This window comes from Hippichthys cyanospilos, chromosome 6, assembly GCF_059441005.1.
Source record: "Hippichthys cyanospilos isolate Australia breed blue-spotted pipefish chromosome 6, RoL_Hcya_1.0, whole genome shotgun sequence".
NCBI classification, from domain to species: domain Eukaryota; kingdom Metazoa; phylum Chordata; class Actinopteri; order Syngnathiformes; family Syngnathidae; genus Hippichthys; species Hippichthys cyanospilos.
In genome coordinates, this window is record NC_142374.1 from 16,786,669 (window position 1) to 17,035,436 (window position 248,768).

General features: G+C 39.3%; 10 protein-coding genes and 1 long non-coding RNA gene across 17 annotated transcripts; 7 read left to right on the plus strand and 4 right to left on the minus strand.

Moving 5' to 3' along the window:
- The first annotated feature begins 23,610 nt into the window (after positions 1-23,610).
- megf11 (multiple EGF-like-domains 11) lies at positions 23,611-110,089 on the plus strand. Its single transcript, XM_088416625.1, has 25 exons — positions 23,611-23,653; positions 26,116-26,230; positions 26,892-26,993; positions 29,017-29,117; positions 40,363-40,455; positions 64,931-65,177; positions 65,255-65,375; positions 68,141-68,277; positions 70,539-70,751; positions 72,263-72,437; positions 78,180-78,300; positions 83,389-83,552; positions 83,675-83,777; positions 88,779-88,925; positions 92,359-92,493; positions 96,200-96,328; positions 98,679-98,807; positions 100,254-100,382; positions 100,529-100,657; positions 101,170-101,406; positions 101,838-102,016; positions 102,092-102,155; positions 103,666-103,710; positions 105,158-105,364; positions 107,153-110,089. The coding sequence occupies exons 1-25, from the start codon at positions 23,611-23,613 to the stop codon at positions 107,344-107,346; spliced, it is 3,459 nt and encodes a 1,152-aa protein (XP_088272751.1). The 3' UTR covers positions 107,347-110,089.
- A 4,791-nt stretch (positions 110,090-114,880) lies between these two features.
- dennd4a (DENN/MADD domain containing 4A) lies at positions 114,881-144,333 on the plus strand. Of its 2 annotated transcripts, XM_088416441.1 has the most exons (30): positions 114,881-115,060; positions 120,178-120,509; positions 121,648-121,894; positions 121,992-122,061; positions 122,146-122,315; positions 123,560-123,798; positions 123,871-123,937; positions 124,677-124,735; positions 124,817-124,961; positions 125,178-125,353; positions 125,636-125,736; positions 127,181-127,399; positions 127,633-127,778; positions 129,110-129,127; positions 130,547-130,680; positions 131,468-131,600; positions 131,679-131,885; positions 131,966-132,094; positions 132,179-132,323; positions 135,269-135,391; positions 135,598-135,702; positions 137,120-137,871; positions 137,951-138,167; positions 138,482-138,573; positions 139,480-139,655; positions 139,736-140,066; positions 141,035-141,152; positions 141,394-141,556; positions 141,646-141,710; positions 142,904-144,333. In XM_088416441.1, the coding sequence occupies exons 2-30, from the start codon at positions 120,199-120,201 to the stop codon at positions 143,038-143,040; spliced, it is 4,995 nt and encodes a 1,664-aa protein (XP_088272567.1). In that variant the 5' UTR covers positions 114,881-115,060; positions 120,178-120,198; the 3' UTR covers positions 143,041-144,333. The 2 variants fall into 2 exon arrangements, with proteins under 2 accessions (XP_088272567.1, XP_088272568.1); XM_088416442.1 differs by lacking the exon at positions 129,110-129,127.
- On the minus strand, positions 143,402-152,226 carry slc24a1 (solute carrier family 24 member 1). 3 transcript variants are annotated; one of them, XM_088416444.1, is made up of 10 exons: positions 152,112-152,226; positions 149,801-150,915; positions 148,473-148,538; positions 148,207-148,315; positions 147,997-148,077; positions 146,434-146,516; positions 146,077-146,298; positions 145,915-146,004; positions 144,884-145,050; positions 143,402-144,778 (listed from the first exon to the last, which is right to left on the minus strand). In XM_088416444.1, exons 2-10 carry the CDS (start codon positions 150,761-150,763, stop codon positions 144,529-144,531), a joined length of 2,031 nt encoding a protein of 676 aa, XP_088272570.1. In that variant the 5' UTR covers positions 150,764-150,915; positions 152,112-152,226; the 3' UTR covers positions 143,402-144,528. The 3 variants fall into 3 exon arrangements, with proteins under 3 accessions (XP_088272570.1, XP_088272569.1, XP_088272571.1); XM_088416443.1 differs by having other exon boundaries at positions 146,377-146,516; XM_088416445.1 differs by lacking the exon at positions 148,473-148,538 and having other exon boundaries at positions 146,377-146,516.
- Positions 152,227-154,341: 2,115 nt separating this feature from the next.
- On the plus strand, positions 154,342-160,813 carry ints14 (integrator complex subunit 14). Its single transcript, XM_088417306.1, has 11 exons — positions 154,342-154,883; positions 154,952-155,059; positions 155,158-155,313; positions 156,184-156,302; positions 156,396-156,538; positions 156,925-157,017; positions 157,913-158,057; positions 158,195-158,328; positions 158,559-158,677; positions 159,109-159,174; positions 159,568-160,813. The coding sequence occupies exons 1-11, from the start codon at positions 154,662-154,664 to the stop codon at positions 159,799-159,801; spliced, it is 1,539 nt and encodes a 512-aa protein (XP_088273432.1). The 5' UTR covers positions 154,342-154,661; the 3' UTR covers positions 159,802-160,813.
- Positions 160,182-167,619, minus strand: hacd3 (3-hydroxyacyl-CoA dehydratase 3). The gene is made up of 11 exons (XM_088417307.1): positions 167,422-167,619; positions 167,207-167,249; positions 167,034-167,107; positions 166,799-166,963; positions 163,461-163,509; positions 163,266-163,376; positions 163,074-163,201; positions 162,886-162,998; positions 162,184-162,290; positions 161,980-162,111; positions 160,182-161,903 (listed from the first exon to the last, which is right to left on the minus strand). The coding sequence occupies exons 1-11, from the start codon at positions 167,497-167,499 to the stop codon at positions 161,827-161,829; spliced, it is 1,077 nt and encodes a 358-aa protein (XP_088273433.1). The 5' UTR covers positions 167,500-167,619; the 3' UTR covers positions 160,182-161,826.
- A 104-nt stretch (positions 167,620-167,723) lies between these two features.
- On the plus strand, positions 167,724-171,002 carry ppcdc (phosphopantothenoylcysteine decarboxylase). 2 transcript variants are annotated; one of them, XM_088418404.1, is made up of 6 exons: positions 167,724-167,963; positions 168,200-168,295; positions 169,014-169,142; positions 169,217-169,385; positions 169,578-169,643; positions 169,717-171,002. In XM_088418404.1, the coding sequence occupies exons 1-6, from the start codon at positions 167,820-167,822 to the stop codon at positions 169,719-169,721; spliced, it is 609 nt and encodes a 202-aa protein (XP_088274530.1). In that variant the 5' UTR covers positions 167,724-167,819; the 3' UTR covers positions 169,722-171,002. The 2 variants fall into 2 exon arrangements, with proteins under 2 accessions (XP_088274530.1, XP_088274529.1); XM_088418403.1 differs by having other exon boundaries at positions 169,578-171,002.
- Positions 171,003-175,101: 4,099 nt separating this feature from the next.
- Positions 175,102-186,415, plus strand: prmt2ip (PRMT2 interacting protein). 2 transcript variants are annotated; one of them, XM_088417997.1, is made up of 3 exons: positions 175,102-175,227; positions 179,792-182,732; positions 184,758-186,415. In XM_088417997.1, exons 2-3 carry the CDS (start codon positions 179,927-179,929, stop codon positions 185,594-185,596), a joined length of 3,645 nt encoding a protein of 1,214 aa, XP_088274123.1. In that variant the 5' UTR covers positions 175,102-175,227; positions 179,792-179,926; the 3' UTR covers positions 185,597-186,415. The 2 variants fall into 2 exon arrangements, with proteins under 2 accessions (XP_088274123.1, XP_088274122.1); XM_088417996.1 differs by lacking the exon at positions 175,102-175,227 and adding an exon at positions 176,783-177,007.
- A 2,274-nt stretch (positions 186,416-188,689) lies between these two features.
- On the minus strand, positions 188,690-199,262 carry arih1 (ariadne ubiquitin-conjugating enzyme E2 binding protein homolog 1 (Drosophila)). Its single transcript, XM_088417380.1, has 14 exons — positions 198,753-199,262; positions 195,780-195,847; positions 195,528-195,675; positions 195,142-195,234; positions 195,006-195,061; positions 194,541-194,607; positions 194,081-194,187; positions 193,949-193,991; positions 193,806-193,877; positions 193,227-193,357; positions 192,895-192,952; positions 192,559-192,819; positions 190,184-190,296; positions 188,690-190,102 (listed from the first exon to the last, which is right to left on the minus strand). Exons 1-14 carry the CDS (start codon positions 199,038-199,040, stop codon positions 190,018-190,020), a joined length of 1,590 nt encoding a protein of 529 aa, XP_088273506.1. The 5' UTR covers positions 199,041-199,262; the 3' UTR covers positions 188,690-190,017.
- A 1,054-nt stretch (positions 199,263-200,316) lies between these two features.
- Positions 200,317-203,789, minus strand: LOC148422476 (uncharacterized). Its single transcript, XR_015865880.1, has 3 exons — positions 203,515-203,789; positions 202,731-202,829; positions 200,317-201,952 (listed from the first exon to the last, which is right to left on the minus strand). It is a non-coding gene; the product is annotated as an uncharacterized LOC148422476 (long non-coding RNA).
- Positions 203,380-206,868, plus strand: stoml1 (stomatin (EPB72)-like 1). Of its 2 annotated transcripts, none has more exons than XM_088416886.1 (7): positions 203,380-203,653; positions 204,428-204,534; positions 204,612-204,761; positions 205,116-205,319; positions 205,391-205,595; positions 205,669-205,866; positions 205,930-206,868. In XM_088416886.1, the coding sequence occupies exons 1-7, from the start codon at positions 203,497-203,499 to the stop codon at positions 206,124-206,126; spliced, it is 1,218 nt and encodes a 405-aa protein (XP_088273012.1). In that variant the 5' UTR covers positions 203,380-203,496; the 3' UTR covers positions 206,127-206,868. The 2 variants fall into 2 exon arrangements, with proteins under 2 accessions (XP_088273012.1, XP_088273014.1); XM_088416888.1 differs by lacking the exon at positions 203,380-203,653 and adding an exon at positions 203,703-203,861.
- Positions 206,869-207,047: 179 nt separating this feature from the next.
- Positions 207,048-211,503, plus strand: cyp11a1.2 (cytochrome P450 family 11 subfamily A member 1, tandem duplicate 2). The gene is made up of 9 exons (XM_088416885.1): positions 207,048-207,342; positions 207,624-207,779; positions 208,444-208,643; positions 208,721-208,924; positions 209,081-209,241; positions 209,328-209,494; positions 209,570-209,648; positions 210,757-210,948; positions 211,019-211,503. The coding sequence occupies exons 1-9, from the start codon at positions 207,068-207,070 to the stop codon at positions 211,139-211,141; spliced, it is 1,557 nt and encodes a 518-aa protein (XP_088273011.1). The 5' UTR covers positions 207,048-207,067; the 3' UTR covers positions 211,142-211,503.
- The last annotated feature ends 37,265 nt before the right edge of the window (positions 211,504-248,768 follow it).

Below are 248,768 nucleotides of genomic sequence, written 5' to 3' on the forward strand. Positions count from 1 at the left end.
GGTCCGAGCATCAAGCGTGCTGTGCAGCTTGCACTTAATCATGGAAAAGCGTGACACCTGCGCTACCCGGAAATATCTCTTTAGTTGAGGCTGACAACTTTGCGTCGCAAGCGCCATCCACAGGGGGTGAGTTCGGATTTATCTCCGTCATTAATCGAAATGTGTCATTTTAAATGGCAGTGATGCGCAACGATGATGTATTTGCTTGTTTGTATTTTCTACGAACTGGGGGCGCGCTGTCGTGTTTTTTCTTCGGCTTTTGGGGAACGCTATCGGACTGGTGGCTGTGATAAATTGAGCTTTCTATTTAATTGGGCTGTTGGCGAGTCTATGCTATGGAAACAGGCGTAGTGTGCCAAAAGAAGGGGGAGGAAAAAAAAACGCTGGATCAGCCAGGAGAGCTTTTCAATTTACTGCCAGCTCCATTCATTGTGTCGCACGGCTGCCCTCCGCTGTGAACTAATATATCAATGTTCATGCAAACGACAAATAAGTATGATCAACAGTGAATTGAAGTGCAACAGTGTGCAATTCTCATTCTGTAAGTAAAGTCCAAACCGCTTCATTTTTTCCCCTCAAATGAATACTTCTAGATAAAAATGGACTTGCAGCTCTCGGAATGTTAATTTTCACTTTAAATACTCGCTTTGATCAAATTGTCTACCGCCGTCCATTATTCATAATTAATGAGAGCTGGAGCTAAAGTTTTGTCCTTCACAGATGATTAGGGCGACTGATGAATGTTCTGATTCCGATCAAAGATCCCACGCGTAGACGGTGTGACAGATTGCAACCGCTAGATGGCAGTGGAGTGCAGGAGAAAGAAACTGATTAAACTCCCATTAGTCCCTTCATCAAATTTGGCATTGTTTAATTTTAAAACCAATAATGTTGGTGAATAAACACGCCAAATAATGACACTTAGCAAAAATTGCTGTTTTATATTTTTAGTATGAAACGCACACAGACTGCAGAGTAAACTGGCTGTTTCGCACTGTTAGATCTACATCTATTATTATACATTTTAGCCACAATTCTGCATGGCTCCCCTAATCCATTAATCATAAGTGAATTATCTTTACTTGAGTGCATCTTTGGATTGTTATGAATGCATCAGTGCTCGGATAAATGAATCAACTTTATTTAATCAACTATTGGCTTGTTTATATGTTTAAAGTCAACAATTCCAGAGAAAAATTAAATGAATACAATAACAAAACCCTTAAAAGGATTAAAAAGTATGAATGTAAATATTTTGCTCCGTCAAAGAAACACGTTTCTGGCTTTCACTGTTATGGATGTATTTATTTAATAAACAATGTTCAATTGGATGAACATTTCCCCAACAGTGATATTTAATATTCAGTTATTTTGCAATAAAACGTTTTTGAGGATGTTGCAATTTGCTGTTTTGCTGGGATGCAACTGTTTTAATGAGAACAGGGCATTTCCCCCAGGTGTGTGTGGACATGCTAAACAAGAAGAGCAAGCTATTATTAAGCAGGTCCTTCAAGGGCACAATCAGCCATTCAAACTTTTTGTGTTCATGCTTTACAGTCCAGTAAAACTCATCCACTGGAAATCCTGCTTTTTAATCAATACGTGAAACTCGTGCTGATGAGTGAATGTCAGAGACGATAGATGCTTGACATTTCGCCAAGGACGCCTCGCTTTCACTGCTTCTTGCTTTGCTTTCATATTTCCAGCGTTGGTTAGAAATAAAAGAAAGTTTTTATGTTGATGTGACATTTTAACAGCTGTTGGGTTTTTTTTTAAAAAAAAAGAATACACGTGGCCATTTATATTTTCAATTCATCTGTATGCTCATTTAGACCCATGCAAGCATTATTTTGAAATAACCAGTAACAAGTGTTGTGCTGTTATTTGTGAATCGCAGTTGTCTAGTGATGTTGTCGTGTGCTGTGCGCTAATGATGCATAGTGCCAAATTCACAAGGCCAACTCATTATAGAGAGCTCGGCACTATCAAGCCCGGTTTTGCAACGACACGCGAACACCTCAAGATATTGTTCCAATCCTAGATAGACTTGAACGTGGTTGTTTTGTTCTCTGTTTTGTTCAAATCTGTCAAAGTGCCTCAAAAGCAACAGCTCCAATGACCTTTATTCTGCGAATTAAGCTGTTTTCTGCTGGGCGCTGACTGATAGGTCTTATTATTTCAGCAAAAAGCACATTGAACGTTGAGCGAAACACCCTAGAGCTATAACAAGTGCATTAAGAAAAGTTAATGAAATACATGGCGGTAGGGTCTGCACTTTGCTTTACTAGTGAAAGCTGTGGCATTTACATGTTTGTGGAGAGGGAGTGAAAATGAAAGACAGCAATAGCCTTTTTTCTGTTGTGAATATTGTGTATAATATACGGCTTAGAGCTGGACAGATATGGCTGTTTGTAGTCCTATTCTGATATTAAGCAGAGTAATTTATTAATAATAATTAATTTTAGAAATGTATTATTGATACAATACAATACCTCTTTTTTAAGTCCTGAATTACAGGAAGAATATTTGACTGTTTTACATTACTACTTTTTAGGATTACTTTTACACCAGAAAGAAAAAAAAAAGACAAAAATCCTCCGATTGTTTTTTTTTTTTTTTGATGGAAGAATGTTTGAACGTTATCTCTGATTTATGTTGTAATCAAAATAAGAATGTGAATACTCTTTATTGGCTAAGTATTAGTACACAAATGTGTAAAAAAATCGGCCAATTTTCAAAGAGCTAATATCACCCAATCAAATCGGCAAACGGCAGTACAAGAACTCCTGGGGGTGCGTAAAAGCACCAAAGGGGGTGTGTTAAATTTTAACAGGGGTTTTGTGGTTGTCAGCACATCTATTTAAATACTTTTTAATGGTATCACAGGAACAGTACATTTTTCTTTTCAAATTAAGACCACATTAATTGGAACATGATTTGACAGATTTTTAAATTGCGTTATAGTGATTCTTTTGTAAAAACTTTGTATGATTTTACTTTGTTTGGATTCATACGGCTGCACATTGTCATTAGTGATGTATTTTTTTTTCCCGGCAAACGAGTCGGGAATAAAGCAGTGGTCGCACAATCTATTCTCCGGAGTTGCTCAATAAAATCCACCTATGAATACCACTTCAAATGTAGTACAAACTTTATCAAATCATAGCACACTGTCCTAAGAGGGTTTCTTTTCCAACTAAGAGCAAATTAATTGGAATATGAAGCAACTTATTCCTCCTATTTTGTGGAATAATGTTTCATTTGCAAAACATTTTTTTGTTTTATACAGATGCACACTGACATTAGTTATGCAATTTTGGAGAAGATGAACCATAAATAAAACAGATCACATTACATGACGTGTCTTCTGTTCCTGCTGTGTAAAATACGCCCCGAGCTAACTCTACAAATATAGCTCCAAGGTTTTACAGGTCAAGCACAGTAATGCACATATTGTTAAATGCTTACACCAATCCAAACTCAGCAGTATTATGATATTATTATAATATTTGACAACATTTTATTGTGCAAGTGGTCATGAAGTATTGCCTGGTTGGTGCATGTTGATGAAATAAGCCCATACTGCTGAGGTCTTGTGAAGTCTTAAAGTCTTGCCCTTAGTGAAGAAAATAAAGTACATGTTGTGCTCTCCGATGTTTTATTAACGGCAGTCAAAGTGCAAAATGATGATAGATTGCTCAAATGCCACGCGATTCAGCTGCACGGCGCAGACATTGTCCGACATCAGCAATTTAAATTCAGCTTCGTTAGCTTGTCTCGCAGGTCTGACCGCGTCTGCATCTGATTACGCTTTGAGAGCATTTAATTAATAATTGGACAATTGCCGACGGTCATGTTGGTTCAGCCGGCACTCTGCAGAGAAAAAGATTGCCTCGCTCTGATATGCAAGTGAGGGCCACGAACGGCTTACACCGGCTGATTCCGGAGATACTGGAGCTCCAGTGTGGCGCCGTGTTAATCCAATTTTCCCAAGGTGCAGCCCCCCCCCCCTTGGAGGCAGGGACGTCTGCACTGATCATTGCTGCGCACTGATGAACAAACTCATTAGTTTTCTCAGTTGTTCGAACAATCATGGATGTCCCTTTTTGGAAGCTTTTGACTTTTTTTGCACATGTAAGCGTCCACCTGACATTACTGCCGTTGAGCTTTTTCACTGTCACTTCCATTTAAAGAAGAGGTGTGACATATTTTCCAGAATGGGATGTAGAAAGGAACAAGACAAGAGCTTTCCTGTGCATGTTCGGGATGTGTTGCACCATCATTCATCGTTAGGCCTTAGACAGCAAAAATCCTCTCTTCATCATCATCAGGATTTCTACGGCCAGTTACCTCCTGCTCGCATGTCGGCAGATCCGCTAAGCAGGCTTTTATCAGTAATTATAGTGGAGTTAAAAAATGTAATCCATTCGGGCAGAAATGGACACCCGATTTGCAGACGGACCGACGATCGATGGGAACGCTCAAAATAACGACGGATTAAGAATGTCGGAAGTGTATTTTTCATCCGTCGTCGTAGTCACCGTGATAGACATTCCGTCCGATGTCCTTCAGATGTCCATCAGTCCGACAATCCTCATTGCTGACAGAAATACAAGCCAATTCGCTTGCATGTTCGTCTGCTCTGTTGCTGCATCTGCAGAGTATATATTGGAATTACTTTATAGTCAATGTGACTATAGTCACTTTACTTTGAAGTCACTCTTTCAAGGAAACAATGGGTGCGCAGCAAATGAACAAGTTCCGTCTGATTGGCTCTTGACCAGGAAATGTCACGGCGGCGCAGCATATTGGAGCGGTGTGTAGGAAAGGTGGATCCAAAAAATGCAGGGGAAGCCGGGAGGTGTTGTGCTCAAAATGTTTAATAATACTCAGAAGCAAAATCCAACACAGGCTGAGATGCGAGTAAAATAACGAAATCAAACTTGGGACGGAAACCAAACTTATGTGAAATAGCGACAGTGAGACGAAGGGACTCTCAGGACACTTTTGATGGCAAAAGCAACGACGTTGGGAAACAACCCGACAACTAACTGTAACTAAACTGGGACTTACATACACAGGGCAATAATTAGGCAGACACCAAATAGCTAGACGGAATGAGGCGGGGGAAGCTGATTGGAGGGGACATGGGAGCTGGAACACACGAATGACAGGTGGAACTATACACACTAAACAAAAACAAGAGGAAAAGCACAACATGAACCCAAAAGCGAAATAAACTAAAATTCCACAAAATAAACCCACAACAGAAAAAAACCCAGACAGAACGTGACAGGAAATGCAAGATAGAAGTTTGTAACTTCCCTAATAAAGGCATTATTTTGTAAATTCAAGCTCAGCAATATTTTGTTTTTTACTTGTAGTGTATGTCACATTTAGACACATTTCAATGGAACTGTCCCCTATAATAGCTGGTCAAGCGGTTATAATTGACAACCAGTTTGAATATTATCATGTGGACATTATTTCAAATTGCATGCTAGTCTTAACTGCATACACTTACGTGCAATTTAATGCAATTACATGATGAATTTTTGCAGTTTAGGGTTAAGAGCCTCAGTTTAATTTGTGTTGTTGCTTCACGTTTATCACAGGTATATGTTTTAAGTGCAGTGCAACAGTATTGTTGCAGACATTGGGTTGATTTGGTGTGTAAGTAGAAAAAAATGGTTAGGGTGGGCTTACAAGGCATTCGTGACCAGATATGATTTGGTAAACTAGGTTTAATTTGAAATTGGCTTTTTTCACTTCGTTTTTACAGTCATACAGTACATAAAAATATTATTATTATATTATAATAAGCAGGTATCTGGGGCAAGAAAAAAAAAAACACCTGTAGCATTTTTTGGAAACAAGGTTCTTAAATTACTCGACTTATTTCAGTCCTAGTGCCGATGTGAAAAAAAAAAAAATCTGAAAAAAATGACATTAAAAAAAAGATAATATAGTCTAATTAAATCATCCTGCTCATTAATCAGTTTGGCCCTAATTGTGACATTCCGAAATGTCATTGCACAACTAAGACCATTTAGTCAGTGTACAATAAATGTCAATAAGACAGAAATACATTTCAATTTATTTCCATTTAATATATACTGCTTCAATTACGAAGTATCTTTTTTCGCGTAATTAGCACATTCAACTTTGAAGCTTTCACTGTATTGTGGTTTAGGCTGAGTAAAAAAAGTAAATAATGTTAAAATAATAACTGTGACAAAGTCAATTCCAAATGAGCTTTAATTATCTTTGCAAAGGCTGAACTTTTCATCCCGTGAATCAGATCTTATTAGATGTGTTTACAATGCCGTATTACTAAGACACACTGACTGCTTAATGCTATTTGACAACATAAAAAGGTTAACAAAAGGCCTAACAATAGCCTCACAAGTAAGAGAGAAAAAAAAAATCCCTGCTAAACAATATCTTTTCCAGCACCCTACAGCGGCGAAGATTCGTCAAAGTCATAAATTAGCGTTAACGTCTTGCCCCTGTTCCCTTTTCATCAAACATTATTTAATGAATATTGAATAATTTATCAGGCACGCTAACAAAAGACAGAGAGGCCTGAAAGGTGAGGATGAACTAGAAGAGTGGGCTTGATGAAGTTTTAAGACTCATCTGATGAAACATTTAATTAACATGCAAAGCTGACCTGGGCGTGAACCACTCGAGTCAGGTGACGGTGACGTCTTTCGCCACTGTAGGTGACACTGTAATTAGACTTCACATTTCAGTGGCGTGAGCACAATACCAGTCCTCAAACTCATTCACTGGCAGCCATTTTCAAAGCAGAGCTCTTCGTTATGCCCCCAGTTTTAGATGATTTTTAGCCCCAGACCAAGTCGCTCTAAATTGGAGCCCAGTACGAAATTGGAATCAATGAGGCAAACAGAAATTCATCTCCAAATCTTTATCCTCAATTCAAAAGCTATGCTGATCTCAAATCCAAAGGGTTACAATGCTGTCATCTAGAGGAATCTGCATGTCATTACAATGGTTTGCAAACCTGAAAAAAAAAGAAAACTTCAGTTGACAAATATAAACATACACAATGAGTGAATGCATTGATAACATTAAAATTTTAAAATGTACTACTTAGGACACTATCACCATATTTGAACAAGTCCAAAATGAGTTGTATAAATATGACTGTAATAACACTGATGAATTAATTTAGCGAACTATTCACTATCGTGTTTGAAGCTCGCATCATACTGCGAACTGTTTCTACTGCATAATAGACTGAAAATATTCCGAATTAGTATTTGCGCCTTGTCCCTGTATAAATTGCTTAAAAATGGGAGCATGTATTGCACATGATAGTTTTTAACAGGATATTACAAAAACATTTAATTGGATTTATAAATGGAAAGCAGAGGTAAAAAAAAAAAAAAAGAAAAGAAAAATTTACATGGCGATGAAGTCATTTGATGTTTTCTTCTCCCAAAAATGAAAACTCGTGGTTTATGCGACGTATAAGGCAAATTGGAATATAACGCTTGAAAAAATTCAAGATTTTTACGTGTGCCTCACAGTGCACGGTGTGTGTGTGTGTGTGTATATATATATATATATATATATATATATATATATATATATATATATATATATATATATATATTTTTTTTTTAAAGAGAATAATGCATAGCATTTGATCACATGTCAATTTTCATTTTGTGAACAATACATATTAGTTGGGCCCATTAAGATACATAGCATGTTAATGCCACTGCATGATTTTCATCTAACACATGACAGCAAAACATGACAGAATTTTGCACCCAAGTCTTCCATTATCTCATCATAATGTTGTGTCCAATCTCTGTGCACTCACATGATTTCTATGACGGGAATGGCTTACTTGCTTGCATGCAGGCGCACTGCTGCATTATGTTTTGCATGTAGCATCGTATCAGCGCATCTTGGCCGCACGCTGAGCCTCGCCTCTTCAATCAGCGCCAGCAAGTAAACTCTGGCCCATTTCCAAAGTCTATTGATGGATTTCCGAGCTATCATCGAGGCAATTTTAGCCCAATAACACAAAGCTCCTGCATGCGCTTATTCAGCAGCCGTCTACCTTGCATGTGATCAATGGGCAGCTGTCAGGAAACCCAAGGGACGGCGTCCGGGATTTGGATGCCGAATAACTGCCCGCTCGACAGGGGCGCCTCTTGAATAATACAGCAGGCGTGGCCGCGTGTCGCATCTCCTTTGGCCCCACGCTGGCAACGCTTGTGCAAGCGGAGCAGGCCAGGGTGCTCGGGCCGTGGCCCGGCCGGCGATAGATCGTGCCCGCAAGACAATTGCGCGTTGGCGGGAAGCGTAAGAGAATCGAATGCAAAGACGGATCTTTAGGGGTTGGATATAGTCTTCGTTTTTGGACCTTCAAATTGTCTAAATGCTCAGAATTTTATATTAACGATCGTCAATATTATCTAATTTCTCTCAACACCCTTAAAAGTGGAGTAGTTATCTTTATGTTTAATCAGAATAAGGCATTGTTTTTTTAGTATGGAAAAAAAAAGTTTATTTACTGGCATATTACGGACCAAACCAGTAAGTAAATCATCATTAGGTTATGTTTCGGCATATTTTGCTGTCAGTTTGAAATATTTTGGATAAATGTGTGGAAAATATGTTTTTTCAATACGATTTATCTGTCCATCCATTTTCTGGAGCTGCTTATCCTCGCTAGGGTTGCTGGTATACTGGTGCATATCTCAGCTTCTATGGGCAATAGGCAGGGAACACCATGAAATGCTTGCCAGCCAATCGCAGGGCATATAAAATATATAAAATGTCCATTACAACTGCCATGAGTGTGTTTGGAATGTGCAAGTAAGCCGCAGTGCCCGAAGAAAACCCACACGGGCACGGGGAGAATATGCAAACTCCACGCAGAGCTGTGAGGCGGATGTGCATACCACCCTTCCACCGTGCATGCATTTCAGTCGGTGTGGATTTTCACTGTCAGTGGGCCGGCCTGATACCAATCCTCACGAATGACAAGTCAATAGTTTGTTAAAAAACATTTGCAGAAAAAACTTTGATTTTCAGTTCAAAAAATGCATGACATAGTGCAAGTAATGAAGTTGTGAGGACATTTTTTCTACATTACTAGTAGTTGGATGGGTGTCTTATTTAACACATTTATGCTTAATCTATGCTACTCTACAGTATGTACAGTATTTTACGTTTGTTTTTAAACAAACAGTGATTTCAGGTCAGTTGTTTGCACGACCTGCTTGCATTGCTCACGTAATTATTGCTTGTAAAAATTACGATTTGTTTAATTTTGAAAGAGCTTATCAACAAATGTCATAATCACTAATTAAGGATACAAACGTTACGGTACAGATTTTTTGTAAGAAAATAATGGCACCAGTGTTACTTGCATGCAACTGTTGTAAATTGTAAGTGCACATAGAGGTAAAAGTTTAAAACATTTGGGAAATATTGACCATTTGGAAGATTATTTTTGGGCCGGTGCTTGAACCGGCATAATCAAACAATCGGCCTACCAGTTGATGGGTATTTTATAACTTTGGATGTGGTTATGTTCAGAATGGCAATCAGCACACTTATCATTTAAAATGTATACATATGTTCCAATAAGCTTTTCAATCCTAGCAGAAACCTGAAAGATTTTTTTTTTTGCTTATACTGACTGGGCTTAGGACTGTTCATAATTCCCTCCACCTTGCCAAAGGCCCCAGTTCTACCTGATGAAAAATGACCCCAAAGCATGAAGCTGCCACCATCATGGGTCACTGTCGGTATGGTGTTCTTTTGTTAATGAGCAGTGTTGTTTTTGGCCAAAACATTCTTTTTGCAATTTCGGGCAAAAATGTCCAACATGGGTTGACTGGACCTAAACCAAATCTTCTAAGCACATGCATAAGTGTAATATACAAGTTGGCCATCTGGGGTGCTAAGTTCCTACATCACCTCCTAGCAAAAAGATAATACGACATTATAAAATCCACTGTGTTTTAGAAAAGATGATTAACATGCCTGTTAAAAACCCCAAACGGGACATGTGCTTCCCTATTATTCATTTCTAAATATCTTGAAACCATCTAAGATTCCCATCATTTTGCTGCTTGTTCTTTGCAAAAGACCGACAGTTGCTTGCCAATGTCCTGTCTCGCTCACGTAGCTACACAGAATAAAACAATAACAAAACCCTTTTGATTTTGCTCCTGTTTTTCATGAGCTAACCTCAAAAAGCGAAGACTTTTTCCGCGTACAAAAAAGTTCCATTTCTCTCTTATATTGTTCACAGTCCTTTTTAAATCCGTTTTTGTGAGCATTTCTCCTCTGCCGAGATGATCTGTCCTCCTCAGTTGCGGCATTATCAAGCAGCTGATCAGACATCAAATTTATTGCACAGTAAAAGGCCAGTTCAAAATGTGAGTTTATATCACATGATGTTGCAAGTTTTTTTTTGACTACCACAATGTCCATCGAGCTGTTGCCCGTGAATTAAATTTTAATTTCTGCACCATTAACAAAGATTTCAGCAATACTGCACTTTTAGTAACTTTTTAATTTGTGAGTAGAGTCTGTGCAATAATCATGCTATTTAATCAGCATTTTCAAAAAGCACACCTATAATGTGGGACGGTAGAAGACTGGTTAGCACGTCCGCCTGACATGCGGAGGTTGTGGGTTCGATTCCCGCTCTGGCCTTCCTGTGTGGAGTTTGCTTGTTCTCCCTGCGCCCGTGTGAGTTTTCTCCGGTTATTATGTTTTTTTTCCGCAATTCCAAAAATGTGCATGGTATTTGAGTCAGCATGGTTAGTTCAAAAGTGATCAGTAGAAACAGCAACTGTGTCCTGGCTATCAGCATCAATGTTTTCCATCATTTGTGTCTTCAAAATTGCCTTTGGTAATTAATCAGACAAATGAGCAACATTGTTCTCTACACTTGATAACCTGTTGAGGTCTCAGGTGCTGCTAGTTAGCAGCTAATTCATGTTAGATGCGATGCTGAACGCTGGCAACAGGAACCATAAAAAAAAAAAAATGTCAGCGTGATTACATGCTTTTTTGTGTGTCTTGCCTTGAATTGGCGATCAGACGTGACCTGCGAAAAGAGTCAAGTCAGTTGTTTTGAGACATGCTGCTAGGAACAACTTCAAACAAAGGTGTTTGTAGCTATATATTGGTTTAAGAGTTATTTTGAAAATGTACAAACAGCTCAAGGTATTAACAAGCAGTACATTCTTGAGTGTACTCCATTGCAAAAGAAAAAAAAAAACTGCCAAAAAAAATCTCGTGGCATCCTAATCTTGCATTATCTTCTTATGAGATCTCACCTCATCTCTAGTGTCCACTGTTGTGTCCATCAAGACAAGATGGCAAAGTTAATCAAATCCCAAGTAAACATATTTAGAAAGGCCAGGACGTTCTCTACTGAGCACACTAGAATTTATTAGTATAGCTCTAACAAAAAAACAAACGAACAAAAAAAAAATAACCGAACATTCTCTAAAGTGGACACAAATGTTTAGGCTGCTTCCCAAGAGAATATCTTGGCAAAGGAGAAGGAAGCACTCACACTTATTTAAAGAAATAGTGACCAATTTGGGGGAGAAATCGGCCTTCTGTGTACATAGCATAAACGTTCACATTTTTGTTCAGGTGGCCAAAATGTAACGACTATTGGCGTTATACTTTACCACTGTGTCATGCCGCAAGAATAGCAAACACTGTCCAACAGCGTCAATTAAAACTATACATTATCTTAGTCATTTCCGAGTATTGGATATTATTAGACTTGAATACCATGAATTGCACTGAATATAAAAGTAAGGTTTCAATGTGAGGTCCATCATGTCAGTGATTGGCCATGCATGCGGTTTGAACAGAGCTGAATTGAGCTCTTATCTCTTGCTCATTTTTTAAATATATTCTGACTAAGTAGGCGTATTTTGTTCAAGTGGACTGAAGGACATTTAAAAGGTCACGGTGGCAAAATTGGACCCAGAACTTTCATGCTAATCCATCTGATTTAACTTTCATTTCGCACGGTGGCTATGTGATATGTTCCAATGGTGAATATTTTTAGATCCAATGCCCAATTCTTTTTTTTTCACGTATTGACCACTCTTCCGAAAGGTCGATGTGCTAAACTACGGAATGTACTTCTCACATTAAGCAAAAATCATTTGAATTAGTGATTGGCAAACACTGGAAAACTTTTTACATCCAATTTTTTACATTTCGTCGCACTTTTGTTTGTTGGTGTAGAGTGAGTTTTTTCGCGCGTAAAAGATCGACAAACGCTTTAATTAATTTGTAGGTGAATCGGGAAAACTTTCTTTTACATTCTCCTCTTTTCACAATTCAAAACAAACCTTCTTTCTCCTCCGAGCTCTCAAAGGTTTCCATGCGCACCTAACGCACTGATGCGTGCACCCATGAAGCTTTTTCTCTCTCGCTCGCTGTCTTCTTCACACACCGCTTACCCGGCGACATTTGGCTCGGGTTTCTCGCTGCCTTGCGTCTCACATCTTGGACACTGACACAAAATAAATGAAGATGCGCAGAAGAAGACGCAGGGTTCAGAGTTTGAAGTCTCGGTGGCTGAGGTGCGAAGCATCGGGGTGTAAAATTGCCCTGACAGCCGCGCTGTTGTTTCAGCATCTCATTGTGAGCGGGCGTCACAACTCGTCTACTTGTCCTCCACCTTCTCTTTGTCATACAGTGGAGGAAGATGCTTCAAGTGTTATATAGAAGTCGTATATTTTTCTTTGTAGTGTGGGTTGCTGTTTGACCCAGGCAGAAGCGCGTTTTGTGTTGTTTTGTCTGCTAGAAATGCTTTGGATATGTTTCGACTTGTGACCTGTCACGCACGGCAAAAAAAAAAATACAACTGTCAGTCGACACCTGTAGTTTCTTACCACATCAGCCAAGCAAAAATAAGATTTATCCATCAATCCATTCATTTTTTTAAATGATCCTCATGGAGGTCTTGGGTATTAATGGTGTGCCAACAAATTGATTCACATAATAATAATCAAAATTCATTTACCGTATTTTCTGCACTATAAGGCGCACTGGATTATAAGGCGCACCCTCAATTAATGACATATTTGAAAACTTTTTCAATCACAATATAGTAACACTCAAAGTAATAACAATAATAACTCAAATAAAAACTTAAAACTCTCAATAGCATAATACCTCAATGTCAATATGACCAAACTTGTTTAACTGTAAACACACAAAAGAAACAGGTAAAGCTTACTTTATCCGTTCATTCCCCATCTACCAATCCCAATCTCAATATTGATCCACATATAAGGCGCACCTGATTACAAGGCGCACCATCAGCTTTTTAAAAAAATGGAAGCTTTTAGGTGTCCCTTATAGTGCGGAAAATATGCTACTATGATTGTGAATCGATATAAAATGTCCCAAAATTGGACTTTACTCATTTGAAAGCATAAAACAAATCCGCTTCCTGTCGGCCTTCGTTTCACTACACGGGACAACTTCACATAAAAAACAAATGACGTAAAGCTCGCCAGAAGCAACCACACACAAACACAAGGCCAATTTAAAAATAAACACACCGAATGATACACGGATGTCAATGCGATTTCCGTAGCATGCTTTTATTTCGAAGTTGGCCTTCATCGGCTATTTGTGGCGCTCACATGATTCAGAAGCCTGGTGACAAACAGAGCGAGCGAGCAAGAAGACTTGAGAAGAAAAATAAGCATCTTCAGCAAAGTTTAATGAGCACCAGGCCAAGCGCAAGTAATAGAGAAATCCACTGTTTATAGTGCAATACTGGTCTGAGCTGATCAGCAAATGCCTCATGACAAAAAGTGTCTGAAAAGGTTTCGGGGATGTTGTGTGCGCGTTTTTAACACTTTGAGCACCATTGACGTGAATCGACGTCAACGGGAACCCTACTGAGGAGCACTGTCGACACTACATTTTTTTATAAAGAGTAATGAGCAAAGAAAATGTTTGGAAAGCTCATTGGGATTAGAAAAAAAACACAAACTATGATCAGTCAGAATGCTCTGAATTAAAAACAGCTGGTAATAAAAGAGTTAAAAATCCATCTGTGGGAGATCTTTCTTTGAATATGACCCATTTAGTAATGCGGAAACCAGCGGCTATTAATTCTAAGCGGCCAAATTATTTTTTATGGCTATGTAGTGAACCGTTGCTGCTTTTAATAAAGCACCTTTCATAGTCCAGAATTTACGGTAATTTGCATAACAGCCAAATTGTTAAATTTGAGAGTGGAGACTGACATGGCCTTGAGAGCCTTGTTCTCAATGATCACGCTGGTCACGCATGCATTAGTGGACACAAGCTGTGTGCATGAGATGGATGGAAGGCAAAATAGCAAGCAGAAAAAAAAGAAAAGGGTAGAAGGAAAAAAAGAAAAATTTGACGTGACAGGCAGTAAATACAGTCCTAGGATCAAGGCCGTGTACAGAAAAATAGAAAGATGCAAGGACCTTGATGTTTGTTTTTTCTTTACTTTAACTTACCATGTAAGATTTCGATTGTTTTTCATTATGAATTGCAGTAGGTGCTGCAGGTGCTCCATTTACCATTGTCCGTAGCTATAACAAACATGGCCGCCTCCGGAGAAGGGCCACTCCCCCATGTCATATAATTTCATGATAACTAGACCTACGATTATGTTTAAAACATACCGTTGGTCGTTAAGAACACATTTATTTACACGTTTTTGAAATTAATAATAATTTCATTTATTCCTTTTTAAAACGGTCTAAATCTCACACAGTGTCTCTTTAAAGGAAATCGGCAAAAAATGATTTTTTTTGTCCACTTTTGTAACACTGCCTACCATCAAACCTTTTTATTATCTTTTCAAATTACATGTCAAAATCTATTACATGTCGCTGGCTACTAAAATGTGGATGGCGGGACGCAAAAGCCCCCTCGGGCCGAAGTTTGGTCACCTCTGTAAATATAATATTAATAATCATCATCATCATCATAATGGATGGAAGATATCGATTTCTTCCGTTCAATTTTTGTTCTGCCTTATAGTTAACGGCTGTGTTTATTTACTTTGCATAGTTTTGTATATTTTGGAACGTCCTGATAGTTTGATCCACTTCCGAGCCAATCCGTTGCGTGACCAATCCCGCGCTCGCAAACAAAACGTTAAGAGGCGGATACAGCATTTCCTCTCTGACAATTCCTCACCAGGGTTGAGAGTTGAGCCACGAGCGCTTGAGAGCGAAGCGGACGGTGTTTGTCTCCTCACGAGGCCTTTGCAGCGTAAGAAATAAAATAAATGAGGAGCGGCTCCCTCCGACGGGCTGTGTCTAGTGTTGGCCTGCCCTGCAGTGAGGCAAGGTTATTCACATGAAAGATGGTGTTGAGATTAGTGAGCCCTGCCTCGGCTCGCGCCGATGTCCAGCAACGCCGCGCTGCGTGATTTATGAGAGTCGTGATATCAGCGCTCGCCGCATGAATAAACCATGTGGCCAGAATTAAGCTCCTGTTAAACGACGCACAGCACTTTCCCGGGAGCCTCGGCCTCCGAGCGGGACTCCCTGTCAGGAAAGTTGTGTTGTTGTCTTATGGCACTTTCATTAGGCCGCTTATTGATGGCAGGCGGCGGAATCTTCTCTCAGCGACCTCCAGATTGCGCGTAATGAATGACTTTGAAGTTGAAGTTAGATGATATTAAGTCGGGTAATGATTCTGAGGCTGTCTGAGTGAAAGAGAATAACAAAGATGGAGAAATAGAATGTTTGAAAGTTAACCACAGTGGTGACAGTCGCCTTTGCTCGGGTTCCATCGCTGATTATAACGATGAGTCTTGGAGGTCCTGGATTGATTGTTGGGCGACTGATCGCTGTTTAATTGGTCAATGTAGCAACAAAATGGATTGCGCTTCTTAGCTGTGTGAGACATTCCAAGACCAAGTACCCAGGGGAGCCCCTGCTTATCTTTCCTTTGCCATTGTGTGAAGGCTAGAGGCCTTTTTTGTCTTGCACCTCCTTTCACATTATTCATCCGATCTACTTCATTAAAACATGAAAAAATTGAAGCTTACTTAAGCGTACGTGCATATTATTTACTTTTCAGCAAATCTTAATCAATTAGCAGTCAAAAATTTCGGTCCTTTCAAACTGAATTAATTCCAATTTTTTTAATCGTATTTTTCAAAATGGGTCTCAATTGACAGCTAACACTGTACATATTAGGAATCAGCTGAGAAACTCAACGCCATTTCACACTGGTTAATAATAGGGTGGAAAAAAAGCAGAGACATTTGTCATGCAAACATGGGGGAAACATTGCCCCCTGGTGGTAGGGTCACAAAGTGCTTAATTTGACATGTAGGGTTAGGGTTGAATCAAGCTATTAAAAAGCTAATATCACCTAGGATCAGGATAATTAATCTTGGAAGGCACTATCGCGATCGTGATTAAAATTCGATTAATCGTGCTGCCTTACTTTGAATAAAATTGATTACAATCGTAATCGTCGAGAATGACTTGGAAAAACTAGCTTAAACAAATCATAACAATCCCTCGCACCTTAAGGCAGCACTGTACCTATGAATAATTGTCAATAAAATTCACAGAAAATCTAGTGTGACAATAACAATGTAAAAAAACTTTCCAAACAGACATGTTCTGGTGCTGTATGTGTACGTTCGGAGTGTCATTATACCCAACACCGTGACCTATTTGCACAAAAACTTGCGTGCAATAGTTTAATTAGCTCGACTTCATGGTTCGTGCGTAATTTTCAAACTTTCCTCAGCAAAATGACAAGCGCTGTCGGTAAAAGCCGAGAATAATTCCCTGCTTAAAGATCAGTGAGAACATGTATGGAGATGTAGAAAATAGAAGCAGAGCCATTAAACGAGTGTTTGGATAAACACAGTGTTGTTCGCAGCTGGTAGCAGGATGTCGAGAGTTCACTTTGTAGTTGTGTTGCTTTATTTGTGACATAGCTGCGTGTCATTGCCTCCTCCCAGCCGCCAACACATCAGGCACACATGCAGGTACGCGGCTGATGCAAAGGGAAGCGCCACAGCCTCGCTAATGAGCCCTGACTCTTAATGACATCCTCCCCCACTAGCCCTTATACATGCAAAACAGAGCTGGCCTGCACTGGGTCTGTTCTCATTGGCACGCCGCGTTGGCTGCTTACACCTGTAACCTTTGGATCGGTCCAAATTTGGCTGCTCGGAAATCCTTCAGTGGTGATTAGCAAACAGATTGAGCAGCAGGATGAGTCTCATAAAAAATGTATGTTTGGTGCTCAGCTCACATTTAGACGATTGAACAAAGACGTGACGCGCACAAAAGCACCTCGCTGATCAGGAATTCTCTCTACGGCTCCGGCAAGATTGCAACGCCACGTGATTCCTATTTTTTTTTTTCCTCTCCACTTGCTTATGTACAAGCACATTTGAAATAAATGACCAGCGGCGAGATGAACCTGGGATATTATGTGACATCCAAAGATAGAACTTGGCCCTCTGACCACGGTGTGCTAAGCAGCATTCATGGATTGCGGGGGGTGGTCAGCCAGGGGACACGCCGCTTAATTGCATTGCACTTTAATAAGTCACATGCTGGAGACAACCAGCTTTAATCATGTAGATGTCTCTGCTGATAAGCACTACAAGAGACATAGGCGGCCGCCTCATCGGTGTCAATGTTTCTCGCTGCAGGTGGAGGTCCCACTTTGCCCTCGTGACTCCCCGGTGCTTTTCCTCTTGTAATCAGACAACAGCAGTTTTTTTCATTACGGCTAGTGGTAACCAACCAGCATTCGTGTTAGCATTTTCCGACAGGCGTTTATTGTACCTGTGCTTCTCTTCTACTTCAGGATAGATTAGCGCATTTTAAGTAACTGTCCTACGGTCTAGTTTTTAGTCATTTACAACGTTCCTTGTTTTCTGCGGTTAATTGGTACCAGAAAAAAATATGCGGAATGAGATTTGCTCCCTAATGGACCTTGTACATACATAAATAAAGTATATGAAATATGTCCAATAAAACCTTGCATACTGTTCTTCCCTATGCCCAGTGATATCCTTACCATAGTATAGAGGCTCACTAAGTCTCCCCGAGAACCCCCCCCCCATACTGAACCAAAACACCCATTTCAGGCAATAAATGTTTTCGGAATGGCCAGGCTTAACATTTGTTGCTTATTCCTGTTTCTGTCCTCTGACTGTAGTTGGGATACACAGGGGAGATCCTCTCTCCAGAGTAGAAGTTGCCCTCGGGGTAGCGGCCGTTACACGTCGACCAAAAAGTAGGACAACGGGGAGATAGAGTTCACAATTCAGCAGTAGTTTTATTTTAAATCATTTTATTTGATTTTACAAGACACTTCAACACACGCACAGCACTTAGTTTTCTTCTGTACTCTGGCCGCAAGGAGTTGCTGCCGCTGTTGATCCTTTTGGGTCAAATTCCCCCATATAATGCTATGACTGACTTAGAATGATGAGTAGTGGTTTAGTTTTAATCCAGTACTTCTCAAATAGTGGGGCAGGCCGCCTTGTTAGGGGTGTGAGGCAATGCTAAGGAACAGTGTTTTCTTTTTTTTTTTTTGCCATGCGTAGTGTCATTGGGCAAGGATACTGCTGGATACTGCTGGAAATGTGAATTTCCCTACGGGGATGAATAAAGTATCTATCTATCTATCTATCTATCTATCTATCTATCTATCTATCTATCTATCTATCTATCTATCTATCTATCTATCTATCTATTGTGATAAAATAAGGATTAGCATCTTTTTTTTCCAGGCTTTTTGATGCTCTTGGGTTTTTTTCTGCTTAGGCAAACCTTAAACCTGTATAAATTCTGTAAACAAAAGTAGTTAACTGTTGTTGAAAGTTCATATTGCTTTTTACGTTTGTCACTTAAAAAGGATACAGTTTTAGGTATACTAATACAATTATTATAGGTAGTAATATTGTTTATGGTCGGCTTGGCAAGTGGAGGAGGCGCGAAATGTTTTTTCTTTCCTAGGTGTGGCTTTGCAAAATATAATTGAGGGGCACTGGTTTTAAGCTAAGGTGCCTTTATTTGCGGCCTGAACAAAATCGACTAGTTCAGACTGAGCGTTATTGCAGTACATCGGGTAGGCGCTGCTGTAAAACAGTGATCTAAAGTGTCGTCTACGCATCTATGGTGTAGTCAATATACGACAATCGACATGTATATTTTTTTGGAAAAAACAAAACAAAACAAAAACGTGAGGTATTGAAGCCACAAAACGGGAAGCACCTCTATTTCCATACATGGCACTACACTAGCTTGCTCTGCCGACTAACCATTTGTTCATTCCAGCAAGGCTCCCTATTCAACACACTTTTTTATCCAAAACACTTGATTGGCCATTAGTTGACCCCAAACCGTCAACCTCAACGCGTCTCCGAGTTGGTGCAAACAGTAGGTTTACGAGTCAGATGTTGACTGTAATTTGTTCAAACTCTGTCTAGTTCAGCTGCATTACTTTTTGTGCAGCGGGGTTTGCACTTTTCAAATAGTGTTCTTTTTTTTCTAAATGTTTTGATCAGAAGCGCAAACATTGTGAAGGTTTCATCATCTGAGATAAAAGCATTGCGAAATGGGGGACAAAAAAATCTCTATTGGGATAATAAAATCTCCAGAGAAGATTTACTTTGATGGCATGTGAATGTTTGAAGTGTAAACAGAAGTAAAATGTTTTTATGAATGTTGATGGGAAAAAGTATTCATCCTCACAACAGTGAAACACACTATTTAAAAAATCCACAAAGCGTTTAGGGCCCATATAAATTGAAATGTTTGGTCCTGCTACAGACTTCAATTGTAGATTGTGATCCATTTTCAAGCCTCATTGGTAATAGTCGTTTGTTCACTGAGAGATGTTCAGGCTAATCCAGTAAAATTATAGACAGCGGACAAATGAAAAATAACAAAAACCTCCTTGACTGGCAATAAGAAAAATAATCACATATTTCAATACAGCTATGTTTTATGATACATTTCTGCTACTGGTTGCAACTAGTCTATCCTGCCCCTTGCTCACTGTCAGTCTAGTTGATGAACCAACAGACCAACCAACCCCAACCAACTAAAACAAAATTAGCTAGCTAGAACCAACTAAATGAAAAAAATAGCTCGCTAGAACTAACTAAATTAAAGATAATTAGCTAGATAGTCACTAAACAATTTATTACAATATAAAGGGCTTATCTAATTAGCTAACAAAAATGCTTCATGTTATACTCAAACAAATGTCTTTATGGTTGAAACAACATCGAATTAATATTTTTATTCAGCTATGCTAACTAACTAACTAACTAACTAACTAACTAACTAACTAATTTTTAGCCATTTGTTTCAATATTTTTCCCAGCTAATTTTCTCATCACTGAAATTCTGCTTAATTATATCACAATAATTATTATATTGCTACTGTATATCAAAATTTAGTACAATTTAGTAAAATGATCCTCATCCTTTTTTTAACGTATTGGCATTCATTCATTATTGAATATATTTTGTTGTCGTAAAATTAAAAATATGTTTTTAATTTACAATACGGTCATTTACATTAGCTAAAAATCAATTCCATTGTTGTTCACCGGCAGTAAAAATTTGAATTGGGTATTAAAATATACTGCATATCGTATTCTAACAGAGTAGTTGCCTTTGTAGGCAGGTCGTCAGCGAGACAAAGATATGTTAAATGAGCTTATTAGGGAGGGCAATGGAGTGTCTCTTCCTGGCAAAAGAAAGATGCTGAATTATTCATTTGGCCAAGAGACAAAGCAGTCATATTGTCTTTTTGAAGAATCTCAAAAGTGCCCTCTGACCTCACGGTGGAATCATTAGGAGCAGCGCGTTTAAGCATGATGACAAACACACAAACGCCGCGTGTGCGTTCTGTGCCACGAGCCCGGTAAAGGCTTCGTTAATGAGAGCAGATCATTTGGTCACACGCCGGACGAGCAAGTGCACGGACGTTTGAAGTGCGAGCGGAGTTCATTGTGGCTGCCCCTCTTGATTTAATGCGGCCTTTTATTTCTTTAGCAAAGCAATGAAAACCAGGTAGGAGGCACATAGTAAAATGAAATGAAAACCGTGATTGGACGCGGAGGCTGCACCGAATAAATTGGCCTTTCAAGAGCAGCTTATGTGAATTATACCCCTGCGGAGATTCTCGCTCTCGTAACAAATGTATGTGAGTCCGTGTGTGCGAGCGTAGCGCGCATGTGTGCTTTGTGTGTGTCATCATAAGCTCATTAGTTTTCTTCTTGCCAACAGATCTGTGACCTGTCATCACTTCTCCCAGAGAGTGTGCGTCTGAACAACACAAAGAGGCTTCGGAGTCCCCCCCCCATCCTAACCCCGCCACTTCTCTTCTCCTCAGCATCTGCAAGTGTTACTACAAGGTGAGTGTTAGGTCACGTGTCTTTTGCTATTAGCTGATGTGTTATTGTCTCTATCTTCAAAGGTTCCAATCAGTTTGCGTGTATTCCACTCTAACAAGCACTCTCAGAGAGTGCCGACCACCGAGATTTAAAGGCTTTTCACGCCCTCAATCAAAAAGGGTCTCATAACAAAACGTTCATCCGTAAACAAGTGTAAGGATGGATGGAAGATAGATAGATAGATAGATAGATAGATAGATCATTTAAAAGACATTATTAGGATGCATACACGTTATTTTTGCTCAGCTATCTTACGGACCAATAAATGCTCACCACTGAAAACTGACATTGTTTGACAAACAATAGAATTTGCAGCACAGTGCCTCAGTGTCTGTATTCTCTGTAAAAATTAATTGGCACATCCTTGGAAACATTCCAACTAGAGATGCACACATTTTCAGCAGTGTTGAAATTGTTGCGACTATTGTTATTATTTTAAATGATATAACAGGGCCATTTTAGTGGTAAGTATTTCTGCCTCATATTTCTGAAGTTTGGGGTTAAATGAAGACAATAAAATGTCCATAAATGTTAGTTTGAATGGTTGTTTGTCTATATGCGCTGTGAGTGGCTGGCAACAAATCGAGTTTGTACGCTGCCTCTTGCCAAAGTACGCCAACCCAACTCACTCAAAAGCCAAGTATTATTATACAATGGATGGATGGATGTGTATCCCTGAATCTTCTGATGTTTGTGTGGTCAAAGCCAATAGCTGATTTGTTCTATTTCAGACTGCTTACTACTGCAGTAGCTGGTTGCAGTCAACGTGGTACATTCAATTTCTCTCAATTCCTTAAAATTGTATAATTTTACAGTCAGATCAAACAATCTACATCATTTTGAACTACAGTATTATCTTTTCCATGAATCTTTTATGACTCCTGTCCTAATCAAGCAATACACACATGCATCTGAATCAAAATGTACTTGTACCTATCTAGCTATTAGGATTATTGTAAACACAAATAAATGGAGTCCTAATGGAGCCGCTTTCATTGGTAAGTAATTTTTCTGTGGTCAACCCCACTACAGCACTAGTTCGCATTCTAACTACAAAATTACCAAAAGAAAGATGATTTCACCCATCCACACTTTGCGCTACAATTTTGCCGGCCATAAAAATAAAGCCAAATGTCTGGCCCTGGTTATACATAGCAAGTGAAACAGAGACGAAAATGATCTAATAATAATTAATGCTCCCTAATCATCACATTGATTAATATCATCGATGTGTTGATGGATCCGGATGAATTTTGCTGGGAATGTCCCATTATGATAAAAAAAAAAAACACATTTGACTCTGGGGAGCGTTATAATTATTATTATTACTGTTTGGACTATAAGGCGGTATTTTTTCCCCCCATGCTTTGAACCCTGAAGTCTATAGTCCAGTGTAGCGTAGCTGTCATTTTTTTTTTTTTTACTAGCCATCAGGTGACTCCCAGTAAAATAAAGGGAGACAGAAAACGATGCTGTTGAAGTCGTGATTTTGAATTTGAACTCCTATTTTACTCAATACAAGGGTTAGGGTAATTTAATGTTACTGTTGTGTTGTTTCCGTAGTCTAACAAATTCAAGTATGTTGGTGTTATGCTTAACATAGGTTACTGCTGCTCTATACATGACAAAAAAATAGATTTTCTGTTAAACTTTTACTGTCGCATCTTATAATCCAGCGCGCTTTATCATCTAAAAAATAATTTATGATTGTGTGTTTGTGTGTAGGGAGGGGGTCTTATTTTAAATGTATTTTAAATAAGAAAGCTTGTTTTTCCACATTAATTTGACATAGTGCACTTAGTTGCATCTAGATCAGTTCCACTTATTTAATCGTGTTTTTAATCATTAGAATCAATATCAGGCCCAAAACTTGACGTCACAACTCATGACTCGGATAAACCTCGCTAATTAAATTCAAATCATCTTTTTCTTATCCATATATTCTTTTTAGCTATCACAAAATCCCATGCAATTTGTGACACATCTAAAACCGTTACAGCTGAAAAAATATTTCCCCACTTCTCCGCAGACAAATCTGCAAAAAGATTTTCAGGACGTTGACACTTTATCTAACAGCTCTTGGCCTCGCACCACTTGTGAGGTCAGGCAAATATAAGATGACAGGTGATGTGCCAGTCCACTCGTCCAGAACACTGGCCGGTGAGTGGTCTCATCCCCTGAGCAGTAAAAACGTTCTTGTCAATCAAGTAGCGCCCCTCTTGTGTTTAACTAGATTATTTGAGAGATGGGTCCAGAATATGAAAGAAGCTGTCTCCTGTAACAGACGTGCACCTTGATTAATCATCCTGTTAAGGAAACGAACATGACAGTAACCTCTGCCTGCTCGGATGGACTCCTACTTAGAGCAAGTGAAGCTCCGATTGATTTTCCCTCACTTGTGAGTGAGCTACATGCAGCAATCAATGGCGAAGATTAGCGGAACATGTGAACGCTGATGCTATCGAATACATTCGTGCGGATATTGAGCATATGAGGTACTGAAGTGGGACATGTAAAAATGTATGTCTTCATCGTGTTCCCAGCTATTGTTTTTTTTGTCAGGCACTCCTTCTTTCTTTTACATTTTCCAGTTCTTTCAATAAAACCTTTCTCTCCATTGCAGGTGTCTATTTAGTGCTATTACCTCTAATAGCATACAGTGCATGCCCATGTCTATAGTTAGGCGCTATTTTCTTGAATAGGACCTGCGGATGGAGGAAATTCATCACTGTCAGGCACCACCCATCATATGTTATCCCCCCTTGAATGTACGTCTAATGAAATAAGATGCAGGTCTCGACAAATCACCGTCTTGGTCACTGTCACCGATGAAGGTTGCAGGTCTCACCGAAGGAGACATAGCACAGCATTATTGCAGTGGAGGAACTTATTTTACAAAAGATTGTTTGGGAAATAATCCTTCCATTTTTGTTCAGAAGCGATAATGAAAACATCTGTACCGTCATTCGTTTTATCTGTATTCTGGGTCGTGAAACTCCCATTGAGCTTGTTCGGATACAAAATTGCTGTCAGGTCTCCTCACACAGGTTGCAAACTGCTGCATGAAGGCAGAATTTTATTACATGTTTGGTCCCCCCTTTCCTTTTTTTTTTTTTTTTTTTTTCCGAATAGTCCCACATTGTGCATGCCCACACTGGTAAGAATGATTTAAGCCTCAGCGAAGTCTGTTTCGTATGATTGATGTCAAACAAACATCATTTTGGAGAACATAGTGTGTTTGGAGGTTTTTATTGGGTAGGTTTACTTTGTTAGTCAAGTGAAAACCAAAGATGGCATCCTTAGATAGGTAGATCTTTTTTGTCATTACACCTGCACATGTACAATGCTACAACATTTTGGCTTAATATACTTAACACTTTGAACGGCATTGACATAAAAGGAAGTGAGTGGAAAGACTACGTTTTTGTTGTTGTTTTATGGGAATGGGTGGAGAAAAAGTTTGGGAAAGTTAGAAAAAACAACACACCTGATTTTAAAGAATGTCTGGCATTAAAAGAATTATTAACACTACGATATCTATTCAGCTTTTTTGATATTGATAAAAACATTTTTCATTGATTAATCAAATCAAAGCGGGAGTTAAATCACAAATTTTCATTGTGTGACTATCATGCCCCAAATAAAAATTTTCTAGCATAAATTGCAATTGGCTGGCAACCATTTCAGGGTGCCCCCCAGCCGAGTGCCAGCAGTCAGCTGGGATAGGCACCAGCAAGCCTGCGACCCATGTGAGGATAAGCGGCTATAGAGAATGAATGGATGGACATTATAAATCTCAGGGGACTGCCGTTGACTGAGTATGACCGCAGTTGGTCAGATCTTGGCTATTCAGGGCTTACCTGTTTGGTAAATTAATGTAATTGAAAAAATAAATAATTGGTAAATTATTATAAATGAAAAAAGAAATGTGGTTAATTATTTGTGGTGTAATGTAGTGTCATCCTCTTGTCGAACACAATTTCATATTTTACTTTTATTCACAGTAGATTTTTGTTACTTTGTTTCTAACCTAAATGACCTGCCGTATTTGTCTCTTTCGAAAATCGAGCATTGCTCGTGAGCACGGAATTTTGCCTCACCCGATTTAGGTAAAACAATTGTCTACCAAAATGTCATGGCTAACTGATGATATTATCAGAATACAGACAAATATCAAAGGTCAATGTCAATCCATTCCCAGATGCTGATCAACCTGTTTGTTCACATGTCAAAGAATATGAGATAATCGTAATGTCACCATCACCAATTCTTTATTAACTGCTGCAGAATGATTTTCATTAACATTCTAAAATATATATATATATATATATATATATATATATATATATATATATATATATATATATATATATATATATGTAGATATATATGTATATATATGTAGATATATATGTGTATATGTGTATATATATTTGTGTATATATGTATATATATATATATATATATATATATATATATATATATATATATATATATATATATATATATAAAATACATTTTTAAAAAAAGTAAAAGAAAAAGCAAATAATGCCCTGTGTTTAACAATGGTGTTTGCTGAATTGAACGGAATCCAAATCATGGCGTGACTTTCCACGTTTCAGATCGAGTGATGGCGTTACTTGTTGCTCTAGCGGCCCTGCTCCAAGTGTTGGGCTTGACAGCTCACGTATGGACTCTTAACCCGGATGACCCCAATGTCTGCAGCCACTGGGAAAGGTCAGCAATTTTCCTCTTCCGCAATAAATAAATACATAAATAAATGAATCCAAACATGGGCTAAGAACTCGTTGAGGTTGCAGCACCTTTAGTGAAACAGGCTCTCTTCACCAAAGTCTCAGATCCATTCTGGGCCATTAGAGCCCTATCGACCCGGCGCAGCCTGTGTCGCGGCGCGGTGAGGGATGGGAGGAGTTGCAGCATCAAATGAAATACGCAGGCAAATTGATCAGGCTACTCTCATCCCAATCAATCACAACAGCCACAGAGCCGGAATAATTATTAGCTGCGCCGGGTTGTGTCACTTATGAGAAATAAGACGGAATAATTTCTGTCCTCGCGAGGGGGAGGAAAGAAAACTGTGAAGATATATTACCTGGATTATTGCCTGACCAAGGTGAGGGTACTTAGGATTGCGGTTCCACCTTGTTGGCATTGATATGAATCCCATAAGCGGGCTTTGCTCATGGCTCTGCGGTCCGCCAATATCCACCTGCTTCCTGTGCTGCATACCTCAATAATATGAATCACCAAAAGGTCCTATAAGGCCCTTATTACACTGCTGTCGGCGCAGCTGTGCACTCACAAGACCTTTTGCTATGACGGTTTTTGGCGCGCTCGAGATAAATTAACTAGTATTGTAACGTTTGGCCCTCTTTAGCTACGTCGTCACTGTTCAGGAGACCTATGCCCACCCCTTCGACCAGGTCTACTACACCAGGTGCACCGATATCCTTAACTGGTTCAAGTGCACAAGACACAGGTAGGTTTGAAAAAATATTCTCATCGGTCGTCATGTTTGGTTGCTGTCAGATCATTCACTCATTTAGAAAGAGACTTTTACATTAGTCATAGAGGCGCACCGCTATACATGTTATTAAATTGGAAAACTTGGTCTGGGTTAGTAGTTATTATTAAGATTCGTTACATTTTTTAAATTAATTTGGATATTTGTATATTACAGACAACTAAAATCAGAAACTGTTAAGAGTAGAGGTGTCAATATAACAGCTATTAATTACAGTTCATTAACATGTTAACGCATCATTTTTTTCAATCTCATTTTTCTAATTTTTCCTCTCCACCTGAATGCTTTTTCTGTATGCTGATGAGTTTCTTTTCTAATGCATCAGAGTTCTTGTACTGGAAGTGTCAGGGGTTGGAAAACAAAGGTCAATCACACCTTGCAGTAGACACAGATTGGCTATTATGGTGTTTTGAATAACCTGATTGGCTCCTGTTGTGGGTGGGAGGATAGAAGGAAGTTGTGAAAATGAAAGCGCATATGAGAATTGTAATTATGATGAAAGATAAATTTAACTTTAATAAACACCTATACAGCACCTTTGATAAAGATATACATTATTTGTAAGATTTGCTTATCACAGAAGCAGCTCAAGTTTAGCCTACCACATAAATGCAAAGCACCCAACTGCAACTGCAGCCACAGCTAATGATTCCAACAAAGACACAATTGTCACAACTCATAGAAAAGCTCTTTGCCAAACTAAACTCTAAAAGCGTTTGACCAAGTTTGCGAGGGACAGGGTGAATGATGTTTTCTTTTAATGTTGTTTTGTAATTATTTGGCTATCTAAAAAAGAAAACCACTATTCTTCCTGTTGGTCAAAACGACAAGTAGTTGGGACTAGTCTTAAATGCAGGAAAGCAAAATAGTTACAATTGCATCTGTTAAAGTTGGTTGAAAATAATAATTGACTGACGCCAGTTTTTTTGTTGTTGAATATCAATCTTTTGATGTCACAATAACATGAGGTATCTAAAAAGAAGACCCTTAGGTTTTTTTGCAGACATTTTTAATTGAAATTAAAAAGATTAATTAAATAAATTACCTAGCAACTAATTGATTAATCTGATTTTTAATCTCTTGACAGCACTATATAAAACATGCATATTAATAACTACACAAGAATAGCTAGTATAATGCTCCTGAATCGTAACGATTTACTAATCATTCTTCAACAGTGTTACACATATTAAGTCCAAGCAATTGAATTTTCAAAAATGTTTATCCTTTATGCGGTGAATAATCCTCATTTTATAAAAGTTTCAGACAGTAGGTGGCCGAGGCTGAAAGGTTGGTACCAAAGAGTTTTACGCCACCAGACACAGTCATTCATCATGTTGTTGAACGTCCAAACATAAATCCTATTTGGATTCCCAAAATGTTTGGCTCCAAAACAAAATTGGGTTCTTCCAGGGACCCACAATTACTACACTACATCATTTATTGACAAAAGAGCCCTGTATACATTGCCACTCAAAAGTTTGGACACACTTTCTTCTGCTATTATATGAGTATATATACTTATACTTATTATATGTGTGTCTTCTTTAGCTAATTCGTGTGAAATCTATTGCGGCTAGCGTAAATGAAAAAATATGAGTTTTTGTCGGAGGATATTTATGACACAAGGTAATAGAAGTAAAATGCCAATACATGATGGTTAATTTTTCAGAGCCAGATGAAGATTCTTGTTCGTTTTACTTAAATTAAAGAGGGTTAAAATAGATGGTGTAGTTATTCTTTTATCCATTTATTTATTTGTACATTGTTGGTTGCCTACTTTGCAACTTTGGTCCCTGCGTGTAGTCGATGGCTTCAGGGAGATTTATGTGCGTCATTGACTTTGACTTCTCATGACTTCTTTCTACTTTAACCATCAGCCAAAGAAAAACATTCCCGGGTTTGTCCTCCTGCCCCTCGGGAGGGGTCCTACATACTGTATATGGCATAACCGTCTGGCTGTGTCTTGTTTCCTCAGGACCAGCTATAAGACAGGTTACCGGCGGGGAGTGAGGACCATGTATAGGCGCCGCTCACAGTGTTGCCCTGGTTACTTTGAAAGTGGAGACTTATGTGTTCGTGAGTATTTTTTTTTTTTATTCTTTTGTTCATGGCATTTTAGCTAGTGTTTGAGTGCTTTCTAATTATTGTCACTCTGACAGTAGCATTTTACTATTGTGACTTTACATATACTGTACAGAAAATCATTTTCAGGTGATTGGAATTGAGGGTGGGGGGGAATTTGGGAATGAAGGGGAGCTTTGAACAGTAATTTCCCATGTGGAAGCTCTCTAAGGACTATATAGCGTGTGCTGTAAGATATGACGACAAAACGAGCTAAACTTTAGTTGATGCTAAAGCACTTTGGTGGCAGGTGTGCGCTGACTCCCATTTAACCTGAGTATAATTCTGATTGGTTAATTCTGAACACAGCCACATCCCCGGTTATATAAGAAGACGCACACACTTGCGCAGCTTAAATGTCAATTTATTTTTCCTTCCGTACTAACAAAGAATGCATTGTTTTTCGATAGAGTTGTACAGCTTTTAAGTCCCAATCATGGTGGAATTTTTCTCTAAGTCATCACAAAAACCAACAGGGTTGTGCAGACTGTTCAAATTCAAATACATTATGCCTATTATGCCATTATGCCGATCTCTTCTGAGGAAACTTCCCTCACATTTTGTGTGCCATTTGAAAATGCTATATGTAGAAGACATGTACCAAATGTCAATGCTTGGACAGGGTAATCTTAAGTAATTGTTTCTAGTACATGACTGTCTCTATACTTTAATATTGTTTTCCAATTAAAAGGCTACTCCAACGTGGGATCCATGTTTGATATTTAATTGTAAAGGGGGTCCTCGGTTCATGATGGGGGTGCATTCCAAAGTATGCGGCAATGAATTCATAACTATAGTAAATAGCGGTATGAAAAACAAGCCATATATATAAAAAATTCCAATAATTCTTGTGCTTATGTACACTTACGCTCATTCAATGCGCCCATCATAACCAGTAAACATTGTATGTTAGTAAAGCAAGGAGTAGCCCTGTCGAATACTACTCCCGATCCATGATCCACACTTAATGGGTCCACAACATACTTTTAGGAATCACTGTTTTAAGCATTGTAGGTGAAGGATTAAACATAGAATGACTTGCAGATAATCAAAATCCCACGCAAGCACGTCCGCCCACGGACTAATGGTTTACTACACACAACCGATAACATTTCATCTGCACCTCCTCTTTTAGCAAGCCACCATCCGCGTGCCTTTGCTCTGCTTTAGATGACTGGGCCTGATTTAACACGCAGGCATACCATTTTACACCAAGGCCCGTTCTCTGTATACTCTTCCAGCTAAATTAATTTAATTGAAGCTGTATAACAATGAGAAAACTTAACGAGCCATCCGGGTCCTGGTGGCAGACCGAGGAGGGGCCATTAAAAGCAATCAGTTTAAAAAAAGCAGAAGCCGTGGAAATGAGCCTGAAGCAGGATGCTGAAAATAATCTTTAACTGATTATTCTCGAGTCAGACAAACACAAATATGACATTATTTTCCAATCTTTAATTGACTGCAGAAGGTCAATCTTGGCAATTTTGTGGGGGAAAAACATGCAGCAGTAGTTCTAAAGATTGAGATCTGGGGACTACAAGGGTTCTGCGGTCCGTAACTAATTTGCAATCATATCATTTTGCTAAGAGGTGCATATAAGCAAAATATACATAAGCATTTCTATCTCTCTTGTGGAGAGATATACTGTGAAGGTTTCCTGCATGCCAAACAGACGAGTTGACTGTAATCGCACATGCCACGGGCACTCCCCTGACATCGACCTAGAGTGGAGCCAGTAGGTGACAAAACATGAAAATGGAGAGCAGACTTTATGCTTGAAATTTCAATTTATTTCAACAGCATTTGTAACAGCTTCCTGACGGTCTCTTTTGTTCGCGCCATACACTGTAAAAAAAAAAAAAAAAAAAAAAGTCCTCCAAAAACTGACCCTTTGGCAGACGGGGTGCCAATACAATACCGTAAAATAACAGAAAACTACTTTCTCATAAAAATACTGTTTTTATTTGTCATTTTTGTGATAGTGTAGTCTTTTTTTGTGTTATTTTAACGTTAATTTAACAACACTTTTATATTTTAAAATTAATATAACACTTATAACCATGGTAAGTAAATTTTCTATTATGATTAATAATGCTTACATTTACAGAAATATTCTGTTTTTAGTTGGTTTTAATGACATTATTTTACAGAAATAGGTTGTACAAAAAAAATTTGTCCACAAAACATAATCAGCAAAAAGTCTCAGACCTGTTCACAAAAAGAAATCATCACAAATAAGTATTTGTCCAAATATTAAACATAAATTGTACTTTTTGGGGATTTATGTTCAGAAAAATAAATAAATAATTTAACCATTAAGAAATATTTGTCCACAAAAAAATAATCAACATAAAGAGTCAGATCTCTTCTCAAAAAGAAATACTTATATATCTTTGTCCACAGAAAAATATTAAAGTGGCCTTTTTTGGCATCACAGTAAAAATCTGTCCACAAAATAAATCATTAACTTGACAGGTAACGAGAGGAGGCAAGTTAGGTCAAACCATTCTAGTATGGGGTATAATCTGGCTTTTTAAGATAATTGGTGTTATAATGTTATAATTTAAGTTAAACACCACGGGATGTTTTCATGTTTTGTTGGCAAAGAGATTTGTAACTGCTCACTATGCGTAAATCTTTTTTGCACAGGGGCGTACATGTTAGTTGGGTTGTGTTATGTGGAATTAGCCTTGGGATTATATTTATAGTTAAACAAAGTCCAGTGAAGGTGAACATATTTTGCCTTTCCGTAAAGCTTCAGATACCCAGAAAAACGCAGGCTCTGCATAATGTTAAATCCTTTGAAAATCAACGGGCACATCTTTGTCTCCTCCAAGGGAAGAAAAATCTCTTCCTCGAAGCTTCGCAGTGATCATTTCTCCACATCGACTAATGTTACTGCAGTCGCACGCTAGAAATAGGTTGGCGCGATGGCGCCGAGCCAGGAGGAAAGACTGCATGAAGCACTGGCAATGTCCAAAGTTTGCAAACATTTCACATAAAAAAATAAATAAAAGTAAGTAAAGTAAAGATAGCTTACACAACATCAAGTCTATGGTTGGTAAACATTGTTAGGCAATTCTATATAGGCTATCGCTGCTATAGAGAGTGTATAGTAAGACCATCTCAGTTGGTCAAGGATAGGCACAGCTCCCAGTTTATTTCCACGGCAACAAAATGAACACATAATAAGCACATTCATACACTTGCCATAACTAACACTCAAGGACAACATTGATTGAGTCTCCAGGTCAGACCCCGCCTTTTGAAATCCACATATATTCAATGTAATACATATTATAGGACAGAACATGGGGATGGAAAGAAGACAAAAATAATATCTACAATGAGAAAAAAAAAAAAAAAAGGCATTTTTTGTCACAGATAAACTGCACCGGACTATAATCCACAAGTTGTAACATCAGATATTTATGCAGAAAGATGCTATGTGGAGGTTTTATTTTTATTATTGAGAACATTTATTGTTTTTTTTTTAATTATATTTATGTAATTTTTTTTAAAATTGCTTGCTTACAGCAACATCTTGTCTTTAACAGACTGAACGAGAATGCATGTCTAGCACCAGCATATTTATAGAGGATGGATGGATGGATACTTTTAATAGAATGTTCTTCTGTCTCACTTGGTTTACTTGATTATTTTAGTGAACATTAACCACATTGTACATCATTCATATATACAATCATGCATATATATCAATTGTACACGTCACAAACTTTTATACAAGATTTTATTCAATTTATGCATAATTTGTATATTTGTGATACTAACTACATTTTTAAAACTCTTTTTGAGCACAGCCATTCATCTTTTCAGTTTTATCTCATAGTTGACACCTTGAACAGATTGATTGTCTACTGGTGGCTGGCAAAACTACCCCACCGAATAACGCAGGCAAGCTGCACTGGACTATGAGCCAGAGGGCTCAAATCACGAGAAAAAAAAGTTGCTCGTAGTCCGAAAAATAAGGTATTCAAAACCTCAAGTGATACTACCAATGCGAGTCCTGCGTTTCACTATCAGGGGTGATCAAGGGCAGCTTGCTCAACTTCTTACTTCTTATACCTTGTATCCCATCCTATCCTGATGTGGATACTCCTTCCAGACAACGTTTTTATTCCCTCGGAAAGAAATTGAAATCAAACTCTAATATTTACCAGACCTTTTGCACTCCATGCGAAACTTACTTTTTGCTTGTCCTTGTCTCAGCTTTACTGCTCTCAAGCCTGCACAGCTCTGGGAAGCGGGCCAGCAAAAGGGTATCAGCCTATACGATCGTCTGGGGGTCTTAAGGAGCAAGTCGCAGTTTGATCAATAATGTATTCATTAACCATTTGACCGACTATAACGTTATGTATTCATTGAATACTGTTCAGGGTGTTAACCAGCAGAATCTGCAAGTCTAGGCGTCACATTTCACGAGTAGTTAGGTTTCAGTTTGATTTCACGTCAAGCCGAGGGGGGAAAAAACGCCCCCCCCGCCCCCGACTCCACGTTGGGACTCCGGGCGCTGAGGGGCCGATAGGGCAGTTTTGCTTTTTGCTGCCTTTGCAAACTGTTTCAGCCCTTTTAATCCTAGCGCTCTCACTTCCAGGATTAAGAGATTTGTACTCCCCGGGCTGTTTTGCATGCAGCGACAAAAGGGGGCATTATAGCGTGCATCGACCCAAAATGAACTCAATTTGTCTATTTCAGAACACTTTGTTGTGTGTATGTAAAATAGCTTGTTTTGTTTTGTTTTGTTTCGCTCTAGAATTCCCATACTGATAAGGAGTAAAGAAAATGGTATAATTATTTTATATTTAGTATACAGTAATCCACTGGGATTCATGTTGATAGGTACAGAGCGCTATTCAGGAGAGTGAAACCCCTTGAGTAATTGACGCGCCTCTAAAAATGTCTTGGTAGGCACTCCATCGTATATGTAAGATGGTAAAATACTGTATGTTTAAAAAATAGCATCATGCAAAAATCATTATAAAATACTTCTCAAATTATGTCATTTAAGGATACTGTGCACTCAAAAAGACAATTGTTTATTTAGTCGGCTGTCAGGTTCACCTGTTAGACATTTGTGAGAAACTATACACAAAGAAGGAGCAAAGGCATTTTTTTCTTTCTCATGCATGAGGAGAACGGAGAAGGACTGCACAACTACAATTCTATTTCGGTCTGAAACAGCCTCTCCGCACCCTCTCTTTTTATTAGGTCAAGAGTTCACTAGGTACAAAAGTCATTGCTGCCCTGAAGGATTGGGGGAAACATTTGGCAACAATGTAAACGATTGATTTACGATGGTGAGAAATGCGGTTTAGAGTCTATGCGTTATCTCCTTCCTCAGGAAGAGAATGGGAAACGGGTCGGGTCACGAAACTCCTGTAGAGTCACGAAACTCCTGTAGAGTCACGGGTCTGTCTCTTTCTCGAGATGCGTCAATTCCTCTTCTTCACAACCAGTAACAGAAAACATTCATCCTATTCCACCAACATTCTGATCACATAACAAACATACTAAGTGATTGCATAACGAATATGAGATAACCTTTATGCGATTATTATAACAGTGGCCTATAAACAGTAATTTCATTTTTCTAAAAACCCAGTCTCCCCCATATCAGGATGGTTCATCCCGGACGTTAAAAGTCTGTTTATAATGGGCTGGTAGTGGATAAGTTAACTCATTCACTGCAATGACAGCTAAATGTCAAAAACTTTTTTTTTTCCTGTAAATCACTTAAAATAAACTTACACAAGATTTAATTGACAAAAAGAATTACTCAGACACGTGCTATATATGCAGAATTTTAGTGCCATTTTTGTGACATTTTATTGCATTATGGGAAAAACACTTTTGGTGAACCTCACAAAAGTTGGAGATTAGTGTAAGTATAATTTGTCCTTGCTACCTGAGACGCAGCTGTATCAGAAATATTACAAAGATGAGAATGCTCATTTTGAAAACAAAGAAACTGTTAGTACAAATTTACGAATAGACAGTGTTTATAGTATATTTCTTTTGAAAATGCAACAAATACATGTTTATTCTTCCTCTTTTTAGCTCATCTTAAAGAGCCTTTTTTTTTAAAGGAAGAAAAAAAGATTACTTATGTACTACCACCATTTCCATTGACATTGTCCATCTATGTCCGTTACATATATGAACCTCCTGAAACCCACCCACTTCATTTGTGTCCACTGTTGTCCATTTTGTCTCAGAAAGACACCAATGTTAATTGCATCTCACGCAAACACGGATGGAAAGGCTAGGATGTCCTCTCGTGAGCACACTAGGACTTAGTAAGGTAGTTCGAATGAGTCAAAATATGTGAAGCGGAAACAATTGTCCACTAGTGGACACAAATAAATAGTCTGTGTCTCTGGACAATTAATAGCGATTGGCGGAATAATTAAATGCTGTTCCACCAATTGGCAGAAGGTAAAATTAACCTGCAGATCCAGCAGGTGCCATTTATACAACAGAATACTGTAAAAGCTAGTTAATTTATAATTAAAGTGAGACAGGATCATCATTATTCCAGCATTTGTATTTTATTATATCACTCGACACCTTGCAATCAACTTAGATCATCCCGAAACAATTCACAGATAACAATAAAACAATTTCAAACCATCTCCGACATCCAATCAGCCTGCTCGCAATGTCTGAGTATGGTATCACTGTTTGTATGTAATTAGAGCTGAAGTTCCACGGCTGCAGCTCTTCATGAATGCGGTTGCGTGACCTTTGATCTATCAGAAGCCCTTCATTACCTTAATCAGAAGCTCGCCCGAGCAGAGGATGTGAGGAACTCATCTCCTATAATAAGGTTGACAATGACAGCATGTGCCAGAAACTCGCTAATGACATCACTTGATATCCACTCGGGGCGACAGGCTCCTTGACCACGTCTTCATAAACAGGCGACATGGCACCTGCAGAATTCAATATATTTTGTTGGAAGTTTTAGATGGTAACGCAACATGTTTCATTTTGGAGAGGTGATGAGTTTTCTGTTTTTTTTCTCCAGGAAGGATTTCTTGTCCTTTGATATCTTTTTCATCCTGACTTTGTTGCCTTTTTTCTCATGCTTCAAAGACAAAGTTTTTAAAATAATGTCTCCTTCCTTGAAAGAAAGTTCCGAGGGACTGTACGTGCTCTTGTAGATTGAGTTCACCATAGGCGCCGTCGCAATATTTCACATCCATTTTGCAGATACAAAGAAGTGCACTTGTACAAAAGCGCAAACAATTGTGTGCATGCAGCTTGCACAAGAAAGGATTCTAACCCCATGAAATAAATATATATATATATATATATATATATATATATATATATATATATATATATATATATATATATATATATATATATATATTTTTTTTTTTTTCTGCGCAGTTTCTTGCTCAACTTGAGGTTGATTTGATCAGTTAACTATATTGACATTGGCTAGATTGTAGGGTTGCACAATTAATTGAGTTTTAATTGTGATCACTATATTGGCTGCCACGATAAAGTAATTCAAGATTCAAGAGTTTTATTGTCATATTCATTGTAATTCCACACAATGAAATTCTTATTCTGATCACTAACCCGAGCAGACTTCATTCCATAATCGAGCAAATAATAAGGTAGGCAATTAAAAAAAAAAAAAATAAGATGATCCACGGCGATATTAACATTTAAAAGTCAAGCACTTTTTTTTTTCTTACAGGTCAAATCAAGCACTACCACCAGAGAGCAATGTTTCCCACGTTTGCGTGACAAAAGCCTCTTATTTTCTCAGCCTAATATATTATTTAGCTGTGTGAAATGGCGTTGAGATTCTCCCCTGATTCCTAATATTTACAGTGCTAGCTGTCAATCGAGACCCATTATGAAAAATCCGATTGGCAAAAAAATGGAATAAATTCGGTTAGTAAAGGCTGAAAGTGACATTTTGACTGCTAATTGATTAAAAATTGCTTAAAAGTAAATAAGGTCCTCGGTTCTAAGTAGGCTTATGTTTTTAATTGGTTTGCACTCAGCAAGTAAGTTAGCTGTTTTGCCCTGTGTGCCAAGTTCTGCCATTAATTATTATTACTTTATTTATGTATTTATTTTAGTTAATCATTATTGTTATTATTTGTAAGTATCAATCCTTGAAGGCTTGTCTTTTTTACTGCTTGTTTAAAAAAAGGGGCAATAAATAGACATGTTTGAACGAACATGATGAATAATCGTGATTTCAATAATGACCAAAATAATCGTGATTTTTATTTTGGCCATAATCGTGCAGCCCTACTAGTTTGGGAGATTTTCAAACCTTAATTTTCAAATCTTGGACATCAAAAGCTCGCTTGAAATTAGATATGCAATACATTCTTCCTTAAATTCTTACTAATATAATGGCTTCACAATCTGGTGACTGGTGGTTGTTTTATTCATTTAGCTAATGCTAATAGGTATCTTGAATGAAAGTTCAACAGCGCTAAACCGGTCAATGCACTCATTTTGTTTAGTCCCGGGGTTGTACTAGTTGAGTCAAATTTCTATTCACCATCCCCGCTCATGAGTTGACATGGAACTAGGCAATCCGTCGCCAAATGGACCCACTGCAGACACACACACCTTCTGTGAGCTCTTCCGCATTTTTGGCGTGTGCTTTATGACACAAAGTCTTAAAAAAATATCAGTACAGCCAATCCTCCTCTGTATATTTTTACAAAGCTTTGCTTCATGAAGCGCTTGTTGAAAGCACTTGATTTTGTGGCGAATTGCCCAGTCCTGACAATTGGTAATCTGCTCCAACAATCCTAATCATGTAAAGCCTACATGAAACTGGAAACTGCTGATTAAAAACTTCAATGACATCAGCAATTAATGGACCCAAAACAACTAATATTAGAAGGGCACCTTTTGAGGAACGTTTAGAACATTTAAAAATACACTAACTATAAGTTACAATTGATATATTTTCAAAGCCGTCTCACCTTTATGCAATGTATTTGTGCGCGGTCACCAAATGTTCAATGGAGGTTGAATGATTTTGAGTGCACCTCGTCCTTGAAACCAGAAGACAAAGCAGCCGTAGCAATCTATCTTTTTGTCATAAATTCAGAAAGAGGAATAAGATAGGGATTTGACCGTGCTCGACTATAACTCTTATTAACGCTGCTGCACATTTACCAATTAACTCTATTGTTAACTGCTCTGATAACACCTCTTGCATAATGAGCTAGATTAGCCCTTTATCGAGATGAAAGACTCAATTTTCAGATTCCTCAGAAATGAGTTTAGCGGCGTGATTCATGAATTTCAATTAAAATGAAAAGACCTACTCCTGTTTGATTATGCCATCCTTTTTTTTTTTTTTTGGGGGGGGGAGCGAGTGCCATTCAGATCCCTGGATGAAGTGTGCACTTCATCTCTTCTCCCTGGGCAAAACTTCATTTCCATGTTTCTTTTTGTCACACGTTTGCATTTCCCCTCCTGGTCGCTGATGAGAATTTGCTGATTGAAACAAAATCAAATCAGCTCGTTGTAGTGACATTGAATCGGTCTCCTCGTTTTGAACACTCTGCATATTGTGGCCTCATTGATTACGGGTAGTCGATCTCGCACCTTCGTCAGCACAAACGCCGGACAGACTCCTCTTTTCTTTCTTTTTTTCTCCCCTCCCTCATTTTAATTAGACACTCTCCTTGCCAGAACACCGATGCTCAGAAATCTGCCCCGCATTATCTTTCAATCTCTGGTTTAGCGTTTTTGCCTCCGGAGCATTTCCGTGATTAGCAGCGGCTTGCGGCTGTTTGGGATTCTCCCTCTTCCTCCCCTTTCCGGACTCATCCCTCCCGCCGGCATCCGACCCTAATCGAAGGCTGATTGAGTGATAATCTATAGTTGTACAGTTCAGGCATGCCGCCAGCTCCCGCTGACCTCTCCGCCTGCAGAGCCGGCGCCATGATATCCCACACAGAGCTGGGAAAATCAACTCAAAGCTTTTCTGTGCCGTTACTCCGAGCCATAATATGAGGAGAGAAAACAAAAAGGCAGAATTTGGACACGGTCCGATCGGGATCTGTTTGTTCTGCTGCCCTTGGTTGTATCATTCCGCCACAGGCCAAGTGCGTGAACTGCTGATTCCCATCATAGTTGCTTCCACTCCCCAAGATAATAGAATGTCTGTCTTAACCCAGCGAGCCCGATGACCTTGTCTTCCAACTTTGTTCTTTCATGTTAAGTGCCCATCCTCGTGATGGATTTTATTTTGTTCCATAAAACAGCTAAAAAACTGCAAAACCTCTACCCGGCCGAACATCCCAAACTCCCTTAGCACGCTCGCCGGAATACAAATGGGATCCCTACGGCTGGGTGCCGTGTTGCTCAATAAGAATGATCAAGACAACACGCACGCTTAGTAAACACCGCGGCGCTCGGCCTCGCTGTATTCAACAATGGGTACATGACAAAGCACTGGCTGATCAAATTAGAGGGGATTTACGGCCCGCTCTGTCATGCCTCCGCCTGCTGATTACAGCTCGATTTGGAAAATAAAACTGTGATGAACTGAGTTGTTGATTAAGTTCACAATCTCTGGAGAAATTGTTTAGTCTGCTGTCAAATAATGGAGATGAATGTTGGAATATGACTGTTAAACAGCACACCATTTGTCCTCCTTCAAACGGAAAATCGTGGAAAGCTTCTAACCTCATTCAGTGTTTCGAGAAATATTTATTATTAGCCCTCATGACATCATCTTTCCATCCATTCATCCATCCATTTTCTAGAGGTGCTTATCCTCACAAGGGTTGCAGGCTTGCTGGTGCCTATCCCAGCTGACTGTGGGCAGTAGGGGGGAGACACCCTCAACCGGCTGCTAGCCAATTGCAGGGCGCACATTGACCAACAACCATTTACGCACCCGATCGCACCTAAGGACAATTTCGTATGTCCAATATGCCTGCCGTGCATGGGGGGAAGCTGGTTCAGGATCTCTTTGTTGTGGCTCTCACACGGATCTCTGAGAGGCACTTCAATATGTGAATAACCAGCACAAAATTGAGGGCTTGTTTAAAACCCGTTATTTGCTTTTGGTGTTTTCATGAAATGCTTTATTAGCTCCATAATGCTGTTTTACACCTGTGCGGGTGTTTAACACGCTCATAATCCACTGACACGTGCGCGCTCGTGTGTTTTTCAGCCCTGTGCACAGAAGAGTGTGTCCACGGCCGCTGCGTGTCTCCTGATACCTGCCAGTGTGAGCCAGGATGGGGCGGACTGGACTGCTCCAGTGGTGAGTGCACCTCCCACCCTCAGTCGCTATTAGTTACTTAGGCTCATTTGTGCCTAAATGGCTTTCACAGCCTGTTAGTTTAAAAGCATTTGCCTCAGTGTACGTCTATCGCAAAGCTACTTAGCTTTGTATCCTCTCTTCTTTGCAAACACAGCCAATGGAACAGGTAAGTCCCAATGAATTCATTTTCATTTGCTGGAAGTGGAAGTGATATGCTTGATGAATCTAACGAATGGATGGATGGCTGCAGCCCCGCTGTGTCTCACCGGCTCTCTGTTATGATCTTAATCATGATTAGACTGGTGCCTGTGACTTGTGGCTGTTCAATGATAAATCAATGTCGCGCTCTAACAAGCCATAATGTCGGTCGCTCTATTTAGTGGCTTTTCAACAGAGTTTCCAAAAGTTGGAAAAGATGGGAAGATGGAGCTCATGTGCTCTGCAAACAACTATCAGATTCAGATTTTTGTCTATTTGTTTTTAAATGTCTCTCACCAACTTTCCCTATTAAAACCAATGAAAATGTCATTAATTAATTCCCGCTGCACTGATGAAAAACAAAAAGCTATGTAATTGTTGCTTTTTTTTCAAAGTAAATTTTACAAATATTCGACACAAACGTAACAAGGGTCCAACCGATTAATCTGGCCGATTAAGGAGGCCCTTCAAATATGGGCAAAAAATTAATTCCTAAATGGCCGATATTTCAAGTTTTTATCTTCATGTACTCTAACCATTTAAAAGCGGTTGTAAACTAACACTGATGTCAATATTCACTACACATAAATCCATACATTTTTATCCTTAACTATATCATGAAATTTGTCGATCAGCTCGTTCTGTGAGCCTTTCATTCAAAGAAAGTTTATTAATGAGTTAATTTTTGCATGCATTAAGTAAGCAATTCAAAGAAATGACCCATAAAAATTGGCCAATGGGTGGCATGAGTGAAATGAGTTCTTCTTCGCAGAGGATAGGATAGAAATACTGTAAATGTCAGTGATCATTAAGTTTTTTACACATGTTCAAGCAGCTGTTCCTTAAAAATGTTAAAACACCATTGCATAGATTTTATTCTAGCACGTCTGTCATTTCCCATTTTGTGTTAGCCTTTATGTCGCAGACTTAAGGCGACCTCGATGAGGGTAGTAATAAATACCTTGATGCCTCTTTTTTCTTTTTTTGGCAATACACCCATTGTCGGCCTGCTGTGTACTGGTCACAATAATATCAACATTTAAAGGACTTCTACTAAAATTATCTCATCTGCCTTTTGCGTTTGTTGGATTTGAACCCATACCGACATTTGACATATACAGTACTCACATGACATATACAGCCATATTCACATGACAGTTTTTTTCCTGCATTTTCAACCCTCCTATTAGAGGGGTCAACTTATAAGCGCATAACTCAAAAGAGACCAATTTTTTTCCACACATCTGTGTAGGAAAAACATGAATTCAAATGTGAAATAAGTAATATCGTGTCATTTACAAGTCTTAAAATGATGATATATACCTCTCATTCAACACTGCACACTGCAAAAATGTACTCACAACCTGCCACTTGTGTCTTAGCTAACTGACAGGTTGCCAGTTACTACTCACTATAAGAGACTGGTTTACTCCAGGAAAAAAATAATTACTGTCAATATCATCAGACACATCTCATAATTGTCTAATTAGAATTTTAATGTTTTTGGAAAACAAACCAAAAAAAAGCTTTTAGAATACACGTCGGTAACTTTTTTTAATTGATCTTGAAACACAAACTTCAACTAGAGGTGCGAATGAGTAAGCAAAAGGAAAAAGTCTCAATTAAAATAAGGGAGATCTAAAAAACGTGTTTTTTCTTGTTTTTTTTTTCTTGTTTTATAAAACCATTCCACTCAATATTCAAGTGAACTTTATCATATTTCATGACTCTGTCACAGACTTTGCACGGATTGAGTATTATTATTATTTGTTTTTTCTTTTGTAAAAATATAGGTAAACTGTACGAGACGGTGAAATTCGTCTTGCCTGTTCATGAGCTGAGCACATTATACCTTATTGTCCTTGCGTTGCCCCTTGTAAGTACATGGTGTAACGATAACCTGTACAAACGCTGTTTTGAAACAATCACCTGTGTGTTAATTTTATTGTGCTTATACATTGCACTTCACTGTTATTCATAATTTGAGAGCACTATCCAAGATGTGTTATTCACACTATAAAATGGATTCTTTGAAAAGGCAGACCACACTGCCAACTAGTATCATGGTAGTGTAACTACAGACCAGCACTAATTCCCCTAGAGCAAAGGTATAAACTCGCACAACACATTCTCAGTACATAACGATAAATCAAGCTGTCAGAATAAAGAATGAGAAATTATATCAGTAGTGTTAGTGTATGGATCTATGAATTTTCATTAGCAAGAAAGCCATTCTCTGATTAGCAGATGTGTGTAAATCACCTGCTCCTGCGTCATTGCAGACTTGCGCCGTTTCAGCAGCAGTGTGCGCGTGTGTGCGTGTGTGTGCGTGTGTGTCCCGCCCCCACATGGGCGAGGCTACAACAACAAGGGGGTGCGTGAAGCTCCAGGGCATCCCCCAGGAGAGTTTAGTTCCACTCTTGCTTGGTTGGAGGCGCAGCTGAGCGTGCAATGCAGTGCGCAGGTGCTTTGCTAATCCAACTTATTAAAAGACTTGAGCAGCGAAACAAAGGCATTATTCATAACTTTGGATTTCCATTGCAGGCGCCCTCCAGGCTTTTTTCATTTACAAGCTTTCATTTGTTGAAAATGCGGAATCCCAGCCAATCCTCAAATGAAATCAAACCTCCTTTCTGTAGTGTAAATGGCGTATCTTCCTTTTTCTGCGTACTTTTTCAAACAAAATATAAGAGATGCAGCAATATCAGTCTCCATATATGCACGTGATTCTTACAGGCTACAAACACTAGCTACAGTGTTCATTTTATTGCTATGTTACGTTTCAGGAAAGGTATTAAAGCTAGGGTGACCAAACGTCTCGTTTTATTCATTGTTCTGTCTTGATTTTACGTGAGAATCATTCCAACGTCCCTTTGGGGGAGAATGAAGCAAGCCAAATATTCGGCCAGTGTACCTGTAAATGTCAATCACAATGCTGTCAAAGTGATTCACTCAATATACCGGTTAAAAAGAAATGAAAACTGTTTACTTTCACATTCACAACATATAAGTAGAACTACTTCCTGCTTCCATCAGAATCATGGGACGTCACATCAGAATAGGTCTGGGGGGAAAAAAAATAATCAACCAAGTCGGGTAAGTCGACTTTAAAAATAGATCTCCTAAAAATATCTATCTCGAAGCTCTGCCAGAATCCTATTTACGCAACCATTTTCTACACGGACCTTTCTTGCAGACGCCCCCAAATTTCAAATTAAGACAGAGCAAGAAAAATAAAAATTCAATTACTCGAAAATGAACTTGACATGATGGCTCCCTTTGGTGTCTTGGTGTACCACCTAGTGATCGAATGCCTGATGGTATTTATGTGATTAAACACACATATTGGATTGAGTAATTAGCAGGCGTTCATTAAAGACAATAGGAGCACATGGAGCTTCCGAAAAGAAGAAGAAAGGAAATAAGGTTTTGAACATCCCAAAAAGCACAAGGGCTGTATTATCCAACAATATAAGCTGTCGCTGCAAACAATCTATAGTGCCTCGGTTTTAGGTGTTCAAATTAGAGAGGGCAGTCAAGCGCGAAACGAGCCCAGTCTGCTTGTCAAGAAGAAGCAGCAGCAGTAGAAAAGGACTAGCATGAAGTTATTCACCTTGCGGTAGCTAACAGACAGACCCACTCATGGCGTATTGGTGAATCATAGTCTGTTAGGATACGATTACATGTGTAAAGTACAAATACCATTATGTAAGTGTCAACTAAATGGTAGTTAGTGCTTGTTGAGCTTAAAAGGCAATCACTAGCATGTGAATGCTAATCGCATTGCTAACTGCTAAGCGAGGGCAAATTTTGTTGGTGTCTAATAATTCACATGTAGAAGATAGTAAACAATGAACATTTATCCCCACTCAGTTCAAGCCACATTAAAAGTTGGTAAATAATTTGGAAACAATAAAGTAAAATATAAATGCATTTATTATTTGAAGGTGAGCAGAAGGCCGATTATTCAATTCTTTGATGCAATTACCCATAGGATAATTGAGTTTAGTGAGCTGAACTTTCTGGCGGCACCTTCCCAATTTGTGAGGGATATTGTGGCTACTCATTTTCAGTTTTATGAACAAGGTTTTTTTTAAAATAGAGTTCTTGCATTCAATATTGGAAGAAAAAAATAAAAAATAGAGTACTGCACTCACCCATGTCCCCATGTTGAATGGAGGTGTGTTCAATGACCACTCCCGCAGTTGGACATTTCAAACATCAATAGAAATATCCATCCAATATCTGTGGCCGCTTATCCTCACTAGTGTCACTAGCTTGCTGGTGCCTATCCCAGCAGTCTTCAGGCAGGAGGGGGGGCACCCTGGCCTGGTTGCCAGCCAATCGCAAGGCACAATGAGAAACAACCATTCACGCACCCAATCACACACAACAATTCTAGGTGTGCAATACATTTTTGGAATGTGGGAGGAAGCCGGAATAAGGTGGATTTGAACTCGGGACCCTGAACTGTGAGGCGGACGTGCTAAACACCGCATCACAGAGCCGCCCTCCATAGAAATACTCTATAAATGATTCATTGGATCAAAACTGTCCCTGAGCGTATCGCAGAGGGTGCATTGAAACATTTTATGGACACATGTCAACTAGAATTGCAAAGGCAAGGAACATAAATTTTACTTCATTGGCACAACACCGGGCCCGAGCAAAAATGTAGAATAATGGTGAGCGCGTTGGCTTTTCGCGCCGTTCAACTGTCAACCAAGATACCATTCAGCATTATCTAAAATCTTAACAAGCGGTCGCCACATTGACGAACGATTAGATTGGCAACAATAGTTCCTGGTGGGAATGTAAGGCGTATTTGATTTTCAGGGAACTTGCACTGTCCTACTTTTTAGTCTTGGAAGTCTAGTTGTCCTAATTTAAGCTCATATAAAAGCCATTTGATTGCTGAGAAGAGGGCACGATGTGTGGTGGTCACAAGACGAGGAATGCGTAAATGTGATTAGAAAGCATGGCACTGGTGCATGGGGTGGTTGAAGTGGAATGCTCGGCGGCCTAAAGCTAAAGTGACGGGCTTCCAGCCAGTGATTTGGCTCCCAATCAAAGGCTTGGACCTGGTTTGTAGAGCAGCACCTGGCAGGAAGTTGTTTTGTATATGTGTCAGGCGGCGAGAGGAGACTCAGACGTTTTTTTTTTTTTTTTTTGGGGGGGGGGGGGGGGTGGCAAAGCGAAGGCGATAAGCTTCCAGAGATTCAGCAAGTTGTCTTGCGGCTGAAGATATCAGCTGTTTTTCTTTTCTTTTTTTTGTTTTTCTTTTTCTTTGCCGCCTACTGGGATCCACCTGCTGATGCCAGAGAATTTTTCATTCTCTGCCCGGTCTTGAATCGAGAGTCCCGCTGGGACCAGAGCTGCCCTGTGAACTGCGTGGAGTCCCAGGGGATCTCTTCCACAAGGGCACGGTTGCTAAAATAAAAACAGTTCAAGAAGGACAAGACAGGATGTTTCTTGTTGACTGTCACAATTTTGGAGTTTAGTTCTTGAGTTCTCCTGAGAAATTGAATGAATGTTTAATTGTTGCTGCTGGTTTGTGTGTCGTGTTTGTGCTGTTGAACACGTTCTGCTCTTATCGTTTTATGTTTCTCTTCACAATTCCCAATGCACAGCATCAAAGGGCATTTTTATGTTTTCGTTTTGGCTATAAAGTTTGAGCTTTCTTATTGTTTTGCTGTCTTCTGGTTTTTATGATCAAATTATTTTCGTCTTGTGTGGATCAACAACTGCTTCCTGAAAATTCAAACTGTGGCAGTAAATTAATGAGGGAAAAAAAATGAAGTGGATTATTTATTAACTCATTAAATGCCAAAGACATATTTTTGTGTTTTTAGGAATCGTTCAAGAGAAATTTAACCCCAGCTACTTGTTTGTATTTTTTACCTGTATTTTTTCAAGTGTTTAGCTCAAGGAGGGTCTAAAACGGCTTGTACTAAATGAATTAAGTAAAAATATATCTATATTTATAACCTAGATATCTAGATAGCTATAATAATCAATTACCAATATGTAATTAAGTACTAAGGTAATTGTTTATAATTACTTTAATAGTTATTGTCGTTAAATAACTACTTTAATTGTTAACTGTGATCAAGTCCTAAAGTGATTACTTTAGGAAACTCAAGTGATGAATTAATCAACTCTCTCAGGCAGCAGTGCTAAAACTAAGCAATTACTTCAGTACTTTAGCACCTAAAGTAATGAAACACCTTTAAAGTGCCAAAAGTACGCAAATATTCAAACACTTACGCCCATGAAGTAATAGACTTTAATACTGATTTCTGGAAGAAATTGATTACTTAAAGTATCTAAAATAATCGATTAGTTTAGTTGAATATTAAAGGACTCAATTACTTTAGTGCTTGATTAATTTAGTATACATTCAACTATATATATATATATATATATATATATATATATATATATATATATATATATATATATACACATTTGGAATTTTAAAAAACTAAAAATATGTCTTTAGGATTGAATGTGGATTACAAATCCACCTGTTGCCTATGTATAACAGCCCACAGACCAATGCTATGATTTGAAACGTAAAGCCCTGGCTCAATAAAGGTTGGGAAACACTCCGATTGTTTGTTACACTGAGGAGAATGACATTTTGAGGTTCTTATAGGGTGCAACAAATATTGATCCGATGGAATGGAAAATCTAATATCTTTAAAAATCCCGGTGTGCTATTGTGATTTTTTAATATCGGACCTCAGTTCAATAAATATCTGGATATACACCATATTTTATCAACTTTTGAGTGTTGTTCAAACTTTTTTTTCCACGTGTTGCTACTTATTACATTAAGTCAGCTCAGTGAAAAATGTGCACATAGTCGAGTCAGGAGTTTCATACATTCAGTCTCTGTTGTTTTGAAAATGATTAAAAAATCAAATCCAGGACTTGATTGTGTTTTTTTCCCACCATTCAGTAATGCCCTCTCCATCATTTTTTAAGTCCCATCTTGTAAGTGACTTCCTGTTCATTTTGGACTCAATTCTACTGTCAACCAATAGATGGTGATACGGTGTATATTTACACACTTTGTATAATACTTTTTGTTAATGATTTCTCTCAAAGATTATGTTTTAAAATATTATAAGGTGTTTAAATGTAAATAGAATCTTTTGAAAGTGTTTACAGACCTTAAACAATATTTTACTGTAAATGGGGTATTTTTTTGGTAAACGCTTCATTGAGGGCGGGGTCGCCGTAGTAGGTCATGGAAACTTGCTCAATTTCCTACACTGCTGAGAGTCAGTGAAAAAAGGTAAAATAGACAAAGCACAACACACAAACTATCATCAGCGACACTTTATGATCTAATCGAGTTGATCAGCCATGGTCCAAGAGGTAGCCTATTCCTCCCCGATCGCCTCCGAGCAGCACACGTTTAACACCTTTAATTGCTGCATTCAACCTCAGAGCACTTACTAAAGGAAAATTGCTGCAGACAGGGGGGCTACTTACTTAATTTTGATTGGCAAATAAATCAGTGACATTATTGTATATTAAATTTTGGAATCTCTGTTAGTTGTAGCCCATCACGGAGGATACTGCGAGTAGCAACACCAACAAGTTGAACTATTAACACAAAGCGAGCCAGACCTAATGCATGCAGCAAGAATGTACTTTGAAAAGACTCCTGGGAGGATTCCCTCTGGCACCCGTCAACAACATTTACACATTATTCTCAGAAGTGCATGGAAGCCAGATGGTTCCCCTCCTCTCCCACAGCAGCAGGACATTGACATGCATCACCGTCAAAGACCTACAGGATGCAAATTATACCATCCGGGCGCAACATGCATGTGCAGAAAGACTCATGTCAAGTTAGTCTCCCAGCCCATTCATCAGGCACGTATACATTTTAACAAGAACTGTAGCTCTTTCTCTACGACACATCCAGTGTAGCTCTAAACACCAATTCGATCCTTTGAAAACAAAAGGCATTCCCAGCAGAACTGTTTGCCAGGGTTAGCTCACGCCCCTTGTAGCGCTAGCTCACGCTCCTGGTAGCGCAGTCAGAAATATGGCCAAGTTGGGACAGGTTGGCTAATAGCTATGCGACGCTTCTAAGCAAAAGTCAACACTGCGTAGCTTGCTTGTTGAGCATTGCACCGCCTTCCTGCAGTGAGCATCCACTCACGTCACGTTCAATGTGAGGCCTCTAGATGGCGATCTTTTGACTCGATTGGCTATTACAGCTGTCTATGAAGTTATACTCAAATATCCATCTGCATTTGCACAGAAGCCCGCAGCCTTTTCTGCAGGAAGATTTCATACTGCCTGGCAACACAAGTTAGCTGAATTCTAATTGGCTAAAAACTCCAACTTAAAATTATAACACTGGAAGGAGCGTAACCAAATAGATATAATAAGACATGAAAAGAACAGAATATGGAGAATAATTTTATGTATAAAAAATATATATATATATATATATATATATATATATGGCTGTTGAAAAATAATAATTCTCATCTTTGATTGACACCCATGTTTATTGTTTGGCAGTAGTGTAGGTGTACATTGCAACACGTTTAGAGGTGTAATATTTGTCCCCATTATGTTACAGTGCCGTTAGGAGTATCATAAAAAATAGTTTAACACTTCTAGCTTGTAACAGAAGAAAATTTGCACCACTTTTGGAAATGGGTGGGATTAGATGTCACTCCTGGTGTAGTGGTACACTCTCCTGTGTAGGCAGTGTGGGTTCAGTTCCCTCTCAGTGGTGGTGTGAATGTGAGTGTGAATTGTTGTTTGTCTCTATTTGTGCTCTGTGATTGACTGGCAACCAATTCGCAAGTAATTTGCCTAAACAAGGCTCAAGCTCTCAATGACAAAGTACACGGATAAACCCACAAGGAAATTAATTAATGGATATATTAGAGAACTTTATGTATCTAATCTCTAGTTCATTATAATTACCTACATACTTACTGTATGAATGGTCTGTTTTGAAATAAAACAGATAAACCACCAAATCGATTTGCCAAGTTAAGCTGCGCAATCTTCTTTATTTTTTATTCGTAGCGAGTATTTAAATCTCATATCTAGACAGTCATTGAGTTAGTATCTGATGATCATTATCCCAAATAAAACTCTATTACATTAGTATTTAGACAAGCATGCAATAAGACACATTTACTGACAACTATATTTGTTTTATAGCAGTTGGGCCACTTGGTTGTTTGTACAGCATTTCGTATTAGTGTGCTGATTCTGGAGAATGGCACTTTTGTGGACAGCAGTTACAACTCTGTGAGATGATATCCTTGCATCCTTACAGTACAGTATTCAAACATTCAATGCAATTTTTGCATGCCTCCAGTATGTCAAGTGAGTTAAAGCAGTTGTTTCTGTAAATTGTTTTTTTGGCCCAGAGCACACATTGACTCGCCGCTCTGCTCTGGAGAGTCTTGTGCCATCCCATTAAACAGGATTTATGGCACCCACGAGCTCACTACTCCATTACCTTTGGGAGAAGGCCTAAAATGTGTGCGTACATTTGAGCGGACGTGTTTTCATACGTGGGAAGGGAGGGAAAAAAAAGCCTGGCATTTACCGTGTCGATGGTCAACGCGATAAAATAATTTGGAGGCATCGCATTGTGACGACCGCTATCGCACTTATGTTTGTCATTATCCACTAAGAGAGCGTCTGAGAGTCTGAATAGATGGCCTGATTTAAGGACATTAAAAGGCCTTATCTGCTGTCCTTAAGAGAAGGTCAGCACGTCTAAAATTGCCGAAATGCCATGATAACAGTTTAGAGAGACACAATGGATTCTGAATACTAATGAAGAACAAAGCTCATTTTGCAGTCTGTAAGTCACGCTTGGTTTGGGTCCATTGCCATTTTTCTGAAGTCACTCTGAACAGGCATTGGCTAATTATTGTTTTTGATGGGCTGTTTACACAAATGCATATTTGCTCCACATTATTCCCTCTATGCATTGCAATGGTGTTAATATGCAGTTTAGCTTGGAGTGCTTTTTTTGTATCCCCGACAAATCTTTTTGTGTTCTGAATCATCACCTTTTCAACTCTCTTCCTAACTTGATAGCCGTTTTAAACTTTCTGACCATTTAATAGCACATACACAAAAGTTCATTTGATTAAGTCGCAAACACATGAGCATTTCAAAATGTTATGAGAACTCAATAATGGCTGTAGGGCAAAAAAAATGTTTTTCTTTCACTGTTGGTACTTATTAAAGTGCTCTCAGGCACACAATTGTAAATTGGGACCACTGTGGTCAATATCAGTGCATTAACAATGAAACAAAACAAGTTATGTGTGCACACAGACCTGCACTGTACATTTTCTTCCCTTTGTGTATCCTAGAAAAAGAACATAAATGTCCTAGAAACAACATAAACAGTAATCCACTAATTTAAATCTTAAGAAAATCCATTGGATGAGTGTGTGTGGACGTGTGTGTATATATATATATATATATATATATATATATATATATATATATATATATATATATATACTGTATATGCATATATATATATATATATATGCATATATATATATGCATATATATATGCATATTTATATTTTTTCTACTCTATTAAATATGTTTATGCATGAATGTGTACAGTATACATACAGTACAAGTATGTATATTTGTGTATTTGTATGCACGATATGATTTTTGTAAAAGAGGGAAATGGACAAAACAAAAAGAAAAGAAAACATTTTAAAAAGATCAAAACCATTGTTGGTGTGCGGCTGTGTGCACTATGCAGAGTAAAAAGCTATAACGTCAAATCAAATTTAAACCGAACGCGATCCAAAGTGTGCATTTGCCAGGAATGTACATGGTAAATCTTATCGAACACTAGCACAAGTACGTCTGCTCAGGTTCTCACTTTCCCAAGCGCTTGCGTTAATATTACCGTGAGAAATTGTGCAGGGTTTCATTTGCAAACACTTAGTCAGGCCTTGCTGGAGTCCCTCAGGAATCCCTTGCGTTTAGCTTCTTCGCATCCTCTGGGGCCCGTGTTGGGATGACCTTGCTTTATTCTACGTTTGGCGGAATATTAGCAGTCTTTCTCGGATCCCCCGGCGCCCCTGCAATCTCCCGATGTTTAACCCTGCACTTCATCGCAATGGTGCAGTGATTACAGGCCATCCTGAGGAACATCGATTGTCCTGCTCCTCCTAGGCAACCCGCACAATGCTGACGAATGAACTCGTGGCCCTGCCAAGTCCAATTAACTGTCAGTGCCGCATCGACGGGCTCCTCCGTTGGTTGAGAGTGAAGAAAAACAAACTTTTAATCAAATTTGCCTTCAGGCCCCAGGGTATTTGGGGTTGTAGTTTGCATTCTGCGGCACTCTCGCTCCGCCTGCATTCATGCCACCCTCTGAGGAGGTTCTATTGCATGTTGTGGACCCAAGATAGCGCAGCAACCGCCACCTTTACTGTTATCTCTGACTGATGAATCACCGAGCGTTTTAATCATATACAGTTACATTGTATGGTAACGAGACTGAATGTATTAATTCCTATTTGCATTCCTTAACATACAGCGCAGTGTTTGTCGCGCCGGCGCAGAATTACTTTAGTGCATTGTTTATTTTCGGTGGGAGTTTACAGCACACAAGCGCACAGTGCATGTCATTGTTTTGAATACCAATAAAACAATTGACTCGTTGATCAATAAAACCAGGCTGCCATCTAGCAGAATACTGTTTTTTTTTTTTTTCACAAAGTATTAACATCTCCACAAATCCCCTCTGTTAATTCTCCCAAGGTCGAGATAAACAACGGTGCTGTGCTCTCCTGTGATTAGAGTAATGCAGACATTACAAGCCCCAAAATTCAATTAAATTGTTTGCTTTTGCCACACAAGGAGAAGGAAAGACAATCCGCTATCTACTTTGAGCATTCAAACTCTAGTTTTCAAATTTTGACAACAGGCACTCTGTGTAATGATGGTCAAACAATCAAAATGATTTAATACAATCAAAACGCCTGAAGAAAATACGGAATCGGTCGCCCCCTTAACAGCTAGAAAAGCCTCTGGGAAGATTACATGATTTTGGAGCGTGTCTGTGAGAATTTTGTGAACAACTGTGAGGATTGGAGAGAGTCTCACTCAAAATCTCTGTTGTATTGTTAAAAGTTACATGAGGGTGTTGAGATCAGGATTGTTCTACCGCAAACTCACTCAAGCATGCAACTGTTATCCTCGTACTTATTTAAAAAGAAGGGAGCTTTCCCAAACGGGTCTAAATAAGGACCTAGATTCAATTGGAATATCTTAAACAGTTAAACCTTCGCAAAAAGGAATAAAACATTATTGTGAGGTTTGACCTGTAGACCACTAACATAGGCAAAAATGTACACTACATAACAACAGCAATACAATAATAACAACAACAATAATAAGTCTGCCTTCATAGATGACTAGAGGACAGTCGAGGAACAAAAGCTTTGTTACAATTTTGGGTGTCTAAACAATAACTCAATTACCAAAACTAATCAGCACAAAATTTGGTAGTTGATTCACTGCTGATTAATTGATTAACCGCTAAACTCAGTAACATAAAGATAACGCCGAAGGTTATTTGCACATTTGAGCAGTAGTAGTCACAGTGGGCGCTTACCTTATCCTGTTGTGTATGCGCAATTAATGGAAACTTTTTATAGGACAAAAGTGCTGACATTCCAGTTCAGCTAAAATGAAGACGCCCCCGTCTGAGCGATTTGAATTAAAAGTCCTCACCTTGTGATTCTCTTGCCTTTGTTCCGGGCAGAAGCGTTTTAAAAAACGAATGACAGATTCGCCCCCAACCAGACAGCACAAAAAGAGGTTTAAGGTCTGTGGATCGATATCACCTGCGCTCGCGTGGACTTTCAAACAAGATTCCACGTGGATTTGGATTCTTACATCGTCCCCTTGTTTAGCTTAATCAAAAGTGACTAGTGATTACACATATTGATGTTTTGTTTTAGTATTTGAGACACTCGTCCTCCCATGCAAGTAATCAATCACAATTGAAGGCTCACGCTGACAGCCGCTGGAACCTCGCATCTTTTTCCCAGATGACTCAATTCATTTGTTTGACGCCGCTTTAATGTAACTACAGTATGTTTTCAATCTCTCTCCATCTCACTCTCTCTCTCCCGCACGCACGTAAAGCTCCATAAGTTTGCTTCACTTTGACTTTGAGACTCGAGGAAGAATTATTCAGAGGCTGCGTGAGTTTCAGATCGAGGAAGAACGTCGCTGCTCTTAGAGCCAGCAGTTCATTTGACATAAACACCAGGGTTTCCTCATTTTTTTGGTTGGAGAAAATGCTCAAAAGATTCAATTTTATCCTGGAGAGATGAGGTTTGGGGGGAGAAAAAAAATGGATGTATTTTTTTCTGTTTCTGTCCTTTTGTACTATGCAGCTATCTTTCTATACTTAGTCCATCCAGGGAGCATATTGAATCTATTCATTTCCTTTGTATTTTAAAAAACCCTTGTTACAATGCATTTGTAGTACTACTGTGATTTTTTTTTTTCCTAACAGTGAATATTTATTGAAATATTCGAGAATAATGCATACACGTTGACAGCCAACGGTGTCAACTCACGAATGGCAATAAAACATCCTTATCATTTTACTTTCGTCAGCCGAAGCAATATACTGTAATTTGGCACTCGTGGTGCCCGGGCATGCAGGAACTCAGCCCAAGAATTTATGACTTTATAATGATCATTTGCATAATGTGATATCATTAAAAAACAATTAGCGCTTAATTTTTTGTGTGCCCATGTCTCTGTTGTTTAAAGTGATTTAGAAGGTATTGAGGCACTCCAGCTTAAGTGTGTGTGCTCAGTTTGAGGGACACGTCCATAACCTGTGGTACATGGCAAGTTCATTTCTTGGTGCGGGCAAAAAAAAAAAAAAAAAACACCTTCGGGCTTTTATGCAATTACATCCATCCGTTATTTTGACCGCTTATCCTAATTAGGGTCGCGGGTGTGCTGAAGCCTATCCCAGCTGTCTTCGGGAAGTAGGGAGGGTACACCCAGCCAATTGCAGGGCAAACAAAGATGATTCACACTCACAATCACACCTGAATTTAATTCAGTGTCCAATATAACAATCCTGCATGCTCTTGGGATGTGGGAGGAACCCAGAGTAGTTGGAGAAAACCAATATAGGCATGGGGAGAACATGCAAACTCCACACAGGAAGATTGGAGCCGGAGACAAGTCCACGGCGTCTGCACTGTGAGGCTAATCAGTTTTCCACCGTGCCACCCTTTAATACATTGATGAGAGACAAATTTGAGGAAGGGGGCGATCCAATGACAATACAGCAGTCTCACCTCATAAGGGCAAGCAGATGGATGGAATTTTGAATGTAGTGACTGGCAAACAGGAATATGAACTAATACCCTTCATCAAAAGACATCTTAAGGTCAATTTAGAGATTAGCATCTAATTTCATCACACGTTTGAATATGTTTGCTGAAGACGACTTTAGAGCGCCTCGTCGTCATCCGTGCGTGTACGCATGTCTTGGAGAGAAAGTTGAAAGTGTGAAGGACCAGGCCTTCTTTTTGCCATGGCTGTTTTCAAGCGCTTCGTCGTGGCGAGGAAAATCCCAGAGATAAAATGGTGGAATATATTACAGCCACGGAGGCTTTAAGAGGAGATATATTGACAACTCAAACATGTATGTATGTGTAGGCTTAAGAAAGATGTAAGAGAGATGTAACAGTGTTGTTTGATTGACACTTGACCGTTTCATTGTTCGGTGGACACATCCACCAACCCTAGCCGCTTGATTTTTCGTTGTCAACATTTTGAAGCCTCATATCCTTGGTCATTCTTTACATTTGGCAAGGATATCAGCAACATTAGTCTTCTGTATAAAATTTAGAGGACATTTATTTTGGCTTTATAAGGACTTTAATACGTTCTTCCTTTGTACATGTACCAATCCTCCACAATGTTTTATGGAAAACAGTTGAGAGGTTTTGCGTCCTCTTTTGGATCATAGAAAATATCTGTTATCAAAAAGAAAGAACTTGATTGTTCATAAATATGTGTCCACAAAAAATAATCAACATTAAGTGTCAGACCAGTACCCAAAAAGAAATAGAATTTGTCCACAGAAAAATGTCAAACATAAAGCGTCCTCTTTTAGGATTATATTAGAGATCTGTTCACAAACACATATCATTAACTTGACAGGTAACGAGAGGTGGCACGTGATAATTTGGGTCGAACTATTCTAGTATGGAAGAGAATCTGGGTTTTTAAAATAATGAACTTGAAAAACCTACATAATTCGTTTTATGAACTTATATTTTCCTGAAACCTTTCATTAATGCAATAATTATTTCTAAAAGATTTTTGCATGATTTTTTTTTTGTTTTATATCAAATCTGAGTACTCCCTGGTGTTCCTTCAAGTACCCCTACCCCCATTTGAGAACCACTGGTCAAGGGAAGCTAATATGAACTCTGTGTCAAATAAGAAGAATGGCTGTAATATGGGGAAAAAAAATGTGGAAAGCAGAGACCATGCAAATGCAATTTGCAATGTGTGCAAATTGAATATTTTGCATGGCAGTAAGAATAGAGCTCCATTTAACGCAACTAATTTAATTTGCCCGCTAAAACAACTGAGCCCCCCCCTCTAAAAAATGAATTAAATGTTTCACTTGGTTCAACCCACTGCTCAACGATCCATAAAAGTTCACTTACTGGGATAGTTTTGTTAAAGAAAAAAGTTAAGAATCTGATACACTTTTTTTTTTCTCTTTAATACATTGCAGATATAAAAAAAAAAAAAACATGTTATCAGGGCATCTCTAGTTTTCTCCCTCATTGGGTCAAATCCTCAACCCGGTGTGCTGGATATGACTAACCCAGGATTGGCCTGGTCACATTTGGACCCAGCTCTGGGTCATCCAATTTTGGTTCATTTTTGACCCAACACTTCTAAGAGTGTACAGCAAAAGCATTTATTTGGACTTCACAATGACTTTAATGGGCTATTTCCTAGTATGTGTATCTATCTTTCTTGAAGATTTAACAAAAACAGTTGTTTTGTCTAAACCTGATAATTCTAGTTTTCTGAAACAATTGACTCTATGCACGTTCACCCATATTTTACTATGTTTATGTACATAAATTTAAAATTACGTTCAGTGTTAGGAGCTTAGCTACAGACCACAGAACAATTTGCTTAGAATTATTTGACTATCTCACGAAGCAGGTGGGGGTGCCCCCTATCGACATTCCATGAACCAACATCAATCTATGCGCTTTGACCAGACCCCTAGTCATTGACTGCAAATGCCCCGTGGCACAATTGGCTCCATGCTAATTACAATTGATAATTGAAAAAAGGAAATCAATGTGTGCAAATCGGGAGCGGTAAGAGTCGTTTTTATCAGCTTGACATTGTTTTGTTTTTTTTGAGCTGCAAACACTACTTTGTTTATTTCGCTGCAGTGTGTGTGTACCGGTGTGCCCGGTGGAGATAAACTATTATCCACCTCTCAAGGCTTTCTGCTTGTTGTTATATTAAAAGGAACCAAAAGGTCTCCGCAGGACGAGGCGGGTTATTAGATAAAAAGAAAAGTGTGACAGCCAGTTTAACAATATGATGATCCACAAGCTTTTATGAGCTGTGTGAGGTTTCGTCAAACGAGCGCCTGGTTTACTGTGCGAGGGTGTCTTTTCACTCTATTTCCATGCTGCAACAACACAAAAATGATGGGGTTTTATTTGAAATCCCGTAAAGTTGTTTGGAATTAAGTCTGCCAAGGTGCAGCTTGGTCATGCTCGGTAGCCCCGTTGACCCAGCTGTGGATGTACCGTCGACAAGCTGACATGCACCTGCAACCTCCCATTGATCCGTGCCTCAAATACTGAGTGCAAGTCAGAAGAAACCATCAGCTCCACTTTGCCGTACCGGCCGATTCAGAGTGTCTTCGTCAGAAAAGGGTTTTTTCTTATTTAGTCATCACTTTTAACGATTCAGATAATCAGCCGTCTCATCCTGTTTCCACCCTTTCACTTGCAAGACGCTATCAAGGAGCCAGAACGCACGTTCGGACTTAAGCAGCTGAGCAATTTGTGTTCCGGGCATCTCCTCCTCGTGTTGTTAACTTGGCCCTGCGCTCATCAGTCTGGGGGGAGGGGGGTGGGGGTGCACATGGCCTTGGAGAAGATGAATTAAGGCAGGACAAACAACACGCCCAACAACAGAAGCCGCAGCGGGGCGCTTCTCCAATCTAGCAGAACCACCCCGATGATTATTGGCAGATTTTTATGTATGCTCTCCAAATGCATTTGTCAAGCTAACAGCAGCATGCCCGTGCTGTAGTCTTGTTTTGTTTACCTACTGTGGCTAATATCAAAACCTTAAATGACTGCAGTATATGCAATCATTCGCATTTGAATGCTTCACGGATGGCAGAAAATGCTTATGATCTAAAAGTTTTAGTCAAGTAAACAATGCTGGACTTATGGCTGCTTTTGTGAAAAAATGCTGAGTTATTTATTCTTCTCACAAAACCCCAAAACAACTTTTACCGTAGTGTAGTATTTGTAATCATTTGCATTTGACGCACGGCAGTAAATGCTTATGATCTAAAACATAAATTGATGTAAACAATGTTGATGACTGGTTTTGAGTTTGTGAAAAATGCTGTTTTGATGTTTTATTTGACAAACACTCAAAATAATCGTGATTGTGTAATCATATAATTCAGTGCACCTTAAGAGTCCAAAAATACATAATTTGATTAATTTGTCATTTTAAAAATCTAAGATTTGAAAATTACCTAAATTATGTCATTGATGTTTTGCAAAAGTCACACAATACTGGACATGTTTACAGTAGTTATTAATTGCTTAACTCATCCAATATTGTCCATTTTTGCACACTTCTTTAGCCTAACACTCAAATAAAAAAAATATTACACATTCTTAGCTGACATGAAAACAGTTTGTGGAGTATCTTAAGTACATAAAATTATAAAATCACGAACTGACTCAATTTTTTTGCTAGATCTGATTTACTATTGTCAATATTTTATAATCCAGATTAGCTCATTTATATGTATATTTCCTTTGAAAGATACCAAATATATAAAATACACACCAATGTTTCGCAGAGTGGAACCAAAACTATAAGTAATAAGGATCATACACAAGCACCCATTCAACTGATCAATATTTCCTAAATGGCCTCTCTTGTGTGCTTGATAGTGCAGAGAAGGGTCCATCCTAGCGCAAATCTACTCCCCACATACTGATAATAGCTATTTCATGTAACCGTTAAATAAGATGATGTTCTGTCTGGATTTTCCAAAGAGCAATACATAACTGCAGATAATAAAACATAAACCATAGAATGTGTCCTGTACAGTATCTGCATCTATTATAGCCATAAATGTAAGAAAAGTGAGACAAATGTATGACTCCCCACAATAATCATCACTTTTCCCGTCGCACCAGTCCCTTGGAATATTCACTTTATTAGTCTGCATGATTTATTTCATGTGCCGTGATGAATGGATAAATGTTGAAGAACGTTATCGAATGTCCCGGCCGCGTTACAAATAGCTCATTGTCGAAAGGCTGCATATTGTGGTGTCAGCTGAATTGCGAGCAGAAATGTGTCATTGTTCCTGTAAAAAAGATGAATGTTAAATATTTTAGCGCGTGAAGCCTGACTCGCTATGGTAAAGTTATAATGAAACTGTGTTATCTCTTAGGGGCAATCAATAAGAGTTACTACTAATATATTTTGTTACGAAAGATTACAGTTCTGTGCTAGGCCATCACTAATGACCCTCTTGAAAGCAGCTTTTTTTACATTATAAAACAACAAAGAGTAGGGCAGATATATTGGGGTTTATTCCGTTTACATTTCAATAAAGGGAAATTTGTAATTATAAAAATGAGCTACAGTATTCACCAGTAAAAAGAAAAAAAAATTCTGACAGAAAATATCACCGCCACCAGTTAAATGTTCTTTTTTATTTTGATATTGGGGAAATGTGTTAAAAAAAAAAAAAATCAGTTCACTGTTTGAAACATTGCATATCATTGAAATGAAATATCCAGCTCCTCGATGATAGCACCTCGATGATCGATCGTCACACTTTAATGCACCTATAAGGCAACTGAGATGCGCCATAATATTGCGGTGTGAAATCAGCTTCAATGTTTTGACGATCGGGGAACGTTGCAATGGAGAAAAAATGAGATTTACCCAATCATGGTGCTAGACAGTGCTCCTGCCCTCTTGTGGAAGAACGTGAAATTGCATTTAGCATGTATTTTAGATATTTATCAACAGAGCTACGAGCCAGATTATAAGTATTACGACAGAGGCTGCAGGCTGGATAAACTATGATCACGGATCGCATTTGACCCCCCAGGCCAGACTTTGGGCCCATCTGATGTAAAGTACTGAAAATGCCTTGCGCTCTTGGACAATGCGATGTTTACAGCTGCACAACATATCATTTTTGTCAACTGAAAGTAATTTAATTTCGAAGCAACTTTCTCAAACTGCCTGATTGTGGAAAGCGTTACGGCACGTGTCCGGCTGCAACCTTGCACACAACTTTCCCAGACGACCCGCTTTTAAAGAGTTCGGCTGGTCCGGTTTGACTTCAGCCGTTAAAGGCTTGAGGTGACTTTGTGTGGCACCTCCTTATTATAGAGTGTCAATCAGTGTAGCTCAGGAGGCCTCGCTGAGGAGAACTTGTGAGCAAAGTCAGCTGCTGGAAGTTGTTTGTTCTTAATCCCACTGCAGCCGGTCACTCATCACGCTGACTCTTGAGCGCACTTCAAAGCTCGGCAGCGGCGCCGCGGCTTTCTTAGCCCGTGCTTTGGACGTCACCTTCAAAAGTTTGCAATTGGCACCTTCCTCACAATGCAATCTGTTTGGTTCCAGGCAGGGAGATTATAGCTAGCACCTTGGGATTGTTCTTCCCTCCTGTATGTGAGGTTATCCGCATCCTTACTCTTATACAATATGAGCTCTGAGAATACAAGGCGGCTCGCGTAAGTGTCCGCTCATTAGATAGCCTGACCCGGGTCGGTGCAGTTAATGGTTGGGATCGCGAGCCTCGCTGGTTTCAAACGCGACGCGAGACCTGTTGGCGGTGCAAGACAACTCGCTGAGGGCGAATCGTCACGTCACTCAATTTAGCAGCGCTCCCCAGAAACCGATGTCCTCACGCTCGTGTCCCCTGTGTTTGCTCGCCGCACATCAGCTCCGACTTCTAAATGACAGTTAATTGCTGTCAATGCGAGCAAAGTGAGAGAAGTTGGATAATGGGCTTTTGCTGTGTGCGTGCCGAGGCTTTCCACTGCAAGCCACAGACGGTTTACGACTCTGAACGGGAGCACTGGTTAAGCTCGTGAGCAGCAGAAAAATAAACGATGCGATTCTCAACTACAAGTTGAGTGGTGTGAATGTAATATCCGTACTATAAAGTGGAATGTTGGAGCTCAAAGTGAAGTTGATTGATCTAATGCTACTAATTACAATGAGAAGGAGTGTTAATGACACAAGTAGGCCTCTGTATCCTGAAAGGGGAAACTAAGGCTAGGTTGTCACTGCGATTTTTTTTTTTTTTTCAAGAGGTCGTTCAGATTTTCTAAAAGCATCCTGTATATCAGGGGTCTCAAATGGAAAACATGCAGGTTTGCGGCCCTCGAGGTCTGGAGTTTGAGACCCCTGCTGTATATGGCTTTTGTGTGAATGCCAAACGGCCCAAAACAGTCCTGCATGCGCAGCGCAGACAATGACATCACGCAGCGTAAAGTTTGTGCTTACAGAAGTACCATAATGGATGGCCAAATGGCTGTCATACTGGAGCCAAAATATTTTCAATCGGTTACATTTAAGGCGGAAATGAGGGGGAAAGGTGCGGTGTTCGGCCATGGCATTTTATACCGTGACAGCAACGTCTCCCACGCATGCACACACACACACACACACGTATATGTATCAGATTTAGTACCGCATCCACATATCACATACCAGTGGCCTGGGTCACATTTGAATAAATCAGATTTGTGTCATTCACATCTTCGCGTTACCTATCAGATACAGGTCGGATAGTGACAAAAAAATCTAAATTCTGTAACTTCAGGCTGCGGTGTGGACCTAGCCTAAACACATACATTATTTGCCGCCTAACCTGCCAAGTAGGTCGGTAACAAAAATCATCTTAAATGGTGAAATCAGTTGACTTTTTCTTGTTTTTGTTGTTTTTTTTTACGTGAGTAAATCAAAGTCCAAAGTATAAAGAATAGTTTTTAACACTACTGCAGTACAGTCCCTTGCATGTTTGCGTCACACTCGGGAAATCTGGGTTTGACTCTGATAATGGTAGGCCCGGCAATTTGTTTTCAACCGAACAAACCAAATAAAAAAATAAATACATGTACAAAGATTTTTTGTGCCACACATGAGACCGTACGGGAGCAGATTTATGTTCACGCAATATGACCCGTGCACCGCAGTTCCTCTCGTCGATGCGGCCGCAACAGCCCCGGTGGCCAAGCGGTATGTTTGATGACCACCCTCCGGGCGGACCTGTTCGTATCCGTGAAGAGAATGATCATCTTCCTGCTGAGTGCCTGGAAAAACAAGCTTGGCTGGCAACCACAAAATAGGTTTCATTGAGCTCCCACGTTGGCCGATCACACCTCTGGCAAAGCCGACATACAAGACATTCGCCCCTTCGCTAGCGAACAATCAATAGTGGAATATTCACCTAATAGGCTGCAGCGACTGGGCCTCAAACTGCAGTTTTATGGGGAGCAATAGAGCAGGTGTTGATGGAGATACATCAGGCCATACCAATCACTTAAATCAGCACTCCACTCTCTCAAGAACAATTAGGTTTGCGAGGCAGCCGGCAACCTGCGCTCTGGGCCAATTGCTCTTCACATAAAAAATGGCTGTTTATTTAACATTGAAGGATTAGCTCTTTGCTTGCAGTTTGCGGGATTATTGAGTGCCTCTAAACACACCTGTCACTTGCGCAGTGTGCGAATGCGCTTGTTTTACACCACTCCCTCAGGCCCCACTTGGTCATGTCATCAGGCTATTTACTTGAGCCCATGTGAAGCAGCAATTTTTAAGAGTGTCAATATAGCAATGCAGTTGCAGGAGCCAAGAGTGCGATTAAGGGAGATGAATGTTGGCTCGTTGAGGTATTGTCGGCGCAATTCGTCCAATGAAATACAATTAGTTGAGCAAAGTTGTAACAAACTCACGCTTGACCATCATTGCGTTTTTGTCAATTGTGACTTGCGTATCGATTTCAGAAAACTCCTTTAGGTTTTCTAGTGAAGCTGGGATTTATTCCTATACAGTAACTGAAAGTTGTAGCAGATAAGGAGTGGGTATTCCATTTGTAGCTATAACAGCTTCCCATACTTCTAGCGCAGATTTTTTTTTTTTTTTTACAAAATGTTGTAGTGAGTCTGTGGAAATTTCACTGATGTTGGAACAGAGAGACAGCCTGGCTCACTGTCTCTGTTATGGTGCATCCCGAAGGTGTTTGATGGCCTCCATACTATATTTCTCCGGGCATGCTTTTATGGACCTCACTCTGTGCACTGGGAGCAGAAAAAACAGCCATACCCAAATTGTTATTGCCAAAGTTGGAAGCACAGAACTGTCCATTATGTCTTGCCTAGATGTGGAACTCAAGGGAGTTTGCGGTTTTAAAACAACTAGCAAGATATTCATGTAGCTTCACTCACTTTACTCGTTTCGTACGACTCTTTGAAAGAAAATAGTTGTGATGATTAGCCCAAGACAATGCTGTCCAGCTTAGAATTGTAGTGCTAGCAATACTAAGCTAGTAATAGCACTGTAAAAAAGCCTATGTTAGCCACTGCTACTACATTGGTAGCGTGACCGCTTCTTAATAGTGTTCCTGTAATAATAAGTGTATCCGTTTCAAATTTAGTCATATGTTTTCAAATGTATATAAAAAAAGTCAAGATGATAAACTAATGCTCAAAATAAGTGATTACACATCACTGTGGCTCTAATGTAAACATATAGACTCGCTAAACTGAGAATCAAGCGCACAGCAATCGCCCTTAAAGGTTTTTGAATGACGTTTGATTTGTGTTCAAAAGTGCCAGGTTTTGTAAGCCTTTATCGGTGATCGTTACGCAACAATTGCCATAGTTCAGTCTGCTGTCGGAGGACATGGAGGAAGAGTAGGATTGGTCATTTCAAGCGCCGCAACAACATAACCGCTAATATGCCACCCACATGCTCCATAGGTCAACTTCAAAATAAACACACAAAATAATGCAATTGTCAGTGCAATAGTCTTATCAAGCTTTTACGCTGAAGGTTTTCTTCAGATCGCTGACTGTGATTAGCTTGACACATCCAAGTTTTTCATAGCTGCTGACAAGAAGAGACGACGTTCAAATGCAGTCTCAAATTTAAAATTCATACAGTATAGAATGACATGTTGTTAATGCATTAAAAATTAATCACTGTAATAATAAGAACGATAATAATATTTTAAAATAAATCACATTTACTTGTTAAAAATAAATAAATAAATAAAAACGTTTCTTCAGTTCACAAAATTTTAAAATTCCATTCCAAGTCCACAAAAACACATGTAGACAGGCCCGGTCAGCAGGCGCTCACCAACGGGCCCCTCCTCCAGGCCTGGCTTCAGAGCAGGGCCCGGTGACCCAGGTCCAGGCAAGGGAAAACCAAATCTAAATGTTTGAATCATCATAAAGGGTTGCTGATCCGTGCTTGGTCTGGTCCCTCACCTTGAACCTGTTTGCCATGGGTAACCTTGCCAGGGGCATAAAACCCCAGACAACTTAGCTCCAGGATCATTGAGATAGATTTTTTTAAGCAAACAAGGAAGAATTGTCATTCTAGTGTTATTTTAGTGCTTCTATTCAATTGGGAAGCGGGAGTGCAGTGATTAGGTAGTTATCATGTCTCTCACAGGATTCTGGGTTTGAATCTTATTTCCCTCCTGTGTAGAGTTTGCAAGTTATCTCTGTGTCTCTGTGAGGTTTCTTTGGGGACTATTATGTTTCTTGAAGACATGAGCGCGCGCAAATGTGAATGGTTGATTTGCTCTGTGTCCTGTGATTTACTGATAACTAGCCCAGTAATGCTTTGCAATGCTACTCATTAAAATGCCGATGTTGGATCCCCCCTGTCTGTGTTCCTTCAGGTTGCGAGAGCGACTTCTGGGGACCTCATTGCAGCAATCGCTGCCAGTGCCAAAATGGGGCAAAGTGCAACCCCATCACAGGAGCGTGCGTCTGCACCGATGGCTACCAAGGGTGGCGCTGTGAGGAACTCTGTGAGCCGGGTTACTACGGTAAGGCTTGCCAACTGCCATGCCAGTGTCTCAACGGCGCCACCTGTGACCACAAATCCGGAGAGTGCATTTGCGGGCCGGGCTACACGGGCGCCTTGTGAGTAGCGACGACGTTGCCACTTGAGTTCAAATCTTCACCGGGTTTTTTCTGATTGTCGACCTGTGTGGTGGCAGCTGTGGAGAACGCTGCCCTTATGGCAGTCATGGGCCACAGTGTGAGCAAGGATGCCCCTGTCAGAACGGAGGCACGTGCCACCACATCACTGGAGACTGTTCCTGCCGCGCAGGCTGGACGGTTGGTTCTCTTCAGTTAACTTTATAAAATGTTCGTTAAGCATCGCCGGTCATGACCTTTTTGGTTTTATTGATTATACCTGAGTATAGTATACGGGCTCAGAATTTTGCATTAAAATGTCTGTTTGCCCATCATCTGTTTGAGTGAATGTATGAATCTTTATTACGAACATGTCAGGTTATAGTCCATAGAGGGATTTTGCACCTGCATTTGGGGTGGGCATATGCCTTATTAAAGTTATAGTTACCTCTCAAATTATACCCCTTGTCCCTTTCAATAAATACTATCCGGGAGTTTTTGAGTCTTTGCCCAATACATTATCCGCACCATTCAAAATTTGAATAAGTCCATTCGCTTTAAGTTGTTTGATTTTTGAAAAGAGCTATTTGTATGATTTCAAACCTTGTACTCAATTCTCATAGTTTTTTTTCATTTCTAAAATCTCCTTCTCAGGCCTTCTTCTCATTGGCCGTTTTTCTACTAGGTTAGTGGAGAGGCTGCGGAATCACTGCCCTCGTCCCCCTACCACCAATTTTTAATCAACAGATATTGCTCGGCTCAATACCCATACCGAGCAGGGGGCAGGCTCATTTCTGTAGATCCCATGCCTGACACACCCCACATTGCATTTCAACCACGTCACACTATTATGTTCACTCGCCAAATTTCCCTTGAGGGACAATTAGTTGAACAGTCTTAGAACTTTACACAACTTGAATTGTTACATCAACCTGTCAAGGGATTGAAGATGGAAACTGGCCTACAGTCATAATCTGGAATGTAAATGCTCATCAAAGCGCAATGTCGCTTTTAAGATAAATAAATAGATCCTGAATGTAATAAGCGCAATAGAAAATGGATGAATGAGCGTTTTTTTTTTTTTTTTGCATTACGGTGTTCCCTTGCTACATTGTGGTTTGGTTATTGCAACTTCACTCTATTGCAGATTGTAATTTTATGACCATAGCATTTCTAGTGCAAGTTTTCATCGCTATTTTTTTTTTTTTTTTTTGCAATTTCTATTCCTTTTAACGCAGCCCAATTCACCCTCTACGAGATAGATTTTTATTCATGACATCTGTTATGGGTTATCTCACTATATTTCCTTGATATTTTTCCTCCTAAGATGAACCAGACAAAAAAAAAATCAATATCTTGAATTTTTTTAAACAAAGAAACAAACTTAAAGTAAAGAGAACACAGCCCAAAAAGAAAGTTCTCTACATAAATTTCAGTTACTGCCTGATTTTTTTGTGGTACATGCTCCCCACGATAAATGAGGGAACACTATGAGTCCATTTCATATATTTCTTAAATATTTGGCGCTTGGAGAAATCACAAGATTCTACAAGTAAGGTGTGTAGTAGAATTTATTTTTTGGCCCAATTAAGGCCACTAATTATCAACTTGTGTATCCTTTATAACTAAATGATGATGAGGAAATGAACAGAAATGGTATGATCATATTACTAATGAACAAAATGTGTAGCATATTAAACATGTGTAATACAAATACTTAATAATATGCCTGTATGATGAGCTATGAAGCAACTCTACACCTTCATGCTCAAATAAGATATAACCTCTAGATAAAATTTTGACACATTGTCCTTAAAATCGATTATGTACTAATATAATATTAGTTACAATCACACTCAAGTGAAAACTCATGCCTGACAAGGTCACAACAAACAGGATCAGCATCATCATGAATCATGATGAAAAGAACACTTCAGCAAACAAATAAATCTTGGAACAGCATTTAGAAAACGTATTAAACGTCTGAAACCCAGCCTTATATTTATGTCCACTGCTGTGTTCATTTTGTCTCAACAAGGAAAAGTCAAGATTGGCAAAGTGAATTGCAACCCACCCAAACATGAGACATTGTTGGAAAAAACAGGAAGCACTCTGAGCACTCAATAGGACAGCTTGAATGAGTCAAAAGATATAGACCAGAAACAAATGTCCTCTCTAATGGACAAAAATGAATAGGCTGGGTCTTAGGAGGATATTATGATGAATTTCGATTTAAATGAAAAATGTTCACATTTTCAAAATAATACATTTCCAAGCATGATATTCAAACCAAATTAATCTGTCATGCTGGCACATTGGAGTGGGTACAGACCCAAAATGAAGAGGAGGTAGACAGGTGGGGTGTGATCAAAATAATGATTTAATCTGGGGAGAGTGCAAACATTAACAGTCAGCCACCTAACAAAAGTAACAACTAAACAAAAAAAGGAATCAAAACTCGGAAGCAAGACTCTGTGAAACGGGTTTGGAAACAAGAAAAACTAGGTGATGGTGACCGAAACAGCTCACTACTGAAACAAAGACAATGATCCAACCAGAACTAGAAAAAAAAAAAACAGGAAACTAAATACACTCTAAACTGACGAGACAAAGGACCACCTGATCGTGACACAATAGGTGCAGGGAGCTGATTGGCACACACAAGTGAAGCAGATTAATGAGGGCAGGTGGACGCAATCAAACTAACAAGTCACTCACAAAAGAGGAATTGAACTGAAACTTCAAAACATAAACAGGTGCCCATCAGTAAACCTAGAACTCAAAATGACCAAAAAAAAACAAAACAACAACAACAAAAGCCCAGAACAGAAAACTCCGATACCAACCCCAACGGGAATTGGATCTCCAACACTAATACCAATCAGAACAGAACATAATCAAGCCCAAATGCATTATATATTGATTTTCACTACATCATTGATCTCATCTGGTTGTGCTCTTCACAGGGTTCTGTTTGTGGCCAGCCGTGTCCCCTTGGCAAGTACGGCATCAACTGTAGTAAAGACTGTTCCTGCCGCAATGGCGGCATGTGTGACCACGTCACAGGCCAGTGCCAGTGTGCAGCTGGCTTCAGCGGTCGCAGGTACCACCATTGCGAAAAGACAGACAATGTGACGATTTATTGATATTCCATGCAAAGACTGAGTTTCATGCTGACAATTACACTCCCTGTAAAATCACTGACCTATTCTCTTTGTTGACTTGCTAATGAGGCTCCAACCTGTTATTTTAAAAGTGAACGGAAATGCTTAAATAAGTCCATTCTCAAGTGAAATAAGTTGTTTTTACATACAGTATATATATATAGTATTATACAGTATATATATATATATATATATATATATATATATATATATATATATATATATAGCCATTGTTTCATTTCAAGGTGAGTTGGAAGCTTCCAATAGTGTTGTAAATGTTTAATTAATCTCGTACTTCATACTGAGCGGTCAGCTTTTTGTGTCTCCAGCCTTCATCTTCTTCTACTCCCAACTTGTCCATTGATCTCACGCTGGGCTACACGCTGTTTGGGCTCCGGTCATTAATTATAAGTAATGGGTTTTTATTAAAGTCTCATTGAAATCCACACATCTTTTAAGTTCCCCTCGTCTGTCGTAGCAGCATAGAGCTGCTCTGCTTTATTACTTCAGCACAGGCAATCGTCTCACTGATGGAAACCTTGTCCAGTCTTTTATTTTACCTTTTTTTTTCCTTCTAAATTGCACGCATTCATTTTGTCGGCGATGAGTGAATTAACCTGCTAGGAATAGTCTGGCCCAACATAGGATAATGAAACATACAGTAGGGTTGAAGACATCTGCTCACTTCCTGCCAAAAGTGGGAGTAAGTCACTTAAGTGCAAGTCATAAGTACGTCTCAAGTTGATACCGTCCACTTCCAAGCAAGTTCCAAGTTAAGTCAAGTAATTGCATAAGTTGTTTTGTAACATACAGGATTTAAGGGGGGACACCTAAAAATATGAGCTCATAAATGACAAAGTAATGGAATCCCTCAGCTTGCTTGAGTCTCGCAAATACTTTTGAAGATACTTTCAAAATAATGTACAACAAACAAAATTCCATTGATTAAATCAATCATATCACTGAATTAGATGCAAATGAGAACTTAGCAATGCAAAACCTTTGCATATGCTAACATATACCAAAGGGAAATACCTGGCACAGACAAAAATGCTGAAGAAGAACTAACATTAGCTAGCATGTTTTCCTCGGTCACAAGTTATTGGATCAACAAGTAATTTTGGGCATATTATTATAAATGACAACATTCTAACAAAGAAGTATAACTTATAGACACTCCTGGGCCAGATTTCACAGAGAGACAGAACAATGTGTGTGTCAAAGATCGTGACTGCTCTCAAGTGAAGCCACACCATCCTTCCTCGCTACAAAATGTAATATCAACAGCGGCCAGAGGTGGCGCCAAAAAACAATGATCAAAGCAAACAAAGCACACATAAATTGAACTAAATTAACCAAATCAGTTCAAGAATATCAAAGCTATTGTGTCTCTTATCTTTGCTCTGTAATTCTATCATGTTACATTTGGCCCTTTTAGTCAAAATGAAGTCTTTAAAATGCAACAATCTTCAGTGCTTCTTTCATTATAGTCAAATAGGAGGTCCTTTGAAAATATGTAGGTTGCTGTTATGTAGACTCTCATATAAGCTCGCTATTTGGCTGAAAGTGTGCAGTCCAGGAGTTATTATTAGACCGAAGCTTTTGAATACACTTTAACTTTACTTTTACATTTACTTGTTGAGGAGCGATGCACTCATGTTTGACATTGATAATGGTTCCAAAGTCCAACCCCTGCAGAGATGCTGAAGTGCTACCCGCGCACTGCAGGGAGTTGCTTTCCACAATCTTTCTCTCTACAATACGAATGGAACATTTTTTACTACTGTATTTAAATGTGTAGAAATGGCACGTTAATAATTCTTGTTGAAGATTGATTTCAACTCTCCGAGGGCAGTAGCCAACAAAACCTTTGCAACAAACAACAGGCTAGAACTTTAATTTCCAATTTCTTATTCAGTTTTCCTTTTGGGGCAAATGTGTTTTAAAATACTCAACAAAATGTGATTACTTAAATCATCAAGCAGGCAGTTTTTGGGGAAGTACTTTTTGATTTATTGTAAGAAATTAATTTGTTGTGTTCTTATTTGTTGTTTAATATTTTATCAAGTTTGAGACTCAGGGACAAATCACAGTTTTGTTTTGTTTTTGTATTTGAGTGGAAAATTTGGAAAATATATGTCGTTGTTGGTCTTACATTACACCCAAAAGTGTACCTGAGAAATGTCCTCTCTGCGTACAGGTGTCAAGATGACTGTCCTGTGGGCACGTACGGTCCGCAGTGTAACCACAAGTGCGAGTGCCAAAATGGTGCCAAGTGCCACCACATCAATGGAGCCTGTCTGTGCGAAACTGGTTTTAAAGGGTCCAATTGCCAGGAGAGATTCTGCCCCCCGGGCCTCTACGGCCTCATTTGTGACAAGTACTGCCCCTGTAATGCCACCAACACTGTGAGGTAAGTGAATGGCCTTCAAATAAAGGACTAGTCAAACTTGTATCTTCCTCATTTTCGGCTCTTATGCGCCCCTCATTTTGAAGTCTAACCACCTCTCGGCCGTGTCACCCAGTTAGCTTTTCATTGTGACCTCCGCTTCATTCATAATTTCTCAGCATTCATAGTTAATGCCGTGTTAATGCTCTGATTCTGTCTCCAAAGAAGTCACCGCAGAGTGAAGGAGAAAGGAGACATCTCTTTCATTTCAAATAAGCACACACACACACACACACATTCACTAGGGATGCACTTTTCTGATAGTGTCTGTACTCGTGCCCTTCAAAATGCTAAGAATGTCCCCTGAGGCCTCTGTGTTGATTAATCGATGAATCGGATTTTCGGAATTTTAAGCCCCTATCCTATTGAAGGGCGGACTTTGGTGATTTTCTGGCAATTTTTAGTGATTTTCTAGCGGCTCTTTTGATCTGGTCAGGGTTCGTCTAAGATTGCAAACGATCACCAAACTCTCACCAGACATTCGCCTATACTTCTCTTGCTACAAGGAAATTTGGAACATTTCATGTTCAGCAATTTCCTACAACAGGACGATTCCAGGTGAAGACCTGCTGACCATCTAGCGAGCATTTGATGAATATTTGCAAACTTTTGTGACCTTGGAAAAACCCTAACGAGATCAAAAGAACCGCTACCTTCAGTCACTCACCAAAATTCACCTCTCCGAGGGAAATGGGCTAAACCAGTTGTGCCAAACTAATTTCAGCTCAGGAGCTACATGAATTTACAAACCTCTATATATTTGATAAAGTTTTGGTCCCCTATTTATTCCAAATCTCAATAAAAATGTAGGCATAAAATGCCTACATACTATAATGCCTACATAATACCTATTTTGTATAGAACACATAATAAGGTAAAATGAATAAGTTCATTATGCAATTAAAATAAATCTGCATGTTTGGAACCCCATCTCTTTTATTGACCATCAAAACTGAATTGCAATTGATTTGGTAATGGATTAGTTCCCATCATTGCACCGCAATCTGTGTGTTCTCCAATGGCGTGCTGTTGGTATATAGCAAAAATTTCTTCAAAAGTACTGTACTGGCTTCTAGCTTTTTATTGATACTCCCACTTCAGGTTCACAATAGAACCAAGGCGCTTAAATAAAGTAGAACTTCACATTATTAAAAAAAAAACGTTAAAAAACAAATATATATACAGTACGTGTGTGTGTGTGTGTGTGTGTGTGTGTGTGTGTGTGTATATATATATATATATATATATATATATATATATATATATATATATATATATATATATATATATATATATATATATATATACAGCACAGCAGCGAATTTAAAATGATGATAAAAGGTAACAACTTATTTCCTACTCACACTCTATCTGCAAAAAGTGTTATCAGTGCATCTCTAACACACACACATATTTATGTTCTGACTTTTGCGGTTGCATTTTTGTCTCATCTGTTCTTCTCGTTATGCTTCAAGCTGCCACCCACTTTCTGGAGAGTGCACCTGCACTGCGGGATGGACGGGGATTTACTGTAATGAGACCTGCCCACCAGGCTACTTTGGGGAGGAATGCATGTTGCCGTGTAGCTGCACCAATGGAGCCGACTGCCATCCCATCTCTGGTACCTGCATGTGCGCACCAGGCTTTATGGTGAGTCTACTATGGTGCATTCATAAATAAGCAACATGAACATCACTGTGATTGTGTCAACCCCCTTTGCACCCTGTATCCTATAATAACTTTATTTTATTTCATTTATTTATTTTTTGGGCCAATCATTTTAAGTGGTTGAGTAAGCACAGTCCATTTATCCAAGTTTTAGCACAGCCAATCATTTCTGGGCACATGTAGAAAAAGAATAAACTGCCATATGGGGGAAAGCTGGCATATCTGCAGAAATGCATGCAAGGGTTGGGAAATTTGTGAGCTTCACACAGGATGACTAGGGCCAAGATTCAGCGTCATAAGTGTAAGGCTAGTGTGCTAATCACAAGACCACTTTGCAGCAAGTTAAGGATATTTCAAATCAAGAAAATTAATGCTGCGCAAATCATTTTGGTTGGTCACCATTTTTTTCTCGCTATGAAACTGCTTTGTTGTTTTGGCTCATTGTAAACTGCGCGTGAAAAGTAAGGAATTTTATTTACGTAGAATTTACTTGCAAAAAAAACAAAAAAAGGGAGCATTGCATACATTTGTGCTCCAGTCGTTTATGGGGAAACATATCAACAAGATCGCACTGAAAAAAAGCTTTTGAGTTTTATCCATTATGCGATTGTAGCAGAAACCCAAAAATTACCTTCTGCATTGACGCTTGTAGCGAGATGATTACGCTTTCTTAATTAACCCGCAATTTCTTGCTAATTGGAGTGCATTTCATTATGCAAAAGTCTATTACAATCTTTTGGGAACAGACTATCACTGTTCATCCAGTGACCAATATTTTCTCACATAATTTCCTCTTTTAGTTGAATCATTGTCGTAATTATGAGAGTCGATTTGCAATGAGTTATGTTGTCATAATATTTCATTAAATTTGTAGATTGACTTTTGTCTTTCCTCATTGTACTTTTCACTGGGGAAAGGAAGGAGGCAAAAGCCAATATCTAAATTGTATTTTCAAAGTAAAATATTGTCCATGGCTGCATCTCCTCTCAGAAGAGAATCTATTATTTTGCTTCGTCTTGGCTGTAATCTAGTGTGTCTCATTTGAATTGACTGCTTGATTTATCTTCACTTGGAGCATCAGAGAAGTGAAAACAACAAGCCATTTACTGTACAGTGTTCCCGCACCAAACGCAATCCCCGCCGTATACGTGTCCGCTGCGCACGGTCACACTGTCCCCCTTTTGCAGCTCTAATTATTTGTACAACTTCAGTTGCGTGTTTCTTGTCTTGCAGTCTAAAGTTACAGAGCGAGTGTGACTGAGAAGAGTGCATTGCGGGCAACATAACATTTCAGAAGAAATTGCCTTTGTCGAGGAGCGGGGCTTCTGTGGCGAATTGAGCCACAGCGCGAGGCCGCAGACTGTGTCTTAATTTGCTCCACCTGTTCCTCCAGGCCAGGGAGGTCTGTCGGATCCATTATACAGACCTGGAGGGCTGGAGTCGGATTGGAACAGACGCACTACATATGAAGGATTGGTGTAGAAAGACGGCTGGAGCGGTCATGTTTTTTTTTGATAGAGACCTTTAACAAAAATAGCTACACAAAAGCTTTGCCTCGCCCCCAAATTCTATAACACCCATTAGTCTGAACAGAACTTTCCGATTAATATTCCGTCCGTTTTTGTCCATCTCGGGGAGAGGTCATGTTGCTGTCAAATGAGAAATACATCACAGTTGCATTAAGGCTCAGCTTATGAACATCACATGACCAAATGCTGAAAACAGGTGAGCCAGGTGTGGGCATTCGCTGAGCACTGATGAGTAACTCTGATATCTTGTGACAAAATGGCGGCTGCCTTCTAAGATAGAGGAAAAAACAGTTTGATTTGGTGCTAAGTTCATGTGCCACAAGCGTGACATTCTTTAGATCAGTGGTTCTCACATGGGGGTACGGGTATCCCTAGTGGTACTTAGAGGGACACAAGAGGGTACTCGAGATTTTAAATAAAACAAAAAAACATGCAAAAATCCTTTGAAAGATAATTAAGTTTAGCAATTGTTTCAGGAAAAGTTCATAAAATGAACTTTATGTTCAGTAGGTTATTCAATTTCATTATTGTAAAAAGCTAGATTTTACCCCACACTAGAACAGTTCAAGCCAACTTGTCATGTGCCACCTCTCGTTACCTGTCAAGTTAATAATTTATTTAACACATCTCTACTATGATCCCAAAAGAGGACACTTTTAAGTTTAATATTTTTCTGTCGACTAATAATTATTTTTAATTATTTATTTTTAATTATTTCTTTTTGAGAATTGGTCTGACACTTAATGTTGAATATTTTTGTGGGCAATTATGTATTAATATCTAAGTTAATGATATATTTTAATGAACAGATCTCAGTAATCCCAAAAGAGGACACTTTATCTATGGACAAATATTTATTTATAATTATTTGTTTTTGAGAACAAGTCTAACACGTTATGTTGATTATTTTAATTTATTAAAACTTTTTTTTTTTTTTTTTATAACATCTCCTCTATGATCCAAAAAAGGACACTTTATGTTGTTATTTTTTTCTTGGACCTTTACGTATGAAGTTCCAAGGGTTCTAAAGTTTAATAAATCAAACACAGTTTAATAAATCAGACACTGATGGCATGTTTTAAGACTTTTTTTTTGTTTTTTTACTACCAAAAAATGATTTTGTACTGGTTAAGGGGTACTTAGTTGAAAGCATATTTCACAGGGGTACGTCACTGAAAAAAGGTTGAGAACCACTGCTTTAGAATATCATTTTAGATTAATGGTGTTACAAGGAGGTTTTTTTTAAAGAGTTCACTTGTTTAGCCCAAAATGTTTGGTCAATTTTTGTTGTTGTTTTTAGAGTGTACCCTCTTGTCACATGGGGCCCGATCATTATCGCACTGGGTGCTTTTAAAAATGGCTTGATGATGACATCACAGCTACGGCGAAATGGCTTCCCCGGGTCAATGGCGATGGGCCCAAAAATCCCCGGTGCAGCTTTGTTCTGCAGCATCATCAGGGAGCAAAGTAAAGTAGATAGATGGAGCTCCTGCATGCTTGATTTAGCCCTGGTAATTGGACATGCTCTTTTTTGACTAGGACAAAGTAATTACATGTACCCATTCAGGCAGTGCCCCCCCGCACCCTCCCAAGTGTTACAAACTGTACATAGTCATATAGAAATAGCTACGCTATGTTTATACTCTAGTATCTGCATTCTGTCGGCGCTGCTGAATGTGAATAATGTCCGCATTAGCAAGTCTGAGATAGTTTTCAGTCGGCCTTTGTTGGTGGCGAAAAGAAATGATTTCCTCGTCTCTCAGGGCTTTCCAACCTCATCAAAAGGTTCACAGGTTCATTTTCCGTCGTGCCGCATGAATTTTAAGATGCGCCCGCTCTCCAGGTTGTTAGATGAACTGTTAAGGAGTGAGACTGATTGGATGCAAATGACACTGATAATTACCAATCTCAAAGGGTACCGAGCAGATCAATGTTTTGTCAGCTAGCGGATGAAAACGCTCTTCAATTACACCACGATGCCAAGGACGGCCCGGTTTGTAGGTTGCACCCGTCACCTCACTGACTGGGTTTGTTACGTAAGGTCCTGCGACTCTCTTGCCTGGCAGACTGACAGCCCGGTGTTTTAATAATGACTCTCCACATGCATGCTTTATTCCTTCTACGGCTCAAAAGGAATATGAATCAGACGATAATGAGGGAGTTTGTCTCCTGAGAGCGGCCCCACCACAGGTCTGTGCTTTGCGTATAACGGCAAAAATCAACATTTGCCGTGCTGCAGTCGAATCCAGCAGTCATTTGGCAGAAGCTTGACCAGATGATCTCCTCCCTGGACTTAAAACCCAACAAAACTGCTTTTCTTAGCAGTCCTGGCGCTGTCGTTTGCGTAAGAACAAAGGTTTATTGCGGCCGATTGATCAAAATTTCATCGGCAGACAGGGGCTTTTATGTGTCGCGCTAGGGGGAGGAGAGCCGTTTTAAGATGCGCCTTCCGCCCTTGCTATCCGCCAGCACATCTCTCGCCTTCTGTTTAAACTAGAGTTCAAAATGATAATGAGAGCAGCGAGCGGACCTGCCGTCCCCCAGCAGTTGAGCGAGAGGGGCCCGAGCCGTGCAGGACTCCGGCGAGGCCCTAATTGGAACTCTAAATCATTGTGTCACCTGTCACTCAAGCTATGCAACGGGAGGACGCGCGTGTGTAGGTGTGTGAGTGTGTGAGGACGGGACTGCTTCAACTGGCTGTGATCTCCGGCTTATGAGGAAGGACGAGACGGGTGCAGTTAGTGCTCAGCCTTTAAAGCAGAGACATTCAAATGACAGCAGGTTATAGAGGACATGGTGGGCAATACGGCGTGTCCTTTACCAGATGTAATGATAAGGCGCTTAACGGCTGAACCACGGTGGCCGTCGGCCTCCCATCGGCACTGTTATTAATGTGAGATTTGGAGGCTGCCGCTGACTGACTGCGATAGCCGACACATTGCACCCCCCGGTTTCACCCGAGCCCGGAACATTATCATCCGGCAGAGGGTGAAAAAAAATTCGGAGCGTCCTACCAAAGCACCAGATGCACGGCGTGCTGATAAATTCCTAAAATCCTACTGCCGACTCATGACCCCACCGAATGAAAGGAGTCATAATACGGGGACAAGGACGTGACCCATGAAGCCATTACTGTTCGCCAGGATGCAGAAACAAGCTAGAAAATTGAGCCGTGGTCTCTATGGCAACTGAGCCCCATCGGGTTTCGGTCACTTATTACTGCCTTAATGGAAACAAAAGCTAATTTAAATCGCCTTTTGAAAATGATATTTATTTATTAGAAGTTAATAATAATTTTTAAAAAAATCAATCATGTTACATTATACATAAAGAATCTTTCACACAACTCAAATATATCATTATCTTTCCTATTTTCTATTTCTCAAATTTACACTTTGACTTCGTTATATTAAAACGATGTTAATGTGAGTGTTTGTCACACAATGAATGCCATAACTGTGTAGTCTAGATGTTATAAAAAAAAAATCCTTTTTTTTTTAGAATATACATCACACTTTTTCAGCAGTATCTCAATTCTATACTGACTAGAAAATGATGGTACGAGCCCCCCTGGGCGCATTAGGGGGTACATAAGCTTTGAACTGGGTTTCTGCGGGTGTTGGACTCTAATTCAATGCTTGTTAATGGCATGTGAGGAAAAATGTGTATTTTACTTCAAATTAAGGGAGGATTAATTGGATTGGATTAAATGGACCATGAAGCAACCTATTGCTAAATTGCGTTATAGTGACTCTTTACAACGTGTAATATGTTGTGTGCCTTGATTGTGTTATAAGCTTTATACAGATGCACATTGTTTTTCATCACACAGACCAGCCAGAAAGAAAACAGATGATGTTATCTTCTGGAGTTAACTGAATAAAACACGCATAGAGATACCACTTCAAATGTAGCTAAAAGTTTTTTAAATCCGACCGAATGGCACAGCAAACGTATTTCACGGGGAGGACATCACAGAAAAAGTTTAGCGAAACCACTGCTTAATAGACTATATGTTCATGTTATTGACAGCAAGAGCCGCATTGAAATTCTGGCTTTCCGATCATAGTACTGAATTTGTCATTCATTTAACAAGGTCAAAAGCAGAATCAGTTAACGCCAATATTCAAGATTCATAGGTCAGCGTTTATTGCCATTCTGATCGGGTTTCCACTTGCTATTATTTCCATCGCAGGGCGAAGACTGTGCCACTGGGTGTCCTCCTGGCTTATTTGGACCAAGCTGCATGTCCACCTGCTCCTGCCATAACCACGCTTCGTGCTCGCCTGTCGACGGATCCTGCACGTGCAGGGAAGGTACGTTCCGAGTAGCGTAATATCTTAACTTCGCGTCATTTGAGGCTGCATCTGAGGCCCAGTGATGGTCTAATGAAGTACTCTCGAGGCCTCCTGCCGAACAGCTACGGTGAACTTCATGTCGTAAGTGACGAGCTACCCCCAAAGGAATTGTACTTTTCTTCAGGCATTCTTCAAGGAGGTGAGGCCTCTGCAGCCCTTTGCTGTGTGGCCTATATGACAGGTTATGTCTAATGAGGACTCCAAGGAATGCGGATGTCTTATCATTGTTATCAGTGAGGAGGGTTCGTGCTTTGCTCCCGTGAGGGACAGTGAGAGAGGTTCTGGTCCAGGTCTCTGAACTGATCGGAGGTCTTAGTCTTGTTATGACGATGGGTTGCGTTGCAGTGAGCCCAGTTTAATCACAGATAGTCTGATTAAAGCCGGATAGAATAAAAAATAAAGCACTATTTCCTGTAAGAAACCTAATTAATCCGTTTCAGAGTCTGTAGTAGACATCAAAAACGATGAACAAATGGATTATTTTCTCTTGATTTTCCTTGGTGAAAAATATAAACGCAGAAACCCAAAAAACACATTTCCACTTAATTATATGTGACCAAAATGTATATAATTTTGATCATCAACTTTTGTTTTTTTTTTGTGGTGAGTCAGCTTGCTTTGTGATCAGTACAAACGGCAACTGTCAAGTTGCCAGCGTTAGAATGCGTCCATTTTCGTCTTAAACTGCCTCTGAAATGTAATTTGACTGCTCTAGTCAGCCAGTATAGAGCACTCGAGCGCTGCTAGCTAGCAGCTAATTCATGCTAGAGGCTTTGCGACATGCTGACAACAGGCACAATATAATTATGTCGTTTTGAGCAGTCTGAATTGGAGATTAAATGTGATTTCAGGATGAGATTGTGTTGTTTATATTGGGTCGCGATTCACGACTGTAACGCAGCAACAGGTTGTGCTGTATGAAGACATCCGTTATCCTGATATGCTTTCAGGGAACAACGTCAAAATAAAAACCTTTGAGTCAAAACACAAACATTGGTGTTCATACATTATTTGGCATAGTAATGTTAATTATAAAGTCTCACCATAATCGGATGCTTGTGTTCCTGTCAGAGCAGTAACAAGCTGCACGCCGAAAAAACAACCAAATGAAAAAGGATCTTGTGCTCAGAGGGACGACAATTCTTGTGGCACTCTAGTCCAGCAAGATATCGTAGCACAAGGTATCATACCATCCCTACTAATTATCAAACTTTTTATCGTACGGTGTGTAAAGGTTCCCACACGCAGCAAAGTGTTTTCCACAATTCAAGCTTTTATTATTAACGACACTTCCAGTGTGTTCAACATCACTCGGTCAAAATCACTTTGGGCAAAATCGGTGTAACTCATCATGTCAAAAGTAATGCATTCAAAATAAAAGCACGCCAAATAAAATGAATAAGAGCTTCATAACAATGTCTTTGGTTTCGAGTCAAAGTTAAAGTTTAAAGGCTTAAAGTCATGCTTGTTAATTGAGCATGCCAATTAAATAGGACTCCTTGGCCCAAAAAGTGTGTTTATTATAACATTTGCTTTTACTTTGAAAGTTCAACTTATACTGCAGCGTTGCTGTCGGGCAGGCCAAAAGGTTGAGTAGTTGATATAAGCTAGCAATGTGTTATACAATGCTAATTGCTGAAACTTTTTTTAATTTTACAAAAGCTCTGAAATACGGTTTTTGTTTCCACAACAAAGGGGATGTAGGAAATTGGAACAAAATGAAGACAAAAACAATTTTTCAAAACAGTATTGAATGAAAACTAGAGCATATGAAAACCAAGGTCACTTTTTGAAAAGGGTTGTTGTTGAATTTTCATTTTTCCTTTCTTTATCACTGCTTCTTGCTGACCTTACCTCACTCTTTGCCTTCAATTTTTTTCTATTATTTCACTTGTTTTATCTGACCAAAATAAAAGGTATGCAAATTCGAGTATCCTAGGGCGAATACTTCTGCACCATTAGAATGCTTATTCTTAAACCTGGTTGTTGGAATTTGTTCCGATTGCTTTTTGTACAGAAGTGTATAGTAGAGCTGCTAACGTGGAATCAAAATGGGGCAATGGCAAGTATGTTTGAATGTATTTAAAAAAAAAAATCATTTCTTGATTCCTTCATTCATTGCTTTCTTTCTTTCATCTTTACCAACCCTTTTTCCTCCTTCCTTCGGTCATTTCTTTTATTCTTTTTTTTTAATTCTTTTAGTTTCGTTACTTCCTTTCTTTCTTTTCTTTTTATTGTGTTCCATCCCTTGTTCCCTTTTCTTTTACTTCTTCCTTTGTTACGTTCCTTCCTTCTTTCATTTTCCTCCTTCCTTCCATCATGCCTTTCTTTTTTTGTTTGTTTTTCTTTCTTTTTCCTTCCCTCTTTCCCTTTCCTTCTTGCTCTCTATCCCTCATGCCTTCCTTTTGCATAGTTTTTTCTTCTCTCTTTCTTCCTTTTTCTTGCTTTCACCTTGTCCTTCCTTTCCACCCTCCCCTATTTCCTTTTCTTTCATCACATCATTTCTTTTTCTCTTTCTTTCTTTCTTTCTTTCTTTTTATTGTTCCATTCCTTGTTTCCTTTTCTTCTTTCTTTCTTTCTTTCTTTCTTTCTTTCTTTCTTTCTTTCTTTCATTTTCAACCTTCCGTCCATCTTTTCTTTTTTCTTTTGTTCTCTTTCTTTCCTTCCCTCTTTCCTTCCCTTTTCCTTTCTTCAACTTTCTTCTTTCATGGCTTCCTTTTTCATAGTTTTTAAAGTTTTTTTCTTCCCTCTTCCTTTCTTTTTCTTTCTTTGTCCTTTCCTTTTGCTTTCATCATCCATTCTTCTTTTCTTTCCCTTGTTCTTTCCTCTTTCTCCATTTCTTTTGTCCCATAATTTCTTTTTTCTGTCTTTCTTTTTTGCTTTCTTTTTTCTTTCCTTTTTCCTTTGTTCCTTTCTTCTTTTTTTCTTCTTTTGTTCTTTTTTTCATTTTCCTTTCCTCCTTCCTCTTTATCCTTCATGCTTTCATTTCTCTTTTCTTTCCTTCCTTCATTTCCGTCTTTTGTGCCATCCTTTCTTTCATTCTTTGTTTTCATCCTGCTTTCTTTTTTGTCTTTATTTCCTTTCAATTTCTGAGCATGTTTGCGGATATGTTCAGATGTATTTAAATACTTCAATGTTCTTGAAATTTTGAACAGAAATACTTCTAAGTAGGTTCGAATGTATTTGCCAATGCAAAATTTGTACTCTAAGCAGTTCTAAGCTTCCATACAACTGCACAAATCCACATAGTATTTGTTGGACTTACGATATTGCTAAATTCAGCCTAACAGAAAAAAAAAAGATTAGATATTGAATAAAAACCCAATAAACATTGTCATTAATGGCCCTGTCATCGCGAAACTTTGCGAGTTTCACCAGATAAAAAGGCGCCGATGGATCTTGTTGTCGTGACACCTTGCCTCTCACATTTTTGCTTTGTGCACTCAGATGTGAGCGCTCGCCACCATCCATCACCGCGCTGGCAACAGAGGATGGAATCAATGCTTGTTGTGAGACTTTGACACAGGCAGTGAGAAGAATGATTGAGTCAACAAGAGGGGACTTTCCTGACTGTTTAACAGGCTCAATTGAACTGTACCATCAATACACTTCATGTCATGGTCCACATATCCGCCGCGGTCAATAATGCGCAATATTATGCACGAGAGACGCGGGCGGACGCTTGCCCTCGGGAGGCGCTGGCAGGTGCTTCAGACAGCTCTCCAAATTCTCCATTACGCCTCTGCACGTGAGAACGTCAGAGGGAGTAAATAAGATTTTATCCAGATGGAATTGTGTCGTGAAAGCAAGTCTTGCAAAGAAATTATTTAATCATTTAACTTGCTGCACAACTCTTTTCAACTTTTTGTTTCTAGCAGTGTTTGGTCTTCCTCATTATCCAGCCGGTTTGCTCTAATATGCTGTTTTTTGTAATTCAACGTGCGGGTCGATATGTCTGAGAGGTGGAATGATTGCATTCCTTTTAAATTGATAGAATGACTGAATGTGAGATGCGGGTTGTAACATTTTTCATTTATTTATATACTGACCCCTATTGGAGGTTGGAATATTACATTTTACTCTTCCAGAATACACATTTCTATCATCAGCAGAAAAGATACAAAAAAAGGAAGGATTTAACAAAAGAGGAAAAGTAAAGAAAGGAGGGAGAAAGGAACAGAAGAAACAAAGATCGTAAAAGGAGTCGTGTGTGTGTGTGTGTGTGTGTGTTGATCAGACTAACCTGATCGTTTTTGTTTTCTTCTGTTCTTTCCTCCTTTCCTTCTTCACTTCTTTACTTTTTCTCATTTGTTAAATGCTTCCTTCCTCTTTTTCACGATATTTCGATTTTTCTTTTTCTGTCTTTCTCTTTCCTTTTCTCCTTTTCCTCCATCCTTCCTCCTTCCTTTTTTACCTTTCCTCTTGGTACATCCTTCCTTCCATTCGTTGTTTCTTTTTCTATCTTCTTTTATCTGTATTTCTTTGCTCCATTTTGTTTCATTTTGTTTCTTTTTTCATCCTCCCTTCCTCCATTCTTTTTCTCAATCTTTACATCCTTCCTCTGTTTCTTTTTCTATTTTCTTTTTTCTCTTCCATCAACTTTCTTTTTCTCTTTTTCTATTGTTTTTTCTTTTCTTTCATTCTCTTCTTCCATGCTCCCTCCCTCTCTTATTTCCCTCTTTTGTTTCATCCATTGTTTCTTTTTTTTTTTTTACTTCTTTTTCTGTGTCCCTTCCCACCATCCTTCTCACATGCACCCCCCCACTAGGGTTTCAATTCAGGTTGCACCTCACCTCTTCCCAAAAATCACCTGATCTACACTCCACAGTACCTGTGACCTTAATAAGGACAAACGCATTAGAAAATGTTGAATGGCTTAATGGAATTAAGTGTCTCGTATGCATGAATGCAAGCAGATGATGTTCTACACTCACCAGTGATAACCTTCTAAAGCTACATTGAAATAGACTGAATGAACTTGATTGGAGATTATGTTGAGTAAAACACAGCATTGCACTGTATTTTGTGTTTCCCTGCTTCATCCAGGCTGGCAGGGGGTGGACTGCTCCATCCTATGCTCCAGTGGTCTTTGGGGTCTTGGCTGTAATCAGACTTGCTTGTGCGCCAACGGTGCTGCTTGTGACCCGGTCGATGGCACCTGTACATGTTCTCCGGGCTGGCGGGGCGAACACTGCGATGAGCCTTGCCCTGTAAGTTTGAAACCAAATGGGAGAGGATATTGCAAATCTCCTCACGACCTTGAAGCCAGTATGGTGTTAAATTGTTGAACAAGGCTTAAGCCTTATGTGGGTTTTTTGCACTTTTTTTTTAGGATGGCACTTTTGGGCTGGAGTGCAGGGAGCGCTGTGACTGTAGTCATGCGGACAGCTGCGACCCAGTGAGTGGCTACTGCCGCTGCCACCCGGGCTGGACAGGTTGGTACTTTATTCTTGTATAATTTGGGTGGAAATTATCGCTCCCTCTGAGAGCATGAATATTCATTGTCTACCTTCAAAGCTTTAAGTCACCAGAAGCTACACAGACATCAAATTAAAGCAAAAAAAAAAGAGGACAAATACGACGGATGGCTTAAGGTGTAAAGCATGTTTACACACTATGTCTAAACTGCTTTGCGTGAATTAAATGTCCAATTTGTTTTTGCCACTCAGTCAGTAAGTCATGTGCACGAGCTATGTTGACAAGTAAGCGCTAAATTAGCGCTCCAACTGGCAAACTAGCTGACACTAGTTGTTGCATTAGATCCAGGGAACCTGCTGACCACAGAGGATAAATATTTGAAGATGGAATTTATTCACCAACACAAAATGTGCCAGCAAATTTTAATCACATTTTGTCACACATTTAGTTTTTGCTCCTCTAATCCAACTTAAAATTTAAAGTTAAATATGAGTGGATTTTTTCTTCACGTGCTGTGTAGACATGAATTTTGATGCGTCATATGAATCTGTTTACTATTTTGGTTGCTCTCTGCAGTGATGCAGAACTTCACTGCAACACATGGGAGCGGTTTGTAACCCTCTCATGATCCTAGTAAATAGGGCTGAACTATTTTTAAAAATCATCTTACTGCTATGTATTTTTTTAGCTATTTGTTTAGCTGTTTATAACACAAACAAAGTAATGTTTATCCCAGGAAAGAATGTCAGATAAACATTTGTGTGTAGCAGTGTTTTCGTCTTGAAGTTTACGCTTTCACATAAAAAGACAAATGATCCATGAATTAATATAAATGTTTAATTATCTATTTCACTTAGAGACGTAAATTCACTAAACACTTTGACTTACGCTCCTTTTAGCATTCACCTTGACAATTTTACAGGCTTCTTCAAAACAAGAGTGGCACTGAAGTCATGATGTCACAAATCAGATTACAGCAATAATGTTAAAGCAAAGTTGTGGCTTTATCACTAACTTCATATTTTGTGAAGCAATGATTGACTGCAATTCTGGACTGAACTTACTGAGACACTGTAAAATTTAAATATAATATTATATATATATGTACTGTTTAATTATGCTTTATGTCGGTCTGTTCAACTATCGCAATTGGCTGATATTTGCCATTTTATGCGAGCGAATTATGCAAATTTAATGTTGTGTTTACCCTTTGAGGGGCAACGTTGTTCCTTTTATTCATGACTGTTCATTTTATTGATTTATAGAAATGTTTACGGTAGCATCAGTTTCTTATTTTCAGTATTTAATTGCTGCTTTTAAGTAATTTAATTACAATATTGCAATTTAACCGCAGTCAATTTTTGCATTCATCATTTCTGGCTCAACTTTTACCTGAGTGAACTTTCACTGGCCAGTTCTTGAATGAATTCCTAGACCTGAGCCTTATCTTGTAATCGAATCGGTTATTTTTTCAACTTCACCCTGAGCGTGGAGTCCAAAAAGTCTAATTAAGGTCAACCATCAAAAAACAAATTCATAAATGTATTGAGGACTAAATGATTGTGAAAGGGCCAAAATAATATCAAACCACCAACAACATAATGCGGCTCCCTTATGTGCTACAATGTCATCCAGTTTTTCTGGAACCTGAATCATGGCAGCGGTGGGGTAGATGCAACAATCCAGTTCGTATAATATTGTACAGGCGTGCATACAGTAATGATTCAGCTGGTGTAATCTTAGCACTCGCTTTTGAAATGTTTCCTGAGACGTGACAAGAAAATGTGTCACCAAAACAAGTGAGCTTAAAACTTAAAATTTTGCATCAGAAAGTCAAATTGGAGATGAGGGTGTGGGCGGCGTGTATGCGGGGTTCCTCCAGCGTGGGTGGAGAGATGCACTCATGGAGAGAATAGATTCAGCAAGAAGGGTTAAGTCTGTGCGCTCGGCCTCCTGAGCTTGGGGCATTTATTCTGGGGAAACTGTGGCTTTTATTATCTGCAAGAACAGACTTCTCTGCTCTAAATCCCGCACCGGTCGGGACCATCTGTCTGCCTTAATTGAGTCACGGGGGTGCGGGGCCAGAGAGCTGCCCAGCGGGTCGGACAAACTCACGTCCGTGCACACTCAAAGTCGTCGAACCTTCGTAATGGGCTCTCTGAGAGAAGGTGCGCATGGGGGGGAGTTATGGAGTCACTCTGAGATGAAGTGAGAAGTCTCCATATGCTCGAACAATAAAAAATCCTGGTGTAACTCTAATTGCAGGAGCATTAATATTCCAGTGTATATTAAAATGATTCGACAACCTCTTGTGGAGCGGCCGGCGAGCAGGTGATAGTGACTGCAGTCATCAGAGCTCCGCCCCCGGCTTCTATCATCCATTCTCGGCAAAAGGGAGTCATATTCTAAGATGACGAATCATTATTTAATATTGAGCTACGGCAATAAAGCTGAATGTAGGTTCACTATTTGACAAGAAGTAGGTCGCTTTCGCTGCTCTTATCTCACAACTGGTAACAGTTCATTAAAGTTTATAAACTATTAATGGAATAAATGAGAATCGTGTTCCATAGCCTGCAGAGGGATAAGGTAAGACGGATAAAGTACAAGTTAAGTGGAACATTTTTATTTGACTTTTCGGCATTGAAATGTTGGGCTGTTTGCCTAACCCACTTGCTTGGGTAGCTGTAGATTTTAAGTGGATTGGGTTACTTTTACCCAAGTTGGGCTGGTTATTTGGCACAGCAGTCTTTGTTGGAAATTAGATTTGGGCATTCTAAAGAGATTAACCTGATCGTCATTTTTAATAGTTTTGATAACTCTGAAAGCAGTTGGTTGTAAAAATAACGCAGTTGTGTCAAAAAGGTGTCAATTTAATTCACGCGTAAAAACTGTGCCAAACATTATGCCATGGGAAAGCTGCTTATTCTTTTTATAAAATGCTAATGAAATTTATATAATTTCTGGCCGCTGCCTTCACGGATAATCTGGCAACCCACTTCTTAGTATTTTGAATTAATCAAATCAGTACAGTTACTTTTTAGTTGTTGTTGGATCAAAATTTTGAAATGATGTGTGTAGTACTACACTCAGTGTGCTGGGAATAAATAATCTAGCATTAACTGGGTTAGTTATTCCACCAAGTTTAGGTTCCATTTGACCCAGCAGTTTTAAGTACCGCCTTACACATTTAGATGTTTTTTTTAGTTTGATGCAATGTTAATTTTTCTCAAAAAGTAATTTTTTAGTAAGTAATTTTAAATAAACCGTGATTTCAGTTTATGTATAAAGTAGTGACATCCTGGTCATTTATTTGTGCAACTTCCACACATAGTCATTGCTTGTAAAAAGGCAGAATTCAGAATTAATCTTTTTTTTTTACTGACATCCTCAGATTGACCCTTCAAGATATTCCATGAAAAAGTTAAAATGATCTAAAAATAGTTACCATTTGGCCACTTATTTAACCACTTATTGAGGTTTGAAGGGCTAATACACCAATTAAAACGTTTGGTTGAGTAATTGTTGTAAAAGTGCAGAACCATAACTCTCTGGCCATAAAAAGAAAAAAAAAAACACTAACCAATCATGCTTACCTCCAAGAACCACTAACTCATTCACTCCCTTTGACATCTGCAGACATTTTGACTGGTGTGGTAGTAAATGAGGTAAGTATTTTATATTGCAAAATTGTAATCATCATATTGAAAACACACTTGAAAATATTTATGTCTTATGTGTCAGGGTGAACTTTCAACATTCTTAGCTTGAATTTTGTGAAGGTAACAAACTGGTTGTGCACCTAGCAGATCAAAGAGCCAATATTTTATATAACTCGTCGCTTGAATTTGGACCTTCATTTCTAGCTCATGCGACACTTCACACTTGATTTTTGCAGAGTTTCTTTGCCTTTTCAGCAGCTAATTTGAGCGTTTACTTGGACTTTTTGTAAAAGCGGGGAAGAGTTTGCCTTTCCCTTCTCACCCTGAACAAATTGGATAGCAAGACATATGGTTCCTTTGCAACTCCACCGAAGACACTTGAACTCGGTCTTTTCTTCTTGTGGCATCCAAAGCACCTTCGTTTATCACCATCATACCCACGCTCTGTCCGCATTCATTTTCTCACCGCAAAGGCGCTTGCAGATTTTCATCCTCCGTTAAACACAACCACAACCAGATTTTTTTTTTTTTTGCCATTTCTGTGACAAAATCACAATTGCCATGCCCCCATCATATTCCTATCCACGTTCAACACTTAGGATGCCAATGTTATCGTATAAAATGAGTCCCCGGAGTTTGGCGGCGGTCTAATTCAAAGGTAATGCCGTTTTAATGGCCACGGTATTCTCAGACATCCCCACTCAAAGGAAATTTCAAATGAGGCGTAAAGATAAAGAGAGGTGCTTGAAAGGATGCGGAGTGTGCTGTGCATAACTTGTGTGCAAGTTGCAGTATAGTATGACTTAAGAACCTGCATGCGTATACACTACATGTGACATTGGCCCTTAGTTTTCAAAGGCGCCGGCACGCTTGAGAGAAAAGGCGCCGCTCCGATGGATGTGCTAATAGCTCTGCATGCACAGCGAGAGCCGCCGTATGGATGCAACGCTTGGAGTTGAGCCCAACCTGCGGTGACACTTCCCACACTGCGCCCATGTTGCTGGAGTATTCCTTTTTTTTTTTTTTTTTTCCCGTACTGTACTCTAAACCGCCTCTGCTGAAAGAGAATGGCAGACAAGCTGGTACTCTCCTGAGAGGTAGCCCTGTTAATCAGCGCAGCGCACTGGCATGGAGCCCTCAGATCAAAAATAAAGTACATTCAGGAAGAACAAGGGGGAGTCTGAAAAGATGGGCTCGAGTTTAAAAAGAAAAAACATCCTCTTCTTTCTGGGTGGAAATCAATCGCGGATCCATGCTGAGTAAATATCCTTCGGCAGATCTGCTGTGATATGACATAGGCGCATCTCATGCGGCGTTACTGCAGGATTCATCGTTGTCATTGTTGTGTGTCTACAGGAATCCACTGTGACAATGTGTGCCCACAAGGCTACTGGGGCAGCAACTGTTCCCTCAGCTGCCCGTGTCAGAATGGAGGCTCTTGCTCTCCAGAGGATGGAACGTGTGTGTGCGCACCTGGGTTCAGAGGGACTTCCTGCAAAAGGAGTGAGTGTTCCACCGAATTCACAAACATAAACTGTACTTCGGATTGCTTATCAGGATTCTTTTTTTGCACCACGTCATCATTCTTCTTATGTTCTTCTCCTTCCATTTTCATATAACCACTTCATTCTAATGCAGAAGGCCAGACATTTCCCCCCCTTTGAGGAGCAATTTTGCTAATCGATGACAATTCGAGGAGCAATTTACTCATTTTGAGGAGCAATAATCCCAAGGATCAGAAGTTAGTGTTTTTCTTAACAAAAGGACAACAATAAACCAGGGGGGGTTGGATGCCGCAGCTGCAGCTGTTGAATATTCAAGTATGCAAGCTTCTCAACTGAAAATTCTGTAGAATACTCGTCTATTCGGATATGCTTTATATTTACGTGATAAACATATTTCGCTTAATAGCAAACAACTTTTGTAATCAACCATTTTTTTTCTCCAATTCCACGACTGCGTAGCCTTGTTTGTCTAGAACAGTGGTTCTCAAATCAGGTACGAGTACCCCAGGAGTAAGTGAAGGCACTTCTGGGTGATGTGAGATTTTAACATGGCTTTGCCATGAACCTATTGAAAGGTTTTTAATGGCGTAATAGGAAGAGTGCATTCCTCTGCATTCCTCACAAAAGTGTCCTGCAGTGAAAAAAAGTTGTATTTTCACCTCAAGAAGATGTGTTTTTGAAATCAGTTTTTGTTATCCGACAGCTTATGTGTTCCCCATGCCAAAGTCCAATTAAAGATTTGGAACATTGTCTATCATTCATCAACTAAAAACCTGTGACAATGAGAAAATTCCAATTTTTTCACAGCTAGATAAAATCCTTTCAAACCTTCTTGAAGATTTATTGAACAACTGAATCATCTCAACTTTTACCGTAATTGATGAGAACATTAATCGCCTTGTAATATTTAATCTTTGTGATGAAAAGCATCACTGGTGTCACGCTCCACTTCTCCTCAGGTAACACTGAGAGCAGTGCTGTATATTATAGAATTCGGCTTTGCTATTGTCACTGTCAGTTACGAACGTCACTACAGAAAAGTTTGAACCCTTTAAGTAAAAACTCTTTGATTTCTAATTGTCTTCGGTTTCTGAGCAACATACTAATTAGTCACAAGCACACTCAAGGCTCCAAAATTGCAGTTTTGCATAGGAGTTTGCTCGTCAAAATTCTATTTTTGCGCCTCGATAAAACACTCTGAAACGCTACACTGCAAATGGGTGTTTATTTGATAAAACGCAGAGCTGACAACTGTTACAAGAATTACTGAACGCTAACAGTTGTGCTCAAGACATGTCATTTTGTTCCATTTGGTATCCCGAGGCATATTTTATTCATCATTTATGAATAATTTAATAATAATTTCTTTTGGAAATTACATCCCTAATCGTGGTGATTAAAAAAAAAAAGCAGTATCTATAACAGGTTCGCAATAAGTTTCTTCCTGTTCCAATTAAATTGCTCTTAATTTGAAAAGAAAAACTGCAGAGCAACGGCCCGTCTCTGTACTTTGCATGGCATCTGAATAACAAGAAAGAAATATAATACCACCAAATCAGATCAATCACCTTACATGTATTGCATTTTAAAATGTTGGTGACCTTCGTGTGGACTTGAATAAAACAGTTGGAGGATGAGCCAGCCGAGAGGTAGCACTTCAGACGCCCATCACGCAATCAGTGTCCCCCCCTCACCCATCCAGTAGCAACCCCACTGACCTCTCACCTGCCTTTCCCGGCCAGCTCGCAGCGGGAAGCAGGCAGGCCTAGCAGAGCACTCATCACACTGCGAGTGTCGCCTGCGCTTTGTGAAGACGTCTTGGTCGGTTTGAAGACACTCTCAAGTGATGAGCTCACTGATTGGAAGTGAATTTGCACTCAGAGGCCTGTAAACTTCAATTTGGGCTGAGTGCAAGAGACAGGTCAAAACAAGCTGTGTCTAATGTTTGTGTGAACAGAAGAATAACATACTTCTCCGATAATGTGTTATCTCCTCGCTTCTAAACTCAGATGAAGACAGATCTCCAGGCAATGATCAATAATTCCTAGAAAAGTCTTACACAGTAAAAACCACTCCATTTCGGGTCCTGGGTTGACAGCATTGCTGTTTTGCAGATGTTCATTTTTACTCTTAACATATTAACTACTATTTTGGTGTGGCTCTATAATTTTTATTTAATTTCGACTGTTCACCATGAGATGGTGACAGGCTTGTTTGAATGGAAACAGTAGATAGGACCAGATTATTTCAAGATATGATGCGAAAAATAATTCTCCTCTGTAATCCTTCTTTTTATAGCTACAGAACATGATGGACGTGAGATTCTTTAATGTGCATCTTTAGACATGATTATTGATTTATATTGTGAGATCACTAATTAAATGTGTTGATTTGGAATAAAAGGGTCATTCCTCGCCAAATTACTCAATGTGTTGATCCAAGCTGATTTTAATTTTCATGACACTTGGCCAGTTTTTACTGAAAATGTAAAAATCTGACGAGCCATAGCTTCCAACCGTAGTTGTTTTGATTGACCTAGAATTTTAGATTTAGTGTTGCACCATCAATATCAAGTATAAGTAAGTCACGTCAAAATTGGCTTGGTTACAATTTTTAGGGTTTTTTTTGGGGTGATTTGGCCTGGTATGGCCCAAAAATTGACTTTTTACTTTAAACATATAGGTGAATCTGTAACACTGTACCATATAGCTCTCTCTCATCATGTTTTTGAACACATCAGTGTTATTTTTAAAAGTGTGTTTAAAGACCGTAAAAGTGACATCAAGCCATTCATTCCCAATGATGTATATTTACTTTTAAAAGTCCATACTTTAATTTCCAGGTGCATTTTTTTCCAAAAAAAGGGTCTAAATGAGTTAGTAATATTTAATTTTATTCATCCATATCTGGAACTCAAACTCCATGATGGAAGGTCATTTCATGTTACTGTCTCACGACAAAAAGAACAAGTATTGTTCAAAATCATATTAAGTTCCTCTTCAACATATTTTTTTTTAATGTAACTTTCTGCTTCTGCATAGTTTTATGTTTGATCATCACTGCACATCCCAATAATGTCACCTTTTGGTTACCTTTAACGATGCTAATCTTTCAATATAATCATGCCGGCTTCTAGAGATGCGACCGACGTCTGTAAGACATGGCGAACATTAAACAGATGTTCTCAGCTCTTACAACTATTCCGTGCAGCACAAGGCATGGGAATTACTGCATTGAAGACTCTTTTTCTGATGTCTTCCTCTCTTCACCATCTCTCTTTTTCACTTGTGCTTTAAAACGTCTGGATCAGATTTTTCAGCATGGCTTTGATCACTTTTGACGTGATGTTTTGCATTATTATGAATGTCTTTTTCCGTCCAGTGTTATTATGAATTTCTTATTATTTTCCCAATCACGTTTTGTCACTGCAGCGTGCTCGCCGGGATTCTACGGGCACCGCTGCAGTCAATCATGCCCGAGGTGTGTTCACAGCACAGGGCCCTGCCATCATGTAACCGGCCACTGCGAGTGTCTGTCTGGATACTCGGGCCCGTTGTGCAGCCAAGGCAAGTGTCCCTTCCTCTGTGTCCTCTAAATACTGACAAATTTATTCTCTGTGACACGTTTTCCTTTTATTACTGGAAAATGTTTGTGCATTTTGTCTGGATGTTGATTGCAAAATTAGCCTTCCCTGGTTAATTTTGTTTACAGAGAGAAGTGCCAGCAGTCTAATAGAATGCCGACACATTCACCACTGCAATGAATTCAAAAAAAAAACAAAGTACAAAGTCGAAAAGTCTTACAGTATTGTTAATTTTGTTAATATTGGGTTCAGGTCAGGTGATTGACTCGTCAATGCATAACATTTGAATTGCCCCAAATAATCCTTGGCGGGGGGCAGTTTTGAAGGTTAGAGTCCTGAGTTCAATTCCAGCTCATCCTGACCTTCCTATGTGAAGTTTGCCTGCTCTCCCCATGCCTGTTTGTGTTCACTCGGGCGCTCCAGCTCTGTCCCACATTTCAAAAACATGTATTGGAAATTCTAAATTGTCCTTAGGTGTGTTTGGGTGTGTGAATGGTCGTTCTTCTCTTGTGTGCCCTGCAACGGGCCCGCAACCGATTCAGGGTGTCCCCCGCCTACTGCCCGAAGACAGCTGGGATGGACACCAGCAAGCAAGCGGCCCTAGTGAGGATGAGTGGCTACAGAAAATGGTTGAATGGATGGTTCCTTGGCTTCTTTTGTGGTTTTGAGTTAAGTGAGTTCTGATACATTCGGCTGAATATGAGAAAATAGTACTGTGAGAAATGCTTCAGAATTCATCTTGCATTCACATCCTCAATAAATCTTCTACACTGTTTTAATTCCCACACCTTTCACCTGAGTTGGATGTACTGTAAATACCCTGCAATTAAAGTCTAAAGAAACTCCAATTTTTTTCTTTAATATAGCTCATGCTTAATGCCTCCATTCAATACTTGGATTGCATCTTCTTTTGTCTCCTCTGGTTTACCAGGATATTGCCCCCTGATGGCTAGTTTAAAAAAAAAACAAAAAAACTGCAGATACACACCCTATAAGCCGTAGGGTTCAAAGCATGAGAATAAAGAAGCGGCTAATAGTCTCAAATTTACGATGACATAAACTCTCGAAGTTACAATCAGATTTGATGTTGATACACCAAAAAATGTGAAATTTTGGCTGTGGAAATGCTTTTCCAGGCCTTAATTGTTGTGAAATCGCCTCCCTTAAATCTGAAAGTCTTCACATGTATTGCTTGTATTCTTGCCAAAACGTCATTGTCCCAATACTTGCGCACCCAACTAGATCAGAATCCTAAAACTTTTGATAAAGTGCAGAAACACTGATCATTTTTTTTCTAAATTCCTTTTCATGAGTTCGAGGAATGTTTCATCCACTCAAAGTTTCATCCGATGAGAAAAACGGCCAGGAAGTCGTAATTTGTCAGAACCGTAATGAAATGGCGAGCAGGTGCGTGGCGGCGAGGGATGAAGGTGGCGACAACACGTCCTCTTGTCGAGGGCTTGTTTGCGTCCTCGCTCGTCCTCCGTCCTGCCAGGCAGAGCCTAATGAAGCTCTCCTGGTGTGATGAGCTTCCAATCCCCACAAGCAGCCGTACGGCGCAGCTAACCTCGTGGCATTAATGACAGCCTGCTCGTAGGAGCTTGAAAGAGGTCTCGACAAGAGCGGAAAGGCTGTTGAAATGAAATCATTAAAATCAGCCCAGATAAAAAAAGAAGTATCGCAACCACCTTGTGTGATGTTGCTGAGTTATTCTCTTTATGACGGAGCTTAGATGTGCCGCGTGTCCTGTTGCTGCAGGTCCCTCATCCGGACGGTGAGGAGCATCTGGGCCTAATTTGTCCCGCTGCCCAACGATAAAGTACAATGGAGGTTTCATTGCAAGCGATATCTTTTATTGAAGAGTGCCAGGGAATGCTGAAATATTAATTTCATAAAAAATGGATCCGGTGGTCTGTGTACATGGTCTATTTTAATACTGTGGCACATCAGTCATTTCGCTTGGGTCGGTGAAAATGGGGCAATTGTGCCACGGGAGGCGTTGATTGACTTTTTTTTTTCTCTCTAAGCATATCGCTTCATGTCCACTCAAATAAACACCATTGTTCATCTCATTAGCCGATGTCATACTGCGTTTTTAACGTTGTTTATTTCTGCTGAGTCGCTGCCCCTATCATCAGTAATGTATTTACGTGCCGTATTTTCTGTACTATAAGGTGCACCTTCAATTAATGACATTTTTAAAACTTTTTCCATATATAAGGCGCACCCTCAATTAATGACATATTTTAAAACTTTGTCAATCACAATATAGTAATACTCAAAGTAATAACAATAATAACTTGAATAATAACTCTAAACTCTCAATAGTATGATAACTCAATGTCAATATGAGCAACCTTATTCAATTGTAAACACACAAAAGAAACAGGTAAAGCTTACTTTATCAAGTCATTCCCCATCAACGAATCCCATTCTCAATATTGATCCATATATAAGGCTCACCCGATTATAAGGCGCGCCATCAGCTTTTAAAAAAAACTAGGCTTTTAGGTGCGCCTTATAGTGTGGAAAATACGGTACTTTTAGCACATTCTGGATCTGTGTTTTCAATATGGACTTCAATATCTAATTTAGAGCCGTTCCTGTTTTGGTGAGAGGAGGTCACTAAACTTTCTTTTGACTTATAGTACGGATTATACGAGGAGTGTAACTGTTTGTGGAAATCGCGTTTCAATGCTTACAGTACAGGTCAAAAGTTGATACACGTGTGTTTATCAATTCGATGTATTATTTTTTATGATTATTTACATTGTCAATTCTTACTGAAGGCATCAAAACTATGAATGAACACAAGAGAGTTGTTGCTTTTGCCCTGATTAATGCTTTTCACATCCTTGGCATTCTCTTGATGAGTTTCAGTTTTTGTCTGTAATGTGTATCTATTTGTCTGTATTTGGTACATGCAGCATCCACTTCAACTTGTGGGCCTGAAAGGGGGCTCCTCCCACCTGTGGTCCCTTCTGAAGGTTTCTGATTTTCCCCAAATTGGGGTTTTTGAGTTTTTCCTTCCCCTTCTGGGAGCTTTGATAGGGGATGCTGTTGTGCACCTTACACCAAAAAGATGTCTCTGTGTGACTTCTTTTTTTGAAAGAAGTCTCTGACCTCTTTTTATCTGTGAAACCCTTTGAGACTTCGGTGATTCAGGGCTATACAAATGAAATTTGATTGATGATAGATTGATTGATTTCAAGGGCTAGTCGCCAGAAATTCTTTTCACTTCATCGGGTGATAATATTCAGATTATGGACTACTATTCTGTATTTTTATGTAGTCACATTTAATCAGTATGTTTTCACTATTTCAGACTTTATTTTGCTAATGTATTGTGTGACTCTAACCCTGGGGTGTCAAACTCATTTTTAGCGTTGGCTACATTGTAGTTAAAGTTTCTGTCTTTGGACTGGGATAACTTTAAGGTCAAATAAATTTTCAAGTTTTTCACATTCTTTGCTGGTTTTGAAATCAGAGGTCAGTAGAAACTGTTCAAAAGAGAGCTTGGAAACAATAAATGGTTGTTGTTGTTGTTTCCCCCCAAAACCTTTAAAAATTTTGATGCGGTGGGTCAGATCCGGCTCCCGGGCATTGAGTCTGACACCTGTACCCTAACCCCATTTGTCATGTTCAAGCGATTGCAAATCTATTTTTCTGATTTTTTTTTTTTTTTCCAGTTTGTCACAGCGGCAGATATGGAAGGGCCTGTGCCGAAATTTGTCGCTGCACCAACAACGGCACCTGTAACCCCATTGATGGATCCTGTCAGTGCTTCCCCGGATGGATCGGCCACGACTGCTCTCAGGGTATGTTCGGCCTTTTCATCTTTTGCTCTCAGTTTCTAATTAACCTTCTATTTGCACCCTTCTTTGTTATCAGACTCATTAATCTTCACACCCCATTTTGCCTTAAATGTAGCTTGACGCAGTTAATGTTTGCTCACAATAATTTAGGAGGAGTTTATATAAAAAGTTTACATTTTTTTAGGATGACAAACTAGCAGAAAATGGGAAGTGCATATGGGGATTCCATCACAGAAATTAAATCCTGGATATAGTCTATCGGTTCAAATGCGGTAAAGATGTAAATTGAATATCTGTCTTTGGGAAACGTACGATCAATGGTGTAGTGGTCCCTTGAGAACTGGCTGTACTCCAAATGTCCCCCTTTTTAAAGAAGTAAAGAAAAAAGACAAGTTTGTACTTACAGTACTGTATTACCAGTCACACAAGCTGGATGGATGTAAAATGTATTCATTATGAGGCCAAAATGTTTTGGTTATTTTTTTAGAGATGTTGTTGGAATTCTTGTATTTGTTTTGCACTTCACAGGTCTGGCAAGTCATTATTGATTACATAACAAAATAAAAAGCAAAAATGATGCATCCCCCTGTCTCTCTCACACACACTACTGTGATCACAACAGCCCCCCCCCCCCCCCTCCCCCCTTTTCCATTAACAGTCTGCATCACCAAGTGGAAATATTCTCAGCATGATGAAGCGTACAGGAGATTAGTGAATGAAGTGCCATCATTTCCCCTATATATATATATATATATATATATATATATATATATATATATATATATATATATATATATATATATATAAGACACACTTGTATATAGGACACACCCTTAATTTTTCAAAATCTGGTATTTTCTATATTACCGTGTATAAGATGCACCAACACTTTGACGACAATGTAAAAACTATCGAATTAATATGATCTTTTGTAAACTAAATATTTTCTTGTATTCACATTCGTAAGTTATATACATGTTTGTTGCAAACTGACGTCCCACTCCTCTAGCTCCTCCCATTACGGGAATTATTGTAAGTAAGAATTTGACCGATACAAAAATATGAAAAAAAAAAACTTTAGTTTCAACCATCAGGTGAAAAGATGTTTTCTTTCATCCTTCCTGACCATCGGCCAAGTTCTTTAATAAATTAGCATCTTTGTTGCTTTTGTTAGCTGTAGCTGCAGTTGCAGCTGGGTACTTTGCATTGATGTGTTAGGCTAAACTTGAGCTGCAGCTAAGGTAAACAAGTTCCTTCTTACAAATAATGCGTATCATTCATCTATCAAAGGGGCATTTTTTTTTTAAGTGATATTTACGATTAATCGGAGCAGCAACGCTCACGTCCTTTTCCATTTTTACGTCTTCTGCACCGGAACCTCTTCCAGAATCAGATTATGCCAAAACAAAATGACAAATAGTGCCAACTAGGGTGTGAATGATTGTTTTTCAATCTCCAACAACTGAAGCACAAAAAGCCCAATGCAGGAAAACTATCTAATCTAAACTATCTAATCAGCATACAGAAAGCATAAACTTTGAGATTACAGTTAGATTAAAGTCAATTAAAAAAAAATGCTTTGAATATGACATTAATTGTTTGATTTTAATCAATCTGTTGATCTGACACTCCTACTATTTTTATAGGGCTGCAACTAATGATTATTTTAATAATCAAGTAATCTGTTGATTATTTTGTTGGTTAATCAATGAATCGGATTTGATTATTTTCTATAGTCAAACCTAGGACATCGTTTCAATTTAACAGTACAGAAAACAAATTAATTGTGATTTAGTTCCTGGTTACACTCATTGTTGTATAATCTGAAACACTCATCGTCGTTTACCAATGCAAAAGCAAACAAAGGTTTTAATTCAATAACTGAAGAAAATCTACAAGTGAGGAGCTGAAATTCCAAACACTTGGATCATTTTGAACGATTAATCGATTATCAAAAATAGACGTATTCGGCAACCATTTAGTTGTGGATTAATGGTTTCACCTCTATTATTTTAAGGTGTTTTTTTTTCCCAACCTGTCAGTAGTCAGTGGGAGTCGCTACCAAAATTTCACACGAATCAAAGCCCACGACAAGCAGACGAGAAACACATAACGTGCTTGAAACTGTTGTATAATGCTCTTTCTCTGCGGACTACGCTGTTGTAGTGGAAATAATTTAAAATAGATGTTATTAAACTGAAGGCAATTGAGGCTAATGTATTCAGTATATTGCAAATAACAGAGTGGTTGAGTGAAGCGCTCGCATTTAATATTCCGCAAGGATCTGTGTCACTTTCCCAGTTTCTAGTTTGGTGCGTGTGTCATAATGATTTGGCTCATGTGCTGTGCGCAGCCTGTCCCTCGGATCGCTGGGGCCCAGATTGTCTCAACTCATGTAACTGTCACAACGGAGCTCAATGCAGTGCCTATGACGGCGAATGTAGATGCGGACCTGGCTGGACTGGTCTCTACTGCACGCAGCGTGAGTCCTTCAGCAAATACACACTGTCACCTAGAGGTTGTGGGCCTCAACTGCAGGAGACACATGACTCATGTGGAACATCTGGACAGCTGCCGGAAGCTACTTTATCATTCAGATTCAAATTGAAGGCAGCATAAAAATTTATACGTGTTTGACTTGATGAGAAGTGGCAGCGTAGTTCATCTAAGTTACTGTGATTTGACTGGGCAATAAATAGAATTTATTTGATTACCGTAATTAGTCATTTTGAAACTTAAAGTTTTGAAAAAGAGCTGAAACTTGAAATTGAGATTTTAAAAAAGTGTTAGTTTCGAACTACTTAATTGTGGCATTCAAAGGGATAGTACCCTTATGTAGCCGCATTAAAAAGTTTATATTTACTCTATAATTTGATTATGATTTTTCTCCACTTGCTTTCGACTGAAAATCACATCACATTTGCTGAAGGCCCAGTTAATAACCAATCGCGGCTTAGCTTGTGACCATCACATGACCATCATTTGACCTGTGACTACTGTAAGTAGAGGTGATGTCATTTTTATTAGACAGGAAGTTAAAAAAAAAAGTTAAAACTATTAACCAATTCAACGCCAGCTACCGCCAGCAGATGCCAGCAGACTCTATTTTACCATAATGTTTAAAAACAAAAACAAAAAAAAATACTATAATAAGTACCTGGATAGAACGTTTTGGGAAGGTTTTTTTGTTTGTTTTTTTACATAAAAATGAGGGTGGAAATTTAGTCATCAAATTAATTATGGACATAATAGAACACTTTTACGACTAAAAATGGTTAAATAAGAGGACGATCACTTTAAGCAACTTATGTAAAGCTACTAATAGCTATTTTTTGCACAAGCTAAGAATGTTGAATTTACCTTAAAACAGATTTTTTTTAATCAGTGTTCATTTTTTTGTCTGAATATTTTCCAACTGATTTCAAATCTGTGTTCATTATTTTTGTCTGAATATAGTCCACAGGATTTTTTTTAAATAAATGTAATCTTTAAATTTTTTGATGTTTTGACACTTTGATGCACTTGGTGATTTTTTTTCTGTTTTAGACTAAGCTGTAACCCATTTAAACACTGTAAAAAAAGAATTAAGAGTCGTTGAAAGTTGATTTATATTGTTTTTTTTTTCTTATGTTAATGTTAAAAAGGATACAGGTTTAAGTATATTTATATTTTTGTAGACAATCTTCTTTATAGTCAGCGCATTGGGTGGGGGGTGCGAAAAGTTTTCTCCTTCCTATTTTTATGTACTATTACTTTAAAGTATATTCACATCATTGCTCCACATTTAATATCACAGCATTTATTTCATTTGATTTGTCTTATGCCTTATTGTGCATGCCGCACAGAATTTGACTGCTATTGATTTTGCTGTCGCCTTGCAAAATGACCTTGACTCACGACATTATTTTCTTCCTGTCACGCATCCCAGGCTGTCCCGCCGGCTTCTACGGCAGGGATTGTTCCGAAGTGTGTCGCTGCCAGAACGGCGCCGAGTGCGACCACATCACGGGCCTGTGCGCGTGTCGGACCGGCTTCATCGGAACGAGCTGCGAACAGAGTTTAGTATTTAGTAGGCCCGCCACATTTAGTTCTTTACCAAAAAAAAAAAAAAACGCCCAGTGGATAAGGATAAGAGGCATGCTATAAATAATACAGCCTTTGTCTAAGTGCTTTAATTTTGCAGTAATGCACCTCTCCTTGCAGAGTGTCATGCTGGGACATTTGGATATGGATGTCAGCAGCTGTGTGAGTGTCTGAACAATGCTACCTGTGACTATGTGACCGGGACATGCTACTGCAGCCTGGGGTATAAAGGGATCCGCTGTGATCAAGGTGAGGAAAGGCTTTTGCAAAATTGTCCAAAATGTTTTTAGAGCTGCCATATAATAGGTCACCAAATATTTCGAAAATGGGACCGACATTGTGGATACTGAAATAATGTGAAGGGCTACCATTTTGGGGACAAGCTATCTGAAATAACACAATTGCTTAAATTTACATTTAACTCATTGAATACCAAAGACATAATTTTACGTTTTTTTTTAGGAGTCCAGATATTCAATACCAGGGCGCATTTTATTTTAAAGTGAATAACTTTTCAGATTGCATAATGACCACATACATTTTTGTTGTAAAATTCCATCAAAAACTTGGGGGACCTGCCAGGACCATCATCATGTTTTAAAACATATAACAATAACTTAAAAAAGTAAATAGCTCCCTTTACTTTTCTACAGCCATCAAGTTCTCCAAATTCTTTAAAATAACAATAGTGTTAAAACGTCCACCAGAAAACGATTGATTCTGGCACCTGTGGTCTTAACAAGCAACTCTTCTCCATATAGCCTCCCTCATGATGGAGGAACTGAACCCCTACACCAAGATTAGCCCGGCCCGCGGCTCCGAGCGCCAGTCTGTGGGCGCCGTCATGGGTATCATCTTCTTGCTCCTCATCATCATGGCCATGCTCAGCCTGTTTGTTTGGTACAGACAGAGGCAGCGAGAGAAAGGGCACGAGGTCCAGCCTAGCGTGTCATACACGCAAGCCATGCAGATGACCAACACCGACTACTCTCTCTCTGGTGAGAACCGCTGTTATAATATTCATATTAATAACAACAACAAATACATATAATTTTATTTTAGTAATTGTCAATAATGTAATACAGTATTAATGTTCATTTCAAACTCTTGCTGCAAGCATAAAAATGCTCCACAAAATTAGAAAATTACTCCTCAAATTAAGTCAGTGATTTATAAAACTGCTTTGCAAAAAGAAAAATTCTCTCTCTCTCTCTCTCTCTCTCTCTCTCTCTCTCTCTCTCTCTCTCTCTCTCTCTATCTATCTATCTATCTATCTATCTATCTAGCTAGCTAGCTATCTAATATACGAGGCTCAAAGGACCAGACCAGTGACAATATCATGTTGAAATGATGGGGAAAAAATCTGTTTATATAAAATATAAATAAAATATAATTGACTACATGAATATATTGTTCCTGAAATCCTCAGAATGTGGCAGCACGGTGGCCATAAAGTCCAGTGCAGCTGAAGTCAATCACATTCCAAGCAGCAGTAGCAGCAGCAGTGGAGGCAGCCAGTGCTTTTCCAACCCCAGCTACCACACCGTGGCCCAGTGCAACATTGTATCAACCATCTCCAACAACCTGGATGCTGCGTTGACGCTCAAAGTACGATCACGCGCCGCACGCGTCACGCTCTCCAGCACGCATCAAATCAACCTGTAGTTTTTCATCCCCTCGCAGTCGAGCACTCTGAAAAGCCGAAACGGTTCCGACTGGAGAGCCTACTGCAACCTCAGCGATCTCGGTGAGTTTTCTTCTCTCATCCTGCCACGAGTAACCTCATCTGCCATGACTTTGCGACGGTGCCCCAAGGGCAGAGACGTGTGTGTCTTTAGTGGGCCTGGCCTCCCTGCTGTGAATGAAGATGAACCGCAGGCTCCGTGTTAGAAAAAAACCTTTGCTCTCATCTTCATTTGATATGCGTCTTAGAAAGAAAGAAGTGGAGAGCACGGGTCAGCGAGAGCTCGTTAGTATGCCTTCTCACCCCGTGTTGGATTCCTCTGTGATGCTTCACGCCAGGTCAGCTACTGTGCTCTTGCGGGATGTGGCTTACGAGAGACATCCATAATTGCTAAAATAGTTTAATGTCCGCATGAGAATAATGCACTCTTGATAGAATGTTCTGAATATACAGATCTTGCAACGCTCATTGCGGTGGTGTTGAATTGTATTTTATGCCATGCATGAAAACCTTCTCTTTATATGCTGGTATGCGCATATCTACCAAGTTGCTTTATTGTATTGTGAGAAGTAAAATTTAAACATTTCAACACTATTAATATTAGGTTCAAGCAACCCAGAACATTTCATAAGAAACAAAGCAGATGACTGATTAATTGGCTGGTTAAATCTAAAAATTCAAATTAATAAAATAGCAGTTTTTGCCCTTCCCAATATATTCCAAAAGGTACCAATTATTTTAGGATTTTTACTATTAATTGGCCATCACAAAGAGATAGTTAAGAAAAAAAAAGTTTACATTTTGATACACAGGAATGCATTGTGTGGCACAATTAATGAAATTATGAGAACAATTTTCTTTTATTATTTATTTATTTATTTGTTTGTTTGTTTGTTATTGGTCGTTGGGTGGGTGTCATTAAAACATTTCTGCTTAATTTATGTTGCATTATGTATTTTTATTTTTTAAACAAACTGTGACTTTATGTAAGATAGTGACATCCATCTAACATTTGCTTTGTTATGAATCTCCGGTTCATAGAATGACCTCATCAACAAAAGTCATGTTATGTATTTAAGGAGACTAGGTTATGGCATGGGTGTGTGAACAATAAATAGTGTTAGAGTACATAACGGTAAAAGGTTTAAATAATCTGCAAATATCGACCACTTGCACGGTTGTTTTTGGCTGATGTTTGAAGTGTCATAATCAGCCTTTTTAATCAGGTGGCCGATGAATCAGTCTGGCCCGAGCATAGACTTGCAAAATTCCATTTCTTTTTAGTTCTACGAAGGTTTGTGTGTTTTGTGATTTTGTCTGTATCGTTTAATGGATGCTCTCACTGATGAAGGGTTGTGAAGAGTCTCTTCCCCATGATTTTGAAAATATCCTGTCTTGACCTCTGCTGACTGGAGGAGGTTATAGACGTGTGACAACTTGCAATTAAAAAAAAAAAGTGTTCTCATTGTCATATTCTAAAAGTGAGTACGACATTATGCCAAAACAACGAGTTAGCCACAGATAGTGTGAATTATGCAACATCTAACTTTCATGTTTTGACATGTTGTGGCAGATGTTCAACAGGGGGAGACGCAGGCACCAAGAGGCTCCAGAAAAGGTAAATAATTCATTTGCAGCATCACCGTGCGTGTGTGCGCACACGCGTGTGTGTGTGGGTGTGTGTGTCTGTCTTGTTCAGCCTTCCCCGCCCTAACACCTATACTAACTGTCAGAGAGAGGCAACTTTTTAGCTGGTCTGACAGTCGTCAGTGCCACGCCCCCCCTTCCATCATTGACTGTCTGCCTTTTTGTCTCTCTGAAAATTGTAATTATCGATCCGCCAGACGACCTAAAACTAAGTATTGCTGAGCTTGAATTTACTAAAAATGCCTTTAATTGGGGAATTTAAAAACTTCTATCTTGCATTTCCTGGCTAAGAGACAATCAGAGGGAGCTTGTCCATTTGCTGTGTACCTATTGTTTACTTGTAGAGTGACCTCCCTGCAGCAGAAACGCATCCCGGAATGCTCCATCAGCAAGTAATTTCTTTATGTAAATCATATTTGAAAAACACGATAACAAAATAAAATATATCAATACTTAATTATAATCATTACTTTTACATTTTGGTCGGCATAATAAGCCCACTTAGCAAGACTGGGTACAAAATACATTTTGGTTCATGAAACTATGACTCAGAAAGGCAGCACAAACAAAGACAACAGCAGTAAAGTCAGCTGTGTGTCGCAGAGAATGACAAGTATTGAGTTGACCCTAGGATGATTGTTCACTCAACTGGACATAATTCTTGGTAGCAAAGTAAAGTGACGATGGAATGATTCCTTTTTATACTCTAAAATTGCAGAAGCTTAGCAGACAGACATGCAAGGCAGTTGGCTTGTGTTTCTGTCAACAAAGGGGGCGTGTCGGACAGATGGACCTCTGATGGACAGCTGACGGAATGTCTATCCCAATGATTACAACGACGGATGAAAAATACACTTCCGGCATTCCGAATCCATCATTTTTTTAGTGTTCACATCATTCGTCAGTTTGCCGGCAAAACGGGCATCCGTCAGAGACAGACTGATGAAAAGTCCGTGAGAGCTGACCTTCAAACAATTTCCCCAAATGGTTCCCTATTTCCCCCTGAATTTAACCCATGATCTCATATCATCCATTGATTTCCCTGGAAAACGAGATCATGATGATCTGAATTTTAATCCAATTGTAATTGTCCGTGGCTCAATGCCTGACGCATCATTTGGTCTCCCACACCGCGGTCTCTGGCGACTGCGAGAGACCCAAGGGTGTGAAGAGTGTTCTGATGTCGCCTTGCTGGGCTTCATAATGAGGCCTCATAAACTGGCTGATGAGACTGTTATGGATGAGATGAGTCATCCACTCGTTCCCCTCTCTACCGCCATTAGTCAGCCGAGGCAAAAGAAGCGTAACTTTTTAAGAAAGCCAACCAGTGTGATTGCTCTGGAACCGGTCTTGCCACGTACCAGTGACCCTTGCTCTATCCGTGCAGTGACTGAATGCGCTTGTCTCTGCCGTGGCAGATTATATCAAGGGCTCCATGTGCAACAACAGCTCCTGCTCCTTGAACACCGAGAACCCCTACGCCACAATCAGGGACCCGCCCGGGCTGGCGTGCAAGCACACAGAGAACAGCTACGTGGAGATGAAGTCCCCCTCCCACCGCGAAGTTCCCTTCGGGGGCACCGCCACCCTCCTGGGCGGCACCAGAGGGAACATCTATGAAGTCGGTGAGAACCAACCTAAAACAATGACTGCAACTAAAATTGGAAATGTGGTACAGGTTTGTTAACAAAGGCAAGTAAAAACGAGTTTCACCGCCAGCCCTGATAAAACCAATAATTGTTGTCAATGGCAGTGAATGAGTTAACGGCACTCGCATTTTTATTTTACTTTGGAAATAAATTTGTTATCCCCATTTTAGTTATAGTTTTTTATTAGCTTCCATAAAATGATCTGAAATAAATTTTCTTTATATTATTTATTTCTAAATACATTTTCTATGAAGACAGTCCATCAATGGCAGTGAATGAGTTCGAGGTAGGGCTGCAAGCTTGTGTCCAAAATAATAATCACATTTTTTTTGGTCAATATTGAAATCACAATTATTTGGTAATCATGTTTGGTCAAACATTTATTTAATGCCCTCTTTTTAAAACAAGCAGTGTATAAACAAGACTTCAAGGCTTGATACTAAAATATAATAATAATAATAATAATAATAATAATAAACTAAAATAAATAAAGCAAATGATAACTATGGCTAAAACACAATAGAAAACGCAGCTAATTTACTTGCTGAGTGCAAACTAATAAAACAAACAAAAAAATGAAGCCTACTTAGAACCAAGCACATTTACTTTTACATTTTACATTTTTACATTTACTTTTAAGCAAATTTGAATCAATTAGCAGTCAAAATGTCATTTTCAGTCTTTTCAAACAGAATCTTTTCCATTTTTTTGCCAGATTTTTCAATTGGTCTCAATTAACAGCTAGTACTGTATAGTGAGAATCAGGTGAGAAACTCAACACCATTTCACACTGGTAAATAATATACTGTATTAGGGTGAGAAAATAAGAGGATTTTGTCACGCGAACATGTGGGAAACATTACCCCCAGGTGGTAGGATGACAAAGTGCTTGATTTGACATGTAAATGTTAATATCATCGAGGTTCCGCTTAATTAACTGTGGCAGCCAATATTGTAAACACGATTAAAATTCGATTAATTGTGCAGCCCTAGTTCAAGGGGAAGTCAAATTAAAGATGTTCTTGCCATGTGCTCCCTCTATTTTAATCAGAGTATTCTTATTTTCATCTCTAAAACATTTTTACATTTTTAAAAGTCCAGATTAAATCCAAAGAAATGTATGTTTCTCAATCTTTTTTACCTGTTTAGTACTAATCGATTAGTTTAGGTGAGAATTTAGTACTGAATCACCTAGTTTAGTATCAGCCATTTTTAGATCCCACTTTAATCTCATGCTTGAGAAAAAAAAAGAAAAAATATGAGTCAAAAAGTCAAGTCAAATTTAGTTACACAGGGCTTCGTCATAACAGAGTCTCTAAAGCAATGCTTCTCCATTATATTTTGCCAAGCCCCTCCAGGAAAGAGAAAATGTCTTGACATGACAAAAATAAAGCCTTTTTCCTTAAAGGGGGGCCTGCCCCACTATTTGAGAAGCATTGCTCTAAAGTGAATGAATCATAGAGAACATCACAATGTGATCATACCGTGGTTGAACTTTCACATCTTCGTCAGAAGTCTCGCTGCGGGAATTTGGGCAGTCGGCAGACATTTGATGCTCGTCGTGGTAAGAATAGTACTTGGGAAGTTGGAATTGAATGTCTGGACTCTTAAAAAGAAAAAAAAATGTCACTTTTGCGCCATTATAATTTTTTGTTTTTGATATGTGCTAGTCACAACTGAGTATTGATTGATATTGCGTGAAGGTTGCTAAAGACTGAGCAAATATTCTGCTGACTGCTTTCCTCCTCTTGCCTCCCCCCCAAGCCATGGCAGAGCCCACAGTGAGTGTTTTGCAAGGCCCCAACGGGATGGCTACCGGCTTCTCCCAAAACCCGTACGACCTCTCCCGCGGCGGCCACATCTCCACCCACTATGACATTCTGCCCATGCGTCACAGCCCCACGCACACACCCCCGGCAGCGCACCCGGATAGCCCCAGCTCCAGCTCCCTCCTCTAGAAGACCTAACCCGCCACGGCCCCTTTGTCTTTGTGTGGTCAACAAGGACGCGACAGCCACAGCTCTTTTGGAACCCAAAGGAAAAAGGCGAGGAAGAAAGCCCTCACACCAGCAATCGTTCACCTGTTTTATTTCCCCAGATGCCCCCAGACTGCTTCCTGGATCTTTATGGGCACTCTGAAGCCGACGGCGGATCTACCAGAGGGAGCTAAGGCCGCCGCGCTCGCATTGGAGGGATAAGTTATTTACCACAAAAGAATCGTCCTTCACTTTAGTTTATGGAAGGGCAAAATGGGCTTGACGTGAGTAACGGTTGTGCCTGTCCCATTTAAGAGTGTACAGCGGTTAGGATTTATAATGTTCAGCGGGTGGAGGGGGGGTTACTTTTGTGCTCAAGGGCCACGAATGATTTTAAAACATAGACGGGTCAAGATAAATGTTTTAAAGGGGGAGTTTGCTAATTTCAACTTTTTTTTTCTCTTATATTTTGTTTTAAACAGTATGACTTACCTGACTGTGAAAAAAAGTGTGTTTTTTTATTTGATATTAGGCATGGGCTGATAATCATTTTGACGGTTCAGCCTAGGGTTAAAAGGTCAAGGTTTCAATAACCTCTAATACTGTCAATCACCTGATTCGTGCTTCTCTCTAATTTCTTTTTCTTTTCTTTTTTTTGAAAATCTAACGGGGCATTTAAACAAAACAGAATATGATTGGCTGCTTGCAGAGTTGACTCAACAAGCTTCCCCTTTGAAAATTGTTAGATGGCAACTGCTGTTTTTTTTTCTTTGTTTTTTTTTTTTTTTATATACTTCTTGCCACGCATGGAGGATAAGGAGGAGGTCTTTATCTTCAAAATTGCTTACCAGTGACTGGGCACTGTGGCTTTTGATAAAACAAGGAGGTTATTGTATTGATGCATTCTTTCATTCATCATTACTAAACATGGTGCACATTTCTTAATGTACCAAAATTCAGTATTTTGTTAAAAAATAAAATGACTGTTAAATGAAAAATAAAGCTGTAATTTTAGTATTGTGATGCTATGCTCAGTTATCACACCGTCAGAATTTAATATCAGCCCATGCCAATTTGATGAACAAAAATAATATGATAATATAAGATATCATCATAAACCATGCCCTGTGTCTTTGATAGGTTGTTTTTCATTAGGTTGAACTTTTTTTTTTTTTTTTGTATACCGCATAGAGGCAGACTTTTTTAATATTTAATGGTGTCAGGCTCTAATGACTGTTTTAAAGTGACAGTGTGTGAAATTTAGTCTCATCTGACAGTGAACAATAAGAATTCAGCAGTTTTGAAGCACACACACTCCGGTGTCTCAGAGAGACAACACTTTTGCAACCCTACTAACGCTACACTACGTTTGCAAATTTCTTCTCCTTCGGATATCTGTAGCACAAAGATGGCAGTGAAACATGTCAGCCTCCAGTTAAGCGGATTACTAGACCTACAATTATATTTTAAAAAAAAAAAAACCTTCAGTGTGAGAGAATATGTTGTAAAACTTTTTCATTTTTTTAATTATTTATTTTTTTCACTAAATTTTCCACACTGTCCCTTCAACAAATATGAAAAAAGTGTTTTTTCTTTTTAAAGGCAACTTCCCCTTTAAGGTTTATGTAAACTATGTAAAATAGCAATTGTGACCCTAACGATGAAAAATAATTTGAATTTAATAATTTTCATTTTTAACTGTATTATTTCAAGTAACCAATTATAAAATAACTAAATGAATATACTCCTTATTTTGCTAATATCTGATTATTTTAACATTTATAATAACTCAATTATCAATAAGATAAAAAATAAATTTAAATATATTTTAACCAAATACATTATTGCCAGAAAATATTACAGGACTCTTTATATAATGCTTGGTGGGCCCAAATAAAGTACACCGTGGTCTGTAAATGGCCCACGGGCCATATTTTGCCAACCCCTGATGTACAGGCGTCACTTGTCAAATGTAGATGAAATGATGAGATCAACTGCAGTGGAAAAGTTAAAAAACATAACCTAATTGAGTTAAAAAAAAAAAAGCATGGATACAAAATAATCAGTCACAGTCTGTCCTTTTCTTCGCCGTGCGCCAGTAATGAGCACACAGCGACGCGACGCGGGGTCAAAGTGAAGAGCTTCATTTGTGTTGCAGCGTAAATGAGGTTGTGATATTCAGGTCAGCTGAGTTTACGCGCCGACTGCATCAGAAAAACGTCTCGACTTTTGGATTTGCTCCTCGTTAATGAACTGACTGATTCTTGTGTTGTTTTTCTATGTGCCAAAAACTTTTCTCGCAAATGTCTGTACAGGGTGTCAAGGAAGGACGCTTTTGACCTTTCTGTTTGGTATTTATACAGCTAATTTCCTGATTTATTCATTTACATTATCAGTGATGGTGTGTTTATTCTGTGACACTAAAATTACATTCAAAAAAAGATGAGCATGAAGACATTCATGGTTACCCACTGATGTAAATAACACCAACACATCAAATTTATCTTGTGAGATGTAATTTTGTGAAGCGTTTTAAATTCTCTATCCTTCTCTTTCTCTTTCTCTCGCTCTGTGAGATTGTAAATTTGAATTTTAGATTTTACCAACAAAAAAAAAGCTTTTATCTGACCAACTCAAAGCCCACAAATATCATGTGGTGTTATATGTGGAAAAAAAAAATACAAATCATCTGTTTGCATTAAACAACTGTCACTTATCAACGACACTGAATTGATTTGTTTACTTTATCACTTGCATTAAAGCCTCTGTGTAAGCAATAACATAGTGACAATCATTAGCCAATTGCATTTCATCCATACTTGACATGATACGCTTTACTTCACATGACTGTTATCGATAGCAGAGGTTCCTTTTCTAACCACTTGCTGTCATCTCAGCTCTGTTTCTTGTTATGGTAAATTTCTTATTAAAAAGCATATTGTGCCATGGCAGCAGCGTTTCAGTTAGGTTCATAACTTGAACAGCAAGGTTACAGTCATATCAAGTGCACTTGTTGTCATTAGGGTTAGAGTTGGACCTATACATGGGACAAGATATGACGATATCCCTCCAGATTAGAAAAAGATGAGATCTATTTTAGGCAATTTTTTGATTGCAGTGGAGTTCATGTGAAAATGTGCTGCTTGTTAATACTGTACTCTGCATAGCAGTAAAAAGCCTATCAAATTGGGATGAAAACTAATATAAATGAATAATAAACCTTACCATTAACCAATAATACAGAAACAAACACCTTGGATTGCTTTTATTTTGAAATTACGTGTCACAACAACAGCTGACTTCTCTCACTCGTTTTTAATCTACAAACTGTTGCTTCTGGAGTAAGTTTTGACATAAACAAGCAATAATTTGCAATCATGTTGAATTGCCAACTTGAGGCACAAAAATATTCATTAGTTGTACTGACATTGTATTGTACTGCGCCTATTTCTAGCACCGGCTAGCATAAATTAGCCGCTAGCTAGCAGTGCTCGATTGGTCCATGTAGGCATGCGAGAGGAGTCAAATTTACAGTTTATTTGACGTACGTGTTGTATTTTAAGATGAAATATATGACGCTTACTTATTTTTGTTTATTTGTGTTAAAGTGAATGAAAGTGAAATGTATAGGCTACAAGGGCATTAGCCATACACATTATACGTTTTGTTTTGTTTTGTTTGTTTTTTGTTTTTGTTTTTGTTTTTGTTTTTGTTTTTGCTTTGCTTTGCTTTGCTTTGCTTTGCTTTGCTTTTGTTTGTTTTGTTGTAACACAAAACTTGCTGAGTACGTGTTCTAAACTCAAAACGGAGATGATTAACCCAGCAGAGTTTCATATTCATACGGTCTCCATTCATATCCGTGTGGTGCGTTGTCTTTGTTTTGGGCTTAAAATGTAGACACACACAAAGCCATTATAATTCTTCGACCCAACAACTGCCTGAAGTCCAACTCTTTCATGCCAACTCTCAGTGCTTAATGTTAGTGCGCTTGCCGAAAACAATGTTAATTTTTAATGGCTTCATTATTGCTTACAAGCTGTGCTAAATGCCCAAGCTTGATAATAATGCTCATAAAGAACTGAAGCTGACCTTTCTTGTAAACAAAGTTGTGCTTCTCTGCATTCAAAATCAACTTCTGAGCCTGCCTCTTTGAAGACAAGTACACATACAGTAAGTTGACTAAATTTGGTGACTTGAGATATGAATCGTCATATGTCCAATTTTTCGCTTCGACATGGGAGGTGGCAGTGAAGTTAACTCATCTGACAATAAGAAACAGTTTCGGAAAAAATAAATTAATACAGATGTATCAAAAACAACCACACAGTTTTGCTTTTTGTAATAAACTGTAAGATGCCATAGATGGGCTAAGAAATCGTGTGTGGTTTTTTTGGTAGTGTTATAATCCATTAAGTAACAGTTATTTGAACACAAACTCCAAAGTACTGCATAAACATTGCTCTCGGGTATAATTTGCAAAAATCAACAAATACTTATGCGAGTTGCTGCATAGTTGTGACATCTTTGTGTTACTGCTTTTGAAAATTGTGGGAGCAAAACTAATGTTTACATTCTTTTTACGTAGTTGTGTCTTTTCTGCGTGTTTTTTTCCAACATTACGTCAGAATACAGTACATATTTGTATTGTAAGCTTGTGCTTGGTGTGGGATAAACCATTTGATACCTATGAATGAAGTACAAGAGAAGTTTTGTTTTAATCAGTTGTCTTTCAGATTCATTCAATAGGACAAAACCCAGTTGAACCTAACATCGAATTCAGTCTTAACTAAATCCACCAGTCGTTATCTGGCGCCTTCTTTGTTTGGCTTTCAACTATTTGTTGTTTGTCCTTGTGGCAAATCAAATCCCCTAATTAAGACAATGTTAAATCCCGGCAAAGACTCATAAAGACAAGGACTGTCACGGCGATCAACACTGATGTTGCGCATATTGGCCGCTAGATGACAGCAAAGCAATCTTAAAACAAGATACAATTGAGTGCGTTTCCTCAACAAAACAAAAGTATCAATTCTTCATTGCATTCTTCTGCATACAATGAAGGTACTATTGAAACACTTTACTATATTATATGACCTTAATGTGTCCCCGACTATTTGAAGATTGTCGTCATAACAAATAATAAATTAGGTTATAGAATATATAATCAAATCACACCGGAAGGTTAAAATGTCTATATACGAGTTTCATCGCGGGATAACGGTTTTATATTTAAGTGTTGTATTTGATTGCTTTGATTTTTTTTTTGTATTTTTTTTTTTTTTTTTATGAAAACGTTTAGTTGCCCCTTTACAAAAGAAATTTGCCATTTACTGGGGAGCCCTATACATTCATAGGTGTGGCAATTGCACCACAAATCCAAAAGATGTCGCCCAAGTAACAAATTTATAGACGTTAAAACGGACGCTAAATTTGCATACCTGCCTGACCATTTTTGAGCTCATCCTAATGGTATTTCATGGATTCATTTCATGTGTTTTTTTCCTGCGGAACCTGCAAATGAATGCTGAAAGCCGAATTGAACTGCTATCAAATTAATTAAATTGTTGAGATATAGAATGTGAGACCTGAAGTGGAAATGGTTTGCATTTAAGCAGTTAACAAATATGAAGTTTGTGAATTTGTATATATGTGAGTTTTATTCATTTTGTTTGGAGGAAATGGGAATTTCGAGCGTCATGTAGATTTACAAATATATCACAAATGAGCTGATTGTTTAACGGTTTGAATTGGTCAAGAAATGGGGAAGTAAAGCTTTTAGGCAAAGTCATAACAACAATTTTCTTAAATTAGTAAATGCTGCTACATATTTGAGGGGTCGATACGGGAATACCATGCAAAAACAACCAGAATAACCAAGGTTTCTCTTGGTTTTTAGTTATTGTAGTAACGTCCACTCTTTCATCCCAATTTTTCTTGACATATATTTTAACAATTCACAGTAATTGATCCTTGTATGTATTACAATAAAACAACAATACATCAAAACATAAAACAATAACACAAATGTGTACAACCAATCAGACATTCCAGATATTCATAACATCCATAGAATGAAAGAATATAATTGACAGACTTCACTTAAACAAATAAGACTTAATGTCCAGAATCATTTCCCCATTTCTATTATTTACAAACTGAAGAGACTCAGAATGAAGATCAATATCAGTTTTGAATATTTTAAAACACAGAGTGAAATTTTTAAAACTTGGCTTTGTGATTGTGAAATTTCCCAAACAAAATAAAAAGATAAACAGTATTGCAGATTTCTTTGTCCTTGTATATGAAATGTGTAACCATACTTATGTTGAATTTTATTTCTGTGATTTTTTTTTTTTTTTTTTAAATCTAATCCTCTGTTTTCCCACAACTTCACACTGAATGAACATCACAAAAAAGATAAACCACACTTTCTTGGACAGATCTACAAAATGTACATTTTTCATCCGAGTGGACAAATGTCAAAATTTATACATTTGTTGGATATATGTTATGTAATATTGTTAAATGTACAGTATTCCTCAGACTTAGTAATAAAAAAAAAAAAAAATAAAATAAAAAGAACAATTTCTGCCAGTTTAAATTGTATTATTATACTGTTTCTCTATGATCATGCAAACATTTCCTAATATGATTATTAGTACATTGTCTGCCCATAAAATTAACACCATTTATATAATATGTTGCATTCCTGATTGCATATATTACATCACCTCTATAGCTGGTCATTAGTTGTAACACATGCACTGTATACCACTAAATATGCGCTTGACAAAGTTAAAATCTTGTGACTTAATAGTGAGTTTCTTCTTCAAAAAAGATTCTTGAGTAGTTTGCCATTTGTATTAAATAAACCCTTCATAAACACAATAGCATTGTCTACCCAATGTTGTAAATATAAAGACTTGTTCATTATAGTAATATTTGTATTGTTCCATATTATAGATCTGTGTGGAGAAAAATTATGTAGCATAATTTCCATGATAAAAGAACTCGTTGAAACTTTTGATTAGTGTGACTATAACATAACAAGAGGTCATCTTATGTTATAGTCACATTTTAATAAAAACTCCAGACCACCAACCCAATTGAATTTATTATTATTTATTATATTGATATATTTTATTATATTTATTATAAATTATTATTATTATTTTTATTTTTTTTAAGATGGCACCCACCGACTTCAACCACTGCGACTTCAGGACTGTTCTTTTCTAATATTAAATTATTTGTTCAATTTGGAATGTGGTCCGCTCGGGAGGAGTAAGAATTTCACTGTGTGGTTTAGTGCTATAAATGTGACAATAAATCTCTTTGAATTTTGATGTGGAATAAATTACCATATTGACCCTTGAGCCGCTTTCACTTTTTTTTTTTAATTCCTTTCATCATATTTGTTACGACTTCCTGGTTGCTGAAAACGTCACGCGTGACGTCATTGACGTTTGTAATAAGTCACGTGTCACTCAGGTCTGGATAAAGCACCGCTCAGGAATACGTACGCCGAGACAAGGCGTTCATCAACGCACTGTGTGTTATCACAATATTCCACGATTTTGACTTTCGCATTTGGATGTTATGAGATAAAACGCGCAGGATAAAGAAGAGAGCATCATTTGGCGTCGACAGATTGAAGGATATCTCGTCACGGTATATCGCCCGCTCGTTTCAAGATGTGAGTACTGTGCGAACACGCGTTAAATGAATCCATGACGCTTGATTTCGTTTTTGAAGGTGTTCTTTGGGATATTTTTCGTATTTTAGCGCTTTCGGCGGTGCCTGTGACGCGCCGCGTTTGCGTAACGATGCCGATTACAAGGTTGATTATTTTTTTCTCTCGTCCGTTACTGAACCGCTGTGCTCCCATCACTACGGTGTGTTGTTGTTCACTTGTGCCCCGAGCACCCTTTGATCCTGGGGGAGACACTGAAAGACGCGTTTAGTCTCCAGTGTAGAGATGCTACCTAAAATGGACTCTTTCGATCTGGGTTTGCCTCCTCCACACATCGGAGGTGTTAATCCAAGTCTTGCCACATATTAATTCTCCGTTAACGGTTATTTTATATTCATATTCACCGTGGTTGCGTGTACGTTACGTGACGTGTTGAAATCGAAAATGGTGATGGTGATGAGAAGGGGTTGTGTTGGTTCTTGTGTTGGTTGTTTAACCACAGATGCCTAGTGAAATGTGATGTTTGCTTCTACCTCCTCCTCCCCCTCCTCCTCCTCCTCCTCCTCCCTTGCTGCCAACAGGCCCTTTAATCCCAGTCAGTCCTCCCAACATCACAACAACACTTAGATGTTGGGAGTGACAGGCTTTCACAACACTAGAATGCCTTGGAGAAGATTGCGTTCAGGTTTTTATTGGGTTCGTTTTTTCCAGGTTTCATGCTGCTTGTCCCCCGCCTAGTGCCCATAGGCAACTGAGATAGGGTTAGGGTTTGTTTTTGTCCCCCCAATACATTGGTCATCAGAAATGTGGTCTCCAGAATCTGCCTCACAAATCTATATTGGGTCGGGTCCTACGCAGAAGTAATTCAAATATTTGATTAAGGAAAAGATCAAACCCAAGATGGAGTGGATCCTAATGTGTAATCAAGAAATGTTCCAATAAAAAATTAATTGTTAATGTGGATTAGATCACTACTAATAATATAGATAAACTGTGCTGAATAAATCAAATCATTGTATGTTGTTGGTTAGATGCTACTTTTTTTTTTTTTTCGAAACTTTTGTACACAAATGTGATAATTGAGTGCCGAGATCACAAATGATTAAGACCATCATGTGTTGGTTTGTGATTGAAGAGCCGTACCAAGTGTGTTCAGTTTTGGTTCCCTTTTGCGGGTAGAGTTGAACTTTTGAGAACAGGATGTCTCAAGTGGTATTACCAACGATGATGCTTGGACATGACTCACCACCACCAACAACAACAACAACGGATGAGATTAAGGAAGTTAGTTTGTTTAAAGAAATCCGCTCCAGTGCAAGAAAATTTGCTGAATGAAAAATGAGGAATGAGTTGTTTGTGCCCAGCTATGCATAATTCTACAAATGGTTCCCTTTTGAATGAAATGCATTCTTTGGGATACTTTGATCCAGGAAGAAAAGATGTACGCTACTTAGGCACAGGGTGATAACCGTGATAACCCTTAATCATATAATTTCGAATGAGCACTTTTATGCTTAATCAAAAAAATATAGTTTTAAACCTAGCAGAATTTGATGTAATTTTAAAAATATATCATCACGTTTTTCCATATATTTTGCAAATTCGTGGAAGCACTGTGCAGTTCAACAATAACCGGATTAGTGATGTTGTATCACTAGTGCTTGCAGAGTTGACTCAATAAGCTGCCTCTTTGAAAATAATTAGATAGCGATTGCGTTTTTGTCTTGAAGAAGTCTTTGTCTTAACCTCTTTTGACCTAAGGAGCATGCTGGAGGACACTGCATATTTGCTTGTCTAAACCAATAACAATGCTGAATTTTGAGGATGTTACCCACTTCTGGGAGATGATTGGACGAAGCTTTACCAATTTAAATCATGTTATGATGCTTTCGGGCCCATTTTGGATCCTATAAGATGGTTTTCAAAGCATGATTTCAAAAAAGCCAGAGAACTCAAATTTATGCTCCTGCGAGTCAAACAAACATGCTTTGTGTGTAACTCTGTTAGGATTACAGGTGATATTATTCAGTTATTATTAAGTTATTTTGAAAACACCACAAAATTATTTTGAAGTATTTTTTTAAAGTCCAGTGTGCCTCACGGTGAAAATTCATGGAAGTGCTGTAGGGTTTGATGATATGGTATCACTAGTGCTCGCAGAGTTGACTCAACTAGCTGCCTCTGAGAATAATTAGATGGCAATTGCTATTTTTGTTTTGTTTTGTTTTGTTTTTACCTTCTTGGCATGCATGGAAGATAATGAGGGTGTCATGGTCTTAAAAATAGCTTATCGCGACGGGGCACTGTAACTTGCTAAGAACAATTTAAAACCAAGAATGTTGTTTATTTATACATGGTACACATTGTACACATGTACAAAATATTCAATATTTTGTTCAAAAATAAAAGATTGTGTTCAATGGAATAATAATCAAGCTGTAATTTTAATACTTTGACGTTAATATTTTTGCTCAAGGTTATCATACCGTCAGAATCTGATTGGCCTCTGCCTTGAGCTACTTTGAGATAAAGTTTTCATCAAGCTACATGTTGTTTTATGTGTTGCAGTAATTTTATGTTTGCGGAGCAGTCGGAACTGAAAAATGTGTGTTATATAATCTATGTAATGAGTTGTGCAGCCATAAAAGCCGTTGGGAGGGGGCACTTGATTCAATGCTGGCGGCGTTTGAAGTCAAGTGGACCCCTCAGACATCATCGTTATAGTCTAACGACATCTGTGCCAGGCGAGTTTGTTGATTCTGCAGCAACCTCCTCACTCTATTTATTTCTGGCTACCTTCTTCACACATTTCCCCAGAGGCTGTCACTTTCTCATCATCTGCTCATCTAAAGCGTCGAAATCAGTTTTGTGTCCTCTTCGATTTGATTTTGCCGTGTTAACGCATGGCGGCACGGTTCTTGAGCGCTTCGCAACATTTCTGTGGTTCAGGGTTGATGCCTTCCTCTTTGGATAACAGTTTAGCTTCCCTCTACGTTTCAAAAATGTAGACTCATTGAAGACTCTAAATTGTCCTTCGCTTCAAATGCTTGTTTGTCTTGTGATTTGACGGTCAACCAATTCAGTACAAGGACAAAGCTATACAAAATAAAGGAAGAAGTTACCACACGATTTGGAAACCAGTCATAACATCTTGCAAAATTATTATTTTTGTAACCATCACAAAGCACAGCTAGCTTTATTTTCTCAAGCTGCACAAAAACATGAAGAAAAATGTAAATGTAATGAGAGTGGCAACTGGCAAAGCACTGTAATTCTTTCTTGCTGAGTCATGGTGGTTCCCAGTGAGACTCAACACTGAGAAAGAACAAATCAACCACCTGCAATAACATGGAACATTTCAACATTATGTCACAAGTTTTTTTTTTTTTGTTTCAGATTTTTTTTTATTGCCAGATGGTTGGCATCAGTGTTTCTGCTGCTCGCATACAGTTTGTGTCCATTTGTGCAGCGCTTTCCAGGAGGAAATGCAAACTAAAATGTCATAAAAAACATACTTTAAAGTAATCAATTTTTGTCTTTATATACTCTTAATTAGATGTACAGATGTGAGTATGTACTTATTTAATATTAGAAATGCTCGGCACAACTTTTTTTTTATGACCAATGCCGGTACGACTAATCAACTTTTGAGAACTCACTTATAACAATACTGTTTATGGCATTACCCTTAAAGTTTCATGAAATTAACGGAAATTTTCTATTCTTTTCATTTATCATTTCGAGTTTGTGATTTCTGCCCATCCCCATTTACAGTAAAAACTGGGTTTAAAAAAACTGGATTTAAAAAAATCTATTATTCTTCTACGTGTGGAGCTGAAATAATTATTTTAGTAAGCGATTAACCTGCCGATCATTATGTTGATGAATCGGTTAAGCTTATTTGTTGTTGTTAAATGTGTCTTGGATTTCCATCCCTTTTTTTTAAAAACAGGCAACTTTTAACTGTCATCACAAAAAATGTGATTTGGTTACAAATTGGCAGAAATGGTGATCATTGTTTTCCATAGCAAAAGCATATATCTTATTTTGATTAACCTCAATGCAAATCAGTCGCACAGGATTAAAGGAATCTGAAAATATCTCCGGTCGATAGGCTGTAATTCTGAGTATTTGGAGGATAACTTTTGAGCAACACATTCAAACCCAAAGACATTAATAGGACTGAATGTCCTAAAATATAAAACGGCTATTGAATGAGTTAATTACTTAGTAACCAGCCATTCTTAGACCCTATTTTAGCCTAACACACACACACATAGTACCTGGGATTGAATGCCTGGATTGTTAACAAAAATATCAATAAAAAATATGTCTTTAGTCTTGAACGAGTTAGTGTTATAATTGTTGCACTTCTAGTTGTATATCTGGCAACAGGTGGATTAGTTTCACCTTCTGCAATCAAGTAAAAGAGCCGTCACTACGTAGTATACGTAGACGAGCAAAGATACACGTAATTTCCGTTTTTTGAGTGGCAAGTGCATCCACGCTTGATTAGCTTTAAAGTGCAAGTCAAGGCCGGCGGAGCATTTTGGCCTGAGCGCTATCAGTTCATCAGTCCACTCGCGAGGGTGATGAGCGTGCCGAGAGAAATAAAACAGGCACTTAGCGCTGCAGGCTGCCAGCGCTTCACGCTTTGTGATAACCTAACAGGCTCCCTTTCTTTCACACAACACGCTCGACCGTGTCCAAATGTTACCCCCTTAAAATCTCCCCTCGCCAAAAAAAATAGTTTAGCGTCTTATCTCCCTGAAGTTATGTTGCGTTGCCCGTTTTGTATTCTGCACAAAAGCACATGTTTTGTATTACATAATCAGTCACGGCACAGAGTAAGGTCACCAGCCTCAAGGTTCTCCCATCTCTCTGGCTGAAATATTGAGATTTTGTAGACAGGGAAGTGTTTCCAGATGCTCTCATTATAGTCAAAGTATGAATTCGTTATATAGGTTCCATCTGTTTTACATTTCTCGTCGTGCCGCAGCAAGCATGTTGAATGCATTCATTCGACTCGAAACGTTGATTTAACTTTGCTCATGCTTTTATGCTGCGCCCAGCCGAGTGATTAAAATTCATCGAGGCTCTCTTCCTCCCCTGCATTCCAGCCCTCACTTTGGGAATGGGAAATGATGGAGGATAAAGCGCCCCGTGTCGCCGACTACTTTGTGGTGGCGGGCCTCACCGACTCGTCCAAGCTTCTGGAGGACGAGCTGCACTTTGACGATGCCGCGCCAAAATCGGTCAAGCCCAAAGCGCCCATCACCGACGTGGCGGTGGTGATCCGCTCCCTGGGAGAAGAGGTACCCCCTGGCTTCACCTGTGTGGAAAGCACCCCCTCGGGCTTGTCTGCCGAGCTCAATGGAGCCAGCCTGAGGGGGCCGCAGATTTTCCTGTGCTTCAAGCGAGGCAGAGATAAGCCTCCGCTGACAGATCTTGGGTAAGCACTAATCCTCAGCCGCTGACCCTTTACCCACCCGCGGCACTAATCACTTCTCTGCCTTGGCTCACATTAATCTGCTCTTAAATGCGCTCCACGGACGAATGAGCGTGGAGGTCTTGCCGGTGCACCCGCAAAACGTGAAACGTATCCGTTTCCGTTTTTGGCAGTGCCGCACAATGACAATTTGCTTCTATTCAACCAGCTGTTGCTAATTTTAAAAAGGGTGGTTTGGGCCATTGTGGCTGTCTAATTTAATCTATTAATCAACCGCTGGATTCATTCACAAACCTTACAAAGACTCGAGCACCATCGTTCACAGTGACGAGACGTTCAATAGACTCGGTTCGTTTGAGAACATCACATCACTGATTATCATTTTTTGAATATTTTCCATAAGACTCATGATTTAATACAGTTGGTTTATTTGATTAAAATTGGGATCTGAAATTTCTTACCACAAATGTCACTTGTATACAATTGCTGTAAATGGTTAGAATGTAAGACGTTGAAATAATTGGCAAATATTGGCTGCTGGGCCAATTATTTTTGGACGATATTTGAAGGGCCATTATTGGCAGATTAATGGTTGGGCCATAATTAAAATTTCAGTGGTCCAGAATAACTGAAGAAAATCAATGTTTTATATTTTGACATATTGCCCAGTCATTAATGATCCGATAGCAACAGCCCTAGCTGTAGTTTTGAACTTAGCTGACTTCATTGGCCGCCAATCAAAGCGGTTTAGTATTCTCTTTAAATGTGTTATTCTGACATTTTGCATTTGTCCAAACTCTCGCTAAATACTGTATGCATTGCCTTGTTACGATTATTAGATGCATATCATCAGTGTAACAGTGACAAATGCTTTAGTTTCAACACAACGAGATGCGGTAAGTGATTCTTGGTGCATTCTACCGAAGTTGACTTCATTACCTTACGCAAGGGCCAGTCAGCAAACAAAGAAAAAGCAAAGAAAGAAAACCTTGGGTTGGTGGAGAGGGGAATTCCTAGTTAATGTAACATTCATTATTTAGGTCATGGTCAAGCCCAACCCGATTAAAGAGCTTTGCCTCAACACTTTGAAGGCTCTCCAGTTTTGTGACCGCAACAACACAGCAACTCTAAACCCTTTCAGAGTCTTGTACGAGTGGAAAGAAAAGCTGAAGCCCGGATGTCACATCGTCCAGACCACGCCTTCGGGTCGCCCCGCCAACATCAGCAGCTCGTCATCTCAACGCATCTACATCACCTACCGCCGCGCTCCTAAGAGCCAGCCGCACACATCGCTGGCCGTCACTGACGTCTGCGTCATTGTGCCCGGCAAGGGGGAAACGCCCCCTCACACCTTCTGCAAGGTGGACAAGAACCTCAACAGCAGCATGGTGGGGAAAGAAATCTGATATTTTATTTAGGACCAAAAAAAAAAGATAATGTCATAATCCTAACCCTTGACCAATGGTGTCTTTTGTCATCTTCTAGTGGGGATCATCTGTGTACTTGTGTTACAAGAAGTCTCTGGCAAAAGCGAACACTATTGCATGCAAAGCAGGTACGTGAAAATGCGGAGGCTCATGAAGTTCAAATACACATGTAGTAAAGTTCTAAATGTGACTAACACATGTATTTGTTACAGGTCTGCTGTGCAGGTACCCCGAAGAGGACTATGAGTCCTTTCCTTTGCCAGAGTCAGTGCCTATGTTCTGTCTGCCCATGGGGGCAACAATTGAGTGCTGGCCTTCTCACACCAAACACGCCCTTCCCGTTTTTTCCACATTTGTCCTAACGGGAGCTTCAGGAGAAAAGGTAAAGCGTTATCGTCATCACAGAAATTCGACTTTAAATCATTCACTGCCATTGACTGCTGTACATGTCAAAGAATATTTTTATTGGGCTTTTGATATCTATAAAAGTCAAAATGTTCAAGTTAGAAGGTGGGTCATGGGGGAAAAAAGGCTTCCGTGTTTGAGTTCCATGACCCCAATCAAGGGTGAAGGTCGGAGGACAAAAATAGATGCAAAAACCTTTTAAAGTACATACTTTTTCCCCACTGCATTTGCATGTACAGTACATTCAAACTCTGCAGTTTGCCTTAACTTTGTGTCATTTTCAGATTTTTCGGCCACATTTCCCCCATTTTCTTTGGAGAATATATAATGACTCTTAATTAGCATTTTTGGGAAGAATTTTCCTCAGGCTATCTTGTCTAAAGCAACTTGTTTTTGGAGTATGCTATATGCAATAAATAAATAAATAATAAAATAAAAAATAAAAAACTGAGTTGGGTCAAGTTGACTCAAATATTGGGTCTGTTCTCTTTTGACCCATAATTCTGTTATTTTTAACCCATCCGTTGTTAGACCCCCGCGTCACTTTACTGGGTTACCAAACAACAACATGGCCTAAGTGCGAAACATGGATTAGTAAACAGTGTGCATCGTGGCTAAAGTGTTTATCTGATTAGCTAGCTACCGAATCTGCAAAACAATCTGGAAATCACAACATCATTTCACAAATGCATTAATTCTTGCATGGGTTTCGATATCACTCAGACACACACGATAATGGACTCCTGGGAATCATTTTAAAAAGTGAGAAACCGCACCATGTCTTCTATCATCACACATTCTCCACTGTAGTATCCCACAGGGGATTGGTTTGTTCAAAAATGGTGGTAGTTCCAAGAATAACACAATATCCCGACAATGTCTTCAGTTCTTACCGGGTTCTAAATGGTCCGTGTTTGGAATACTGAGAGGCTGCTTTTGAGAGCAATGCGGCATATAGGGAAAATTTGCAGCTCATCTTGTGAATAATGGAGAGCTCATTGCTAGACGCCTCAATGCTCACTCGTCGTCTGGTGCCACCATTCTGCACACTGCAGAGCCTCCAGGTACCTCATGTCTGGAATAATTCCTAATTTAGCTGCGAGGAAGAACAAAGGAGCTTGGTGTCATAGCAGCAGTTGTTTGAAGTGATTCTTTGTTGAGCTATTGACATACTTGCATGTAATACCTCCAAGTAAAGCAGGGCCTGGTTTTGATTTGCAGGTGTATGGCGCAGCGATTCAGTTCTATGAGCCTTACTCGGAGGAGAACCTGTCCGAGCGTCAGCTGTCGCAGCTCGGCCTGCTTAGCTCCGACCTGGGACCCGGAGGGACCAGAAGCGTCTACAGCAACAAGAGCATCTGTCTCCTCTCCCAATGGCCCTTCTTCCAGTCCTTCAGGAGCTTCCTCACCTTCCTTTATCGATACTCCATTTCGGGACCGCATGCGCTGCCCATTGAAAAGTTTGTCATTTTTGCATATATATATTGTAAGAAACTGTAGATGCTGGTTCTAATGCTGATCTGTGTGTATAGGCACATCTCTCACTTCATGCAAAATGTGCCATTCCCTTCTATCCAGAGGCCACGAATACTTGTGCAGGTATGAAGGATTAAGTGACCAGAAATAATCAGCCCAAAGGCCAATAGCTTCTGATTTTTCCTTTATAGCCTCTTGAGAACCATCCTATTCATTTGTGTCCACTGGTTAGTAGGCATATGCCAATGAGTCAAAAGATAGGGACCCAAAAGAAATGGTCACTCTAATGGACAAGAATGAATAGGCTGGGTCTAAGGAGGATATATTGTAACCTTTTACAGCTTTGATACACAAGTAACAATGGTGTCATTATTTATCTCAAGAACTTGTCATTCAAACCAAAGCTAATGTTGGAAATTATGCAAAGAACCGAGATGGATTACAGTTTGATCTTACATAGTGAAACAAATCAAACATAATTGTTAAGTCTCATATTTATTTATTAGTTCGATATGAATGCTGTCGCTAGTGTTTACTTTGCATTTATGTGTTCGGCTGAACTTGAGACGCTTCTCTGGTACCTAAGCTCCTTCTTACAAAGATTGTATAAAGCTCTTCCATTATCAAAGGTTGCATTTTTTTTAAGTTAAATTGATCCTTCATTGGACAGACAGCGGTGAACATCCATGTATAATTGATCTATTTTGAATTGGATTGAGGGAAAAAAGTATTTTACTCATGTGCTTATTTGCATTTGTTGAAAAAAAATTGAATTTAAGTTTTTTTACATTTCTAATAGATTAGAAATAATACATTTTTAGTTTACGTTTATGCTCAGATTTTGCACTCTTGTTTTTCAAAGCTCTCCCCACACGACAGCTTGATACTGAGCCAGCCCGTGTCCTCTCCACTGCCTCTCAGGTGAGACAATTAATCATCATCATGCCAACCTGCCTTACCATATGTGCCACTTCTCTGACGTCATTGTTTTTCCCCCTTAAGCGGTGGAAGCCTCTCATCATTACTACTGAATCTGGGTCCGAAAAATGCTGCCACACTGCTGGTGTTGGCTGTCACAGAGCACAAAATCCTGGTTCACTCACTTCGGCCTGCCGTCCTCACAAGTGTTACAGAGGCACTTGTGTCTGTAAGTCCGTCTTTTGTCGTTAACACTTTGATTGCCATAGACGTGAAAAGACGTCGACAGAATCCTCACTAAGGAGCACCATTGACGTCATTTGAAGTTCTGTTTTTTTTTTTTAATGGAATGGGAGGAGAAAGGGTTTGGGGAAATTAATGGACAGTCAGAATGCTGGAAATCTGCTCGCAGGTTCACAGACTGTTGATGAAAATCTCTTTTCAGATGATATTCCCCTTCCATTGGCCGTGCCCATACATCCCACTGTGCCCACTGGCCCTGGCAGGGGTGCTCAGTGCCCCATGTCCCTTCATTGTGGGTGTGGATTCCCGATACTTTGATTTGTACGTGCCCCCGGCCGACATCAGCTGCGTCGATTTGGATACCAACACCATTTCCCAGTGAGTGACCGCAATCTGATGTAACCTTTACGAATGACATTTCTAGTTTTTATGATGACGTTCCCACTCCCACAAGGTTATCAGTGAAAGCCTCCCTTGTGTAATTGCTGGAATGTAAAATATCCTGATGCTAAATCACCTTTACGTACCGCTGATCTTCAAAGGTTGTCTCATCGGGCGATTAAATTGTCAGTCCCGATACAAGAGTGTCTGCCTCCCTTTTTAGTTCTTTTGGCAACGTGTCCGCCCCGCGTAATGCAAAAACATGCTGCATGCTTGCAGGAAAGAAGACAAGAAGGCTTTAACGTGGAAAATTTTACCCGGGAGAGCCTGCAAACATCTTTTGAATTCCCTGAATAAACTCCATCAGCAGCTGACTGAGGGTGAGTCCAGGCCAATATCTGGTTTCATGAATAATTGAAGTTGCTGAGTCAGCATGTACAGCGAATTTTACAGGAAGTCACCCAATACTTAATACCGCAATCCAAAACAGTGGGTAATTTAAGAGCCTCCTTCGAGGATACTTTTAAGCTTGCCCACACATGTCATCCCCGCCTAATTAATCACAATCAGTAATTCCCACACGTACTAGTGGGTCCTACTTTCCACACGTCTCTCGGCTTTTTGCAGTGTCTGAAAAACTGGCTGAAAGAGATATTTTCTACCGCTGTTTCACTTACGACTTGTTAATATTGGTCACATTGAATCACATATTGCACAGTAAACTATAGTGGTTGAAGCTTCCTCATAACTTTGTCAAGTTGTAGCAGATAAGACAATGAATGAAAGTTATACAGTAAAATTGATGTAATTTAGCCATTTTCAGCAGTGAAATTTTTGTATCTATTATTTGATAATTGTTCATGTAAAAGTCATACCTTGGAAAATGCCTGTTGCCATTTGCGCAACTAAAAATGAATATCACCTATGCCAAGGCTAGGTAACAACCAATCGTGGCTCAATTTGCAAGGGTTTGGTCACATAATCAAATTGAGAAAACAGGCCAGCTGTGATTGGTCATTACCAGTGGGTTGAGAGCAGCAAGCATACTGCGTTTTAAAAGTGTTAATTGTAGGTAAAAAAATCTATCTTTAAGATTGAATAAGCTAATTGGGATTGAATGAGCCTAAGGTACTACTATGGGTAAACCTTTCTCTGAAATATTTTACTCTTCCAAGTGTATATTTTACTGATTATAGACTTTGACGAAATAGTCTTGACAATTTTCAGTGTAACGTTCCCTCGACTAGAGAATTTACTGTGGTTTATTTTTTTTCAAGTCTCAAAATCAATTTTTCATCAAAATGTGGCAGGCCAGATCTGGCCTGTAGGTTGACACCTCTGAATTAGAATAAAAAGTACAAAATTCACAGTGTATTATTTAACTTGTGGAGTGTCAATCTCATTTTCATCAATGTAAAAGGTGCCTGTGTAATTTGTCTCTCTGTTTCAAAAATAAATTTCGTTCTCTATGCCTCAGACCAAATAGTCTGACAATTTTTAGTAGAATTTTTTTTTGATCACAGTAAAAAGTTCTAAAAGGTTTCTTTCACTTTTCAAACTCCCAATTTTAAAGACACAAGGTTCACCAAGCACCATTTTTTTCCCAACCACATACTCTTTTCCAAACAGCTTTTTTCCCAGGCGAATCTGTGAAAGAAAACATCTGGCAAGTCACATTACATAATAAATGGTCGCTTTAAAGAGATTAATCTCGCCTGTATTGCACAAGAGCAAACAACAGTGTTGTGTTATTGTTTTTTCTTTGTTAGTTTTGTTTCAGAAATGACAAATTGCGTAACAAAATGTCTGGTTTTGTGCTGTCAGGCGGTTATTTGAGCCATGAAGACGTGCAGATGGAGCACGCGGTGGCGGACGGCGAGCTCAACGGCGGCAAGAGCCTCCAAACCCTGGAGCTGGAAATCCAGGAAGCCTTCCTGCGCTTCATGGCGGCCATCCTTCGAGGTTACCGCTCCTACCTGCAGCCCATCACGCAGGCCCCCTCGGAGAAGACCACCGATGTCAGCTCCCTTTTCGACATTCAAGGTTGGCTTTTCAGTCGTCCGGCTTCGGTCGGTCTTCCAAATGTCGGTACAGCGTGAGACCATTCAGTGACCAATTGCGTGTGAGATGTCTTACGCAAGCAGAGCGGCGGAGAACATGTTTCAACACCGCTTCTGATAAGACACATCTTATCAACAAAGCTCGTTGAATAAATCTTATGGAATATGTGTCCTTACATAATCATCTTTTTTGTTTTGTTTTGTTTTTTTTGGTAGGCTTCTTGAAAAGCAGAGACCGCTCCCATCAGAGGTTCTATTCACTCATGACCAAGACCCAAATGTTCAGCCGCTTCATTGAGGAATGCTCCTTTGTCAGTGACAAAGACGCAAGTCTGGCTTTCTTCGACGAGTGTGCTGATAAGGTGATGCTTGCAACTCATCTTCTCAATTCATTTTTTGCAGCTCATCACTTTTTTTTTTTAAAGTGCCTAGACATTCAAGCCCAGGTTTTTATTTTTCTTTCCAAGCGTTTGGCTAAAAGAAGATTTAGAAATAGCTGGTACCAAATGAATTAATGCTAATCGATTACTCTGCTACATTATCGCTTAAATTAATTGATTATTGTTCCGACTCCATTACCTATTTAAGAGATAACGTCGCAAAAGCAATCAATTTCTAACTCTACGATAATTGATTAGTTCAGGACCTAAAGTTATCACTTTAGTACTTATTCACATTAAGTAATCAAATGCTCTACACGATTAACCAACCAATTACTTTAATAAGTAATCACTTGCCTAGCACTTTATTACCTAATGTAATTTGGTTATTTCAGTATTTAGTACCAACTATTTTTAGAACCTACTTTAGCCAAACTCTTGGGAAAAACCCTGTAGAAAAAAAGTACTTGCTTACTAACTGCTTACTTTATACTTACTTACTAGTACAAGATGTACCGGTAATCACTTTAGTACATAATGTACCAATTACTTGTGCTAATCAATACTAAATTACCTAATGTAAATGCTTACTTTAGTACTTAATATATTTAATACCAGACATTTTTAAAAAGCCAAACACTTGAAAAAAATAGTGCAAAAATAAACTCCTCCATTAAAGGGACAATGTGTGAGATTTCGACCACTTTTCACTCTGGACAGCAGGAAATGCTGCATGTACCATTGTCCGTAGCTATAACAGACATGGCAGCCTCCTGAGGAGTGCCACCCCCCCAAGTAATAAATTTAATGATAACTAGACCTACGATTATATTTAAAACATACTGTTGCTCATTAAGAACACATTTATTTGCAAGTTATTGAAATTTATGACCGTTTATTTTATTTCTTTTTTAATGAAGAACTGTCTAAACATTAAACAATGTCCCTTTAAGTAATCAATTACTAACCCTAAATTATTTGAATTTGTTTGGAGTAATTAGGTAAATAAAGTCATCAATTCATTTACTTTTAGCCAATTAATTACTTAAGCACTGAATGACCTAGCACTTGATTACCTTATTCATTTGTTTACTTTGGTACTTTTAGTACCCCCTTTAGCCAAACACGGGGAAAAAAAATACCTAGTGAATCTCGACGGACTCTTGGAAAAAAAAACGTGAAAGTATATCACCCTTTTGCTTAGTTCTTTTCGTTGCTTGTTGTTCATATAATCCCGAGATGTGCTACATGTTGTGTAACTTTAAATATATTTTTTGCTCTGCTCCTTTGTCATCGCCTTCACTGCCTGTTAGCTCTCCACAGTTGCCAAGGTAAACACAACACAGCTTTTGTTGTTGTCGTCAAAACATATCAGCGACACCGCACTAATAGCTTCACGTGTGGTCTCCTGTGTTGACCTTAATGTGATGGTTGTTTGTGTGTGTGTGTGTGTGTGTGTGTGTGCGTGTGTGTGTGTGTGTGTGTGTGTGTGTGTCAAGAGCACAAGACATGTTTGTGCATTAGATGCTTCTTTGTGTCAGCAATCTGTGTTATTGATCGGAAGCCATTAGAGTCAAGTGGTCGAGACGATGCCGAGACCTGAGATTAATGATTGTCGCTAAAATTTTTGAAGGCTGATGCAGAAGAATGCATGAATTTTTTAGGAGTGTCCCAACATTTAAAGTTACTTTAAAAGATGCTTAATCATGGACAGCAATCAAAAAGTCTGAAATGGCTCATTATAAAATCATTCACTGCCAGCCCGGTTAAATTTTGGACTTATATAGCTGTTGGTGTATAAACTAACTAATTCACTGCCAGTCTAGTATAAATGCGTCTACAGCCGTCATTGGCAGTGAATGTTGAACGTTCTTCCACGAAATAGCAGTAAGTCATGGCAGTATTGTTTTTTTTTTTTGTTGTTGTTTTTTTTAATTAACTAGTATTGTTATTCTTGGATATATGGCAAGGAATGCATAGCAGAATATTTATTCACTCTCAGCCAGGTAGAAGTGGAACTTGGACGTCTATAATCGTCAATGGTAGTGAATGAATTAATCGACTATTGTCAAAAAAATTATTCGTTCTCTTCTACTACTAGAAAGAAATTTGCCTGCACATGTTGAAATGCAAAAAAAAAAAAAAAACATCCTTTCTTTGGAAAAAAAATGATTGCGTTTGCAATCTTTTGCAATCAGGAAGTCACACGTTTGTCCTGCGTGGGCCACGACATGAATGGCCACCGCGGTTAGTATTGAGAAGCGGAAGCATTGATTCATTCATCGTCAAGCGCCTCTTGCAGAGGTTGACTACGCAAGCACGGTTGAGAAAGACCTCCGGAGTGTAAGAGGAAGGGCAGCGAGCGGAAGAAACAAAAGAGCAGAATCGAAACAAGGCCGAACCGGTCGAAGAAAGTGGCCCATCTGAATCACCCGCTCGACCGAGTGGAAAAAAAGCCTTTAGCGAAGTTCTACCCAGGAGCTATTCAGCTGCCATAATATTCATATTTTGCTGAGGCCCTAGTTGTGGATTAGCTGCTGAGATACAAAAAAAAAAAAATCTGAAATCCCATGCAGCTTTTGTGTCACATCCTCACATTACAGAGGATTTTTTTTTCTCTTCTCAGAAAGGCAGCGTGGAGTTCTAATCTAATCTCGAGTGCCCATTCTGTTTATGTCAAGAGCACATCACAAGTCCTCTCACAGATGCGTATTTTGCTCATGCGCTGCATCTTATCTCTTGCAAAACAGATTGACAGTGAAAAGCCAGACGACGCCAGACTAATCGAAGTGGACGAATCTCATCGCAGCGAGCACACGGTCTACATCAACCCGCCAGAGCTGCCTCTGCTGCCTGAAGGAGAAGAGCATCCTCTGTGCTACAGGTATTATTCCATATGTGATCAACAGTGTTATGATTTGCTTTCCCTTGGCTGTTTTCACATCTCAAACAATCTTAGCAACTTCATCACCATGCAATCAGTCAAGCAAATGGGCAATTTATATTCCATGAAAAAAAATGATATTGATGCATTATAATTCTCCACTTAATTCCCTTTGAAATTATTTATAATGCATGGAGGTAGCTCAAAAATTGGCAGTTTAAATTGCGGAGATTAGTTTTGAGTTATTGACAAAAATACAAATCGACGACACATGTCGGTTTTGAGATTTCCTCAAAGACAACCTCCTTATGTTTGAATTGTAATCCCAGTGTGTGAAAACAAGGGATTCATAGACAATTTAGCTCCTTAAATGTAGTACATATCACTTTATTTGTAGAATAATAATAAATAAGTCTCCATTTTTATTTTCTAAGCCTGATGTGAGCACATCACTTAGTTATAATTATGCACAAATTCAAAAGTGTAGTTTTAAGTTGTAATGTTACTCTTCACCACTAGATGGCAGACATTGTTTAGTTGCACTTACCCAGGGTCTTACATTGCCCTCCCAACATGAGTCTGTCTTGTAAGACTTTAATTTTTAAATCTGAAGTTTTCCATGACGAACATTGTACACCAGTAATATTAAAGTTTTGAGTGAGTTGATTTTTGTCGGTGGAAAATGCAAACTAAAAAATGTGTCGCATTTAACGTTGTAGTTAATATTGGGTTTCTTGTTCAGCAGTTTTGAGGCGTCATTTAATGATGTTTTTCTTCCTTTCTTCAGCTACTCTGGGTTCCCAGTGCTAAACTCTGAACTTCTACAACCACTTGAGGGACCAAATCCCCCATCGGCCGGCACGGCTTCCCGTCACTGCAGCCCAGCCAGTCCGACGGCCATCTTTAGACGCTCCAAACAGGTCTGTTACTTTTGTATCGTAAAAATGAAAACGATTCACAATGGATTGACTTCTTTAAAAAAAAAATCTTTGTTTCAGGAGATCAAATCTGCTCAAAGGATGGCGCGAACGTATTCGTCCATGCCTCAGATGTGGTCCAAGTGTCTGCTGCGTCACTGCTACGGCCTGTGGTTCATCTGCCTGCCTGGCTTTGTCGACACTTGCCCCTCCAAAGTGCGGGCGCTGCGCACAGCATGCGATGTGCTGAGGAAGATGCAAGACAAGAAGCTTCAGGCTCCTGATGAGGTAGAGAACACGTCATATTGACTTTTTTTTTTTAAGTATCGGGTTTAGAGTTCGTCTATTAAAAAGCAACCCTCCCCCAGGTGTGTTATCGCGTTCTGCTGCAACTGTGTGGCCAATACAGCCAGCCGGTTCTGGCAGTGAAGGTGCTGTTTGAAATGAAAAAGGCTGGAATTCAACCCAATGCCATCACTTATGGCTACTACAACAAGGTGCGTGCATTGGCCAGCCGGCTCCATCGCGCCTTGCAAAAGTTTAGTCTCCCACAGAAAGTGCTAACGATGTTGTCGCCGCAGGCCGTGTTGGAGAGCACGTGGCCATCCACCACCAGAGGCGGCTTCTTTTTGTGGGGGAAGCTGAGAAATGTGGTACTGGGTGTCGGCCAATTCAAGCAAGCGGGGAAGAAACAAACACCGGCGCACAGAGAAACTCAGCTGTCAGGTAGGGTTTAGAAAACATTGTTTTAGCCTCATTGTCAGAAATGTATTTGTTTGCTATGTTCTCTGTTGTGGTTGTTCATCAGTAGCATGTGAACTGTTGCTATTATGTGTATATTCTAACAAGACATAAAAAATATCACTATTTTCCAAGTAGAGATTCAACTTTTTCTGCTTTACCTTTGCTCTCCTTTTTATATAGTTTCATTCTTTTGGTTTAAAAAAATATGTTAAATCAATATCTTTGTTTTTGTCAAGTCCAATTCAGGAGGAAAAAAAATCAAGACAAATTGTGAGGTAAACCTGCAATATATACCGTAAAGTTATAAATGAAAATCCATGAAGTGGCGGTTGATTTTTTTTATTTATGTATTTCTATTTATGTGTGAAATATGGTATTTTGGAAAAATTGCAAGAAAAATATAAAAAGTGAAGATCATAAACGAAAATCACTATCTTTGTTTTTGTCAAGTCCAATTTAGGAGTAAAAAAAAAATCAGGACAAATTGTGAGGTAAACCTGCAATATATACCGTAAAGTTATAAATGAAAATCCATGAAGTGGCAGTTGATTTTTTTATTTGTGTATTTCTATACTATTTCTATATGTGTAATATGGTATTTTGGAAATATTGCAAGAAAAATATAAAAAGCGAAGATCATAAACGAAAACCCTCAAGAGAGTGAAGCCGCAATAAACGAACTAATTGTAGTGACTCCAAACATATATTGGAAAGTAAGTTTAAAAAGAACTTAAATCACTGAGGGATTTGTACTCTGTATAGTATTTTTGTGTTAACCATTTCTCTTGTGCCCTCTCAAATGTATGTAAAACGTGTCATATAATTTTTAAGTGTTTAAAGACCTTAATAGTTATGAAATTGTACTTTTTCACTTTCACAGTGCATAGCTTTTAACTCATTCAACGCCAGAGACGTATTTTCACGTGTTTTTAAGAGTCCGGACAATAAATCCCAGTTACCCAAGTATTAAATCGATACTTAAGGGCATTTATTTCCAGGTATATCTGGAGTTGAATGTCTGGACTCTTACAAAACGTGAAAATACGTCCCTGGCTTTGAATGAGTTCAAATGAAAAATGATTTCTACTTACATTCTGTAATACAGTTCACCCTTGCTCAGTGCTATCAATCTATACATTACAACTCCCTCTCGGTTGCAGGCATCTTTGATAAATGGTCCACTGATGTATAAAGTGTCTGGCCCCTCATACTTTCTAATGACCCCCCCAAAAAAAAAGCTCATTGATCACGTGGGAGCAATGTGCTTTTCTAATCTGATAACTTTTAGTCTAATATACGTTGTTCCCATCGAACAAGTCTTTCTGAATTCCCTCAACAGCCCAATGAGACATGCATTTTTATAATCACGCGTTGTGAGAAACCCAATAACAACAATGTGCACGACATAAATCACTCTGGTTCATGGTGGTGCAAAGTGGTAAATCCTTTGCAGAACAACAATAACCTCTCCCACCACGACGCCTATAACGGTGACTTGTTTGGAGAGGGCTGATTTATTTCCAAGACTTGTTTTTATGGGCGGTAATTTGTGGTCTGGTTCAATAAAGCTATCACAGGCGTATTGTTGAATAACCGCTTCACATGAACGGTATGGTGACATCATTAGGACCGCTAGTCTCAAACACAATCGAATAATGAAAATCGCAGTAGAAATTGAAATGAAAAAAGTTAAGAGCTTTTTACTTAGTACCAGTTAAGTTAAAATGGATTTGATGTTAATAGCTGTCAGTGGCAGTGAATAAGATTGCTCACATTTATAATGATGTCAACAATGGCGGTTATTGAATGATGGTTTGTTATGAAGTAAAAAAAAACTGTAAAAGAGTTCATAATAATATGTATTGCGTAACCTCTCTTTTCGCGAGCTGTTTTCACGACCGAGATGAAAGGCAAATTTGCAAAACAAAATTGTCTAATAGCCGTCAGCGGAATTGAATGATTCACTGGCAGCCCAGCAAAAATATGTTTTTGTCGTGTACAGTTGTCAGTGCCAGTTTTTTATTGAGGATTTGTTATTAGGGCAAAAAAAAAGAATAAAAAAAGTCATTTTGCCATAGCTGTATTGTGTAACCTGGTGTAATCTTTACGAGAGCCATTTTCCGAACGAGATCAGAGGCAAATTTACAAGAACAATGTTTTAAGATGGATTTGATGGGAATAGTCAGTGGTAATTGAATGATTCAACTTATTTACCAACAGCCCAGCAAAAAGAGATTGTCGTCTGTAGTTGTCAATGGCAATGAATTAGTGATGATTTGTTAATAGGACAGAAAACCGTAATTTTGCCATCGATGTGTTACCTTTCTTGTCTAGAGCTCTTTTGCCAAATGAAAAGCAAGTTTACCAAAAAATAAAATGGATGTAATATCTAATGATTTAACTTATTCACTTCCAGCCCAGCAAAAAAAAAAAAAAAATGGGGTGCCTATAGCCGTCAATGAGTTGAAACGAGTGGAAAAAAATGTGGAATGAGTAATAATTAACTTATAATAATTAGTCCATGGACATGTTGAGTTCCCTTTTTGTAGAGCTCTTTTCCCAAATGAGAGGAAAGGAAAATTTAACCCAAGAAATTGATTTGATGTCTACGGATTCACTGCCAGCCTACCAAACAAACTTTTCATGTATATAGGCGTCAATGAGTTCATTAGTGATGGCTTGTTATTAGGTCAAAAATGAGTAATAGTAGTAATATTAAGCTCATAGATATATTGCGTAACCTTCGTTTTCAAGAGCTTTTTTCCCCAAATGAGGTAAAGAGCAAATTTACACACATGAAAAAAAAAAAAAAAATCCTGCACAGGCTTTTGTTGAAATGAAATTTCCAAAGACCTTTCTATTTGCTTCAGTTGAAGCAATGAGCACTGCGTGACCTTTTTTTTTTTTTTTTTTTTTGGTCTCTCCAGACGGGAGCGATCTGGACACAGTCAGTCACGGCAGTTTGGACAGCGCAAATGACTCCGCTGAGCGCACCTCCATCGATACAGACTTCAATAAGTTGGACTCCAGCGATGACGGATTTAGCACAGGTTAGCAGACCCCCTTTGATTTCACAATGGTTTTATCTGAACTTCCTCAGAGAGCTCTATTAAGTCATCTCAATACGAATTCATCAACCATACTATCGTGTACCGCTTCAGAATACGTGATCAGTACTTAGAAACACAAAAACGCAAATAATAATAAAGTAACATAAGCAACATACATAAGCAAGCACATGAAACTCCCATTTCAGGTGGCCAGTCAGACCAAGGTTACGATTCCTTATCCAAGGAGGAGATGTGCTGCAGAGAAACTGAAAACATTCCAGTGGTGGAGGACAAAGGAGCAAAGCTGCACAGTGAGTTATGAAGCGCTCTTTTTTTTTTTCATCTCACTGACCATTACAACTGCATTAATCACCGAAACGACTGCACGCATAACAACATGTTCCGATGTGGGCGGACTGGAGTCTTCTTTATTGCAAACCACACGGTGTTGATGGATGAGTGTTATGCGTGTTATGTAACCAGATCATTGTTTGCGATTGGATTTGTCTTGCATCACAGCGGTAAATAACATTAGGGGTCAGCTCCGCTCCGGCATTAGTGATGTGCTTCGTCATACTGGAGATCCGTGGGTTCATAGTAACGCGCATGCACATGTTTTATTCTTCCACTCATTTTAAAAGTTCTGTCCATACAATGTTGGAGTAATGAATCAAAAACACAGTGAGTGGCTCATTTGTGTTTTTTCGTCACGTTTAACATTCACCAATTTCAAAAGTTTTCACCCGTCATCAACATGACCCTTGATAGAGGGGTTTACTTCTAAATTGAAAAGGATCAATTTTCTTTGATTTTACACCCTTCATTTTCAGCAAAAAAATGAACTATCAGACCAAAACATTGATAAATCTCATATTTATTGTATTACAGAATTGCAAATGGATGCTTAGTCGTTTTCATCTGTAAAATGTTAAAATGTCTTTAATTTGGTAATAAATTATTATTATATACAATTGTTATCTTTTGAAAACACATTTTGCCACTTGCTTTTGAATGAAAATGGCACCAATCATGGCTCATCTTTCTAATGTCACATGACTGAATCCAGGAAAACAATGTCATTCAGAATTTGTCATTACTAGAGTCCTGTGATGTCATTTTCAATTGACAGAGGCAATATGGGTTTCAAAGGTATTAATTGTTCATAAATTCGTGTTATCTTTATTAACTTTTTACTGCAGAGAAAGACTAAAGTTTATTCCTCAAGTCCTGCTCTTTACTACAGAAAGTACAACAGTAAATTTAATTTAATCAAGTACATCCCTTTAGTGGTTCTCAAATGGGTGCCTGTGAGAATATATGAAGGCTTTTTTAATAGGGTCTGTGCAGGTATCAGCAAATATAAGTGAATGTTTTTTATTGCTTTGACGCATTTTCAGAGTAAGAGCAAATTGATTGGAACTTGAAGCATCTTATTGCTAAATTGCATTATAATGACTCCTTTGTCAAACAGTGAACGCCTTTGTTTTGGAGTTTCATACGACTCTGCTGCAGTGATGCAATTTTCTGTCACACGAGCAAGAAATAATCAGATCTCAAGAAAATCGATAGTGTTACACTGTCTGTCTTTCTGGTTGTGCTGAATAATGGCTGTGCAAAGTTTATTAAAAATCAAAAAATATTTTGCACTGGTTAGGGGGTACTTGACTGGAAATTTCACAGGGGGTATGTTAAGCCCTAGAATAATAGCATGGTTTTTTTCTGTTCCAGGCAATACTGGCAGTCTGGTCTCCAGTCCATCATTTAGCGATAACATGCCTCCAACCCCAGCGGAACGGCCAAAGTCTCTGGACTTGCCAGTTGGATCGGGAGCGCCGAAGCTCACCGTCCCCCATCCGAACTCCAACAAGCAGAGCCACTTGGCTGCTGACAAACTGACAGGACTTGAGGAGGCGACAGAGCCTGACGGCGATCGATACCCGACAAGCGGAATAATCAGCTGCAGTGGAGGGACAACGGGGCGCTCCGATATCGAGGCGGGCTTCGATCCCCTTTCTCTAATGGCCACGGCGCAAGAACGCAACCGAGGCGGCGTTAGCACGCCCGCCGCCCGCCGCGAGCTGGCCGAGGAGATCGAAATGTACATGAACAATACCAGCAGCCCGTCGAGGAGCCTCGGACCCAACGCGGACGCCCGGAATCAATCGAGCCCCTCCTCCCAGTCCCGCCCCAACGCGCTTTTCCGTTCCAACACCCATCTCCGGTTACCAGTCAAATCCCGAGAGCGGCTCAGGACGTCGCCGTCGCTCCCTCTGGGCGTTTGCCACAAAGGCAGGGAGAGGCCTTCGTCCTTGGTTTTGCCCTCGTCCCCCACCCCGTCCACCTCCTCCTTCTCCATGGACTCCCTCTTCACCCCCAGCCTGGACAGTTTCAAGAGCAGCGTCCTCTTAGCGGGCAAGGGCGTGGCCGAGAAGGCCAGCCGCCTCTACTCCCGCCTGTCCTCGCAAACCTCATTAACACAGGTCAGCGCCGGCCGAACACTTATCATCCTAACGATCGCGTCCACCCTGACCGCATTTTTTTCTTTTATCGCTCCGGCAGGACTCCAATTTCGACCGTATCAGCGTGTCCTCGTTCACCTCCGGAGACGCCGACTGCTCCTCACTGGTGGACGCGGACCCCGGTCTCGACGCGGACGGCTTCGTGTCGCCGCAACACGGCGGCGCGGCCCGACTCAAGAGGAGCCCCATTGCGGGCCACGCCCATCTCAGTAGCCCCGCCTCTCCCGACAGGGTCTTCAGACACAACTCATTCTCTGGTTCGTATAATTGATCGGCCCCGGTGTCAAAAGCGCAGATGCAAAAATGTTCATTGTGCATTTTGCTGCATGCTTGCTCGCTGACTATGTTTGGTAGTTTTGTGTTAAAAATGCACTTTGGAAATGAGGCCAGCAGGAGTGAAAGTGATGAGTAAGCGTGTGGGCTCTTCAAAGGACTCACAAACACTCACAAATCCCAACCCACTCGCTTGGTGGCCATAGATTTTGAGCAGATTAGGAAAATGAATAAATGAAATTTGATATGTTAACTCACGGATTTGTTAGGTCCATCTAATTTTTTATATTGTTTCCAGGTGGTTTGACAGTTCCTTCTCGAAGTTCTCACACTCCAGATTCCTCACCTGACATAAACCGTTTCAAGCCTTCTCCAACTTACACCATTGAGGTCAGTTCATGGATACTTGCTCTCAAAAAACAGTTGGGTCAAAAAAATGACTGAATTTGAGTCAAAAAGGGATTGGCTCAACCATTTGCCTTTTGAGTTATTGATTTAATCAAAATGTTGGTTCAAATGAATACAATGCAAAACAACCCAGTATGAATACCGCAACAAACAATATTGGGTATTGAAAAACTTTGACCCAGTTTGGGTTTATTATTGTAAGTTATTCATTTGACTTTTTTTTTTTCTGGTCAAATTTTTGACCAAACAGAACTTTTTTGACCCCTTAATGGGTGTAAATAAACACAAAAGTTTAATCTTCCTGTTTTACCCAATTTGGGTTATTTTTGACCCAAACAATTGGCTCTTTTTGCAGTTTATTCCTTTGACCCAGTGCCAATTGTAACCCAGTCTGGCTTTTTGACACAACCAACTTAAAAAATAAATACATAGTAATTTTGTGGGTTATTCATTTGACTCCATTTATTGGGTCAAATAAACCAAAAAGTTGGATCTTTCATTTAGTACCAGTTTTGATTGTTTTGAACAAACAGTGGACTCTTTTTGTAAGTTATTCATTTGACCCTGTCCCTTGTGACCCAATCTGGGTTATTTTTCACTTGATTTAGTCAAAGTCAATTATGGGTAATTTGATGCAATTTATTGGGTTAAATTCATTCAAACATTGGGGCTCTCTTTTTGGCCCAAATTGAGTTTTGTTTTGTTTTTTTACTCAAAACTGTTGATTCTTTTTGTAGAGTATTCATTTGGTCCAATCTCCTGGGTTATGATTGACCCGTTTTACACGAAAGAAAAATAGATGAATCCACACTTGTTTTTATAGCGTGCCTGTAACTATTGCAATTTGCCAAGTAATTTCACATGCGGTGCGGGTGCTTTTGGGCGCAGGTGATGATGTCCAGCTGCTCGCTTTGCAAGACATGCGATTCTCTGGTGTACGACGAGGAGATCATGGCCGGCTGGACGGCCGACGACTCCAACCTCAACAGCACTTGTCCTTTCTGCGGCTCGGCCTTCTTGCCTTTCCTCAACGTGGAAGTGAAAGATCTCAGGCCTCCCTGCCGGCAAGTTCTTTCATTCAAACACCCGTCCTCCCTTCCTTCCCTGCGGCCTCTTTAATCTGATCCACCATGTCCAATTTCAGATCTCCCAGGGAGTGCATTCCTGTTACCAAGGAGGACACATCATTATCACTCAGCCCTGAAGCCAAATCGTCAGAGGCGGACCGCGCCGCCCCGGGGAACGCTGGGCCCGCGGAACCAGTGACGGTGCCCTATCTGAGCCCTCTGGTTCTTTGGAAGGAACTGGAGAGCCTCCTTGTGAACGAAGGAACTCAGGCCATCTACTCCCCAGGGGTTGTGGACCAGCACCCCATCGTTTTCTGGAACCTCGTGTGGTTCTTTAGGAGGCTGGAGCTGCCCAGTCATCTGCCGGCGCTTATCCTGGCCTCGCAACACTGTCGCCATGGCGATCAGGTCAGTGAAGTCTTTCTTATTCAAATTAGGGCCTGTCCATTGCCAAATCCGACACTGACAGAAAAAGAATCGAATTATCGTCTCGGCTGTTTTACAATACATTGTCCTTGAGTATTATTTTTGAACTTTACAGAGGAGCTTTCAAGCGCAAAAACATGCAAAAATGCTTGAACCCATTAATTTAGCTCGACATGTATAGCTTTACCTTGAAACCACCATAAATGTACGTGAAGTACTTTCACATCTAGTGTTATTATAATATTAAATGGCATTTCTGCTATTCCGTTAATAACTTTTTAATGAAACGATATCCTCAAATTTAAAACCAGAGACTCATGTCTCACATATTGACATATACATTAAAATATACATATGATGTCCACAATAAAAGTCAAACTTTTTGCATTAATTGAAACTATCAGGGCTGCGGCTAACAATTATTTTGATCATCATTTAGTCGACTGTATAATTTTACACTAATATTGCACACTATCCATGATTAGAAGCAATTAGTTTTGGTCCGTAGCATCAGAATATTGATCATATTTTTCCAAAGTAAAAGCAGATGTTTGCAAATGTAATTTTGTTTTCAACACGATAAGACTTAATTTGCGAAAGATTCAAGAGTACTGATAGTCAAGAGATTGAAATTTGGAGCATTTGGTCCATTTTTGGCTCTCAAACGATAAATAATAGATCATGAAAATAATGGATTTGGTTGGTCGTTCATTTCATACACACGCGCCTGCAAATGTATATACAAATATATAGTTACTTTTTATCCCTCTACATCCTGCTCATATCAACTGAACAGCATTTCAGGATTCATGAGAATGTAAGACTATTACCATTGAATCCTTAAAACTCCAGCCTATTATTATTTTGAAAAGTCATACTACTAGATATTATCATGAGGCATCAGATGAATCCAAAATTTAGTCACTGACTACTTTTCATTGCGTCTGCAGACTCCGCCAAGTATTTCCTCCGAGGACGGCAAGCAGGTGCTGGTGAGGACTATGTGGGACAACCTGAAGTTACACCAAGACAAAGTCCACGCTTGTTACGTCCTCTGGAACACGCATTGTAAGTTTGACGTTATTTTTACATACTGCGTTTCAAAGGATTGAATTAGCCCTGAGATTCTGTTAGAGATGCTTGCAAGTAAATGACCTCATCATGCATTAAAGTAATGGCATAGTTGCACTTAATCAAATTTGAGGACTTCCCGTTCTTATCAGCGCTTTACTTTGAGTTATTGCTTTGCAGTTATGCAGACAAAGGAGCCTTTGATTAGGAATGAATTTGCTCCTCCGTTCGGTTGCAGGCGCAAACTCTCTGATTCGCTCGGGCCTGTGTGAGGAAGGCCAGCTCTTCACTGTGGAGCTCCTTCAGAACTTGGTGAGGAGCATCAAGAAGAGCGATATCTATCAGCCCATGAGCCAAATCATCCAGCTGTTGGGTCCCGAGCTGGGTTTTAAAAGGCAGAGGTGAGGAGGCGCAGATTTGCTTTGGAATTGGACGACAGTGAGAATTAATTTTTTTTCTTTGTGTGTGTGTTTGTGCTTCTCCCATACAGGAGCCTGTACAGAGATTTATTATTCCTCACGCTGGTGTCTTTGGGCAAGAACAACATCAATATCAGTAAGTTGAAAAGCACGGCGCCTTGCTTCGATGTTATGTTTGCACGTTGGTTCTTACTGAACTATGTGGGCAGTGTGAAAACAAAGTACAAATGAACACAATAATGCTTCCAAGAGCAGGATATAATTCCGTGAAACATTTGATAAATACAAAGAAAATGACCTTGTTGCATTTTTCAAGAGATAAAATCCAAGATGCAAGATGACTTTCTCACTTTAAACTCTTGTCTTTGTCTTGAGATTCATCATATTTCAGCATAATTAATTCCCAGCACAATGTTGTGTGACATAATCTTAAAAGTAGTTTGCTATAAAGCTTTATGACATCATGATGACTGTCTAAAATGTTACTGGAGTTCTTGTCAAATTTTCGGCTATTACTTTTTCTCTAGCGCCAGCGAAATAAAACATTATATCGGGAGTGTCCAAGTCCGGTTCTCGAGAGCCACTATCCCCTCTGTTTTTGTTGTAACAATTTGCTTTTACTCGAGTATTTCATAGATGGATGGTTATGATGAGCTTACAAGTTAGCAAGATGGCTAACTAGCTAGATAGTGAAATGACTAGCTGACTAGATAGCTACCTGGTTGCCTAGCTGTCTGTATAGCAAGCTTGCTAGTTGTCTAGCTAACTAAATGACTTGCCAACCAGTGAGCTAGATGATGAGCAGAGTAGCTTGTGAGATTGCTGGCTACCTAGTTGGCTAAATGACTAGATGGCTAGCCGACTAGCTAGTCACCTGGCCTGCTAGCTGTCTCTATAGGAAAACTGCAAGCTGACTTGCTAAATAATGACAAGCAAGCCAGCTAGTTCGATAATAAGCTGACGAGTTAGCGAGATCACTAGCTATCTAGTTGGCTAAATGACTAGATGGCTAGCTAGGTAGATGATTAGTTGGCTAGCTAGCTTCCTGGCCAGCTAGCTTACTGGAGAGAAAGCTCTTTGTCGTGCTTGCTGACTAGTTAGTTAGTTAGTTAGATGGCTAGCTGACTAAATAGCTAGATAGCTGACTAACTCACGGACAAGGTAGCTAAATTACCTAATAGCTAGCTATATGATTAGCTGACGAGATGCCTAGCTTGCTAGTTGTTCTTTAGGCCACAAACTAGTTGAACGTGAACCAACAGCACCAGGGCGATGCGTTGACAGTAGTCTATTCGACCCACGTTTGAACTGCTTCTTATTTCGTTGCAGATGCATTTGACCGGGAGTACAAGCTGGCCTACGACCGACTGACCCCAAATCAGGTCAAACTTACGCACAACTGTGACCGTCCCCCGGGAGCGGGGGTCATGGAGTGCAGGAAGACTTTTGGGGAGCCCAGTTTGTGAATCAGATGTCATTAAAAAAAAAACAAGACCGCCATCTTGTTTTCGGATTCAGACTCAGGACCAGCTCCCCTGAGCAATTTTTTAAGCACAATGGGAATGTGACTCTTAAATGCAAAAGCGACTGCCATGATGACATCTCGTCACTCTTCAGCGCTGGGACGTGCGGAGCAGTGAGTCATAATGAAATTCCACTGTATTTTCACTATAGCTACTTGTCAACCGTTTGTACAGTTACTAGACTTTTCTTTTTCTTTGTGATTTAAAGTTATGTCAAATAACGTGTTATTGACCTTGTGGTCCTGGTGACCCGTGCTGAGACTGTTGTTGAGTGTAAAGAACAAAATGCTTTCAGACAGTAACATTTTTGTTTTTTGTTTTTTTTATAAAGCACTTTGACAAGATGAGCTCTGCATTGGCCCACCAGCCAAAGATTTGATGGCTTTGACTGACTGGGCCACCTCAGTGTAATGTTATGTTTTTATGTTGAATACATACAGCTTTACCAAAAGCAAAATACATTCCTCTTCATCTTCACCATGTGCACACTTTTAATATCTGAAGACACTAAAAAAAAAAAAAAAAAATGTCATTTCTAAGTCAAGAAGGGAGCACTAAATTCATTTATATGCACAATGTTTGTGTTTTTTTTTCTACAATGTACCAAAATAACCCATAAGGGAAATTCCAATATGACTTATGTACAGTTTTTAAAGCAATATCTTTGTGAGATTTTTTTAATGTAAGGTTGTGTTGTATGGGACCACCAAGGATACATTCCCTCAGTACAGTACAATCAGTATATGATAACTGGAAAATGAAGAAACGTTTCAGTTGGATAAATCACAGCATTTGTCTGTTGTCACATGTACAGAATTTGAATTTTGTATATTTTCATGTCCTAATAGAAATGAGCTGCTTCATTTAAAAAGTGAAGATAAAACTTTTCTTGCACATTTTTTTTTGTGCGCGTTTGCAACATCAGCTGTGCCCTGTCCCGACCTCACCTCACCTCCTAGTCACTGTGTCCCCATAGAAGCTGACAGAGCAACCTCTCGTTGTACTGTGATGACCTTTGACCCAGATTCATGCTGTGCCCTTGCTTAGGATCCAAATGACATAGCGTGTACAATAGCCTTCTCTAACGAACACTTGATGTCTACAGCTTGTGTAAAGGTTCACTACTGTACGTTTGTTAGTCACCATTCGTAAGGTGGACACTTATTTATATGAAACTACATTCAAAAGAAATGGATCTGGTACCGCTTTCGTTTCATAATAAAAACATTTTTTCAACATCTGCTCCTTTGTTTAATTTCCTGATTTGCTTTCAGTTATTAGACGTTCTTGTTGAGGTCATCCAGAGTTCACCTACTTCACCTTTTATAGTGACAGTTGTATTTTAAAAGAAAAAACAAAAACATAGCGTTTGGTAAGGACACGTGCATCAAAGTGAGGAAACGTGAGCGCCGGGATCCCGACACGTGACCTTCAGATGGAGACGGGGCAGACGATGATTCGGTCCTCCAGCATGACGCTGAGCACCAGGAAGATGAAGTAGAGCAGGAACATGGTGAAGCCCAGGGCCTTGTTCATCTTCCACTTGCACGACGCGATGGAGATGATGACAAAGAGGAGCATGAGGAAGAGCAGCACGATGGCGCAGAAGAGCCCGTTGCTGCTGACCGCCACGGGAACCAAATTGTGGATGAAGGAGTACATCAGCCACGGCAGCGGCAGACTTTTCCACACACGGGGCAAGAAAAATATACATTTGCGTGAAAAATCAAGAAGAACATTCAGGCTTGGGGGCGGAGCAACCCGGTGGCCAATGGTGCAAACTCACCCCACGGTGATGTCGAAGATGTTGCTGCCGACCGAGCTGGAGACGGCCATGTCGCCAAGTCCTTTACGGGCCACGATCACGCTGGTGATCAGGTCGGGGATAGACGTCCCGGCAGCTAAGATAGTCAGGCCCATGATCTCCTCAGAGATTCCGATGGTCTCGCCCACCTGCGCCGAGTAAACCGGAGTTCAACAAGAATTGATTTGGAGACTTTTGTGTCAATGCGATTTTCAAATATAATTGGAATGTATGGAGCATTCATTGCAGTATGCAAAATGAGACATAGAGACTCTCCACACCTTGCTTTCTGACCACGGGTTCCTATCATACACCGAGCAGGAAGTTATTCACTTACTGTCACATGATTAAATAATAAAATAAATAAATAATAACTTATAGACTTCATTGTTAGTTGATGGGAAATGGGCCTATTTTCAAAAACCATAGCAGGCACCTACCTTAGCCATATGTACCGTATTTTCCGCACAATAAGGCGCACCTAAAAGCCTTTTTTAAAATGCTGATGGTGCGCCTTATAATCAGGTGCGCCTTTATAAGTGGACCAATTTTGAGATTGGGATTTGTAGACCGAACCAGTCACCAAATCATAGAACACATGTTAGTGCATTTTTGCACTGTCAATAAGAAAAATAAAAATTTCAAATCGGTTCATTGATGAATCAACAAAATAATCAGCAAATCATTCAAATACTTGTTAGTTGGAGCCCTAGTTGAAATGGGTGTAATTTTTTTTTTTGCTAATGATAGGAAAATATTCATATAGTTAAGTATTGTCAAAAAAATCTATTTGAATCAAGTAATACATAATTCATATTTTGAATGCATTCATGCAACAGATCAAGGGTCAGCCTTTTTTCCTTTTTTAGTGACTTGGACTGACCCACTTTGACAACATGTCTTGTAAATTTGCATTTCATCAGTCAAACACGGCCGTTCTGAGGTGTGGCTTTCAAATGGTTGTTCCAGGCTCCTTGGGGCAGTTGCCATGTAAAAATATGAAATGCGCTGACCTGATGGGCCCACCACACCATCAGGTATGAGAAGATGGCGATCCACAAAATGGAGCCCAGGAAGGTAACCACAAAAAATTTCCTGGATTTCTGTCAGAATGGAAAAAGGTCACAATTGAATGCCCGGTTGGAGGTTTGATTACAGTTTTTGAATGCGGTGACCTGTTTGCGGACGTCGGGGACGGTGAGCCACAGAGGGAAGACGATGGGCAGCAGGAAGAGGTAAGTGACTTGTTTTCGTGGCGTGTCGGGCCACTCTAAAGACAGTGGCTCCTCCTCGTTCTTCTCATCTTCGCCGGAGTCATCGTCGCTGTCATCTTCATCGCTGTCATCCTCATCGCTGTCGGACTCGTCTGACCCGTCTCCCCCCGCGGCCCGGTCCTCCTACGGAGTTTTGAGCAGACACATACTGGGCACAAGGAGGAAGTGTGGAACATGGTTGATGCTGCATGCTCATCTTACATAGAAAGGTATCAAAGATTGACTTCTGGGCTTTTTGACATGCTTGATGGAGTGTACCTTCTCATCTTCAGGTGGCTCCTCCTTCTGACTGTCATCTGCAGCCGAATCCTCTTTGACCTGCTCCTGCCCACTGTCTCCATCTGAAAAAGCAATGAGATGTTTGTGAGAGGTCGTGTCTTCTTATCAGAGCTGCAGCTATTGAGTATTTTAAGTATATCCTACAGAAAATTGGAATCAAATATTCAATACTTATATTGTAAATAATACTGCATAGTTATTCAATAGTAGTATTTTTATTTTTATTTTTTGTCTTGGTGAGAAATTATCATAAGCACAGAGGACAAAATAACACATTTCCACCTAATTATGAATGACCAATTTTTATACAATTGTTAAACTGTGCTTAGTAGAACATTAGTTTTGGTCAATGCGATGAATTTGTCCGCAGAAAAAGCGCATTTGAGTCAGCGTGGTTTGTTTAAAAGTGATCAGTAGGAACGGCAACTGCGGCAGTCTGTCAGCATCAAAGTGTGCAGTCGTTTAGGTTTATCACGCCAGCCTATATGGAGCACTCGAGGGCTGCTACAGTAGCTAGCGGCTAATATACAGAGCCTGAGCCACTGGTAAACAGTGACAATAAATGCATTACATCAAAGTTAATGTTGGCATACTTAAGCCATTTGTTATTGGTGATTGAAAGGTTATTTTGAAAAGGAGCAGTAGTTGCAGAAGGACTAGTCAAGCTGTAAAACCGCAACGTGCTGCCGTAAACAACTTCAAAATAAAAGTGCACCAAGACATGTGTGTCTATGTGTGATTTGGTAAACTAGGTTTATTTTGAAGTTTGCCTTTTTTACTGCCATGCAGAGCATTAATAATTGGTGCTACGGTTGGCTGGACATATTTTTCAGACAAATAAGCAGGTATCCAAACCATACCTGTGAAATATTTTTTTTTTCAGCCAAGTATTCCTTAACCAGGAGAGAGAAAACAAAACAAAACTAAAACAGTGTTGTGCTATATGTGTCTGATTTATCATACATTGGAACTACATTTGCAGTGGTATCTCTAGGTGTATTTTTATAAGCAACTAAGTGGCAACCGGCATATGGATTGTACAAAATCATCAGTTTTACTGTCCTTCTTAAAATTGTGTCAAAGGCATGCAACGTTTTACAAAGGAGACTTGATAACACAATTTAGCAATGAGTTGCTTCATGTTCTAATACATTTGCTCTTAGTTTGAAAAGATGAGTCTGATGTTTCTGTCGCAGCATTGAATGTATGAAATTAAATCTGCTGGTTGGACGAACCAGAAAGTTGGAGAGATTACAGTCTTATACCTGACAACTATTAAAGTGTCTTTGAGCAAGGCGTATGTACAAATTTCCACTATGATCAGTAAAAGAATAAAACGTTTTTTTATGTGGTATCAAACAGCACATGTTTATTCTGACAGCTATTTCAAATATTTTGATTTGCCACGTGTCCAAATGTCAGAAACCGATTCCAATAACAATAATAAATTCCTTTATAAAATGAAGCTATACCACACAGTAGATTACTGTTATCTTTTCAAAGAGCTCATATGATGACCTGACCTTGGCGTTTGTATGTTACCTTCACTCTTTGCTGGAATTTCACCTTCAGTCTTTCGTCTCACAACATTATTCAGACTCTCAGCCTTGTCCTTAAATTTCCCTGCAAGCAATCGCACAAAGAAACACCTTCACGCGGTGACTCAGTGAGCAAGCAGCCGTCAACAATGCATCGACATCGTCACAGTCGATTGCAGAGTGGAGGCGCTGTGTGAGTTATGAGGGAGCCCACCTTCTCCCAGGGGATCTAATGTGTGTATCATGAGTTGGAAAATGGTGTTCCTCATGGTGCTGTTGTGCAAAGATGCTGAACTTCCACCGCGTTGAAGGGATGGCTTCAACTGGAAGGAAACAATACTGATGATGTTAGGGCTGAAATGTAGGCCAAATGCTTCAATTAGCAGGTGCAAGTGGTTTGTTGTTGCCGTGGCAACGTCACGCAAACGAACATGCAGACAAATGATTCAAGCGGGTCAAAAATGCTGCTTTCACGTTTACCTTTAACCGATTCCTGTCATCTGGAGTTGGAGGGGTTTTATCTTGACCGTCCCCATTGGCCTTGGTCTGTGTGCAATGAATTTTAATTAAAAAATATTTCAGTCAGCGCATGCTTTTTTTTCAGTCTTTGTATGCTGTAGATGATGTTGAAAACTATTTTTTGTCACATGCGCTTGCTTGTCAAGTGGGTAAACACACTTTAATGTTGCGCAGCTCGGCTTTCCCTTGAGGGATGATGTCGCTGCCGCGGCTCAGCGTCACTTTCAGGCCTTTCAAAGTGTCACTTCACTCTTTTGACACATTCATAAACGCGTCAGTAAACATGTCAGGATTGTAACTGGGATCCATTTAAAGGATAAAACTCTGTCATTGGATTAACTGTGGAGAGGATGGACAAACGTTTTGGGACAGTAAATTGAAAAGTGAAAATACAAGAAACTATGGATTACAGTAGATCATTTCATTCAGTTATAATATCATATCATATCATGTAGTCTGAGGGGCAAGAAAAAAATCTAAGAACCAACAAAAAGCAAATGGAATAGAGTTGAAAACATGTGAATAACTGTATTTCATGTTTTCAAAGCGTTTAAAAAGACTGCATTATTTAAATACATGCATCAAGCATGAAACTTCATATACTGTAGAAAATTGTGAATTAGGAGGTGTGTGTTTTTTGGTTTTGTTTTATTTATGATATATTACATAATTCTACTGTATATAATTTACTGTACCTAGTATTTGAATGTTATATAAAAATGTAGCAAAAGCAAGGCATGGGCCTCGACATGTACTGAACTGTTAAATCTATTGCTGAGGTTTTCTTCTTTTAGTTTTTTAAAAACATTTTTTAAGTTATTCTTTTGATTTCCTTGTATTGTGTTATGTTGTGTTGTGTACACACATATACAGTATGTATGTATATATATATATATATATATATATATATATATATATATATATATATATATATATATATATATATATATATATATATATATATATATATATATATATATATATATATATATATATTTATTTATTTATACATACTATACTGTATATATCATATAATACAATGTAATAGAATAGAATAGAACTCGGGCTTTCAATATAGCAAATCCAGAAAAAGGTGGAAGTCAAGGTAAAATGCATTTTCAAAGATATTAATTTGTGCATTCAAAAATAATATATCAAATTGATTGTAGATGAACTTTTTACTGTTTAAAACGGCTCAATAAGTTCCATAAACCCTTTAAGTGTCATTTCCATGAATGCTTTGTTCATTTCTAAAAAGCAACAACATCGCTTCAAAGAAATGTTCTCACCATTTCGGGCTCCTCGTCAGTAATGATCTGGACAATGCTCTTGTGTTTGTAAAGCTGCTTCTTGAAGGCCTTCTCTATTTGTCCGTTAAACTTCATGAAGACAACATACAAGGTATAGCTGGCCACCAGCATCATACTCTCCCACCACATGATGACATTGTCCAGGAAAAAGATGATGAGCAAGATGAGATCCACAATGTAGAAGGAAACATCTCTGAAGAGAGGCCACCAGGTGAGATGAAGAACCTCGCGTGAAAACAAAGCGCACATCCCGATGACAAAAAGGATGTTGAAAACAGCCGAACCGACGATGGTCCCGATGCCGACGTTGCTGTGGGCTATGAAGACCCCGATCAAGGAGGTGAAAAGTTCAGGGGCAGATCCTCCCGCCGCCATGAAGGTGGCCCCTGCCACGTCGTCGGATATTTCTAATTTGTCTATGATGACCCCCAGTGAGGGGACGAAGAATTCATCACACACGATAGCAAGCGATACAAACATGTACATCATGCCGGAGATGTGCAGGACCACCCAGCCTTGTCTGCGCTCTTCCACTGAAAATAGATCTTTAGGGTACTCTCCCTTCACGTGAGGAGCTTCACTAGGAGAAGTTGGAGTGGGGGGCTCCTTTTTGGGATCCGGTGGGACATATATGCAGTGTATAACAGTTCGGTTGGTGGTCGCTGCAGGCGGAGGAGTTCTCGTGGGTGAGTCATTGACGACAGTGGAGTTGAACGGGGTCACCTGCGTCGTTTGATTTTTTGGCTTCTCCCGACCGCCAATGGTGACATCCTCCACCCATCCGGCTGAGCCCTCGGTGAAAGCGTCTCCGATCTGAGGCGAAGGCAGCGCCTCATGCTCTCCGGTGTTGATGCTCAGCTGGTACACCGTGCAGACGAAGACCCCGGCCAGGAGGAATAAGACCCGTCTCAATCGCAGTCGCTTTCTTCTAAAGCAATACATAGTCCCAGATCCTTGCCTTCCGCGGTGGATTCCGACGCATTAAGGAACAGCGGGACAGTCCGGCTCTACCCCCAAATGTATGGGGCAAACAGGATCCATCGCTTCCTTGCCGTGTTTCATTTCATAGTAAAAGGCCACCTAAAGAGCCCCCCCTAAAAAAGCAGAGCTTTAAACTGTCATTGTACTTTTGATGAACATATGGCCCATTTTGTTTTTTGTTTTTTTTGTTTGTTTTTTTTTTGGGGGGGGGGGGGGGGGTCACCAATATTGTGAACCCACCCAGCACAAGATGTTTTTTGGACATAGAATTTTTGGCTAAATCTTGTCAGCTCGCCTTCATCTTGATTTAGCCCGGAAATAATTGTTGAAGACCGGGTTGGGTTGGATCAAATTTAAGCCCAAAAAGGTGTTGATCATATTATATTACAGTATATTCATTGATTGCACTCTAATATTAGTTGGGTTAAAAATAACCCAATTATGGGTCCAAAAAGGACACAATTATTGGGCCAATCTGACCCAATTTTCCGGGTTACTTTATGTAAAAATATATAATAAATAATTTTCTTAGGTTGTTTTGTACAAAACAACCCACTTTGGGGGTTATTTTTTGCAAAAGAACCCAGAATGTTGGGTCACATTCACCCATATTTCTCTTTTTTTTTGTTTTTAACCCATAATTGAATTAATTTTAACCCATTTTCAAAGTATGGAATTTGAATTCATGAGTTAGCCAGAAGCAGGTTTTCTAGATAAATGGACAACAGCAAAGCCTACTTTTTTGTGGGCAATGTGGTCCAATGTGCGCAGAGCATGGCTTCAAAATTTGCTGACAATTTTAAAAATTTGCCATCAAAATACAAGTGTGAGGGTCAGTTCATAGTTGCTTATAGTTTTACAGATTAACCCATTGAGTCCAAAAAGACAGGTATAAATGTCAAAGATCCAGATTAACTGGGTCGTCAGGCCTGTCACCATTGACATCTATAGAGAGCCTTGTGAAAGTAACCCCCCTCCCCTTCGAACTTTTTGACCTTTTCAAATCAGCTCCATAAGGACAAGTGAATTGGAAAAAAATATATGATACTTTAAACTACTTTAAACTTCAAACTCAAGGCGAATAATACTATCGCAAAGCACAATACAAGTCAAAAATCGATTTGAACTGGACTGCCAGTGAATGCGTTAATATCATTATTCTGACACCTGACTCAATAAACAAAGATTATTTTGAGCTCCAATTTAGGTTCCAAAGGGCCTTACGCATCTGCAGACATGACATCAAATCTATATGCGCTAGGATTTATAAAACAGAACCTATGAATTTTAATTGAAGATGCAAACTTACCCAAATTCCCTGGGGTCGGAGAATGCAGACAATCAGACTGCACCTGAGCCGGTTGAGCGGCACACTCAGGGGCGAACCAGCCGACAGTTTATGTAGGACGCGGGACACGTCTTCACAATGGATCAGCATAATAGCTAATACCTGCAGGCTTTAAGAGGATTAAGCTATACTGTACAGTATTGTCTTACTCTCACTTCATTGCGGGCCACCTCAGTAATATACACACTTCCATGCCAAAATTTTCCTGGCATTCATCTTTCAGGAAATGCAAACAAACTCTTCCATTATTGATCTCAGAGTAAGTAAAATATACAATGTAAAAATGTCCCAGGAGCAAAAAACGTATCATTTGATGCGTGTATATAGTATGAACTGAAGAATAGACCACGTAATAGACAAATGATTCATTTGAATATCGTATACATCCAATAAGCAAAGTCCATTACAATCTACAATAAATGTTGTGAATAAAACAGTGATTAATTTTGTATCATCCTACTCCAACGACACGAATACTGTATGTTTTTTTTTGGTTTTTTTAAATAGACCTCACATCTACATAACAATATAGTAGCACATAGATGGACGTTTTAAAAACGTTTTTGCAAACATTATGCAAAATGTTGCTGGCTTTCGGCAAGTGCATTTGATGGCAAAATCCTTTGAAAAAAAATTATATATATATATATATATATATATATATATATATATATATATATATATATATATATATATATATATATATATATATATATATATATATGTGTGTTATACTGTATATACAGTATTGTATTTAAAAGTCGCATTCTTCATTTTGACCACTGAGAGACGCTAAAGCCCCTTTGACGAAATCCCTTTCTTTGCCCTCTTTGCCCTCTTGCCCCCTTTGAACTTGCCCTTCCACGCACAACACGAGCCTGACAGTTGACGCCAAGCATAATGACAGCGAATCAATGTCCATTTCAGGGTGGGATTGACCTTTGTTTTCCAACCTACAACCAACTCATGCACAGGAAGCCCGAATGAAAATGGATCAGTATACAGAAAACAGTTAGAAAAAAAATAAAAATTAGATAGATGGAATTTTAAAAATGCTTTAACAATAACTGCAATGAATTAACTGCAAATAATCCGTTGACTTCTCATGCATAATTTAGTCACATTTATACACGATGTTAAGGGAACACCTCTGACTGTCTACTTAATAAACCCTGTGTGTCAATATGAAATAGTGTACCTACGTTTTTGTCATTTAGCTGAGGGTGAGTATATATGTGTGGGAGATGTTGTTTTTTGTTCCTGTTTGCGCACATCAGGAATGGTGAGCCACAGAGGTAGGATGGTGGGCAGCAGTAGGAGATTAGTGACTTGTTTACTTCGAATGTCAGACCGGTTTAGGGACAGAGGCTCCTCTTGGTTCTTATGGTGTTCAATCTTCCTTTTATCGCCTGACTCTTCAGAAGCTCCAGTAGCATATCCCTTAAAAAAATGAAAACACTTGATACTAATATGATTGGATTCTGCAATAGATGTACTTTCCTTTTTGTCCTCTCTGTAAATCATTTCCAAATGGTTCCTTTCTTGTAGGAGCTTCAATGCCGTTTGGAGTTGCACATTAAACTTGATGAAAACTAAATATAAAGTGTTGCTGGCCACCAGAAGCATACTCTCCCATCATATGATGTTATTTACCATGTAGAAGATGGATAAGGTCCGCTATATAGAAGAATCCATCTCTGAACAAAGGCCACTTGCTCAAATGAAGAATGCAGGAAATGTAAATAGTGTTTGAACATTAGACTTACTTTTTCTTTTTGTTGCACAATTTTTGGGGCTCCAAACATTTCAGTTCAGACTCATGGATTTTTAGTAATTGAGGACTGTTGGATCCCCGGTACTTGCGATACTAAAAACCTATGCATACATACACACGTATGCATATATATTTTACCAAACTGTGGTGAGTGCACTGCAGACTGTAAAACAGTACTAAATAAATAAACTAATTGGATTGTGTGGCAACGTAAAAAGGCTGACCTCTGGCTTCAGCTGCCAATTGTTGAAAAGCAAATATGTCAGTGTGTGTATATACTGATAATGTATTTGATGGTGATTATCAGCACTGTCTTGTTTAGCAATATGATATTCTAAATTTGAAGTTGAAATGCAACAATGCGGAACTCTGTATTCTTTCCTGTTGCCCACTCGAACAGGAAACGGATTGCACATAGTAACACAAAAAGCAAGCGTTCAATAGTTCCTTAGACCGAGCTTTTGTTTCTCCTTAGCACTACACCGAGACAAACTGAAGTTAGCACGAAACGTCCAATTTAGTTCGTAACATTTATACTTTATCGACGGCTTAATCACGACATCCGAATTTAACTGCTGCGATGTGTAATAAGAAAAAAAAGATGTGCGATCCAGTTAGCGCATCCGCCTCAGACCGATGCTAACGTCGAGTTAGCTAAATACTCGGCGTTTTTTTTGTTTGTTTTTTTTTTCATGCCCCTATTCCTCTTCGAGTCATCAACACTATAGCATTAAAAGATGCCCACTGTGGTCTTAATGGACGCGTCCCTGTCCATGACGAGGCCGGTGTCGCAGGACAGCAGCGAGGAATTCCAGAGGAAGAACTTAGCCGTCCACGGGCTCAATATGTTATTCGAGCACATGGCCTCCAACTACAGATTGGAGTTCACCGCACTCATGGCCTTCTCATCCCTTTGGGAACTGTTAGTGCCCTTCACCAGAGATTATAACGCTTTACAGGTATACGTTAAGCGTTTTTAGTACGAGACCGGGGGCTTCTGTGGTTCTTAATACTACTTCCTGTGCAGGACGCCCTAAGCAACCTGGAAGACTATGACAAGACTTGCGTGGAATCAGCTTTGAATGGGGTCAGCAACGTGGTGCAGCAAGAGTGGGGCAGTGCTTGTCCCTGTCAGGTATCGTAAGAAAGAAAACTAACCTGGAAAATCGACGTCGCAATAGATATATGTACCATAGGGTCGTTGTTGATGTTGTTCCCCATTGTGTCCACAAGGTGGTGCTGGTGACCGATGGCTCACTCGGCATTGGAAAAGGCTCACTGCGTCACTCATTGCAATCGCTGAAGCACCGCGGGGAAGACAAGAAGTTCCCTCTGCCTTTCCCATTCCCCACTAAAATGTTCATCATGTGTGTTGCTAACACGGAGGAGGTACGAAATTTAGCATTTTAACATTTCATGATGTGGTCTTGGGCTGTCATCGCTTTTTTTTTTTTTGTAAGTCCAGACATTAAGTTACTCAGGTACTTATTAATATTTTTCCAACAGTTTGATGATGCGAAAGGTCAAAAATGGTACAAACTGAATAAGGAATCAAGTAATTAATCACTTCAGTGCTGAAGGAACTTGAGCAAATGCTTACTTTTGGTCCTTACCTTTAGTATTTTATTACTAAGGTTACTTTAAGCAAACAAGTGGTAATTAATTATGTATTGAAGTGCTAAAATAATTTATTACTCTAGTAGTTTGTTAGCTAAAGTAATTGTTTTTATGACTTAAGTATCTAAAGCGTAATTACCTCAAGTAATCAATTACTAATTAAATTATTTTAGTGCCGAAAGCTTAATCTAATAAATTAATCAATGAATTTAGTACTTGACTACTTCATTTACTTTCAGTACTTGTTTACCCAATCAATTACTTTAGTATTCAGTTATTAGGTGTAATCAATTACTTGAATTACCTAAAGTAGATAATATCTTTATTATTTAATTAATTTAGTACCAGCCATCTTTTGTCCCTCCTTTAGCCAAACATCTGAAAAAAAATGCACTATATTAGGTTTTAAATGTCCAGACTGTTAAAACAATGCAAAAATATGTCCATGATTGAAGGTGTTCATTGTTATTCTACAAATGCAATATCAATCAAAATACAATGTTTAGAATTGTAGTGGCACACAGAACATATTACTAGTCTGCAAAAATATAAAACCTTGAAGAGGAATTACAACAAAAATAAAATCAATGGTTTATATATATGAATATGAATGACTTAAAATATTGTGGAAAACTTGTGCAGTTACAGATGACAGGAGCTTTGGACAAATGGGAGGAGCTTCTTTGTCTCAGTGGAGGTGATGGACAGGTCTTCACTGTAGAGGGCCCATTGTGCATGCAGGGCGTCCAGGCCATGTTTGGGTACGGCTATTGTTGTACAAGGATCCGCCAGTAAAGTAATATCATGTTTACAAAATACCACTTTTTGCTCAATTCTTTTGCTTGTGTCTCCAGGAGATTAATTGACAGGGCCTACTGTCCCTTCCATGCTGTCCTGCACTGCGGCAACTTGTCCGCAGACGTTCAGGTGTTCCCTCGACCCGAGCCTGTCGTGGTCGATGAGGAGGTGGAACCATTGGCCCGAGTCGTCAACCCAGGTACATTTGGCTGCCGTAAAGATAAGTGCAGGCTGCATTCCAAAGTTCTTGTTTGAATTCCAAGTTCTCCAACCATAGGGTTTCTGTTGTATGTGACTATATTCTAAATTTAGTGTGATATTACTCACTGTTGTGAGATGTTGCAGAAGAACACACACGATGAAAGCAAACATTCAATGATTTTGTCCTTTAGAAGAGAACAGAAGATAAAATGCTAAGACTTTTCATCTGCTGATAACTTCAACAATGTAACAGCTGGGCAATGGACTTCAAGCAGTTAGACAAGTTGACAGTGAACTGACAATACCGTTGGCTAGGAATTCAGTTTTTCCCAAGTCCCATAAGCAGCTATAATTTCTCAAAATAAATGGTTCAATTTGTTGCAGATTTGGAAATCGTGGGCTTCATTGAAATCGCGGATATCTCCAGTCCCCCTGTCATATCCAGACACTTGGTCCTACCGATTGCTGTCAGCAAAGGTAGGTGTGTGTGTGCGTGCAAGATTACATTCCTTCCTAATGTTTATATATATACTTTGCGCTGTAAAATATCACAACGGGAAGCTTTTTAAATCACTGTCATCTTTGTGGCCTTTGTTTTCATCCGTTTCCTGATCCTCAGTGTGCTTATTCTTTAACTATTGCAGCGCTATCATCTCTCAGCTGTGCACAGGAATGTCAAACGATCTGTTTTCATTCCAGTTTTTTCACCACAATACACTAGATTAGAACTGAAGACAAGGCTTACCTCATGCCATTAACAGCTATTTTTTTAGTTTGTTTTTTACTGGCTGGTAGTGAATGAGTTAATAACTGCAGAAATGAATAAAACAACAGCTGCTTATAAACCAAAAAAGACTGTTTAGTCTGACTAACCATAATGCAAGTCATAGTTTAGGATGATTGATTCTCTGGTGTGCCAAATACCTTAAGAACTCAATGGTGTTTAATTGGGAGAATGAGAAAGAGTCCAGATTTTGGCAAAATTTCTAATATAAAGTAATGCCCAATATAAATGTTCCCGTTTTCTTGTTATTGAGCAGACTGCAAGAAAATGAACCATTTAGCGTGCAGTGTTATCTTAACCAGGTGTCACTTTTGTTACAGGCTCGTTTTTCAGCTGCAGTTGAGCTAGTTCAACACAATGCACATAGCTTGTGTTAGGTACAGTGATTTGCATATTTTTTGCAGTAAATATAAACCATCTGTATCTAACACAAACTTTTTACCATTCATTTCTTCAACCAGAAAACTAAAAATATCACCACGCTGCTGATCATATAGTATCAAACCCATCCTGTATTCCTTCTGTAAAGCTGCTTCGATTGAGTACTAGTCCCTAGTGTTTAATGAACCAATTTTGACTGTGTCTCAGATGTTGACGACGTTGGCACAGGCGGCGCGGAAGAGCCTGAGGAAGAAGTGTCTGCCAGTCAAATAGCAGGGAAAAGCCCAAACTTCTGCGTGCTCTTACATGGCAGCCTAAAAGTGGAGGGCATGGTGGCGCTTGTTCAGCTGGGGTGAGACACGTTGCAGCTTTTGACAAGCTCGGAACGTTCAGTCGAGCAAACAAAGAAGCGATTTTTCTTTTCTGTTGCGAAATCTCGAGATTTTGACAAGTTTAAAAGCGCGTGGTCTAAAAGCTAGTTTGTCGCAGGCCCGAGTGGTTCGGCATGCTGTACTCCCAAGCGGACAGCAAGAAGAAATCCAATCTGATGATGTCACTGTTTGAACCCGGTATTGAGCCGCTGCCTTGGCTGGGGAAGATCTCCCATTTGGGACCAATCTCAGGTGCATAAACGTCAGCCTTTTCCTGTCTAGTCACCTCACTTTCACCTCTTGAGTAAGTTGTGACACACTTACCCTTAGAACACATTTACGCACTCAATGACAAAGGTCGTCCTGTATGTGAACCTAATCAGGAAGTTAATCATTACATGGAATCACTGTCAATTTTACAAACATTTACTCTGCACACAAAAATAAAACAAACCCCGGCGCTTTTCCTTCCTGCCTTTCAGAGGCGGCGGAAAATCCCTACGGCGAGGACGACAGTAAAAGTCCTTTCCCCGTGCAGCCGCCCGTCAAACGAAGCTACGCCCAGAATGTCACCGTGTGGATTAAAGCCAGCGGACTACAGGTGAAGTAGCCGGGGAAGCTCATTAAAAGCCGCCCTAGAGGGATGATCTAAAGTGTCGTTCCCAAAAGGGCTTCAGGTTTGATCTCATGCGCCAAAAAGATGCCTCCAAATGAAAGGAGAAACCAGGTTTGACGACTGGTGAATTAAACCATGAAACGGGTATAATTTCACTTCATAGTAAATGAATACAAAAAACAGGGTATTAAAAAGATTGATAGAACGGAAATGAAATTCAAAGTTAACATTTAAAATGTGGAAGGTGCTTCCACTGAAAATCGAATGGCAGTGTTTTAACTAAAAAAAAGTGCTATGGCTGCTTGGATAAAAGAAGATTGAGGCATTGAAATTTTATGAGAAGACGGCATCCGTTTTTTTTTTTTTTTTTTTAACAAAATTTTAGCTGCAACGTTTGTTTTCTTTATCCATTTCAGACTGATGTGCAAAAGATTCTGAGGAATGCAAGGAAATTGCCTGATAAAACACAGACTTTCTACAAGGTAAAATTGCTTTGCATACAATGCCAGTCAAAAGTTTGGAAACAGCTTCAGTTTCTCATTGTCACACACATTTACTCGTTCTCTACTATCAATGACAACAGACGTCAAAAAAACATTTTACTGGGCTGGAAAAAAATACAGCAACATGAACAGCAGCTATCAATTCTAACTGGCCTGACAGTGAATGAGTTAAGAGATCAATAATTTCAAACTAGTGCTCTTAAAACTGCACTGTTATGTACTGAAAGTCAATTCAAACATCGGCTGAATAAAATGGTAAACATGAGCAAATCATTCCCTACATGAATGGATTTCCAAACTTTTGACTGCAACTGTACAGTCACTTTTTTTAACCCCGTGATTACCACATACCTTGTTGTTGACTCCTCCCAGGAGCTGAACCGCCTTCGGAAGGCCGCTTTGGCTTTCGGATTCTGGGACCTCCTCAAGGGCGTGGCCGAGCTGCTGGAGCGGGAGTGCACGCTGCTGCCCGACTCGGCTCACCCCGACGCCGCTTTCCAGCTCTCCCACGCAGCCCAGCAGCTCAAGCTGGCCAGCACCGGCGACTCCCAATACGCCGCTTTCGACCACAACATTGTCCCCATGCACACAGACTTTTCAAGCTGAGCCAGGGAAAATGCACTTGAAAGATGGACAACTGCATTGATCAATAGTGATTTTTCACCAAACTGTCACAGAACCAAGAACTATAGCAAATTTTGCTCCTATGGAAAAAACGAACTGTTTTTATACTTTTGTTAGTAAAGTGGGTCAACACTGAAGTGTTTGATGATGCACTTTTTACCCCTAAACGACCACATACCTTGTTGACTCCTCCCATCATACACCTACAAGCGACAAAAAGAAGTCTGCCCAAACAATGATTGTCGTTTATCGCGTTGATTGTAATTTCCTGCATAAGTGGGATAACATCAGGTACACGGCGCAGTATGATTAAACGTTCTACACCACAAACATCAAGATTGTTCAATAGAGAAACAAAAAAATCGGTGGTAGGTTAGTAGTTTAATTTTCCCTGAGCCGTGCGGAATGCTAATTCACAGATGAAGTGCAACACATTGTAGCAGAATTGGAACTTTTGATCAGTAAATACAGTAAGTGAATCTACTAGAGCTACAACCTAAAGACCCTGTAGAGTGAATTCAGAGGTGTTAAAGATCGTGTGCTCAGACTGAAAACTAAGTTGAAAACTGTCTTATACCATGTTAATTTTCTAGACTTTTTTTTTTTTTAACATGCTTAGAACGCCTTGTCAACCAGGTATGCACGGTAGATAAAAGCAGAGCAAGGAGGTGCTTTGCTCTATTTTCACAGCTCAAACATGCTGTACGTTTGTTTTTGCAGCTCAAGTATGCTCTAGGTTTGCATAAGAAAGATGGCGGGTTTGTTAACACTTTTTGTGATGTAATTTAGAAGAGATACTTGAGCTGAAACCAATCCGCGAGTAATTCCTTAAGCATTTTTTCTTGCCCCAGACACCCACTTAAATGTTTGTACTTCAGAAAAAATACGTCAAGCCGATCGTAGCAACGTTTGTTAATGTTCAGCGTGACGTTAAAACACATCAAAAACGCCAGCGAAAAGGCAAACTGCAAAATAAAGCTTACTTTGCCATTTATGGATATGACTGCCTTGGAATGCTTTTATTTTGAAGTTGTTCCCGGCGAACAACTCGAAAAAAATTTGTATTTTCAAGAGATTCGACATCAACAACAGAATTTTGTTCTGAAATGACATTCAAATGACTTACAGGTTAAAAACGCTGACATAATGTTATACATAGCCAGGGACATCCTCCAGCATAAATTAGCCGCTAACTAACAGCCCTCGAGGGGAACCGATTACTTTTCAAATGCAATTCAATAGATGTAAATGACTGCACACACTGATGCTGACAGCCTTATGCCGTTGCCATTCCTACTGATCACTTTAGAATAAACAAGTTGGAGCCATGTGCGGTTTCAGCAGCACTTGGGACTGGGAAGTACTGTAGTGTTCTGCTGAACAGGAAAAAAAAGTACAGTATAAATGTTGGTTATTCATAATGAAGTGGAATTGTGGTTTTTGGTCTTTGTGTTTATCATTTGTTTTTCATCTTTGCAAGTTTTCATGGCCGTAACTTTTTCCGTTGGAGGTTTACGTCACGCTTTGTCTTGCAATTTTTCCACTTTTTTACAAGATCAGTCAAAATATAGCAATTTTATTACTGGGTGATTTAAAAAAACAACAAAAAACACAGTTTTTTTTTTTTTTAATATAAGATACTTAAAAAAAAAAGGATGTACTCTTACTAGGTTACTGCAGGTATTTTTAGGAAATAACGAGGGTAATTGTACGCAATATTCAATGTGAATTTTCCACAGGATATCCAAATACGAAAAATACTCCAAAATTGCAGCCCGAGGATACTTCTTTTCACTTTACAGGGTCTTTAACAAAACTATGAAATCATCCAAACAAGCGGGCGTGTTGTAAAATAACTTCTACTTAGGAGTGCAAGTAAACCCTCAGGGGAACCGCGCAAATTAACAGCGGGAGTTTTAACAAAACCGAAAGGCGGCAGTAGAATAAGAACAACTTGGGAAATGTTGATAAGAAATACGCAGGCAGCAAAGGTGTGAGGAGCGGGCATTAATGTGTCTTCCTTTTCCTGGTGCGGAACCGCTTCTGCCTTTGCTTATAGAGATGACGAAAGTTGATAAAAAGTCCTGAAAGAAGGGACGAACAAGACGGATTCATCTCGGGTTCCTCTTCCGAGGCACCGGTTTCAAAGCGCGCACTCACCGAGAAACATGAGCGCCAGGTACGCGCGTAGGACATAGGAGAAGCTGAGAGAGGCGCCCATGGCGTCCGGCAGAGGAATGCTGAACAGTTTGCTTTCGTCAAAGATGGGAATGGACTGTATCACGGCCACAGCTGCTTGGGAACGACACTTTGACTTTATAGTTTGTCATTTCTCAACTTTCACATGGGAAAAGGCAAACGTACCCTCAGCTAGAACACCTAATGGGTAGAGGGGTATCCAGATGGTGTATCGCAACCATGTCAGGATTTTCCACTCGGTGTTGAAACATCCCAGCATGTAGAATGGATACCTGCAGCAAAGCAGTGCTTTCAGTGTTTCAGTTTATTATGTTTTTTGTTTGTGTTTTTTCATTTACTGTTTTTTTTTTTTTTTTTCAAAAAAATTGTAGTGATGTCTTTTCATACATTTATTTTATTTTGTTTTGTTCTTTTTTTTGCACCGCAACAGTCGATTTTTTTATGATGTCATCATTGTGCCTCACCCTCCAAACATGACCAATCTAGCTCTGCTTAAAAATAGTGTTATTACATTTTGAGTAGGCTCGATTTGATATTGAATTGGATTGCCTGGAGATAATGAAAATACCACCATAAAACGTTTATAACCCTGCTCACGAGTTAGTACTCGCTATTGTGTTTTTTTTTTTACTGAATACATACAAAGAAGTAATGGCTGAAAGCCTTTTTCACTGAAATCATTTTCTAAAGTAACAGTACTTGAGCACATTTTTTTGGTTCATAGTCATTAAAAATTAAAAGTAGATTTTTGGTGGGAGAGAGGGTTAATGTATATGCTTGCCTATTTACATTAATGTACAGTGATACATAATTATACTGTAAACAACCACCAGAAAACATTGAGTGTTAAGAAAAGAAAAAGCCTACCTAAATATTTCAATGGAACTCCACAAGTAGAAAACAAAGAAGACCACCGGCTTGTTTTGCATTTCTTCCAAGCAACCAAAAATGATGAAGAGGATGAAATTCCTTCCAAGCACCTAATAAGAAAAAAGGACAATGATTTCAAAACATGTTATCATAGTAAACAAGGGATGTCACATCTTCAGACAAACCTGTATTAAGGTGGGCATCACACCCGTCTTGACCACCCCAAAAGCAGCGTTGAGGACCTCGACAGCTGCCAGGATCTGGCAGAAGAACATGACGCCGGATATGGTGTGAAACGTGTCGTAGAAGGCATCTGAAATTTGACGCGCACAGCGTTATGGTGGCCACCGTGCCATGGAAAAAGCACACATGCTCACCTTGTCCAAACTTGAGGTGGCGGATGGTCATGTTGACAAAGATCCATGAGAAGCCAAGAAACTGCACCAAGTTGTATGTAAACAAAAATGCTGTTTTCAGACTGATGAACCCTGAAATACAAAAGGCAGCTGTGAAGATTTAAAGCTGTGAAACTTGCATCTGTCCGCAGAAGAGAAACATCTGTCCACACTCACCTTCCTCATCATGCCGTGAACACACCCTCCGCCTGTTTCGTCTCTCCTCCTTCGCAGAAAATAAGGCCGTTTATTCACAACAGCATACAGTATCTTTAGTTTGTCTTTTTCTATCTTTACAAAAAATAGAGATGCTTTGACATGCGAGCTTGATTTGTAACACGATTTTAGTATACTAAGCATTTTTCCCATGAGCTCATTCAATTCCAAAGACGCATTTTTACGTATCATTCAAGAGTCTAGACCACATATGTCAAAAACATGGCCCGCAAGATGGTTTTCTAAGGTCCCCGGGATGATATTGATTTATTATTACAATCATCCCACAGGCTTACTTTGGTTTGCAGGCTACAAGTGTTTGACACACACCAATACTACATGTCCCACAATGCAACGGTGGTACACTTGAGTGGTAGACTGCTTCATTTCATGAGGAATTCCATCCATTTATTTTCAGTAGCCGTTTCTCCTCATTACAGTCGCTGGCTTGCTGGTGCCTATCCGAGCTGTCTGAGGGCAGTAGGCGGGGGACACCCTGAACTGAGTGCCAGCCAATTGCAGGGCACACATAGATAAACAACCATTCACACACCCAATCACACTTCAGGGCAAAGTATAGTGTCCATTGAACCTAACACGCACATGACAATAAACACTTTGAATCTTGAATGTGGAATTGAAATGTGGGAGGAAGCCAAAGTACCCGGAGGAAACCCACGCAGGCTTGGGCAGAACATGCAAACTCCACACACGTAGGCCGAAGCGAGGTAGATTTGAACTCTGGACTCTGAACTGTGAGGCGGAGGTGCTAACCGCTCTTCCTCCGAGCCACCCATCAGAAGCTAGCTAACAAAACAGTCAACAAAAAAGTCAACTTTTACATACCCATTAAAATTGGCTACATCGAGGTTAGACACTGAGAACCTGGGGTTTCAAACAAGGTGGGAGTCGGATTACATGTTCAGGTTGCTGGAAAAACTGTGCCTTCAGTGTGGAGACAGTGTTATGGTAAGGAAACTGTATAATCTGAGACGACTTCGTGAAACGCAAAACGCGGACAAAGACAAGAACATGGAGATGAATCAAAGGCTGCAGAAGGAGGAAGAATTCAAAAGAAGTCTTAAATCTTGGCACGCTCTGTTCAGAAATGCCATACACAAAGCGAGGCTACTGTCAACAGAGCAGTCTGGTGGTCTGTAATAGAGTGTGTAGGAACAAGAGAAAAGGAAGATTCTTATGGCTAAGGAGGGAGGCAAAGGCAACAGAATAATATACGTCCTTGTTGAACTCACTTATCTGTCAAGGTCGTCTCATTTTGGCTACACGGATAGTTCTCATGTATGTTAAGTGAAAGGTTCTTTGTTCAAGCAAAACCAGGTGGTCAACGAACAACAAAAAGTTATACCAATACCGGCTGAAACTCATTTTCCATAACATGGGGTACACGGGGTTAAAAAATCCGCTTGGCTATTAATGCTCCGCATGACGGTAAAACACCGCAGAACTTTAACATATCAAATAATAAAAGAGCACAAACAGCTTGGGTTTGTTTTCATTTTTTGTTTTTTGTTTTCATTCTAGCCTAAATCAGCCCCTAGCTTGCAGCGATCGAGTGCCCCCGAGAGCAGTCGGATTACTTTTCAGAGGCAGTTTTATAGACGCAAATTGCTTTGATGCTGAAGGCCTGAAAGTTCCCGTTCATACTGATCACTTTTGAACAAACCAGGCTGACTCAAATGTATTCTGTGGTTGTCACTAATTAATTGCCCATTATTTATGTCTAAAATCTCAGTTTGTATTTAAGAAAAATAAAGAAATGTTGGGTTTTGTCAAAAAAAAATCATCCATTATAAATGTAAATATGTTATTTAGTCTTTTGTGTTTATATTTATTTTTCACCAAGCCCAAAAAAATAAAAATATTGTATTTTTCTTTCATTTTTATCTGGACACCAAAATACTCAATATCTACAGCTCAATAGGAGAAATATAGAATGTTCTCATTACTTTCAAATCACCAATGTTGTGATATTTTTGTTTTACAGTTAAATAAAAAAATGGTAAAATATTCACAGATAAGACAAAGATAGTGTGTATCCTAGGTTTACATTATTTTAAAGGTAGATTATGTTTGCTTGCAAATGTGTTCAATTTTCTTTGCTCAATAAAAAGAAAAGAATTGATAATTGGAAAATTTATATTAGGCATTATTTTACAATTTATCAGACATGTCAAAATCTCGAGGAATTTGTGTCTTGGCCCACCCCTAGAATTCATTTATTTTTTAAAGTGTTAAGGTGAGAGATGGTCAGAAAATTACTGGCACTTATGGAGTTATAGCGTTATTAATGATACAAAATCAAACTGGCCGATAGATGATAAATGAAGTTAAAACCTTATCTTCTAAAGTGCTTAATACATTTTTAAAACAGTTAAATCTGGTATTGCAAATACCCTAAAAATCAGCCACCCCTAAAATGAATACCAGTGCCCCAACAATTTAAGAGATTTTTTTTAGGGTGTGTGATGTTTTTGGTACATGTTCAATGAATATAAACAAAGAATGGGCATTTAATGACTAAAATCAGTAAGTATCATCAATAACATGTAAAACATGTAAAGATTATGCAAGTGTGTTATGATTCATCCTTCATGTATGGAACACTATGTACGGGACCATTTTTTTTTTTCTTACACAATACATAATTGCCAGATGGCCCATGATGATTGCAACACAGAACATATCATAATGAAATTGTATATGACCAAGATTCCTGACAAACGCCGAATTGTGCATAAGGTCCCTGACAAAAGTCTATGGACAGAGCCCAGTTACCGCCGAGTTTTATTGTCATATGCATGCGTGTAGTAGCTTTATGGTGCACTTATAGCTAATGCAGAAGAAACCAACCAGATATGAAAAATTGAGAATGCCCAAGATGGAGTGACAAAAGACCTACTTGATGATACAAATATACAGTAACAGGTGGCAGGTGAATTACAAGAGAAAAATGGGTAACTTGAGATGCCATTATAATCAAATTATGGTGAGATGTTTGTCATAACTGACCAATCGCGGAACGGGGAACGTTTGCCTACAAAATAAATAATTATCCAAAAGAGAATATAGCTGTCAATGGCAGTGAATGCGTTAACTTATTCACTGCCAGCCCAGCCTAAACGGATCTTTGACGTCTTTTGCCGTCAATGGCAGTGAACAAGCAAAAATTCATTTTGAATTGATTTTTTAAATGTACTTTTTATACAAGTGTTCATTTGTTATCTATTTTTTCCTGCAAATATCGAAAACAGCATCGGCCTATTCAGTTCACTGCTCACCCTTTCCCTGATCTCCATCTCGGCGTCCGACTCATCCAGCCAGCGGTCAAAGTCGGGAGCCAAGAATAGCGGCTTGCGCTCCTGTTTGGTCAACCTTTCCCACCAGCCTCGCTGCTCTTTCCGCAAGCTGATGTTCACTTGCCGCTCAGTGGACTTGTAAACAACCTGCATACACCCAACAAAGGTCATTAAGGAGGAGACACGTACATGAACATGGAGCTAGTACAGGACATACCTGTGATTTTACAGGTAGAAGAAACCCCAGGCTGAATTCATACAGGTTTTGACCTTTAGCACCGTGACCCAGAGCTGCAGACACAAACGTAAAACTCTAAATATAACCCAAAAACTGAGCTTGCAACCTAACAAGCATCAGAAGAGTGAAGAAAAGAAACAGAATTATGTCACCTTTAAAACTGAGGATGTTTTCATGCACGTGGACGTCTATATTCTGCAGGGAGGGGGAACAAGTTTAGGCCCATTGATACAAGCATATAAGCAACTTGATCCAACTCGCTAACAGTGTTGGATCATTGTGCGCACAGTCCCAGTCCATTTATGACCGAACTAAAAAAAAAAATATTGATCCCCTGCTAAGAACTGAATGACAGGTACAAGCTCACCTGAGCGTCAGTTAGCTCCACCCGAAGAAATACTTCCTCGTGGCGTTGAGCCCAGTAAACAAGAGGGGTCAATACCATCGTTGTTTTCTATCAGCCGATGTATTTAAAATGTACCAAAATACAAGACGCCGTCTCCGTTCTTCATGCTAGCCGAGCAAACAGCGAGAACATTCCACAAACAGGCGCGTTCTCGCGCTGTCATCCAAGCGGCGTGCGTGAACGTGAGTGTGACGTTCCATCTTTCCCAACTGTGGTTGGCCGGCATTGTTATTCTCTACTCTGATTGGCTGCTGTGGTTTATTTGCGGAAGTAAAATCGAAAGAATCCAATATCATACCAACCGTCTCCAAACGCGAATATAACGATTGGGTGTTTTCCCCTTGCAGCGATATGTCAATATGCAGACAGAAGAAAATGATTCTAATCCTCCAAGCGACTTGGTGAAGACTTCCGGGACTTTTTGTGTGCTTGTTGGTGTGACTGGGAGCGTAGCTGCCCTCAAACTTCCTGTTTTGGTCTCTGAACTTCTTCATCTCCCAGGGGTGAGATTTGGAACTTCTAAATGTATTCGTGTCCGTGTACTAGACCTGAGCTTTCTAATTATATTTAATTGATTTGTTGTAATTTTATATCATCTTAGATCCTCTGTGTTTAGTGCGTTATTTCGAGACTGATTCATTCACAAAATGAATAAATTATTCAATCAGTAAATTTTTATGATTCAACTGTCTACGTTACTTTATGTTTATGAGGCCGATTGTTTGTGTTTCTTTTTCAGGTGGATGTAAGAGTGGTCACAACTGAGAATGCTCAGCATTTTTATAACCCTGAAGACATATCAGTAAAAGTCTACAATGACAAAGATGAATGGGAGGTAAGTTATGTTTTTTTTTTTCTAGAATAGGGGTCACCACCCTGTTCTGCAAATAGCTTACAAGTGATAGGCCATTGTGATTTTCTATGAATTTTGCAAACAATTATACATGTATTTAATGTATTGTACATTATATATTACACTTGATTTACATATTAACTACAGATATTCATTAATTATTTTGAAAATTAATTAACATGATAGCTGTCTTCACATAAACAAGTAGCCCTTCATAAAACTGAGTACCAAAGAAGTAGCTCTCAGTTTCAAAAAGGTTGCTGTTCTAGAATATGATACTTGAAGGTGTCCTGTGAATCCCGAGTCCTGCTGAGTGGAATTTGTACTGTTAGTTTCTTTTAAAATAATCTCGAAGCTCTACACAAACTCAAGAGTAGGGCAAAGTTGAGTTCTGTTCTCACACATAGCCAAAACCTGAGCAATTACTGCAGGAAAAGCTCATTGTTTTGGGCCAACATGGCACAGGAATGCACCCAGAGGATGTCCCCCCACTCCCTCTTTGTTTTGAGCAGACCGTTTTGTAATGGTGTCATAACTTGGACAACTGTGGCTGTTTCTGTGTTGTAATGTTCCGTATTGTAATTGTCACATTACCTGTGTATTCATACAACCAACCCTAAAATGATACATTACAACCGTTATATATAATATTTTACGTATTCCCTTCACTAAGTCATGTCAAATTGTGTTTTTGTTCCAGATGTGGAGTCAGAGATCTGACCCGGTGCTACACATTGAACTCAGGCGTTGGGCAGATCTTCTCGTCATCGCCCCCTTAGATGCAAACACGCTCGGAAAGATTGCCAGTGGAATTTGTGACAACCTGCTGGTGAGAAAACTGTTAGAACCACTTTTTTTTTCTTTTATACATATTTCAAATGACTTGGCGTTTATCACTGGCAGACATGTGTGGTAAGAGCATGGGACACTAGTCGCCCACTCCTCTTCTGCCCTGCCATGAACACTGCTATGTGGCAGCATCCCATCACAGCCCAGCAAGTACACAGGTTGAAAGAGTTTGGTTATGTGGAAATTCCCTGCATCGCAAAGAAGCTGGTGTGTGGAGACAAAGGTGTGAATCGGATTCTTTTGTCATTAGGGCATGTCATTTTGACTGTTTTTTTTTTTTAATAACCAAATGAAACCATTCCAACACAAGTTAATGCAAACAGATGCAAGTTTGCACAGGGTAGAGTTAAAGTGTAAATAGTGATGAGAACACATTCTGTTTGAGTGTTATTTGTAATTGTTGAATTACTTACAGGTAAAGGAGCCATGGCGGAGGTGTCGACTATCATCAGCGTTATCAAGCAGTACCTACAGCAAAGCAGTGAGCCATCTCCTCAAACGTGAACTCCAGGCAATACTTTGACCTTTGACCACCCTTGTGTCATTTCACAAAGCGTGACCGCTGGAGACCAGACTTGAACTCTCAAGCTCAGAAGTGTGAAGCAGATGTGCCATCCACTCAACCGCCAATCTAGTTTTAACAAAATAGACACTATACTAGGCAACGTTCAGATGTTTTACATTTGCCCTTTTCTTCCTTTGTGGTGACTCCATGACATTTCGCCACAAGAATTCAATGTCATTCAAAAGATAGTTGACAATTTCTGTTGAGATCACATTATTGCTGAAACCTGAGAAAGTTGCCCCCTCCAAGGTTGTGTTTATCTCCTATCAGTTTGGCTGTAAATCAGTCCTTAACCTCCCTAAAGAATCGTACTCTCCCACTCATTAGCACACAGAGACGCATTGTTGATTTACATGCACGGGAAGAGAGCACAGTGCATACATTACTATAGTGTTATCAGGAAGTTGGTTTATGGTCAGTCTATCTTAAACATGTGTACTTATTGGTATCCAGTTAGTTTTGACAGCATTAGCTACAAGCAGTCCACAGGGGCCAACATTATGCAGCCTCAAGCATATATTTGGCACATAAATCCATGTACATACTTGTGGAGTAGCTGAGAGCCTTTGCCCATTTAAAAAGAAAAAAAAAACTTATCATGGTGTGTTATGCATTGCAACCAAAAGCCACCGGGCAATTACATAATTTGTAAGAAGAGTACATTTTGTTCTGTCGTGTTCCATACAAGAAAGATGTATCATGACATGCCTGTATCGCTTTTACATATTTCACGTTACCAAAAATGTTGATTTTAATCATCAAACACACAGTCATTACTTATATTCATTGAATGAGTACCAAAAATAGACACCGCATTACACCAGCCAAACAAAGGTCATAAAACTGTCTAGATCCTCACAATATCAGTTTATGTCATGGGTCTGGTTTCATTCGGTACCAGAAAATCGAAACAAAGAATTTATTTGAGTCAAGTAACGACAATGGGGTCATTATCTAACTCCCTGCAAATTTGTAGCTAATTCCTAAACCCTAAGCACTGACATCATTTCCAAGCATTATGGTAAATGGACATTGCATTTATATAGCGCTTTTTCTACTATCATTAAGTACTCAAAGCACTCACACTGACAACGCATTTACCAAACGGACTCACACACCAGTGGTGGTAAACTACGATACATTGTAGCCACAGCTGCCCTGGGGCAGATTGACAGAGGCGAGGCTGCCATATTGTGCCTACAGCCGCCACCAATTAATTTGCTCAAATCCTGTTGACGAAAGATTTTGTTGAGTGTGAGTAAATGATTGTCTCGAGGTGATTTGTTTGTTTTTATTTTTACAAAGAGACATTTAAAAACATGCTGAGCATTCGCAAAAGAAAATTGCTCACCATGCAATAAAATGACAGCTTTGATTGTAGAGCTCAACCAAACCACAGTTGATATGATTGTATATTTCTAATAATAGTAAAATTATACATATATACTAGAAGAGCTTCTTTCACATCGGCATTTGGCATCCATAAGGTAAAGAGTTTGCATGGCGCATGACATTATCGATGACAAAAAGGAAGAGGAGCGAACTCTTCGCTGATTAAGTCATGGGTAGGGCAACGCAATATCGATCAATCAATCAAATTTTATTTGTTTAACCCTGAATCATGTCAAGACTTTTGAAAAAAGAAGTCAGCCAGAGACATCTTTTCGTTGTACGTACACAACAGGAAAAACTAAAAAAAAAAAAAAAAAAAACAATTTAGGGAAAATCAGAAACCTTCAGAAGGGACCACAGGTGGGAGGAGCCCCCTTCCAGCTTAAGGTGGATGCTGCGTGTACCAAATACAGACAAATACAGATACACAATACAGATTACAGAAAACATTGTGCCATATAGAATACAAAATAAAATACAAAATATCCAGAGCTAAACATTGAACTATTCTGAGTTAGCCATCTATGGACCCTAATATACAGTATATTCAATCTTTGCATATTTTCTTATTCACCATTCATTTTGCTTCCCATCATAATGCTATTATGAAGTTTCCCCATGAATTATCAAGGTGGTTTCATGTGAGTTATTGTCCACACAATAAGTCAGGGCTTCCTTCAGCTATTTTGCGGCGGTGTGATTGTGTTACTGAGAACTTAACAAGATTATATCAGCCATCGGAGAACGTAGGCGGCAGCCCTGGTGCCAAAAGGCATGGAGAAATGCACCGCCTGCAGCTGTGCTCACCGGAGTAAATGCTGATCTTATTAGTATGCTTATAGCAGTAAAATGTGGCTATAGGAATTGGATACAAGGATGACCATCATCAGTGTACAAAACAAATCCCATTTGAGAAGAGAATCATAGGAGGATTATTACCCTGTTGAAGTTCAAAATTAAGCAAACCCAGATCAGAACCTTTGTTGAAAGTCAAGGTGTCAAGTCATTTTTCTCACAGTCTAAACAGTCCCTCATAGAAAACTTATAATTGCATCATCCATCCATTAATACATGATCTCATTCTATTAATATCTGTGAAACTTTTTGATCAGGTTGTTTAATTAAATTCTTGAGAATTCTAAAAAGATTCCTGTGGAATGAACAAAAAGTATGCTGTGCCAATTTCAAACTCAAGGGTAAAAATGTAGTAACTGTAGAGGAATAGAGTTATGGGGAAAAGTAGTGGAAGCTAGAGCTTTATTTCATGACAAAAAACTACCACAGATACATTATTTACCTTGAGAACGTTGATGGAGAAAGTCTGAAAGAGCTGCATTGTTTTTCCGCAATCGAGAGAGCCAATGGCAGGGAGTATTTAGAGAGAACTGTGGTTCTGTACGTGAAAGTCTGCAGTGGCGGAGAAATATGTTAGAATAGGTTATCATTAACAGAACAGCAAGTTTTAGGTAGAGTTGGGAATGCATCAGGGATCAACTCTAAGCCCCTTCATTTTTGCATTGATGGATAGGGTAAGAAGACAAAGTTAAATGTTTTGTGGGCAAAAAGTCAGAGAGCTGAGGTTCTGGGAAAGTAAATAAGAGGAAGACCTAAGGTTGATGGAGATACAGTAGATTATATACTTGTTTTTATAACAGTTATTTCATATACAGTGTATTAATTCCATTCATATTACTGTGCTTTAACCCCTTGCTTTATTTGTCCTTTTTTTTTAACTTTTATTACCTAAAGGGGGTAAAAATTATATATATATATATATATAAACTTAAAAATGTGTTTATTTGCTTGTATGGATCACCATTAGTTGATACAGAGATAGCAACCAGTCTTTATATGAGATTAAATGATAAAAAGATGAATCAAAAAATAAAAGACAATATTGATCAGCAATAAAGAGACATGCACATATAAATAAAACTCAACAATGTAGATTGCATACATCTCCAAATGCTCATATGTCTGGATATGCTGGCACGGAACATTTTGAGTGGTGAAAGTAAAAGAAATATAACACTTCAAAGGCAGAGTCATTTTTGACGAATCTTGTCAAAAATAAATAAATACCACCCATAGGTTTCACCAGAGAGACTTTGTGACGTCTTTTCATTACTTATTCATTTGCCTAGTTGTCCATGTCAATATTTGTGCATGATCAGGTGTGTGTTGTGTTGTCTGATGCAACTTCAACACTCGATGGGCTCAGATATTCTTGGGGGATTAAGCAGCATGATTTCATCAGACGTGATATCCTGAGAGAGCACCTGCTCTTCCGTAGCACGTCACAAGATTCTCTCTACACACGAAAGCTGCTCTAAATCACCTGTTGTGCACAATATTCATTTTCTAAACCTGTTTATTTGTAACTCCTTAAACGGACAAATGAGATGTATATGTTACATTATGATGAAAATAAAAACTGTCAAAACCATTTTGTGAAATCTTTGTCGTTTAAAAATTTCTCATCATGGGACTATACATTGATTTCCTAGAAGGAAATGCTAATCTGTAGATACGAGTTGAGGTGGTTCAGTACTTTGGATCATCTTCAATGCAAACGAAAATCAAATAATGTCTTCATGCCGTTAATGATTCACCCCCATCGATGGGAAATGAGGGGAATAGTTCAAAGTTTTTCAGGTGCTCCGTCACAGGAGATCTTTGTTCTCCGCTATGAAGCTGCAGGGCTCACATGTTAAACAAATAAATGTGTTGAGAGAAATGTTGCATGTTACTTTCAGCCCCATGACGCCTTGTGTTGCTTGGCCTCGGGCTCTGTTGCCATGGTAACGGGAAGTGCGGCGATGCTCTGGTGGGAAAAGCCATCATCTCCTCCTTGGTCCAAGCCCAGCCCCCTGGACTAGCATCTCCTCCACTGTAAGGCCACAAGGACTTATGGGAGCCAGGGATGAGTCCAGACCCAATTGTAGCAGTCCTTGGGGAGGGGGCATCTACGAAAATCCCTTTCATGTGTGAAGGTGAGCTAGTATGATGCAAATACAGCATTTGTGAACTCATTCTGATGCTAAATCAACTTGGGTGGTAGAATTTGTGATCAGGGAATCTTTTTGAAAAACATTATGGTCTGTCAAAATGCAGAAACTTGGCTTGCAGTTATTTTTTTCTAACGGCTGGCATTGAAAGAGTTACTGTAGCAGGACGAAGAAACAACACGTTGCTGTGCTTGTGTAGATCTTTACTCTTCGCATGCCCTCACAAAACTGATACAACACTGTCCAAAACAGCAAAGACAAAGCCAGCAATCAAAGCGTCATTGCAACATGCCTACTGGGTGAGCGACATGGTCCTAGTGCCCGCCAAATTACGCTTTATATGGATGCGCATTGTCATTATAGCAATATAGCAAATTTACAGCAGACGAACCCAAAACCGATGTTACATGAGCCATCCATTGAAGTTGCCGATTACGATACGCCGAGAGATACCATTACCAATGCAGTTTCAAAGTTTGTAATTAACACATTCGATGCCAGGGACGTATTTTCACATTTCTTAAGAGTCCGGACATTCGATCCCAGACACTTAAGTATCGAGTTAATACTTAAGTATCCGGAAATTAATGTCCTTAATGTACTTAAGTATCAATTCAATACTTAAGTATCGGAAATGTAATGTCCAGACTCTTTAAAAAAAAAAAAAAACGGGAAAATACGTCCCTGGCATTGAATGAGTTAATTACAAAGGTTTAATAACTGTAGTTTGACCTGTTACTATATTTTGTGGAGGGGCGTACACATCATGGCTTATTTAATCAATTCTTTGCTATGAGAATCTTCCGCCTTGAGGCCGTGCGCGTGAAAAATATCAAACAAATGCTTTGAGATGATGCCGTGACATCATTTCCGTGACATTGCTTTGCTTGAGCCCGCCTTTGATCCCGAGTTTCAAAACTAATTGGCGACTGTCCTGAAGAATATTCACGTGTCTCTCAGATATCATCGCAAGCTGTGGATTGATGCCGTTGAAAAATCTTGGAATTTTTCCATGCTAGTCATTAAAATAGCAACAACAACGAGTCCATTTATATAAATCTAAATTCCGAACGACTTTAGAAATGTGTATGACAAATGTGGTAAGCGGATTCTAAGTTTTACGATCCTGCATTAGAGGTGAAGATGTCTGTGACTTTTTGGAAAGTCAGAAACTTTTTCAATCAAGACAATACTATGGTAGTTTTGTTGAAAGAAGATATCTTTATATACATAAAGATTTTGAAATTTCTCATTACAGATGCATATGCAACTTAGCATTCATGGGTAGTATAACTTTTGTCCTTGCTGGTAATTCTCTAATATGGTACAAGTACTAATGGTACAGGGGCACTCTGTATTGGTACACAAAAGAATCGCTAAATTAAATGTTCAGACCGTGCAAAATGTTACAGTGGCTTTTAAATCCAAAGTAGGGAGACTGGTGCAAGTTGTCACATTGCGATTGACTTCTCTATTTTATTTGTTGCAATATTGTGACAGCTTCCCTCATGTTGGGAAAACATGTCACATGTTCACGTTCTCTCATTTGATAGCTTATAACTCAACTGTCACAAAACACGAAAATGATATGAATGCAAAAAAATATATCTAAAAGTAAACACATCCTTTAGAATTGTTTTGATTTCATTACACATTTTATTGCTATATGAAACTATTAAACAGGACACATTAAAATAAAAACAAAAACAGAAAAAAGATTGATACTATTAGTTAAGTAGAATTTGCATGTTAAAAAGAAAGAAATTCCAAAACTCAATAAAAATGACCAAAAAAAGTGATCCATTAAATGTGCAAGTGAATTTATACATAAAGTATTTAGCCCAAATAAGGAAATATCTGCCATTAATGGAACATAAATGAGTTAAAGGTTTTGAGCAATTTATCAGGTTTACAATTATTTGACAGATCTTTGTTACAATATATTTTTAACCTCCTTTTAAACATAGCAAGGGATTAACGTCTTCTCCAGTCCAACTCATAATTACCCCATTAGCACCTTTTAATGAACGTTTGCTTTGTTTGTTGTCTTTGATTTTTTTTTTTAAAGAAACCTTTGCCACTTACACCATAACGACTAATTTCAAAAAGCTTTACTTTGGAATATTTTCATAGAACCGTTATTTAAGCACCATTGAATTGTACTATTTTAGATGGCCACGTTTGAGATCTTGACCTTGGTAAAATGGCATTGCAGATATGTCAGGACACTTGTAAATAGAACGATGTAGTTACAGCTATCTGAATGTTTTCTTGGACGAGGCAAACCTGAATTGCAGCTAAGTGTAAGATATCCAGTCAAGCAATTGTTTAAAAAAATAAACTTTTTTGCAACACATCCACTTCCACCATTATTGACTGTTTTTAACATAGCGGACAAAATGTACCATGACGTTCTCACCGTCTTTGAATAGTAAGAATCAAAAAGGACAAACCAAAAAAAAAGCATAAAAAAGGGCAAGACGAAAGCGTTCAAAATAGCTTAAAATATCATGATCACGTGATGAAAACAAAACTCCGCCTATTGATCACAGACCATCCTTCAAGTTCTCCTTCCTCCTTTTCGTCCTCCTGCCTTTGTCTCCGTCCTCACTCTTCACCCCCCCCCCCCCCCCCCCCCCCTTCTCTAAAAACGCGTGGACCTCCTCAGGGCGCGGGAAAGTCATTTAGGACAGACGCCACCCTAACAACCACGGCCTCCGTTTTTTTCTGTGTTTTAAAAACTATTCCTCCACAGGATATTTCGGAGGGCATTCCTCAGTTCGCGTCGCTGACAACCGATGTTTCCCCCATATTTGGACTGTTCTCACGTGGAGTCTTTTTTTTTTTTGTCGAAAGTGCTCTGTGACATCACATATGGAGGTAAAGAAACTGCGTTGAAATGTCACTTTGTTGCAATTGTGTTTTAGATGACAGTCGGAGAAAGTAAATCAAGGAGTTTTTTATTCATACGTAGTTGCACGTGTGGACACGGTTTGACCATTAAACGCGTGTTCTGAAGAGTGTTTAAAGCGACGTTTTTCATATGGTTAGACACCCTTTTCGCTTTTTACTCCTTTATCCAAACTAATATACGTGTTTTCCAGTAAGCCCGCGTCATAAAATGAGTTAAGTTGTATTTCAAGTTACTTCCCGAAGAAGGAAGTAATATGCCTGCAAAAAAAAAAAAAAAAAGCCACAAGCAAATATCCACCCCGGCTTTTGTGTTTAATTCATCTCCATTTATTTAAGAGGTTTAACTGGTTTCATTTTAACTCATGTGGAAGTAGTGTCACGTGACACGGTGCTACATTTCGTGCCATGACATGCTTTTCAAATATTGGCGCATATGACAAGAGGATAAGGTCGTGGGACCGTTTTCTTTTGTTTTTTTGTTTTTTTTGGTTTTATCACCGGAAACACGCACACCAGTCTCGATAAGACTATTCTACTTGTTTTCCAACCGTGTGGCTAGAAAATGCTTAATGACTTGCACCTGTAACGTTGCACTTGCAATGTACGTTAGTTGTAAATGTGTGGATGACTTTTGCATTTTGCACCTGAATACCGAAAGTGCTTAAATAGTTTTGACACAGAACAACGCCATGCCCCCCCCCCCCCCCCCCCCCAAAAAAAAAAAAAAGTAAAAAAAATACATGGCATTTTTAGTCAATAAATTTATATTAGGGAGTCGGTAATAAAAATGGCACCAAAGCAACTTTTTAGGAACCAGCAAAGCCAAGAAAGTGAAACTTTTAGAGCTAAAGTGAAAAAGGTCAGCGACGTCACTGGTATGTGGTGACTAATTATTTTTTAGGCTTTGTTATGTCTACTCAGACTGCTGTTAGGTGGAGATGCGGTTGTGTGCTGAGAAATGGAAAATGTTTAATACTGCATCTAACAAATATTGCAATAACCTGTTGATCATTTTGCCATTTAATAAATCTGAGTAAAACTGTTTACATTTCCACCCCTTTATTCAAAGAGGACGTAAATCCAAAATAGTGCAGAAAATGCACATCTTTAATGCTGTTACTTGTAACATAACAGTATTTGCAAAGATCAAAGTAGAAATTTGAGAAGCTGAAGTTCTAATCACAAAGTTCTAACCACAAAGAGTTTCAAGAATATTTGTTGTTTATCAGAAATATTTACCGATTGATTTGATAATCGATTATACTTCTACAGTATTATGGAATAGTATGATCAGCAAGTGATTATTGAAACAATCACTTGCAGCCCATACCCTGCAGCCCTCGGCCACCTGGGGACCGGCCTGTGTGCAGTTTCGGGTTCCCTCCCCCTTTAAGACTGCACGTTTTAGACTAAACCACTAACTGCATCATAATATGCATTTTCTGCGCTGTCAATTTGAAATCGTGTCCTGTTTTTGCACAGCAAAGGGACATAAACTTGGATAATGTTTTTTTCTAATCTGAAAACTAAATTAAGCAATTAAAAGCCCAATAATCAATTATTAAAATAGTGAAAAATGCATTTGTCAGAATAAACTGCAATCAAGGCTGTGTACAAACCTTTGCCTCTGTTACCCCATGTGGCAAAGCCATCTTGTAGCCTAATGATATTTAGAGCCCCTAAATGGTCGTCAATCTCAATGCCCCATATAATTTACTCTGAAATATTCCAGAGTATGCCTGCAAGTTAGCCATACTTGGGATTTATGGTCAATTTGTCTGGAGCACTCAGACCATTTTTTTTAACTAATGCAACCGGAGTGGCTTAATACCGAATCCACAGAAATACAGACACCACACTGGCTGTATTGTTCGGCAGTATTGTATTGTAAATGATTAACAATGTGCTCAACCTAAAGTTCTTTCAAGCCAGTCTAAAATTTTCTGTGTACCCCCACAAGTGTAACTAAACCTGGTATTCTGATTAATTTTGGCATGGAGAAATGACAATCCTATGGCTCCACCAAATTTTAGCTATTTATTGAGGCGAACTGCTGAAACGAGTCCTTGAGTAATTCAAGTACATCCGTTCAAAAAAATGCTTGAGGCATATTTTCTTTCCACGGGTAACAGCTATTCGAAAAAATCTCAAGCCAATCGGAGCAACAGTTGTTAATGGGTGGTATGAAAATAAAACAGCCACAAAACGTGGTGAAAAAGCCATCTTCAAAATGTCGCGAGCGCCACTAACACTCCTCGCAGTTGCGAGGACCCCCCTACTCATTCTGTAGGATATCCGAATCCCAAAAATACTTGATAGCTGCTGCCGAACTGACATTTTGCGCTGTCAGTGGCAAATTCAAGGCTCACCAGTTTCTGGGTTTGGTCACGTGACATATGCGTATGACCGTGATTGGTCATTACCTTAACCCTGAGTAACTGTGGTGTCATTTTCAGTCAGCTGTGAGTGGCAAAGTGATGAGATGATGAGATCGATAAAAACCTGATTTTTGTTGCTGTTTAAATTCTGCAAGAGCAATATTAAACAATGCTGTGTTTAGAATAGTGTGGGTGTATAGAACATGTAATCCATCCATCCATTTTCTAAGTTGTTTATTCTCACTAGGGTCGCTAGCATGCTGGTGCTTATCCCATCTGTCTTCAGATGCTGAATGTGAATAGTTTTGCCTTAGTAAGATAAGTGCAATATTGCAGTGATAATAAATGCTTGCAATTGTTTTTATTTTCTTAGGTTTGGAGCCACATCGAAGCTTGACATCAAGCTGTTGCAACCAATTGGAAGTAGATACTGATTGAGACGTTATGAGCCAAGATGCCTTTATTGGACGAAACGGTAGCATTTGCTGGACTGTCAAAGTCATAAGATATGTCTAGGTTTGTTCTAAAGCCGGTCCTCCAGTACGGCGGGGCCCGTTTTCACTTCAACCCCCAAGGAAATGACGCAGCAGAGATTACAACACCGTGGGCTAATTCAAGTCCGCTATGTCAAGCATCTGCTGCGAAACCTGGCGCAGACAGTTCACCTTCATCTGATGGGCCCGTTTATTTAGCCATTCCAAAAGCCGTGTATGGACATAACCCCTGCTGCCATGACCCGAGTTGCGTGATGGGACATCGCTACAGCGTGGAGCACGGGCAGACGGCGGCCGAAGCTGAATTTGAGCAGCACTGGACCCAAGGGGAAGCTTTCCGCAACCGAAGATCCCCCATCAAACGAGAGGTGCAAGACAAGCTGCGAGGTTTATTGTTGGACCGCAATGAAGAACAAGTCAAGAGGATGAAAGCCGAAGTTTTGAGCGGGGGAAGGCCGACCCGAACGGAGCCGAACTACAGCGGCTACCCCTGCGTGCCTCTGTCCATGCTAACGTCTTTAAGTGAGCAAAGTCGACATTTACAGGCTTCCCCCAGAGGCTACGCAGGCCTTCCCCCCTCCCATACGACATACGAGCATATGACCTCAGAGCTTTATCAAGAATGTTCTCCCATGTGCAAATATGGTCATCCAACAAAGCACCCAATGTTTTACTACCCGCAGGCTAATGTGGAGGTAGAAAACAGAGCGCGTTGTCGGGATGTTGGCGGCGAGCAAAGAGAGGACATTCCCGTTCTTCGAAATAGCCCTCGGGAGCATTATACCTTCCCTCGGACCTTTCATGGCGAAATTCCTTTGTTTTTATGCAGCACGGAAACGCAACCGAATCACTCCTTTGTGCAGGGATTCAGCTATCCATGTTATGCGCATCCCGGTTTTCATTTATGTCCCGTCGGAAACCGAGAGGGGCAGCATGTTCCACATGGACCGCCGTTGCACAGAATCAGTGTTTCGCCATCGGACCAAACCGGCCTTCAGAAGAGCAAACAGCACTTCGGCCCCTTGGACTCTTCCCATTCTTTGCTTCGGACGGACCCTATCGGCCCGACACAACCTGTAGGCCGAAGCGTGTTGTCGCCCCACGTTCTAATGAACAGGATGTATCCTCCCCATGCCGGTCGACTTGATCATCAGATGGACCGAGCGGTCTTTTCACCTTCTGTCTTGACCAAAGACACACTTTTGGATTATTCTTCTTTTGGAGATCCAGGTACTTCAACCACACATCCCAAAATCCACTCCCCTTCCCCTAGGTCACAGCTTCTCCAAAGCTCCAAACAAACATTGGATTGCCAGTGTGTGCATTTAATTAACGGGCCAAAGTGTGAAACCGTCATTGCAACAAGCACTAAGGGCAAACGACCCTTATGTAGCTGTGCCACCTCTGCTGGTGAACAGATCGCCGAGAATCGCTTCCCTTCACTAATAAAAATTAAAGAGGAGCCACCCGACTTATGCGAAACTGATTTGATTAGAAAGCGACCAAAGCTGGAAAATGAAGAGGCCCTCAGACACAACCAAGAGAAGTCTTCTCAAATGCCGGTTATTGATAATGTGTTTAGCCTGGCACCAGGCCATGAATCCCTAAAGCTTTCTGGAGCGTTACCTCCAGACATCGAAGACTATAAAGTCAAACCCACAACACTCCTTAAAGAAATAAAACCCGATCCAGGTGGACCATCCCCTTACATCAGTCCAGAGAGGCCCGAAGTCCAAATGTTTGAAGCCACAACGATCAAAGTCGAGAAGAGAAATCAATCGGAAACATGTGACGCTACGTTCGAAGCCACGACGATCAAAGTCGAGAAGAGAAATCAATCGGAAACGTGTGAGGCTCGTGAAAACTCTCCTAGTCCGGCTTCGTGCAGCACAATAGAGGATCAAATGAACCCCCAAGCTGAAGATGCAACTTCGTCGGACACCAAGTCCTTGCTGCTCCCTCAGATATGCAGACCTGAGAAACTTGAATGTAAAGCTTCCTCGCTGGACCTCAGCGATCCTTCACAAAGCCCCAAACGGCCAAGGTCCTCCTCACTGGATACCGTCACGACACCACAGAAGCTGGTATCCAAAACTGAGCCCAGACCCCTCAGTCCTTTAAAATCCAACTCCGACGTAAAAATCAATTTACTTGAGTGGCTAAAGCTAAAACCCACCAACAATATCCATGTCCCTGATAAAAACCTCCGCCATCTTGCTGCAAAACAAACCCCTGCGCAAAGTCAGGATGAAATACCGGCAGTGACGCCAAAACCTAAGGCATCCGTCCGTAAGCACTTCTTGGAGCTGCATCGTGCCCTCTGTAAGCAGGTGTCCAAATGTGTGTGCGCCACCTCAGAGGTCAAACTCAAAGGCTGGCGGTCTCAGCTGGAACTGGTGGAAGCGTCCCCCACCAAAGTCCTAAACGTCTCCTGCTTAATGGGGAGTAAAGCCCGACACAAGTGGCTCAATCAGGAGATCGGCCGCGCTCTTCAGGAGGTGCTGGATAGATTCCAGGAGTACATCGTACACGAACGCTGCCCCTTTCCGCACGTCATGAGAACGGGAGCCGTGTTCCTCCCCATGCTAGTGGTGAAGGAAATCCTTTTCCCCTTGGTCCCCGGCACCTTCATCGACCAGGTTCTGCAAGAGCACAAAGTGGAGCTGCGACCCACCACGCTCACCGAGGAGAAGGTCCTCACACAGCTCCACAAACCCTGCTCGGCGCGCCTCAGGAGGTTGATGTCGCTCAAACATCTGCCCGACGTTTACGCCGATGCGCTCAACCTCTTTTATTACTCCAGTGTCTGCAAGAAACTCGGTGAGTGCACTTAATGTGACAACAAACCCGCCTGTTAATTTGTGTCCGCTGTGGAGGACATTGTTTTCTGGTCTACATCTTTTTCACTCATTTGAACTACAAGTCATTCAAGCTCTACACTAAGTTCTTGTGTGCTCAGCGGAAGACATCCTGGACTTTGCAATGATATTTCATGTCTGTGGGTGGGATGCATTCGCGGAGACGAAATGGACACAACCGTGGACATAAATGAGTAGGTGGAGTCTCAGGAGGATATTTGGGAAATTCTAGGTCCTAGGTGTCAAACCCCATGTCTTAGGCTGGATATACAACATGGTTCAAGTGATGTGACACATATCTGAGTGGATTAATCGTCCATCCTTTTAGCAAGTCAGAAACAGACCAAAATGTTGATGGTTGTTTCCCGTAGTAATAAGCAAATGTTCGGATTCAACACGACGATGCCGGTAATCAATCCACTTCCATGGAAGATGAAATGAATCGGATAATTACCAGTCAGAAGCCAACGATCGAATATCAAGAAAAATTCTGATTTGATAATCGATTAGTTGCCGATTAATCATTGCGCCACCATAATAAGCGCCGATTGTTCAGGAGTATGCTGCCTTTGTGTGTATTGTGCGATCACACTGAAGGCAAATTTTGGAATCTAATCAATTTTACAGTCCTTAAACAGAAGAAGGCTTTCTTTGTTGGTCACGCTAGCGAGCTTCAGTTAGTTACACTTACTTGAACAGCCGCTTGCTACCTAAAAAACTTAACCATATTCCAAATGAATGCATTTATTTTTTACAGACTCAACATCACCTGATGTCCAAAAGACGACCCAGGTATATGTACCTAATTTTTACGATGATAGGTAATCAATCCCACCGCTCTTTTCTTTCTTTGGGGCAATGAGGGCTTGGGGTAACAGGTGTGCAGTTAACACAACGTTTTGGTGCTGAATGTGAATAGTGGCTCTCAACTAAAAAAACTAACTGCCTTTCAAAGATGATTCATCTAACAAGCCTAATCGATGTCATAACTGCTCGCATGGGTTGGCTTCACTGCACCGAATCTCGCTTTGGAATTTGCTCTTCTGCTGCTGTTCTACGTGCGTTTTGTTGCATTTGATAAGCATTTTACTCCTTGTGCTTGGTTTTTCAAGTGGGAAGATTGTGATGTCCGATCGTGTTGATTGATAGGAACCGACCGATTCATCTGCTACTGCTGTTAGCTCCAGTCCTCGTGATTCGCATTTATTGTTTATCGTCTTCGTCACGTCTCGGCCAACGTCAACACAATCCCAAGAATAAAAAATCCTATTCAATCGCTGAGGCCTTAAAGACACAAGGAAACCTCTAGTCAATTAAACTACTTCATTAGCCGCTTACGTGGTGCATTGGAGTGCAGTCGGACATTGCAAACTCAGAAAAAACATTGCATGAAAGCATGAAATGTTTATAACTGCAACTATCTACACACTGGGCTTACTCTCAAGGCATAAAAGCACATATCAAGAATCACGGGGGTGAAATTATGATATCTTACATAATTACAGTCAACCGCAATGTCTGTTGACCCATTTTTACAAAATGTAACCCTTGTGCAGTAATTTAATCATTTTTCATCACTCAAGCAGGATTTTAGCCCAGAGACGGCACACTCCTGGTAGCGGGAAAACCATGCGGTCATGCCCTTTTCAACTTTGACATATTGTCACCACCGTCTGGGAGAAATTTCAGCTCCCTAGTACTTTCTTTCAATGCTTTCCTCGTAAGTGACATGCGTTTGACGTAAAGATCAAAGTATTGCACAAAATGCTGCACGATTGTTAAACTGGGGGTTCCTGGAGCAATGCGGTTCAAAAGTCGGACACGCTTTTCTGTGTGTGACGAATAACAAAAATCCCTCTTGTGGAAGAATGTTTAGCTCTGACTAACACGCTAATTTTCCTCCCGATGACAAGTCTATCGAGATTTTTTGTTTGTTTTTGGAAGGATTTCCTACTTGCGCTCAGCTCTTGCATGTGCTGTGTTTCAGGAGTAAACACAGAGACTTGGGAAAAATCGATTCTTCCCATCGGCGGCAGCTCGTCACCCGTAGTGGACGCCAAATCCCTCAAGAGGACAAAAAGCAGGGTGAAGAGCAGCTCCAGGCGCCAGTTTCTGGACGACTCTTGGTCCGATGATGACTCGCAGCAAAAGCACACCGAGAAAGAACCGGGCACGAAAACCAGGAGTGAAGACGCTCCACCCTCAGACAATTCCTGGACTCAACCTTTAACTTTCGAGGACTTTTCCGCCAGCGACGTCGAACGAGAGGAGTCCTTGAGTTTTCCCGCAGAACCGTCCGCATTCCGACTGGCGTCCCGGAACTGTTCGGGAATGATAATCAAGCTGAAAAGGAAGGAGGCGGCGCCCGCTTGCGTGGCGCTCAAGCCGCGGCGGACGGGGAGCTCCGGCCGAACCCCGCATCCTCTCGGCGTCCCCCGAAAGCAAAAAAAGAAATCCCTTTTGAAAATCAAGTACTGTCCCTATCTGTCGGCCTGCCACAGCGCCGAGCGCAGGCGGCGCTGGGTACTGCGCTCGGCCGTGCGTCGCGCCAGCGGAGTCTTTGGCCTCGCCTACCCGAAACTGGTGGGCAAGAGGATCCGACACCTGTACGAGGAGGACGACAAGTCCGAGGTGTGGTATGGAGGGGAGGTGCTGCGGGTCCACGAGGCTCACAGCGACCCCCTGAAGACCATCTTTGAGGTGCGCTACGATAGCGAGCCCGAATGGAAGTACTACCTGGAGCTGCTCATTGACTACAAGAAAGGCTGGCTCATCATCGAAGAGGACACAAAAGGGACAACAGAAATAAAGACGCTCGCACTTTGACAATCACATACACCGCCCCGCCATACTTAAGGTTTTTGGCGCGTAAAAAAATGGGTGCAAACGGATGTGGAAGCGTAACTCATTCACTGCCAATGACGGCTATAGACGTCTAAGATCCATTTTCGCTGGGCTGGCAGTGAATTAGTCAATTTGTGCTTTACATATATCAAAGGATAATAATGAGTTACTTGAAACAAACTAACAAGTCATTTCACAGATGAACATTTAGCTCATTCACTGCCAATGACGGCTATAGACGTCTCAGATTGATTTTTACTGGCCTGGCAGTGAATGAGTTAAGTCCCTTTATTTTATTTTTATTTTTTTATTCCAATGTCCCATGAACCTTTGTCTGTTTTCAGATTTGCCAAACTCATGTCTTCCGCGCGCACACACACCAACACAACTTTAGCACAGGTGTGGTCATGCTGTTCTTCGTCCACAAAATGAAAAGGAGCACAAGTTACTTTTTTGAGGTGTCTGTTGGGTTTTACCACTATTGTCAATCGTGCTAGCTGCGTTTCCATTTTGGGCCAAAGCAAAATGAAAAGGAGCACAAGTTATTTAGCGAATATTCCTCTGAATTCTTGGTGACTGCACTCCTATTTTGTTTAGAGGTGGACCCGCTTGTGTGGACTGAATTTTGCGCTGGCACCTCAGAAGCGAACGACACTTTGATGACAACACCTACAATTTGAAATTATACTTGAACTACCACTTTTATTCTGCCAAAACCCAAAAGAAACGCAGCTACTGTCTCCCCTTGGCACAGGGTGCACGTTCAAAATACCGCTCATTAAAAATTCTTCCATGAGAGTCTTTCAGGTGGATGTGATTTTTACTCTAGATCATAGCAAAATGGCAAATAAAAAGCTCAAAACATGCAATAAGCAAAGCAAATGGTAAATAAAAAGCTCAAAACATGCAATAAACAAAAGCAAATGGCGAATTAAAAGTTTAAAACATGCAATAAGTTAATGTCCTCATGGAAGTTTTATTTTTTGACAAGCCTTAAAATAAGTTTGCATCTGCCTTTTCTGTGTAAATTTTGGACTTTTCACCTCATGTAAACACATCGATCTGCTAGCCGATGATCCAAAATAATTTTGCAACCAGTTTATTTCCGAACTGACCAATCTTCCATATGTCAGGCCGCACATAGTTCGTGGATTGCTCGGCGGAAATATAAAAAATCTTGCGCCGCAACAAACAAACGTCAGCACGCCAACTTTAAAATAAACTCACCAAATATGACATCGACATCAATGCAATAGCAAACTTTTATTTTGAAGTTTTCCCTCGAAGCGCCGGTTGCATTCAGATTAACTTGACGCGGTCGAGTCTGAAGAAGCAGCTGACGTTGGGGACGACGTAAGCGCGTTCAGTTGCTGTCGGATAATTCATACACAGAATAAAATGTCATCGATTAAACACGTACTAATAATGATCGTTAATGCCATTGATAAAACTGGTCAGCTTAATATAATTGTTCTACAATCATACGTATATGTACAGTATGTATGGTACATATACGCATTTACACATTACACAAAAAACACAAATGGCTAAAAAAGTACGGGTATATTACGGCGTTAGGCCGAAACCTGTCTTAATTATCGATGCAGGATTTCTGCATCTTTTTGGCCTATACGGTTTTAGCGGTCACAAGCAACAGTTTATTGGCCGTTTTTTGAAAATTCTGATTCACGTTCTTGTCACTTAGATGAAAAAAGTTTTTGGTCTGAGTAAAGCGTGTTCAGTCACCTCACACATTGCATGACTGCAACACAAGATTTTCATAGTGGTAGCTCATTTGCAGAGAACGATTTAAGCGTGTTGTGTGTTCATTTTAGGATTTTATTTTGCAGTGCCTTAACTACCCGACTCAGCAAATGTTTCTCAGAACTGAATGAACTTGAATGTCCCTGTGTAAACTCTTCACCGTAATAGCATTGTGTGTACTTCTAGATGGTGTGTTTGAACCATTTTTCATGTCGGAAATACAAAGCCAACTGTTCCAAATGACCCATAACACCCTGTGCAGAATTACTGACCATTTTTGAAAGTGCTTCCTGACCAGCTTTAAAAGTAATTTATATATATATATATATATATATATATATATATATATATATATATATATATATAGCAGGTTTGATCCCTGGTATCCTTGAGCAAGATACTGAACCCCCAGTTGCTCCTGATGCTGCGTCATCAGCAGGCGAATGAGTCGAATGTAAAGCGCTTTGAGAGTGGAATAGCGTTGTGCACGCAAAGTTCATTAATTTGTACTGCAAGTCGTGATATTTGTTGTTACTGAAGCGGGTCAAGTGACCTGTGGCGTGACGTGTAAGTGACAAGGCTCAGGTCCGTAGCCTATTGTTTTTACAAGTGTATTTCTATCTTTTATACTGTTTGATGATTAGTAAAGGTTTTTTTAAAGTTTGCTTTGACTTTTGAGGATTTTATTCATCAAGTTTGCAGAAAAAAATGTTATTTAGGAATAACGTAAATAAAACTTTCAAGTTATGGTTAAGCGCTCTTAATGACGGGTTCCATCTTGCGGCCGGTCGTTGTATTACACAGGAGTTGCACAGAACTGACCGTTTCGTGACGTTCTTAGCTACACTTGCAAATTGAGGGATGGGAATTTCTAACTTTTAATTGGTCAAATGGACCCATTTGAATGCTAGAATGCATAATCAACATATCCGTTAAAAATGCATGTTTGCGTTTTTGTTGCAAAATAAAATAATTTAGACCTTTTTTTTAAAATAACAGAATTACAGTATAATCAAGATCACAATATATTTTTCTGAAGCTTTTGAATAACTACCCTGGGTCAAATTCAGCCTGGCTGTGATTTCTATTAATAACAGATGTAAATAAGTATTTGCTTGATTACTTTTGTGAGCGGATTTCCAAACATTTGCTTTCCAACAAGGGTTAAAATGACCTCCCTCTTGTGGCCGGTCTTCATATTACAAAATTTGAAACCATTTCGTGAAGCCAACTTTGTCATACGAATGCACGGGAAAAATAAGGGATGGCAATTTTAACTACACCAAAACCAACCACACAAACTTCTGAAAATGAGATTTTCTCATGACATTTATTCAAATAAACAATACAGTTTATAATTTGCTAGGATAAAATAATAAGTCGAAACACAATAAGCATTTTTGGACATCAGTCCCCCCCATAGTAATAGAACTGGGGATGCGTTTTTTTTTCTTTTTCTTTTTTGATGGTTGTTGACACTTTTGTCCTGTCAATGCCATAAGTTTGATCAGTGCCTGAACATGCAAGTCCTCTCTGCTGAGGCCGCTGTGTTCCACACAAACACCAAGGGGAGCATTTACAAGCGGAGCCGCCCACAACCTGCAGCACCGGGGCACCGACATTTCAACGTTAAAATTGTCAAACAAACAGAAGCGTGACAAAGATCGACCTCGTCCTACCAATCGTGACACCTATGCATCGAAAACCATGTTCACCCCCCCTCCCCCTCCCCCTCCGCCGGGCCCATTTAGCAGCACTGCCACAACATTCCGTACCCAAGGTGCGAGTGGGACTCCCAAAATGGGCCATCTCAAGCTGTGTAAGGGGGACAGCAACAAAACAAAAGAGTGAATGTCACTCAGTCTTGCAAACAATTCTCTCGAAAAAATGAACCAAAGAAAAAAACTGAAGTGTGTGGGGCAGCAGGGGCATTGAAGCTGACCTTTTCCAATCTTGTCCTGCTTGTAGTGTCCATTCAGAGCTCCTTGGTGACGCCACCTGTGCGCTGCTCCTTATTGCCAAACACCTTTTAGGATGTTTGTAAAAAATAAATAGGTCAAAACGATGCCAACGCGTGCCACACTTGCTCCTTAACTTCCATGCATTTGGACTATTTACAAACTGAAGAAAAAAAATAAAACACAGCCTTGCTAGTTTGCTCTTTTTCCCCCCCCCTTATTTTTCTTTTTTTCATGAAATGTCTTTGCCCCTTTACAATCAATCCAGCACACAAAAGGACCTCGCCACATACCGCAGACATGGCCAGGACAATTAAAGCTGTGTTTAAAACATGTTCACACTAATGGGAAAACAAAACAAGAAAAAAATAAAATTCACAAGCCAAAAAAAAAAAAAAAAAAAAGTAAGCCGAGGGGAGGTGTTACAATACAAACCAAAAGCGGATGTACGTTTTTAAGATGGGACTTTCTGCTGCTAACAATACTGTAGTACACTCTTTTTTTAATTACTCTACCTTTTTATTTAAATATAATTTACTTAGATATTGTTAAAGAAAAGGATGCAAAAGTGGTAGGTTTGCCAAAAGAGAGGCAGCAGAAGGCCCGTACTGCCCTGATCAATTGCATCAGCGCTCTTATTTTGTCAAGATACTCCAGAGTCCAAAGCGTTAGGACGTGTCCTCAATCCTCAATATACTCCCACAAGTCCTTCTCGTAGCCTTCGTGCACGTGCTGCAGCAGAACCCGTCGCCGGCTCTCGCAGTATCTGCACGCACAGCGCCACGTATACCGTCACAGGCCCGTCCCAAAACCGCGCCCTTTCCTCACGCCCGCCCCCCCCGCTCACCTGTACTTGTCTTGTACTTTCTGCTTGATGTCCTGCAAGGAATCCTGGGAGATGTCTCGTTCTAGGTAGCCAGACAGAACTTCCGTGGCGTTTTCCAAGTCTGCTTGGTTGTTCTGGAAAGGCGGCCAAACGTGTCATTTCTTTTGTCGCGGGGGTTATGTAGCAGAATTCCGCGACAAACACCTACGAGCAATCATTTCTATCTAGAAATTTGAGGTGCAATTATTACGTCACCAACTAATCGATTACCACTAGGGGCATCCCGATACCACTTCTTTATTTCTTATACAATATTGATATTGAAGCGTACTGTCCTGATATATCTAATATCAGCAGCAGGAATGATACATGCCATTAAAAATATATAAAACATTCTTTGAAAAAAAAATGTAGTCTACAGATTAATCGATTATCAAAAGGATCCTTAGTATATATTTTAGAGCTTTATACATGATGCTAGAGGTAAACAGATACTGTTAAAACTTATTAGGTGAAATATGTGACTGACTCCCACAGTCACATAGTTCATTCCTAAAATATGAGTTCAAATAAGGGCCTTCACCCAATTATAATTTCGTCAAGAGCACTTTACAGAAGTTCTTTTACCCTTGTCTCAAGCCTGCAATTTAACTGCATGCACTTTCCGCTAAGCTTGGATGGAATGATTCATCTCGTGGGACAACCCCTGACTGCAAAGACAAAAAAGGCGAGCCAGTGGAAGTGAGCCAGAGCGCGAATCGCTGAAAACGGGACCGACCGTGTGCGAAAATGAGATCAAACCCGACTCGGCCAAGGGAGACAAAACACTAGGCACGGTATTAAAATTACAATTTTTTTTTCCACTGAACAATCTTTCATTTTAAACAAAATATTGACTATTCAGTACATTAAGAAATGTTTACCATGTTTAATACAAATGAATAAATACGTCGATATTCTTGTTCACAGTAGGGCTGCCACAAATAGTCGACGCTGTCAAGGTTGATTATGTAAAATAGTTGAGGTGTTTTCCCATCATCGACTAGCTGCTTTAAATTTTTTTTATTTTTTTTTAAATTTATTTTATTCATCATTTGGTCATTAGTCGCAATGTGCGTTTACTTACACAGGAAGGGTTTTGGGGGGAGTGTTTTCCCTCGCATTCTTATTCCGTCACTCCCTTAACCCCTCCCCGAAGGAGAAAAAAAAAAAAAAAAATCAGCGCTTGGAGGAGGTTATGCAAACATTGATATGAAAACATGTCGGAGCAGCCAAAGCAGCAAAGTATTGCCCGACAACAACACTCTAAAGCATGGGAGCATTTCACCAAAAATAACCTGCAAAGTCAGTGACATGAAGGCTGTATAAAACTGACCTGAATCACAACAACGCATGAGCATTTAAAAGGAAAGCAGTCCGCATCCACTGCTACCGTATTCACCCGGAAAAATACAAAGTAAGCCCTACTGTCTTTTTGATGCTATAATCAATATACTTGCCTTCGTTTCATTGGCAACTCACAATCAAGGAATAAAATGGAGAGAATCCGAAAACGGTTATGTCTCCAGCTGAGTGTATTTAGAGCGTTAAGGTATGAAATGGATGTTCTCCGATTAAAGAACATGGAAGGTTATTCAATTTGTCTGGTTTAACAATTGTTCCATTCCCAAAGAGGAAAAAATAACAACTCCACTACTTGCTTTCAGCCAGTCACTTAAGGGTGCATTCAAAGACCGGCCAAAGTGTGGGAACTCTGAAAGAGGCTAAACTTTACTGCATTAAAACGGCAAAAACTACAATAAATAAACTAAACAATGTTAACTTTCGTTTCATTGGCGGCTAAACAATTACGTTGAGTTAATTAAGGATTGCCATATGCATTGCGCTACGTCCCCTCCCCTCCCAAAAAAGGCTCGCTAAGTGTCATGACGATTTCTATTGGTGAAGTTTCACCCGATCATCTCCCAAAAGTGGCAAAATTGTCAAAACTTAGCATATTTATTGGTGTAGACATGCAAATGTGTCATATTTTCCAACGTGATGCGTAGGTCCAAGAAGGGTTTAAGACAAAGACCTCCTCCGTATCCACCAAGCATGCCAAAAAGTTTATATTTAAAAAAAAAAAGTCATTTTCAAAGGCAGCCAATCACACTCTGTCCCATTAAAACGCCCTTTTTGTTAGATTTATCACACTCCGTCCCATTAAAACGCCCTTTTTGTTAGATTTAAAGAGGAAAAAAGAAGGAAAAAACAACAACATTCATTTCCGGTGATAAGATAGTACTAGTGGTTATTGAAACTTTTTACCAGCGCAGTAAACCATCAAGAGGGTTATTGGCCCATGGATAACAGAGACCAAGAGGATATCGTGATATCCCGTTGCATTTGCGCCTTACCTCAAAAATAATTGACTGGTTGTTCTTCTTGAGGTAGAAGGCAAAGACGTAAGTGAACATGAGCGTGGAGCGGCACTGGCACAGCACGTCCACGGCCTTCTTCAGGAATTGAACCTCGATCCAGGACATGTTGTGTTGCTGCATCTCCTCCATCTTCTGCTTGACCTGAGCGTACAGCTTGTGCTCGAAGCGCAGGCTCTGCATGTGGTTCATGTAGCGGTTGCAGTAGAACAGGTACCTCTGCAAGGCCGCCCTCGAGCGCTGCGCAAACGGGATGACAAGGCATTAACGCGGATTCAAACGGGAGAAGCGCTTCATCCTTTCCATACAACGTACCTCTTGAGCGTCTCTGGCAGCCTTGGCATCGTCTTCATTGTAGCGATTGCAATTGTACCTACAACACATAATATGCCAAGCTTTGTGAAATGATTCGGCATTTTATGGATACGGCTTTCAACGACTCATCACCAAATCAAAACGGATCCATTTCCTTTTCCATTAAAACCAGTTTCTTAACCAGCCTAATGCAGACCATAATTGAAATGAACACATTTAAATACAAACCTCATTTGATTGGTCAGGTATACCTAATAATACGTCCATTGAGTGTGGCGAAACACTGTATGTCTACAAGAGTTTATGAGCAGTTATTTTCTTTTTTTTTTTACCATGCAGATCCATGAGGCTCCCATGGGCCTAAACAGACCCAGCAGAACTCCGCTTTGCAGTTTTGGTTTCGACAAACCATGTGATTGCAGCCTCCGTCTTTCTCGATGGTCACGTGGCACTTTGGACACTCCTACAAGAGACGGGAGGGTTACGTCGGCTCCAGTTAGACATACGATGTCTAATAGATTGATTCCTAAACAAGGTATAATGTTTTACAATATTACATTGTGTAATGAGCAAGAAAATGGACTTTTGTACAGCTCAATGTCATTAAATTGGGCACAAGTTCTTTGCTGATTATGAAGACACAAATAGGAATACAACCACCTTATCTCCAAGCTGACCCATTTTACTGACAGCCCTCTTGGTTGATCTGTACTTAGCCTATGAGATTCATCAGCATTTCCAACCTCACTCGCAGTCCAAAACAAGGCAGGGAACAAATGATTTGCTAAAACTTTTTTTTTTTTTATTTCTGAATACAACGGTAACAATAATAATCAATCCTGCCCATAGTAAAGCACTAGCATAGCAGGAATGCAAACTTACAGAAGAATATTTGACTTTTTTTCCCTCACCTTCGTATTTGCGGCAATCCAGTTTGAAGTTTCACTGTCATCGTCACATTTCTTAATCCATTTTCGCAGCCACTGCAAAAGTAAACATCAGAATTTGCAATATCCCTTGACTTGAAAAAAAAACCAAACACATTTGCTCATACCTTGCACTTGACAGGATCGTGCCAGTTCTCCCCACAGTTGAAGCTGTATTAAGATTAGAAAAACAAACAAACCTGCCTTTATTTTACACATCAGACATTCAAAGCTCCTTTAATTTATTGTTCTTCTCTTACCAGAATTGACGGCCACATTTGCACCTCACTGGTTTGGCATCTGGGTACTGGACTTTAACGACATGATGGCAGTCTGGAGCTGGGCACCACTTTAACAGTCGATTGCACTAAAAACGACACAGTGACACAAAATGCTCATGCCGTCTTGCTCACAACAGTACCAGTAGCTAAATCTAATTCATGTGATTATTAATGTGGACCCCAAACTAAAAATGGACAGATATGTAAAACTAGTTGACAGTCACCATCGAAACCAGAGGTTATGGCACTGTTGCTCTTTGACATCATGGTAACTTCAATTAACAAGACAAAAGTCATTATTTTAAATGCTCACTTCTACAGTCTTGTGATATGGTATCATACATGACAGTTTATCGACTTTCAGGGCATATTTTTCCATAAAATTTGGGACATTTGTTCCACAGGGTCAAAAGAGAGGAGCCCAAAAAATCCTACTTACCTCAACAAAACTATTTGTAATTAAATGCTGGTACTTCAACTTGACTTTTGAATCTGTTATGAGCCGCCTGTAGAAGAAGTTATATGATTTGTTAGCGTTTCACAAAATTGCAATGTTTGGTTAAAGCTTCAAATAATCAGCGGTCAAAATAAAATTTGGGGAATTTGCTTGAAAAGCAAAAGCCAGGAAATATTCACGACACTAAAGAGACAATTTTTAATATTTTGCTCTTCAAGTGGATCAATGAGAAGACCATTGGGTATTTTGTTAGTGGGCGCCATCTCTATGTAGGTTAAGACAATTAGTGTCAGCTTAGGCGCCATCATGTGGGCTAAGTCGGGGGACAGATACAAGCGTTTCAATTCAAAAGAACGCAATGGTTTCAACGTGTTATGAAATATGTCCAAAAGGACAGTCTTTTCACTTTGAAATCATTTCTTTTCTTGATATCAAAATCATACTTACATGACTGTGTTGTCATCAACCAAGATGTCACAACTATGAGCAGGACAAGAAATGGTCTGAGAGGGAAAATAAAGGTGCATCATTATCATCTGAAAACCCATGCCAACACTTTAAGAGGAAAATATAGTATGAGTACCTGCCCCATCCCTTCTTCTATGATCTTAGTAGTCAGGTAATCACCCCAACATTGCATGCAGAACTTGTGTCCACATTCCAAACCGGTAAAGTACTGTAAAACACACGTTAAACCTTTTTGTTTTGAAAAGAGGACAGTGCAACACTTAAAAACGCAGCATTTCATTTGGTCGGATAATAATCTATTACTAAAGTTGAAAGTGAAAATAAGAATTTGACACCCACCAAAGATATACTGTGAAAACCTCTGCCAAATTGGAATGACGTTAGTTATTTAATTGGGGATGCATGATGATATTGTGCCAGGCTCATCTTTACGATTGCTCAATTAATGTCACAACTTCCACATCAACGCACATTGCCACACAAAGTATGAAGACAACTCACAGAGTTCGGGAAAATCAGATAGCAGATCTGACACGGCATGTCCTGTGCGGATGATCGGGTGTTGATCGGAGGACGAATGCGGGGTTTCTTGCTGGGGTTGATGACGTGACACTCGGAGAAAAGCTTGTCCAAATTGCCATCAAAATACCTGAGCGAGGTCAACATAATAGGAAGGACCTTCAGCTTCTCAAACAACTTGCAAGATTCGCTGGAAAGTTCAAAATCTAGGTAAGAATGTAACATGTCTATTACCTTTCCATGAGTTTTTCTTTATCCCAGTTGAAGTGACTAAGGAGGATGCGTGTAATTGTTGCAGGATTCTAGAGAAAACAGTCGAATAGTTATCACAGTTGTCACCAGATCAGAAGACAAATACAAGAAAATAGAATGCCTTTGTCAACGTACGCAGTATGCAGTGTAAATTTTGTTGCTCTAATATTAATGATTTAATATTAAATCAGAAAAAATGAAGGATATATATTGCTTGGCATCTGATTGTGAAGTTAGTTTGTTTATTGAAGATGCTAACTACAATAACAGGCAGTAACATTCAAGTGTTGATTTGTGTTGTCATAGCAGTGAGGTAACTTCTAAAATCTATTTAAGAAACCATGTTCTCAATAAAAACATCTTATGACCATTACACACTTTATTTCTTAGCTGCTTTGTGTTGAATAATTACATGTACAAAATAACCTTAATGTTCTTTCCTCATTGCAAAATTCTCTAGTGAATGCAGCCTCATGTTGAAACACGGACTATTCTTGTAAGCCTTAAACAGCAAAATAAACTCTGACATATTGAGAAAAATCTTGTCTTCCGATAATGTATGTGATAATCATTGAAAATCAACTTTGTAGGTATTATAGCTGCAAAGAGCTGTTAAAAATATTATCGTTGTGTGTGGCTTTGTAACTCACCAGTTGTGGTAAGCAATAGAATGACTGATAAATTGGTAAACTGTGCTTAACTTAACCAAAATTCAAAACTAGAATCCAGTATTTGTTGTTTTGCAATAACTACCTTGAATCATTAATGCAGGCTAACCTGTGCTTAAACTTGGAAGATGTGCTTGTGAATGCACCTTAATATATGGTATGGCATTTCTGCTGTGTAATAAGGTTAAGATGCTAAAGCCAACATTGTTTTATGTCAAACACAAACAGTACTAGTGTGTATAGTTGAGTGTAAACTGTGTTTTATTGTTGTTTGTTGCAGTTGTATGGTTGTGATAAGCACTCTTGAACGCATCACTTGTATGCAAGGACAGGAACGGGAAACACGAAGGAGCTGGTAAAAGTATGTGTGCTCTTGTGACGTACTGGTAGTGTTTGTTGTGGGGTCAGCTACAGCCGTACAGTAGTTGTGTTTGTGTTTTGTTGTCAATAATGACTTCACTGTGAACCTTGGAAGATGCTACAATATGACAACATACCAATACAACAGCAGCAACCTCGATGTTTTGGGTCACGGTAAGCATAAATTGCTCATAAACCTCAAATAAAATCATCACATTAAACATTAAACACCATAATGGAATTACACCTATCACAACCCCCAGGTACCAGTTAAAAAAAATAATGCATTTTTAAGTCATGATTGTCAGGTATATTCTTCCAACTAGCCAGTGACTTGATCAATCCAAATTCATCAACATGTTTTTTTTTCCAACATACACAATATAGAGCTTCCCTGCTTACAACTTAACTTGACACAGTAGTTAGTAGTTACTAATTAAAGTATTTGTGTTAAATCACTAAATACTTTGAGGTAATTTGTTCAGCACTGTAGGATGACCAAGGTAAAGTGAAGGCATGTCAAAACTACAGTATCTCTGATCGTGCTGCCATAAGGCATTGCTTCTCAATTATAAATTGCCAAGCTAACCGAGGAAAGAAAAAAAAATGTCCCCCCAACTCGACGCACTGATAATAAATAAGATTATCTATTTAAAACATGTATAAGTATGCCTACTTTTATCCTTTTTACCATTAACAAAAGAAAAAAACAATATAAATCAACCTTCAACTACTTATTTTTAACAGCGTTTATACTAGTTACAGCTCAGTCTAAAAGCGAGAAGAAGAGAAAAAAAACAAAAAAGTGCATGAAAGTGCCTGAAACTAAAAAAAGAAAATAAATCTTTATTGCAATTACAGAGGAAAAGACAAAAACAAAGCCTTTTTCCTGGGGTCATCCACGTCCCCCCAGGTATCACATCGTGCCCCCCAGGGGGCCCCGCCCCACTATTTGAGAAACGTAAGGTGTTAATTTTGTATGTGGGTCAATGCAAAAACGCAGTGATGAAAACATTTTGCTCGCAACGTGAGGTCATTATTGTTCCCAACGCTTAAATGAGTCAGTTCAGTGACAAATCCGTCACAAGTAAATGAACAAGATTTTATAATAGGGCGAGGACATCGAAATGTTTATGTATTGTTAGGTGTTGCCAGGCGCTACTTGTTAAAAGACGAAGGAAACTTTCACTGTTGTTTTCCCCAAGTGTGGCAAGTCGTACAAGACAGCAAATGGAGGCCCATGTCACGGCGAGGTGGCATCGCAGCACATTTGCTTGAGAACCTTACCTGTAACAAAATCTGCGTTACGTTCGGCTCAGACTCGAAACCATACTCCAGATAATTTACATTTTTATGATTGGGCCATCCCCATTTCAGTGTCTTGTGAATGTAGTCAACTAATTCGATGACCAGGCTTTTGGTCTATTGGTGAAAAATACCTTTGACAATATTACAGTTACACAATTAAGTAATTTGTAGCTGAGCGTTAAGAGAATCTTGCACTTTAATGAATTGGCCTGTGTCGAAAGACTGAAATGATTAGCTTGTGGGTGTAAGCACTGCTTGTGGTATGGTTGCTAGCTAGCAAGGTGGCTAACTACAGGCTAGCAATAGCTTTGGCAACCATTGGTGCCAACTTCTCAATTGGGATTAGACTACTTCCTGGATCTACACCATGAAAGTACTGTCATGTCCACATTTAAGTTGAACGTTGGCCTTAAGTAGAAACGCGCTCGCGCGGACAAAAAACCACTACCACCGCATTCGCTTTAGTTATCTTCGTAGTCGCCGCGGCTAAGCTGTCAACTTGCAGCAAGTAAACTACTCCGAGAGCTAACTGCTAAGCTAACAACCATGGCCTGTTTACGGTTCCCCAAGAAGCCCGGACCACCGGCATTCCCGACCGTGACACGACAAAAAACCTTACCTGGATAACCTCGTTGACTTCCTTGATGCACTCCACCATATGCTGAAGGATCTGCTCGGCGGTCAAAACCTCGAAGCGGTAGTCCTCCTCCTCTTCCTCGCCGGGGCCTTGACCGCCTCCGACGGTGTCGCCGCACTCGTCCCGCTCCGCGGCGGCCACCACGGGATCGACGAGCTCCACCTCGCCGAGCTCCAAGGTGTCGTCCTCGGGCTCCTCTTCGCCGCTGTCCTCGCTACATTCCTCCTCTTCGTCGTCGTATTCATAGTTATAACCCTCGTCTGAGTCCATTCCTGGGGGCGCTTATCAACTTGTGACAAACTCACCTAGAGGTCTATAAACAGTGTGTGCGCGCGGCTGCTCGCGGAATGAGCCGAAGGAGGCGAAGTGATCCGAGCTTGTTTTCCAGGCAGCTGCGAAAATAACAACAAAACGTCGCCGCTGTAAAGCCAACAAAGGGACACGGCGTCACAAATTGACGACGCGCTGACGTCACACGGACTGTACAGGAACCCACGAAAAAAAAAACCTCCGTTCCGAATTAAAGCCTTCCCGACGTGACGAAACTCTTCCCGCCTCCGTAAAACGTTTCGAATTATTAGACATATTCGGACACTAATTTAGAGTCGCATTCTGACAAACGTCGACCTTTAATCTCACTCTTTACACCAAACTATTTTTCTCTCAAATAAATGAAATACTTTTCACCGTTTCCTGTCATAGTTTGAGCATTTCCGCAAAAAAAAAAGAAAATTTATATATATATATATATATATATATATATATATATATATATATATATATATATATATATGTTCTTCAGCAGATATAAATTCTTCAGAAAAAGATTATTTCCTAACACGTGCTACATATTTCCACATTGTTTTCAACACCAGTGGGCCCTCCATTTTCTAGAGCCTCTTGATACACAGCATTCTGGTGCCTATCCCAGCTAACTTCAGGCAGTAGGCGGGGGTGGTTGATAGTCAATTGCAGGGCCCAGAGAGACAAACAACCATTCACACACCCTATCACACTAATGGACAATTAAGAATATGGCAGATTTGCATGCAGATTTTTGGAATGTGGGGGAGCTGGAGTGGAGAGAGAACCCATGCAGGCCTGAGGAGAGCATGCAAACTCCACACGGGAAGGCCAGAGCGAGGTGGATTTGAACTCAGGTCCCTGAACTGTGAGGCAGACGAGCTAACCACTGCTCCACCCAGTTTTGAGTTCAAGAATACATTCAAAGATACATTTAAAATGGACAGATAGAACAAGTCAAATGAAATTAAAAGGTAAAAGCCTCATCTGTAAAGTAGATTATTTCTAATCAGTTATTTTGAGTAATAAATAATGCTTTCCTAGATAGCAAAACAAAATCAATGTTGAATTATGGTCAAGAATGTAGATTTTTTTTTTAAATTGATGGTCAATCAACATTTATTTAGCATTTTTGTCAACATTCAAGTTGTTTGAACGATGCAATTGAATCGACTATTTTAGTTGAATTAAAACATTTGGTAAATGCTTAATGAATTATTTTCATTGTTTACCATTCTTTTTTTTCTCCTTCAGCAAAGGTGTGATTTGGGGAAACATTTTAGATGACTGCAACGGTTTTGTTTCAAGCAAGTCATATTTTAATTTACGACTGACAGGGAAACATTGATTCAACGTTTTATCAACCAAATGTTGTACAATACCTATGCAAATTACAAAGCTTTTAAAAAAAAGACCACACATTAATAGTCACATTGTAAAAAAAAAATAAAAATCCTTCAAAAGTAGATCATAAGATGTCTTGATGTGACAGAATCATTAAAAAAAAAAACATATCATCATGCCATCTTGTCAACATTTTTAACAACACAACCATCCTGCTTGTTGAATTGATCAGACATCATTTTGCTATGGAACAGGGACAAGTGAATTACCCCTGGTGTGGATTGCATTAGTGGCAGCAGATGGCAATCCACGCTCCGGTCCGAGTGCTGACACCTCAACCTTTGCACGTAGTCATCGCCCAACTCCATTGCTACCTGGGAGATAATGCTGAGCAAGGCACTTTCACAAGGTCAAAGTTTAATGCCTTATTGCTTTAGATTTTCACAGCAACAACTATTCAATTATTCGGGTGTGGCACTGGCTGTTTCAAAAAAAGCATTTTTTCTGCATTACTGTCTATGGACAAAAGTCTTATGAGTCAATCAGTGGTTGATAGATAGAAAGCTGACATTGTTTAGATATTTGCAGCGTATTAACATTTAATGCATTGGACTTTTTTTCTGTCTTGAGTTGGAATTGCATCACATTGTTACCAGCTAGCGCTAACGCTAGAAACGCGTGTCAATCATACAATGACAGCATAATTGACTAGCCGTTTCTTAGCCGTTAATTAGCGATTGGATATGAAACCACAGCTGCAAAGGCCAACTTCTAAAGAAAAGCAAACTACGGCCATAGCGTTGATTATTTGGTGTTTATTTTGAAGTTGGCTTTTGCCGTTGGCATGTGACGTGATGTTGTGGTCTTTTCCTTGGCGGTGCACCTCTGGTGGAGTTACACGGAAGCACATTTGATTAATTTTATAAACATCCATCCATTTTCTAGAAAATCAATTTTGAGACATTTTATTTCAACTCTGAATCTTATTGGAAACTCAGATGCTACATTTGAGAAAAGTGGGAAGTCTGTGTTATCCCACTTGGATTGTCCCTATTCTGTCCTCAAAGCGTTAGATCGTGATAAATTACTAGTATTTTTACAAGTCGGAGTCCTTTTTTTCCAGACTTCGCAACTCGGGCATGGCGAGGGGCATTTGAGTGCATGTTTCCTGGGGGGGGGGGTGTCAGGAAAAAAATTGACTTTCCACCTTCTTTGAATGCAGCATATGTCAAGAGTAAACATAGCTTTAAACAAAAATGGGTACTATCGCACCTATTTTTAGTTCAGTTTTGACTAATTATATTCACACACAAAAAAAAAAAAACTTAGCAAACTATCTGAATCGCCACAGGATTGGACATGCCTTTTTCATCATTGCAAAGTATTTGATGACTTGTATTAAAGTGTTGTGATTGATCTCATATGTAGACAGTACAGATTAAGGAAGACGATTTGCTTACAAAATGTTTGATGCTAATCTTGTCTCTTGTGGCAAGACTCACCACATTTGGCAGGCTCACACGGCCATGATGAAACTGGGGGAAAAAAAGAACAGAAATATTGGTAAAAAGAAAATTAATAAACGCCAAATTAAATTGAATATGAACTGGAATACATAGATTTATTAGCTGTGCTTGTCATGCCTCTGAGAAATTGCAGAATGGAACATCTGATTAAAATGAACATGTTTAGAGCTAATAAAACAAACAAACAAAAAAACCCTGCAGATACAACACACGGCTGGTGAAATCAACACTTAAATGCGTTAGATGCTGTAAATGACAAGGCATTTTATTCAAACTGATGGCAACATTTTGTTTTACATATTTAGAAAATCATTTGATGATTATTTTCTACCCTGCAGATAAACGTTTGAAGATCATGTAGTTAGGTTATAAAATAGAGCTGTCTCATATTTGAATGCTTAGTGGGATATTAAGGCTACTTCTTGTGTACTAATTGAACAAAATGAATTAAAATATGCTAACCACACAACGGAGTCTTCAAAATAAAATTGACCACTTGGAGGCGACAGATTTCAATAAATGATCGAGTGTACTTCAACAAGCTGCTATTTTCTGTGACAGTAGGACAGAGAACCATGGACAGAGAGAGAGAGTTAGCGTTCTTTCTTTTGCCAGTTTGATTCCAGGCGAGGAGTTACGAAACAGAAAAAAGTCACATGCATAAGTGAGCATAATCCTATGTTCCTTGAAACGGTAAATGCACGTACATATCATTTTACTTTAAAAATCTCAAAAACTCAAAAGTAGGCGGAGACTGAGTCTACACAACAGTGCCATTTATACTCACCAAGAGTGCCAGGTTACTTCTTTGAGGGCTGTCAAGGTTGGGCGACATGTTCCTCTTGCTGCTCCTGCTCAGATTTGCTTGGATAATTGAGGGGGTGTTCTTTCAAAAGATTTGGTTGAGAAAATGTGTGAAATGTTCAAAAAATTGAACAAGATCAGATGATCACTGTGCAAATAAACAGTACAAAATTGGTCCTGAATTGTGATGTTCCCTCAAAACATGTAAGAGACTATAAAATTATATTCATTACGCTATTTAATTTCACTGCATCGATCCATGTGAGTTGCACTTGAGTTTAACCATATTTGTCATGGCATTACATGCACAACAATGTTTGTCCTTCCTCTCTAGACAGATGCTTGAGAACTTCCGAGTGGAAAGACAGCGACATGTGAATGTGCGGAGCACCTTTGAGCTCATACTCTTACCAGATAAACCTATAATATTAACGCTGAAACCCCTGCAAAGTAGTCGATAACGTAGTGTTTCACAGAACTTGTAGGATGAGCCACATTTGTCCATTTTTGATTCAGGGAAATCATGACATTAAAAATAAAACAATTAAGGTTATGACATGAAAATTCTAACAATTTGTTTTCAATATTTATTGTAACCACTAGGTGGCACAAACTTCAACATCAGTCTTACACCATGAAGAAGCAAAACACGGAAGAACTAGTTATTAGCATTATGAGCTAACTGTACCACCGCCATCATTATATTATTTATTATTGTTAATTAGTTGACACGGCTCGTTAATTCAACAATGTTTGGCAAGTCTTACCAGCTTCTTCCCCAGACTGACCCGAGCGCACCGCGGACTCCTGGATTATTTGCATCCGCCGACAACTGCACACAAGCGGGCTACTATAAAGGGCTGTCCTTTGATTACATCCCTAAAGTTTCTGAAAACGACTTCAGTGGTATGTGGCGTAACCTTTGATGAAGGAGTCACGAGAGTAATAGATCAGTAACAGTAGCCCTGTTACGTATGTTACGTGTACATCTAATTGGATGAATCATTCTTTGCCGGGCAGTGCAGGTCACCACTACAAACCATGTTTTGTAGAACAGTTGTTTACAGATTGGGGGTACGTGTACCCCAGGGTGGAGTTGAAGGCACTCCAGGGGGTACGTGAGATTTTAAAATGTTTACAAAAATGGCATCCATGCAAAATTCCTTAAGATAATAAATAATAAAAACGTTGCAGGAAATATGCTCTGAATTGATACAAATAATATATTCATTACGCTATTTAATTTCACTGCATCGATCAAGCCAAGTCACATGAAATATTTAACATAAGATCAATAATTTCATTTTGTGAACATATATGTTTACTATGACTCCAAGGAAGGATTCTTAAAGTTGATCATTTTTATGAGTGCAACATAGATCACTAAATGAATGAATGAAGGGTACTTGAAATAGTTTCGGCATCTCTAGAAAGCCATTTTTAAAACCTAAATTACTCAAAACACTTAACGTTGACAACTCATTTACCTACTCATTATCACATTTAAAGATAGCTTCAGACTAGGATGCAAAAAATGATATCATCCACCCTTTTTTTTTAATGGTGATTCATGAGAAACCAGTTCCAGAGAACCACTGCTGTAAACAACTGCACAACAGTATACAGATCCATTAATTATGAGACATGTCAAGTTTGTTGGAATCATTTTTTTTCTTGTAGATCGCTCTCAGGGATGGCTGTCATGGATTTGCAATCTGATTGTCATCTTCCTCGTCCACATCTGCACCTTTATAACCTTTCCAGTAACAGGGTGGTTTGTATTAAAAGTAAGACTTCTTAATACCGACTTGTGCTTGCTTTGTGTTGAGCATGACTACATATCAGATTTGAATCATATTTGTAGACGGTGCCAAACTACGAGAGGATAGTAGTGTTTCGCCTGGGTCGTGTCTCTCCTCCAAAGGGTCCGGGCATTGTCCTGGTGCTGCCTCTCATTGACCAGTGGCAAAGGGTTGACCTTCGCACCCGTGCTTTCAATATACCTCCATGCCAGGTAAATCAAGTAATTAAGAAATATAACTGACATCCATTCATTTCCTTTAGTGCTGATACTTATTAGGGTGGAAGCTATCCTGATTGTTGACAGTTTTGAATCCAAATTAAAATTACTTACACTGCACTAATTGAGGAATAACGTCCACTGGAACATAACAATACGTGTCAATATAATTGATGACTAGTAGCACTACGTTTTCGTTTGCTATGTTTTCACACATCCTGGATCGAAAAGACAAGATCGGGAGTCCCAAAACTAATTTGTATGATTTAGTACTATGTCCTACAGAGGGCAGTCATGGAACACAAATCTTTCAATTTGCATTACTGTATTTCTGTTCTTTTTTTAAAGGTACATACCAGGGACGGTGGCCTCTTCTCTGTGGGAGCAGACATTCAGTTCAGAATCTGGAATCCAGTCCTGTCAGTGGTGTCAGTGCAGGACCTGAATGCTTCAACCAGGGTGACAGCACAAAACGCTTTAACGTACAGCCTGGCCAAGAAAACAGTCAGAGAGATTCAAACAGAAAGAGTGAAACTGGGAGAATACCTTGGAGTAAGACAACATTTGACCTAGCTTCTAGCTCAGTTTGGCTGCTTTATGCTCAGGTTTTATTCTATCCGCAGGTGGACATAAATGAGATGACTCGGCCATGGGGGCTGGAGATAGACAGGGTAGAACTCAGCCTTGGTTCTCTTCTCAAAGCCCCTGAGGAAGGACCCCCTGAGCCTCAGGTTGTTCCTTCTTCTGTGTCGGGACTGGAGGGCCTCACAGGTCCCCTTCAGCAGCTGGCCATGCACTTTATGAGCCACAGCTTGCTGCCTCAACAAGGTAAGGCCTCATGCTCCCTACAAATTAGGATGCAGTACCCATTTTTGTTTTGCACTCTTTTATCCCATTGTAGAGAGCAGTGTAACATTTATAGATGAGCAGAGTGACGCCTATCAGACTGTGGCCACATTAGGTTCTGCTGAAGAACTGCTCAATGCTGTCCAGCTTGTCCTCTCTGAAAATTTGGTGAACCAAATCGGCGCCTGCTTCCATTTTACGATCAGCTCAAGAGAGGGAGAGATTCGCAACTACTATGTGGATTTAAGCCAAGGTATGAAATACGAAAGAATTGAAGCTGCACGTGTCAGATTTTAATGCCATGTGTATTGTCTAGGTCACGGGGCAGCTGGAGTGGGCTCCCAGTCCAGACAGCCAGATGTAACAGTGACTACAAGTGAAGAGGACCTTCTGGCTATGTTTCAAGGACGATTGCAGCCATTTGTCGCCTATAGCAGCGGTAGACTTCAAATTCAGGGGGACATTAAAACCGCTGTGAAGTTGGAGGAACTTATAAAGCTGATAAGAAACTAAATATTTTTTTGGAACTATTTACGTTTTAACCTAATGGAAATGCACTGTTTTGCTTTTTTATTGTATGCACTGAATACATATGGTATAAATTATTTTCTCCTAAACCTGGCAAATCTTTGTTTAAACCCAACAAACTGATACTACATACAATACCCCAATATAGAAAGCAAAACCAAACTTATTTTTTTTTTAGTACAGCGTTCCCTCACTGCATCGTGGTTGTTATTTTAGCTCATCTTATTATCATGGACTTTCATTTGTGACCATAAATATTTTACATTGCTGTTTTTCTCTCTTTTTATTTTTTTTTTTAAGTCAAACCGGTTAAAAATAGCAATCTTATTCATTACATATGTTACACACACGATAAGAAAATTTCAGAAATGTAACATAGGCTCCATGTGGATTTTCTTTTATAACCATATCTATAACGATAAATGAGGGAACACTGTAGTTAAATTAAAAAAGTTGGAACTACAATAAGGCCGAAGCCCCTATTTTTAATTGTCTCCTGTAATATTTTTATTTCTAAATGAACTTTGTGTGTTTGTTAGCTATAGGCTATAATAATCAAAATTGTTTAAAAAAAACAAACACTACTTTTGACATTTTCTCATTTGCTGACAAGCTCCTGCAACAGCGAATCAATTTTTCGTTGTTTTTTTTTTTTTTTGTATGTAGTGTAACAAAAGAGGTTATGTTGTAAAAAAGAGAGGTTTATGTTGTAGTTTTCAGCATGTAACCAAACTGCACCATGTTACTTAATGACAAATACAAACCTTTTGATACATTTCTCCAGCTGGACCTCACGTTGCACTGTTTCCCTATATCCAACGTTGGAGAGCCTTGAGAGCAAGGTGGGTGGGAAGGACTATTTAAACCAACCTCCAGGTCTTCAACCTACTACTTCAAACAGAGCAAAGAGAGCAGTTATAGTAGGAATGGCCAGGTGGAATTTGCGGCATGGATCCATTGCGCTCCCAGCAAGCGGCCTGGACAGAGTGATGGCGGTGGGCGTCTGCAGAAGTAGCAGCAGTATGCCGATAGTTAGACAAGCATTTGCTGAGAACGGCAGCATCATCAAACCGTACAGCGAGATTCCCGGGCTGTGGAAGAATAGCGTTGCCAACCTGTACAATTTCTGGAAGCTGGATGGTTTCAAAAACCTTCACCGAATCATGCTGCAGAATTTTAATACTTTTGGACCCATTTACAGGTATGAAGGATAGATTGTATAGCTTAAATGTTTCGCGCAATTTTTTTTTAAGCAATACATGGCTTGAAATGCAATCATTGATTTAAGTTGGTAAATGCTTAGTAGTCTTATAACTTGAGGTTCCATATTCGAGTTGCGCCCAGATCCGAATTTGTCTAAGGTGCTCTTGGGCAAGGCATCTACCAACACTTAGTGCTCCTAGGCTGTTTTAAAGCTGCAAATGCAAAACATAAAACATGTTGCTCACATGACTTCTTCCTTCTCTCATTGTGCATCGTTAGAGAAAAAGTAGGATATTATGAAAGTGTGAATATCATCAATCCAGAGGATGCGGCCATCCTGTTCAAAGCAGAAGGTTCTTATCCCAAAAGATTAAAAGTGGAAGCCTGGACCTCATACAGAGACTACAGGAATCGGAAATATGGAGTTTTACTAAAGTATGTATGCAATTCAAAATGCTTTGTGAGCCATTCCATTCAATCTGTGCCATTTTGTGTCTACATAGAAATAAAATGAATTAAAAAAAATTAAATAGTTTAGTTAAGGAAAATGTCCTACACAATGATCTGATTGCATATAAACCGAGACCCTTTCCAATGTTAATTCTGAAAAATAATAATCTTAATTGCATATTTATTATTTTTTTCAAATGAATAATGTATTTGTGCATCTTCCTAAAATTACTTTATCATGGATTACCTTTATTTAAAGCCTTTAGAAATGTTATACTTCATACATACTGATATTTCTGTGACTCAAATTTTTTATACTTGTGATTTTTCTACCTTTTTTAGATTTATGCAGTGTTCTCAGACCGCTTGATGCAAATTATTATATTACACCATATATTTAAATTTGCATAGTAAAATAAATGTAATAATTAAATTACACAACTATGCACGTCACCTATAGTTGCCTAAGATTAGGAAATAATCATTGTGCAATATTTTTGTGTATTGTCAGACATACAGCATAGCTGAACATAAAAAAAAAAAAGATGGCAACAACCAAATGACACCGATTTGGTGGACTGGCCTTAGAATTTATTTATGCCAGCGATTTGGACCCTTGCAGGTTAAACCCTCATTGACTTTCCATCAGGAATGGGCCAGAGTGGAGGTCAAATCGGGTCATCCTCAATAAGGAGGTGATCTCTCCCAAGATGCTGAGTAACTTTGTGCCCTTGCTGGATGAAGTGGGTCATGACTTTGTGGCCAGAGTTTACAAGAAAATAGAACGAAGCGGGCAGAACAAGTGGACGACAGACCTCTCCCAAGAGCTCTTCAAATATGCCCTTGAGTGTGAGACCGGCACCGTCACATGCCATCAAATACCGTAAAGATCTTTCTACGGTTATTAATTTTTCTGTCCAACATAGCGGTGAGTACAGTTCTATATGGGGAGCGTCTGGGCCTGATGCTGGACTACATCGATCCGGAGGTTCAACATTTCATCGACTCCATTACCCTCATGTTCAAGACTACCTCACCCATGTTGTACATACCTCCGGCTCTACTCAGGTCGATCCGAGCCAAAGTGTGGTTGGATCACGTGGATGCTTGGGATGGAATCTTTAATCAAGGTGTGACACTTTTAGTACTTAAAAGCATCTTTGGATCCTACGGTATCTCATCAGTTTACATACCTTTTGTGGATGTAAACTTTTGAGCATAACTGTGTAGCGTAAGTAAACAAATGCTTTGGCACTGATGTGCAAAAATGTTTTTTTTCTCCTTAGCTGACCGTTGTATCCAGAACATATACAGGCAGTTACGTCAGGAAAGCGGTCGTACCAAAAAATACCCAGGAGTTCTGGCCAGCCTGCTCATGTTGGACAAGCTGTCCATTGAAGATATCAAGGCCAGTGTCACTGAGCTAATGGCTGGGGGAGTCGATACGGTAATTAAAAATCTAAACAAAACCTTCGTCAAAGATTTCTATGCATTGCTGTAGTCAATCTGTACTGTATGGTTTGTATGGTACAGACTTCTATCACACTGCTGTGGACATTATACGAGTTGGCCAGACATCCAAGCCTTCAGGAGGAGCTGAGGGCGGAGGTGGTGTCTGCCAGGGCACAAAGCCAAGGCGACATGGTGGAAATGCTGAAGAAGATCCCTTTGGTCAAAGGAGCTTTGAAGGAAACACTAAGGTGATCAAAATCTGACAACCCAATGTCAGCATGTCCCCAATACAATAAACAACATTCGTCCTTGTATCCTTCAAGGTTGCATCCGGTCGCAGTGAGCTTGCAAAGATACACAGCGGAGGACATAATTATTCAGAAATATCACATTCCAGCGGGGGTAAACCACAATATGATATTTTTGCATTTTTACACAAGCTGGTCTTGTGACTTTTTAGGCACAATGCTTGGTTTATACAAGGTCTGTTGGAAAAGTTCCAAGAATGGTCTCAAAAATGTACTGGTATTTCAAATTCAAACTAGAAGACCTCCCCTTGAAAGTATGGCTGAGATAAAAAGTCGATCAGGTCGGGTAAGTCGACATTACAAAATATGGCTTTGTAAATGGTTTTGTAAATGGACCTTCCTTGCGGATAGACACCGTGTTGCAATGACAGCAAGGGAAAAAGACAAAATCTAAAAGATAAAGTACTATTACATTTTTCAGTGTGAACCTGGCATACTGTTGCCACACCTACACACACGTATGCAAAGACCATCTCTTATTTGTTGTCTTGGTGCACCACTTAGGAACCGATAGGCTGATGGTATTTGTGTACTTAAAAACACATACTTGGTAACTAGTGGGCTTTCATTAACGACAATGTTAGCACATGAAGCTTCTGAAAAAAAAATGAAAATAAAATTATGAACTTCCTCAAAATCAAGAGGGCTGTATTATCCAATAGAAGCTGACACAACAAACAATCTACTGTATAGTGACTGAGTTTTGTCTGTTCAAATTTTAACCAATAAGGGCCAATGAAGCACAACACGTGCCCAGTATGCTCATCAAGAAAAAGAAGAAGACTATGAAGACAACAGAAAGTTATTGACCTCATAGCAGTGAACAAACTGCTCCATAGTCAAGTTTACTAACGGATTATTGTTGAAGCATCGTCTATTTAAGTGACTCTAAGGACGCGATTCCTTGTGTAACGCCAATATAACGAGATGTATGTATCAACTAACTACTAATATTTGATGAACTTAAAAAATAATCGCTAGAGCACTATTGATAATCGCAATTAACCGGTTAACGTAGGTACGTTATTTTGATGTCTAAAAATGAGGCAAAGGCAGCAGTGCCTCTTTGTAGACATGCTGGTTGATTATCTCGCTCACCTTTAATGGGAAAACTCTCGTTTGTAGTTTGGCTCAGAAATCTATCTTTAGTGCCACTAGTCTTTCAACTTTTCTGACACTTAGTATGTTTGCCATGCGTTCAGACCCTGGTGCAGTTAGGTCTCTATGCGATGGGGAGAGACCCCAAGGTGTTTTATCGTCCGGAGCAATATCAGCCATCACGCTGGCTCAGGACTGAGAGCCACTACTTCCGCAGCCTGAGCTTCGGATTTGGCCCGCGCCAATGTATAGGACGAAGAATAGCCGAGACCGAGATGCAGATCTTTCTCATCCATGTGAGTTGCACTTGAGTTTCACCATATTTGTCATGGCATTACATGCACAACTTCCTTCCTCTCTATACAGATGCTTGAGAACTTCCGAGTGGAAAGACAGCGACATGTGAATGTGCGGAGCACCTTTGAGCTCATACTCTTACCAGATAAACCTATAATATTAACTCTGAAACCCCTGCAAAGTAGTCGATAACGTAGTGTTTCACAGAACTTGTAGGATGAGCCACATTCGTCCATTTTTAGGATTCTTCTACAATTTATTAACACCTTTACAAATTACCTCAGGAATTCCTTAACAAGTGACCAAAGTGATCTTGTGTTGCTTCAAGAAAAACTGGACAGGACGTACTTTGTATGCAGTAGACTTGGAGAATAAGAATAAACAGAAATTTCATTACATACTGTACACAATGCTATATTTTATAATAAGGTTTCTTGTGTCTGAGTTGCATTTGTTGGTGCCTTCCTCTACACTATTTGCTGAAATAAGCATTCTAATAATAAAAGGTTATAATGAAACTGATTCTAATAAAATATGCTGTTTGCCTAACTTTATCACCAACTTGTGAAGGTGTCCATTTCGCTTGCTGCCTTGCTCGTCTCATCAGTCAGTTAGCCTTCAAAGCAAATAAAAAAAAAAAGCTAGAATTAGCATCACTATTATGCAATTGTAAATATTCTCACTTAAAGAGACAATTTATTTAATTGTCCTCATTATAAAGGCTGCACATGGGTTGGCAGTTATGTTTGTAATATAATAAGGATGGATGGATATATTTTGTGTAGCTAAGTACAGTAAACGAAAGATTAGGGAGCTGCATTGCCAAGCCAGTAAGTGCATATATTCAATTACATTTGAAAAATGTTCAGCACTTAATTCATGAGGACTAGGTGCCGCTGATAATGAAATGAATGCAATTTCTTTGAAATACAACTGAATTGCATAATTATTGGGGCTGGAATGATTTCTCTGCTCAGATGCCAGAAAGGAGGTTTTAAGACATATCCTTTCATTGAAGGTCACATTCTGTCCTTCAGGAGATAACACACAAAGCCTATCAGTGGGTCCATGGCCGGAATGAGACTCTTTGCTTTATCGCATAGCTGCTTGTGGATAGACCCTTGCAAGGATAAGTAAACACTAATGTGAAACACTGCTTTCTTTCTACATATAATGAATGACATGGATAACTGTAGCCACAAACAATGGAGTTTTCTCATACAAAACTGTCTGAGTATTTAATGTAATATGCAGTTTTATAGTACCCAATCATCACCACTAGATGTCTCTTTAACCCTTGTCTGATAATAAAGGCTACAATGACTCTTGGGGGGGGACATCATAGGGATAACAAAAGAAAAGTGACTGATATTTGGATGGTAGGACTGAAGAGGAGGGGGAGAAAGTTTCATTTCTATTTCTTTTTTATTTTCAATTTTAACTCCCTGTTCATGGCAAGGACGGAATATTGTCCCCCTGTATACAGTAAAGAATTACATGAATTACCAGCCTTATTGGAAAATGCAAGTTGCGTGTATGGTACCGTGTTTGTCACAAGACAGTGCCTCGATGAATCATTCATTTCCTTCAAAAGAATGAGCCATAACCAAAATCCAAAACAAAACATTATTCTGCTCAAGCATGTAATGATTTTCTAAGGTTGGCTTGCGAATATATTATTGACTCCAGCTTTCAAAAGCGGATGGGGTGGTTTACAATCAATCCTGAAAATTCTCAACGGACAGAGCTGAGTGATATTTCACTTGGCATATTATTAGATACACTCGCTAACAAATAGTGTTGAGTTGAGAATATTTTAAGAAAAAGACAACTGAACAGTAACAGATATGGTAGAACATTTCTCAGGTGTTCAATCAGGTGTTTTATCAGACAGATACTACTCAAAAGCAAATTCTTTATCCTTTGCAAAGAACGACTGATAAATTTATCGCACCACAATTCATTCCTATATATTCTTAAAACAAACAATATTTTAGTGGGCAGGCTGGAATGGATTAGTGTAATTCCCAATTTGCGGAAAAGATGACATGAGATACAAGTGTTATGCATTCTGAGCATGGGCCCAGAATAAATAAAACTCATATCTCAAGGCACCATGGTACTTGTATTTTTTTTTTTTTTTTATCTCTAGCCTTGTTATCAAGACATAGTCCTGTATCAGACAGAAAGTAGATGCTCATTGTCCTCTGCCCTTTCACACATGTGGCTATCAAGCTCAACAGACAGTTGAATGGAGAAGGGTTCTGGTGCATGATGAGGGGGGTAGGTGACAATTATGGGATTCCAATCTGGGATGGTGTGGTTGTGACTCCCATGAGACGATGGGGTGAAATTGAGCATCTAATTGAAAGGGCAATGGATGAAGGGACAATCATGATGGTAGATGAGATGGGGTCTCTGTAGGTATGATGTGCAAGACAGCATCCCCATGAAAAAGTCTCTTTATATGTGCGGGGTAAGAAAAAAAAACAGTCTGCTGCACCTGTCATATTAACACACAATACATTGTTTGGACAGTTGTAGTAAACAGTAAACTAAATAATCTGAATATATATATATATACATATATATATATATACATATATATATATATATATATATATATATATATATATATATATATATATATATATATATATTTTTTTTTTTTTTAATATATACATATATAACGATATTTTTGTGAATCTGAAACATGCATGAAAAACTTTATAAATCAAGTTCTGTATGCAAAAATAAACCCTCCTCATTTTTCATCAGTTTGTGTGCAATCAGTGTAAAAAATGCTAATATGATCTTTGGAGCCATTTTGCCTACTGCCTGCAAGCGTCTGTTCCAGCGTAATTCAGCCCTTCCTCTGTGTGGCTGTTCGCTAACCAAACATGACTGCATCCATATGCGTAATCACCTTTGTTTGGAGCTTGTTGATTCCTGCTGTGAGGTCGTCGGCGTCAGTCATACAAAGCAAGGCTGCATCAGGAGCACAATCTCACTAAATCATTTCCGTAATAAAACATATAAAATGTGGTGTTTATGTGGATGATATACTCGATACATGCTGTTTATTTTGTTTTTGAGGTCTATTACACCTGGAAGGGTTTGGTCAATAGGCAGGTTGTAGGTAACAGCATCAAGGCTTGTTTTTGCCTTAAGTCAAGTTTATTTGTCCATAAAGATAATACGCTTTGGTTACGGACCAAGCATTAAGCCGTGCGAGGTCCCTGTTGGAATTACAATTTATTATAGCGATGCAATTACTAATACTTGACATTGTCATTACAATGCAAATGTAATGCATCTAGGGCTAAGGAAAAAAAGTCAACCAAGTTGGGTATGTCAATGTTAAATATATGTTGACTGTAAATATCTGCCTCGAAGCTCCGCTGGGAAGTCATGGTTGCATCGTCGTTTTGTAAGCGGTGATGCAATGGCCACAAGGGAGAAAGACTCTCCCCCAAAACAGGGTATATCACAAATTTGGGCCAATTTCCAATTAAAAAGAGAAAACAAATAAAATAATGTTGAATTATTGCAAATAATTTTCAGCTAATTCAAAGATTCTTAGTTTGACAAACTCTTAAACAGGAAGTCCGCTTAAATGCAAATGTTCCAAGCTTTATTTTTTGGTAATGCTATAAAATGTGTGCATAGTTTGAGGATCCTTTCAAGGAATGAAATAAAAAGTGCATGCTGTGATTGTGCTTGTGATCTGCAGTAGTATACTCCATTGCATCATAGTGACAATGTGAAGAAAAACAACCAACAAGTTTTGTTGTAAAGGCAGTGTCTATGTTACAATTCCACTTTAGTACATGAATAAATGAATGCTACATCACTATGCGAACCGTGCCTCATCTTTAACAGGAGGGCCCTTCGCAAATAACACTGACGTCCTTCAAGGGGCAGTGTTTCATACACAGTTTATGCAGTCAGCCATCACAGATAATGTTATCCCACAGGAGAGAGTAATAATCACCCAAGAAGCTGCAACACCCACATACATGCACACCTGACAGGGGCGCCCAACGTTTGCGCAGGGATTTGGGGTGTTTTTGAAGCTTCTGTGCCATGACCACAATTGTGATTGTCATATCATGTTTAACGATGAGCATGCAACCATGCTCCAATGATGTAGTGCCTCGGTGATTTGAGTTAGAGTATAAACATCTTGCATCATGTTTCACACCGTGAGATTCTGAAGCAAAAATAATTAAACATTTGTTCTTCACTGAACATCAGGGGAAAAAAAAACTCACATTTGAGTCTGAAAACAACTTTCAGGTCAAGCAGTGTACATGGTGCACAGTCAAAACAATCCCCAGAAAAACTCAAAAGGGCATTGATGGGAACTGCCTGCCTGCTGGGTGATGTGCTGATCAGCACCTGTGGCTCTCTCCAAGGAGATTGTACCAGTTTCACTCACATCAGCAAAAAAACTGTCATGTGGTACCACACTGGTTTTTTAGCTGGAGGCTAACAATGTCATTTGAAAGCAGAATGATACTCCTGAAATGTCAACCTAGCCCAAAAAACACAAATTTACATTAGCACCTGTACTCCTTCATAGAAACCATTTATTTTGCATACACAATATACACCTGATTTCTTTGCATGCAAAATTTACTGGACTCTCACACAATCTCCTTGGTTTAGGACACCAAAGCATTAGAAGCTGGATTTGGTATTTGACCATTTTTCAGAACAAATTTAGACTTAAAATTCAATAAGCATCAAATGATTACTATTTTTGCTTTCGCTTTTTTCCTCACTTATAGGAGTAATCCAAATTACTGTAAAAATGATTTCACATGCATTAACATGTCAAGATTCCTTTTACTATTAACAGTGGTATTAACAATGTATGACAGTTAAAGTGGACGTCAGGTCCATCATTTTCTTTACAATAGTAAGTTCTACATGCCTTCACAATCTGACCACATGACCAAAGCCAGAAAACAGGTGAGCCGTGATTGGTTGTCAGGTGAGCCTTGAAGGCGTTCATTGTAAATGGAAAGATAATTTTGTTATCCAATTGATCATAGCCAAAATATAAACTTTTGCACCTGAAAATGGTTAAATACATTTAGTATTCCTTTAGACAGGTAAAAAAATGACTCCACACCAACAAGATCTAACTCAATCCAATCAATGACATGACTTTGGAAGATAATTATGCTTGGATAAGTGCCTAAATATCGCAAAAGCATTAGAAACACATTTTTGCATGTCAAATGATAATCATTGCCAATTAAAAGGATGCAACTGTATATTTTAAATGGTCTTTTTCCTATCGCATTGGATTATGCAGGTATACTAAAAGTAGCATGTTCAGTCTCAAGATAAATATTGTCATAACTGACTGCTTTAATTTGTGATCAATAATTCACAGGGCGCTCGCAGCTATGTGCTTTCTGAAAACTAATTTCCTCTATTCCGGTGAGAGAAAACATGCAAAAGAGTCTAATATAACACTATCATGTATGAGATCGCCCGACAAATTTACAAAATCCTCGGCGCGAAAATGATTCGTGTTCACATTTTACCGCTCGTGCTCAGAATGCCTGTGACCCTGTTACATATAATCATCCGATTGCCGGGAAGCAGCATGTGGGCCGTGTACCTCCGCGAAAGAGGGGCGGGGGCTTTGGGGTCTCCGGGAGATAGTGTCTACAGCTTCTGCTAACATCATCAGAATTCAGCACACAGCCCGTAAAATGCAGCAAATGGGCTCTTCATTGGAGTGACAGCTCCGAGGCTGCTGCCACACAGAGCTTCAATTAGCCTGCAAGAACAAGGCAGCTCCCAGGAGACAGGAAAAGCGGCCCACCTCCTTGCACACACTCTACCTTTCCTGCCCACTTGCTTTCAGGTCCCTGCCTTCCTCCCACACATGACCCCAACATCACACCATTTCCTCTTTTTGCACATTTCACTTCAGTGTCCTTCCTTCACACAACACTATCTTCCGGAACCCTCCTGTGCCGCCAGACACATCACAAGCCTGGCGGAAGGACTTTTTGGGTGCTAATGGACACAAAGGGAGGAAGAGTGAAGGTTAAAGAAATGCCAGATTTGGTACACGTAGAAAAGAACAAAAAAAATCAGCATGGATTTTATATATAAGAAATCAAAACATAGTTGATGAAGCAAAAGTTTACACACCCTTTGTTCAAATGTTAAGTCCGTTTTGTGATATAAAAAAATGAGACCTACAGTATAGGGCTGCAACTAACAATTATTTGGAAAAGAAATTAATCTGGCAATTAACCAAGTAATCATCTTTCAAACAATGATGACCCCTTTATCCAAAAAACAGACAGTATTTCAAATTGGCACAAACATAAATTAGTAATGATTAGTCCATAAGCGGTATGAAAATAGGCAAACATATTTATCATTGTTTTCCAGACAAAAAGCAGATTTATTATGATTCAACACAATAAACCTGCTTTCATCCAAGATCACACAAATCAAATAATATTTACTGTTGGATAGCTAAAATTTTGAGTGTTTGAAGAAAAAAAAAAACGAGCAAACAAGCAGATAATCATCTGCCAGGATTTTAAATACCTGATGTTATGGTTACAGTATTTTGTGACTATCTTTTATCATGTTGCGATTTTGCTAAAAACATCCCCTACTTACTTTTATTATTTAAAATTATTTCCATATGTCACTGATCACTTTCAGTGACTTTCATAGTATTTGAAAAATGTACACTGATTTTTGAAATGTACACCGAGCCGCGCAGTGATATCATTAAAGTATGATCTCATATTCACTTAAAGAAATTTATTTAGTGACACATCTTTTTCCAACTAGGATGCGGAGATATATTTTCGTTTTGGCGAAGGATAATTAACAAATTAATTTCAACGAGAAAGAGACGTTTTCTCTGTTTGTAAGCATATGTGTGCCGTGCCGTTAAAAAGACTATTATTTGACAGGGTGCAAATGTGTGTGTGCATTTCTGAGTCAAGGACAATCAGGAACTTGGTTTCAAGGACAGTACGGCTGGCAGTAAGCTCCCCATAGAGCGCTCAAACTCAAAGCTTATCAGTAAAACAACATCTATCAAAGACGTTTATGCTGCCACGAGGCAGCCAAACAAACATTTACGTAAAATAAGCCTCGGCCCTGAGTGTAATGAGGCATGTGGGAGATGAGTGCATCTAAGCACACAGCTCCGTCAAAGCAAAAGTCATATGACCTTCCCACACACACATATTTCAGAATTAACATCCTGATTTATGCCATTTTACTATCCCACTTACAGATTGCACTTTAGCCTGACTATTGCCAGAGGGCACCAAAAGTGCACTTCGTAATAATCATTTTTTCAATCCTCTTATATGTTAGAAAAGAAAAACAATCTAAAACTGAGTAGTTTAACAGTGCCGTCAAACTCATCAAAATAAAAGTTGAGGAAATATTGTCAGTCGATATAATTAAAACTATACATAGGTGGTTTAAAACTATTTATTGAATGAAAAAAAATTAAGACAATGAGAATTCATAGTTGAATTGTCTAGAGTTTATTTTCTAATACTGACACATTACTGCAAAACAACTTAATGTGTGTTTCACTATGCAAAACCAAAATTCACTTGATGCATGGCAGAGCCTCAAGGGACAACACTTTAATTTAAAGACCTCGAGCTTTGCAGTTGCCAAGGTGTGACATCACATATCAATGCACCCCCCCCTCCCCTCCCCCCTTACCCGTCGGCTCAATTTAACCTTTCCAAAATGTTACAGGAAGCCATTTTTAATGACTAACACAACTGTTGACATTCACAAGAGCCAGAGATCTCTCAGAGATGTGTTTTTTTTCTTCCCCCAGGGTAAAGGTATTTTTCGGTAAAGCGCAAAGACACTGAATAAGATATGGTGTATGAAATATGAAATACTGTACTTCAAACAATTTGGTATTCACAAAATCATGGTTGCAGATCTTAGTTTGGAACACATTATCTGTAAAACACAGGATGCAATATGTTACCATCTGATATAAAAATATAATTATGACATTTAGGAGTGTTTAGTTACTTTTGTTAATACCCTAAAAACAGTGTGTGTACAAGACGATGAAGTAAATAAAAAGTGATTTAAATGGACCTATTGCCCCATTTTGTTATTGAATCCTAAATTTTTAAACATACTGATCGCAGATAGCGAACTGCATAAAGCTCTTCTAAATAAATAATTAAAACACAGGTTTTAGGGGAAATCCATGCAGCTTTTAAATCATGCATTTATTAAATTTATTTATTAAATTACCCTTTCCTACACAATTCACAAAATTGGCAATATCCAGCACATTTTGCTTTTGTAAACAAAATGTAATAGTGTTTGTAGTTTCAATTCAGCATGCGGTGCCAAATTTTGAGACTGTCCTCCCATTGAATGTGAGGTCATTTTTTCATGCCTCGAGATACTACTAACGTTTAGTTTTAGATGTAAGCAACCCTATCGGGCATAAGAATAATACCATTGGAAACTTTCCTCCTCTAAATCATAATCTTAACCACAACCGTATAGTTAACCTACACTCAATGAAAAATCACGCCCCTAAATCCTAACCCCAAACGTGTTACTACTATTAAATATGTGGTGTTCCGCTTGTCACTGTTGGAGAAGCTAGACACTCTGAGGTTGCATTTTTTTTTTGGTATGCAATTTCTGTGGCTGTAACTGGAGGACATGATGCAAATTTTCGTGCAAGGGTTTGCACTGGATTCAGGACACTTGTTTTAAATCAAAAACAAAATCTGAACTTCATTCAGAGACAATAAAATAATGACTAATTATTATGACAAAAACACCCCTACCGTGGCATGTTTGCCTTAATGTTAGAAACCATGTTTCCATTGCCTCGGCGAGGAAACAGGCACGAAGATGGATGAGTTAGTGGTAGGTGTGCCTGGTGTGTCTAATACATCATCCTGCCTTCAGCAGCACTGTCACTTGGATTGAATTTACATCAGCAATCACACAAGTGATGCTCTGATGTCCACACCCAGCCTCACGCCCCTTCCCGAAAACACACAGTTGAGGTCAGAGGTTGCAATGATGTGATTGCAGAGTTATAAGACGCCACCCTCCTCTCGGCCAGTCAGGAGATTAATATCGGGGGAACGCTGGCTCAAACCTTGACTCTCTAGCTAGAGTGGGCAAAGAAAGGTCATTGGAGTAGCTGCTCAATGGACCAAAAGATGACCACATAAATGCTCAATTTAATCGAATATTCAGATTACACTTAAAGCTGCTATGCGGCCTTGCAAAGCGCAATTAATTCCGTACCGAGCCGGACAAATGACATTAGCTTGGGGTCCTTCGGCGGGTTAAAGGCTTACATTAGCTTCTCATCGATTGATGGGAGTGAAGGCACAGCAAGGCGGCCATATTGTGTTCGCCGGGTACATCACATAATCAGATAAGGTCGCCAAATGAAGACGTTAACCCTTCAACCCTTTTTTGTGCAAGACAATGCTGTGCCCCTCATAATGGACTGCTGTGCATAAAGGGGAAAGATTATATCCTATTAGCTGGGGCCGAGCTAATACAACACACGCAACACAATAGCTGACTGCCAAAGCCTTCTTTGTGAGGCAGCAGGAGCAGCAGTAGGAGCAGCATCTGCATCCAGAAAGGAGGGAATAAGAAATAAATGTCTTTGTCCACCCATTTCGACTCCAGCTGTGTCTTGAAGATATGGCGTCTTCAAAGAGAAGCCACACAACTCCCAGCTTACACGCAAGGCTCTTATCAAACAGCAACAGCAGTGAGGTAATTGTTGGTAAATTAGCCAAAAATAAGCCTGTAAGAAGATTTCTAAATGACTTTGCTGGTTGTCAGATGTCATGGAGTTGCGACAAGAATACAAATATTTCAATAGTGAGACAGTAGCATTCTTCTCAAAGGTTTTCTGTGCGGTTTCATATTTGCGTCCCTCTAAGTAAAGAGAGTGAGAACCGTGGGTTGCATTGGCACTTGGTGTGTTCAAGGTCTATTAAGCTCACAGCTCTGCCTGAAACGCCCCTAAGCCTCCGCCCACTTTGCAGCTACATGCAGCTTTTGTCTTTCAAGGACAGCTTCCGTCTCACCCGCCTTGCCTGGATACAAGTCAATGTACAAGCACATGAATATGTTCAGGTGATGCGGGACTTATTTCAGAAAAAAAACCCTAAACAGGAAAAATGGGACTGGTCCAATAGATTTTGGTCTACTTGCTTCCATTGAACAAGAAACCTCATCGTTTTCCCAGAATTGATGTGTTCAGGGTTGTCGTTTTGGATGAGCCTTATTCACATTAATGCTAACTTTGTTTTAAGGCTCGTCTCCAAGTACATTTTTCCATACACAACGATGTAAAATCATCTTTCCCCAATGAAAGGAACAGAAATGCTATTCATCTGCTTTACCTCCACCAAAAACTATCAATTTTGTAATTGTTGTTGAATTCAAAGTTATGTAAGAAATTGATTGATTATGAACAATAAATTATTAATTTGAGAATCGGTACATCATTTCATTCTTATCACATTTCACTGCACCCTTTTTGGTGGACCCACCTTGATCACCAAGAAGCAGTGTAATACTGTGCAGTCATGCAGACACAAACAAAAATAGAGATTTCTTATTCTAATACAACTAAAGAGTGAAAAACTGAGATGCTCTCAATTGTAGTCATTGTCTGTAAAGGACAGATATTTGCCAGTGAGTCGTGATATATTATCTATCTAAATGTGTTGCTGCACCAATTGTGTTGAAATACGCACTGCTTCTAAAACCTCAACTATTGATGCTAGCATGTCAACAGCGATTGAAAATATCCACCAGCATTAAAGCAAGATGATATTTTCATCAGGAAAAGCTTTGCTGATTTAAATCCACAATTGACCCTGATTTGACTAACTTGACCCAAGGGGGGGAAACACACACACACAAGTAAGCCCAAAACAAAAATATCTTCGGGGAATATTGAAGCAATTGGGGAAATGTTTCATGCAAGCTCAGAGAACAGAAAGGCGAAAGGAATCCACTTATTGTTCAAAAATACTTAACCGTCGTTAAATGAAAAATCAGCCACTAGATGTCACTGTGGCCACACATCGTCCTCTATTATGCTTGAGACGTGCTGTGCTTTTGCTGGTGTGCACACATGGGCTCACACAAGTACTGTCTGTTCTGAATGGTTGAATGGTGCGTGCATAGCTGTGTGTGCAGGTCCAGTACGCTCATCTCTGTCTTTCTATCCTCTCAAGACAACAGAGCCCGGCGGCTTACAATTACTGCATATAATGCACCTCTGCTGGAGCAGGACTGAATATAATATTCTGCATCTGAACCTCAGGTCCTGCCAATAGGGAAGGAGGCATCCCTGCTGATAAAAAATACATGAATGTTACAGTTAATATTGAAAAACCAGACTATTCACAAATCCCATACAAACTTCATACAAAAAGATATGATAAAACTTTTAGAGGCATTTTATCAAAAATATTTAAGCAGAAATCAGAGGTTATGTTGTAGATGATGGCATACAACGAAATCACAGATGGAGAACATGTCTCTTTCCCCTTTTATCTTCACACTTCTGAAAGCACAGTGACGGTATGAATTAACTTGTCTGCTGCCATCAAGCTTGTGTTTGCACTGACTGGCAGAGGAAAAGTAATCAGGCCCTTTTGAGGGCAGCCTTTGCAAAGAAATCAATAGCATATAAGAAGGCATGATGAATTTGAAATTCTTGCTCAGAGTAGATATTGATCAGTCCAAGCCCAAACATGTAGATGTGCACGCAAGCACACACATGTACATGCCTCAGGTTATATGATGAATACAAAGCTTTTCGCCCAGTGATGTCCCCCATTTGATATTACCCACACTCCTGTCACATCTCTATAGATTTGGGATCAAATTTGGGTGAGCCTGATACATAGGGCTGGGTGTGGTGCTCTAGTAGGACAACATGATCTTCTGGTTTGCCTCAAGCAGGAGAAATGGCTCCGCCTCTGCAATTCCTTACAGATCGGCCACTTAATACCAACAAAGTCAATGCATTAGCGCTGCTATCACTTTGCTCAGCACGTGCAGATATAAAATCCTGATTATAATCCTGTGGATAAGTGGCCCAAATACACAATCAAGAGGGAATAACATGGTAGCCACATAATATGCAACCAAATACCCATCACCGTGTATCTTGTGTTATTCAAAGTGCCAAGATCCAGCCTCCCTTTGGTCCATCAGACGTGTGCTGGAAGCGATTCTCCAGACTCCAATGTAATATCATTAGAAGCGGATACATTGATATATAGCTCTCATCTGTGATTATATTTCAGACTCAGAAGTTGATTTGAGCAAAGTTCAATTTCCGGAGCTTAACCAGGTGGCTGGAAAACAGAGCATAGCAGTTGGTTTAGAGGTGCAATGACTGATAAATAGGTCATTGATTTCCAAATTAATAAAAGTAAATATTTGTAACAATCAATGAATTGTTTTGTAAAACATTTTATAAAACATTAACTTTTACTTTGAAAAACAATAATCATCATTTTTGGCTATGTCTTGACATGTTACATAGCAAACACAGAAACATATATAATTCATGTCAGTTTAAAATATTGACATGTTTTTGAGTAAAGGTATACAAATAAATACTAACCTAACCCTAAACCCCTAAACCTAACCCTAACTTTAACTTTATTAATCCAAATCCTAACTTTAACCTTACTAACCCCAACACTAACCTTACTAACCCTAACCCAACATAAGAAACCCTGACCCTAAATCTAACCCAAATAATCCTAACCCTAACCCCAGGAAACCCTAACCCTACCCAAACCCTACTAACCCTACCTAGAAAACCCTAACTCTAACCCTATTAACCCTATCCCTAACCCTACTAATTCTAACCCAAGACAGGAAACCCTAACTCTAACCCCAGGAAACCCTCCCCTAACCATACTAACCCTAACCCATTATAGAAAACCCTAAACTTAACCCGCACATCGTACCCGTACCGCCCAGGCAAGTGTAAATATAAGCCAATCTTATTCAAGGATATGTTCACATTTTTGACTTTTGGTTTCGTTCTGGGGTTGAGGATGAGAGATTTTGCAAAGTCGGGCAAGTACACAGCAACATTTCATTTATTAGTTACACAGTTTGACTGTAGAAATTGACTAAGTGGCAAATATGTGTGATTGGGAACACACTGCTGGACAACGTTGTAGTACATTATTCACCCATGAGCCAAACTTGTGTCATGAGTAGTTTGTTTTTCTGAGGGGACTGATTTAATAAGTGACAGGGGTATTATTCCAGTATGTGCTCTCTTGACTTGTCTTTTACTTTGTTGGCAATTCCAGTTCATTTATATGTTAGTAATATCTGTTTTTGGCTTCTTCAGGCACCCCGCCTCTGACTGCGATTATTGATCACTACAACGTTAGATTTTTTTGTTAATGTTTCATTGTGGCACTTGGCTTTAGAATAATGAACGGGGCACAGCAACCACATGGTGAAAGGTGGGGTTTCAAAAAACAAGCACTTTTGCTTCCCGATTAGAAATCCAGCCATCAAAATAAAGCATATTTAATAAGAATTTGAATTCCAAATGTGCCAAAGGTAAGATTACATGATGTAAATGCATACATTAACTGTGGAATACTTCAAATGGCATAATTTAGGCCCTTCAATATTTGCTTACTTGGTCTAGGCCACCTGTTTTCTTATATAAAGTCACATACCCATGCGGCTTTCCATCAAATCCAAATTAAATGTACCTTTTTCATTCTGTAGCTTTGGTCAGTCTCTTTACATTTCAAGGCTGTGAGGAGCAATTTATGATTCCATGCAGCCAACAAACTGACCTCCCCCCTTCACTGCAAATAAAAAGCCACTGAGTGCTACCAAAGCATCCAGCAACTAGTTGCAGCGGAAGACCCCCACCACTCCAACTTCACCAGAGCTGTCCATGGTGCTGAGGAGAACAAAAGCATCAAAGGGGAGCTGGCCATCTCACTCCTCTCACATGGGGAGGGGCTGCACAGCGAAGGGGGAGGCACCACGTGTACTTGATTCAATTAAGCAAGCTGTAAGGCCTCCCCTGGGAGCAGCCTGCAAAGGCGGTGGCTGCAGACCCAGCTAACAAAGATGTTCAACCCATCACTTGCACCTTCTGAATTCGCCTCATTAGTCCATCGAGTACGAGTTGAAACATCTCAAACATTGTCCCTCTGCATGCAACAAAGATAGGGAGAATTTCTTTATCAAATGCATGTCTGAGAACTTCTCATTCACTACCAGACAAGATAAAATTGTTTTTTTATATTTTTTAGCTGTCCAGTTAAACAAATATTTAACGTCTGAATTGCCAATGGCAGCAAATGCGTTAAAGACAACACTACTCGAGGATTTTCACCCAACTAGGGAGTTTTGGATAGCGGACACTCTCAGTATTGTGAAAATTGAACACTTAGCCAATTTGTATTTCAAGAGACAAAACATAAGCTATACAAAACCTCAAAAAATCCCACAGATGTATTGATACGTCCAGACATTCAGTCCCAGCTTTCTATTTATATTTTTTGATACTTTTTCAAGCTTTGGGTCCGAAATTGTCAGGAATTGAATGAGCTTTTACTTTTTTCAGTTTTTTTTTCTTCCCCAGAATGGCTACTTTCTTTGACAGTTTCAACCAAAACAGAAAAAAATCCAAATGAAAAATAAGCTAATGGCAATTTATCTGTCAGCGTAATCCATGTGACTGGTAATAGAAAAAATATCTTCCAGAAACCTCACTCACGTCCACTATCTCACTTGCTTTACTGCATCTTTCAAAGTTACCTTTAGATCACAGGGACTAAGCTTATCATTTAGCCTACGCTGTCGTCAGCACAGGAAATACCTTGGCAACATTTATTGAGTGTGTGTGTGTGTGTAACAGCACATGTGTTCTGGGATGTCTGCATTTGCATGTTGTCATAAATGCTTTTTAGCAAGTGTGGTATTTTCGAACGGAACGAAAATGAGAAACAATCTGACGTGGTTGACTGCGACACTATTTCTGTCGACACCTGTTTCTCCGGGGTTTTCCTCTCTAGCTAGTTGTCAAACAAATGAGAACTGAGGTTTTTATTTTCTAAAAAATAAACAATCTTCAACTTGATCGCAATATAATTTATTTTTCCCTCCTGGAATCCTTGCCAACCAAAAGAAAAACAAGTATCCTGGCGCCTAACAACTGTTGTGTCATGAGACCACTTGGTTGATTTTAGCCATCATAGGAAATAATTACATTGCCTCCATCCAGATACACACTTGGCCCAGTCTGGCCCCATGTAGCTTCAATGCACCAATAACACTTGTCTAAATGATTGCACGGCACTTTACTGCACACCTGACAGTCCTCATTTATTCCTCCAGCCAACTGGAAAGAAAAAACACAAATTAATCTGGCACTTTGGGCTCCCACCCCGCCTCTGTGAATAATGTATTAGTACTCCCTCAAACCATGACAGCACCTCCCTTCCCCCAAATCATCACCATTATTCAACCTGCTTTGTATGTCTCTCAGGCTCAGACAATGCTACTAAATAATCATACCTTTACAGGAAATGCACTTTATTAGGTACACTCTAAAAGTCTAATGAAATACAATATGCACACTGCATGAACAGGTCTGCCTTATATATGATTCTAATCTTTAATTTCCAAAGTTTACTCATCACGTTAGACTTCCAAAGTGCAATCAAATGTAAAATATAGACTATTTCGTTGCCATGTCTGTGATTTATTGTCAAAATCATGTCATGATACGTAAAAGTCAGTCCTTCTGCCCAAATGATCTAGTTAGTAGTCCGGCTATTAGAACAGCAGCTCTGTGACAATTAGCACTTGTGCGCCCAAAGCCCGGTAGCACCTCTCCCTCCCCAAAGGAGAGTACACATTTCAGGCCTCACACTCTCTTGTGTGCCATTATATTTATGTAAATTAGACAAAAATCTGGGGGCATCCTTTCCTGTTAGTGCTAATTAGCGATGAGTGCTATACCGTATACATTATGTATGAAGTCTCTCTCCAAGCAGCTATGCATTCTGACCTTGAACATAAGGCCCAGTCTAGCGGGTCCAATAAAATCACCCTGCCATTTCATCACGAGCCACGAGGATGCGCGGAGTAGATAAATGGAGCAGGCAGCTATGTGGTAAAATGCATCGAGATTGCCGTTAACAGTGAGTAAAGCATAATTTCCGAGCCTATAAAGAAGGAGAGTATTGGACAAAAATGTGGAGAAACAACGATTAAACTTCAAATTTAATGGCGTCTTGAGGCGAGCAGGAGAAATATTGTTTATAGTATGTGGAGATGAAGAATGGAGGCTAGTTATTGAGCATCTTTTTGTGGGAATTTGGCAAGTTTAAGCACCAAAACAGACACAGAGACAAAAAAAAAGTACTATATATATCTGGAGGGGTTATTACCACTTAGAGATGCAGAAACGTATGCTGTCATGTAGGAACACAGCTGTGAAACGTTTTCAGCGTTATCTTTCGCCTTCTTAAGTGTCACATGATAGGTAAAAACTCTTAGAAATGTAAAGATTTTAAAGTTTTTACTTTTGAATGTTAGTTTTTAAGTAGTTTAGTTTTAAGTTATTAAGTCTCACACCGTCTGAGGAAAACAACCGTGGGTGGAAATTAAATCGTATCTGATTCTACAACAAAGTAATCAACAGATTAATGGATTATTGAAAAAAATCATTCGTTACACTCCTCCAATCATGTTAGACATCACATATTATAAAGTATGAAAATTAGATGTTCACTTAAATAATTCCACATTCAGCATCTTCACCAGAGGCTGCAGTTCCCCCCAGAGAGCATCCCTCGGGAAAGACATCCTGATAGCAAAACAAGGGAGAATAACAACAACTACTAATGGCTAACGCAAATTATAGATTAAAAAAAAAAAAACATGTGGATGCATATTTGGTTCATGGATGCATTCATACTGCTCAGTCTGCTTTTAGATGAACAGAACCAGGCTGATTTACGTGAAGATCAACAGTTGGCACAGGCAGTGTGATCCCAGCAGGATGTGCTGTTGTGGCCTGGCTGGGTCGAGAGGGTGCCCAGCACCTGGCTGGCGTCCTGGGGGGCTAGCAGATGGTATCCACAAATAAGTCTTCACTCCCGCGGAGGGGATGCAAAGAATGTCTGAGGGTAGCTACAGGTAAATAGCGGAGGCGCAAGAAGGCTAAAATGTATCCCAAATGACCGCTATGCTTCACACATTGATCTGGATTCAAACAAAAAAATACAACTCTCTAATAACATACATCATCGGTATGCTATTTCCAAACAACACAAAATGTGCTCATCCACATGGACCTTTGAGCTTAAAATGTCATTGGTGCAGCGTGCAAAAAGGTCACCCGTGACACTGGCTTCAGAGCTTCTTATTGATTCCCAATCCAGCGCCGCTATGCCTAGCAATTACAGATGGCACCAAAACGCAAATTATTCAGTGTGACTGGACTTGTAATGTGGTGACGATGAATGAATAATTTCATCTAAGGTCACAGACTCCTATGTGAGTTGTTGTGTAAACAAGTTCTTTGAATTCAAATTCTGCTGCAAAGATACACACAGAACTTTACATTTCCTACTGTGTTATTTAGCTAATACTACTTATTAAAGGTAAGTATTTTATTATCAGGAAAGTCAACTCAAAAATGTTCTTTACAATAATATGTTCTATGCAACTCTACTACTCTAAACACTCTGATTAATATTGCCTTTGTGGAATTTGTGTTCAAACTGTTGGGTGCCGATGTAACATGTTATTGGGTTAACTTCAAATACCTTCAAATTTATTGTTCATGTTTGGAGCAGCAAAAATGGATTGAAAACTAATCGAATATAAAAAAAAACGTTAACGATTAATTGGATAATCGATTAAACATGTTGAGAACTATTGTAATTTAAAGTTGTCCAAATCCTCGGAATTTTGGCCTTTCAACATATTCAACTCGTTCTATTGCCCTCCATGGAAGCAGACTTGTTATCTTTTTGTTTAATCAAAACATAACCTACGCGATCCTTTACATTGGAAACAATTTGAAAAGTGTCGTGTCCCTAAAGATATTTTGCTCATCTATTACCCTACTGTCATCTAATAATTAATTCTCAAACAAAATTTCTACCATCGGAACCTGACAATCATGAATTACAGGCGAATTAAATTAACATTTATAACAATTGTGCAATAACAGCATAGCTATATTCAGCATTAAAACATCAAAATGTGTTTATAGCAAACAATAAATATTTTTCATGTACAATTAATACCTTTAAAAAACATTTTGATACGTGTTCTCAACTGACAATTACATCACATGTGCTCAGGGCTTTGACAATTACATCACATGTGCTCAGGGCTTTGGCAACAACCACTCACAGCTGAGCTTGCAAATATCCAATTAACAAACACGTAGCAAGTGGATAAATTCTATTTTTTATTAATTCAATTCCAACTATGTATTATACGTCTTTACAGTGTCCAGATATTCAATCCCTGGTATGCCGGTGTGTGTGTGTGTGTGTGTGTGTGTGTGTGTGTGTGTGTTTGTTTTATTACATTAGAGGTTTTGAAAACAGCTGTCAACAAATGAGTTAAATGAAACTAATTGTACACAAAAAATAATGTAATTCTCAAATTAGCCATAGAGGAAATAACTGTTAAATGATGAAAACGGCTAAAAAGAGAATAATTACGGTTAACACCATTATTTATATTCAAGGTACTTTTGAGGGTTTTTTTGTGTGTAAAATGACAAATTGTGACATAAATGCATATGTTTGGGATCCTGCATTAAAATAAATTATGTGCATATTTATAAGCAACATAATTCTATTTCTCATATATGACTTTCAGAATGGTGTAGTATTTCTGCTTTTGAATATTACTAGAGCAAACTACATCATTCTAAACAGATCCATGCTGTTATTATGTAAGATGTAATCTATTGACTGCATGAGCACAGATGGAGGCAGAGCAGGATGTACCAACCTGTGTTTCTGCCCATGTGCATTTACACACACGGGCATAGGCGCCTACATGGCCGATAGGCTCATATGCACGGATGCATTTGTGCACACCACATACACACAAACTGACAAAGTAGAAGTATAAAGCCACGGACATCTTGTACAGAACAGGACGTGACGTATTGGTCTTTTAAAAACGTTTGTTTCACAGAGATCAGGAATCCCAACCTGCCATACTCTGTAATCAAAGCCTTTTGCTTCCTGTTTTTCGCGGCGATGCAAAAGCAGCCAGACACGTCGATCAAAGGCGGACTGTGGTTCACAGAGACATGCAAGGCCACGCACGATAATTAGTGCACCCGGACGATCAATACACCTTGTACGGGAGGGGGTTGAATGCAGTAAAAAGCAATCTAAGGAAGAGTTGGAAGAAAAGCGCAAAGCGTTGCAAAAGCCGAACAGGCGGGGACAATAGATCGTTGGGAGGGATTCAACTCAATGTCGAGCTTTTTCAATCCACATCACAAATATTTATAACACAATGCAAGAATGAATAGTGATGCGCCCTATCGATTCCTGCAAAAGCTACTGAGAGCTCCCGTGTGATTGGACAGACAAGTGGTAAAGACTTGGGAGACGAATGGCAAGATGTAAAGGAAGAAGACGGATAGATGAATGCAGGGGATCGATCTTCTGTGTAAGAGTAGAGCTCCCGGAGGGCGGGCGGGCCTTTTTAGCATCGTGTGAGCAGAGAGTGATGATGGGTTTCCGGAGACTTGTGCCGCATGGGCCAAGACGCAAAATGAGATGTGTGTGCCGGACTATACGGCATGGTGTGGCGTGACAGACGGCGAGCGCTAGCGATAAACAGATCTCAATGAGAAAGGAGGGGAAGACAAACTGGCTCTATATAGATGAGCTCCCTGCCATGTTTCTGGGAGGACAGCCATGCCCGGCCCACCCTTGGGCAGTTTTTTTTTAGCCAACACGGACATTTTCATTTTAGTTGGATTAAGCTATAGATACATAATTGCATCCTGATTTCAGCATCAAGATCAATCTAATCTAAATGATTCAAATAAGCACAGACAGATTTTGATGGCCTTCTTGATTCACTGCCCTTTCTTGAGAGCAAACAAAAACAAAAAAAGTCATGTTTCTTCTGTGGCCTATGCCCAAAAAATCAGCTGTCAAATACTGTATATTCAGTGTGTGACACAGATACAAGACACCAATGTAAGATGGGTGACTGAAACATGATTTTGTAGAAATGGTTAATTAAATTGCTTCCCAGCTTGTGAAGAATCTAATGTCACTCACACCCAGACACGTGTTGGCTGCCATCTGTGCAACAGATCTGACACATAGTAGAAAACACATTTGAAAACTGTATCAGTATTACTGGTATGTTGGTGTCATACCGAAACCTAATAAGTTATGATTTGGTAAATTTAACATTTTTTCAACAATCTTTATAAATCCTTGCAATAATCCTTTCAACAGTCTTTGCAAATCCACACGTTGGTATTGTTTTACGTAAGATCGAGCAATCCAAAATGTTGAAAATAGCTTTCTCTGTTTGATAACGCAACGTTAATGGTTGAGCAAACGTGACATTTTGGGGATTTCTTGAAGGTGATTAATTTGGAGGAAGAATGCTTTCAGCCTGATGGCAAAACATCAAGTTCAACTACTTAAATCTTGAGCTTTCTTTATTATTGGAACAAATGTTGAGAAATAGGCACGTGGGGCAAAGCTGACAGGTAAATTTGAAGTAAATATGTCCTACATAAATCACATGCTTGAAAACAAGATTTCTACGCAACAAAAATTAATACTTTATTTGCCGGTATGTATTTTGTAGTTCATTCTCAAATCATTGCACCTTGAGAAATTCTTCCACACTTTAACCATGCTTGATATTGGCATTTCATAAGACTTTCCATATATTTAGCCAAGTAAAATTGATATTTTTCGTGCATAATCAATTCCTTTCAAATTTGCTGTCGACTGAGTATAACACCACCAGGGCTGAAGGCTTGGGTAATGACCAATCACAGATCACCCATTGGTTGATGTAACATTCAAAAGCTGAGCTATGATTGGCCGTTACCTGACCCGTCAGCAGACGGTCATTTTCAGCAAGCAGCAAAGATATTAATTGTACATGAAAAATAATTATAAGTAAATAAATAATTATATATATCTTTGATACAAGCACCACACACTTCACAAGTTTGCCAAAATATGCTGTGTAGATTCCAGCTTCCTAACAAAGAACACTAAAAACCATCATTCAGATGGGGAAGATTAAACATCGTTCTATTGATGGTACACAAAAATGAAAGTACTGTATTTTTTTTGTGTGACCCGTGAGCTCAATTCCATTATCAAGCAAAGACTTCATGATTTAATCATAAGACTTTATCCAGACGTGACTAGACCCGCAATGGTGACTCTCAATTACATATTCACATCCCAGAGTGGTGTTTTTTAGCCTAAATTGTACAGAACAGATGTCCATTGTCCATCCTAATTGATGTCAGAGCCCTAAGGGGCATCGCTCCATTGCAGGATGTGCCTATCCCGCTGCGCATTTGTCCAAAAGAACCTCGCCCAGCAGCTGCACAACACAGCAAATGCATATTGATTATGCTGCTCATGGAAGCAGAATAAAATCCAGGGGCGTATTTTTCTGTCTGACTCATCAGAGAGCGAGTTGGGGGCTAGAAGGGTCGAAAGAAAATAATATTCCTGCACCGGGCAACAGAAGCTTTAAAAGCAATCTGATTTATCGAGTAGGAGCGGGAAGGCAGATCGAGCGTGAACACACATCTCTACTGAGCAGGTTAAGTTATGCAGCATCACATGCTGCCTGATGGCTCCTGGTGGGCAGGCCATTACTGAGAAGCTTATTTTTTACACATCAAATTGTCACATTGCTTGATGAAGGTCAGTGTTGATTTTTGCATTGGTCCATGCAAGGACAGCCAGAGATAAAACTTTTAAAATGTTATCATTAATTGACAAAGAGGCAGGGTACAATGGACTATTTTCCGGTCGATCATATGAGCACATGATAATGTCTTTATCTTAATGGTGGTGCTCCGTTTTAATATGTTTCGGCCATCTTTCCCTGTCCTTTTATACTGTATGTCTGCTGCCGCACACACATTTTGCCAAGGAAAGTGCACTATCATGATAATAAATGAATTATATTAATTGTATACATATTTAGGATATGCATTCCAGTTAGAGTACAAAAAGGTAAAATTAAGGCAGATTGAAGTTTTGCGAAGATCTCAACACAGCATATCCTACAAGATTATTGTTGAGGTCTAATAATGAGTCATGTGACCTAGAAATATAATCTGTGAAACTGGAATTTGAAAATAACAGTTCTAAAATTGAAGAGTGTAATTTCCCCATTGAATATATTAATTATCCATTAATTTTTTTCAGACAGATATTTCATAAACTACAGCGCTTGGAGAACAAACTGCCCACCGAATACACTACAAATATATACACACTACTAACAACTAACTATTCACCAATCCATATATAATCTCACTTATGTTTGATGGAAAAGTATTCAATCCAATTAAAAAAAAAAAACAACTGCATCTGGCTTGCAGGAACAATTCAACGTGTGCCGAGTGTGTCCTACAAGTGTGGGTGAAATACGGCTGCCTTCCTGTTCACAGTAAGAGACCTCAGCTGGAAATAGAGTAGTGAGCTAGCACAATAAAAACAAAGGAAATGACTTCAATTTGGCACTTGGATCCAGTATGTTTACTGCCACAGCGGGGCAACGATCCATTAAGATATAATTTGTGGAATGAAACCTCTTCTATTCATTCACTGCCTAATGTACGAGGCAAGAGTTGATCATGTTGAAGGCTAGTGATGCTGATATATGTCTTTTGAGATTTAGAATGAAAATCCAAAAGATTAATATAAGCAGGGACTTGACATACAGTGATTATACCTCGTAGGTCTCAGGAGGGTCCTCCATTAACAACAATGTACAAATCAATGTTTATAACCAACATAAAAAAACTGCAAACTAGGAAGTCCCCTCCAAAGCACAATGCAGCCATAAACTACGTTCTTTTTTAGGAGTATAGGTGCAGCCTAGAGCTGATTTAACATCTCGCCCCAAACTTGACCCTGGTAGATTTCCTCAAATATAATAAAAACATTTTTTATCTCAATGATTAAATGGACACATAATGTTTTCCGTGATTTTTACTATTCATTTACTTCAACGCAATCTATATAATTTCTCAAACTACGGCAAATCATTTAATATGAAAATATATTCAACAAGTCAAGAAATTAAAAGAACAGGGAGATTAAGATTTCTAATTGACTGACGTAATTAAGAGGAATTTTATCTCACCTACAACTTTCTGGGGGAAAAAAAAAATCCCTTAACCAGTTTTCTTTAAATTTAAAGTTAGGGGTATTCGTTATTGTGATTGATCAAAACATTTACATACAACTGCAATCAAGTGGCTTCAGACAGACCCAGTTTAAACATCTATTGTATAATAAGCCGTACTTGTATATAAGCTGCAGCAGCAAAAATTAAGCACAAAGCAAAAAGTCACAGATAAGCCGCACTAGACTAGACAGTAAGATGTAGGTCGTAGCATCAGATATTTACGCAGAAAGCTGGTATATGGAAGTTTAGAAATTTTTTTTATTTAAAACTATTTTTAATTGCCTGTTTGCAGCATCTTTCTATCTTCAACAGACTGAACATGTTTTTGTAAATGAGAGATGGATGGCTAATTTCAACATAACACCGACAGAATACCGCAGGGTTAATAGCAGTTGGAAAAAAATATGTGTGTATATGTTACAAACGTTTTATGCATATATTTTGATTTATATTTTTTAATACTATATATTTAAAACTCTTTTTGAGCACAGCCATTGATTCACATCTTTTCAGTTCTATAAATTGACACCGTAAACAGATACACACATTTGCTTTACCAGTGGATTGTCTCCTGCGAGCAAAGAAATAAAAATAAAAAAAAAAATCTGACAAATAAGCCACACTGGACTGTAAACCGCAGTCCTAGTCGCAGACCCAAACTTGCCCTCTCACCCAAAACAGGAACCTGTCAAGCAATGCAAAACACAAGGACAACCAATCAGTGTCCACTTCAGCACAAGAACCTTAAAGCAAAAAAAACAAAACAAAACACAGACCAAATCAGCATACTCATTAAATTAGGGGTTAAAATTAGATTAAGGCAATTTAAAAAAAAAGTTTTAACTATTACTCTAATTAAGTGATTGCAAATAATCTGTTAATCTGATGCTCAATTATAACTACATAAAATGACTAAATATAATTTGGACAATTTGGTAATGTGTCACATGATATACCCTATGTGATGTTTTTGTCTGAATAAATGAGAAAGCAAGAATGAATGAAAACAAATAGCGGAAGATGACTTTACTGAGGAGAGGCAACAGCAAATGTAATGGGATACACACAGGAAAGGGTAAAGAGAACATAGATTATTCATGTCTATTCCCAAAGTAGAAAAGGCTCCTTTTTGATGAATGCTGCCCGGGGCGCTCCTCCCTACTCAATACCAACAGACCCGGGCAGCCCAGCCTCACGCTGCTACACAGACACTCAGACACCATGATGAGTTCCCCCGCCATCACAGACAAGGCCGGCGGCTTTCATCTGCTCGCTGTAGTCAGCGATGATGATGTGGGGTCCTGGCCGAGCTGATCCCACATTTTAAAACAGTCTATTCAAAAGTTGGGGTGAAAAGTAATCACATTTACGGCGGTTTAGGAGCGTGGACCTAGTGCAGTCTTTCTCAAATAGTGGGGCAGAAAAGGTGATAAGGGGGGGGGTGACCACAAGAAACAGGTTTAAAAGTTAACATTTAGGCTAATGCATTAACATTTGTTAAAAGTTACGTTATATTGCTTTGTTTCATTAATATTAAAAAGGACACCACATTAGGCATACTGACACCTTTTTTTTTTTTTAAATAGATAATGATCTTATTTATAGGCACTGCAGCAAATTGGGGCCCGTAAAATGTTTTCTCTTTCGCGGGGAATTAATGGGAGAAGCACTGGCTTAATGTGTGAAACGTGCATCCTTCTACAAGCGTTATAAAACAAACACATTTGATTGTGTATTTGCCAGAATGTGTATATTGTTGTCATATCAAATTGCTAGGCCCCTGCCTATGACGCCAGGCATTCAATATATGGCTGAAAAGTGCATCAGCATACGTGGCTCTCCTTTCCCCACATGCAAGGGCATTACAGGTAAACCCTGTGCTTGGACTCACTTTAAAGTGAAAATGAATATCTTTTGGCACACCATAGTGAAGAGTGGCAATAACAAACCTGCCCAATTTGAATGATTACCAAAAATCGCTAAGTAAATCCAATAGGAATCATTCATGTCATTTTCAGTCAATAGCAAGTGGTAAAATGTGTTTTAATGGTGTTAATTGTGGGTGAAATATAATTTTATCATCAATTTATAGACAATATATGAAATTTTGATTGCTAAAATGGCTAAATAAGTTCAGTATTCCTTTAAAGAATAATGTCAGTGCTGAAGGAATTTCTACAGTAGGTGTATATAAAAAAAAAAAATAGCGCTTTTAGGAGGCATCACTAAAATAGTTCTGCCTCGACATGGGCTGTGAACTGAAAATGAACTCAAACTTCCTCTGGCTTCGTTTAAAAGGCCTATCCGCGGACAGCATGTGTCTGCCAAATTTCTTTAGGCAGACTATTTGAAAGAAGTCGAATGAAGGGCGGACCAGCCTATTGTGGGTCAAACCTCAATAACACACGCCGCCCGCAGCCAGTGACGTCGCACAGTCTGTTATCATGTCTGGGCAACTGATGAGAAAATGACTGATGCTGAGATTTTCACACTTGTCACACATTCCATACCACATACCACGAAAGAGGCGAATAAAAAGCAGTAATGGCCAGCTAGCCATTCAAAGTACCTTAGCAACAGTTGTGTCGCCGAGTCGATTGTCAACGTGTGGCTTTGCTGTCCTCCAATTATGTTGGCTTGCCGCAAATGGGAGGAGTCATCCATAAAGGTGAATGCAGCAGCCTTGTGAACAAAAGAGAGAATTCAGGAAAAAATTGCTGGGCTTAGGCCATCAGCATTCACTTCACATTTGCTGCTATCACTCCCACACTCAATGAGAGTGCAATGTCGCCTTGTATGTAATTATTCTGTCATTTTGCAGAAACAGTTGTATGAATGAGCCGACCAATAAGCATCAGCTCGAATGTTTTTTGTCTAATCTGGTATTACGAATCACTAATAAAACTGTCCAAAAACACGACAGTGGAACATTCCACTAAACTTATTCACACAACAGTATTGCCACCATAACATTATTTTTTAAATCCCCTAAAGACTCAACTGACTTTATATAACAAAAAAAAAAATGTTTGTATTACGTGACTCAAACAGTTTTTTTTTTGTTTTTGTTTTCAGGTCTACCACGCCCATTGAATTCAATACACAAAGTGAAGCTGGATTTTTCTTACAGTATTTAGCCGAGTTGCACTGACTGCTCTGCCTCCCTGTCGGCCTGCAGCTCCAGGGAGTTCAATGGAGAGTCTCTCCTCCTGGGAGATTGCTGTGCGTAGGTTGGTGTTTGCAACCACTCAGTCCTGACTCCCACCCACTGCAGCAGAGATTTCTTGTTATATGCTTTCTCCGTATAAACAATATTGTGTAATTAAGCCACTGATGACAAGCAGTAAAAAAAAAAAATAGGGGTGTAGGATTAATTCATATCAATTAATTACAGTCAGTTAAATCACTATTTTAATCATGTTTTTTAAAGTTCTAATCTTTAATGTTATGTTTTCTTAATGGTAATAGATACGTTTTTATGCATAAGGCTTCTTTTGCTTGAGTTGCCAGGGGTTAGAAAACAAAGGTCAATAAGCACCCTGAAGTGGGCACTGATTGGCTGTCATTGTGTTTGACATAATGTGATAGGTTCCTGTTATAGGTAAGAGGGCAAATTTGGCAGCAGAAGGGAGATGTGAAAATGGAGAGTATGTGAGAATTTTAGATCCGTAAATAAAGCTTTAAAAATGCCGCGATAGCTCCTCTGATAAAAGTTGTGTATTATGCATTCATTGCAGTCAGCAGAAGGTAAATGGCACTGCAACAGTCAAAGTCCGTTAAAGTCAATAAATGTTTAATACATGTTTAAGTTGTTGTAAATCAATCTTTTGATCTGCCATAATAACAGAATTTACCTAAATAAAAAATAAGCTTAAAATCTCTTTTTTTTTTATTTAGGTGAAATAAACAAAGAGCTGAATTAGATCAAAACATTACAGCTCTTAATTACGCTCATTTTTTAAATTGCGTTCACATTCACTGCCATTGATGGCTATTTATATCAGCGACGCACTTTTACTGGGCTGGCAGTGAGTGACTTGATATGTTCGCGATACAAAAGTCACGTCAAATTTGTTTGTTTTGCCCTAAAAAAGTATTTATGCTCAGTATATGTTCGCACGACCAGGGGGATAAATAGAGCAAAAAAAAAAAGTACCAAATTAAACATCCCTTTATCCCATTTTCTGGACTGCTTGTCCAGTGACCCTTTTTTTATCCATTGGCATTTATCAGAAGCTGAAAACAACTGCATTCCACAAGAGTCAAAAATGTTGCAAAGCAATTGAGATTCTTTCGCAAGATCTTATAAACCGCACTTGCAACGAAATCAGGAGCGCAGCTCAAAATGCCAAGCTAATCACATGAACCTTTCGAACAAGCTAATCAAATATGATCCCTCTCCCTTCAGAGGCCTATAATCCCTCTTAGTGGGGACGCAAGAAACGTGCCACCTGCTTCCAGTCATACAGCTTGAGGCTCAAGTGCCCTTGTGACATCCAGCTGCCCTTAATACATTGAACAAATGCACAGATTCATTTGGATGCCACTACTTGCTCTGAACTTGTCACCAGGGATAAAAACCAGCTCCATTAACAAAAATAAAGCAATGTCCAACTTGGCTGGAAAACTACCTTGCAGATAAGTCAGTTGCAGAATAATTTTTACTGTATCTGAATCACATTATTCAGAGTAACATTTTTGACCTAATCAAATTAAAAGAGATCTTTCAGCTAGCTTTTACTGGGACACTCCATCGATATTTTTTTGGGCTTTAGTAGTCATTTGGATCAGCCCTATTGCGGTTACAGATTGCTTAAACAAGGATGCAAACATCAAAATGTATTAACTATGAAGCTAGGGATTAAAAGTGCCAGGAAAAAAAAAGTCATTAAATTTGCAGTCTTTTTTCAGCGCTCTACCAGCAGCTTACGGGAAGGGGGACAGCGATTCATGACAGGAAGCTTTTACCTCAGCACATCTTTAGATTTCTCAATCATCCTACACATAAATGAATAAAGGGGTTATGACACAAAATTCGAAATGCTTTTTGCTGCTTCATCAGTTGAATATATTCGTATTTGTAAACACATTCAAATTCTTAACAGCAGGGTGCTAAAAATAATCTTTTGCCTGCAGTTGATAGCAAGATTATTAACTCACTCAATGCCAAAGATACTACTGCATTCATACAGATTTTCAAAGTCCGGGCATTCATTCCCAGGTACTTTTTTCTCCAAATTTCTTTTCAAGCAATAGGGTAAATGAGGGTCTGAAAATGGCTGGTATTGAATGAGTTAACAATCAAATATAAAGTGATTAAAAGCAAGGCAGTTACTGTAAAAATTACTGCACCTTTGGTCATGTCTAGAAGAAAAGACAAAACTTCATAGTTTAAATAATAACACTAATTTACTTGTTGTTGTCCTGTGTAAAGACTATATTTTGTTTATCATAAATATTAAGGATATGAAATGCGTTACGGCTTTGGAAAATATACTTACTGTTTTTGTTATAACAGCTTGGGGACTTGTTGTGCTGTCATTAGTTTCAATTGTGTGTGTGTCGCTACCTGGACTTTCATATTAGTTCTTTTGTTCAATTTTAGTAAACAAATGATTATTTTGTTGTTTTATATTTGAAGAGCCCCTCCCCCTTCGCTGCCTTTTGTCTGAGAGCTGCAGTTTGTTGTTGGAAGCCCAGAAGCATTGGGTTGGTGCCTGGTTGGCCTGCCCCCTCTTGTCTCCTCAGAGCTGCTGGCAGATGAAATATTTATGACTAGATGGCTTGAAAAACCTCACATTCCATTTGAAGTGCGGCAGCTCCTCTGATGCTGCCCCCACTGATGGCAACTGCCTCCGCCATCTTCATTCGACCAGCACTCTCGCTCCCAGCGGGAGGTGCGAATCAAGGTGCGAAAGGCGGGACGCTGTGCATGGCTTTTCTGCTTTTCACCAGATTTTGGGGGAGGTTGTACGCACTATAGTATGGTGGCAGTCCATTATGGCAGTGAAAATGAATATGGCCCGAAAAATATGAAAGTAAAAAAAAAAAAAAAGTTTACATTTAAAAAAAAAAGGCAAAGTAATGTGGAATAAAAATATACCCCAATTTCATTATCTGGAGCAAATCTACCTAAGAGGGGAAAGGACATCAAAAATGTACATTAGGCTAAAGGAGGCGGCCATTTTGCCACTTGCCGGATATGCATAAAACATATTCATGTTTTACTTCTGCTTTAAAAAAGTGGCAGAATGTATAACATGATAATTCCAATAGTCCTAATGCTTTAGTGAATGGTTTTTAGTACAATGTCTTGTTCATCAGGGAGGCATAATGTTTCATTTGAAGACTGTAAATTGTCTGTAGGTAGGGCTGAGAAATATATTTAAATAATTCAAATACATTTATAAGGTTAAACACCGACAAATTGGAGAATGATCTAAATTGTGAAATTGAGGTTTTGCACAAATGGCTGGATTGGTGGTTTACAAGATCTGTTTTCAATTGTTTTTAGCTACTTGTTCATAATTGTGGCATTTAGGCAAGTTACGCACAGGCTGTGAATTTTTTTTTTACAAGAATGAATTTTAGATTCACGTTAAAACTGATTTGAAAAAAGTACGCATTATGGTCGTGTAATTTGCACACTATTCTTGGATAAATCAAGCTTTCAAATACATTTGTTTGGTTTATCACTCAGAAGGGATAAAATTCGTAATTGTACAAAATGGCTAGAAAAATAACAACTACTACAGTAAAAGAAAAATTTCATTAGTGAGTCATAACGCCCAGCACTGTCTCAGACTCCAGCACACCCCTAATGAGGATAAGCGGTTAGAAAATGGATGGAAGGCATAAGGCAACCACTAATGACCGTTTTTTTTTTATACATAAAAACATGGGTGCCATCTTATGACACCTATCACCATTCATAACAACCTGAGAATGTATCTTCGCACATCAGCCTCCATATTCCAAGGAAGAGAAAATAAACATATGTTTGCACCATGCTCGGTAATAACAAAACACAATGATCATTCCCTGCTTGCTTGGCAACAGACAAATTCAAGATACAAGCATGTATTTTAATTTGTACTGGCATTTTGATAGGAAAGTTTCGAGTCTTGCACATGGAAAAATGATAGATTAAAGAATTGGTCTTCCAAGACCTGAACAAAGCCTGCTCTTATGCATGCAATGGAGTCACATTGGTTTCTAAGCAACAGACCATTTCACAACACGAGCGGCCGCTTTTCAACAGGTTTCAAGACCACTGCACGCCACATCAGATGGCAACCTTGAACAAACAGCATTGCACACTTCTTGATGGAAGTCGTCTGGATAATTAGTGCAGCACAATGAAGCCCCATTCATCTTCACAGCAAGGTTTTCCTTCTTCAGCACCACGTGAAATCAACATTCCCTTGCACAACCTGTTGTTGCTGGGCAAGGCTCAAGTCGCCTGATTTCAATGGTTATGATGAAAAATAATATTAAAAAAGGCTCTGATTTGTTTTTTGGATGATGAAAGTATAACGTAAATTGTAGAAAATAGTTTATTAGCAAGCGCAAAAAGGTTGGTATGATTGTGCATGCTTTCTAAAGAAATTCTCTATCTTCAGGTGTTGGGTGTCAATTTATTAAACAAGCCTTAATAAACACTTATAAGTACAAAAACAAGAGCATGGCAATGTAGTGTTATTGTGATATTTTGAAATAACAGACAGTTGAAAAGTGCATTAAAGCACACAATCATTTGCTGTGTGGTTGTCAATATTACTGTGTGTTTGAACAAATAAATGCTAATCATTATTTCTCAAAATTTGAAAGATTTGTCCAAAAAAACAGACTGACAACCTGTCAAAATGCAAGCAGGCCAATCAATACTTGTGTAACTGATGACCCCAAACAACAATTTTTCATCCATAAACATTTATTTGCCACTAAAAGCAAGTCAGAAGAACAAAGTGCATTTAAGCTATTTAATTCACAACATAGCACAAAGCGTGGCTAAATTTTGAGGGCAATATGCAACATGGGTATTGATAACTGGTATATAGCATTTGCTGTAATTTTGTCATTGTATTGCTGCATTACGCACATTCTTTACTATTCTATACACTTGTATTTAGACATAACGGGTAATGTGTCTGAAACATCTTAGTGTGTTGAGATACAATGTGGAAGGCAGTGAAGTTAAAGCCCAGAAAGTATTATGTTTGGGATGGGGGTTTAATGAAAAGAGAAAATAAAAAGAAAACAATGTGTGTATTGTATATACAGTATGTGCTGCTATTGCTGCTGAAATACACCAGTGGCTCAATCCCTGAGTGATGCACTAGTAAGTAATTCCAAGCAGGACATGTTATAAGAAGAAGAAAAAGAAACAGCGAGGCGGAGTGTAGATATGGATGGTGGAGGTTTACACCTGTTTGCCGGCTTCTGACCCTGAGCAATTACATGGAGCTGAGGCTTTCTGAGATTCTACCTGTCAATCAAACTCCCCTTGGCGGAGGAGAACAGTCAATACTGGCAACAGAAAAAAGCTATGTTCTACAGCTATATTCTTAGAATGCGCTTTATCCAAGACTGCGTTACTAAATAAAGATGTTTTAGCAAATGGAATGAAAAGCGTACACAAGTGCGGACAATGGAGCATCGATCATTGCCTCCAATGTAGATGCAAATCACTGCAGATTATTTGCATGACCTGGACTTAATAGCAGTCTAAATGAGGCTGGGTGATATTAAATTGTCCATCAGCATGTGCACAAGCGCTTGGAGAGATGATACTGATAGTAACCACAACAACAGATCAAGATGGATAGATGCAGTTCCTACTTCCTAAAATTGCACAGAATATTGTTAATTTGATTCTTGTCGCAGCAGCATTTTACTGTGTGCGGAAAAATTATGTTCTAGTAGGCACAGATAAGAAGATGCAGTGGAAACAAGGACATAAAAATAAGCAATCATTTTACATACATCCATACTGTATCTATAATATATATATGAGTATACCTGCATTGTTTTTGGTTCAGTTCAGAAACAGCATAGCTGCTAATTCATAAATAAAAAAAGATAAGAAAGAAAAAGGGAATTTCCTTCGTGACAGCGCACGAAGGAAATGAGCAAACAATAAGACCTAAGACCATTTGTATCAATAGTGTTTTTTTACATTGAAACGTTTTATTATTAATCAAACAGCTGTGGGCATGTAGGAAGCATACAGTGCAATGTGGCTCTGTTAAATAGAGAGAAAAAAAATCCCAGTACACAAAATAAGCGTGTATAAAAAAAATCAACTAATGAATTACATTCATTGAGATCCATTTTGCATATCAGCTACCAAATCTTAGTAAGATTTGTGAACTATGATTGCATGGGGGCACTTTAAATTAAAAAATATGGAAATGAATCTTGTTTTAAATTTCAGTTAATTTTAGAATCATGTGTTTCTATATTACCGGCCTATCATCCCTTTGGATTCTGTAAGCTCCGAGGTGTCGCTATGTCCTTCCGCCTCCCATCGACTCACTGCGGCACATACGTGCTAATGACAATCTGTCACCATCTTAACGAGGTAAGGTGCTTGGTCATATGCAAGAGTCGCTCGTTGAGCTCACAAAGATAATCACATGATGAAAAAGTGTGTCGGGAATTACACTGGAAGCGGCGTTTTCAGGAACAAAAAAAAAATGGATATCAGGCATGACAGGATGTATTGCAAACCGGGCAACCCATAACCCCCTCCCTTGGGGTCCCTGACTAGATTATCGTATAAGCTCACAGGGAAATATGAGTCACTTGTGTGATGACTATTGCAGGAATCAATGGGATGATGTCACGGACATTGAGAAGATCCACAAATACCAGCTAACCCTAGCAAATAACTACAATACTATTTTTTGAATGTGCGGGGGGAGAGATAAATATGAAGAAATATTGTCCTCAAGGATTTTCCAACTGTAGCACCACCAGTTCAAATTCTACCCATAAGTTAATTCAAAAATAGACCTATGTTTTCCTGATTTATGGTGGCTGTCACCTCCATTCCTGTGTTAGATGAACCCATCTCTTTGTTCATGTGGCGACATGCGGAGAGCAGCCTTTTGCTAATGGAGGTTGCTTTGAGTGATCTTTGCGGGGGACCTTTGCGGTGCGATGGCAGTGTTTCAATGGGACTGACAGAGATGATGAGAACACACGCACATTCCTGTCCACTTGGGCCATTTGGGCCAAAGCGACTTTTACAAATCATCCCGATGACCTCCTCCAAGTCTTCAAAGCGACCACTGTAATTTATTGACGGTGACACAGAGAAGTCAAATTCACTTTTTTTTTTTCGGGTTAGGGTTAGGATTCAGTGTTTTGTTTGTTTGTTTTAAAGAAGTCGTCTTGCTTTTACAGCAATTACATTTATGTTATTTACAGAGGTGTAATGATTACAAATAATTGATAATCAAATTTATCAATGAATACTTTTGATAATCAATTCACAAACAAAATTAGCCATACCCTCAGAATTTCAGCGTCTCAGAAAGGTCACCAGTGCAACCTCATTTTTGAAGATTGACCCAATAGTTCCTGAGATTCTATCTCACCATCTCTATCTATCTTCAAAAAGGGTTCAAATGATATTTTTGCTGAAAATGCAAAAAGTCAGAGGGCCATAACTTCTAAACACCTGCTCCGATTGATCTAAAATTTTAGATTACGTTGCAAGATCAATATCAACAGGTACATGGATCAAAATCAGTTGACAAATTATTGACAGTTGACAAAGTTATTTACAACTGTATCTAAAGACATATTGTGTGAGTATAGAGGATGTGGCGCACAGCTGCTGATAACTCAAACAGGCTTCTGATTCAGCCTCATTCCAGCAGAGACCTGTGAAAATCAAACCTCTCTGAACACACACTGTAGCCATTTGCAGACTCCCTCTATGAATACATTATTCAGCAGGACCAATCGAAAATCAGACCAGGAAGAGAGAATCATGTCTTCGGTCCGGCCCGTTCTTGACTATTGAGGTTACGCGCGACCTTGGCCTTGAGCATTAACCCCACCAACACTTTAAATGGCTGCCTTGCCTTTGTGCTCGTATACGTGTATGTGAATGCAATCTGTAAATGCACACTGAACACCCACACACACATGAAATATGCAATCATACAAGCCCACATGATCAAACAAACTCATCCGTACTTACTAGCCTCAATTAGCTCTTGTGGGAGATTTTGGCAAACCTCCAATATTGAAAGCAATTACTTTTGACAAGCTTGTCAGAAAATTCATCTCATAATTAAAAACCTAGAGTTGTGAAGCATGCAAATGCACCATCAGTCTTCTACGGTGCGGATTTAAATTCACTGCATTATAAAAAGAAACTCTCTTTATATCAAAATGACATGGTGCATGTTTGAACAAAAACATACATTTAGTATTTGCAATTAGATTTGTTGTGAAAAATATCAGTCTTATAGTAGAGGAAAAAAACTGGATTTTGCTAGTTAGGAGACAAGACGTTCTAAGCCAGAGCACAACATAAAAAATATCCACACACAACCGCAGAGCCTCTTAAATTTAAGTTTACGAGATCAAAAAACAACACATACAGAAAATTGGTAGAGAACACGACAAGGATATAATTAATCACAGTGTAAAGCTATGAAACACAAATGCACAAATGTTTGTGCATGTTTGTAAATCTCCATTTAAAAGGATTTTCCTTGTCAAAAGACCACACATTGTTCTGTTTTATCATGTAGGTCACACAAACAAATCAAAACTGGACGAATCTGAAAATTGTAGTATACGAGCTAAAAGGTGACATAAACTAACCCAGATGTCTTTTAAGATAAGACGATTTTGACAATTCAATTCAAGAGTGTGTACGCTGCTTTGGGTGATGTACTGTTAATGAAACATTTATATGGAAGGTGACCATGCTATTAATTCACAGAATAACCTATCCACAAGTACTTCAAGAACTAATAGGAAAAGGAAGATTTGTACCTGTCACCTTACATTTAATGTCTAATTTTCATGAAAGAGAAAACAAATCTTATCTTTTCAGAGCTGCCAAAATCGCTCCAATATATCAACAGATGCACCCGGCATGTCAAAGAGATCATCTTCAGGTGAATGCTAAGGAACAAACATTTCTCATAAATATTGTAGACACACGATTGTTGAGTCTCTTATGAGACACGGGCTGGACTTCAAACCTTTTTTTTTTCCTAAAGAAATGACGGAGACGGTGTCACCATCAAAATACTATCATGAAGCGATAAATGCAGTTAAGCTTCACTGCAACAGCCAAAGGCGCTACACTAGCCTCTCATATCAGCTCCGATCTGCATTGCTTTCCACAAATCCAATTATGTTCTAATCGAGTGTTACAAGGCTCATTGATTACGATAGCAGCAGCGCCGCGCTAAGCGCAAGAAAAATATCTTTTGGAATTATCCGGCACTCCCAGGAGGCCTTTGAATGACAAGATTTTAATATGGAGGCAATATTTGGCGATACAACTCTATTTGAATCGACTTGCCTACAACCTTTGTGGACCAAAAAATGAAGGATGAAAGTAAAATGAATAAAATTGACGCATTTCCCAGGTGACTAAATCAAACAATATGGTGGGCTAGCTGTGAAGCTGAGAGGGCATCCGCACAAGGCACACGAAGAGACCTTTTTACATTGCAAGTTTGTGGTTCCTCTTTCATGCCAGAGGAAGAATCCTTAAGGCAAAGGTAACTGTCATTCCGTTCCACAAACTAATCATCTTCATAGATTTACAGTTTAACGTAGTCTCCCTGAACACAATCTGATACACCTCATCAAAGAGATCTATGAGTCAAATTACATGATAAAAGTGATGTTAAGTTGCAAAAGTACTGGTTGATTCAAAACTTATGGGAATTAAATAAATACCAAGTACTTATTTGGCAATAGTGAGTAATTAGACGTGTGAAAGCTAAAAATAAATGTGCCTCTGCATTGATATGAACTTGACCACATGAGTCATCTTTAAATGTTTCACAAGACTTAAGTATTCCAACAAGGTTGTTGCCAAAGCAAGATAGAGATGTTCAAAGTCCCCACACAAGCTTATTGAGTGAGGCAAACACACAATAACTAAGTTGAACTTGTCTTCTGTCTGGATGTTATACAGGACTTTTAGATGGTGCACAACTGAGCTGATCTTATTCTATAGGTAAGACCTTTAATTGAATTCCAGTCCGCCATACCGCCTTTTTTTTTTGTGAGTGCTTTAAATTGATAGCTAATAAAATTCTGCTCAACATTCATGTTTGGAAATAAATTTCAACTTCGGGAAAGTACTTTGATTTGAATTTAAATAGCCAGTTAATTTAATATTGTATGGAGCATGCTCGGGGTATAAATTAGCACAACTATTACTTGCAATGAAACACACTCATTCTGGGAATTGTAGTTCTTTCAATACTGGTGGCTAATCATGCGAGTCAACTGGACGTCTTTTAACAAAGACAATAAACAAACAGAATTAAAGATGTATTATTGTGACCAAAGTTAGGATTGATTTATCTGCAGTGGTTAGGTTGCCATAAAATGTGTCTAAGGCGGGTTTATTGGACAAAATAAGATGTTTTAAGTGCCCGCACTGCTTCGGTGCTGAAGCACTTAGGCAGGCTGCAGGTTAGTAATTTGTCACGTTTTGAAAGATGCAATTAAAGAAAGAAAATTAAACCGCTGATGGATAAACTCTACAAGTTGGCTGACGGTAAAAGGTGAGAGCAAGCGACCAAGTTATTAACTGAAAGCTTTTTGGTAGGCTTGCGTGTAACTCACTTTCAAAGTGAATCGAACTTGAGCAGCGTCACTTCAGGCAAGCGTTTTTTACGACAACATAATTGATTTACGGCAGAGTTGTATCTGGCTCACAAATATCAATTATGTCATGTCATACACTCCCGTCAAGTTACAAATTTGAAGTAAACCTCCACAATCCAAAGTCTTCTATGACAAGTTCTGTATCAAATATTTTTCATGTTTGTACCTCCCATCCCATACCTGTTAACGCAATAGATAACTCATTTAGTAGTATGACCCAAATACGAGATACTTAAGTGTTATTATTTAGATGCAATAAAAGTGAGTTGTAGGCCTGGTAGTCTGCATCCTTCTGAATGCAAATTCTAATTCTTATTTTTTATTTTTATTTTTTTATAAAGAGTCAGATTTCGACACATCTCTAGTACTGACTCCTACTGTCTATTTAACAGTAGTATGCTCATTC

What these genes read in the sequence shown, in the direction of transcription:
- megf11 (XM_088416625.1), top strand. Translation starts at nt 23,611, where the DNA reads ATGACAGGTGATGTGCCAGTCCACTCGTCCAGAACACTGGCCG. An exon ending in GTCTGCAGCCACTGGGAAAG is followed by an intron (nt 26,231 to 26,891) that starts GTCAGCAATTTT and finishes GGCCCTCTTTAG; the next exon opens with CTACGTCGTCACTGTTCAGG. An exon ending in CGGCCACGACTGCTCTCAGG is followed by an intron (nt 96,329 to 98,678) that starts GTATGTTCGGCC and finishes TGCTGTGCGCAG; the next exon opens with CCTGTCCCTCGGATCGCTGG.
- dennd4a (XM_088416441.1), top strand. Translation starts at nt 120,199, where the DNA reads ATGATGGAGGATAAAGCGCCCCGTGTCGCCGACTACTTTGTGGTGGCG. An exon ending in GATACCAACACCATTTCCCA is followed by an intron (nt 125,354 to 125,635) that starts GTGAGTGACCGC and finishes GCATGCTTGCAG; the next exon opens with GAAAGAAGACAAGAAGGCTT. An exon ending in CCATCAGCAGCTGACTGAGG is followed by an intron (nt 125,737 to 127,180) that starts GTGAGTCCAGGC and finishes TTGTGCTGTCAG; the next exon opens with GCGGTTATTTGAGCCATGAA.
- arih1 (XM_088417380.1), bottom strand. Translation starts at nt 199,040, where the DNA reads ATGGACTCAGACGAGGGTTATAACTATGAATACGACGACGAAGAGGAG. An exon ending in TAGAAGAAGGGATGGGGCAG is followed by an intron (nt 195,062 to 195,141) that starts GTACTCATACTA and finishes TTTCCCTCTCAG; the next exon opens with ACCATTTCTTGTCCTGCTCA. An exon ending in GGATTGCCGCAAATACGAAG is followed by an intron (nt 193,358 to 193,805) that starts GTGAGGGAAAAA and finishes CGTCTCTTGTAG; the next exon opens with GAGTGTCCAAAGTGCCACGT.
- stoml1 (XM_088416886.1), top strand. Translation starts at nt 203,497, where the DNA reads ATGTTTGGCAAGTCTTACCAGCTTCTTCCCCAGACTGACCCGAGCGCA. An exon ending in TCAATATACCTCCATGCCAG is followed by an intron (nt 204,762 to 205,115) that starts GTAAATCAAGTA and finishes CTTTTTTTAAAG; the next exon opens with GTACATACCAGGGACGGTGG. An exon ending in CAGCTTGCTGCCTCAACAAG is followed by an intron (nt 205,596 to 205,668) that starts GTAAGGCCTCAT and finishes ATCCCATTGTAG; the next exon opens with AGAGCAGTGTAACATTTATA.
- ints14 (XM_088417306.1), top strand. Translation starts at nt 154,662, where the DNA reads ATGCCCACTGTGGTCTTAATGGACGCGTCCCTGTCCATGACGAGGCCG. An exon ending in GAGATTATAACGCTTTACAG is followed by an intron (nt 154,884 to 154,951) that starts GTATACGTTAAG and finishes CTTCCTGTGCAG; the next exon opens with GACGCCCTAAGCAACCTGGA. An exon ending in GCAGTGCTTGTCCCTGTCAG is followed by an intron (nt 155,060 to 155,157) that starts GTATCGTAAGAA and finishes TGTGTCCACAAG; the next exon opens with GTGGTGCTGGTGACCGATGG.
- ppcdc (XM_088418403.1), top strand. Translation starts at nt 167,820, where the DNA reads ATGCAGACAGAAGAAAATGATTCTAATCCTCCAAGCGACTTGGTGAAG. An exon ending in AACTTCTTCATCTCCCAGGG is followed by an intron (nt 167,964 to 168,199) that starts GTGAGATTTGGA and finishes TTTCTTTTTCAG; the next exon opens with GTGGATGTAAGAGTGGTCAC. An exon ending in ATGACAAAGATGAATGGGAG is followed by an intron (nt 168,296 to 169,013) that starts GTAAGTTATGTT and finishes TTTTTGTTCCAG; the next exon opens with ATGTGGAGTCAGAGATCTGA.
- slc24a1 (XM_088416443.1), bottom strand. Translation starts at nt 150,763, where the DNA reads ATGTATTGCTTTAGAAGAAAGCGACTGCGATTGAGACGGGTCTTATTC. An exon ending in CTGACGAGGAGCCCGAAATG is followed by an intron (nt 148,539 to 149,800) that starts GTGAGAACATTT and finishes CATTGCACACAG; the next exon opens with ACCAAGGCCAATGGGGACGG. An exon ending in TCCCCGACGTCCGCAAACAG is followed by an intron (nt 146,005 to 146,076) that starts GTCACCGCATTC and finishes CCATTCTGACAG; the next exon opens with AAATCCAGGAAATTTTTTGT.
- cyp11a1.2 (XM_088416885.1), top strand. Translation starts at nt 207,068, where the DNA reads ATGGCCAGGTGGAATTTGCGGCATGGATCCATTGCGCTCCCAGCAAGC. An exon ending in ACTTTTGGACCCATTTACAG is followed by an intron (nt 207,343 to 207,623) that starts GTATGAAGGATA and finishes GTGCATCGTTAG; the next exon opens with AGAAAAAGTAGGATATTATG. An exon ending in GCTTTGAAGGAAACACTAAG is followed by an intron (nt 209,495 to 209,569) that starts GTGATCAAAATC and finishes GTATCCTTCAAG; the next exon opens with GTTGCATCCGGTCGCAGTGA.
- prmt2ip (XM_088417997.1), top strand. Translation starts at nt 179,927, where the DNA reads ATGTCTAGGTTTGTTCTAAAGCCGGTCCTCCAGTACGGCGGGGCCCGT. An exon ending in CAGTGTCTGCAAGAAACTCG is followed by an intron (nt 182,733 to 184,757) that starts GTGAGTGCACTT and finishes GCTGTGTTTCAG; the next exon opens with GAGTAAACACAGAGACTTGG.
- hacd3 (XM_088417307.1), bottom strand. Translation starts at nt 167,499, where the DNA reads ATGGTATTGACCCCTCTTGTTTACTGGGCTCAACGCCACGAGGAAGTA. An exon ending in AAACATCCTCAGTTTTAAAG is followed by an intron (nt 167,108 to 167,206) that starts GTGACATAATTC and finishes TTGTGTCTGCAG; the next exon opens with CTCTGGGTCACGGTGCTAAA. An exon ending in CCTGGCGCTCATGTTTCTCG is followed by an intron (nt 161,904 to 161,979) that starts GTGAGTGCGCGC and finishes CCCTTCTTTCAG; the next exon opens with GACTTTTTATCAACTTTCGT.